General features: G+C 47.1%; 3 protein-coding genes across 3 annotated transcripts; 1 reads left to right on the top strand and 2 right to left on the bottom strand.

Moving 5' to 3' along the window:
- Nucleotides 1-6,471: 6,471 nt before the first annotated feature.
- Nucleotides 6,472-7,154, bottom strand: LOC129508054 (ras-related protein Rab-13-like). Its single transcript, XM_055322952.1, has one exon. It carries the CDS (start codon nt 7,144-7,146, stop codon nt 6,535-6,537), a length of 612 nt encoding a protein of 203 aa, XP_055178927.1. The 5' UTR covers nt 7,147-7,154; the 3' UTR covers nt 6,472-6,534.
- A 93,362-nt stretch (nt 7,155-100,516) lies between these two features.
- On the top strand, nt 100,517-233,324 carry RREB1 (ras responsive element binding protein 1). Its single transcript, XM_055322939.1, is given in 14 exon segments — nt 100,517-100,584; nt 160,370-160,489; nt 164,247-164,370; nt 164,999-165,211; nt 170,148-170,237; nt 171,533-171,696; nt 195,194-195,338; nt 195,858-195,991; nt 211,357-211,546; nt 212,577-215,475; nt 222,221-222,385; nt 227,386-227,877; nt 227,880-228,191; nt 229,885-233,324. Coding segments are annotated over 11 exon segments (5,259 nt in total). The 5' UTR covers nt 100,517-100,584; nt 160,370-160,489; nt 164,247-164,370; nt 164,999-165,040; the 3' UTR covers nt 230,382-233,324.
- A 22,749-nt stretch (nt 233,325-256,073) lies between these two features.
- On the bottom strand, nt 256,074-281,496 carry SSR1 (signal sequence receptor subunit 1). Its single transcript, XM_055322890.1, has 8 exons — nt 281,341-281,496; nt 278,374-278,486; nt 274,767-274,854; nt 273,027-273,289; nt 271,194-271,270; nt 269,917-269,995; nt 268,460-268,553; nt 256,074-258,422 (listed from the first exon to the last, which is right to left on the bottom strand). Exons 1-8 carry the CDS (start codon nt 281,417-281,419, stop codon nt 258,355-258,357), a joined length of 861 nt encoding a protein of 286 aa, XP_055178865.1. The 5' UTR covers nt 281,420-281,496; the 3' UTR covers nt 256,074-258,354.
- Nucleotides 281,497-288,358: the final 6,862 nt, after the last annotated feature.

Here is a 288,358-nt window from a genome sequence, read left to right as displayed (position 1 = left end):
TCACACACACAGTCATGAACTTGGATAATTTAATCTCTCTGAATTTAAAAATTCTCCCCTCTAGACCGAAGATAATGGTGCTTGCTGCACGATGTGCTTGGGTACGTGTGTGGGACCAGCCTGACTCGGTCAGCGCCCGCTACCTGGTAGGGTTTTTCACGCTACTGGTCAGTTGCATTTGCCCTCGGAAGCAGCAATGGTCTCTAATCAGCAGGCTTTCTAGGCCAGTCACCCGGCATCTCCTTAGAAAGTAGTCGGGGGTAGGCCTGGCTTGTCTGGGTAGAAAAGTCTTGAGTCGAGGCGCCCATTACATGATACGCTTCAGACACTCTCAGCAAATATAGCAGCAAAAACAGGAAACGAGGCAATGCTCAAGGAAGCTTCCCTCCCCGAGGAGACACCTCCATTTGTCATGTTCCATTGCCCACGCTGTCCTGCCAGGCATTTGTATGTCACGCTATAAATAACATATCCTACCAGGAACCCTTGGCTGGGCAGAAACGAGGAGTCCATTTACTGAAAAGATCAGACCAATGTCGTACATTGTGAATTTGTCAACTCCTGCTGCATGCTGATTCAATCCCCGCGTGACCTCGAAGCCAAAGAATGGAAGAGAACAGAGTTCTTTTTTTTGGTTTTGTTTATCATCTAGACGCTTTATTGTTTTATCTTTAACACTTAGGATCTCTTTGTAGGGCGAAGCAAGGATCTAAATCACATTTTTCCGTGTAGAGATCCTGAAAGACCCAACACTGTTTGTTGAAAAGACAATCTTCCTTCCCCTGCCCTGCAGGAACCTCTTTTATTTTTTTTAATTTGAATATTAACTGAATCTTGGGTTGGATGTGCTGAAATATTTTTCTCCTGTGATCTTCTAGGAGTTTTATAGTTTCCTGTTTCACTAAATGTCTATGATCCATTTGGAGCTCATTTTGGAGGAATATAAGGTCTGTGTCCAGATTCCTTTTTTTTTTTTTTTGGTGTGGACGTTCAGTTGCTTCAGGACCATTTGTTGAAACTAATTTATTTTTGTAATATATGTTAAAAGAAACATATACTTATGGAACTAAGACATATTTAATTTGCATTAAACCACCTAAAATCATGTCACTTTCTGTGCTTTCAGTCCCTCACAGCAGTATGGCAAGGGAACAATAGTGGATGAGGGACGGTTTTCTGAAGGAATGAGGTGTTTTTTTTTTTAATCTTCACGCATTTATTACATAAGAAGTTCATATTTGTTTTAGAAACAATAGAAAATACAGACAAACATAAAGAAGAAAATAAAAACTCTTCTATGATCCTTCTACCCAGAGGTAAGCACAATTACCATTTTGATGTATTCTTTTCCAATTTCCCCCATATGCACACAATATATCTTATAAAAAGGGGGTAAAAGGGAGAACTGGGTGTCTCAGTGGTTGAGCATCTGCCTTTGGCTCAGGTCGTGATCCTAGGGTCCTGGGATTGACTCCCTGGGATCGACTCCCCACAGGGGAGCCTGCTTCTCCCTCTGCCTACGTCTGTATCTCTCATGAATAAATAAATAAAAGCTTTCAATTAATTAATTGGGGGTAAAAAATTGTTTTGTACTTTTAATTTTTACTTGAAATGTTTCTAACACCTCATGTCAATAAGCCGTATTTTTATATATATAATCATCTTAATGGATGCCAACACATGATATGCTAACTGGCCTGCGCTTCCTCCCCTTCCTGAGCACAGACCCTCTCCACCTCTTTAAGCCTCTGCCTTCCAGATTCCTGTTTTAATGGTACCTACCACCATGGCTTTAAAAAAAATGAATCCAAAGTCCTCCCTCTGTGTTTCCTTTCTTAATTCCATTTCCTTTCCTACCCGAGTAACCATTGTTTTAAAGTCAGGGCTTCTCATTCCCCAGGCCTGAATGTTTCTCCATTACTATCTCCAACTGTATCTATCAACAAAGTGTTGTATGGCTTTGTAGGCTTTAAACCCCTCCTGCTCTACACATTGTTCTGCAGGTTGCTTTCTTCACTCACAATGATGCTGCTGACTTTTATCCAGGTTGTTGCACGTAACTTTCATTTATTCATTTTTAACTCCTATCTGGTGTTTCATTATATGAGTATATCACAATTGACTCATTCATTTCCTACTGATAGTAAAGATAAAGAATGATGCTGTCTTCTTGGGTAATCTGGAAGACTTTCTTTAGGGTCCATACCCAGGACCAGAATTGCAGGGTGGAAGGGTGTATGTATTTTTATTATTATTATTCAATTTAAACTAAGACTAAAACAAAACAAAAATAGTTCACCCATTTCTCCCGCCCCAACCTCCCTCCTCTGGCAACCACTAATCTGTTTTCTGTACCGATGAGCTTAATTTGTATACACATATTTTTTCTAGATTCCACATATAAGAGAGATTATATGCTATTTGTCTTCCTCTTTGTGAGTTATTTCACTTAGCATAATGCCCTCAAGGTCTGTCCATGTTGTTGCAAATGGCAAGATTTCATTCTTGTTTTACGGCTGAATAACATTTCATTATAAATATATATATATATATATATATATATATATATATATATATATCACAATTTTTTTCTAATTCATCCATCCATCAGTGGACACTTGGGGCTGGGGGCTCCTGGGTAGATCGGTCAGTTAAGCATCTGACTCCTTTTTTTTTTTTAAGATTTATTTATTTATTTATGATAGACAGAGAGAGAGAGAGAGAGAGAGAGGCAGAGACACAGGAGGAGGGAGAAGCAGGCTCCATGCCGGAAGCCCGACGTGGGACCCGATCCCGGGACTCCAGGTTCACACCCTGGGCCAAAGGTAGGCGCTAAACCGCTGAGCCACCCAGGGATTCCCTGCATCTGACTCTTGATTTAGGCTGAGGTCATGATCTCAGGGTCATGAGCTCAAGCCTCACATTGGGCTCCATGCTCTGCAGGGAGTCTGCTTGAGATTCTCTTCTGCCCCTCCCCCCAGTCTAAAATAAATAAATGAATCTTTAAAAAAATGGACACTTAGGCTGTTTCCCTGTCTTGGCTACTGTACATTATGCTGCAAAGAACATGGGGGAGCATATATCTTTTGGAGTTATTGTTTTCCTTTTCTTTGGACAAATCCCAAAAGTAGAGTTGTTGGATCATATGGTAGTTCTATTTTTAATTGTTTGAGGAAGCTTCATACTGTTTTTCATACTGTCTGCCCCAATTTACCTTCCCACCAACAGTGCATAAGGGTTCCCTTTATTGCAAATCCTCCCCAGCATTTGTGATTTCTAGTCTTTTTGATCCTAGCCATTCTGACAGGTGTGAGGTGATATCTCACTGTGGTTGATTTGTATTTCCCTGGTAATTAGTGATAGTGAGCATCTTTTCACATACCTTTTGGCCATCTGTATTCTTCTTTGGAAAAATGTTTATTCAGATCTTCTGCCCACTTTTTAATCAGATTGGGTCTTTGCCATTGAGTTATAGGAGTTCTTTATATATTTTGGATATTTGCCCTACATGAGATAATGATTCATAAATATTTTCTCTTATTCAGTAGGTTGCCTTTTCATTTTGCCAATGGTTTTCTTGACTGTGCAGAAGGCTTTCAGTTTGATATAGTCCTACTTGTTTATTTTTGCTTTTCTTGCTTTTGCTTTTGGTGTCAGATTCTAAAATCATCACCAAGAACTATGTCAAGGAGCTACTGCCTATGTTTTCTTCTAGGAGTTATATGAATTCAGGCCTTGCTTTCAAGTCTTTAACCCATTTTAAGCCAATTTTTGCATGTGACATAAGATAGTATCATTCCTTTGCATGTAGCTGTTCAACTTTGCTAATACTATTTATCGTAAAGACTGTCTTTTGGGCTCCGCTATTGTAAATTAATTGGCCATAAATGTGTAGGCTGAGTTCTGGGCTCTAAATTCTGTTCAATTAATCTACGTGTCTGTTCTTATGTCAATATCACACTGTTTAAATATTACAGTTTTGTAATATAGTTGGAAATCAGGGAGCATGATATCCGTAGTTTTGTTATTCTTTTTCAAGATTATTTTGGCTATTCAGAATATTTTATGGTTCCATACATATTTTAGAATTGTTCGTTCTATTTCTGTGAAGAAATTCCATTGGAATTTTTATAGGGATTACAGTGAACCTGTATATTGCTTTTGGGTAGTATGGACATTTTAACAATATGAACTCTTCCAATTCATAACCATGGGATATCTTTCCATCTATTTGTGTCTTCTTCAATTTCTCTCAATAATGTCTTATAGTTTTCAGTATACAAACCTTTTGCCTCCTTGATTAAATTTTTCTTAGTTTTGTTATTCCTTTTGATGCAATTGTAAATGGGATTATTTTCTTAATTTCTCTTTCTGATAGTTCATTTTTACTGTATAGAAATGCAACAGATTTTGGTGTATTAATTTTGTATCCTGTAACTTTACTGAATTGGTTAGTTCTAACAGTCTTTTGATGGAGTCTTCAGGATTTTTTTGTATATAATATCATGACATCTGCAAATAGTGATAGTTTAGTCCTTCCTTTTTCATTTGGATGACATTTATTTCTTTTTCTTGCCTAATTAGTCTGGCTAGGACTTCCAACACTACGTTGAATAAAAGTGGCCAGAGTGGGCATGACCTAGTTCCTGATCTTAGAAGGAAAGCTTTCAGCTTTTCCCCCTTCAGTATGACATTAGTTGTGGGCTTTTCATATATGGTTTTTATTATATTGAAATACATTCCCTCTATACTTGCTTTGTTGAGAGTTTTTATCATAAGTCGATGAAGAGAGACACCTGGGTGGCTCAGTCAGTGAAGCATCCGGCTCTTGATTTCAGCTCAGGTCATGATCTAAGGATAGTGAGATCAAATCCAGGATCGTGAGATCATCAGGCTCTATACTGGATGTGGAGTCTGCTTGAGATTCTCTCTCCCTATGCCCCCTCCTTGCTCATGCTCTCTCTTCTTTCTCTAAAATAAATAAATCTTTAAAAGAATAAATTGATGTTGAATTTTGTCAGATGCTTTTTCTGAATCTATTTAGATGATCATGATTTTTATCCTTTGTTTGTTAATGTGATGTATCGCATTGACTGACTGGCAGATATTGAACCATCCCTGAATCCCTGGAATAAATCCTACTTGATCATAGTATATGATCCTTTTAATGTATTGCTGAATTCAATTTGATTAACGTTTTGTTAAGGAACTGTGTTCTTTAATTAATGAGCAGGTATGTAAAGATGTTAAAGTTGGGGGGTGGTTTCCTAAATGCCTTGATTTATAAGCTGTAAGAGTTTCCTCCAAAGCATGTTAGGCCAGTAGAGGAGGTGAACAAGTTGGGATATGCCAGAAAAGAACCAAAATCAATTGAACTGAGTATTATCACACAAAAAAATGGTACTCAACAGTATATTACATAAGGCGCTGAAAGAGGTAGCACACTGTGACTACTTCTCACTCTATAGACATATCCAAAATGGCACAACAGTAAATTTGGGGTGCTTCTTTTGAGCTCTAGAGTCAAAAGCTCTATACACACACACAGCCATTTCGTGATGGTTAAATTAATCCAAAAAGCCAGTCATTCAGATGATTGGTTTGTGAGATAAAACAACCAGTTGCCCAATCCTCTGATCAGAAAAACTGAACTAAAATTCCCATATATCATAATTTCATGATTAAAATGAAATTTGGAGTCCTTAATAGACAATATCTTTACCCTAAAAAACTCTAATGCCCCTCATTTCTGGCAAAACACTATGATAAATATTTCAGGTTGCTGAGACCTTTGAAACCTTTGAAATGACATTGCAAAAGGCATCAACCTGGCTTATCCGTGTAAAAGTCAAGCTCTAACATGTAGATCCATAATGGTTATAGTTCATGTATTTTCAATATTCTTCCTATGGTAGAGCATTTGCAATCTTACGAGTTCCACATTCCCAAGGTGGAAGTCAGAAACTATTTTTCCAGCTTCCTCTGTAACTAGGGCAAAGACATGTGACTTAATCTCAACCAATCACATACACTGGCATGAGAATTTTTTTCAGGTATGTTAAGAAAAGTTCCAAGAAGGAATACATATAGAGAGAATTCTGGAAAGATGGAGGCAGGGGCATAGTTTTTTAATTTCTCTGAATTCTCATATAAAAAGATTAACCAACTAGATAGCAAAACCAAATTGCCATGGACAACATTTTTTTTTTTTTCACTAACAACAAGTCAACTTTTTATTTACATTTGTGTCTGCCCTCAAGTCCCGGGAAAGGCTGACACCCAGGGCTAGTGGTTTCCTCCTCCCCTTCTTCCTACCCCCTCACCTCTTTCTGCTCGCTTGCTTCTCTCTCCTCCTTGCCTCTCCTTCCCTGTCCTGTCTTCTCTCCTCTCCCCTTCCTGTTTTCTTTTACATTTGCTCCCTACTCTTCCACCATCTATCTCCTCTAGACCCCTTCCCCTCGCCCCACCTGCTGTTTCTCCCCTGCCCACCCATAGCCCTGCCTCCCTGAGGTTCAGCCTCTGGGCCTAGGGTCCTCAGCAGAGGGAGCACTTGCTGGTGTTCTTCTTATCACAGGGTTTCAGGTCAGTGCCGGGGGGCTTATGGCTGTTTCCCAATCTCCGGCCTCCTGACTTGAGCAGGATGTCCCGGGCCAGGGAACTGAAAGCCTCATCCACATTCGTGCTGGATTTGGCACTTGTCTCAAAGAATCGGATTCCATGCTCCCGAGCCAGCTTGATGGCCTGCTCCTTCTGCACCTTTCTCTTGGCCTCCATGTCACACTTGTTCCCTAGAAGCAGGCGCTCCACCCCAGCTGAGGCATTCTCTTTGATGCTTTTCATCCAGTTCTGGATATTCTCAAAGGATTTCTCATTTGTGATGTCATATACGAGGATAATGCCCATGGCTCCATGGTAATATGCAGTAGTTATTGTCTTGAATAGCTCCTGGCCAGCTGTGTCCCAGGCCTGCAACTTGATCTTCTTCCCCTCTACATCCACAGTGCGGATCTTGAAGTCAATTCCAATGGTGGAGATGTAGGTGTTGTTGAAGCTGTCCTCGGCGAAGCGAATGATGAGACAGGTCTTGCCCACGCCCGAGTCCCCGATGAGCAGCAACTTGAAGAGGTGGTCGTAGGCTTTGGCCATGGCGGACACTGGGGGCGCCATGGACAACATTTAAACAAAACTAGATGACAACATTTCCTCCTCAAACTGCGAAATACAAGATCATCAACTGTCACGCAGTCTACATGTTCTCAAAACCTGTTTAAGAGAATGCAGAGTGAAGAAAAAGGTGTCTGCTGGAATTGAGAGTAGGAAAGTTACCAAATAACCCAACAGGTATGTAAAGGAGAGCTCAGTGGGACAACTTGAGAACAGCAGCTGAAGCCAGAAGGGCTTTGCCTAATCCAATAGTGAGTAAATACAAGAGTTTTTCAGTAAGAACTACTGGGTCTGGAGAAGTCAAGCCTCTGTGAATTCCTGGAACTGTTAAGGTGAGGCTCCCTTTCAGGACAGGCCTCCACACAGAGGAGAAGCTTCTGGAAAGGGAATCAAAACTGAGTGGATAGAGACAAAGGAAAGAGAAAACCCAGTTAAAAGTGAGGGAGAAGAACAGAGTCAGGAACATTACACAAAAAAAACAGAAGATAAAAATTAGAAACAACACTGTCAATCATGCCTGGTTCTAAAGGTTCAGGAGAATTGATTTTTTAAATGAACAACACACAAATACCAAGATGAAATCCCATGTGAAGTTATTATAAGAAAAAAATAGATTTAAAAAAGCTATTTAAAAATCTCTATAAATCGTGAAAACCCACCAGAAGGACTTGTGTAAAACCTGTAACCTCCTATAAAAAAAAAAAAAAAAAAAAAACTAAAAGAAATTTTTTAAGGATACAAGCCACGAAAGAACAACATAAATCAAAACTAAGAAAAACTCAGAAATAAGATGCTAGAACTCTGGAAATACTGTATAAAAAAGAAAACATCATTTCAAAACTTGGAAATGAAGAGAAAATTGGAACGAATAAATACAATACCTAATGCCTTAAGAGAAATAGAAAAATGTTTTAGAAGGAAATTTTAAAATAAAATAGGAAAAGGGGCACCTAAGTGGCACAATTGAGTGCCTGATTCTTGGTTTTGGCCTAGGTCATGATCTCAGGGTCCTGGGATCAAGCCCCACATCAGGATCTACATTCAGCAGGAAATCTGCTTGGGGATTTGCTCTCTCCCCCCACCCCCTGCTCTCTCTCCCTAAAAATTAATTAATTAGTTAATTAATTTAAAAAGAAATTGAGAAAAATAAAGAGGATATGAAAGAGATCAGCAAATATGGAAACAAGGAAAGAAGAGCTGACACAGGATAATAGGAGCTGCTGAAGAAGAAAACCAAAGCAAAGGACCAGAACAAACAAACACTAAAAACTTTATTTCAAAAACTATTCAAGGGGCACCTGGGTTGCTCAGTGGTTGGGCGTCTGCCTTAGGCTCAGGTCATGATCCCAAGGTCCTGGGATCAAATTCCACATTGGGCTCCTCTTAGGGAGCCTGCTTCACCCTCTGCCTGAGTCTCTGCCTCTCTCTTTGTGTCTTTCATGAATAAATAAATAAAATCTTTAAGAAAAAAACTATTCAAGAAAAAGGAAAAAGTAATTGAAACTACATATTAAAAGAGCACACAAAGTAGCTAAAAATACCACCCCAGAATGACCGACACTAAAATATATTCTAGGAAAAAATTACTGAAGATGAACAGGTGATGATCTTTATGATACGGAGGTTAACTTTACATCAGACTTTCTGACAATAAAACTTTATGCCAGAAGAAAATAAAATAATGTATTAATAATGCAATAATTAATGTATTTAAAACTAGCTTTAAAGTATAAAGAGCACAAAATGTTAACATGCAAGAAATCAAAGAATATCATTACCATCCAAAGCCCTTTCTGAAGAATCTGCTAGAGATCAAGCTTCAGACAAACAAAATGACCAGAGACATTGACATAAGGATTGGTGAAGAGCATCCAACAGTCTTAGAACTAACACTAAGTAAGCCTTAAAGGGAAGAGAGTAAAGTATTTGACAATTATATGTTCAGGTCAAGTAGAAAGTATAGCACAACTGTTTAAATGGAGGGAACGAGAACCTTTGAGAAAGATGTCTGAGTGTTCATAATTCCACTTGTGGTGGTAGTAGTAGTATTGTTAGTCTGAGACTTTACATGAGATAAAATAAATGGGTAATTTTAAGATATTCTGATTATATTATACTCTGTATTTGGGAATTAAGATAATCAGTATGAAAGAAAGGACCTACAGATTAAACATACAAAATGTTAAGTTTAAGAAAAGCCTAGTCATAAATGTGAATGGGAAGTACCAGTTATAAATAAACTCCTGAGGTACCCTATCTTCTATTTTGTCTTAAAAACACATATAATATTACATAATTATATATATATAGGTATATATATATATATATACACACACATATATGCTAGCTTTGTCCACTGAAGAAACCTAGAAATAATGGCCAATCCAGTAGCAACAGACACTATTAGTGACCAGATTGTGGTCTTGAAATGTCATTTCGCACTAAAAGAAACCAAGGTTTCTTATAGAAATGACCGATTCTGGTCTGAGGCACAAAATGCACAAAATGAGCCTGTCATGTCAGACAATAAGGAAACTATTAAAGACCACCAGGGTCACGTCAAAAGGACTCATGAACCAAACCGAAGAGGCCTCCACTAAGCAAAAGATGGAACAACTTAAGCTTTGAAAATGATATCTGCAATTGATTTGAAATAGCCTAGTGCTCAGGTTTTAATCAAACATATTTCGATCTATGAATTCATGATATTATATACATTTTATAACTAATTAGTCACCTTTAGAGAATGATAGAGTAATAAGAATCCATGTATGGTCTTGAAAACTATTTTAAAAAGGGAAAGAAAAAAATCAAACATTTATCCTGCCTTTCTATTTTAATGAGAACAATGGAGTAATGCAGAAGTAGATAAGAGGAAGAGCATATCTTTATTAAATTATTTCAACAAAAGAATTTTTAGAGAAATAGTAAAATTAGAAAAAAAAAAACCACCACTTTGCACCCCCCAGTGAATTGATGGATCTGGGCAATAACTACTGATAGCTGCTTTCACCACAGAAATAAAGATAATCAGACATTATGTGCATCCCAATAAAAGGATATTTCATAGATGATGTCATATGTCATAACGCATCACATGCTGTAATAAACTTTTTCAGTATCGGGATGCAAAATTCAATCACTTGGTGAAGGTGGTGTATGCATGAGATTTTGATTTGGAAACGATGGTTTAAAAAACTAAAATTTAAAAAGAGAAGGACATCACCCAGGATTCTCTCTGGCAAGAGGGCAGAGCACATGAGAAGGGAGGCATCTGGCTTTCATGGGCAACTTGGCAGGGGTTCTAGTAACAGTGCCTCAAGCCCAATGTTGGCCACAGTCAATTTTCTACTGGAACAGCCCAGCAATGTAATCAATGTAATTCAGCCATCGTTTCTAAGTGCAAAACTCTCTTGGAAATTCTCTGAACTACAACTACCTAATTGGCGTTACCAGATTCCCCCACCCCCTGAATGGATCCTGTTGTTTATAATTAAAGGACCCTGACTGATACAGGATCCAAAGGATTGACAATAGTGTATGGCGCGTGTGTGTGTGTGTGTGTGTGTGTGTTTAAATTAACGAGTCTCCATACATTGCCATTAATTTCTCCAAATTCATTTTAAAAGCCTAGAGTGGCTGACAAAAAGGAGCTATTTGCTTTGATCAGTGTTTGCCTCTGAAAGCCTTCAAGAAGATAAGCAGAAGCTTGGCTTTCATAGAACTCTGTGTATTTGACAGCTGTTGGGAGTGTATGTACTGTAATCTTTGGTTTTATATAAACCTGACAAGAGAGTGACAATGACAAGCCTTTCTCAGAAAATTCTGAAAGAATCGTTTATGCTGGAAGCAATTAAGCCTGAAAGCACACTCCACATTCATGTTTATTCAACATCTACGTGTCTTTTCTGTACCACACTTTCTAGCACTTCCGAAGGTTGTTTTGCATATGTATTGTGGCAAACTGTAATAGAGCTCAAAAATACTCACTGCGTCTGCTTAGGGGAGAGTAAGAGTTTCTCTTCCTAATCATGTTGGGCTTGGCCATGCGACCTGATTTGGCCAATGGAAGATGACAAGTAATGTATGTCACGTCCAGCTCTAAGAGCCAGTTTGGGCTTTGCCAAGCTCTCTTTTCCCTCTGCTCCAGTGTTCCAGATAGAAGCTTCTCTGTCAGCCTGAATCCCAAGGCAGGACGCCGTGAAGCAGAGCCATAGCTCACTCGCGATGGACATAGCATGTAAATATGTGGAGACAACCTCGTAAGCCATTGAGCTCCAGAACGCTTTTTCCGCAGCGTAACCTGGCTTGTGTGTTCATCGCTTATTATTGACACCAGCTACTGATTTTCAGCCCTGTTGATAGACCAGTGCATTCTAACCTCATTATGATGTAGATACTAGTTTCTCCACTCTGCAGACGAGGAGACCAGACATGCAGAGGTTAGATAACCTGACGCCTGACTAGAACCGGCAGTGAGATCTAGGCCTGAGTCAGGCTAATGCCAGAGTCTCCTGCCTTTTACCTTTTTTTTTTTTTTTAAGATTTATTTATTTATTTTGGAAAGGGAGAAGGTAGTGGGAGAGAGAGAGAAAGAATTTCAGGCAGACTCCCAGCTGAGCGCAGAGCCCAACACAGGGCTCGATCTCATGACCCTGAGATCATGACCTGAGCTGAAACCAGGAGTTGAACACTTAACCGACTGAGCCACCCATGTGACCAGGTGACCCCAGATGCTCCTGCTCTTAGAACTACTCACAAATTGGGTTAGGAGTGCACTTGTCATGATGAACGCCGGGTGATGTATGGAAGTGCCGAATCACAATCTTGTACACCTGAAACTAACAGTACACTGTTAATATTAACTAACTGGAACCTAACTAAAAACTTAAAACAAAAGAACAAAAAAAGTACCCCCAACTTGAGAAACTCTCGACAGACACAGCCATCCGTGTGTAGCCTCCGTAGCATCCGTGGGCTCGTGGAAGAACACGGCAAATGCTTACAGCAGGCCAACTGATGGCAATAACTACTGAAATGTCTGGAGTGTCTGAGCAAAGGGATCAATATTTATTGAATGCCAACTGACCAACTGCATTGCAAAAAGTTGTTTAGGATTGATCTCTCACAGAACATGAAAAAGCTATAGACTGCAGTTTCAATGAATACCTGATCAAGGAGCAGAGTGGACCAAATGTAAGATTTAGAAGCAATGAAAAAAAAAAAGAGAGAAGATTTAGAAGCAATGTTAGAAGTTGGCTGTGCAACAAACAGAGCACCAGACCCAGAGTCCAGGGGCATACATCCAACCACCCCCCACCCCACAACTGTGGGATGTTGGCCATCACCTCAACCTTTCTGAGCCTGGGTTCTTGTATACAAAGATCCTAATAGGGCACCTGGGTGGCTCAGTTGGTTAAGCATCTACCTTGGGCTCAGGTCGTGAACTCAGGGTCATGGGATGGAGCCCCACGTCAGGCTCCCTGCTCAATGGGGAGTCCGCTTCTCCCTCTGCCTGCTGCTCCCCCTTCTTGTGCTCTCTCTCTTGTTCTGTCAAATAAATAAATAAAATCCTTAAAAGAAAAGAAAGATACTGATAAAACTGGTCATGGGTGTCAAATGAAATAATCCACGTGGGATCCCTGGGTGGCGCAGCAGTTTAGCGCCTGCCTTTGGCCCAGGGCGTGATCCTGGAGACCCGGGATCGAATCCCACGTCGGGCTCCCAGTGCATGGAGCCTGCTTCTCCCTCTGCCTGTGTCTCTGCCTCTCTCTCTCTCTGTGTGTGACTATCGTAAATAAATAAAAATTTTAAAAAAAGAAAGAAATAATCCACATAAATCACTTTGAATTCTAGAACAGGTTGAAATGTCAAAGCATGTGACCTGGAAGGGACATGAGTGAGTCCAGAAGCCTGGAAACACCCTGGACTTTTGTGCCAGGGCACTTGGAGATCACAGGACTTTTGAGTTACTGAAATGTCTTTTACAGAATATATAAATAGAACCATAGAATTCTGAAAGACTAAGGAATTACTAAATTGAGACATTTCACCTACAATCTAAAATTCAGGACCTCAAAAAAATAAAATAAAATGAAATAAAATTCAGGACCTCTCATAGATAGACATGGTGAGAGGTAATATTCTCCCTGTTGTCCTGGAGAGGCATGGAACCCATATGTAAGCGTAAAACTCTATGCACACATACGCACATTTGCAGTTAGGGCAGAGAGTATGCCGAAGCCAGGCTGAAAGGCTTCATGGCGGAAATGGACTTTGCTCTCTGGGTTAGTGAATTCCAGTCTTGGAAAGATCCTTAAGGGAAAGACAAATGGGCTAACACATACTGAGTGCCCTCTGCACGTCGGTAACTTTACATAAGTTATCTCTAATTTTCACAACTCTACAAGGTCTGAAGTTTAAGAGGCTTGTATAACCTGACCAGTTCACAAAGCTAGCCGGTGACAAAAGCAACTCCAGTTCTTATCTGTCTGACCCCAAAGCTGTCTCTTTCCACTAGCCCAGCCCGTGGGCCAAATTCAGCCGGCTGTCTTTATTTTTGTACTGTGAGTCAAGAATGGTTTTTATATTTTTAAACGCCTAAAAAATAATAATAATAAATATCTGTGACATGAAAAAAAAAAACAATGTGAAATTCAATTTTCAGTGTCCATAAATAAAGTGTTACTGAAACATAACCACACCTGTTTATTTACATGTTGTCTGTCAATGGCCACTTTTGTGCTACGACAGTAGAGTTAAGGGGTTATGACAGAAACTCTATGGTCCCCAAAGTCTAAAATATTTACTACCCAGTCTTTTACAAAGAAAGGTTGCCCACCCCTGCCCTAGACCACATAGCCTTGTAGGCGATCCAGCCTCCTCCTTTACAGATAAGAAAGCAGACGTCCATAAAGATTATATAAATGTTCCCCAAATTAACAGTCCTGGGAGAAACACGCATCTGGCAAGTAAGAAATGACAAGTGGTAAGTGTGGCAGGTTGAGAGGGTCGCAGATTAGTCAGTCCACGTGGCTCACCATGATGTGGAGGGTGTGCAGGGTGAGTACAGAGGAGCCAGCCAGTTGGGAGGGTCTTGGAGTCACACCGGAAATTGAGCCCCTGGTGAAAAAAGATGGAATTATTTTGGGAAAATGGAATGACAAGGAGGCAGGGTATTCAGGGAAGACAGTGTCATCTACGGCAGGTGGCCTGGACTGAAGGAGATGGCTGAGGGTGGGGAGGGTACCAAATGGGGCAGATAAACTATCTTTCACTCAGTGAAATGACAATAAATGAAGATGTGTTGTGGCCATAGAATGCTGTTGATGACGTATTAGTGAGAAAAAATGGTTTGTAAAATGTGACTTTTAAAGAAGTCACACATTATGGGTGTATATAAATTTAGCATATATATGGATACGTATTCATACACACAAAAAAGGTAAAGAGAGATTCACGTCAAACTTCTACAGTAAGTACTCCTGTGTGAGAGAGGAAGCTTTCACACCCTACACAACTTTACACAATTTTCTCGTTTGAATTTCTATTTCTTTTTAAGATTTTATTTATTTATTCATGAGAGACACAGAGAAAGACAGAGACATAGGCAGAGGGGGAGGCAGGCTCCTTGCAGGGAGCCCGATGCAAGCGCTAGATCCCAGGACTGCAGGATCACACCCTGAGCCAAAGGCAGACGCTCAACCACTGAGCCACCCAGGTGCCTCTGAATTTCTGTCTTGAGGATGTGATATTTGCAAAAACATAAAAGTAAAGTGAAAACCCTATCACCTATAAAGTAAGCAGAGCCTATGAGATTTTTAAATGTGTTACCATGGAAATAAGTAGGACTAGCCCCCAAGAGCTATTAGGTTGGTAAAATTCAAGGGTGGCCTATAAACCAGTCAATTGTATGGCGCCAATATCAATTTCCTGGTTTTGAGAGTGAACTATATTATCTAAAACGCCACCCCTGGGGGAAGCTGGACGATAGGTACATGAGGCCACTATTTTTGCAACTTGTGTAGAATTAAATTTAAAAGTTGAAGAACCTATTAGGTTGAACTATATGAATGTGTCAATACTGGGCTGTTTTTGATCCTCCCGAAAACAACAATTTCTTAGAACTTAACTACATAGTTAATCTAAAGGAAAGCTTTAACCTAATCAAGTGTCTGTGAATCTGTCTAAAGAACACTGGTGACAGGTGCAGGGTGGTCTGTGCAGAGTACAAGGACTCAGTGGCTCTGTGGGGCAGGAGTGGTCCTGAGCCTTTCTCTAGGGGTACCAGCTCCCTCTGCTCTGACTTCACGCTCATGAAGCAACCCTAGGAGCGTAGGCACCCTGGTTACCAGAAAGGTACACATCGCTCTTGCTCTCTCTCTCTCTTTCTCTTTTTTTTTTATGATAGACATAGAGAGAGAGAGAGAGAGAGAGAGAGGCAGAGACACAGGCAGAGGGATAAGCAGGCTCCATGCTGGGAGCCCGACGCGGGACTCGATCCCGGGACTCCAGGATTCCACGCTGGACCAAAGGCAGGTGCCAAACCACTGAGCCACCCAGGGATCCCCTCTCTCTCTCTCTTTTTTAAGATTTTATTTATTTATTTGAGAGAGAGGGAGAGAGAGAGCATGCGTGTGCACAGGAGCAGGTGGAGAGGCAGAGGGAGAACCATGCTCCCCACTGAGCAGGGAGCCTGATATGACTCTATTCCAAGACCCTAAGATCATGACCTGAGCCAAAGGCAGGCACTTAACCGACTGAGCCACCCAGGCGCACCATGTACACCCCTCTTCACACACAGGCTTACATATCATTCCTCTAAGGGTTTCATTCTCACAAAGCAACCAGGACAGTCCTGGGCCATTTAGTTTCAGGCTCTCCAAAGCTAAGGAAAGCCCTTACAAGTGTGAGGGTCACACGTCAGTCCAGCCCGGTGAGGATGTGGCTGCAGAGGGAACAGCTTGACAGTCTCTGTGACACGGCTTCTGAGGGACCAAAGACATAAGCAGGAGAGCAGACTTCAAAGGGCCCCACAACAAGAAGTGGGACTTTCTAGCAACCACTCCACAGAACAAAGGGCTCCAGTCCTCAGGGCAGCCCTCTGACATGGTTAGGAAGTGTGGGTAATATTTAGGCCAAGGAAAAGGAGCACATTCTCTGTTAGGTAGCAGTTGACTCAAAACTCACCAACAATATAAACTCCGGGACCAGATTGAGGGATAAACGCTCCCAGGTTAGGAGGCTCAACAGTAGAATGCCAATAAAGTCCCTGAGAAAAACTGCCCAACCAGTTACTTCAGAAAGTGTTTTTTTTTTTCATTTTGTGTCCAAAAACAAAACAAAACAAAACAAAAAAACACCAAACTACCACCAACAACAAAACATCTAACCAAAGGTCTTAAAATTGATTGTTTACTTTTTCCTCAACATTTTCCCCTATTACCTCGCTCTTTTCAGTACTAAAAAAATACCTTAGAGAACATTAAGCATGTGTTTTGGGAGAACAAAACTGGCACAGGCCAATGGTAGATGCCAGTGAGGGGTCACCTGAGAGGAGCTCAAAGGGGGTGACGTGTATCAGTCAGCTACAGCTGCCGTAACAAAGCGCCATAGACTAGCGGGCTTCAACAACAGAAATGTATTTCCTCACAGTTCTGGAGGCCAGAGGCCCAAAACTGAGGTGTCAGCAGGGTTATTTCCTTCTGAGGACTGGGAGGGAGCATCTGTCCCAGGCTTCTCTCCAAGCTCCTGGTGGTTTGCCAGTGATCTCTGCCTTCCTCGTCACATGACATTCTCCCTGTGTCCGTGTCTGTGTGTCTGTGTCTCTGTTTGCTTTCTCTTCTTTCAGGACACCAGTGATGCTGAGTGAAGGCCACCCCCCACTCCAGTATGACGTCATTAGAAGCAATCCCATCTGCCATGACCCTATTTCCACATGAGGTTACATTCTGAAGTGCCAGAGGTTAAGAACTCAGCGTACGAATGTTGGAGGACACAATTCAGGCTGTAAGAACCTTCACACTAACACAGCCCAAACCGAACTCCCTCTCTGGTTTTCACTCTTTTTGCGGTGACCCCTCGATATGCCTCTTTCGTTAAATATCAAATGTCCTCAAGCACCAAGAAAGCTGCCAAAGGGGTAGGGAAAATTTGAAAGAGATAATCACTGAAATCAAATGATTTCGAGTAATAGAAGGTGTCCTGCTCTGGACATTGGAACACGTGGCTGTGACTCCCATCAGCGGGAGAAATTTGAGCAAGAAATGTGGTTGATGAGCTGTGGTTTCCTGCTCTGCGCAACAGAGGGGCTGCCCGGCAGCTGGACAGACCCCCCACTCCCCAACCCCTAACCCCAGACACTGGCTGTGTCAGAATGAGAACAAGAGCCCAAGTCTCTTTCTGCCTGGACTTTCCTCCTCTCTCTCTCTCTCTCTCTCTCTCTCTCTCTCTCTCTCTCAGATTCCAGGCCCAGTCTGTCTTTTTAACTCTAACTACATGCTTTAAATCTAACCTTCCCTCAAAACCCCTGACCCACCTAAAGATCAGTAAGTCACCCCATAATCTTTGTAGAAGGCCTGGTAACTGGGCAGCCTATAATTTCCTGGACTCGCATCACCCAACCCCACAGAGCACAGCACTGTTCTCGGCGGGACAATTGCTGGTATTTAGTAGACTCTGGATTTGCCCGTCTCAGCAGATGGTTTTCCACGGCCACAGTCCACACAAGGCTGTCTGGACTCCTCACGCTGAAACCAAGGTCCGGCAGTATTACAGGTTTGCGGAAAATCAGATCCAGCACACCAGAGTTTGGTTACTCCCACTCCTGTGCCCAGCGAGGATCTCCACAGGGGTTCCACACATCTGAAAATGGAAAAAGTGCAAAAACCTTAACCATCTACCTTTCCTCCAACGGTCTGCCGCTTTCCATTCACAAATAGCATAAGAGGCACTTTTTCTTCCTCCCCGTGAGAGCAGTCTGAAAACGGCTAACACAGATTGCTAGTTAGCACGAACCACAGTGGGGGGAGGATGTAAGACACTAATCTCACTTTTTTACACGGCGGTGTGAGCATCTGCGGGTAATAATAAAGTCTTGTTTACAGGGTCAAACACCACAATATGTACATATCACTAAAGTGTGTTTGCCAAATAGGCCGGAACAGCTCTAAATAGACTGTCTCGGAGTGACTAATAAATAATAAGCATCTTGCCTTCAAAATTAACAACAGAAAAGAAGCATATTCTTCAGGGCCCCGCAGTAAGGAGGGGCTTCCACCGGGAGGGCTGGAGGCTGCAACGAGAGGCAGGAGGCGTCCCAGACTCCACTCTTGTCCTCACGTTACTTCCCATGCAGCAGAGAGGCAGGGCCACCCAAAGGAGTGGCAAGAGCAAGAGCTGCAGGGCAGACACTGCCTGAAGAGGTGACATCAGAGAGCTTCAGAGTCTAGATCTGGAAAGAACTTTCGTGTCCCTCGCACCCCAGACTGCCTGGCCTTCGACGTGCAGTAGCTCGCCCAAGGTCACACCAGGTAAAAGAGGAAATAACCACAGAATCGTTCCATGTGAGGACCTTCAGATAGGGGGTTGGGGGAGTGGAATGGTTACACAGGCCTTGAATGCAAGAGTCCAGTATTTCAGCCCCAGCTCTGCTTCTGTGTGACCTGGGACAAGTCACTAAAACCTCATGGGACAGCACGTTCCTGTGTTAGAAGTGCCTCATGGTGTTGCCGTAGGGATTAATTGAGGATGGCGTGCGTACCAGAACTGTGTAAGGGAAAAATGAGACCGGATGAAAGGCATCGAGCAATAGTACAAGTAAAAAATGCTGCATTTTTTGGAGTGATACTGTTTAGGATGATAATAAAATCTGAGGGAGCCAGTTGCTTTCAAAGTTGACACGCGCCGCCATCTTTGCAGCACTAACCACACAGTTGCCCCTGAGCTAAAACAACAGATTTTTATCCAGACCTTTTCTGGCTTCCAACTTCCTTTAACACAGCCATTTGAACTGATTCTCACTGAGGAAACCAATAGGGAAACCAAAGTTCGGAGAAGCCAGCAACTTCCCCAAGATCACCCAGGGAAGCAATGGCAGAGCTAGACTTCCAATGCTACATGAGGTCCTCCATCAACAAAACCACATTGCCTCTGGAGACAAACTGGCTAGTCTGGGCAGACTAGTATTGATAATTGTTGACAGAGATCCATCAGGACCAGGCGTGTTGCTGGGCTTGTTTAACATCAATGGAGAGTTCTCGAGGGTAAGGCCAAGTGCCCAGCTTTCTCCCCAGGCGGCACACACATCACACCAATCACCCAAGTGGGAAAGACTCCACCTCAACTTCACTCTCAGGGCAACAGAAAGTGAGGTGAGACCCAGCCCAAGTGATGGTCCAGACCTCACATCCTCCTTCTGGCTGTCATCACCTCACGTAATTCAGTATACATCCCGGAGTCCTTCCTAGCCCCTGACCCCAGATCCCAACCAGGCCTGCACATAAAAAACAATAATTTGATCCCTGGGTAAAGAGAAATGTTCATGGTACCAAATCTCTCGTAAATCGTGGAGTAAAGAAATCAATCAAGTATCCGGATATTTTATTTGTGTATTATCAATAGTAGGCATATGTGAAATTACTTCGTTGAATATGCAAATTTGTTTTTTAACATGGCATCTTTTCACTGTAGAAAGAGCCACAGGCACAAAGGCAGGCTTTCTCTCTTCAATCTCCTCGTGTTAAAATTATAGTTACTTCTGGAAGGTGTTTTAGTATTATCTATCAAGCATTTTAAAAATTTTCACACCCACGGACCCAGCGATTCCCTTTCTAAGAAACATTATCAGAAATTCAGATAGAGAGACATGCATGAAGATATCATCCCTTATAATTGAGAAGAGTTAACCATAAATGTCAATGTTCACCACGAAGAAGAAATGTGCCAAAATGTTAACAATGATTGCCTCTTGGCATTGAGATTATGACAGAATTTTATTTTTTTATATGTCTCTGTATTTTCCAAAAATTACCTATAACAAGAAACAACTCAAATACCCATTAACGGATGAGGGGATAAACAAAATGTGGCACATACATACAATGGAATATGATTCAGCCTTTAAAAGGAAGGACATTCTAACATGTGCTACAGTATGGATGAACTTTGAGGACATTTATGTATATTTTACCAAATTTAAAATTTTTAAAGAAAAAGCATAAGTATATGTTTTACTTCAATACTGGGTCCGGAGGGGGTATTATAGGAAAATCCAATTAAATAGGTTTTAATTAATGCCAGTTTTGACTACATGATGTCCCTTCCAGCTTTACCTCCCATGATTTAATACCTTGTTCAACATTCAGCCTCAGTATAAATGCAATGAATGCTCCAAGGCTAGCAAAGAAAAGATCTCCAGACTCAAAACTCAGGTGCAGGGGATCCCTGGGTGACTCAACGGTTTAGCGCCTGCCTTCAGCCCAGGGCGTGATCCTGGAGTCCCGGGATCCAGTCCCACATCCGGCTCCCCACAGGGAGCCTGCTTCTCCCTCTCCCTCTGCCTGCGTCTCTGCCTCTCTCTCTCTCAGTGTCTCTCATGAATTAAAAATAAAGATAATAAAACCTTTTAAATGTTTCTCATAATCACAAAAAATAGAAATTGAGGATAGTGTCACATTACCTGTGAATCTCCTGTATCTTGTCACCTTTGTTCCATCTAGGTGAGTGATAATACTTGGCAGAATGTGCTACACCTTCCTGTTCAATGGCCTGCAGAACAAAGATGTGCTAGAGTCGTGACCGTGTTTACAGCCTTGCCTTTCTTAAATCAACCGTGGCTAGAGAAGCTGTTGTTTACAAACTAACTGAAGAGCTGTGGCATCAGGATTCAACTACTGTTAGCAGGTAGGATCCAATAGGGTAAAACAAAATGACTACAACCTGAGGTATGAAGCACTCGTGTTCAAATATTGATCAATTATCAAGCACTGAGTACTCGAAGTTCAATGCAAATTCTTTACCGTGGTACAATACACATAACATAAAATTTGCATTTTAATCATGTTTAAGTGTATGGTTCATTCCTATTATTGTGCAACCATCACCACCATCAACCTCCAGAATTTTTCATCTTCCCAAACTGAAACCCTCTACTCATTACATAACTTCCCATTACCGCCCCCCACCCCCTCAGCCCCTGGCAACTACCATTCTACTTTCTGTTTCTCTGAATCTGACTACTCTAGGGACCTCATAGAAATGGAACCATTCATAGAATGCAGTATTTGTCTTTTATGACTGGCTTATTTCACCCAGTGTAATGTCCTCAAGGGTCATCCATGTTGTAGCATGCATCAGAAGTTCCTTCCTTTCTAAGGCTGAACCACACTCTGTTGTATATATGGACCCCATTTTATTTGCCCATTTATCTGCCAGTGGATACCTGGATGGCTTCCACCTCTTGGCTATTAGGAATAATGTTCCTGTGAACAAGGGTATACAAATATTCGACGCAAGTTTTAAGAATTGGTGAGGAGAATGAGTCCAGGAAAATTAAGTAGGTGACCTCTATCTCACTGGTGCCAGGAAATCGCTGACTTCATAGAATCAGAAAATGGTAGAGCAGGAAACACTATAAAATCATCATTGATGTTTATTTATAGATGAGGAAATGGACATGAAGTGACTTAGCTAGGATGGTTTATAAAAACTATTCAGTCTCTACGTTTGAGGAGGAGTGGTACCCCTCTCCCAGGCCAAAATATCTACTCAACTTGTCATGCCACATACCTCAAATTCCCAACACCAGAGATTTATTTACTTAGATGAAGGCGCTGGTACTTTTACCAGGAATCTCCTAGTAAAATTAAAATAGTTCTGAAGGAAACTCATTGACCCACACCCCTTGTCTTGAAGGACTGGTTTTCCACAGGACAACAAGCTCACAGTGGGGTTCTTAGGAACAGGAGATGGCAGCAGGGAAGACTGGCTGCAGCTTCACGAGGAATTTTAAGCACAGATATTCTATGAGGAGATAATCATCTCTTGAGGAGCTCTGGGCACCCAGGGGTAGTCGATACCAGTATTGAGAGTCTGAAGACCCAGAAAATTCAAAGACCCAAAAAAGTTAGACAAGTGTAAAGACCAACTCAGGCAACATAAGATTTTCTCTCTGGCTAGCTTGTCCCTGCGTTTTGTGCTTCATGCCAAAGTCTAGATCTTCTATAAATGACTTGAAGACATGACTCAGTTCTGGATGTTAATGAAATATTTTGCTAGGTTTTCTCAGCCATATAAGGAAGGAGTCCTTTCTTCCTTCCAGCGAGAATGGAAAATGCCCAAATGCATCGCCAACCGAGGAAGTCAATTTGCATGAACAGGTTTCAATCTCTCCAGCTGTCAGATGTGTTTCATGATGGAGTTGAGGTAGCCCAGGGAAGGTGGTGTTTGAAGACCAGGAGTGCTCCATTATAACGTAGCTCATTAGCACAAGCCTCCCAATGTTCCACGGGTCAGAAAGTGTTTTCTATAAACACAGCAACTGTATTGACCCCATAATAACCTGGTTGATTCTTTTTTTTTTTAAGATTTTATTTATTTATTCACGAGAGACACAGAGACATAGAGGGAGAAGCAGGCTCCCTGCAGGGAGCCCAGTGCAGGACTCCATCCCAGGACCCCGGGACCCCACCCTGAGCCAAAGGCAGATGCTCCACCACTGAGCCACCCAACCCGGTTGATTCTTGTTTCTATCTCCACTTCCAACGTTGCAACAGGGTTCCACAGGTCTGTGGAAGGTTCCACATGTCAGGTTCCACATGTCTGTGGAAGAACAATAAGGTTTGAAAAGAGAATTATGGACGCAGGGAAAATATACACTTACAAATGTACTTGACAATAAACACAAATAATGTATAGAGCCTTTTGCAGTCCTAAACATCAAGGCCAATGACACAGGAAAGCCTTCTAGTTATTAAAATAACAACTAACTGAGCCATCAGACATGAAATTTACTGTCATATCTGCAAAGAGGTCAAGAGGATATGGAAATTGAGTAATTAAAACAGAGCCAGGTATTAGTAACTGGGGAAGTTTATATGCATTTGTTATACAGTTTATGAAACTTGGAATCCATCATGCTCTGGTGAAAATCCAGAAGATAGTATTTCGAGGGTCCTGCCATTGTGACATTTCTAGAAAAGTCCACATGAACAAAATAAGTTCACACCAAATTAACCTAAACGATAAAAATAAAAGTGTAACATTAATCCAATTCCCATTGTGGTTGTGTTTGGTTTGCTTCACTACCAAGTTAATTGAGTCAACATCTGCTTTATCCTGTCAGGTGTCTCAGTAGGCCAAGCTCACATTATGCATTAAAATCCTTCCCAGAGGTCTTCTTCTTCTTCTTTTTTTTTAATTTATTTATTCATGAGAGACAGAGAGAGAGAGAGGCAGAGACACAGGCAGAGGGAGAAGCAGGCTCCATGCAGGGAGCCTGAAGTGGGACTCGATCCCGGATCTCCAGGATCAGGCCCTGGGCTGAAGGTGGTGCTAAACCACCCAGGCTGCCCCCCAGAGGGCTTCTTACCCTCCGCCCCATGCAGCCTAAGGAAGCCCAGCAGACAGTTTTCAGCTAGCCCCCCACTGACAGAGCCCAGAGACAATCCTTGCTATGGATCCCATCATGGTGTTGCCGGTCACCAAGAACCAGGACAGACGGCTGTCAGAGAGGCTGACAAAGGTTGCACCCTTCAGCACTGGTAGGCTGGGTTGTGTTTTTCCATTTAAAAAAACTGATGTATGGAAAACACATTCTATTAGTACACTGTTGCTTTAAAAGACTACAGGGGGAAAAAGCACAGAATAAGTTCTTTGAGCAGTTTGGCATGGATGCTAGCTCCTGTTCTAAACATGTATATGTCTCTTGCTCACGGATCACCATCTAGTGTGTTTTGTTTAACAAATAGGGCTCCAGACCCTAGGTCTCTGGTAGTTTCCCCACAGGCTTTTTAGCAGAAATGTGAGAGGGGGTTGGCCTGTGCCGTGTCCCTTGAGCACCTGTTCTTTCAATCTGGCTCCTCTCCCTTGAGGAAGTCCCATAAAAGCAGAGGAGTTGCCTATCTCTACAAAATGCTATGCCAAGGAAGAATGGGCTCTGGCCAGACCAGAAGCCACGCTGGAGACCAGAAGTCGAAATAAATGTGGCGGGTGTCAGGTTGAGGGATGCCGGAGGGGGTAGGTAGTGTAGACGAAGCTGGAAGACACTGTGCCAAGGGCTCCAAACCAAAACGAGAGACAGAATCCAAACATGCAAGCAGGGGTGCGATGTGAGAGCTGCTCAGCCAGATGTGAAGAGTCCAGGACGGGGCAGACCCGTGTGCCGGCCCCTGGAAGCTGGGGAAGGGGGCTGTCGAGCAATAAAGCAGAAAAGTGAGCAAAAAAGACAGGTGTGAGAAACAGTGTCCTGGAGCTGCCCGGTGGGCTCCGGGGCCCAGTGAAGGTGGGAGAGGCCCAGCTGCCCCACAGACAGGAGAGGAGATGCAGTCACCGAAACAGGGGAATGGGGCCCAGAGGCTGGTTTAGGGGGTGGATGAGATGGACCCACTGGATGGAGAAGGTCATGATAAATGTTTCCTTTTTGTTCCTTTTTCCTTCTCTGACCTTATTACTATAGTGAGTCCATGCACCAAGGGCGTCTAAGTAAGAAAGGAAGTCACTTACACCTCCTTAGATCACCTTCATCCTTCAACCCCTTTCTTTGGGGTATCATCGTGGCTTAACTTCCCTTATCCCAGTCGGGCTCTATGAGCCTTCAGGGAAACCCACCGTCCCCGTCATTCCCATAGCACTTTATAGAGAACCCACAGGGGACTTCGGGTTTGGGGAAACAGCCAGCTCCATCCTCCCTACATATTTTTCATAGTCTCAGCACCGCTGAGGTCAGAACAGCAGAGGCTCTGAAGCCAACCTAAGCATTCCACCGGCCACCCGCTCGGGAAAGGCAAGTGGCAGGCTGCTGGGAGAAGTAGCTAGCCATGATCAGAGTAGTGGAATCCTCTGTCCAAGATGTCCTGGTAACAGCTGAGCCACAGGAAGGAAGAGGGGACAAAAGAGAAAAGATGGGAGAAAGCTACGTACAAGAAACAGAAATAGGAAATCCCGGGCCATCTTCATGGAGAGCCTTACAGAAATGGTGTGATTTGTATCTCAGGAAGATACGAAATGGGGAAAAAAATCCCAGAGCTTCGCAGTATTAGAAGCTGCATAAACACATGTGGAAACACGGTGTCTCCTTTTCGACACAGAAGCAAATACGAAAGTAGGGAGGTTAAATTAGGATCCTCAGTGGCATGACGTAGACACAGCTCTGGAAGAATCTTCCACGGGCGTCCCCAGAAGTCAACCAGGTGACCCATCTGACTAGCGGGGCTCATTTACTGGCAAAAGGCAGGGAGGACATTTTAGCCAAGACCTAGGACAATCAGAGTCAGAAGCAAAAGTGAATCAAAGACTTGTCCAGGAGGGGCGCCTGGCTGGCTCAGTCTGCTAAGCATTTGCCTTCAGCTCAGGTCATGATCCAAGAGTCCTGGGATGGAGCCCCACTTCGGGGTCCCTGCTCAGTGAGGAGTCTGCTTCTCCCCCCCCCCCGCTCATGCTCTTTCTCTCTCTCTCTCTCTCTCTCTCTCTCTCTCTTTCCCAAATAAATAAAATCTTAAAAAAAAAAAAAATGACACGTATCCAGGGAAAAAATAGGCTCTGCCAGAGGTGGGGATCAAGCTCTCTGAGAACCTTGGTCTCAACCCAGTCTGTCCAAAAAAACGACACTAATACAAGTTTCTCCAAAACAAACAAGCAAAGATAAAAGAGGGGAGGGGACAATGTTGGAAGCACTTTGCAGTGTAAAAATAATAATCATAAAAAGGTACTTCTGCTGCCTACACTTTGGGGAATGCATTGAGGAGTCAACAAAGGACGGCCTTCAGGGGGCCAGCCTGGTCTCCTGGAGTTCTGGGAGACCAAGTGCCATGGCAGAGGGCCTTCTCCGCATGAGGGTTAGTCTGTCGCATGTACACAGTACTAGATAAATAAGAAGCCTGTCTTAGTTCATGACTGTTCTCTCTCCAGGCCCCAATGTGCCATAGACTTTTGTCCCCTTGCTTTTTGTCACAACCTGAATCCCAGCTTCCCGAGGCAATGCCTGTGGCCCTAATTTTGAACCAGGAAGTGTAACTTGGAATCCAACTCTCTGTGAGGCCTTGGAGGCAAGAATCGGTGGAGCAGGGTGAGAACGAGATAGAGAAGTCCAGAAAGGAGCGGGTGAGGACAGTTCAATGTCAAAGGCAGAAGGACATTCATTTCATTGGGTTGACTTTTCCTAATTTCCTATTTCCATATACTCCGCTTAGTTGCATGTCCCATTCATAATAAAAACCCAATTATCTCCCACCTACCATTATTTAATTGACTTCACCCTCTTGAGCTTAGCATACTTCTAAAAACACAATGGGGTTCATGACTAAGGGTGCTTTTTTAAAAAAAAAAAAGCAATCTAGAAAGCTAAATTTTAGTGATATTTATTCTTAAGTAATGTTCAGTGCTTACATCAAAGTTTATTGAAGTTCTCATGATTACTTCACCAAAATCAAGTTGAGTGAAAACTGCTTTTGTTTAAGGGGCACCTGGGTAGTTCAATGGGTTAAGCGTCTGCCTCCAGCTCAGGTCATGATCCTGGGGTCTTGGGATCGAACCCCACGTAGGGCTCCCTGCTAAGCGGGGAATCCTCTTGGCTCCCTCTCCTTCTGCCCCTCCCTGCTGCTCATGCTCTCCCTCACCCTCTCTGCTCCTCTCAAATAAATTTTAAAAATCTTTAAAATAAAATAAAATAAAATGGTTTTACAGCCAGTGATTAAACAACTAAATGGTTACATTTTGCACCACACAATTTCACCAAAAAGCAGATGGATAAAAATCAGCTAGGCCAGTGTCTGGATGTTAGCTTCTCCCCCACCAGGGAAGCCTCCAGGGCCATCTATCTTTCAGCCTATCCCTCCAGGGACATTCCAACTACCTGCTTCTCCCAGGAAGATTCACCGGCATTGGTCTGGAGCAGATACACCTGGAAATGACATACCCAGAGGTGCAGGCAGGGCCTTCACTTTGGAAGTGTGGCTGCCTTCTGCTTCCACGGGACCTGCATGTTTTCCCCGGAGTCACAGGGAGAAAGGACTCCTCCCTGAGTGGCTCTCACTTCCCCCCTTCCTCCTTCAACTCAACATCCAACAAACATTGGTTGCAGGTCTGTTCTGGGCAAGGAGTGTCGCCCCACACTGGGAACAGTGAGGTGGTCTTGCAGGAAGGTAGTTACAACCCAGTGTAAAAGGTGCTGGACCCAAGAGAAGCCCAGACTCCATGTGAGCACATCAGAGCAGAGCCTAAACCAGGTTGGCTGGGGCAGGAGCCAGGGAAGTCTGCCTGGAAGAGGTGACCCTAGTGCTTCCATCTATTCAACTGATCCTGAGTGCTTATCATGTGCTTCCACTGCCCTGAGGGCTGGCCTAGGGCAGTGGACCAACACTTGAGGTCCTCCTCACTAGAAACTCACATTCCAGGAGGAAGGAACCCTAATGGGTGGAGGACTATGACAAAGTGACCCCTTGACCAGCCAGGCCCGAGGAAGACAGCAAGGACACAGCCTGGGTAATAAATTTTCTCTTCAGAGACCCAAAATGCACAGTGTCTTTCCAAGTTAGATGCATTAGTAATCTTCACATTCTTACACATGAAATCACGGTTTTCTCATTCTCCGATTCCACGGGGGAGGTAGAGGAATCATTGGTTGTGTGATTCATGTTCCTAGGGCATTTGAAGCAGACGGCTCACTTTCTTCTTCCAACCCTAGACTATCCTGATTTTCCTACTTTTCCCCTGGTGACTCCTTCTCAGAGTGTTGTCTTGCCTCTTCCTTCCCACACACCCTGTAGTTTCTCAAAGCACCAGCCATCCCTTCCCCGTGTGGCCATCTGGGACTATCACTTCTCGATGGAGAAGTCCCCAACCCTCTTCCATGGTTCCATCCAATGTTGAGCTCCACACCCACGTGTCCAGCCTGCTGTTCCCTCTGATGTCACACTGGCATCCTGGACTCAATCAGGTCCCACTGCTCACCATCTTCCCCAAACCCACTCCTTCTGAAGTTCTACATAGCATAGTCCTGAGTCATTCATCTCCCCTCTCTCCTTCATTCTCCACACCCTATTGACCAACTAAGCTACTTTGTGTGATTTCTTTAGTGTCTGGAATATATCCCCCCTTTCCTCCTCCATGACCACCTTCTTACAGCAGTCATTCAGCTATACCACTGCAAGAGACCAACAGCTGATTTCTTCCACAAAGGTTCTGGATTTTCTCGGTGTGCCCCTACTCCAAGTCCCAAACACAATCTCTAAAACTGGCTTTATGCTGCCTGGAGTAAAAAGAGGCTATGAGGGGCACTGGGTTGTTCAGTGGTTGAGTGTTTGCCTTTGGCTCAGGTCGTGATCCTGGGGTCCTGGGATCAAGTCCCACATGGGGTTCCCACGGGGAACCTGCTTCTCCCTCTAGATATGTCTCTGCCTCTCTCTGTGTCTCTCATGAGTAAATAAATAAAATCTAAAAAAAAGAGAGAGAGAGAGAGGCCACAAGATTTGAATTTCTTCAATTTCCCATTCCAAAATATGACTGGTAGACACGAAAATGTGGACTATCAGAAACAGCAACAAGCAAAACAATAGTTTTTACTATTATAAATCTTATGGTACAGTCTGAGTACGTACTGTCCAACATGATAGGCAATAGCCACCTGAAGCTATCGAGCACTTAGTTTATTACTATCCTAAATTACGACGTGCTGTAAATGTAAAAATATACCCTTAAAAAATATACCCTTAAAATATACCCTTAATACAAAGAAAAAAAGTGTGTAAATAATTTTTGTATAGAGTACACCTAAGAAATGATATTACTCTGGATGTTGTGGGTTAAATAACATATCTTGTTAAATAAAACCTACCATTAAAATGCATTTCATTTGTTTCTTCTTGCTGCTTTTAGTGGTTGCAAAAAAAAACAAACCTGTAAATTACATACACATTATATAGCATTGTATTTCAGACGGAGCAGGTCTAAATAATTGGGAGAGTGGCAGTGAAACTTAATGCAATTGGTAAAAAAAAATTCTTCCCAAGAAAGCAATGGAATGCAACAATGAAAAGACAAATAACCCAGTGGAAAAATGGGCACAGGATCTGAACATACATTTCTCCAAAGATAGACAAAAGGTAGATGCTCAACATCATACTCATTTGGGAAATGTAAATCAAAATTACAATAATATCCCACTTCATTCCCACTAGGATTGCCATAATTTTTTTTAAATGGGAAATTAGAAGTATTGGGAATGAGGTGAAGAAATTGGCACCCTTGCACATTGGTGGTAGCAATTTACAATGGTGCAGCCACTGTGGAAAACAGTTTGGCAAATCCTCAAGGTGTTAAACATGGAGCTACCACAGGACCCAGTCATTCCACTCCCAGGGAAATGAAAACATTCATGCAAAAAGTTGTACAAGAATGTTCACAGTAGCGTTGTTCTTAATAGCCAAAAAGTGGAAACAACCAAATATCCATCAGCTGACAAATGGGCAAACAAAATGTGGCACATCCACACAATGCAATAAAAAAAAAAAAATGAAGTACTGATATGTGCTCCAACATGGCGAAATGTTGAAAACGCTACGCTAAGTAAAAGAAGCCAGTCACAAAAGACCACATAATCATGATACCTTCTATATGAAAAGTACAAAATGGGCAAATCAGGAAACAAAGAAGACTGGTGGCTGCCTAGGGCTGAAGGGGTCTGGGGGAAACGGGGAGTGACAGCTAAGGGGCACAGGACTTCTTTTTGGGATGATGAAAATGTTCTAGAATCAATTGTGGTAGAGGTTGCACAAGAAACAGATTACAGTTGTTTCTGGGAAGGGAACTTGACGGCTGAGGGACAAAGATGTCTCTGTATATATATTTTTTACTACATACCCTGTGTGTGTACTGAATTTTGTATCATATGTATCATAACCTTTCCACAAACAAATAAAATGGGATTTTATGAAAAAATATACTAAGGATGACAAGAGTCATAACCACTGGTTCAATAAAAATTCAAAATGTATTAGGAAAATCATTTAGGGACCTGGGTGGTTCAGTGGTTGAGTGTCTGCTTTTGATTCTGGATGTGATCCCCGAGATCCTGGGATTAAGTCCCACATGGCACTACCCGCAGGGAACCTGCTTCTCCCTCTGCCTGTGTCTCTGCCTCTATCACTGTGTCTCATGAATAAATAAGATTAAATAAAATAAAATAAAAATAAATGTTTATACCAACACATATGGAAACCTAGATGAAAAGGATAATTTTTAGGAAAATATGAATGTCAAAATTGACTCCAAAAAAGGTAGGAAGCCAGACCAGACTAATGACCAGATAAGAAATTGAAAAGACAGCCAAAAACATACATTCCCCACTTAAAGAAAAGCATCAAATTTAGATAGGTTTATAAGTGAGTTCTTCCAATCCTTAAAAGAAAGATGATTCTTACGTATAAACTCTTTCAGACATAGGAAAATAGCCAAGACTTACCCACTCATTCAACAGGGATAAATGTCAATGTACTAAGAAAGGCGTAGGGGTAATGAAATGGAAGGAGGGAGGGAGGAGAAGAGAGGGTTGCACAAAATGAGGAGTTTTGTGGGACCCACCCTATTGGCATTTTAATTGGTTAAATTTGTTTCCAACATTTAAAACTGGGACATTTTAGGGGTGCCTAGGTGGCTCAGTTGGTTGAGCTTCTGACCCTTGATCTCAGCTCAGGTCTTGATCTCAGGGTGCTGGGCGTGGAGCCTACTTAAGCAAAAAAAAAAAAAAAACTGGGATTTTTTTTTTTTCATAAAAGTCAGATTGAAATAAAATATATGCAGCAGTTGTCATACAGATTACTAGAATGGTTATGTTTAATTCCTGTAAATCACTCTTGATCGCTAACATTTATCAAGCACTTAGCACACACCAGAACCTTTCATACAAGAAGAAAACACAGAAGAAACACACAAATTTAACAGAGGACAAAGCAAGAGATATGAGTAGCTAAATGTAAAGATAGATGGACAGATTTATAGATATCCAAAAGACGCACCTTCTAACAAAAATGGGATTCCATTTCTACCCATCAGATGTACAAAATGTAAAACACTGATAATCAGTGAGAGCATAGGAGAAGAGAAACTTTTATTGTCCACTGGTGGGAACGTGAAGTTGATGCAACCTTTTTGGGAACAATTTGAAAATACTTATTAAAAATTGAAAAGAGGGGCGCCTGGGTAGCTCGGTCACAATGGTGTCCTACTCCTGATTTCAGCTCAGGTCATTATCTCAAGGTTGTGAGCTCAAGTCCCACCCAAGGCTCCACACTCAATGTGAAATCTGCTTGAGATTCTCTTTCTCCTTCTCCCTCAGCCCCTCCCCTTGCTCACATGTACGTGCACACACACTCTCTAAAATAAATAAAATCTTTAAAAATAAATTAACAAAAATAAATTAAAAAATTAAAATTTCAATGAGCACACCTTCAAACCCCAGGCAATCCATTTCTCTATGCCTATCCTATAGAAATACTGGAAGATGTTTTCAAATAGTCATGATACTGGTTTGCTATTGAGCCTACGTTACCACAAACTAAACAAGTTAAATCAACACAAAATTGTTATCTCATCGTTTCTTTTTAAGACTATTTATTGATTTGAGAGGGAGAGAGAGAGAGCATGAGCAAGGGGAGGGGCAGAGGGAGAGGGAGAGGGAAGCTGATTTCTTGCTGAGCAAGGAACCCAATTCAGGATCCCAGGACCCTGGGATTCATGACCCGAGCCAAAGGCAGACGCTTAACTGACTAAGCCACCCAGGTGTCCTTATCTCACAGTTTCTGAGGGTCAGGAGTCAGGTATATTTTTGTTGGGTCCTTGGCCCCAATACAAAATTGAAGTCAAGATGTCTCCCCTTGTGTTTTTATCTGGAGGTCCAACCCAGGAAAGATCTGCTTCCAGGCTCCCCCCCCCCCCCCCCCCCCGGGCTGTTAGCAGAACTCATTTCCTTGCAGTTGTAGGAGGAAGGGTCCTATTTTCTCCCTAGCTGTCAGAGATGAACCACTCTCAACAGCTAGAGGCCATTCTCAGGTCCTGGGGGGTCATGTGACCTTGCTACATGACCTTCCTGCAGCCCACTCACATTTCAAATCCCTCTCTTCAGAGATCGCCTTTTAAGGGGTCATCTGTTTAAACAGACCCGCCCAGAATATTCCAAATCTGTTAACTCAACCACAGGAGTTCTATCCCATCCTGTTCATGGGTCTTGCCCACATTCCAGGGGAGGGGATACCACAGGGCTAGTGCAACAGGATTGGGAGTCTTGGGACTATCTCACCATTCCACCTGCCACACCCATGTTCAAGGGTGTTCCTGCTAGCAGTTTGTGAAAATGAAAGCTTAGAAATAATTTAGAAATAAACTATGAACCATGATATAGCCTATCCATCTGTACTACAAAATATTGGGCCGGCTACACGCATTGTTAGGTGGATAGATCAGCATGGCATAGTTAAAAAAAAAAAAAAAAGGCAAGTTACAGAACAATACATACAATAGGATCCATTATGTGTAAATAAATAAATACTGATTTCCTGCCTCTATACTTGTTCTCTGTAATCCTCTATTCTGCTGCCAGAGAGGCCTTTTCAAAATTCAAATCTGATCCTGTCACCAGCGCTGCGCCCACCCTGCCCCCTGGCTTAAAACCTGACCTTGGATTCCCATCATTCTTAGGATAAAGCCTCAACAAATCCTCATCCTGGCCTTCCTGCATCCCCGGGGCTGAGCTCTGCGTCCTCTGCAGCAGGGTTCTGTCCCAGTCGCCAGTGTCACCTGGCTAACTCGGGTCTATTGTTCAAAACTCAATTCAAATGACGCCCCCCTTGTCCCAATCCTCCTTCACTCCACAAAGCAGCCGGGTGCTCTGTTGCAAGCTCTCCTCCTGCTCCCTCGCTCTTCTCACAATTTGTAAGTATTCATTTACTGTGTTTATTTTTTCCATAACCACCTCTTCCAACAGATCCTAACCTCCACAACGGCAGGACCTAATCTGGTTTTGCTTATCACTCCCCCCGCCCCCGCCCCCAGTGCCTGGTACACTGCCTGACACCAACCAGGTGTTGGTGGGTAGTGGCCCAACCAATCTTGGCTTCAAGAAACAACAAATGAATTCCCTTCTCTGTCCTCCAGATCCTCCTTCTAGAAGCTTTGCCCTTCTGTGTCTGCTGGTCAGATATCCCCTCGTCTGTGTGCATCTGTCTCCTAGCACTCAGCGTCCTGTACCGGACGTTTGCTCACAGAACAAGTTCCCTACCAGACTGTGAGCTCCTCCCCATGGCAACCAGCCCAGCACCCAGCCCCAAGAAGAGTCCAGTAACCCGGCGATGGGTGAATGGAAGGACGACGGCTCTGCCTCTCTCTTATCTCCATTACTCCCCTACAGGTGTCCTGTTTAGGGGTGGCCTGGGCCGATGAGGCAGGCTGGCACCCTTCCAGCGGAGAGGGCTGGTACTCTTCAGGCTGAGAGAGGCAGACTCACTGTGGTGGCTGGGAGGGAGGGAGTCCCTCTCAGGAGGAAAAAGATAGTGGCAAGTGTGGCAAGAGGCAATGGGAATTGTAGTCGGCATGCAGGAGGCCCAATGCAAAGGGCAGGGCATCTCACCAGACAGGAAGGGCCCTGAAAGGAGACCCTGGTCTGAATAAGAGATCAGAAAGGGAACCCCATAGGTCCCATTCTAAGACAGAGCCGCACGCAGCCACCCAGCTGGATCACAGGCCACAGCCCAATCCCCCAGCACCACCTCGGCAAACACAGTAGTGCCCTCTGCTCCTAAAATGGTACCCCACCCACATCCCCAAATGGGGGAGCTTGAGGAAGGGGTTCCGGGGCCCAGGCCATCCAGAAGTCTTGTTTTGCCAGGAGAGTCAGAAGGAAGAGGAGCCTGCACCGGCTGGACAGAAGACCAAGGTCAATGCCCGCACAGCTGAGTACCCGTCCCAAGGACTAGGATGCGGCGCTGAAAGCTGGAAGCAAGAAAAGGGTAGAGCAAGAAATCCAGGTGGGGAGGGCTCTGAAAGCCCTTCTACGGTGTTGGGCAGCACCCCCCTCTATTAAGCCTCCCTGAGCCCCGACTAGCAACATCTCCCTCCTGACTCCTACCACCAGGTCAAACCACATGAAACTGCTGACGGTCCACTGTGTTTGTCCCACAGGAATGGCAACTTCACATGGCTGGAGCCAACAGACCAAGGGCTTTGAGGGCAGAGCCTCGGTTGTTTTCATTCGTTTCTCTGCAAGTCTTGCCATGTAGATAAAATGTATATGAACAAAAGAAGCTGTTGGCTTTATGAATTTGGTTTTTCTCCTGCCATGTAAGGCACTGGTAGTTCCTTAGAGAGTGACTCTAAAGCCCTTAAATGAAAATCAGTGTGTGAACAACTCTTCATTGTGTACGGCGGGGCACACCTGCAGTCGGGTGTAATAAACACAAAAAGAAAGGGAACCGAGATCAGCTAAGAGTCTGCTGGCGTCACTTGCTGTACTTTTGTTCCCTCATGGATTCACAATGACGATCTTGTAGAGGATATTGTTGCTCCCGTTTCAAAATTAGGGAACGACCCTTAAAGACCAATCTTAAATATAAAAACATAACACATCCTATTCAAAAAAAAAAAAAAAAAAAGTAGGGACCCAAGTTCCCCAGATGTCAAGAAATGTATCAGACATCACATTGCTCGTGTAAATGATGGCTCCAATTCTGGTCTACATGGTTCTGAGGCAGATGATCTTTCCACCTTGCCACTTTTTTCCTTTTTAAGATTTTATTTATTTACTTGTAAGAGACACAGAAAGAGGCAGAGACAGGCAGAGGGAGAGGTGGGCTGGGGAGCCCAATGTGGGACTAGATCCCAGGAGTCATGGCAGGGGTGACGCCCTGAGCCAAAGGCTCAACCACCAAGGCATCCCTCCACCTTGCCATTTAAGGAAATTTTCTTTTTTTTTTTTTTTTAATTTTTATTTTATTTATTTATGATAGTCACAGAGAGAGAGAGAGAGAGGCAGAGACACAGGCAGAGGAAGAAGCAGGCTCCATGCACCGGGAGCCCGATGTGGGATTCGATCCCGGGTCTCCGGGAAAGCGCCCTGGGCCAAAGGCAGGCGCCAAACCGCTGCGCCACCCAGGGATCCCCAGGAAATTTTCTTATAAAGTTTTTAGTTCATGCCTTAGTGAATGAACACAACCTTAAAAAGATGAGTTCTTCTGGGGGAACACACCAACACAAAGTTTCCAGGGCAGAAATTACTGGAAAGTAACAAAATGGCTCCTTAAAGATTCTCAAGTATTACATTTTGTTGGCTTTTGTAAAAATAGTCCATTCTTGGGTAGAATGTGCACAACCCGTGTGTACCTATGTCAAGGTGTCTTTGCTCTCCTTCTGTCTTTGTCCATCTTCAGTTCCTTGCCTTTCTCTGGGGCTTGGGAACTATAAGCTTGTCATCTATTTCTGGAAAGGAGACACCTTTCTAGGAAGGCTAATACGCCCTACAGACTGAGATGCTTTAAACACCATCAGTGAGTTTCCGCAAGGGCCTTGTTTCTGAGGCAGTCCACATGTCTGTACGTGTTACTGTTGAAATCTATCCCCTTCCTGCCCCCTGCCCCCAGCAAGCTGTCCTCTTGTGCTTGGTATCCCCTGTCCATGAAGGACGAGAAATGGAATCCCCACCCTGGATTCCAAGTCCCAGAGGCCAATGTTTTCTGAGCAATTTCCCTTGCTAACTTCTGGTTCTACATTCTTATCCTCTTCGCCTGCCCGAGTCTGAGAAATGAAGAGCTACAGCAGTGATCTAGGGCAAGAAGTTAAAGGAAAATGAGCAAGTACAGTACAGAAAAATCGGGAAATAAAAACCTTGTGGGTAAGCAATGAGCTCACGCCAGGCAAACTCTGAGACCCCCTATGCTGGACCCTCTGTAAGGATGGGCAGGTCAGAAGCCCACCTGTCAGAGTGGGGAGGTCGTCGTACCCTAGTCACTTCAAACATTTATCGGGCACCAGTCCAGGCACTGGATCCTGTTTCTCTCTTAAAATCCATCATTCTCCAGCGTGCCTTCATTTGGATAGATCTGACTTCTGGAACCTAGACCCAAAATTCAAAAGATGAAGGCAAAAAGCTAAGAAAATACAACTAAAGTCATGCAAAGGAACTTTCAAATTAAGAACTCGTCCTTAGTAAGCACATTGGGGTTTTCAGGAACACCAGTCTTGCCTTTGCTGCCTTCATTGGACGAAAAGGATGTCCTGCTGCATGCATTGGGAGGGAGGCATCGTGAGTGGCAGGGCTACCCCAGATTGCAAAAGAAAAGTCAGGGCCAAGTGATAAAGGGGAAGGAGAGGGAAAAAGAGCATTTCAGCACTTTAAAAGCAGAAAAACAAAGCACTGTCCCCGCCCTCCTTGCTCCAACTCTGCATTTCCTTGGTAAACTGAAGGTGGAATTGGAATTAAATAAAGCCACTCAGGATCCTCCTTCTACTCAGTCTGTGCCACGAAAAATCCATTAGCTGCCTGGGACCTTATCTGAAGTTTCTGTCTTCAGTTATTTGTGTGCGGATAAGAGAATCAAAGGAAATTTTCACTCCCTGTTTCAGCTACTGGGCTTAGGTAGAGAGTTGGACTCTACTCCAGCAAAATACAAGAACTCCCTTATTTCCTAAGGGAAAATTTGCCTTTGGAATAATTAGAAGGGGGGGGTGCAGTTGGGCAGCAAGGTGGCAGGTTAGAGTCAGGGAGGGCACCCACCGCAGCCCCATGGGATACAACACGTGCAGAGAAAGTTGCCCAGGGATTCCTGCATCTCGTTTAAATAAATCTCAGTATTCCAATCATCATCTCAGGAAATTGTAATCTAGTTCTATCCTCAAATTAAATTATTCTTCCATTACCTTCTTTTTTTTTTTTTTTTTTTTTTAAAGTAGGCTTCCCTTCCAGTGCAGAATCCAGAACGGGGCCTGAACTCACCACCCCGTGATCAAGACCAGAGCTGAGATCAAGAGTCAAACGCTCTATCGACTAAGCCACCTGGGTGCCCCTCAAACAAAATTACTCTTAATTGGCCTCAATTTCAAGAAGATATTGGCAGAGACAAAGTCGTTAATTCAACAAAAAGCAACACGACAAAAGGAACTCCAGAAAATGTGCCAACTGTTGACTTATTTTGTGGTTAGCCTCCTCAGATGCTGATTCCCACCTAAAAAAATTCCCTTCTCGCTTCTCTCCTTATCCAAATAGTTATCCAAATAGTTAAGGAGAACATGCCCCATTCTTTCACCTTTTACTCTCCATGACTCATGCAACAAATATTCAATCCCTGTCCCAGCCTAAATTCTTTGCCAGTGTCAGGCAAAACCTAAAAGAATCCACTTCTCCTTGTCTCTGTGTCTCTCAGTTGTCTTAAGTCTGGGCCGGGGTCTCCACTCAGCCCATCTTCACAGGATAGCTCTACTAACAGAGTCTTACTGCCAAAAGCTGCCAGTAAGGAACATTCTGCAAAATATCAAGTAAGTAGTATATACCACACACATGCACCTTAATCTTAAACTGTCAGAAGTGCTCTTAGCAAGCTTTCTACTTCCAGGAAACAAAAAACGATATGGTACAAGAAAACAAACCAACATTTGGAGTTGCCAATTTAGGATACAAAAATGATGAATTGCAGATCCTCGACTGATGTGGCTAATAAGGAATCTTTTCTATTTGTCTCCCCTGCATCCAATAAAATATAGGCGAGGATGGTATAATAATGGCTAATATTTACTGAAGCACTTGTCATATGCCAAACTCTGTATGGATTTTTTCATTTAGGCCTCATAAGAATCCTGTAAAGTAGGTACCATTATTATTCCCATTTTACGAATGATCCACTGAGGCTTACAGGAAGACTTCCTGTAGGATCCATATTCGTTTTTGTTTTTGTTTTTGTTTTTAAGAATTTACTTATTTGAGAGAGCACACATGAGCAGGGGAGGGGCAGAGGGAGAGGGAGAAGCAGACTCCCCACTGAGCAGGGAGCCTGATGCAGGGCTCCATCCCAGGATCCTGGGATCATGACCTGAGCCCAAGGCAGAGCCTTGACCAACCGAGCCACCCAGGGTGCCTCCAGGACCCATATTATTAACCAGTAAGCTCTAATGCTTCCCTGTTGACTGGAAGGAACAGAGCACAGGATAAGACTCAGGAGACGGACCTGGCCTCAAGTTCTCCTTGTTACTTGCCGCTAGCTTGTTCTAAGACACCGAGTAAAATGGAGGAGAATTTAGAAATGTTTATCCTACTGATAGAGCCCTTCCATTCTGACTTTCCAGAAACTCATGTCGGATTTCTTGAGCCTTAGGGATTGCTGGGGAAGGAAATAAGGCAATCTTTGCAAAGGAGTGTTAAAAGTAGAAGCAGAAGGAGAGATGGGCAAAATAGGTGAGGGGGAGTAGAGATACAGGCTTCCAGTTATGGCTGAATATGTCATGGGAATAAAAGGTTCAGCATAGAGAACATAGTCGTGATAATGCAATGGCGTGGCATGGTGATATAGGAGCTGCACTTGGGGTGAGCACAGCACAGTACAGAGATGCTGCATAGCTATGTCACACATCTGAAACTAAGGTAACATTATGTTTCAGCTATACTCTAATTTAAAAACTTAATTAAAAAAAGATTCAGGGAGAAAATGTACACAAAGGTGACGGGGACAGACTGAGTTGAAGTGCCTACATTAGAATCAGATATACATATTTATTAGCTAGCTGTATGGGAGTGGGCAAGTTGCTTTACTTCTCCACATGTTCTTTTTCTCAACTATTATGTGAGGATACTATGAGAGCTCCTCTGAGAAATAAGTGAGATAAAACATTGATATTTTTTAAATTAGCAACTGGAAAATAACAAGCATTCAATAAATGTTGGGTGTTAGCTACACCAATGTTCTTCTCAATTTTTGTTTTGTTAATATATCCGTTAAAAGACTTTTCAAAAACTTCCTCTTTGCAAATATTGTAACTGGCAAAAAAAAATTTTTAATAGTATCTACTTTGTCATTATATGCAAAAACAGAAAAAATTTAATTGTCTGGAATATTAGAAATAGAAACATTTAAAAATGTTGAATGGAGAAAAAAGGTACAAAGGACTATTTTGGGGTGCCTGGATGGCTCAGTCAGTTAAGCTTCTGCCTTCAGCTCTGGCCATGATCTCAGGGACTGGGGATGGAGCCCTGCATCAGGCTCTGTGCTGAGCACACAGTCTGCTTGTCCCTCTCCCTCTGCTCTTCCCCCTGCTGTCTCTCTCTCTCATAAATAAAAATAAAATCTTAAAAAAAAAAAAGTTTGCTGTCTAAGCTATTAACTTGTGGGGTCATTTGTCATGCAGCAATGCATACCTAATACAGGACTCTACCCTACTAAGTGCAAGGCTTTGGAGATACAGTGGTATATAAGGTATGTCTGTCTCACCCTCATAGAGCTCAGCCTATGGCAGCACAGATTAAAAAAACAACAGAGTGACATACACTCTTCTAGAAAGAAGGAGGTGCTGATGAGCAAGAGATTCAGGGAATCCCAGAAGAGGGTCATCTAGCCCAGTCTAAGAGGTCATAGCTAAGTGACACTTGAGCTTTAGATCAAAAGATGAACAGGAATCATCCAGGTATATCAGTCTGCAAAGGCTGCCATAACCAAGTTCCACAGCCTGGGTAGCTCAAACAATGGAAATTTATTATCTCTCAGTTCTGGAGACTATAAGTCTGAGATCAAGGTGTTGGCAAGATTGTGAGGCCGTGAAGTAGGGATCTGTTGCAGGCCTTTCTCCTTGGCTTGTAGATGGCCATCTCCTCCCTGTGTGTCTTCACATCATTTTCTCTTTATGCATCTCTGTGTCCAAATTTCCCCTTTGTATAAGGACACTAATCCTATTGGATTAGGGCCCATCCTATTGACCTCACTTTAACTTGACTACCTCTGTAAAGACCTGATCTCCAAATAAGCTCACAATCTGAAGTACTAGGGGTTAGGAATTCAGCATATGGTTTGGGAAACACAATTCAGCCCATTGCACTAAGTAAAAGCATACGAGGACATAGAAAAATAGTACAAGCTGATGGATCAGCATGTCCCTTTTTTATTATTATTATTTTATTTTCTTAAGATTTTATTATTGTATTTTCTTTATTTGAGAGAGTGTAAGAGAGAAATCATGAGTAGGGGGAGGGGTAGAGAGAGAAGCAGACTCCCCACTGAGCAGGGAGCTTGAACCCAGAACCCCGGGATCATGACCTGAGCCAAAGGCAGATGCTTAATTCTAAGCCACCCAGGCGCTTTGGATGCACATGTCCTAAAGACCATATGGGCAAGATGTAGCATGTTAAGTTGGAGAATTATGAACGTAAAGTGAGGGAATATAGCAAAAGCTGGGGCCAGATTATATAGGTTTATATTTTATCCTAAGAGCAGTAGCAACCATTGAAAAATTTTATGTAGGGGAGTCACACATTAGATTTGCATTTGAGGAAATTCCCTCTAGCTTCCTGGATGGGAATGGATTGGCAGGAGCAAGAATCCCCGCAGGGAAGAGCATTTAGGTTACTGTAGGCAGCCGGCTGATGAGGATGTTGGTATGAACCAAGGTGGTAGTGAGGGCATGGGGGAAAAGTAGAAAATTCAAGGGACGCCTGGGTGGCTCAGCAGTTGAGGGCCTGCCTTCAGCTCAGGGCATGATCTGGGTCCAGGGAATCGAGTCCCCGCAGGGAGCCCACTTCTCCCTCTACCTGTCTCTGCCTCTCTCTATGTGTCTGTCATGAATAAATAAATAAAAATCTTTCAAAAAAAAAAAGTAGAAGATCCAAAAAATTGTGGAGAGAGACAACAAAACTTATTGAAGGAAGAGAGGTTGTGAGAGTGAGACAAAGAAGAATCAAGGGTGATTTCAAGTCCCCTGACTTGGGCGAATGGATGGATGGCCCATGGCTGCCTTCACAGAGAGAGGGTGCAAGAGGAGGGTTTGGGGTAAAGAGGACAAGCTCAGTTTTAGACCTTTTGGGTCTAACGTTACTGTGAGCCCCACAAACTAGCTGGGTTCCAACCGTAGGAGAAAGAGCTGGTCTGAAGAAAGATACTTGGGAGCCATTCACATCAAGCTGATAATTGAAGCCCTGATAATGAGAGAGATGGCTGAAAATGAGAGAGATGGCTGAAAACAAAAGTCAAATAATAAGAACTGGGATGCACCCCTTGAATGCAGTGTCGGGGACTTTGTTGATGACCTTGGCAAGCACATCAACCTCAGTGATGCTTATTCGGGGTTTATAAAGTCATCTTAATAGTCTTAAATATATTTGAAAGATCCTTCTTTCTTTATGAGTAGATAAAAGCAGAGCTCCTTAGCTACGCGTATCACCCCAAAAATCCCTTTCCAAGCAGGTACTCCAGCAGAATGGCTCCAGTTTTTCCTAAGTCAAACAGAGAGCTCACTAAGACAACCCTGGGGTAGGACTTTATTAAGAGGAACCTACTACTAAAGGCATGGATGTGCTTCAAAACATGCAACTCCACCCAATGTCCTCCTAGAACACAAGAAATCCTTTTTCCGGGAAATGTAGGGACAGGACTTAGTGTCTAGTGCTGTCACAGGTAGACCCAGGACCCCGTCCAAAAGGGCCCTGGCAAGCTTCTCTTTCTCTGGACAGCATAGCCTCTGTGCCTAAGTCTGAAATCATTAATAACAACCCTGCACTCATTAATAGCCTCTCCAGTGTCTCAGCCCACATCTGCAGAATAAGGATGACAGTATAACTCAGCACAAAGGGCAGAGCAAGGGTTAACTGAGATTACTTAGCACAGTGCTTGGCACATTGTAAGACCTCAGGGAAATATTTGTGTTATAATAAATAATCTACTGTAGATAGTATAAATATCATTAGTGCTAGATCCCAGGTACCCTCAGAAACCCTTCTCTTTGCACTATTAACTTAGGAGCCTGTGAGTCCTTCTCCCCCTCCCCCTCTCATCACCACTCTGCACCTCCACCACCCTACCCTGCCCTGCCCACACGCTGCTCTCCAAGAACAGGAACTCGCTCTCACGATTCCTATCACACACCCAACGTCCCGTGTGCCTGGCACATGGCACTAAGTAAATAACGCTTTGTGGAATGAGTTAACAAATTCCAAGTGTATCTACCAAAATGTACTTACGAAAGCAGAGAAACGCTGCTTCCAGGAATGGAAAAAGTCATGTATGAGGAGTCATGGAAAGGTTGGAAAGGCTGCAGAGGAAAAGATCTGGGGCTCGCACCATATTCTGGATGAGAGGCAGGGCCATCCACTCTCCAGCAACGTTCTGATAGTGAGCAAAGCAACAGAGCAACCTGACCGCACAGCAGGAAGAAAAGATAACAGCAGTGTGGGCTTTTGTTGGTTTTTTGCCCTTGCAGGGGAACTCCCTTTGTAGGCAACAGAACCCAGAGAGCAGTTACAGACAAATGCATATCTGTTGGTTAAATGTGGGGCGGGGAGGGGGGTGCTGCACATTCCTACCACGTCATTAATCAGGAGGTAGGAGAAGTGGCAAAGGTCTGGTGGAACAGTGACGATTCGGGGAACACCAACCAACCAACCCACAACCCCCCTCACACACACACACACACATACACATAATCTAGCAAAACCCAACAAACGACAGGACATTTCAGACCCAGCAGGAGACAAAACACAGACCCCCCCCAAAGAGGAAGTGATGTGCTCACCCTAGCCAAACAATGAAGTCAACACTTTGAAAGGAGAAAAGAAAATCAAGTACAAAGGGACAGCAATTCCTTAAAAGAACCTGGAGGGCTGTGCCTGAAGGGGCTTCTGTTAGCCCTTCCTGATCCCTCTCTCCGTCTCTCTGTCTCTGTCTCTCTCTCAATCTCTTTCTCCCCCTCCCAGCCAGCCCCTGTTGGCAGGCACTTCTGGGCTACCAGGCTCTGGAATGACCAAGAGAAGTTCAAGTTGCCCTCCCTTTACCAACAGATCGTGGAGCAAGAGACCCAGGCCGAGCCCCCCCCCCACCTCCCCGCAGTGGGAGGGGATGGAAGGATTGGGGGTGCAGGTCGCGGAGTGGGACACTGGGAACCGATGGCCCCACCACTCTCAAGGCTCGTGATTCGGGGTACACCTAGAGTTGACAATTGAGATGTAATCGTCCCCATAATGATGCTTTGCCGTAATAGGACCTCCTAATCCTGGTTATCTCGGAGAAACATAAACATTAATTAGGTGCTCCCGACGCCTGGGGGGGAATTCCATCTTCATCTTTCATTTAACCGAGAAACTGAGGTACAGAGAAATGAAGGAAATGGCCTGAAGGATGGCTGTGTGAGTCAGCAGCCTGGCCAGGAAGCCAGGCCTGTGACTCCTCACTTCCTGCTTTCCTCTCTCCCTATTCGAGCACATTCCCTCCCAGAGGCAGCTCTCCAGGAGAGCAGGCAAAGGAGACTTGGGTCAGCCCAGGGAGGAGCAGGGAACCTGACAGCAGGCACACAGCTCAGCAGATCCTGACCGTTTTTTCTTCCAGGATGAGGCTTTCCCGTCCCTTGAACCAGCATCACTCAGCCTGGATAATCAACTTTCCTCCCGGGGTCCTTCCTCCTCCTTACATGGGCCTGTCCCTGGAGCCCCAGGGCCGATCGGGCCCCAGGGTGTGCCAAATGCCGCCAGAGTGTGTGCCCTGCATTGTCAAGACGCTGGCACGGGCTTGGGCCAAGGGTTTTGTCCTTCTTAACGGCCACCAGAAAGTCTGTGTGGCGATCTGTCCCCTCTAAGGCCAAAAAGGGAAAGCAATAAAAGAAAAGGCTGTCATTGCTTATTAGAAGCTTCCAAAGCTGGGTGGAAGTTTAACCAACTTCAAGCAAAGTACACACACACACACACACACACACACACACACACACACACACACTACACCTCCCCACCGTTTGAGGACTTTCTACTTTTTTAATGCACCCGAGTTAGATTCTGAAGCAAAAGGGCAGCAGCGATTATTCTAGAAGTCCTCTCATATACGGTGTAACGTTACCTTCTGCCGACTGGGACCTCATCAGCTGTGTGTGCCTGGTCTATTTTGAGACCCAGTCTGAGCCTGGTACCTGGGACAAGGGTTAACAAATCAGCGTTTGGCTGACAAGGGTTTAACCCACCTCACCTGGTCAAGAACAACAGCAAGAGCAAACCATCTCAGCAGCTGAATTTGTGGCTTGAAATACTGCTTTTTCTTCAACAAAAACCTTACAGGCATGGTGTAAACTGCAACTGTAGCCTAAATCAACCAACCTGGGAGGAGGGGCCCGGAGGGGAAAACATAGACACACCTTTTTACTTGGATTTCTTTGTGATTCAGGCAAGAGGGCAAACAGTATTATAAAGCTGAACTCTTTCCCAAAGGCAGAGCTGAGAGCTAGAATCCCAGGCAAGCAGGTGTAACAGGTCCCGGGTGTGCAAAGGCCCTGTTCATTGGCTTGGTTTTACATACGGGAGACCCTGGCTTCTCTCTGCCACCGGCAGGCAATCAGTTATTAGGGCCTAAACTCACTATATTTTCAGCTATTTCCACAAAGTACGCAGCCCCCTCAAGGGGCGGATGTTAGCTGCTTTAAGAGGCGGTGTTCTAGTCTTCTTGTCGTCCTGTCCCCCACCCTCCAGGGCCAGCTGCTGTGGGTACTCGGTGCTCGGTACCTGACCCTTAGCACGTGCTCTGCATGCTGCCTCACTGCAGCCGACCCAGAAACCACTGTTTCTGGCCTTGCTGAGACACGCGCCTTTCTCCCAACTCCCAGATAGAAGTGGCTCCCTCTTACTTCTGTACCAAGGGAGCGGTGAGGATTTACGCAGTGCACGGGAGATATTGTAAGATATCAGCCCATCTGACTGCCTACGTTTGGCTTCGTCTTCCTAATAAGAGAGGGGAAAGTGTTCATTTCTGGCAAACGATCCTCTTAGATTTTAAGTAGGGGTGACTGGAGAGGCTTCATGTGCTTCCATCTCAAAACGAGAGGGACACAAGGAAGATGACCAGACAAGTCCTTAGCTGATGATAAAATGGCTGGAGATACTAAAAAGAGTTTAGAGGTGAGAGTGAATCCGGATCCAAGCACTCAAGAGAGGCTAGTGGTGAACTCAAACCAAGAAGATGCCCCATTTTTTTCAGCCGCCATATGTGTCCAATAGTGAGATCTTTTGGCTTCCATATGTCATTACTGACTTAATAGCTATTGTGTGCAATATCCTCTTAATTAACTTCTACTTAGACAAATAATAAATAATCTCCTTTTCTATAGGAAAGCTAGGACTCATTTGCCTCAAAAATAATCTCCCCCCTTCCTTAAGGTAGTCTAAATAAGTCTTTTAAAATCTCCGCTTTTTTTGATGACTATCTCTGGAAGTGAAAAGTTAGAAAGGCCACAATAATTAGGTTAAGTCATAACTAGCCCAATGCCATCTGTGCATGGAGTGTGCGGATGATCCTGGTAACAGCTAAGCCACTTACTAACCTAGTATTCACTGGGAAGCGATAAAGGAAAAAGTGACTAATGATGGATAGTCTAAGGAAACAGCTGTCATTATTTTGGTTCAGTTTACACAATTCTCGCCTTTCCAAAGATAAGAATGGGCAGGTGCTTAAGTCATTAGACCCCAGAGCTGCTGAGGAGGCCCCACAGGGGTCCAGACTCCTCTTGGAAGAGTGAGTGAGGATTCTCTGCTGGCGGAAGGAGGATTTGGAGTCAGACCTAGGTTCAAATCCTCATTCTGTCACTTACCGGCTGCATGACCTTAGGTAAATGTTAACTCCTTTCAGCATCAAATTCCTCCTCTGTCAATTGGAAGAATAATAATAGTCAGCGGGTAAGGCTGTTGTGAAGATTAACATAACATGCCAGGTGCGGAGTAAGGGCTTAATCAGCGGCAAATAATTATTAGAGAATAAGTAAAATGAAGAGCATTTGTTAATAAACACTACTCTTCCGACTAATTCCACCCCCAATTATGATCTGGGAGCTCAGTGTGTCATCCTTCACCCTGGACTTCAGCAATGATGCCATCTGCTTGCTTACTCGCTATAGTAATCCAAGACTAATGTCCCTTAAAACACAAAACAAAACCCTGCTGAAGGGGGAGTGTATAGAGAGCAAGTAGGGAAACTTAGAGAATAGAAATTTACTCTGTATTAGGAGCCTTGTGAGACATTCTGAACATTTGCATTGCTGACAAGGTTCACCCAATTTTAAGTTTCCATTACCGTAAAAAGTTCCTGCAGAGGTCTATATTCTGGATATTTCAGGTCTGATAGTGTGTATAGATTGGCAAAACTCCTCTTGGCTTGGAGCACCAAAGTGAATACATTAATTATTAAAAAAAAAAAAAAACACCAAAGAAGGTATGCCTAGAACTTCCAGTTCTGAGAACCAAAGGATAAAACATCTACGAGTGTGTTGAATTATCCCTGGCACCCTTTTTATCTCCTGTGGTGTATGCTATACAATGAAACCAAGAAATTATTATGTGTTTCATAGAATAAGTCTGAGGAAAGAGAGAATTTGCTTTACCAAATGTATGAAGAAGAGCTTCTCACTGCACCTAGAGAGCTGAGTCTAGCTTTCGGCTCCCTCCATATGTAAGAAAGTCGCTATATTTTTAATACTCGTTGATTGGAAAGATATATAAGAACAGAGTGACAGTATAAATTTAGGAAAGCTCTTCAATGCATTTGTAGTTTGTTAATGACAAACACCCACATTTGGACCTGAGTACATTTCTATGCCAGTCGTTTTATTATTCAGTCTACAGAAAGTGTCTGATGCACATAAAGCGTCTCTGACCCCTTGCAATAACTCAGTGTCCCTGAGGGCAAATTCTGCCACCAGCTGGGAACCATGGACTCTGAGCACAAACGCGATGGGAAGGCAGGAAGGGATGCTCGACACATCCTGAAAGCGTTCTCTGCATTTTAAACAAGGTGAGAGAAAACTGCTTTCCCCTGAACATCCGACCCTAAGAAGCGATTCTCATTTGGAAACTAGTTTCATTTCCATGTGCTTGGAAATCCCACCCGTGCTACAGTTTTCCAGCTCCCTACAAAACAATAAGTATTGCCAATAAAATATTTATTGAATGATAATGATCTTGCTTATAACCTCCATGGTGTCTATCCCTTTAATTAACCACATTCATTGTGTTGTCTTTGTGATATTTTGATAGTTTCCAGATGCAGGTATACCTTAAATGAATAGGAAGGGGGGGAAAAAAAAAACAAAACCAAAGTTACTTAAAAATAGAACCAGAACTGTAGCTACCACATGTGTTTTAAATATATTACCCATACAATTAAGAATACAGTATTATAAACTGGCTCTATAAATCTTATAATAAAAACAGTAACACACCAACTCTTCTTAGCCACAAAGAGGCCCTTAATACTATTATAGGTTCCATGATAATGTGGTTTTGGGGCTGGCTTACTATTTTGTAGTAAGAATGTTAGCTAGCTGAGATAAATCACAGCACATCCCCTTGTGTGGACCTAAAACGAAGGAGGAGAAAAATCTCGCAAGGCAGGAGCAAGCTCAGCACATCCCTGCTACCTTCAGTATTCCTGGATATCCTTTGGATTTTTACTACCATTTAAGAGTGCTAAGAATATTTATTTTTCAGACAGGGCTTCAGACATTGCTCTGCAGACAGCACAATCGAGGTCTTTTGCCTTCAACTTCAGACCCCAACTAATCCAGGAGAGTGAGGAAAGGTCTGTGTTGGTGTGAATACACTTTGTAAATTATAAGGTGCTAGCCTATGCAAATGTCAGCAATTAAAATTACTGATTACACTTCTCCCTGACCTTGACTCAATCGGTAGGAAAAATAACTTTCTGACACTTCCAACAAGAAGGTATTTCAACATTATGAAGAGATTTGGGGTTTTTTTTCCCCCCTGGGAATATGCAAAAGTAGAAATAATAGCATAACAAACTCTCACATACCTACCTCCTAGTTCTGGTGTATGGCAACTTATGCCATTTACAATCTTCACTTCCCCCCACACACACACACTGGTATTTTAGTACCAGACATCATATCATTTCAGCGCAGATATTTCACTATACATGTCAAAGACATGAGAACTCCTTTTCCAAAACAGCATTAATCGTAAATTCACTTATACTTAAACCAGTGACAAGAATTTCTTAATAGTCTCTACTATGTAGGGTTCAAATTTCCCCAAATGTCCCATATTTATTTTTTATCACATATATCTTCAGCTTTTAAGGATAGTGGCTGTTTTTAGGGAACTCAGCTGAAATCCCCTTGCAGTTCCTCTTAGAAATATTTCTTTAAATAAGTGCTTAGTCATGGGGCATTTTATCACGGATTCAACAATTGCCCTAGGCCTTTACGGAGATGGGCCCCCACCACACCAGGGTAGAAATGGACTCTGCTAAGGCTTTCCTCACCGTCAGTCTTACCGTAGGGCAGCACCTTACAGTGCAAAGAAGTGAGAGTCAACAAACCTTGATTCTAATCTTAATTCAGTCATTAGATAACCGTATGACCTTGAGCAAATCCATTTTTTTCTCTGTGTCTGTTTCCAGGCCTGTAAAATTAGGGGTTGGCCCGTGTCATCTCTCCATTTCTTTCTGGTTCTTGAGGTTCAATATGTTTGATTTTATGATTAACGAATTTCAAGTACTACATCTTCATGATGTTATCTGCGCAGATGGGAACAGGTCTTTTAGAGAAAAGAGCGGGGTATTTGAAATCATCAGACCAGTCAAATCCTGACTTGAGTTCCCTTGGGTAAGTTATCAACCTTTCTGAGCCTCAATGTCATATTGTATTACAATGATTTATTGTACTTATCCACCCCACCCACTAGATTCAAACTTCTATGGAGCGAGATTTTCTCATACTCGTCTATCATCGAAGCCCACTGTTGTGTCTAGAACCTGGAAGGTACGGGATGCACACCTTGACGCGGTAAATATTGAATATTTTACTCACCATAAAAATCCGACTTTGTGACCTTTGGTAAGAGATGATTGGCTTTTTTTTTCCTCTGCTAAATTTCATCTCTCTGGAAATGTTTATGTGTTTGCTTGCTTCTTTTTTTATTTTTTAGAGAGAGAGAGAGAGAAAGAGTGTGAGTGAAAGAGCACCTGGAGGGGTAGGAGAGGGAGAGAGAGAATCTTAAGCAGGCTCTACCCTGGGGGTGGAGCCTAAGGCCAGGGCTCCATCTCACACCCTGAGGTCATAATCTGAGCCTAAATCAAGAGTGAGACGTGTAACTCACTGAGCCACCCAGATGCCCTTTTTTATTTTCTAGAAAAATATTTTATTAATTCATGAGAGACACAGAGAGAGGCAGAGACACAGGCTGGGGAGATGCAGGCTCCTCGCAGGGAGCCCGACGTAGGACTCAATTCCCTGGATGGGGTTCATTCCCTGAGCTAAAGGCAGATGCTCAGATGCTCAACTACTGAGCCACCCAGGTGTCCCCCTTTCCTTATTTTTTAAATGTAGAATTCTATACACCCATCACCATTTTTATTTTTCAATAATGAGTTTGGGGTCATTCTCTGCAGTAACTGGCTAGTAGCTTATTGCCAGTCTAATAAGGCATTTTTTATCAACTTTACATGTCAAAATAATGCAGGAGGTAGTGTAACAGCAACAGTCTATTTTAGAAACATGAATTTTCTGATGATCAGAAAAATGTTCACTGGGCCTAGTTCCCTTAAAATGGTCCTGATTCAGTTTCCAATGTAGCTGAATATGAACAGCTCTGACTGTGGCTATTTCCTCCTACGGTCTCTCTCTTTTGTGTAATGACACCCAATTTTGTTTATCGTTTCAGGACTCCTGATCACACTCAGGTACTGTTTTGAAATGTGAACATTTTCCTGAACTGTGTTCAAATCTGGGACAGCTGCTAGAGCAGCATTTCCTGAAAGGCATACTAATATGAACAATCACACTCACAAAAACCAGTGACCGGACAGACACGTTTAGGAAAGTTTGCATACGATAAGTTCTCAGTGATTCACGAACACCATAAGCACACGGAAGATTCTGGAAAGTCTTGCCACAAAGATATTTCTTGTATTTCTTTGTCGTAAAACTTGTTTATGTCAGCATTTCTCAAACTTCCTTATTTCACGTGCCACGAGGAAAACTAGGACTCAAAGCTAAGATGCCATCAAAGAGGATATCAGAGATGTTAAAATTCAAAACTCGGGCCATCTGGGGCAGATGAGATGCTGTGTCACCGCAGAAGCTTTTGTCAAGCATCACCTAGGGCCCTACTGGGGACCTAGTGCTCTCTGCAACACCACTTTGGAAAACTATGCTGTTTCACGATTATCTCCGAGGAAGGGGATGGAATACTATTTTTTTTTCCTATTAAGAAGTAAAAAAATAAACCTTTTGAGGTTAAAAACAGGGAACACTGGTCACCCGTTTTGAGTGTGAAACACACCTGGGGTCCAGTTAAAAATTGCCAGGTCCACGTCAGAGTGTAACTGTCCAGCTGTCCTCAGGGAGCATGTAAATCTCTTTAAATTAAGATGCATGTAATTAAGTCACTCAGCCCGGTGACCGGCTTCTCCTCGCAGGTAGTTCACTTTCACTGTTAGGAACCCGGTTGCCTCTGCAGAGCCCGACACCCCGGGGTGCCTCCATCTCCTAAGGCACCATTAAAGCCTCCAGCTCGTCAGAGGCCGGGCTGGGGCGGGAAGGTTCAGCCCTGCAGTGAGTCACACGGAGGCCGCGAGCGTCGGGGAGGCCGAGGGACTGCACAGCTGCTCCCCGGGAAGGGAAGGGCGCGGCGGGGGCGAGGCCGGGGCGCCCCCCCTCCTCCTGCCAGCCCCGCCCCCGCGGCCCCAGGGGCCCCCCCCCCCCCCCCGCACGCTCCAGACCGTCGGGCTGCGCGAACCCGGGGGTGTCCCGGGCTCTGGGCGGGAACAAACAGCCCGTGACCCCCGGAGCCCGGGTCACCTTCACACTCGCCCCCCCGGGGGCGGTGCAGGGGAGCTGCCGAGGCCCCGCCGCGCCTCGCAGGGCGCTGCACCCGCACCCGCCGCCGAGATGCTGGGGCCGCTCCCCAGGGAGCCCCCCCGCCGTCGCCAGGGCTCGGCCGCCGCCCTCCGCCCCTTCCTCTGGCAGAGCCGGGCCGGAGGGGGCGCGGGGGCCCAGGGCTGGGACGGGGGCCGCGCGGAGGCACCCCCCGCCCCCGGCAGCCGGGCCCTTTGGGGCAGCACCCTCCGCCCGCACTGGCCCGCACCCCCAGGGCTGTCCCCCCCCGACCCGCACCCCTAGGGCTGTTCCCCATCCAGCCCCCCCCCGCACCCCCAGGGCTGTCCCCCCCCGACCCGCACCCCTAGGGCTGTTCCCCATCCAGCCCCCCCAACCCCCCCAGGGGCTGTTTCCCCCCCACCCGCACCCCTAGGGCTGTTCCCCATCCAGCCCCCCCCCCGCACCCCCAGGGATGTGCCCGCCGCCCCCCAGGGCTGTTCTCCCCCCAGCTCCCCCGCACCCCAGGACTGTCCCCTCCCCAGCTCCCCCAGGGCGGTGCCCCCCGCCCTCCAGGGCTGTTCTCCCCCCCCAGCCCCCCGCCCCCCCGGGGCTGTCCCCCATCCGGCCGCGCGGGGGAGGGGCGCGGCGCACGCCAAGTTGCCGAGCTCCTCTGCGCGCGCAGAAGTTGCAGCGGAGGAGGCAGCTCCCCGCCCCCCCCCGCCCCCCGGTACCTGCCCCCGCCCCGCCCGGACCCCGCAGCAGCCGCGCCCGCCGCGAGCCCAGGTTTCCAGCGGAGTCGGGCGGGGGGCGGGGGCTCCCCCGGGCCGCGTGGCCCTCGGACCCCGCGCCGCGCCCCCCCCCCACCCCGGGCCTTCGGACGGTGCGCGGGGCTCCGGGACGGGCTCGGGAGGGGCCCGGGAGGGGCCGAGGTCGCCGACAGGTGCTCGCGGGCCCACGTGACCGCGGCGGGGCGGGGCGGCGGGGTGGGGGCGGGGCGCGCTCCCTCCGGGCCCCCTCCGGGCCCCCCGCAGAGCCCGACGCCGGGTGCGCAGGAGCCCTCGCGTCCTGCCCGGGGGGAGGGGGAGGGGGGAGGAGAGGAGGAGGAGGAGGGATGCGAAAGTGGGTCAGGAATGTAACTGGACGCTGCGCACCCCCACGCAGACCCCCCTTCCCTCGCCTGCGGGCGGCCCGCCTTGGACAGCGAGTCCTTTGCTGTTGTCGTTCCCCGCCGTGGTCGGGGGACGGTTACCAGGGGATCCCGAGGGCTGTGTTTCCCTGTGACCCTTTGGGAAGAAAAACTTAGTTGCCTCAGTAACCAAGTTTGGCTTGGAGGCAGTGATGCCGCGAAGGTTCTAGGTGAGCCTGCCCAGGACGAGGGCTGCGGTGGCACCAGGGGGGGATCAACTTTGCTTAATACTGAACCGAGACGTGAAAGCAAAGCTGGGGAGGACGCGGGCTTTTGCTCTGCTTCGTGTTTGTTTTTTTTTTACTGTTTCAGAGAGCATGCATTAGACGTTTTCGGGTTAGAGTGGGAGCCTCCCAAACGCAGGCCCCGGCTGCCATCGATTTTCCAAAGTTCTTAACAAACGCTGACTTGGTTGATACCGAGGTTTGAAGCGGATACCCCAGAGCTGGAAGGACTAGGAGACAGTGACAGTTTTGTATTTGGGGAAGGCTTGAGAAGTGCACATGAAAAGGCCTTTATTAAAAGGAAGAAGAAAAACCCCAGAAACCCAGCCCTTCTCAAAGTAGAAGAAGTGAGAGCAGCCCAGTTAGTTCCCTCCGGAGCACAGCCACACCTCACACTCCAAGCATGTGATTAGGGGAGGGAGGAATCCAGATTTAAAAGTGATGGGCTTTGGGTTTGAATGCTGGTGACACAAGCAGAGTCAAGGGGGGAAAAAATCATACTAAGGGAAGAGACTGCAAAAAAGAAGGCTTAGCATTGTGGACTTTGCAGCTCAAAAACTCTTCTTGAGCACCCTTCCTGAGTTTTGTCCCATTTTTTCCTTCTGTGCTTTTGTGGAGTGGACCTACGTCACAGAGAGTGGGGTAGGTAGGGCTGTAGAAGTAAGGCCGAAAGGACCATAACGCCACAAACTCAAGAGAAATATGCAGCTGCTGGAGTTTTACTCAGAAGCAAAACAGTGGTGTGTTATCCTCTAAAAAGATCTCAAGAGTCATCTGAAAAGCTGACTTAGGAATTAATGTAAATTGCTGTTTCCAAGGCAGCCCTAAATAAAGTAACCTAAATGGAGATGTACTTTGCATTAAAGAATATATATTCATAGAAAGCAAAAAACCAGCGATTTTTGTAAACTGAATCATAGTCTAAATATGTAAACAGGTTATTCTGTAGTGAAAACTTTGCTGGACATCTAACCATCCCCAGTTTCCTCTTTTTTTTTTTTTTTTTTTTTTGACTTCAGAGTTGTCTCACTAGTAAAATGGAAATGATAATAATAAGTAACACTTGGTCTTCCTTGGGTTGGGAGCCTTGGACTTTGCACAGTACTTTCTAGATAGAGGATCTTCAGTTCAACTGTCAGAGGTCTTCATTCTCACAATGTTGGCATAAAGTGTCCAACAGCTACATTGGAAGCTGACGAATCGTGTACATCGAATTGTCTCGCACGCTGAACGTAAAGGGCAGAGTTACACAATAGTTTTCTGGAAACTTGAAAGAAAATGAATACTTTGATGATCTTAGATTTTGTCACTTTGTTAAGGAGCCTGGTTTCCTTCTGTGTGAGATAATTAGACTTTAAAACCTTGGTTCAAACCAGAGTTGTTGCTATAGAAATGAATTGAAAATTCAAGTAAAAACTGAAGTGGCACACTTTCCTATTCCCCTACTCCCTCACTTTCATCTGAGTCCATGAAACATTTATGCGTAGGGTGGTCTTCGTTTTAGTTGTAAATCAGATTTATAAAGCAAATTAAAATAAGGAGTGAGTATCTGTTAAGGAAGGATTAACACTAGGCTCTTTGATATTGTGAATTGTCCTTGTGTATTTAAAACATTTGTTACAAATTTGGGGGCACTTTTCAAGAAATCATCTATGTGTGGCAGTTTCTTACATAGATTATTTTGGGCGATGTGTTTGTAACCATGTACTCACTGCCGTCACCCTCCCCCCCCCAACCAAGTATTTTTTTGAATGAACATATGCTTTAAACATCTTCACCGACTCCTTTGTGTAGAGCACTGTGTGAAGTACTGAGGAGATTACAGAGAAGCATGTTCATGTTCCTAGAAGAGTCAAATCTGTGGTTGAGTTGGGGGTACTGCTAGATGACAAATATAAGAAATTCAACTGTTCAGTAGGTAAGTAAAAATATGTGCATATATGTGTAAGAAGAGATGATGGGTTCATAGATGAAAGGTACCAGGAGATGAGCAATGGAATGAGAGATTAAACATGGTTTTTTTTTTCCTTCTTCTTCTTCTTCTGTTGATTCTCTAAAATGTGCACCTGAATTGCTTCTCTCGGTAAGAATGAAGATTTGCTCTTTTTAAGGAGATGTCTGGCAACCCAGACAGCGAGTATATGATGGACTCTCAGTGAAAAGTCAGTCTTAAAACGTCCTGGGAGCTTCTGGGGGGACAGAGAGCAGAAGGACAGTGAAAGGAAGAGGTCACACCCTTACTTAAGGGAGGCTCAGATGTTGCAGGGTGCTGGGCGTGTTCTGGGAACGGTAGCTGTCACGTGGCAGCCATCAGGAAGTTCTCCAGAAGGAGTTGGTAGAGTTCAAACTTAGGCCTTCAGGGATGTCCACGATTTTTATAGCTAGAAAGAAAAAATGGTAGAGATGAGATAAGCCAAGAGGTAGGAAGTCGCAGGGTACATTGGGGGGAATTTGAAAAAATCAGCTTTGCTACAGGAGATGGAACTAATGTGAAATTTGTCATTTGACTGGTAGGTTAGGGACAGACCAATTAGGGACCATGAGTGCCTGGCCAAGTTTGGTAGAAGGAGTTCATCTGCACATAATGGGGAATTATGACAGGGTTTTGAGTAAGAGAAATACATGGTCACAGTTGCATTTGGGGAAGGTTAGTGTCGTGAGTCACATGGGAGATGGGCTTTAGGGACCATGAGTAGCGATTGCAGGGGTCCAAGGGAGCTGGACAGGTAGAGTATTGATGGGGATTGGTTGGAAGGCAATGCTTTGGGAGTTGTCATAAAAGGAAAATTGATGGGACGCCTGGGTGGCTCCACGGTTTAGCGCCTTCGTTTGGCCCAGGGTGTGATCGTGGAGTCCCAGGATCAAGTCCCACATCAGGCTCCTTACATGGGGAGCCTGATGTTTCTGTGTCTTTCTCTGTGTCTCTCATGAATAAATAAATAAAATCTTTTTTTTAAAAAAAAGGAAAATTGATAATATTTTAGGTATATGGATGTGGAGGGTAGTGGATAAGAACTTAAATCCAGAACCATGGGAAGGTGGTACTGTGAGCTGAAATTGGAACGGGAAGCCAGTGTTCCAGATAAATTGAAGAGTTGATCTGAGAAATGGAATTCGAAACTGTGATCGGCAGTTGGGTTTTGGAAAGATAGATGAGTCCTGGCTAGAAGTAGTGGTGTGAGTCATCCTTATAGAATTAGATGATTATTGGCCAGAAGCAGGGAATGAACACCTCAGTTTGAACTTGGGTGGCAAAGGGACCAGTGTGAGGGAGCATTCATAGTTGGAATTTTTATGTGCATAGAAGAACATATGTACACATTTATATAATTTTTCAAAATTCTACTCCTTCCTCGTCAAGTACAACAACACGGGGTTTTAATTAGAGCCCATCTACGGATCCAGTTCTGTTCTAGCCCAAGTGGTTTCACTTCAATGGCTCTTGAACTCGGCTCATCAAGATTAAAGGGTCCCACCGCATGGACACCAAATCACAATCTCCTGAGCTGGCAAGTCCATGTTCTTAATAAGCTTTACAGGCCACTCTGGTGTGGATCCCTTTGGGGAACCGATGCCTTTGCCAATTTGTTCTACCAATTCTGAGACCTCCCCCTGAGCCTCCTGTCTCCCCGTGGGAGAGCAAGAGTTCTTCCTTTGCACGTGTTGGTTCCGGCCTGCCCTCTTGCTTTTGCTCCTAATGGACAGCCATCGATAGGCAGGCAGTGCTTGCAGTTGTTTTTATCCAGATGACCTGCTGCTTCCCAAATTTAGCACTGGTTGGAAGCAGGGATGGATGTGTCGGAAGTCCTCTGCCCTGCGAGGTAGGAAGGGGATTTGGGTTGACGTGCTGTGGTGCTGAGTGACTCACATTCTGTCCATCGAAGCCTGTTGCAGATGATGCAATAAGCCAGGCCCTGGGCAGACCACTTCCTGTACCTTTGGAGACGCAGACCCAGGGTGTGGTATTTGGCAGCATTCTCTGGAGGAGCCTATTTGGCTGATCCTTTTCAAGCAGAGTCAGAGGTAAGGTGGGGGAAGCTGTAGGCTCTGCGCAGCACAGGTCCTCCAGTTTAGAAATGAGTAGTCAGAAATTTCGGGTCAGATTTCTAAAAGGGGGTGACTATTAACACCTCTGTCAAAGAATACCTGTCTATCCAACTATCTGTTTATTTCTTTATTGTCAGAAAAACAAACTTCTAGCCTCTCAAGCTGCAGCAAGCATTTTGTCCCGGCCAACTTTTAACTAACCTGATGCTACAAATTATTATCTGGCTACAGATTATCGTTGGCCCTTCCTTTTCCTTTCTCGTTTATAAGCTTTATACAAATAGACAGTTTTTCCTTCTGATGTTACTGCATGCCTGGTGGACTAGCAGGTAGAAACTAATGGTTAAAATTAATGGGGGGAAAAAATTAATGGGGGGAGGTTCTAGGGGCAGCAGCCTAGCTCCCTCCCCTCACATAGAGTCTCTAACTGTTAAAGCGAAGGGTGATTTTTGTTGTTGTTGTTGAGCCTTTTTTTTTTTTAATCCCTACTGAAGAACTGTAAAACATGATAGAATCCAGGTGTCAGTGTTTTGTTTTTTTTTTTTTTTGAAATTGAGATAAAATACACATCATAAAATTTAGCATCTTCATCCTTTCCTGAGTGTACAGTTTAGTACTGTTAAGTACATTCACATTGCTATGCACTAGAATCTAGGTTTTTTAAACGCATTTACAATCTTAAGGGAATATTCTAAAAATGTCAGAAAATGAGTCCCAGGTTTGCACACAGACCATGAATGAGAGGGAACGGGTATTACGGCAGGCTTAGAGCATTCACATGCTCTCCTGAGAGAAGGTGCAGAGATGGCTCGTGTAGGATGAGCTTGCCCGAGTATAGCTTTTCATAGCAGCTAATTGTGAAGTTAATTAGCACAGAGGAAAAAGGCAATTTTATGCTTGAGATTTCTTTAAGATGTCAGAAATAATGCTCACACCTTGATACTGGTTTTAAAGTTTTCTTGAAGCGCTAAGAGTAGAATGAGAGCAAGTGCTCAGTGATAGGTGAACTTACAGAATTTAATTTACACAACTGTGTAGAGTTTCCAGAGTTTGCTTTTATATATTCTGTGGGAATACTCTCTTGATGCACGTGGAGAGATGGGTAATATTTGCCACTGTTATCCTACTTTTTCTAGTGAAATCTTATGATTTGTGAAAAGAGATCCTCAGTGAGCAAGAAGCTGTGAATTTATTATCACCTAAATGATCGTGTCATGAAATGAAACCCCATTTTTAAGGTTAAATAGTTAAGATTCACAAGAAAGAAAAAAAATAAATTAAAAAAAAAAGATTCACAAGAAAGATCGGAAGCATTGCTGCTGATTGTCAAGCGTTCTTGGTCAACACAGATCTTTTAGTGTTCACTTTTTTTTTTTTAACATTAGAAAATTTATTTTCACAACCCTTTACTGTTTGCACACGGTCATTCATAATACCCACAAAACAGGTTTGGAGTGAGGCAGTCCAACAGGATGTCAGCTACAGTTCCAGCGAGCGATGTGTTCATGTTCTACCGAAGGAGAAATGCCTTCACTTTATCTCTCATGGCTTTGGAGATTTCTAGCTTATTTAACAGCCCATTTAAAAAGCGCTGCCAAATTTGAGGAAACTTAGAGAATTGTTCTGAATTTATCTTATTCAAAACTGCTTTAGTAAACTTTTGCTTATCAGTCCTGAGAAGATGTGTTAAAACCAGTTTGGCAACTTTTTTTAAATATAGCATGTAAGAAGTGCCCTGAGAAAAGAGTTTTGAAACAATATCAGCCTTGGAACTAGAACTAAATGCCTTTTAAAACATCAGTTTTAAAAAATTGAAGTAGTGTTAACATGCAATATTCTATGTGTCTCAGGTGTACAACGTAGGGATTAGATAATTCCGTACGTCATGCTACGCTCCCCATAGTAAGTGCAATTATCACCTGTCACTATGCGGCATTGTTACAATAACATTATTTTCATTATTACAGTATTATTGACTGTGTCCTTCATTCTGTACTTTTCATCCCCCTCATTTATTTATTGTAACCGGAACTTTGTATGTCTTAATCCCCTTCACCTTTTTGTGTCATCCCTTCCCCTCTGGCAACTACCAGTTTGTTCTCTGTGTTTATTATTCTGTTTCTGTTTGTTTGCTCATTTGTTTTGTGTCACAGAGAAATAAAATCAAATGGTATTTGTCTTTCCCTGTCTGACTTATTTCATAGTATCATTGGTGTAGTAACTCTAGGTCCATCCATGTTGTTGCAAGTGGAAAGAGCTCACTCTTTTTTGTGGCTGAGTAATATTCCATTGGATGTGTATAACACACCTTCTTGAGAATTCTACTACTGAGCCACCAATGCGAGCTCCACGTCCTCTTTATCCATTCATCCATCAGGGGACCCTTAGACTGCTTCCATAATTGGCTGTTGTAGATAATTTTGCAATAATCAGGGGTGAGGCATGCCTGGGTGGCTCTGTCAGTTAAGCGTCTGACTGTTGATTTCGGCTCAGGTAGTGACCTGGGGGTCCTGGGATTGAGCCCTGCCTCAGGCTCTGCATTCATCACAGAACCTCCTTGGGATTATCTCTCTCTCCCTCTCCCTCTCCCACCCCCCACTTGTACACTCTCTCTAAATGAATAAATAAAACCTTTAAAAAAAATAAATACCCAAACATAGGGGCGCATACATCTTTTTGAATTAGTGTTTTTGTAAAACTGAATGCTTTTAAATTAGAATATTTATGATAACATAAATTTCTCTTGGTTTGGAGGACTCATCACTTAAAAGCCAAAATTTCATGGTAGGAACTTAATTCCCAATGGAGGGGTTTTCATTGATAGCAATACCAGGCATAAGCAATTTAGAATTTCACCAAGAACTTGGAATACCTACATATTCACAATCCTGTGCGTAAGTGCGCGCACACACACACACACTCGCACATACACACACCCAGTAGAATTATTGAATTGTTTAGAAGCAGACTTTATTTTTTTAAATAATAAATTTATTTTTTATTGGTGTTCAATTTGCCAACATACAGAATAACACCCAGTGCTCATCCCGTCAAGTGCCCCCCTCAGTGCCCGTCACCCATTCACCCCCACCCCCCGCCCACCTCCCCTTCCACCACCTCTAGTTCGTTTCCCAGAGTTAGGAGTAGAAGCAGACTTTACATAGATATTTGAATCAACTATTTTGTATTGCAGTTTTAGACGTATGTCCTTCCCAACACAGCGTAGTCGTGGGTTTCAACTAATTGCCAAAAGAAAGTGGCTGATCGGGATCCCTGGGTGGCGCAGCGGTTTGGCGCCTGCCTTTGGCCCAGGGCGCGATCCTGGAGACCCTGGATCGAATCCCACGTCGGGCTCCCGGTGCATGGAGCCTGCTTCTCCCTCTGCCTGTGTCTCTGCCTCTCTCTCTCTCTCTCTCTCTCTGTGTGACTATCATAAATAAATAAAAAAAAATAAAAAAAAGTGGCTGATCCTTCATATCGCTGCCTCACAAATCTATTGATTTGTGTTCAGGTGTTCCTGGAAGTCTTACATATTTCAATTTTGACTTTTTTTTTTTTTACGATTTTATTTATCTATTTGAGAGGGAGAGAGAGTGAGCATGAGGCAGGGGAGGGGCAGAGGGAGAAGCAGACTCCCCACCGAGCAGGGCCCCCAATGTGGGGCTCAACTCAGAACCCTGGGGTCATGACCTGAGCCAAAGAAAGATGCTTAACCAACTGAGCCACCTGGGTACCCCTGATTTTTCTTTTAAAGCTGATTTCTTACATTTGGCTAAAAAAATACTCTGCTTTTAAGACCAAACAACCCCACAATCCACATGAGCCTATCTTACAGTACAGAAATATATTGTTCAATAGCCATGCCCCTTTGCTTTGTCCTTTCTGTGTTTAACAGAGCCTTCTGCCTCCTGAAATGTCAGCCTAGCCCTCAAACTCGTGTGTATTTTACTTTTGATTACCTTGGTCCCCGGCCAGCCTCATATTTGACACTTTCCGCATAGGCAGTATGGGTGCTTCTTGATGTTGAGCTGTTAATCTTTTTACTGTTTCCTGTCACTTTTCCCCATGATTGATGCTCGTGAGCCTGAGGGGGGGGGGGGGAGTGATGAAAATGACTTTGAAAACAGCTTTGAAAAGGAGTATTTTAAGTTGGCCTCGGGTCTTACCTAAGACCGTAAAATGATTGAAAAAGCACACGGTCTATTTTGGAAGGCAGTACCTCGGCCCTTGCGATGAGGAAGCTGGTGTTCTAAGGAACACTCTGTAGTAGATGTGAAGAGGGTTTTCCTGATATGTTTGCAGTGATTCAGATATCTGGGACCGTGGTGTGAGCTATGGTGAGAACTCGCAGATGATCTGTGTTCTAGGGAGAGGTTACAGAAAGGGGTCCTCTTTCCTTTGGACTGAAAAATAAAATTCTTTATGAGCTGTAGTCATTACCAAAACTCAGACCCTACTATCATCACCCCAAGATTTCCTCTACCCCGTATCCCGTCCAATTCACTAATTCTTGGCTTGGAAGCCCCCTCCCCACTTGCCCCCAGGCCCCTTAGTGTGCAGAGTGAACCACTACAGTGCGAGAAGAAAATATTGAAACCTCTGTTGTATTTTTAGCTCACCTTATATTTTTTTCAATTTGTTAAAATTGTGGTAAAATAGCTGTAGCATAAAATGTGCTATTGTCATCATTTTTAAGTGTACAGTTCAGTGGCATTTAATTACATTCGCATTGTTTATGCAACTATCACCACTGTCTATTTCCTTTTTTTTTAAATTTTATTTATTTATTCATGAGATACAGAGAGAGAGGCAGAGACACAGGCAGAGGGAGAAGCAGGCCCCGTGCAGGGAGCCCGATGTGAGACTCGACCCCGGGTCTCCAGGATCACACCCTGGGCCAAAGGCAGGCGCTAAACCGCTAAGCCACCCAGGGATCCCACCACTGTCTATTTCCAAAATTTTTCATCACCCCAAAAAGAAACCCCATACCCTTTAGGCAGTGACTTCCCAAGCCCTCCTTTACCCTCTCTACTCTACTTTCTGTCCTTTATGCCCATTCTAGATATTTTCTGTAAGTGGAATCATCGGATACATGGTATTCCTCCCTTTATGCCTGGTTTTGCTTTCTGTGCATCTGGTTACCCATGGCCAACCAGGTCCGGAAGCAAAGGATCGTCCCCCTGAGGGATCCCCAGAAGGTCAGTAGCAGCCTAACACTACATCACGATGCTGACGTCATGCATCTCACTTCCTCTCCTCTTGCAGGCATTTTATCATCTCATACCATCGCAAGAGGAAGCAGGGTGAGTACAGTACAGTAAGATATTTTGAGCGAGAGACCACATTCACGTAACTTTTTTTAGTGTTGTTTTAGTTCAATTTTTTATTAGCTATTATTGTTCATCTTACTGTGCCTACTTTATAAGGTAAATTGTATCATACGTATGTATGAATAGGAAAAACATAGTATATAGAGGGTTCGATACTCTCCATGGTTGTAGGCATCCACTGGGGTTCTTGGAGTGTATCCCCCACAGAGAAGGGGGGACTACTGTATGTCCTTTTGGGTTTGGCTCATTTCATTTATCATGTTTCAGAGTTCATACATGTTGGGGCATGTGCATCAATGCTTTGATCCTTTTTATGGCTGAGTAATATCCCATTGTCTTTTTGATTATCCCTTTGTTGATGGACAGCTGGGTTGTTTCCACACTTTGGCCATTTTGAATAATGCTCCTCTGAACATGGGTGTACAAGTATCAGTTCAAATCTCTGTTTTCAGTTCTTTTGGGTATATACCCAGGAGTAGAATTACTCATGTGGTAACTCCAAGCTTAACATGGTTTGAGGAACCACCAGACTGTTTTCCACAGAAGCTACACCAACTTCACTTTCCCACTGACAACGTACGAGGGTTCCAGTCTCTACATCTTTGCAGCCTCCCCCTTTTTTTTTCTTAGTGTAGCCATCCTAGTGGATGTGAAGTGGTATCTGTGGCTGTGATTTTCATTTCCCTAATGCCTAGTGATGTTGAGCATCTTTTCATGTGCTCAACGGCCAGCTGTACCTCTTGTTTGGAGAAATGTCTGTTAAGTCCTTTGCATGGTCCGTTTTTGTATGTTTTATAATATCTAATGATAGTACATAGTTGATACATAAAAGTGTGCACATACTTGGTTTATATGCAAAACATTTTGCAAAGATGGGGGATGTGCTTTTAAACAGTTTGGAGACCATCGTTATGGTCTATAACAATGATCCCTTTTATTTCTTATTGCCTAACATTAGCAGGAAGCTATTGATAAAAATTCTTAAGTTTTCATTGGTGAGAGTCTTATTTGGTCAGAGGTAATGTGTTTACTGGAGCCTTCAAATGAAAGGAACCACAGGGTCCCAGGGCTATCCTTCAGGATGTTCCCTTGTTACCTAAGAAAGTAAATCTTCCCTGGATGGGTTTCAAGTTAGACTTGCCTTATGCTCAGTCCTAGTTTGTGGTTAATAATGCCATTTCCTTTTTTAAAAGTTTTTATTTAAATTCCAGTTCACATACAATGTAGTATTAGTTTCAGGTGTATAATTTAGTAATTCAACACTTCCCACACCCGGTGCTCATCACGACAAGTGCCTTTCAGGGTTCTAGTGTATCTCATTGCGAGTTAGAAATGGTTTTTCATGCCAGGTCACATAGGAGAGCCAGAGGGCCTAGAATAAATCTAAAGGGAGAGGTTTGGCTCCATTATTATTACTATTTTATTATTACTATTTCGTTTTGAGACCTTGATTATAAAGAGATTAGCTTTGAGGGGGTTGAACTAGACTATTTAATGACCCAACAGCATTTTAGGCCTTAAGGGTTGATTTTTTTTTTTTTAACAGATTGGTTTTTCCCATTGTGGTTCTATTCTCTGAGGGTAACCTTTGTGAAGTTACCCTAAAATGCCAGCTTTTATCAAGGGTGAGACATCATCATCCTAGCACACCATAGTGTATTTTTTGGAAAGTGTCCACACTGGCAGGCGTTTTCCAAATAAAACATTTGTTTCAGTAAACAAGTGTTTTATCCAGCAGCCCAAGTGGAGAATTTTAAAACCAGTGTTTGTTTTGCCAGCAAACATTTTGTTTCAATCCTTGCAGCTAAACAAGTGGGTAAGATTTAAGTGGCCTCCCAGTAAAAACAAATGCAGAGCCACTTTCAGAAAACTCTGGCAGAACAGAAATCTATTTGCTGTCAGAGTGTGAGTTGAGACATTCGGGGAAATATATTGTACTTTCCGTGTAGCTCTGTCCTCAGTTGCAGTCAGAGTGGAAAGTCTTAGGTTTGGGTAAGGACCCTTAATTCTCTTGTAAGGCAAATGATGAAGAAATAGAAGTGTTAAAAAGTATTGTTGTGTTGCTAAATGTCAATCTTAGAGCGTGCTTTAAAATGTGACTCAACTATCATCAAGGATTTGCTCTGCATTTCTTACCTCTTTTCTAATTATTTTTATGGTAATTCCCCCAGCGTATAATGCAACCAGCGTCCATGTGAATAACCAGCCTTCATCTTCTAACTTGTATAAAAATGATAGTGGGCACCTGGGTGGCTCAGCTGGTTAGGCATCCGTCTTCGGCTCAGGTCATGATCCTGGGGTCCTGGGATCAAGCCCCACGTGCGGCTCCCTGCTCAGTGGGGAGTCTGCTTCTCCCTCTCCCTCTGCCACCCCCCTTCCTTTGTGCGCACGCACTCTCTCTCTCTCTCTCTCAAATAAATGAATAAAATCTTTAAAAAATTAAAAATGATAGTAAAATCAGATTTGGGCGAGCTCATTGTTATTTCTATTTAGGGTTCCATGTAATTGAATACTCTTGCTTGTCTTCAGTGGATTATCTTCTGAAATGTATCTTTGAATTTTTTCATTTGAAAGTATGTGGTGTGCTTTTCTTTTTGAAAAGCAAGCCTCTTTCCTATTAAGAAAGATGAGTCGTACTTTCTTTTATTCTTTTTAAAGATTTTGTTTATTTATTCATGAGAGACACAGAGAGGTAGAGACACAGGCAGAGACACAGCCCGATGCAGGACTCCATCCCAGGACCCCGGGATCACGACTTGAGCCAAAGGCAGATGCTCAGCCACTGAGCCGCCCAGGTGCCCTGTGAATTAGACTTCCTTAAAAGGATAATCAGAAATTATGATCAGAAATATTAGAAATCAGGGGATCCCTGGGTGGCGCAGCGGTTTAGCGCCTGCCTTTGGCCCAGGGCGCAATCCTGGAGACCCGGGATCGAATCCCACATCGGGCTCCCGGTGCATGGAGCCTGCTTCTCCCTCTGCCTGTGTCTCTGCCTCTCTCTCTGTGTGTGACTATCATAAAAAAAAAAAGAAAGAAAAAGAAATATTAGAAATCAGAAATATGATATACGTGTGGAATAGTGTAGGGAATAGATATGCTTTAAAGAATAATGAACAAGAGCCATATATGTAGTCCCCATCTAGATTAAGAAATAGAACATTGCCTTAGAAATTTACTTCAAGGGACACCTGGGTGGCTCAGTCACTTAAGCATCCAGCTCTTGATTTTGGCTCAGGTCATGACCTCAGGGTCATGATCTTAGGGTCCAGAGATGGCCCCAGTCAGGCTCTGTGCTCAGCGGGGAGTCTGTTTGAGATTCTCTCTCCCTCTCTTTCTGCCTCTCCTCATCACACGTGTGCATGCACACATTCTCTCGCTAGTAAATAAATAAATCTTAAAAAAAAAAAAAAGGAAATCTACTTCAAAGCCACCTTCCTCTTCCCTCCATGGAAAATTTATAATTATGTAGGTCTCCTAATTATGTAGGCCCATCACTTAGTTTTGCAAGTGTTTGGAATATATTACTTTTTACTTATTTGTTTTATTAACAATATGATTGCATGACTTAGCCAGGTCGGTGTCTATAGCTGTGGTTCGTTCATTTTTGTTGTTGGCTATTCCTATGTGACTACGATAATGTATCGCTCTACTTTACTGTTGATGGGCATTTGAACTGCTTCCAGCTTTTGAGTCTTATGAAAAAGTCTGTTGAGAACATTCTTATATGTGTATGAATCTCCTAATCTGGTGGTGCAAAAGTTTTTATAGGGTGCATATGAGGGGTGGATTGTTGGATTGTAGGGTGTGTGTATTTTTAACTTTATGCTATAATTCCAAACTTTTCCAAAGTGTTTGCACCCGTTCGTACTCTCTGTAACAGTGAATGAGAGTCCTTATAGCTCCATACCTTCACCAAAACTTGGTGTTGCTACACTTTAGTTTTTGCCAATCTGGTAAACATGAAATAAAGTCTCATTGTGGTTTTAATTTGCTTTTCCCTGCTTAATAAGGTCTGTTGGCCTTTTAGATACCCCTTTTTCTCAAGTGTTTTAAACTTTTTGCCAGTTTTTCTATGGGTCGTCTTTTTCTTATGGATTTGTTGCCGATCTGTCTGGTCTGAATATTTTGTCAATTATATGTGTCGCCAATATTTGACCACTTTGTGACTCTTCTTTTTCCTCTGTTTATGATACCTTTGGAGGTGCACAAACTCTTTAATTTCAATATTGTTGATTGACTTCATCAATTGATTCCTTTGCGGTCGATACTTTTGTATCTTGTTTAAGAAATTCTTCCTTATTTTCAGTTCATGAAAATATTCTCTTTTACTCTTTGTAGCTTTGCCTTTCACATGTGACTTTATTGGATTTTATCGATCTGAAACTGGTTTTGCAACTGTTGTAAGGTAGGGGGTCTATTTTCATTTTTCGTCTAGATGAATATTTGGTTGTCCAACTACGACTTACTGAAGTGTCCCATCTTTTTCACACAATCTGGAATACTACCTGTGTCATGTAGCAAGTGACCATTCGTGCTGTCAGTTTCTGTGTTCCGTATGCTATTCCATTCGTCTGTCGATGCTTGATCCAACCAACCCTGCACGGTCTTGATTATCACCGCCTAGAGTGAATTGTGAAGTTTGGGAGGGCACATTCGTTGACCTTGTTCTTCTTCAAGTGTGTCCTTGGTGTTCTTGGCTTTTCACCCTTCTACGTTAATTTTAGAAGCAACACAAATTCCCTAACAGTACCTGTTGAAGTTTTTGTTAGGACTGCACTGAATCTTTATTTTTTTTATTTTTTTAATTAATTAATTTATTTATTTATGATAGTCACAGAGAGAGAGAGAGAGAGGCAGAGACACAGGCAGAGGGAGAAGCAGGCTCCACGCACCGGGAGCCCGATGTGGGACTCGATCCTGGACTCGACCCGGGTCTCCAGGATCGTGCCCTGGGCCAAAGGCAGGCGCCAAACCGCTGCGCCACCCAGGGATCCCTGCACTGAATCTTTAGACCAGCTTGGGGAGAACTGACAAATTTACAATAGGGAGCCTACCACATTGAAAGGCAGTGTGCAGAGTCTTTAGAAAGATGGTGCCCAGGGTGCCTGGGTGGCTCAGTTGGTTAAGCATCTGCCTTTGGCTCAGGTTATGATTTCAGGGTCCTGGGATTGAGCCCCATGTTGGGCTCCCTGCTCAGCGGAGGGTCTGCTTTTCTCTCTCCCTCTGCCCCCCGCACCCCCACTCATGCTCGCTTGCTTGTTCTCAAATAAATAAATAAAAATCTTTAAAAAAAAATTAAAAGGATGGTGACCAACTTCCTGGGGTTCAGATCCTGGCTCTGCTTGTCATTGACCATATCACCCAGGTGAATGTATTTAATCTTGATGTACCTCAATTTCCTTACTTGTTAATAGGGATCACAGCAGTTCCTACCTTACTGGATAATGGAGAGGATTAAATGTGTTGCATATAATATGTGTAAAGCACATAGTAAGCATTCTATCAGCGCATAGACACCGATTTCACTGTTTGTTTATATCCTTTTCAATGTCCCAAGAAAGTTTTATAATTTTATTTATATAAAACCATGTATAATATATAAAAAACATATTGCTACATATACATATAGAAATACATATGATTTATATTCCTAGGAGCCCTAAAATTGTTTTTTGTAAATTTATTTTTTGTTAGTGTTCAATTTGCCAACATACAGAATAACACCCAGGGCTCATCCCGTCAAGTGCCCCCCTCAGTGCCCATCAACCAGTCACCCCAACCCCCCGCCCACCTCCTTCCCCCACTCCTAGTTCGTTTCCCAGAGTTAGGAGTCTCTCATGTTCTGTCTCCTTTTCTGATATTTCCCACTCATTTTTTCTCCTTTCCCCTTTATTCCCTGTCACTATTTTTTATATTCCCCAAATGAATGAGACCATATAATGTTTGTCCTTCTCCGATTGACTTATTTCACTCAGCATAATACCCTCCAGTTCCTGGAGCCCTAAAATTTTTGATGCTATGATAAATGGTATTTTTAAAGTTTTTTGGAGAGTCTACAATATTATTATGTTTTAATTTAATATCTTTCATGAGCTGATTATGATCATCTTTCATTAATATTTATTAAGTGTTCAGGCTTAAAAAAAAAAGTGTTCGGGCTGCATAAGATACCACTAAGAACAGACAGGAAATATGGATGCTTCCATCTGGGTGATTGCCCATCACAGTTACTGCTCTGGTCTCATGGGATTGAATGTTTTATCCATTTTGCATAATTTTAAACTGTTATATCCCATTGATTTCTGTTGTTGAGACCCATCTGAGAGTTTTGGCAGCCTGGTTCATTTTATCCTGTATAGTAGGCTGCTTTCTTTTCATTATTTCTTTTAAATTTTTAGATCATTATATTTCAGTACTTTCTTATAGACCACTTACAGTGTGCTTGAGACCCTGTTGTGTTTTGTTTCCAGGGCTCTTATTTTTCCCTAAATTCTGTACTAACGATGAGTTAGAGTCACAGCTCATCCATTGACTTGAATCCAGCCTTGAGTAAGCTTCGTCCGGGCGATAACTCACATTGTTTCTTTTCCATTTTGTCACATGTGTCACACATGTCTCAAAGGGGTTACAGTTTTTTTTAAAAAAGCAAGAAAGGAAACAAATATATATATATATATATATATATATATATATATATATATATATATATGTACGTTCCCCTTGACTTGTGTTTCAGTTCTAAGCTTTCTGGTCATGTGGTATACTCCACCTCATGTGGGAGGTGAGGACCCACGCCGTGAGCCTCCCTATGATTTCATTTTGCATCACAGGAGGCAGAAACTCAAAGTGAAACCAATGAAAAAACCAATGTATTCTTAATGGTTTTTACCCAAACCATAAATCCGTCTCTTGGAGGGAGAGGGGAATCACCCAACATTTGATCTGGTTTCTTCTGCATGTTCCAGGTAGTATTTGTCAGTTCAGTGACCACCTACTGGGACTCACTCAGGAGAGTCATTGAAAATTCAGATTCCTGGGCCTAACCTACACCAAGGGAGTAAGACAAGGCAGGAGGGGGAGGCAGGGACTTGAATATTTTAAAAGATTCTCTGGTGGTACTGATAGCCAAACAGGACCTGGTAACAGGTAGGCTTCCGTTTTCATTGATCCCACATCAGTGGAAAAACTCACAGGAGGTTTGACATAATGTAGCTTACACTTATCAAGTGCCATGTTTCAGGCACCTCAGGTTCAACCTGTGAGTCGACTCCTGTTATTAACCCAGTTTTATAGAAGGCAAAATGAAGGCACAAGTTAAATAACTTGCCCAGAGTGAAACAGCTGATGCAGAATGGTCATGGTCTGTGTGGATCCTAAAAGGAAAATCCTGACTCTCGTTACTTATAAAATAAACTGATCTCCAGCAAAAATGGGTTCAGAGGGTCCCCTTGTGTCTTGGTGTCCTGTTATGTGCCTTATAAGTTCTTCTTTTAGCAAGTCCTTCCTGGGCATTTAGCATCCCCAGGGCTTGGGATAGGGATTCTACAGAAGGAAGACATGTGTAGGAGACTAGCATATCTGACCGGTGACTTCTTAGCAGATGCCTGTGGGGAGATAAGAGGACTTCGGGGTGGGGCGGAGGAGCGCTTGAGCTCTACACTTGCACTAGGCACTGTGCCAAGTGTTTTGGGTGTATTCTCCCATTTATTCCTCATAAGAAGGCTTTTTTTTTTTTAAGATTTTATTTATTTATTTGTGAGAGACACAGAGAGAGGCAGAGACACAGGCAGAGGGAGAAGCAGGCTCCATGCAGGGAGCGGGACTCAATCCCAGGTTCCCGGGATCACAACCTGAGCCAAAGGCAGAGACGCTCAACCACTGAGCCACCCAGGCTCCTCCTCTTAAGAACCCTCTTTAGCTTCTATTAATAGTCAATTTAGGGATGCCAGGGTGGCTCAGTGGTTCAGCATCTGCCTTGGGCCCAGGGTGTGACCCCAGTGTCCTGTGTCCTGTGTCATTTATTTGTGTCTCTCACAAATAAATAAATAAAATATATTTTTAAAAAAATCAATCGAACAGGAAGGTAAGACTTAGAGACTTAGGGAAACTTGCCTGTGGTCAAACAGCCTCTATGTCCTGGTTATGAAATGAAGATAACGCCTACCTCTCTCCAGAACTTCACTTTGAGCCACTGGATTTCCTGCTTTGGACTATATAGTCAAATAGGATTTTCTATTTTCTAGAGATGCTATCCCATCTGATAATGACCCGGACAACTAGTCACTATGATCACTCTGGGGTTTAAAGAGATCTTTTCCGTGGTTTATAATGTTTTTCATCATTTGCTTAGCCTCCCCGTTTTGTCTCCTGGTCCTGTTTTCCTTGCCTGGTCCCCGAGTCAGGTAAGAATTCTTTGGAGCTATTATCACAGCCAGGTTCATGGCCTATTACAGGATTGACAAATGTCTAGGGACTAGAGAAATCCCAGACCGTGTTTTAAAGGGATATCATAGCTTTGCCTGCAAATGCTCTTTTTGATTACCACTGTGCAGAAGTGGGGTGGCCTTCGGTGCCCTAATTGGGCTCCGTAATTTTCATGAGAGGATGGTTAATGTCTGTTAATGTGCCATATGCAGGTGGGAATTCAGTATAATTATTTGTGAGCCACTTTAGAATTGCAGAGTGTTTGGTCATGAAAAAAACCTTAGAAATCATCTAGCTCAAGTGTTCCATCTTACGTAAAAGGGAAGGAAGGAGAAACCTACATATTAAGTGACTTGTTCAGTGTGACTATTTCGTGGCAGGACTAGAACCCCGTTCCTGATACCCAGCACAGTGTCTCCCTTCTACCCTTTTCATCTGATTTTGTGCTGGCACTGCCCTAATCAAGCTGAATCATGACATGATAAGCCATAAGGATTTTTAACCTCAAAATGATTCATATGGTAGGGCTTTTATTCATTTATTTTTTAAGTAGGCTCCACACCCAGAGTGGAGCTCAGCGTGGGGCTTGAAGTCGTGATCCTGATATCAAGGCCTGAGCTGAAATCAAGAGGTGGTTGCTCAACTTACTGAGCCGCCTTGACGCCCTGGTAGGGCTTTCTTTGTCTTTTTTTTTTTTTTTTTTTTTTTTTGAGAAGTTGTTATAGTAAATCTGACTTTAAAACCCTGAGGTCCCCGGGTGGCTCAGTGGTTGGGCATCTGGCTCTTGGTTTTTGACTTTTGTCATGGTCTAGGGGCTGTGGGATCACAGGTTTACTATCCTTATTATTATTTAGGCTAGTGATAAAGTTATTTTACATTTCTGAATATATAATGATAGATGATGGGAGAGACTCTTCTAAAATATCACAGAGCCTGCTGGAGAGTTTAATATTCAACAAAGTGGAAAACCCCCTTATGGATATTCTACATGTTTTCAGTGGAGAAGAAGAACGGCTAACAAAAAGAGCATCAAAGAAAAGATACATATTATCACCATTATGACTCTTTCATCTATTTTAGGCTTTCCTGCCTTACTGTTGAGGTCTCAGACACACTGGCATGGGTTGTCACTTAGGCCATCCCTCTGACATGTTGTCCTTGGAGAGTGGCCTGTGGTTGGAGGACACCTAGTAAAGCATTCATTCATTAAATTTACTATTTCATTCATTAAAAATAATGCCATCAGTGTTGAATAGTTAAGGCAGTAACATCACAGCCCAGGCCTCTAACTCATGACTTTTGCCTGCTCTCCTCCATTCGAGTTTTCTCACGTTGATGTATCCTGAGGGATGGAAAAACCTCATGGCCTTTTTCTTTCCTTGTTAACATTTTATTGAAGTGTAATATCCACAGAGAAAATTGTACACACCATAAATGTGTAACTCCCTGAATTTTCGCAAAGTGAACATATCCCCCAGAGCTTTTGAATACCATAGGCCTGGTTTCATAATCTGGCTTCAGCATTTCTATTTGTGTAACTTTAGGCAAATTATTTAACCTCTTTGAGCCTCAATAATTTATGTAACTGGCCTGGTGTTCCTGCTTCTTCTTCCTGTCTTTAATTCCAGGAGAGGTTCTGCAGATAATCCCCCTCAGAGTGGTTTAGATGGGTGGTAATGAAAAGTTTGTAACGTTGAGTAACAGATCATATGTATCTGGAAATGTATATGATAATAGGGGCCATAGGAAAGGAATAGCTAAAGGTTCCCTACTTCCCTCCAACTGCCTTTGGCCCGTTCTCTTCAAGGGCTCATCTGAGAAACTTGGCTTGAAGTAGATTAAAGTTTTGCCCTATTTACTTATTCTTGTATGCCCCGCTCTATCCTAAAAAAGGGATTAAAGAAATACACATAGGACCGCAGTATTTAAAATAAGTGAATCAAAGCTAAAGTAGAAATGTAAGCTAAAACTTGGGGTAAGATTGATACATAAAAAACGTGTCATGTTATGAAATCCAGATCATTTGCCAGGTGTGAGCTTCAGAGTTGGCTTTGAGCTTCCTAGTGGCCAAAGCAAATAAGGGAAATGATTAGTAATAAGATTTAGAGGGTGCTTATAAAAAGAGAACAAACCAATTGTGCGGGAGAAACAGTTTTTGTCTTGGCACCACCAAGACCTTTCCACCGATCTTCACAGACAACTCGATGGAAAGTGGTAGGATTCCCTGTAATAAATAAAATTATCTGATTTATAATGCCGTGTCTTAGGCTCTGCCTCACTGTATGCAGATGGCATGAAGTGAATGCCTAATTTACTAAAAATCACCTTATAAATAACCATCCACTGATGAAATTCTATACTTGGGTTTATTTCAGTGATACAATGAAAATTAATACGGGCAGGTTATGTGGAACTGATAAATCCATTTATGAAGTCCCTAAATCCACCAAGCAGTGGCATTGTAAATGGGAATCGTGTTTAGGCTGGATGGGGGAAGAAGAATTTTCAACTGTTCCTCTAAAGAAGACTCTAAGGAGTAAGCATGCTTTTGAGGAAGTGAGGTCAGGAGAAGCAAAGTGGACTTTCCACAGTAAATGTAGTATATAGGTCTGTGCCACAAAGGACTTGACTTTGGGGAGGTGAAAAATATCTTCGTGGGAAAAATTGGAGTACCCTCGCCCCTGAAGAGCAGGTTTGGGTGTCAGATACAGAAGTTAGTTTCAGACATGTTGGGTTTGCAGCCTGCCTGCATGGGAAGTTATATTTTATGCATACCCACAACACACACATACACACACATCCTTGTCTTAGATTAGGTATGCAGAGTGTCTGGTGGAGTCCAGCTGAATGAAGGCATATATATGGAAGCAAATGGTTTAAAATGAGGTTGAAAAAAAATAAAAAAAATAAAATAAAATAAAATGAGGTTGAGTTTTTGAAATTTGAAACTCAGATATTTGTAAAATAAAAGCACCCCTAATAGTAGAAGCAAACGTGGTGTTTTCTTGTTATCATTGGTCAAGCAGTGGGCCTCAAAATCTGACTTGGAGAACCCTGGGAATGCCTGATTATCTTTTCAGTGGGTCCAGGAGGTCAAACTGTTTTTTTTTTTTAATTTTTATTTATTTATGATAGTCACGCACACAGAGAGAGAGAGAGAGAGAGGCAGAGACACAGGCAGAGGGAGAAGCAGGCTCCATGCACCGGGAGCCCGATGTGGGATTCGATCCCGGGTCTCCAGGATCGCGCCCTGGGCCAAAGGCAGGCGCTAAACCGCTGCGCCACCCAGGGATCCCCCAAACTGTTTTAATGACAATAATAAGATTTGCTTTTTTTTTTTTTCTTTCTGGACTTACCCAAAGGATACATGATGTGTCAGTCATAACACACAGACTGCAGAGAATCCAGTCATCTGTTAAACAAGGCATTAAGAGACATTTGCAAGAATGTAAAGCAGTGTACTCTTCTCATTAAATTTTGTTTTGAAAATAGTTATTTTTTTCATAAAAATATGCTATTTATGTTAATGTGTAGTAGGTTTATCATTATTTTTAGATAATACATTTAATTTATTCTTGGTTTTAATTTCTAGTATGGAAAAATCCTGAGCGATATAATCTACATAAACCAAAGCTCCTTGGGATCATCAGTAATTATAAGTGTTTAAAGGAGTCTTGAGGGCAGCCCGGCTGGCTCAGCAGTTTAGTGCTGCCTTCAGCCCAGGGCCTGATCCTGGAGACCCGGGATCGAGTCCCACGTCGGGCTCCCTGCATGGAGCCTGCTTCTCCCTCTGCCTGTGTCTCTGCCCCTCTCTCTCTCTCTGTCTCTCATGAATAAATAAAAATAAAATCTTAAAAAAAAAAAGGAGTCTTGAAACCAAAATGGTTGAGAACTCCTGCGTTAGAATTTGTTTACCATAGACTTTGCTCGCCCCATGCACTAATAATGGCACACAAAGTACTGTGGTCCCTGGGATCTAAGAAATGCTCCTGTACATCACTGCAAAACTACAATACACAGAGTTGTCCCAAATAGTTTAGGCCTCTCCACTTTGTCCATCAGCGTGTTCATACAACATATATTTAGTTTGCACTAGGATTATGGCAATTAATAAAATAAGGTCTCTGCCTTCGTGGAAATTATTTCTAACAAAAATGTGTCAAAAAAATCAGATTTTTAAAAAAATATTTTATTTATTCATGAGAGACACACAGAGGCAGAGAGAGAAGCAGGCTCCCTGCAGGGAGCCCAATGTGGGACTCGATCCCCGGACCCCGGGATCACGACCTGAGTCAAAGGGAGATACTCAACCACTGAGCCACCAAGGTGCCCAAGAAATCAGAATTATTAAGCAATTTTCGGCATATAAGAGACCAACATATGCAGTTGGTACATAGCTCTGACTCTGGAATGGGTAGAAAGTGAACCTGTGAATACCACCCTTCACCGGGGGCAAGGCTCTGCACGCAGGCCTTGTGGGCATTAAATTTTATAGCAATCCTGGATGGTATGTAATGTGATATGTCATTATAGGTGAAGAAATTGAAACTCAGAGAAAGGTTAGGTAATTTGCGATGTTAGCAAGTAAGAGAGAGAACCAGGATTTATGTATTTTTAAAGCATCGTTGGGGTAGATAGTCTTTCTCTTTTAAGGAAACTATGGACTTTCCCTTGAGCAATCCCAGATCTGTGTTAAAGGGCTGGCCTTGCCATACTGTTGCCATGTAGCTTTCGAACCATGTTCTTGCACATGTGCAGAGAGCAGTGGCAAAGAAACTTTCACATCCAGGCTGGGAATCTTCCATCACAAAAGCAGCCAGGTGAATCTGTTTTGTTTTTTTGTTTTGTTTTGTTTTGTTTTTTAAGATTTTATCTGCCTTCATGGAACTTATTTCTAATAAAACAATGTGTCAAAAAAATCAGAATTATTTTTTTAATATTTTATTTATTCATGAGAGACACAGAGAGAGGGGCAGAGACACAGGCAGAGGGAGAAGCAGGCTCCCTGCTGGGAGCCCGATGTGGGACTCCATCCCAGGAGCCCAAGGCAGACGCTCAACCACTGAGCCACCCAGGTGCTCCGCAGCCAGGTGAATCTGACTGATGTTATCTACAACAGCGTTTCAACCAGTGTGGATCCTACGTTAACCAGGAGAGCTGGCTGCCAATAAAGTAACCGTCACGAGGCCGGTGTTTTTATGCCATCTCTCTGCTACCACCAGTTAAGATTTTTCAAATCACTTCTTTCTCTGCCAGGGCAGATTATTTGTAAGCACCTCCTAGAGGTGACCCTTCTGGGCCGGTAAATGGCTTAATTTGGAGGCAGATAGGTGTGGTGGGCCCAATCCAGGAGCGCGGTTAGATTCAAAACCAGTAATTTCCAGCCACTTGAGGATTCCATGGCAGCTGCACAGGTAGGTGTTTCTGAGGCTTCCTCCGGAGCCTCCTCTAAGCTGATGCTCTATCTCCCCTACCCCTTGCACCCTCTCGTAGAACTTTCTCCATCAAGCCCCCGAGAGACATAGCATCCTGTGGTCAGAGCCCAGTGTAGCGACTGCTTTGTGTATCGGCCCCTCCAAAAACCAGTCTAAACCCTGTGCACCGTTCTGGAATCTTCCAGGAGCCTCAGACACCAGAAGTAAGTCCCTTCCAAGTGGTGAGCACACCCGCATACACACGCCCACAAATAATCTTCCCTTCAGGATGGGATTAGGGCCTCTGCTCACCAGATTTTTGGGTTACATACGAACCCCACTCATGTCGTTTCTCTAATTTGAAACACCCACTGCAAGTGGAGCTGATGAAGCATGAAGAGGGAGCCGGTGATGGCAGACTGTGCAGACGGGAGCAACCGTTTGTCATGCATGTGAGTTCCAAACGTTTGGTCTTACCGGTTTCCTTTGGATGGTTCCCTCTGTGGAAAAATTGCTTACTGCGGTGAGCTCGCCAGCAGAGCCCTGTCACTGCAGGGACGCCACATCTTCTCTCGTCCCTGCTCCCTGTGGCTGCTCTTCAGGGCACTGCAGCTGCCTGCGGGAGCTCTCACCCCGCTTACCGACCCCTCCCCACCCTCCGTCCGGGTAGCTCGGTGAAATCGGGGACATTGGCAGGGCAGGCAGGAAAACAGTACGTCTGTGCTCAGAACAGCGTCTTCCCCCTCCTTTCCTCCCAGAGTCCTCCTCCTCACTTGTAACTCTTTCCACCATGGTTTAAATCCGGGCCCTTGCCCCAGCTTCGTCCAGTCCAGCGTCTTGCCTCGTATCTGGGGATGGCAGGAGTGGCAAATCCAGCAGGAGCTTTACAGTTAGCGAGGAGTATTGCCTGCCCTCGTGCCGTCTTAGAACATGGAAGCTCAGCTCGGGCCTTCCGCCTGGCCTTTCGTCAGCCATCCTCCTTCCTGTCCTCCAGGTGAGGCGCCCTGACAGGGAGGGCGGTGTCCAGCAGCCAGGAGCCCTCGCGGTCAGCTGTCTGAACAAAGCAAGTTAGATTTGTTGGTCTGTTTTTATCACCGCCCCTTTGAGGAAAGTCACAATCCTTAGTTCAAGTAGGGGCCAAGCTGGTCAGAGGGGGCCCTCAGGGGTGTGACTTCTGGAAGGGTGGTGGTAAAGCCCGAAGGTCGGGGCGACACAGGGTCGCTCTGACCTTGGGCGATCTGTCCTCTCTACACCTCCCTTCTACACACGGGGAGCATACATCTGCCTCCAAGGGTCAGATGAGAGGATGTAGGCAAACCACTTGGCTCAAGAGTTGAGTCAGGGCTCTTGGTACATGTGAACTTTTATTTGTATCCAATTTCGTGGTCCAGACCTATTTACGGCACAGGGTTCTGCTGCTCGGAAACCCCCTCCAATTGGTGTTAGTAAAGCCAAAGGAGACCACGTCCGTGGGGGTAGCCTTAGCTGCTTGGGAAGATGGGAGGGAAAGAGAACAGAGAGGGAAGCAAAAGCAATGCTCTGGGCAACGTGAGCTGCAGGGGAGCCCAGGGTAGGGCCCAGGGCAGATGCAAAGCCTCAAGGGCCGTGCAAGCTGAGGAAGCCGTGCATCCTGGTGAGTTTGTGCCCTAGCCTGCTGGCCATTTAGATGCTCTTCCCTCTCCCCCTGCTTGCTTTCCCTACCGAACAGCCTGCCACCAGACAACTGGAGAGCTTGGCAGGGTTCCGGGAATCTGTACCAACGCCACACCTCCTGATGACATAGCAGACGCTGGTGGTGCTTGCACACAGCGGCAACGTGGCCTTGTCAAGCTGCTCTCTGACGGAGGCTTTCGGATTTCGAGTAGTGAGAAGGCCCTGGCCTCTGGGCAATCAGGAATCCCGAACGCAAGTCCCAGCCTTCAGTAGCTTTAGACCTCCGCAGGGCACGTCCGCTCTCTGACTCTGCTTCCTCCTACAGGGATGAGCACAGTGAGTGTGTGCAGATGTGTTACAGGAGGCCCCGAGATCCCCCCCCCCCCAAACACGCGTGCACGTGTGCGCTCTGCAGGCCCTCCCCGGAGAGGCAGCAGTACCTGTCGGGACCAGCACCCAAGGCACGGTCTCTGATTCCCAGTACTTCTCAAATCTCGGTCCATTTTTGAAGAAAAAAAAAAAATCACAGTTTCTGGGACCCTGTGATATGCCACTGTGAGCAAGGTGCTGGACCAGCTCAGGGGTTCCCAGCACACCCTACAGCCCAGCTGCACCACTACTTCCCCTCAGCCCCACCTTACTCAGCTCCCACCTTAAACCTGCCTCTCCTCCACCACAGCCTGAGAGCTAGAGACTCATCAATGAATCTTTCGCTTTCAGTGTGCTCTTCCTGAATGAGTCGTAACTTCCATTTTTTTTTCTAGCTTTGCTCTCTGATCTATCTCAAGGGTCACATCTAATAGAATGCTCATGCTTTAAAAAAAATTTAATTAATTAATTAATTTATTAATTAATTAATTTATTTATTTAAAAAACCCATCTCTTTCTCTGTTAATCAAAATGACTTCGGTTTAAATTAAATGCCTTACACAGAACTCGGTTAGGAGACCAGAGCTGTTCATTAGAAAGTGAAAGTAGCTGATAATCCTTTTTTATATGTGAGAAACACTGACAAGTCACTTAAATCTTTTTTCCCTCCTGGTAACTTAGCAGAAATAAGCAAAAGTATTTGAATTTTGTCACCTTTTTATTTTTTTCCTTCCTTGGGCCCAGGATAAAGATGTCATAGAAGAGTTTACATTTCACACTCCTGCTAAACTCTTTAGGTAGGAGAAAATAATTGGCTTTTTCCTTGAGAGGAGGGTAGTAACAGACTGTGTCTGAGCTATTCTTTTGCAAATCCCCGTGGGTTCTGAATAATAAAGTCTGTCTAGCTTCTAGTCTGTAACTCTCTTTCCTTTGAACAAGGGCAGTAAGTTGCTCTTTTTCTGCCCAGCTCTCGAGCTGAAAAAATCCAGTAGGTGGCCAAAGAGTCTTTAGAAGACTAAAGACAGCTTCAGAGAGCCACTGGACCAGGTTTTAAAAAGAAAAGTGTGCTTGTATCTTTGTACAGCAAACAATGCCGGTGGAGTTGAATGGTGCTTCAGGACCCCAGCTTAGGGACAGGTGACTTATTTAGGCAAGTTACAAATTGACATGTTTGACTATAGCTAAATTGAGTTCTCAAAATAATCCCTGAAACTGGAGCTCAGACCGTTGAAGCAAGTACTCCAAGCAGACTTCTCAGCCACCCTCGTTTTAGCCTCAGATTTATGGCACAGGGTCATCATAAAGGGTCATCATGTTTGCCCCTCTGCAGAGGAGCCCCTCACGCGTTCTCCATGCAACGTGCAAGAGCTCCGTGCGCGATCCCTGGGCCCAGGGGTGCCGTGGCTGAGAACTTTGCCCTTTTACTTTTGTAAAATATTCTAAATAGAGGAGATGCCGATAAGGAAATTGCTCTGCATTGTTTTATGGTTCCAGCGCTCAGTTTCCTGTGGTGTGCCATGCTCTTCTTTGATTTGAGTCATGTGATGCCCAAGAAGCAAACATGACTCTGCTCTCAGTTGCCTAGAACTGGCGACGGCTCAATGTACATTCCGTTTACCCGGCCACAGGTGCGTTTTGTGTCACCAGGACCTTCCCAAGAACAATCTGCATCTTTGAAGAAAATATACAGCGAACATGACTGGTGCCGTTAGCATTCATGTGGCAATGGTCTCTCTCTCTCTCTCTCTCTCTCTCTCTCTCTCTGTACACACACATATTTATAGTGGTAATATACAGATTACATGAAATTTACCATTTTAACCCATGTTTAAGTGTACAGGTCAGTGGCATTAAGTACTTTCACGCTGTTGTGCAACCATCACCACCCTCCATCTCTGGAACTTTTCATCTTCCCAGACTGAAACTCTGCCCCCATTAAACCCTTAACTCCCCCATTTCCCCGACCCCAGCCCCTGGGCAACCATCCTTCTACTTCCTGTCCCAATGAATGTGATTACTGTAGGGACCCCCTACAAGGAAATCATCCAATGTTTGTCCTTTGGGGACCGGTTTGTTTCACTTAGCATAATGTCCTCAGGGTCCATACGTGCTGGAGCCTGGGTCAGTGCTTTGTTCATTTTTTTTTTAAGACTGAATAATATTCCATGGTTGGTTTACCCATTCAGCATCTATGAACACTGCAGCTCCCACTTTTGGGTGTTGTGAAGAATGGGTGTACAGATATGTTTGAGACCCCACTTTCAATTCTTTGGGGTCTGTATGCAAAAGTGGAATTGTTGGCTCAGAGGGCAATTCTATTTTTAATTTTTTGAGGAACTGCCATGCTCTTTTCCGTGGAGGCTGCACCATTTGACATTCCCATCAGCAGTGTCCAAGGGCTCCATTTTCTCCATATCCTTGCCGACACTTGTTTTCTGGTTTTTTGATACTAATGGGTCGGGGATGGTACCTCATGGTGGTTTTGGGGCAGCGGTCATTTTAGTGTTGGTGTTTGGTGGCATGCACAGCCTAGCCCTCCTTGTGTGTTTCTGGAGGACGACACATGAGGTGAAGGCTCCTGACCCCTTTTGTTGCCTGGATTCTACAAACCTAAGCACTTGCTGAGCTGACACTTGTAGGCATCTGCAGATACCAGATGTATGAACTGACTCACTCTAAGCTCCATCTAGAGAAGGGAGGTTGAAGCAGCTTGGAGCAGGTGGGGATTCCTTCAAGATCCTTTTCCCAAGCACGTGGGCAGGAGAAAAGGCACCTAATTTGACCAGTCTGCTGAGGGATGTGCTTCATTAAGACACTAACTCTCCCCACTGACAGGTTTTTTAGCTTTACAAAACATACTCCTCCTGCTGCTGCTTCTAAGAAGACACTTACCACAAAGCATTAGTTTTCCAGGATAAAACAGAAAAATGCAAGACCTAAATGAAACCCATTCCCATCCCTCTGATGTTGTTTCTTTATCATTTTGGTAATTTTCTTTCTAGTCATTTTTTTACTTAAAAAAATACATAATTGAGGGATGGGCGGGGGGTTGGGGTGGCTGGGTGATGGGCACTGAGGGGGCACTTGGCGGGATGGGCACTGGGTATTATGCTATATGTTGGCAAATTGAACTCAAGTAAGTAAGTAAGTAAGTAAATAAATAAGTAAATAAATAAGTAAATAAATAAATAAATAAATAAATAAATAAATAAATAAATAAATAAAGGAACCATTTACCTTCTCAATGCATCAGTCTGATTTAATCAAATGTCAATGTGAAATAAGGAACACTGTATCTGGGGGCTTCGGGTTTACATCCAAATTCCATTCATATCTACCTGTTATAACATTGAGTTATACAGTGAAGGAAACAAGTATAAACCTCTTCTGAAATAAGTTATAAAGGTTTTAATACGTTTTTAATTTAAATTCAATTAGCCAACATCTAGCACGTACTTAGTTTCAGATGGAGCATTTGATAATTTATCAGTTGCATATAACACCTGGTGTTCATCCCATCATGTGCCCTCCTTCATGCTCATTGCCTCCCCCCCCAAAAAAAAACCACATAATTGCAATAATATGTACATAAAGTACGTAAATAAAGCTTTCCAAAAGGGTTGTGTCCACTTATAATGCCTTTAGCGATACATATGAGAGTATCCGCTCATTTCATTATATCCTGCAACTTTGAGCTTATTTTTTTCTAATTTAACAGAGAAAAATTAACTACTTTGTGAAATTTCTATTTCTTTTCTGATTTTTGCTACAAAAGATGTTTTTCCAGTTTGTTTTTTGCTTTTTTAGTTTGGGTATAGAGATAGTTCATACTTCTATGTGAACAAGTTATTTATGGTCTTTTTTTTATGTCCCTTTAATTCGAATTTTATGTAGATCTATTCCTTATTTACACTCAAGTTTTAAAACTTTCTCATCTAGTGGTATGATTCACTTTTTTTCCTGAGGAATATGATACATTTGGTTTTTAAAGATTTATTTATTTATTTATTTATTTATTTATTTATTTGTTTATTTATTTATTTATTTGAGCATGAACAGGAGAGGGAGAGGGAGAGAGAGACAGACTCTGAAGCAGACTCCACACTGAGCATGGAGCCTGATGCAGGGTTCCATCTCATGACCCTGAGATCACGACCTGACCCAAAACCAAGAGTTGGTGACTTAACCAACTGTGCCACCCAAATGCCCTGACAAATTTTGTTTTTATCTTACATTTCTGTTTTAAAATTATGTCTCTATTTAACTAGATTTTATTAATCCATAAGGAGTTTATCTGGGTGTATGGTGTGAGTTAAGAATTTACGTCGATATTTTCTTTTGAATTGGTAACAATAATTCTGAATAATTCTTTCCTTCTCTCATAATTAGTAATGTTTCCTTTATCAAAAACTGACTTCCAGTAAATGTATAGACATAATTTTTTAATAACCAGTACCCCCTTCCCCTATAGTTCTTTGGTAAAATTTTCCTTACTCTTCTCACTTGTTTCTCTTAGATACACATGGAAATTCTTTTGTTACATTTCTCCCTATGAAATACATCATCGAGATGGAGTTTGATTGGAATTGCATTTAATGTATAAATTAATTTAAAATGTACATTTTGAAAATTAAATTTAGTCTTCCTAAATCTTATTTCAGCTCTCTTTGCTTATTATATGTATATATATGCATATGTCCAAATTATGCCTAGGTGGATTTTCTTTTCTTACATTGGTTACACACAAACCTTGCTGAATTTTTTGCTTTGTGAATGGGGTTGTTTAAATTTTACTATTGTGATGGTTATTTCTTTCAATGTGTGTGTCTGTGAGAGTGCTTATGCATCATAAGTATACACTTTATGCAGCAAAGTAACAACATGTTGAAAAGAATACCGAGGGTGCCTGGCTGGCTCAGCTGATGGAGTGAGCAACTCTTGATCTTGGGATTGTGAGTTCAAGTCCCATGTTGGCTATAGAGATTACCTAAAAATAAAATCTTAAAAAACACACAGTTTTTGAAGTCTTTGGAATCCATCAGACTTGGGTATGAATCCCAGTTCCACTTTTTTTTTTTTAAAGATTTATTTATTTACTTGAGAGAAAGAGAAGTGTGGGGGAAAGGGCAAAGGGAGAGAATATTCAGGCAGACTCCCACTGAGTGTAGAGCCCAACATGGGGCTCCATCTCACTACTCTGAGATCATAACTTGAGTGGAATCCAAGAGTCAGATGCTTAATGGACAGAGCCATCCAGTTCTACTCCTTACCATATACATGACTCTCAGAAGATAGTGCTGCACTGTTGGACAAATAGGAATTCAATAAATGATAGTTGTTATGACTTCTCTTGAATATAGTTTTCCATTAATTTCTTTGGGTTTTCTAGTTTCGCAATGATACCATCTGTAAGTAATGATAATACTGTTAATTTTTTCTTTCCAATCTTTAACTGTTTCATGTCTTATTGCATTGGCCAGAAAACTTGCAGAACAATACTATGTAATTTTGTTCTGTCTGGGTTTTTTTTTAATTATTCTTATTTTTAAAGGGATGTCTTTAGTTTTTCACTATGAAGTATAATGTTGGCTGAGAAATGGATACTCTTCATATGTTGGAGAAGTATATTTCAATTCTTACTTTTTAAGTGGTTTTAAATTAGAAATCAGTTAGCTTGGAAGACTCATACAATTTGAGCTACTTTATTTTCAAGTTACACTAGTGTTACTAAGAGGAAAGAAAAATTAAATATCAATTCTATCTTTAATATACAGGTTATTATTTCCTCTAAAACTAGTTGTCTCTGCATGAGATCCTTATGAGTCTTCCTATGGATTTCAATACTGAAAATCAATTAAGCTCCTTGGGAGTAAGGTGTGTATGTGGGGGCAGAGGGTGCATCTTCATTTTAGTGGCCTAACCACCAGTTTCTTTATATATTAGAAGTCTGTATCTTGCTTTTATATCTGATTTGGGTTTCATAGGAGCCTTGTAATCTTTTATTCTGATTTTGAATTACCATGTTTACCAATACTTGGAACATTTTAAGTAGAAATCCTATTTTAAATTCTAGAATCTTAAACTACTTATTCTTCTGGTTCAGGTTTATTGGTATTTTAATAACATTTGTTTTCCTGATGTAAAATTAATACATATTCATTGTAGAAAATTTGAAAAATGTGGACAAGCAGAAAACAAAATTTAAAAATAGCACGTACAAGGGCACCTGATTGGCTCAGTAGGTTAAGTGTCTGACTCTTGATTTTGGTTCAGGCTATGATCTCAGGGTTATGAAATTGAGTCCTACATCAGGCTATGCACTGGGCATACAGTCTGCTTAAAATTCTCTTTCTCCATCTCCCACTGCATCTCTCTCTCTCCCTCTAAAAAATAAAAAATAAAATTTTAAAAGCACATACAGTTTTGTAAGACTTGTTTTTCACATACTATATTTTGTACATTTTCCAAGTAGCTTTAAGTAGCTTTACACTTCATGATTGCTGATGGTTAACATCATGTGAATGTTTTACCATTCATGTCCCTGAGTCCTGTTGGTATACTTTTAGCTTGTTTCTAATTTTTTGTGGGGGTGAATAATCTAATGACAACCATCCTTGCATCTTTGTGTTTATCTCTTTAGCAAAATTTCTAGAAGTCTTTTCTTTTTTTTTTTTTTTAGAAGTGAAATGGCTATCCGAAAGAACTAATTTTTGAGAACAAAATAGTTATATTCTCTAATTTCTGTTTTAGGTGATGAATATCATTCCCACAACATCCATCTTGTTTCCTCAGCTTTGCCAAAACTAGATGTTGACATTTCAAAATATTTTTTGCCTATCGGACAGAGAAAAAAAGTCTTTTTTTTTTTAAGATTTTATTTATTTATTCATGAGAGACACACAGAGAGAGAAAGAGACAGAGAGAGAGAGAGAGGCAGAGACACAGGCAGAGGAAGAAGCAGGCTTCATGCCGGTAGCCTGATGTGGGACTCGACCCCTCCAGGATCACGCCCTGGGCCGAAGACAGCGTTAAACCACTGAGCCACCCGGGATGCCCATGAAAAAATCTTATTGCATGTTTTACTTTGCATTTCTTGTAGTACTACTAATGTTGAACATGAAAAATGTGTTCATTAAGTATTTATATGTTTTCTTTTGTGGATGGCTTCTCCATATTCTTTGCTCATTTTGCAGTGGAGGTGTTCTTTTGTATTGACTTATGAGACCCTGTAGTATATAAAAATTAAGAGGAAAAGCTTGGAACTTAGAATTCTACATCCATATCTCTGTTATGCTACTTATTAGCTGTAAGACCTTGGGTATGATACTTCTTAGCCACTCAGTGTCTCCATTTTTTATTTTAAAAGTGGAACTAATTGTATCTCCCTTAAAAGATTATGGCAAGATACTGTGTGCAGAGAGCTTAGCATGTCTTACACCTAATAAAGGCTCAGTAAAGTGTTGCTTTTATTATATTGAGGTTCTTAACTAACTCTGCCTGTAAATATGTTTTTTTCCTAGCCTATAATTTCCCTTTCAGTTTGGCCTACAGTGTTTTGTTTTGTTTTTTTTTTAATGTATTTAAACTTCAATTATTATGTGATTGAAAATCTACATCTTTTCCTTTATGGTTTATTCCTCCTCCCTCAAATTAATATCTACCTATTTTTCTTCTGGTTCTTTTAAGATTTGATATTTTACATTTAATTCTGTAATTCACTTGGAATAATTTTCGCTTTTGGTATAAAGTTAGTGTGAAGTTGGTATTTGCTGTGAATTTTTTTTCCCTTTCAGTTGTTCAACTATGATGACTAATCTATCTTTCTCCAGTGATTTGAAGTGCCATCTTTATCATAGACCAAATACTTCTAGGTTTTCCATTTGATTCCACTGATAATATATCACGGCATTAAAACTATAGCATAGTGCATTCTGTGCATTCTAGCTTTATTGCATGTTTAGTATCTGGATGCACTTATCCCCTCTCCCTCCAATTTTTTTTTAATTCCGAGTTTGTTTCTGTGTGTGACTACAGACTTATAGCCTACTCAAGATGTAAATTTTCCTCTCATTCTCTGCAGTGCAATAGAAAGAACTTGAGCCGCAGACAGAGAACTTGAGCCGTAGACAGAGGACTTGGATTCCAGAGCTGTGTCTACCAACTTCTAGCTGTTTGGTTTGGACGCATTTTGTACTCCCCGAGTGCCTCTGGTTCTCTGTTGAAGTAATTGTATGAAAATCAGCACTTATCCCAAATTCATTTGAAATAACAGTAGCAGCTTGACCAGTCACAGTGTCACATCACTCAAGTCTATCCCTTTCTATAAAATAAGCCATTTTTCTAATGACTGCAGAAGATCTCCAACTCAGCATTTCAGTTTTAAGTGTTTTATCTTGTCCACGGTCACTGTGATGTAATTTAAGTAACATTAAAAATGATTATGAGCAACTTTACTTTTCAAGTATCTTGTATGTATACACATGCACACATAGATAAATTCAGCTATATATGTGTACTCATAAATGGATGGTTATCATGTAACAGTTAAGAAATAATGACCTTGATGTGACACTATTCTGTTTTTTTTTTTTAATTTTATTTTACTTTTTTAAAGATTACATGAGGGTCATGTGGGTGGTGCAGTCAGTTGAGCGTCTGACTCTTGGTTTCAGTTCAGGTCATGATCTCAGGGTCCTGGGATCCAGCCCTGCGTCATGCTCCATGCTCAGTGCCGAGTCTGTTTGAGATTATGTCTACCTCTCTCTCTGCCACTCCTGCTTGTGCACTCTCAATCTCTCTCTAACATAAGTAAGTAAATCTTTAAAAGAGAGTTAAAAGATTACATAGAGAATTTGATATAACCTTAATACTTTTATTGGATACTTTTATTGGATTAAGATCTATGTGTTTGATTGCAAAGTGTAAATATGAAGCATCAAAGTTTTATATACATATAAAATAAGAGGTATAGTTTACTGTACACCTGCCATGGACCAGATGCCTTTTTTTGAATGCTTTATGCATGTTATCTTTTTTAATCCTCATGACAGTACCCGGGTAGTTATTACATTTGCTTTATAGTTGAAGGAACTGAAGTTTGCCAGAGTTAGACATGCCGACACCCGGTAAATAATAGAGGCAGGTAGGATAGGACCCAGGGCTGGATCATGTCCTGGTGCATGCTCTTTCCTCTGTAATCTGCCACTTCCAAGGGTATTTGCAGTCCCCATCTTGCTTTATGTAAAATCTAATTTCTGAGAAACCTGAGAAGAAAGAAGCATTTTTCTTTTAGCCGAAGACGGAAACTTGGATTTCAATTTAGGAACAAACCATGATCTGATACACTGCGTTATGGCTGTAATCCATAGGAAATATAAGGAACTGGTGGAATTATAGAAAAAGCTAAAAGGTGAGGAAGAGGAATGGATCTGATATGGAAAGAGCTGTGTGTTTTAAGATGTGAGCTACTTATGTTGCTTATGTTGTCTAGGACGTTCTGCAGATAATTGCTTCAAATCCTTGAGTTTGGTATTGATTTCAATGACATTAAAGATAGTCATTTCATGTAATGGATAGTCATTTCATTTAATGATACTATTTTTCCCCTTTTAATCATTCCAGGTTTATCACAGAGAAAAGGAAACAGAAATAAGCAGAACAGCAAAAGGTAAAATATTTTCTCTATCTAGATGTAAGCACCATTTTAACTTTTTGATGTCCACCTCTTCTTTTTTAATTTAGATGTGAGTAAAAATTTTCATTGCTATTTACAAAAATAGGACTCTCTATTTGTAGCCAGGGTTTTTTTCACCTAAAGAAATACACCACAAACTTTTAAAATGAGATTAGGGGTGATGCCTGGGAGGCTCAGTGGTTGAGCGTCTGCCTTTGGCTCAGGTCATCCTATGGTCCTGGGATCGAGTCCTGCATCAATCCCAGGGAGCCTGCTTCTCCCTTTCTCTGCCTCCTTCTCTGTGTGTCTCATGGATAAATAAATAAAATCTTAAAACCATTTATTTATTTATTTATTTATCCATCCATGAGAGATAAAATCTTAAAATCTTTTATTTATTTATCCATGAGAGACAGAGAGGCAGAGACACAGGCAGAGGGAGAAGCAGGCTCCACGCAGGGAGCCTGTTGTGTGACTCGATCCCAGGACTCCAGGATCACGCCCTGAGCCAAATGCAGACATGCAACTGCTGAGCCACCCAGGCGTCCCTAAAAAAAAAAAAAAAAAAAAAAAAAAAAAAAAAAAAAAAAAAAATCTTAAATAAAATAAAATGAGATTAGGCATTCTTCTACTGGATCATTTAAAAAGGTGTAAAGTATTTGTTTCATGAATGTAGCATGGTTTTAGTAGTTAATTTCAGATTCTTAAACAGATTGCTTTCCAATTGGCTTTACTTTTAGTATTGTCACAAATTTGTCTTACCGTAATATCAGCTAAATACTGTTTGCTCCTTCAAGTAACATTTAAGGTCTTTTCATTCCATTGAGTCTATACTTAGGCACTTGGATACCAAACTCCTTGCTGATAGTTCTGATGAAATTGTTCCAACTCACAGATGCTCCCAGCACTTGGGGCAGATAAGGTTTGGGCTTTGGAGGCTATTCTAGCCTGCTAGGGCTGCCATAACAAAGTACTACAGACTGGGTGGCTTGTTGTCTAACAGGCACTTACTTCTCACAGTTCTGGAGGCTCAAAGTTCAAGATCAGGGTGTGGGCAGGGTTAGTTTCTTCTGAGCCCTCCCTCCTTGGCTTGCAGATGGCCATCTCCTTCCTGTCTTCACATGGTCTTCTGTGTGAGTGTGTTTGTGTCTCAGTCCTCTGTTCTTATAGGGACAGCAGCCATATTTAGGGCCCACCTAAATGATCTCATCATCTTAACCTCAATTACCTGTGTAAGGTAACATGTAATCATGTTACCTTAATAATTCCTCTAGTCACCTTCTGAGGCCCCGGGGGCTGACTTCAACATATGAATTGGGGTGGGGGTGGGGGACACAATTCAACCTAGAGCAGAGGCAAACACTGGCTTTATTGTTAAAGTTCCTCTGGTGGAAGCAACTTGTAGTATACCTGTTAAAATGTTCATGGCATTTTGCTATTTAAAACATAGCACATCTTTAGCCTACATGACTCACTAGGACAGAGAGATCTTGCGTGCTTTGTTTACTGTTGTCTATGGAGCCTGGAACACTATCGTTGGCTACCCATTGTTGAATGAATAAATGAATGTCAAGTTTCTTTAGTCACATGGAGAAGTCACATCAAATCAGCCTACACACTTTAGAATACCTGATTTTTCTGAGCACGTACTCCATTATTTACGTAAGGTTTGCATGTCAAAGTGCCTGACATCCCTAAGTCCACTGCCTTATATAAATCGGAGGCTGTGGGTGAAATCATCCCAGTTCCCCATTTACTGTGCAGTGGCACATAAGCCCTGGATAGGACTTTATTTCTTTCTGAGGGAAAGGGTTGTCTGTCCATGAGGATGCACATGTTGTTGTTTTCAGGTTACTAATGGGCAGGGTTTTTCATGGCTATCTAGTCATGTGACTTAGACAGCCCTTTATACAGTTGAAAACTCCCGGCTTCTCCTTTGACCTGGGGACGTGGGGACCTATCCTGTAAGCAAGGCGACCAGTGGCCAGGCAAGGTAGACGGGTCCGACAGGAATGCTAACGCACTGTCAGTGACGACCTCTACTTACAAGTGCCATCTGGGGGTCTGCTTAACAGAAACTATAGAAATTTTGCTTTGGTTTGCACGTTCTCAACTGCATGCACAGGCACACATACATCTTACTTATTGAAGAAATATTTATTTCGCTTATTTATACTCTGGGTCATGATTGGAGAGCTCTCTCCCACAGAGAAACAGATATTGAATGATAAGTCCATGTCTTAAAGGCAAAGGAAGACTCTCCATCCAGTGAGACTAAAGCAGTTTTTCTAAGACTTGCCATCTTGTCTGAAGGCAGAAGGAAGGACAGCTGGCCTTTTTGTGTCCCCGGAAGTTCCATCGTTCTAAAATTCTAGTAAAGCAGTGCACTTTCGTCACAGAGGGCAAGTTGGCTTCAAAGAGTTATCCTCCCCTATGTGCTGATATTTTAAAATGACTTTATAGCCTAGAAGTAGGCCGACAACCCAACTGAGAATCAGGACATAAGCAACTCTTGACTTCTGGGCACCAACCAAAAAGAGGTGCAGGTCCTCAGGCTTATTTTCGGCACATTTTTTAACAGTGTTGGCTATCCAGTTTCCTAACCGCTGTGGGTTAGAAAGGATCAATTAGAAAGGGAAGGGGAGATTGCTATTGGTGGGCAGGCACACTGAATTCAGAAAGAAGTGACGAGGGATAGCCAGATAATGAGGGAGGAAAGAATAACAAAAAGCAGACAAAAACTCTAATTGGAATTTACTGTGGGCATGCTAGGAAATAGCTGTTCCATACCTCAAGGATGAATAGTTTCCTTGAGGATGTGATCACTTTCTGGCCTAGTACAAATCTTATTTGTTTTTTAATTTAATTAATTAATTTTTTTTTTTACAAATCTTGTTTATAAAAAGTTATCTTTGTATGAAAATACAATATAGTATTTGAAGTTTACGCTACTCTCCTTTTGTTCATAGCTTGACTTTCTGGTTTTTTCTTAGAAAAAGGAGAAAAAGCAAGCAGTACATAATACATTTTTGAAAAAAGCTTCTACTTCAAATGGCTCACGCTTAAAAGGGAAGACTGTCAGCCACCAGAAATAATGCATTCCTCGAGTTATCTGAGCAGCTAAAGTAATAACGTATTTAGGATAACAGCAGTTTAGAAAGGTGTTCTCCGGAGCCCATCCCTGTGATTCTGCACCACTTATCTGAGAGAGAGGGTTTAATTGGCTGCATTACTAAAGGGGATTTGGAAATTCTAAAGGACAGCTCTCTACCCACCTCTCGGCCTTTTGCTGTATTCACCACTCCTGGGCAAAGCCCTTCCTGGCTTCTCTGCCACCCCTGAGCAAAGCAGTTACCCCTGTGCCCCCAGCCCTCTCCAGTTCGTTGCCATCCCTCCACATCTGCACAGTTTGCAAAGCAGATTCACTGAGTACCTGCAATTGGGCAGTCCCTGTGCCAGCCTCGGGGTGGAGAAATCATTTGCAGGACTAGGCCACGCTTTCAAGAGGTGTGCAATCCACTGAGGACGCGGATGCCCTCCCTCTAAGATGGATTTCTCCACAGTACTTCCCCTCCCTCTGCACCTCGATGGACACTCGGTTTGTCTTTAGAGGCATCTCTTCCTTGGAAAGCCTCTCCTTGCAGAGACTAGTTCTCCCACTCACCGGGGAAGCTGTGATGTCAATGACTGTGCTTTTTTATTTTTTTTAAGATTTTTATTTATTTATTCATGAGACATACACAGAATGAGAGGCAGAGGGAGAAGCAGGCTCCGTGCAGGGAGCCCCTTGCGGGACTTGATCCCGGGACTCCAGGATCACTCCCTGAGCCAAAGGCAGATAGATGCTCAACCACTGAGCCACCCAGGCATCCCAATGACCGTGCTTTCTTCCGTCCTTCCACAGTAGGCCTACCGTGTTTTCACCTCCCTCCTTTCTTGTATCACTGAGCTCAGGCTGCTGTAATAAGGAACCACGGGCTGGGGGCTTGAACATCAGAAATGTATTCTCACAGGTCCAGAGGCCAGATGTTGGAGCTCAAGGTGCCATCAAGGCTGGCTTCTTCCAAGGCCTCTCTCCTTGGCACACACGTGACACCTTCTCCCTGTGTGTCCCCACACGGTCTTCGCTCTGTGGTGAATCTGTGTCCTCATCTCTTTTTACAAGGACACCGGCCCATCCCTATGACCTCATTTAACCTTAATTACTTTAGTAAAGTCCGTATCTCCAAAGAGAGTCTCATTCTAAGGTCTTAGGGGCTGGGATTTCAACAGACGAATTTGGGGGGACACAGTAGAGCCCTCCAGGCCTCCCCTGATGCCAGTGCCATCGGTCTATGCCTGCCCCTTCTCCTCTGTGCTGGTTACCTCCTGACCTCTCAGGCACACTGCCCTCAAGAGAGGCCTGACGGACCCACTCCACCTGTGTTCCCCTCAAGCCCGTCCCCTCCTTCATTTTCAGTGACAGGACCATCCACTCGAGGACTCAAGGACCATGCACCCTTCTTCTAGCTTTCATGTCCTCAGAGCATGGGTGGAACTCCTGCTCAATCTCACAGGAGTTATTTTGTTCACTTACTCCCCTGAGCCTCTCTCTAGTGCCCGGGTCCCAGCCCTACTCCGATCCTTGTACCTTCCACACCCTTCCTGCCACCCGGCCTGCTTTTTCCTCTTCTCTGGGGCCCTGGCCACTCCTGGTTCTCAAGCTCAGCCCTTTCAGTGTCATCCCCCTTGTGATGGATTTTACTCATTTCAATTTCCAACTGTCCATAATCCCTACCATATGTTTTCTCTCTTCTGTGGCTCCATGGCATGGAAGCTAAAAACAGCAGAATTTCTCTCCCACCAGCTCTGACATTTCTTCTCTCCTTAAGCCTCAGCGCCATGATCTCCCCTCCCTCTCTGGCTGCTGCTTTTCCATATTCAACACCATTAGATGGGAAGTCCTGCGACTTGCCTGTTTCCCACCAGCATTTCTCAGTATGTTCCTATTCCTTTTCCTCCTGTCATAGGATAAGAAGCATCCCTCTTTTCCTCCAAGGCTGATCTCTCTCTCTCTCTGTCACACACACACACACACACACACACACACACACACACACACACGCACACCCCAGTAGGCAGTTCTCTATTTCATTTATCCATATTCTCTCTCTCTTGGGATCCACATTCCTTTCCTGTTGACATCAGTGCTCTGGGTGGTTACCCATTCTGAAGCCTCTTTCCTGGATGCTGATATTCCTAGAGGCACCCCAAGGCACCCCAAGGTACTATCAAGCAAGGTTTCTCAACCCTGGCACAACTGCCATTTGGGAGCACATTTTCACTGTTGTGGTGCTGCCCTGTGCCTGTGGGATGCTAGGTGGTATTCCTGGCCTCTACCCATAGATATTAAGCAATACCCTTCCCCCGACTTGTGACAACTAAAAATGTCTCCAGACATTGCTGAACATCCGTCCCCTGCCCCCAGTGGTCAAAATCACCCCAGCTGAGAACCAGTGGTATAGACAGTAAGAGTGTAGACTCTGCTAGATCATCATCAAGAGTTTGTATTTTAAGGGGGGCATCTGGATGGTTCAGTGGTTAGCATCTGCCTTGGGCTCAGGGCACGATCTGGGGTCCTGGGATCAAGTCCTGCACTGGGCTCCCCACAGGAAGCCTGCTTCTCCCTCTGCCTGTGTCTCTGCTTCTGTGTGTCTCTCGTGGATAAATAAAATCTTTAAAAAAAAAAAAGAGTTTGTATTTTAGGCTCATGTGAAGGGGGGTTGGTGATAAACAAAATTAGCAAATCTTAAGCTGTACATTCACTTATCTTTCCTAATTAAATCCTTGTAAAAACCACCGCACAGACAGTGGTTCTTCTGCACGGCCCCCAACAACGGTATTTTATTGAGAGGACTCCAATCCAAATAGTTTTAATTTTTTTTTGTCAGCAAACCACTTAATTCTGAATTGACTGATGACAATAAAAGAGCAGGTTCTTGGGGGGTGGGGTCAGGCCGTCTGTGTGTGTCTAACCAAGCCCTGCCAGCCCTGCCGTGGCCCAGCAGTGTGACGTTGGGAGTCTGCTTTGGTTTGGGCAGTTGCAGAACAGGATGATGACAGCACCTCCCCGATCGATCAGAGGGCAGAGGGGCTGAGCACGGTCATCCGCGCGAGGCCCTTAGCACGGTGCCTGGCGCCTGGGAGGTGGTGGGTAAAGACCAGCTGTTCTTACCACTGCTGCTGTTCTTTCCCTTCTGCTCATCACCTAACTTCTCAACAGCCCAGGGCTTTCACTTCCTCTTCCAGCGGCTCTGGAACCACATGCATGGCGCTTCTACCCTACAACTCTCCAGTCAACTCACCATTTCAGACCTCACTTCTTTTGGGGCCCTTTGCCTTGATTTCTTTGTATTTTTATTTTATTTTTTTTAAAGATTTTATTTACTTATGCATGACAGCACAGAGAGAGAGAGAGGCAGAGGTAGAGGGAGAAACAGGGTCCCTATGTGGGACTCGATCCCAGGACCCCAGGATCACAACCTGAGCCCAAGGCAGATGCTCAACCACTGAGCCACCCAGGTGCCCCAATTTCTCTGTATTTTAATGCTGTTGACCACCTTTTTTCCTCAACAGCCCCCACTTCCTTGGCTGTCTTGCTCCTTTAGGGACAAAGAGAGAGTGCTTGCCACTCTCTCTCCACCCACCTCACTGTAGGCACTCCCCCAGGGTTCAGCTTCTAGCATTTCCCTGCCCATCCTCTCTGTCCCTAGGACATCTCCCCAGGCCCCTCCCCCTTACCACCTGCCTCTCCCCAACACTCACGCCCCTGGTGAATGGACCCACTCCCCCTCCAGGTACCAAACCTGAGCCCAGGGAAGCAGCCTTCTTTCATTCTCCCTTCTTCTCATGCCACAACTAGTTGGCCCCAAGCCCGATGGATTCCATCTCTGTAACGTCTCCCATCGGATCTAGTCCCTCCACCTGTCCCACTGTTTGTGCTCTAGCCCCTTCGCTGTCACGTGTCACGCCGCCACGCCTGCCATGATTTCCCTTCTTTTGGTGCCCCAGAGGGGTGGTTTTCCTTCCTCTCCTATGGAATTGGTCAGGCTCTATGGAATCTGTAGCCTAATTATATTTCCAGGCAATCCCTTCTTCCCTACCTCTACACCCAGGTCTGTCTTCCTAGGTCCTCATTATTTCTTCGACGGGCTCTTCTGTTAATCCCTAACTAGCCTTCCTGTCTCGAATTTTCCATACCCTTCTCCACAGTCCCACGAGGGTGGCTCTGCCTACCTTCCTCCTTAAGCGTTTCGGGGCCTCAGCCTTGGATAAAGTCCAGGTGAGCTGCGAGGTGCACGGAGCTCTCGGCCGCCGTCTGGCCCATGGCGATTTCTCCAGCTCCATCTCTTGCTGCCTCCTCCCCTCCTCCCTCTGCTCCAGCCACAGAGTGAGGTATTTGCAGTTCAGGAGAGTGACCTTGTTTTCTGCCTCTCTGCCCTTGTGCTTAGTACTCACGGCTCCCTGGGCCTGGAGTGCCCTGCCCCCTCCTCTGTGCCTGGGGGCCACCTTCCACCTCTTGTGAGGTCCCACGAATGTCACCTCATCCACCCAGGCTTCTCCAATCCTTTTTCTTCCTGATTCTCTCCCGTGGCACAGCAGCATGATGTTTGCCATTTATTTCCACCTCGAACTCAGTCTCACCCACTCTGTCGTCTTCCACCCCAAATGGGCCTCTACCTGTGACTTTCGCATTTGTTCCTGATCCTCTGTTCTCCAGTCCCTCTGCCCCTACCCTAGTTCAGGCCCTCATACCTGAGGTTTTCCCTGGATGGTGTTCAGAATTCTTTGTGGGTAGAGCTTCAGCTTGTTTACCTTTTGGTCGTGTCACCTGCATATTCCTGTACATGTCATAATCTGGCCATACTAGATTCCATCCTGAACAGGACCCATGACTTGCTACAATCATGCCTTTGCATCTGCTGATTCTAATCCCAGTCTCCATCTACAAAATTTCTAGCTGTTCTCCCTGGCTCAGCTCCATTGGCTTTCTCCTCCATGAAGCTTTCCCTGATTGCTTTTTATAGAAGTGATCTCCTTTTTTTGGAACCCCTGAATCTTGCAACCGATTTAATGGTCCGTAATATTGGTTGGTCTGCATTTCATGATTACTTCATGTGGATGCAGAGAATTGGACTATAAATTCTTTTAAAGCATGGGTATAAATTATCCATATTTGTGCCACTTCTCTGCTAGAGAATCTAGCACGATTCCTTTTTTTTTTTACACAATTCCTTTTTTAAAAATTTCGTGATGTATATACATACCAGCTTAATTAAGACATAACTTACCTACCATACAAATCATCCGTTTGAAGTGCATAATTCAGTGGCTTTTGTATATTCAGAGTGTGCAGTCATCGCCACTATCAATCTTAGAACATTTTCATCACCCCAGAAAGAAACGCCGTGCACATTAGTAGTCGATCCCCATATCCCTCTAAGTTATCAACTCTAACCAGTAATCTACTTTCCGTTTCTATAGATTGGCCTATTCTGGATATTCCATATAAACAGAAGCATATAATATCTGTCCTTTTGGGTCTGGCTTCTTTAGTATGTTTTCAACATTGACCATTTTGTAGCGTGTGTCCCTGTGTCATTCCTTTTGACTAATAACTCCATGTATGGATATACCGCATTTTGTTTATTAATTCCTCAATTGATGGTTATTCGGATTGTTTCCACTTGGAACAGTTGTGTACAAGTTCTTGTGTGGACATATGTTTTCGTTTCTTAAGTGTGTACCTACAAGTGGAATGGCTGGATCGTACAGCAAAGCTATGCTTAGCATTCTGAGGAAGAACTGCCACGGTGTTTTTTAAAAGTGGCCTCACCATTTTACATTCCCACCAGCAGTGTATGAGGGTTTCAATTTCTCCTCATCCTTTGTCAACACTTGCATCTATCCTTTTTATTTTAGCCATCCTAAGTGGGTGTGGAGAGGCATCTCTCTCTAGTTTTGATAGCAGGACTCTTTTAACCTATTAGATGTCCAATAAATACTTGTTGGGTAAATGATACTTATGTGAGTGTGAACAAAGAGAACTTTGAACACCTCATTTGGCTCCCAAGATTATTAATTAGCTAAAAAAGATGAACACGGAGCCCAGTATCATTAGAATTCAATTTTTATTTTTATTTTTTTAAAAGTGGGACTCCATGCCCAATGTGGGGCTTGAACTCATGACCCTGAGGGAGGAGTCAGGAGTCACATGCTCTACTGACTGGGCCAGCGAGACAGCCCTAGAGTTTGGTTTTCAAAAGTTACTTTTAAGTTCTTTTTAGATGAGGTTATAAAGGTGGTGAGTGGTCATGAGAATTCATGCAGCTTTGCAGGTTTCAGTGTACTTCTATTTTACAGAATAAGCTAACATCATAAGCAACATTCCAATTTTGATGTTGTTCCTATTCAAAACTTACCACTGGCTGGGGGGGGGGTGGGGACCAGGAATGGCTAATAACTCTTGAATCTTGAGGCAAGGCAACTAAATAAACTAGCATTCCCTCCTTGGCCCTCCTTTTTGCCTTCTCACCGGAACAGGTTACAACTCAGAAGCTCCAGACACCAATTCTCTGGTGACCGTGTGAACTATTACTTCTGCTTAGAGACCCGCCTGTTCCTCCTCTGGCACGCCTGTCTTCACAAAAGCACTTGATAACACACTTGGGGACCTGGGTGAGGGTGGGGGTGGTGGGAGCGGAGGGGAGGCATAGGAAAATGCAAGTGCCGAAGTTCCTCTGACTAGTTTTCCTCAGTAAACAGTAGACCCTGGGAAACATAACAGGTTTTGAAAACTTAATGTTGATGATTCTGGACGTCAGAGAGACCAGCAGCTGAATCAGTTCCCGTCAGGGGTAATGGTCCAACTGTTTTTGCTTGGTTCTGTAAAGTTCTATCTTGGCCAGAATCCATTCATTTCATCCATGCCTGGACAGACACTTCTTTCCAGCTGCAGCCCTGAGAACCAGAGTTCCACGGGAGGCCGCAAATCAAAGGCCCACCCATGACGGCGTGTTCGACTTTGTGTGGCACCCAAGTGTCCTCACAGGAGCCCGAGTGGGAGAGCCGAGGTCAAAGGTCACGGTCCGTAGAGAGAAGCCAGCAGCAACCCTATCACCCCGCCTTGCCTAACTCATCTGCAACGCCCTAGCTCTACAGTAGTCTTCTCTACAACTAGTTAGGAGGCACGTTTGTCCTCAGAAACTGGCCGGGTGGGGTGATGTTTATTTTCCAAAACCACAGTCCTCCCCTATCTGTCTAAAGAGGTTTCCAAGGGCCACCAACAGGCCCCCCTCGCAGAAGCCCTGTAGGAAAAGTATGCACAGTGGGAAGGAAGCGTGTCAGTGGCTTGTTGGAGGAAGCACAGCCCAGGCCTGGTGTCTCTGGGGCTCGGTGATAACTTGGGCCGCCTAAGCCCCGCCGAGGCCAGCCCAGCGCGGTGGCAGCCGCCCTGGGGATGGAGAAGGAGCAGCTCCAAGGAGGGCCCCTGCGTTGCAGAGTTGAGACAGGAGGCTCTGAAAGTGAGAGATATTGCGTGTGGCTTCCCCGGTGCCTCCCCGGTGCCTCGGAGGGCGACGTGGATGACACAGCATCAGCAGTGCCGTCGCGGGGTGGGGACGCAGGGGGCGGTAGGAGCCCGGGAAGGGGCGGGGGTGGGGGCAGCCCCCTCCCTCCCCCCCTGCCCCCCGCCCGGGGCCCGGAGCGTCAGTCGTGGAGCGTGGGGAAGGGGAGCTGACAGAAGCCAAGTCCGCTTGGGATTTGTTGGACGGAGAACACGCTCCCGGGCCCGGGCGGCTGCTGCCCCGGAGCTTACAAGGACCGGGGCCTGGGAGAGAAGCAGCCCTAAGTTGGGGGCGGGGTGAAGCGCTGGTTCCTTAATCGCCTGCCCCATCATCCACCCGCCCCACCTGGATGCAGCGCGAGGACCGCGTGGGGCGGGAGCGGCGCGGGGGGTGGGGGGGGGTCGCCCGCGGTCCGCCCCCCCGGGGACCCCCCACGCCACCCCCCTCCCGGCCTCCCGGGCATCGCTGCCTCGCCGTGTCCTCCGTTAAAATAGTGAAACAAACCCTGCAGGGAAGTGATGGGAAGCCGGGGCGGGGAGGCGGCTGCCGGGGCGGGGGCGCGGTGGTCCCGGGGGGCGGCCGGCCGGCGAGCGCGGGGCCGAGCCCCCTCCCCCCGGGGCGCCGGCGGAGGGCGTGGGGCCGACCCGGGGCCGCCGTGGGGGTGGGGGTGGGGGGGCTCCACCTCCATCCATCCCGGGATGCGAGCGGCGGCCGCCCCGCGAAGGTCGGGGCGGGGGCGGGGACCCGCGGGGACCCGCGGGGGCCGGGCCCCCCCACCCCCACCCCCACCCCCGGGCCGGGGCCGGGGCCCGGGCCGCCGCCGCCGCCGCCGCCGCCGCTCAGTAACACGTCCCCAGGAGACTCGCAGGAGCAACACGTGATGTGTCTACTTATCAGGGTGAGAGGGGGAGAGCGAGCCTCCGAGCGTGCGGCCGGGAAGCGGGGCGGGGGGCCGCGGCGGGGGCCGGGACGACGGCTGGGGCGCCGGGGTCGCCAGCTCCTCGCCCACCGCCCTCCCAGCGGGAGAAGAGGAGGAGGGGAAGTGACTGCGGAGTTGATGAACTTTGCACATCCAGAAACGCCATTTTGATTCCTTTTCCGGAACAAGTTTGCATCTCTCCTCTCCCTCCGCCCGCAGCCCACCGGTGCCCGCCGCATCATGCCTGCGAGCCGAGCGCCCCGGCCGGGCCGTAAGTACGCGCCCCGGGCTCCGGCCGCCGGCCCTCGGGCGGCGGCGGGAGCTCCGGGGCGGAGCGGGAGCGACCTTTTAAAGAACTTTTGGGGATGGGGAGGGTGCCGTGTGCGGAGCGCGTTGTACTTTTTTCTTTCTTTCTTTTTTCTTTTTTTTTTTTAAAAAAACTCGGCGTTTCCCGGAGCCGAGGACCCGAGCGCCCCACGCCGCGCTGCGTGCGCTCGGGGCGGCGGGGCCGGCCGGGGATGAGCCGGGCAGCCCTCTCCCCTCGGGCTGCGCGCCGGGCCGCTCCTCCTCCTCCTCCTCCTCCCCTCCTCCCCTCCTCCTCCTCCTCCTCCTCCTCCCCTTCCTCCGCTCCTTTTCCCCTTCCCGAGCCGCCGGCTCTGCCAACCAGCTCCCAGCGCGAGCCGCCGCGGCCGCCGCAGCGCCGCGCCGCGCCGCGCCGCCGGGACCTGATGCGCATCCATATTAGCCGCCCGAGCGCAGGAATCCGGCCCGACCCGCGCCGCCGCGCCCGCCGCGGAATTTATTTTTAACCAGCGCCGCCGGGGACTCGGATGGTGCGCGCACGGCCGGCCAGAGACATCTTCCCAGCGCCGCTCTCCATCTTCCGCCCTCGCTCCCCCCCGACATCCACCCCCCCCATGTGGGAGGGGAAACTTTTCTCCTACATACTTTCGAGTCCCGCTCGGGCCGAGGAGCGCGGGGATGACGGCGCCCGCCCGCCGCCGCCAGGTATCCGGGGGTGCCCGCCGGCCCGGGGCGCTCCCGGGGGTGCCCGCGCGGGGCTGCGCGGTGGGAGCATCCGCCGCGCCCTGCGCCGCGGACTTTGATCCTCCCCGCGGACGGCGCCGGCCGGGAGGGGGCCGCGGGCCGCCGTGCGCCCTCCCCCGCTCGCCGCGGCGGCCCCCTCCCGGCCGGGGGTCACGCCGCCCCCCGCCCCCGGGCGGCCCGGGAGGGAGGGAGCGGGGCGGGCGGGGGCCGGAGCCGCGTCCGCGCGTATTGTTCCCCGGCCCTTCCGCTGGCGGTGGACGTGTTTTCGTGGGAGCCATCGGTGTGGAGCGGAGCCTGCATCGCGGGGCGGGGGGGGGGCGGGGAGGGGTGGGGGGGGCCCTCGGCACCCGGCGCCGTCACGAGCACAGGAAGGAGGCCGGGAGCATCCGAGGCGGGGCCCGCTCCGCCGCCCAGCTGTGCAGCGCGCTCGGAAACTTTTGTCCGCCGCCCGCTGGACCAATTTTCCCCGAGTTCTGGGGCTTCCCTGCCTCCTCCCATCCCGGCCCCGCAGCGCCGAGCTGGGGGAGGATCGGGAGTCGGGGGCAAGGCTGGGCGCCGAGGGGCAGGGGACCGACCCGGGGGCGGGGGACCCAGGGCAGGGCCGCCCCCCCCTTCGCTCCCGGTGCCCCGCGCGCGCGCGCGCGTCCCCCTCCCCGCGCGCGCGCCCCCTCCCCACTCGCGGTCTCTTAGGAAACTGCGACCTTAGTGGTTGCTAAGGAGCAGGGGAGGTCCTTCCCGTCGCCGGCCCCCTCCCTGGGAAGCGGCGTGCCTTGTGCAAGGGGCCGGGGGTCGCTCCCCCGGGGCCGGGCGCGCGGGTGCGGGGCGCGGGGGGCGCGGGGGGCGCGGACGCGGGGCAGCGGGCGGGCGGGCGGCTTGACAGGCGCCGCGTGCAGCTCGCGTCCGGCGTCCGCGGTGCATCCGTGATGGGTTATAAAAGAGGAGGAAAGTATTTCTCCTTGCTCAGCAGATTTGCCCTCCCTCGCTCCTTACTGGTTAGAAGATAGAACGTGAGCCCAGATCCGGACGAGCAGTTCACATTCCATTACGAAATTCTACACGGCTTCAGAGCCAGCGGCAGCACACATTCGGGGCACTTTGGAGTTTTCTTTTCTTTTTTTTTTTTCTTTTTTTTTTTCTTTTTTTCTTTTTTTGGGAGAGGGGGAAAGGGGATGGTGGCTGGTGGTGGTGCGGAGAGATAGAAGGGCGAATGAAAAAATAAGTTGTTGTTTTTTTTTTTTTTTTGGTATGCTGAAAAACCTGTCTGTTTCCATCAGTAGGAAAAATTCGCCCCCGTGCTTGTTCTAGGGTGGTTGAGAGGGAAAGCCTAGACTTTTGAAAGTCAGTGGAAATAAAGTTTGCCTGTTGGATAGGGATGCTGGAAATAGCGAGGTATTTCGGTCTCGAAGAGGAGACTGGAGAGGATTTCTGCACAGGCTGCTGAGCTGCTAATGTGCATCCCATATTTTTGAGGTCTTTTTGCCTTTTAGGCATGAAGCGGTCTGTGCATGCGCGTGAGTGTATTCTGAAATAAGTTGAAGTGGAAGGTAGAGAAAAGGGAACTGCAGAGCAAAGGATGGGTTTTGTTAGTGTGGGGTTTTGTTTTGTTTTTTCTTCTTCTCCCCATCGCCCTTAAAAGCATCCTCTAGACCTGGTGCTTTTTCGAGTAGGCAGGTATGGTTCTAAGATCTAGTGTAACCCGGAAGTCTGAGCTAGAGGCTGGAGTCTTGGCTGAAACTTTTTTTTTTTTTCCCCTCCCTTAAACATCTAGTTCTGTGCTTCCTTCAAGAGTCACACAGAACTTCTGAAGAAATGGGTTCCAAGTTAGTCTTCAAATAATTTATGCATCGGTGAGCCACTAACTAATGTTAGGGGTTGTTTGTTGTTTGTTTGTTTGTTTGTGTTTTACCTCTGCATTTTGGAGGGAGCTTTCTGGGTACCCGCTGATGGATCCTGCTTTGATGTGTTTTGAGCTTTGGTTACACTGATGAATTAAACATTTGAATGTCTTTTATCAAGTTTTAAATGTGTGAAAAAACACCTTCCTCTCCCACCCACCCCCACTTTTACAAAAGAAAGGGAGAGAGCCCTTTGATTTAGTTATTTGTTTAGCTTGTGCTCCATTTTAGGTTGTTAATGAACTTGCACTGTTTTATCATTCTTAAAAGTACTGCCAAGCAGGTTGCATTTGAGGAATTTTTTTTTTTTTTTAAGGATTTGCTGGTTGTATGATAACTTCAGAAACGTTGCTGATGCTTACTGTTACGGGGCATATCGTTCTCTGGGTTTTTCTGGATAACTGCTTAGTTTCTCATCAGAAATTCAGAGCCTAAGCCCTGTGGCAGACAAGTGTTTGCTATGTGATGGGGAAGATGAGTCTGACTCAGCTGGCACAGGTGGTGCATCCATTCCTAACTATTTACATCATCCAACAAATGACCTTTTGATTGAAGGGTCTTTTATTTTAGATATCTTCAGGCAGACTCCTGAGATCTTATTTGCATCCAACACAGGTATAGAATGTTGAAGGAGAAAAATAAGCCTACCTGGTTCGTGTGCATCTGATCAAGTTGTTTATTGGTTATCTGCTGCTCAGGCAATAGCTAGTTGCCATTATGTGGCTTGCATTTTTACTCTTCAATTTTAAACTGCTGTGTTGATCCACTTCCTCAGGTCAGTTTGGAAATCTTTGCTTGCTGTCCTTATGCTCAGTTGTGAACATCATTTATTACCTCTGGCAAAAGAAAATTCCTGGTTCGTGGCGCCAAAAAATCCTACCCTTTTAGGGTTTTGTGTGACATAATTAATATAAATTTAATTTCTGCAAAAAATTGGTTAAACAGGCTCACTAGAAACAGTCAGAAGTGAATCCTTTTGATGTTTCTATTCATTATCCTTCTGAAAAGTAGGTGGTGCTTAAAAGGTCATAGGATAAGGGTTGCTAAGCAGCTAAACAGAAGATGCTAAAATTAACCAGAGCATTTTTGAAAGGGAGTCCTTCCCTGTTTTACATTATTTACTAGATTTAATTAATTTCTGGATCCTCCATGTCCTCTGACCTAGGAAGGTTGGCTGTTGGGTTTGTTTTGTTTTCGTTATCATATTTAAATAATCTCTCTCTTTTGTAAGTGTCTTTTAATTGAAGTTCATGCTCTCTGACCAACTCTGGTGTCAGATGGCAGCTCGTCTGGGCTGACTTCTTGTGTGATACCGGTGTGTGCAGGTTCAGCCCTCCTTCCTGAGGACATACGTGTGTAACATCACTTTACTTCGTTTATTCATAGCAGCTTGTTCAGTTTGTTTTGGAAAATCTAGCTCATCCACAGAGGGATGTCTTACTTTATACTCTTTATTAAACAGATTTGCATTCAGAAGGTAGAAAGGTAATATAGTATCCAGAGAAAGTCTGCGGTGTAGCCCCTCCTGATAACAGGACAATAGCTGTCTTCCCCCTTTTCTGAGATTAGATTAGGCTTTGATAGGATTCCATCTCCCCATCAGAGTTTATTCAGCCCAGTTTTTAATACCATGTGGAAAATAGAATTGTATTAGGTCTGGAGTCTCTTTGGAAGGGTGGCCAAATATAAAAAATAATAATAATAATAATATGATTTACTTCACATTTCTGCTGCAAGTACGTATGAGCATCTCGAAATTGTACAGTGAGATAAAATGGTTGAGGTCTACCTGGAGCCATGGTTGTTAAGCATCATCTCTTGGTTGCAGGGCAAGCCTGCTCTAAGTCAGAGGTTTCCCTGCCTCACCGTTGCTTGTGTCCATCTGACCCACCAGACAGGCAGAGAGTTGACCAACGTTTTTTATTTCCAAATACCGTTAAGAAATTAGATGGCCTCCCTGGGAGGGGGGCAAAGTGCATGGGTTCTCTTTTCTCTCTGAGACCTAGAAAGTGATTTTTGAGTAGAAAGAGCCCTGGCCCTCTTCAAAAAGCAGGGGTCAGAGTGTGATTTCCACGCCCCGGGGGGGCCTCCCCATAAATCAGAGGTAAAAGGTGTACCATATGAAACACAGGGGGAGGCATACGATGTGCTTTCTGAAATGCATCACTTATTTTTAATTTCCCCACTCCCCAAGAAGGGAGAGTAGAGAGGAAAACCATCTGCTGTGTTTTCGCCACAACGGAGGTGGCCACGCGAGGAAGGTGATGAGGAGTGAGGGAGGCTGACTTTTTGTGTGCTGGTCCTGGGCCTCTTGGCACCTTCTGGGTGCTCGCTGTTCCTACGAAGGGAAGCCAGCGTGGAGTGGAGTCGGTGCTTCCCCCCCCCCCAACCACCACCCGGGGGTGGAGAGGAAGGGAAGCTGGGAGGAGGGCTCAGGGCGCGGTCTCTTCCAGCCCCTGGTGCATCTTGTTGCCATCGGTACTCCAGGGGACAGGTGAGCCCGTCTGCGCATCACTGAAGGTGGCGGCCTGTGAATAGGTGCTTCAGACAAAAGAAGTGGGAGAGGGTGGAGATGTTTGCTCAGTGTGATTCAAGCAAGTAATGCTAAGAGAATTTGAAAGCCTCTGTGAAGTCCCCAAGAATGGGGAGACTGGGTACTTGCCTGCCCTTGCAGGATTCACCTGAGGCCTCTCGGGACTCCCTGACGGCGGGTGGTCCTGATAAGGTAGAGAAGGCCCAGGGAACACCCCCCCACCCCCCCACCCCCCCCACCCCTATTCCCATCCCCATTTCTTTGTCAGCCGGCCAGACTGCAGCGAGAAAAAGTCTCAGTGGGGGTAATTAGATAAAGCTTTTAAGTGGCTCTATTTGTTTTTCCCCTGGCTTGCTGAGTATCTACCCCCCCCCCTTTTTCAGAGGCCGTGGGGTAGGATGGTCAAAAGAATGTTTGAGACTTTAGTGGCTTAATGACTTTTTAAAATTTCAGTATTGGTGAGGTTGTACCTTCGACAGAGTCTTCACCCTGCTTTTGTGAAGGCCTTGAGCCAAAGATTCGGATTTTATCCTCAAAGCAGCAAACACCACGAGGGTTAGGTGGCTGTATTAACCCATTTTACAGCTGTGCCAATTTGCACTCTGGCTGGTAATAAGCCCAATCCCAGTCTAGCTCCGTACAACACCTGCTTAACGTCGGCTTAGCCTCAGAACACTGAGCGTTAAGTATGTGCCTCTGTGTGTGTTTTAAATGAGACCAGATCCTTTTCACAGTAATTCTTTGTTGAATGTGAAGATGTAAGGCGATTAAAAAAGAAACTTTTTACCTTTTGGCACATGTCTGTTGACGAATGTGATCATACACATTTTTTTTTTTTTTGTCAGTAGATCTACCTCTTGGAATTGTTGTAAGGATAATAAATGTTACAGAAACTCAAAATCTATATATGGAAGAAAGTGGTATATTTTGAGCTCAGGAAGCTTTGTGGGTATCCACTCTGGATTTCCTTTCCAGAATTGTGCACGACTCCAGGACTTAAGGCGAAATTTGCCTAGGGGTTTCTGTTCAAATTGAGGAAATGCAGCACTTTCTTTTTGCTTTGGGTGCCCAGAGAGACCAACAGAACTAGATCAGTTTTTCTTAATGAAGTTCACTTAGGGGTGGATTTTAAGGACAAGGCAAGTCGTCGTCGTTGTAAGCTTTGGACTCACCCTTTAAAGCAGTGGTTCTCAGAGTTGGCGGTTTGCCCCCAGGGGCATTTGGCAATGTCTGGAGACTTTTTTTTTTTTTTTTTTTGATTGCCTTGCTCGGGGGAGGGGTGCTACTGGCCTTCAGTGGGAAGAGGCCAGGGATGCTGCTTACCCATCCCACAGTGCACCGGATGGCCTCACAACAAAGAATTACCCAGTCCAGAACGTCAGTGGGTAGGTGGAGGTTGAGAAAGCTGCTTTAAAGGTACAGCAGTCGTGGCCTGTGTCCTATGTGCAGGGAGCCTGGGTGTCCTCAGCGTAGTGCACGTGATCTGTTGGGAGATCTGAAATTTCATAAAGCAAGTAAGCTCCTATTACATGCCTGTAAGGTACCTTGGTTGGCACCTTCAAGGGGTCACAGAGAATTTGGGGTTGGGGAAAACACGAAGTGGCGTGAAACATATTTAAAAACCCGATAGTAAATAAAAGTTCTAGAACTCATCTGCTTCTAAAACAAACCAGATTCGTTGGCACTGGGACGCTGTTCCGAGTCACTTCTTCAGTTATTGGGAAACTTGCTCTGTTGTTGTCATCTGCCAGTTTTCTCTCCTGTTTTAAGTTATGTTGGAGTGTATTCCCCTCTACCCCCCCCCCCCCCCCCGCAAGTGTTCAAACTAGCCTTTACTCGCTTGACAGTCAGGGTTTCTGTACTTGTAAGTGCAGAAGTCTCCCTCGTTTTGTCAAGTTTTTTGCAAAATTCTTACATAACTCTCCACCCTTTTTACAGGGCAGCTTTTGGGAACCGGTCTTGTGTCCATACATCTCCTCCTGAGGGGGTGGCTGGCAGGCTGGTGCCGTAGCTGGGAGGGATGGGGAGGGAACGTGGGGGAAGGACACGGGGGTTACTTTTACGTTCTTCGGGCTCCTGGGTCTCCCCATACTAGTTGTTCCTTTAACTGGTTGAGTTGAACAAAATGTGGTTTACAGACCTGAAACTATCTCCTCAGCCCAGAAAAGTCTAGGATAGTGACCAGAGTGATCTTGTAGCCACAGGTGTCACTTGCCTGACCCGTTACATCCCCCCTACCCCAACTCCAGGCCTTACCCACATAGGCAGGAGGTGAGGAGCTGAGGAGGAGGCAGGAAGAGAGGGGAGAGTGCATTCCAGAAAGGGAAGGGCTGGCTGCCTATGTGCCAGTAGCTTTGGCCCTAAGACGGCCTGGGCTCCCACTGACCTTACAGAAACACTCTCACAGGTAGCTTTTTTTTGTTTTTTTTTTTTTAAAGATTTTATTTATTTATTCATAAGAGACAGAGAGAGACGCAGAGACACAGGCAGAGGGAGAGGCAGGCTCCATGCAGGGAGCCTGATGTGGGACTCGATCCTGGGACTCCAGGATTATGCCCAGGGCTGAAGGTGGCGCTAAACCACTGAGCCACTGGGGCTGCCCCCCCCCCCCTTTTTTGAAACATCCTAAACCCCGTGGGTAGACAGTAAGCATCTGTTCACATCTGTTTGTGCTGCTCTTGCTCAGGGACCTGCTCTGAAGCCACCTTGGCTTCCTGTACCAGGAGCCGTGGATTCAGGTGTTTATCTGCCCTCCCCTCTGGCCTGTAAACCGGCAGCTCCCTGCCCTCTGTCTCCATTTACAGCTTTTCCTAAGCCCGAACCCTTTTGTCGCTGGGCTCACCTGTAGGTGCCCCAGAGGTGACTTGTAAAAATAAAAGTCCTCTCCCTCACTTCTGGAAGGTGCTCTGACACGCACCGTGCACCCAGCCTCCCGTCCAGGAAGCGCTTTGCCATCCTCACTTGCATCTGTCTCGGCCCCTAAGTCCAGCGATCAGACCCTCCCGGAAACTTCTCTGGGCGGACTCTGGCCTTGGCTCGGCGAGGCCCTGACCTCAGGTCCTCAGCGTGTCGCCAACACCTCCTCAGTTAGCCTCCCGCTGCCCGCGCTGCCCTGCTCCGGCTCATCCTCCGCTCTGCTCCGAAACTCAAGCTGCACATGGTGTTTGCCTGCTGAAAAACATCTCTTGGCTCCCTGTTGTCTACAGGAAGAAATCCAAACTCCTCTACTTGGCACCCGAGGACCTTCATCATCAGCTTCCAGACTGTCTTGCTACTTTCAGCTCCTGCCACTTTTCTGCGCCACTGACGCACTGAGTGATTTCTGACCGTCTCCGCGTCCGTCCGTGTGGGTTGTTCACTCGGGCTCATCCTCATCTCCTTCTAGCAGATGGCCTTTCTCAGCTCTTCTTCCAAGAACACTCTAGAAACCACCTCTTGCAGGGAGAATCGGGTCCTCCATCCAGAGTCACTCCTACCTCCTTCTGTCCAGTCTGTCACAGTGGACCTTGTTGACGGGTTTTCCCCACCTCGAGAACAGGGAGGGACTTTTCTTATTTTTCCAACCTTCTGTACCCAGCTCAAGGATTGCAAAGTATGTCGATTGGATCTATTTTTCTAATACAAAAGTGAGAGCTTTCGGGAAGCGCACATATAATTTAGTAGCTGGGTCCTAAATATCAGTACAGATTGAGAGAAGGAAACAGATGTAAACTTGAGTGTTTAGCACAGCCGTCCTGCAGAGATTTGGTGTTACGTGTGCACTGCTGGAAAAGAATTTCGAATTACAGAAATGGTAAAATAAAAACTTTGCTCAGCTTAATTTACTCGAAATTAAAGAGAAAAAAAAATCTTTGTTAATGCCTGATTGCCCTAGAAGCTGTCTCACTAGGGCCCTTACTAATTATAACCACTTTTCATGGCTCTTGGTTTGAAGTTTATATTAAATAGGAGAGATGGGCACACAGATCAAAGACCAAAATCATTTCAGAGCTCCAACGTGTGGGCCCATTTTCTCTGCTTAGTTAGATTTTTGTTTCATTAGTGGTATGAGTTAATAGGAGTGTTGGTCTGTGTATAATTTAACTTTTCTTTTTTCCGTTACTCCTTGGATTTAAAACAAAATACCAAACCAGAAACCTACGGGGCGTAGATCTTGCTCTATTTGTGTGTGCGTGTGTGCGTGTGTACAATATCCATACTTGATAGAAGTTGATTAGAGATCAGTCTTACAGAAAGAAACTTTCCACCGTTTTAGGGCAGCCTCATTTATGCTGAGACCTTACTCTTTTTAAAAACCCACTTCTGAATACACAAAACCACCTCAAGTTGTTTAAGTTTCTTTTAAAAGAAGTGTATACAGCTTAAGAAATAGGGGAGATACCAGAAAGATTGGGTCCGAGAGAAATGTTTTGCTTATGGACCCTTTTGTACCTAAAGAATGTTTTTAAACTGCATAGTGGGAGGTCTTGATACCTTTTATTACAAGATGAAATCCTAGCTGATTAAAAATACATTCCTACCTTTAAATATTCCTGTTGTGCTTACCCAATAACTAGAGTTTTTAGGCTCATCTGGTAGATACATTCCGATAGAATAGTCTAACTCTTACATTTCTCTAGGAGGCTTGTATAGTTTCTTCTCCGATGTGGAAAACACATCTCATAAAAGTCCTTTCTCTTCCACCTTATGGCTTTTAATTGTTGTTTTGAGGGATAATTATATGAAACTGTTTAGTGAACATCTCAAACAGGTTTCCCATGACTTGGTTAGTTAATCCTATATTGGATTAAACTATTCTTAAAATTTTAAACTGAGTATAATTTAAAAGAGGCTTAACGTGTACATCTCTAGACTTAATTTGTTTTTAAATCATGAAACTAAGGTTTCAGAGAACTATTGGTTGTTTAAGAGCTTAGTAAAGCTTCACAGGCCCCTTTTCCTAGAATATTTTATCACGTTGGAGTCAGTATCAGACCCAATCTGCTTTTAGAAAACAGTTTTTTCGGGGCCCCTGGGTGGCTTAGTGGTTGAGCATCTGCCTTTGGCTTAGGTCGTGAATCCAGGGTCCTGGGATCGAGTCCTGCATCGGGCTCCCTGCCAGGAGCCTGTTTCCCCCTCTGCCTGTGTCTCTGCCTCTCTCGTGTGTGTCTCATGAATAAAGTCTTAAAAAAAAAAAAAAGTTTGCACCCCCAAATTTGCAAACGTCATAGCATTGAATTTTTTTTTTGACATTTGCAGATCTTTATTTGACTTTTATTTAGTATTTGAATGTATGCTATGCGAAGGCTGCAATAAATACCGGGAGTGCCAGTATGAGTAAGAGAGAGTTGCTATAGCTTCACAGACGTTGGAAAATACCTGTTCAGCCACTAAGTCATGTACTTCTATGCCAACTGCTAGCAGTAAAATTGAATAAGAACATGTGTTGGGGGCGGTAGGATGGAGGATACTGGGAGGCAGGTCAAGGAAGGCATCCCATGGAGCTAATATCTGAAGGATGGTGGAGGGAGGGAAAGAGTGTGTTGGAGCACAGCTTATACAAAGGCCCTTAGGTTGGAGGGGAGGGGTGTGTGCCCACCGAAGCGAGAGAAACGCAGGGAGTGTGTGGAGGGAAAAAAAAGACACGGAAGAAATGAATGACAGCACGATGAAGTAGGTGAGTGGCTTCAGCACCCTCTTTGTAGCCCACAGGTATTTGGAGGTCTTCTTAGGAACTTCAAGGGTGTAAGGCCAAGGAATGACACCATGAGATTAGATTTGCATTTTTAAAGATTGTTCCTGCTCAGAGTGGGGGATAGACTAGACTGCAAGGAAGCTACTATTTTGCCTTCCATCTGCAAGATCAGTTAGAAGCCTGGTTTTTTTAAAAAAGTTGAAAACCAGTGCTGGCTTGGATATGGTGGCCACAGAGTTGGGGAGCCTGGGAGGCTTTGATAGAGATCTAAGTGGCTGGAAGGACTCTGCTACTGGGTGGGGGTAGCATGGGGGCGGGGAGGGAGAGAGATGGCTTCCAGGTCTCTGGCCTTTGTAGTGGACGAGAGGGGGGGTGCCTTTCTCTGAGATCAGAATGCTGGATGAAACAAGGTTTATAAACACGGTACGTCCCCTGTTCTTTAAAGAGGGATTTTTATGGTCTTTAATACTTTCAGCACCTTCTCTGCTTGTACTGTTTTCATTGGTTAAAACGTACACACCTGGCATGGGTAGAGCCTGAAAAGTACAACTATATTAAAAAAAAAAAAAAAAGTGAGAAGTGGAAACAAATGACTGTCTTCTTCCTCCCCCACCCCCACCTTCCTTCTTTCCTTTTAATTTCCTGATACCAGAAGGAAATGGAAGATTTTCTTGTAGATGGCCTGAGCTTCTGAATGATTTTCAGATGGGATCCGCAGCTAAATCTTCAGAGCATTTATGTGTCTGTTTTGGTGAGGTGTGGACTTGTGAGCACGGGGCTCAGGGCAAGAGGCTTTGGGCACAAACTCTCCCAGTTGCAGGAGCCTCTGACTTAGGGGTGCCAGGACTCCCTCACGACCTGATTTTCCAGCGTCTTCCTTGCTTTCGCAGGGGACACTTGACCCTCTGCATGTCTTCAAACTCGGTCAGTATTTTTGCTCGCCCGGTAATCTGTGTGAAAACAAAGTTCATTCCGCAAGCGAAACTTGCTCTTGGATCTCCTGTGTGCTGGGCTTCCCACTAGATCCGTGGGTGTCAAAGGGAGGGACCTAATCCCTGCCGCAGGGAACGGAGCTCGTCCCCACTGATTGTCTGGCCTCTATCTGAACACCTCTGCTGATGGCAGACCTGCTTCCCCCAGAACGACCTTGGGGTTTTACTGCGTTAATTAACTTTTTTTTTTTCTTAATGCACACAAATCTTTCTGGAACAAGATAGAAGGTGACATGTTTTCCACTGGGTTGGTAAAAACTAGAAGCTGGAGCGCAGGCGTGCTGCCTCTTGCAGTGTGACCGTCGGAGCGCCAGCCCGAATGCTGCCCTCGGTGACTTTGCCCTGCACCTGCCAGTGCAGGGGGCACTGGCTGCCTCCCTTGCCGGCCCAGCCATTCCAGTGTGTGAGCTGGGGCTCCATCCTGGGGGGTGATCTCCCAGCAAAGTGTTAGTGCGCTTGACTGTGGGTGATGCTTTTCTGACGTTACACACATGATTCATCAAAGCCTCAAGTGGTGAGTCCTTAGCATGTCCCAAAGATGCTTCCTTTTTTATGGTTTCTGTCTTGACCAACATAACCTGAACATCCCCGGGGGCCCCAGACCTATGCCGGGGGTAACAGGATTCTCCATCTGTTGCTCAGGAGCTTGGGTGTTTCTGCCTCACTGTGACCATAAATCCCACTAGTAGTGTGGTGTCCACCACGCTTTGTTCCAGCCCTATATTTGATAAGATGAATGAGTTTTGAGTTTTTAGGGTCCAAAAAAAAAAGATGAAAGAAAACCCAAAGATCTGGCCCTGTCTTGCTTCTTTCCAGTTGAAAACTTGGTAAGGAGACGCTGAAACCTTTAAAAGCTGGGTGTGAGCATATTCTTTTGAATATTTAAATCTTCGGGTACTTTTGCAAAAACTCTGTCTTCTAGCCTCACTGTGAGGTGTGGATTTGGAGGTCTAACAAGAAGTTTGCTGCCAAATACAGCTTACTCTACATAGTGGCCTTGTGATTAATATCCAGAATTGCTTGTCAGTTGTATAGTCAGTGGCCAATTTCTGGTGACAAACAGATACGGTCTCGCTTTTGGATAGCTCATCCGTAACTGCAGACAGTGATGACAGTGCACACTGTCTCTTGGGCAGTTTCTTTTTCTTTTTTCTTTTCTTTCTTTTCTTTTCTTTTCTTTTCTTTTCTTTTCTTTCTTTTCTTTTCTTTCTTTCTTCTCTTTCTTCTCTTCTCTTCTCTTCCTTTCCTTTCTTTTCCTTCCTTCCTTCCTTCCTTCCTTCCTTCCTTCCTTCCTTCCTTCCTTCCTTCCTTCCTTTTTTTGCAGTTGCTTTTTCCTTTAACCAGTTGTGTATTTGCGTCCTGCTGCTGCTGGGTGGCGTGAGGTTCCCTAGGTGTTGGGGTGTTGGAATGTCCCCTCTAATATATCCCCTTCTGGATGTATTAGACCGTCTGCTGTGTTCAGATTAAGTGGATGAAAGTCTAATATATTTTATGTAAAGCTCCTTGAAGAGGTTGGTGAAACAAGTTAATAAAGAAATACATGCTCTGGAATCTTAATGAGCTTTCTTCCGAGAATGTCCACGTGCTGTCAGTAAGGGCAGGCTGTGAGATGTTCTTAAGGCTGCCTGTGATCTGTCCCTTCACGCTGAACCCGCAGCTTGCTAAGAACGTGGCATTGGGATGGGTGCTGCGAAGATGACTTTCTCCCTGGGAACAGGTGAGTCCCAGGAGCAATCGGTCACATCCTGTCAGGGCAGTAGGTTGCACCTCTTCTCATTTTCATTGTTGTTTTTGTTTCCTTTTTTGAGCAGCGCTTGATGTTGGTGTGGGTGGCGATCATGGCGTGTGGGTTGGTTGAGGCTTGCTTTTTGTCAGTCCACTGGAGAGTCGATGGTGTGTGGTCACGTTCCACGGTGTGGCATCCTCGAGAAAAAGCGGGGTGTGGGGGCGTGTACGTATCTCGGGGAGGTAGCGCCGGCAAATTATTATATTTAGAGACTGTGATCACAGTGGCCCGGCAGCTTTATTTAATTGTTATCTCTCTAGTGCCTGGAATCTTGGAAGGGCTTCTGTGGCTGGCAAGGCCTGGGAAGTCTGCTGATGGCTGGTGCTGCCGCCCCTGTCTGTGCACAAAGCTGCGGACAGAGAAACCCACCCTTCAACGGCAGGAACTGAGATGTGGTCATTTGCAGCACAGAGGAGTCTACCTAGGGTGCATTTAAAAGTTCAACAGACCACATTTGGCTTATAGACCACCTTTGATGAAACACATCGCCAGTCAAGGCCCGCCTGTGTTTGCTTTAAATCAGCCAAGCCAGACGTTAAGTCTTTCAGTTTCTCTTCTGCCCCCACTAGACGTGATCATGACTCCATTCTGATAACAAAAATCTCAAGTCATTCCACTTTAATTCCCACCCTTTTTCGGTTGTTAGCCTCTTCACGTGGGGAAACTCTGAGCATGGGTTCTGGGAGCAGCGGCACTAACATGTTACATTTATTGAGCATGTACTAGTAACCATTGTCCTAAATTCTTGACCCGGATCGTCTCATTCATTCCTGTCAAAGACTCTTTGACCCTGTGATGTAGGTCAGTTATCCGCATTATTCGGGTGTGGAAATGCAGACCCAGAGCGGCAACCGGCTCGTGGGAATCAAACTGGGCAGCCTGGGTCCCGAACCCACGCTTGAAGCCACTACTAAACTACCTCCCGTAACGACACACTATATTCATCAAATAAATATCCCCTGCAGCCTGCCGTGTGCAGAGCCCTCTGGTACCCACCGAGGGGAAGAGTGTGCAAGAACAAGCATGCGACAGGGTTGCTGGCTTCTGGAAATAGCAGGTTTTCTGGCATTTGACAAGATGAGCTAGATAGACCGTGACTTCATGGAAGATCAGGAGGGGAGATGTGTGATTGCTGAGGTGAGAGGCTCGCAGAAGTGGTGTTGGTTCACAGATCAGCTGGAGGGAAGTGGCTGTCCCCAGAGCCTCCGGCTGCCACTGTAGGAAAGACCCAGGGGTGAAGCCCTGGACAGATCTTTCTAGAAGATAAAATGTCCCCCAAGTCTCCCTTAGAGAGTTTCCAGTGGTCTTTCACCTGGTGAGGGATGCCCCCAAAGTGAAAGAGCGTGGGCTTGGACTTGAGGCTTCTGCAGGTCCTTCGTGTGCTGATGGTGGGGCGCGTGCCTGTCTCTCAGGTTCTTTCTCGTGGACGCCCATTCTCAACCTCACTAAACGTGCTTGAGCTCTGCTTCAAAGCAAGAGTAGCATGTGGGCCGCTTTTGAAGAGCCTGGATACTCAGCTCTGTAGTCAGTGGAGTGTTGCTTTGGGTTCTTGTAGGGGCCAGTGCCTTGAAAACGGGTCCCGTGTTGTTGTCTGTTAAAATGGGTTGTCACTTAATATATAAATTCAAGATTTTGCCTCATGGTGTCAGAGTTCAGGACGGGTGACCTAAGGGGCCCAGTGACCTGTGGCAACTAGTGAAGTCTAACTGCTGACCTGATCTTAAAATTTGCCCGTAATCAAGGCGGGGGTAGCCTTTGGGACGTATTGGCCTTTCGATGCTTTGCTTTTTAGGCAGTAGGAGCCCTGTGGACTGGAGGGCAGTGATAGAAGAATGTCCTGTCCCCCTTAGGATGTTGTTGGGATGGAGGTCACCAGGGTGCGTTATCCTGCCCTCCCTGGGGGTGCCAGAGCAAGTTATGGGAACTCGCAGATCTCGAATTGCAGTGAGCACTTGATAGTCTGTTTCCTGTTTCCGGTGGGTCTTTGGAGAAGGATTGTTTTGAAATTGGTAACAAATAGAAAATTTCAGCCTTTTTTTGCCACTGGCTCAGTTATAACTGAGCTGTCTTCTGTTTACTGGTGTTGTCGTCGTCGTCATCATCATCATCATCATCTTACACTCGTGGCACTTTGATGATGATGATGATGATTGATGATGGTGAAACCCATCTTATGCTCCTGGCAATTTGATGATGATGGTGATGATGGTGAAACCCATCTTATGCTCGTGGCAGTTTGGGTTTCAGGAGAAGAGCAGAGGCAAGAAGTCTGGATTGGGAGACCAGTGCCCAGCTCCATTTCACGTCTGTGGGATACCACCGGCAGCTGCCCCGCACTGAGGGTGGGCATCACCTCTCGGATGCTCTCCCTGGGTACTAGGCTCCAGGGGCGCAAGGATGGGTAAAACACCTGCCGTAATACTCACCAGTTCATCCCAGCCGGCAGGGACACCGGGGGAGGCAGGGGACCTGGGAGTGAGAAGTGGGGGGGGGGGGAAGCAATGTCTTCAGATGTGAAGGGCTGGCATGCGGAGAACCAAGTGGGAAGGGGAAGCGGACTCCTAGGCAAAGGACAGTGTGAAGTACTGGCCCCAGAGGACACAGTGAGGAGGTTTATTTGGGGCCAGGGTAGGGCGGGAAGGAGAGCATGGCTGGAGGGTTGGGAGGGTTGAGCGGAGTTGTGCGCGAGAGGGGTGTTCAGATGGGATTCTGGAAAAATAGTCGGGCTCTGGTGTGTAGGCAGCGGTGAGCGATCACACGCTTTGAAGCGTGGCCACGATGGGAGTGTGAGTGAAAGAACACTGCTAACCCTTGAGAAGAATGAGGCGGTGGAGGAGATGACACGTCCAGTGAAGTGCAGGATGAACTTGGAATCTGGTGCTGCGTTTAACAGAGCAATTTATTCTGCGTCCCCTCCTCGACCCCCAAGAGATTTTTTCCCACCCGGGTTGTCGTGTGGGCTGCCCCCTGAAGGCTGAGGTGACCTCAGGGAGGTGAGATCTTCATTCCAGCAAGTGGAACTCAGGTCAGCGATGTCACCTCCCTCAATTGTATTTTACTCATTGGTACTTACCGAAGCTTACCAGGTAGTGGAATTAGAGGAGAGAGCGCCTTCTCTGCCTCTGGGGGTGGACACTGGGAGTGGGGACTGCTCACGCTAGCGTTGTAATCACCAGTCTGTCAGCTGGCAGTGAGTGGGCCCAGGAGCCGGCCGAGGGCTAGCTCCTTTGCAGTCCAGATGACCCGGGGGTGAGGGTTTTGGAGGCTGAAAGCTGCTGTTGGAAGTTGTTTGTTCCTTTTTTAAAAAAAAAAAATTTTTTAAAGATTTTATTGGGCAGCCCTGGTGACTCAGCGGTTTGGCACCCACCTTCAGCCCAGGGCGTGATCCTGGAGTCCCGGGATCGAGTCCCACGTCGGGCTCCCTGCATGGAGCCTGCTTTTCCCTCTACCTGTGTCTCTGCCTCTCTCTGTGTGTGTTTCTCATGAATAAATAAAATCTTTTAAAAAATGAAAAAAAAAGATTTTATTTATTCATGAGAGAAAGAGGCAGAGACACAGGCAGAGGGAGAAGCGGGTCCTCGCGGGGAGCCCAATGCGGGACTTGATCCCAGGACCCCGGGGTCACACCCTGAGCCGAAGGTGGACGCTCGACCACTGACCCAGCCAGGCGCCCCCTCTTCTGAGGTTTTCAGAGCCCCCCGCCCTCTGGGGAGGGCATGTCCCGTTCTGTGTATGTGGCTTGATACATTTCAGAGCCGGTGCCCATGGACTGAGGGACCCAGCAAGACAGTCGTGAACAATGTGGGCAGCCCCCCTCGATTCGGGAGGTGGGACACAACACGGACCTTAAAGTCACTCATTCCTGTGCCCTAAAACTGATTTTTCTGGGTTACAGCCCTCCAAGCTGTGGGCTGCCTCCTGTTCCGTTTTGTTTCTGGGCACGTTCTCTCATTGGCGCTGGGTGCGAGCTGGTGAGAGTGGGGTGCTGGCCCACTTTGGTGGGGCTTTGGGGGGCCGGGCGGGGGGGCGAGGTGGGGGGCATCTTCCTTGTGCCCGGGGGAGAGCCCCTGCGCAGCAGGTTAGGGAAGGAGCGCACTGGGTGCCTGCGGGCCTGGCGCTGGGCGGTTGCGTGCGCTCCCGCACCGATGCGGGGTAGGCTGTACTCTCCTCTTTTTAGGGACAGGAAGCTGAAGCTTAGCGGTGCTCGGGTTTCTGAGGTCATGCAGCTAGTGTCCTCCTGCTGGGAAGCTTTCTGCTCTGGCCTCTCTCCACTGTCTTAAGGGACCTTCTTTTGTTACACAAAATCGCGTCACACCTTGGTACCCAGAGAGCTCCGAGCCAGCGGTCCTGAACCTTGATTTGACTCATTTGTCTGGACTCTTCAACAGTGAGCTTGGGTTTGAGCGTAACCGGTATCCGAGGGCCTCAAACTTCGCCTGCAGTCCGCCGGCTCCCTGCCCTGAGGATGCCGTCGCCCTTGCCTTTGGTTTCGCCCTGCCCTGTGGGCCGCAGGCCTAGAGCCCATGGAGGGCTGAGGTCCAGGCAGGAAAGGGCAGGTGGGGGCTGGAGTTCCGGGTGATGATTTGGGGCTGAGGCCCATCTGGGGTGGGCTGGGGCGGGATTGGAGGGAGTGTCAAGGCTTTGAGCGGAGCAGTAACAGGTTGGCCTGAGCTTTGGAGACGTCAGCAGAAGGGGGAGGGAGGCCGTGTCCGTGCGATGGGTGGCTGCTGTGGCTCACTTTGCTCCTGGGTTCTGGCCCGGGGCAGCTGGTACAGGATGAGCGGTGCTCAGGACCTCTGCGGTGCCTACAGCCCCGGGAGTGATGTGTACACACAGGGAGGCTTCATGCCTCCGCAGCCGTAGACTTGTTTAAAAGCTGCATCACATACCCTGGCTTAATATTTGACTTCTAGGTTACCACCTCCAGATGAGCCCCCCTCAGGAGGGTGATGGGTCGAAGGGAGGGCGTCCAAGGGAGCAGGAGACCCGGTCGGTAGAAGGTTTTGGTTCAGATTCTGCTCTGTCCCTCCCAGGGGCTTGTTCGCCAAAGCTCTGTGTCATGTTTATGACGTTGGCATAGTGGCTGGTGTGTCACTAGCACTGGTTTACTTACTGAATGTGGGGCCTGAGAGCTTTCCTGGCACACGTGTGTCCAGGTGTGCGGACACCTGGCCCCGAGGATTGAGGACGCTGGGTGCCTGTGGCCCTGGGGACCTGAGCCCGTCTCCCAGTCCCACCCTTGCCAACCTGGTTTGAAGGTCTGGGGCCGCCTTCCTAGGTTCCTGGTGAGAGAGAGAGGCTGGTGCTGTCTGCTGCAGCCCGTAAGGATGCAGGGATGCTCTCACCTGCCCTCACTGGTGGGGGAAAGGAGGTCTGGATGAGCTTCCCTGATATTTCCCCCATATCATTTTCACCCCCTCGTGGCCAACATGCCTGCCTGTAGAAACCTGCAAAGTCTGGAGCCCTCGCCAGCCTTTTCTCTGCTCTTCAGCCCTCTGCTGAGGCTGGTAGTACCTGAAAGAGCGGCCGCCAGGAGCCAGAGCCTGCATCTCACACACACACACACACACGCGCGCGCGCGCGCGCCAGATGCCACCCCTGCAGGCTCAGAGTCGGTGGGCCTGTCATTTCACAGCCACTTGCCTCTGATCCCGCTCAGCGGACACACTCAGCACCTGTGTTGGGAGCAAAGCACTCCTGGCTCCTACCCGGATGTGGCCTCCCAGCTCTTTCTCTTTTGAGCTCTGGCTGTGGGGATGCCGTCCTTGTCCCGCTCCCATTTGTTTGTGTTCAGAGTCCGTTTCTAAGAAGCAGATCAGATCTGTACTGTCCTATGGCAGTGGGGTGGGGGCCGATGGTTTTCATGTGTTGTCTCCGTAGTCCCCACGCTGCTGTGATTATGCACAGCTCGCAGGTGCACAGCTTGGGGTTAGAGGAGATGGTCCTGATCACACCAGGTCCCCCCTTAGTACTCGGGACACTCTGTGCTCCCCGGCTCTTTGTGCTTTGTCTCACTGAGTCTCCGTGTTGACCTTGTGAGGTCATTGTTATCTCCATTTTACAGATAGGGAAGCTTGAGGCTTAGAGCATTTAAATCACTTGCCTGAGGTCCCTCCAGCCCTGAGTGACAACGAGTCAGAATTTGAGCCTCGGCCAGTGTCCTCCAGTACACATGCTCTTAATCTTTGCTCTTCTGTATTTGCTTAAGTAGAAATTTCCCTTTTGGGGCCAACTTAAAGCCCATCGCTTCTGTTGGATTTGTTTTCTAACACTTTCTCCATTTCTAAAGTGGGGAGAGAGGGAGCCAATGTTCATCGAGATTTTTAGGCACGTATTATGTGTTTTCCTTAGAGTATAAGCTCCACGAGGGCTTTCTGTTCCTTTCTATCTGTTTTTTCCATCCGTGATGCCAAGCACTGACCACAGTGCCTGACTCGCCGGGTGCTCAAGCAGTGCTCACTGAACGAATGAACGAACGAGGCCGGGGTTGTGTTAGCCATATTCTAGGTGGAGGCAGTGAGGCCGGGAGTTATGGGACTTTGCCCGTAGGCACACACCAAGTTAAGAACAACTTTTTGCTCTTCACATCACAGATCTTTTTTTTTTTTTTTAACAGATCTTTTTTACACATGTAAAATTTAGGGAGTAATCAGATCTATGTCATGGGATTGTAGGGCATGATATAAAACACTATAAATACTTACCCAGCATCTGGCACAGCATAAACATTGGACAAGTGGCGTTGCATTTGCCGTGTTTCAGATCTCTCCTCTGCGTATGGCTTCACTTTGGGTCAGGGTTGCCATACAGATCACCAAAGCTGAAAATATGCTAGCCACTGAAAACTTTTAATTTTATTAATCGAATGTTCCTATCTCTGCTGTACTCTCTGTCAAGCCGTAACAAGTAGTAAAATTGCTGAAATCAGTTTAAATCTACCCCAGGCAAGTGGCTACTGACTAGCAAGAGTTGATTAAATTATATTTGTATCTGCTTTGTTTCCAGTGAGAATTATTGTACTGGAAGGGGCCCGAGGGATCATGGGCCAGGGATTGCCCTCACCCTCCCTTAATTTACAGGTGAGGGACCTGAGGCCTGGAGAGATGCAGGGGCAGGGCCGGGGGGACCTTGGGTCTTGCCTGTTAGGTTCTCTACAGCATCGGAAACCCTGCCAAGTCCAGACGCCCAGAGGTTTTTCCTCGGTGGGACTGTCTGAATGCTTGTGTCAGAGCCACCGTTATTCCTGCTGAGGATGTTAGTGGGTAGATCCATCAAGAGCCGGTGATTTCTGAATCCCAGTACCATCTACACATTTCTCATTATAAAATGTTGATATTTACTGTAAATAGTTTCTTGTCACTCAGATGGCAAAGGAATACTCCTAAGTCTTGAAAAATTGTGTTTCCCCATCAGATTTTTGTGATCTTGGTGCACACTGAATTCCTCCTCACCGTAGAAAATTCTAAATTAACACAAAGGAAGAAAAATCTAGTAAAGCACAAAGGAAAATAATGTAAAATTATTTACTCTTGTGAGTCAGAAGTAACAGGAGTGTATGTCCTTCTAGATGGTCTGTTGTGGATACACACATGAAAATGGGATTCATTACATTTGTGGACAATAAAATGCCCATTTTTGCACATGCCTTTATAGCACTCTTAAAAAATTTAATGTGGGATGATCGTATTTGCTGATGTATTTAAATATTCCTTGACATGAAAATCCCATGATTTTGATGTGGCGTGATTTAGTGGGAGGGCCAAAGGCTAATGTTTTGGGTATTTTGCATTCCCTGGGCATCCACAGGGAATGTGGATGAGGAGGGAGGGGTATTTTCTTAGGTTAAACGAAACCAACCTAGAATCAAAAATTTTTACTGTATATTAAAGTTAATTGAGGAGTTGATTTATTCTAAAGAGGAAAACACCGAACAGAACAAAATATATTTTTTGATCAGTGCATGATCTGTCACCTTACTACTCTAAACAAATTAGTCACTGATCAAAAACATATTGAGCAGTTGAAAAAAGCCTCCAAAGGGTCAGACTGTCTTCCATCCTATATAGGATGCTGGGTTGTGAATATTACATATGATGTAATTTACCTGGGTTGTGTTTTTTAATTGGGCATTTTGCTTTAATCGATGTCCTGTTATTTGAATTTTTTTTTACATCAGCTGTTCCTAATCTTTTCCATTATAAGGACCTGTTTAAATGTAAAAACCCTTTCCAGAACAAGCACGATTTCAATTATACATTCTGTTGGCAGGCTCTGACAAAAAAAAAATTCCTAAAAATAACACGTTCCGTGGAATTTATCTTTATTAATTAATTACAAAAGCATCTTCGTGTACCAAGTAATAGTACATAGATGGGTATGATTTACTTGGTTTGTAGATGCCCGATGAGCGTGTGAATAAGTGGACCCCCTGAAATAGTTCCCTGGAAACACCTGCCCTAGTGGAAGATAGTGCCTACATATGAATAACTGTAAGGTCTAATGTTGGGAAAATAACAAAGAGATCAGTCCTAAAGGGCAAGTGGGATTCTCTGACTCCAGGAACAGCTGTGTAGGTGGAAGACCTGAGGGCCATTCTGTGACAGGTTAGGAGGATGCTTTTTGTTCTCTTCTCTACTCAAGCTCCCAGGGGTGCCCACCCAACCTCATTGTCGTTATTTCAAAGGAAGGAGTTGTTGCTGGAGGAGGAAACTGAATCAGAAACACTTCAGACCTTATGGCATATCTCCCTTAGCCCTTTTAATTAATTTCATATGATCTATCAGAGAGAGAGAGAGGGGGCTGGATTTGTAGGCTTAGGTGACCAGCCAGGTTCTAAATCCAGCCCAGCCTTGATTATGGTTAAAGGAAAGATACTACACCTTATACTTAGGTTTTTCCATCTGTAAAATGGGCAGGATCTCTTTCCTTTCTCATATTCTTAGCAGGTGACTTAATGATGCTCCCATTAGTATTTTCTTTCTTTTTAATCAGTAGAAGCAAGCAGAAAAGCCTTTGTGAGGCTGGATGTTATGGTCCTTTCATATCAGGGAGAAGTTCCATAAAACTAGGGAAAGTCTAAGGATCCTGAAAGCTTCTTTACGGCAGAGCAGCCATCAGAGGAGCTGCCAGTGGAGTGAGACTTTGCTCAAAAACCTTCCATCTCCGTGCTCCCCACATTCTGTTTTCTTCTCTTTAAAATGAGGGTGTTAGTGGCTTAGTGATTGTTCGGGAATGATGCATCTTAAAACGCTATTCTTGGGCTCCGACAGCAAAGTCCTCGTGCTCCTTAACCCTCCAAATGCAGGTGGGAGAAGCAGCTGCCTCATTTCCGATGTCACTCTTTTCTGAAGGAAAATCATCCCAGTGTTTTTCTAGGAGTCAGGGCCAGGAGCAGGTATTCTGTTTCAGTTTTATGTGGCATCTGTGCATTTTCAAATAGGACACATTGAATCTTTATTTCAAGCTCTTGTAGGTCCTTTTCAAGTTGCTCCAGGAAATCTTTGGGAGTGTCTTAGCAAGAGGGGGGGGGGCACAGTCATCACATATCCGCTGAGCCTGGGAAAGAGCAGGATTGAGGAAGCTACTACCCAGAAAAGACCGTGCCATGTGGATTTTCTGCAAATAACGAAACTGAATTTTTACGGAGGAGGCAGGAAGACTTACTTTCGTTAAGTGGACTTGATGAAAGGTGGCATGTGACCAGGGTCATCTGGCCTCAGTTACAGGGTTACGGCTGTCTGTACAGTGGGACCAGCACCGCACCCCCTCCTGGTGCAGCCAGCCTCCTTGAGGCTTTCCCCGTGGTTACTGTGATGAACACTGACCTCACAAAGGTTTCCACGGAAAAAACCCTCCAAACATAATTTCCAGAATTCCAAAGCAATCTTACCATTCTGATTCTATGGGAGGGCTGATTTGAAAGGGGACTGCCATCAGCACCTCCTCTTATCTTTGTTTTATAGCTGTTAGGAATTATCTTTTTAAAAAAAAAATGGAAATGAGTTATAAATTATATCTTCAGGATTTTAGTGTAGTTTCTTTTGAAGTGGTTTGCTTCAGGTTCCAATGACTTGGCATCACGGAGAGAACAGTAACTGACCCTTTCGTAAGAGATGTTATTTGAGGAGGGGTTACACATGCACAACCTAGGAATGCGTAAGTCAGGTTTTCTCTGAACCTGTCTTACTTTTTGAACAGGAGGAGAGATGATTTTTTAGGCATAATACTGTCTCTAAAGGCATTTAAATCTAGAAACAAAGGCTACATGTCTGTATTCAAAATGGATGGAGTCCTGAACCTGATGTTTTCAAGAGTGCCTTATTATCAGGTAGCTGGTAACAACACGTCATGAATCAAACCTGTTGTGTTTCCCACAGAATTTCATTAAAAAGGTTCCCATACCCCTTAGATGTGAGGGGGCAGTGAAACAGAAACTTGATAGAAATACTAGGGAGGGGGAAAGATAAAGCCACCGTGGCACCTGGGCCTCCTTTCACTTCCTTTCCTGACTCTGCCCCTTTGAGATGTCTTCAAGAAGATGGAGGAAGCTGCTTGCCGCTGGGGTCATCACCCTGGGTTATGGCCCTCCTCTGGATTTGGGGGCGGGAGTGGCTCAGTCCCGGGAGTTCCTTCCCCAAAGCCCAGGGCTGGCGCTTCACACTCAGCCCTGTGTCCCCTGGGCTTTCTGGGAAGGCCCGGGACTTGGCGGGACTGAGACCGGGCCTTCCGGGGCCTTGCCTCCTGCTGCCCCCTGGGCCACCAGGAGCCGCCCTGCCTTCTAGAAGGGGTGCAGGCAGGGAGCAGTAGTTTGGGAGGTGAGCAGAGGGCGGAGGGGCTGCAGGCAGTTGCCCGTGGTGAGTGGACCAGGCCTGCCGGGGTGGGGTGCAGAGCTTCTTGTCTGGCTGTTGGCTTGGTCTCTTCAGATTTTGGCTGAATTCAGTGAACATCTTCGATATTTTTATGGGTTGCAAATGTGAGTATGATGTGCCTGTACACTTTTTGGGTATTGAATAGACAATCAAACCGAGAAGCCAAAGGCTAGGACAGTTGTTTCACTGATTAACGGAGCAAGGGCCTAACTGGCCAAACTGGGAGTCATTTGCCCAAACTACTCCGGGCAATGAGTTTTGCTCAGTCTGCGAAAAAACATCACTTGGAGAGGTGCGGTATCGGATAAAGGAGCGGAAGGTTCGGGTTCTGCTTTCGCGGGCGCCTCTGTGATGCTGGGAGGAGAGGATGGGAGATGGGAGCCCCTTCTCTCAGCTGCCTGCCTGACTCCTCCTCTTCCTCTCCCGGGGCCCAGGAGCCTGGAGCTTCGGTTTTGAGAGCACAGGGCCTGGTGTTACGCCCAGTGGTGGTATTTTAAAGCATTTCGCAGTAGTTTTTAGGATTATCAGTCATCACTTGCAGGGTTCCTTTTCATTTTCAAGGGCACCCAGTATAACCGTTTAGTCCCCTTTCAATGGCCCTCTTCACTCACTCAGGGCCCAGTCAGGAAGATTAATAATGTTCACTGATTTACTGTCGCTGCAAAAAAAAGCATTAGTTAATTAGACGTTTACACCTCCGTCAGATGGCATTAGGACACCCTTTGTGCACTTTAACTCAAGGATGTTAAAGACCTAAATCTCGGAGCAAAAAGAAAAGAAAGAGAAAGGACAGGCACTTTTCCAGTTTAAGCTGCATGTTGGTCCATGTTAATTAGGCATTTGTCCCTGAGTCTGGAGGTGATAGAAATTGCCAGTTACTGCGGTATTTAACTGACATCAGACTCCCGTCCAAGTGATTCAGTTGGGCCCTGCCTTCTCTCTTAATTGGTGGGAAGGAAAACTCAGGCACACACCCAGGATAAGGAGGAAACTGTTACTTTTAACATTTAAAAATTTCATTCTGGAGGATCTTAAGAACACTTGTGTATTTTTTGTTGTCGCTGCTAGCTATGCAGTGGAGCTTTTTAAAAACAGTAACAACAGAATCTCTTCCAAAAACCTCAGCTACCCCAGATGATTAGGTTTTGTTAAGTCTTCAGTAAATGAAAGTTTAGTCACCGTTGTTACCCAAGGTCAAAAAGTTATCCAGGGCCCTTATAGATTTATAGATCTGTTTGGCACTGTTTTTTGTTTTTTGTTTTTTTAAAGATATTTAATCTGACAAAGACGGGCAGATCTTTGTCAATCCTACAAATTAATTTGTGGGTCACGGTGCCAAGCAGTATGCATTTTAAAAAACCAACATTGGGTGGCCTTTTAAAAGGATGGTTTTGTAGGAGTAATTAGATGAAACATGCTCTTGGAAAAGATTTTTAAGCAACTTCTTCCTGGTTGCTGGGGAAGGTAATTCTCAGTGACAGGAGTTTAGTTTACCTTATTCATGAGCTCTGTAAAACAATTCCAAAAATAATGAAAAGATTTTTTTTTTCCTAACTAGGGGTAGCCTTATTTGACTTTAAACCTTCCTTGCTTTGTCTATGGTTTCTAGCCAAAAGTTCACACGTTTCAGAGCACTTCATTTTCAGTACTGAACTACTTTTTCGTGCGCTGAATGAATGCAATATGTTAACACTCCTGTCCGGCCCAGAATTGCTCGCTGCCCCTTTGGCCTGCCTGCCTGGTACTGGCTGAAAAGGTACCATTGTTTGTTCTGCAAACACTGGGTGATGTTTGTTTCCAAGGTGACTGGTTCTATTGCTGCCCTTTAAGCAAGGGGGGGATGGGGGAGAGAGAAAGTTGGCTTTAAACACCTGAGAGCATCCTGTTCTGGAGACAGTCTGTGTGTGTGTATGTGTGTAAGTTGAAATATTATTTTAACTGAATTAGTGGGAGAAAAGGGGATAATGTGGAAATGTGAGAAAAAGATTATCAGTAAGTTTCAAAAGATCAGTAAGTTCTGATACTTTGTACTTTAAAGCGAATGTCGTGGTAAGAAATGTTAGAATTAAAGGTCTGATCAGACATGAAATGAACCATTTTTACATTTCAAAAAGAATCCAGGGAAGAAAAAAATATTTTAGAGGATAATCATTGAAATGTTAGTTTTATGTTTGCATGAAATAGATCTTCAGCTGTATCTGTAAGCAGCTATTCGGATGAATCAGAGTGTAAGGAAAACTGGTTATTGACCAGGTAGGTAGGCCTTTGGAAACAAGTAAGAGAATGTGAGGTATAAAGAGGCTGGTTTCAGTTTTCAGTTCTGTCAAAAAAAAAAAAAAAAAAATTTTAGAAAAAATGTTAAATCGTTGAAGCTTGTGTCAAAAATCTTCCAAGAAGATAATAGATTGAAAAGCATCTTTGGTGGTATATATGGTTTATTCATCAGTGAGAAGTTCTTAGTTCAAATTAGAAGGAAAAGAAAATGATTCCTCCCTCCATGGTCCCCCACCCCCTCTCTTTTTTTGTTTTATGGTACATGGATGCTGTTAACAGAACTTTGCCTTTTCACTCCTATCAGGTTTAGTACAGTTCATGCGCAGGTTTCAGTAAACATTAACTACTTTTATCAGGACGTGCAGTGTGCTGAATGGTTAGCAAAGAGAGTGTACTGCAAGAGACAGAGGAAAATGAGAGAGTCCAAGGTCATATGGATGTTGAATTTTTAGAGATCATTGAGAATTTAGGGGGAAGACATCCAGTTGCACATTTTAAATGCCCTCTCCTTAGGTGGGCCTACCGCACGGCTAGCATTTGTGTACCAGGGTTCAAACAGGATTTATAAAGATGCTCCCTCTGCATGGCAGGCCAGTGATTCTAAAATGTTTTTACTTTCATTTAAAAAAAAAGAGGCGGGGGGGGGGGGATCTCAGCTTTCTCCAGGACTGCTAGAATTCTAGGACAAGAGTGTTTCAAGGTCCCAGCAGCGAAGGACTGTAACATTTATCACAGTGACTCTTAAGATCTCTTTCGATTTCATGGGGGTTTCTTTTTTTTTGTCCCCCCCCCCTTCTCAGAGCTCATTTGGGACTGATTGCCCTCCCCTAGATAAGCAGTCTGGTCCCCGGAGTTGGCACATTAAGCCCTAAAAGGAGGGCTCGGGTGAAATGCTGCCAAATAGAGAACCAGCACTGTCTTCAGAAGGCCCGTAGGACCCTAAAGCTCCGGGCTCCCCGCGCCCTTTCCAAGCACGGGGGCGGGACTCGTGCTCCCCTCGGCACGGCTGCCTCTGGCTGCCCCTCGTCCTCCCGGGCCCGGTGCGGCGCGGGCTGCGGCGGCTCAGGCTCGCCCGGGCGGGGTCGCCGCTGCCCGGGGGTCCCCGCGTCCGCCCCCTCCTCCCCCCCCCCCCCCCCCCCCCCCCGCCTGCGGAGCTCGGCTTCGGCGTGGGGCCGCGAGGGGAAGGCCTGCCCCGCCGCCCGCGGACGCAGGGCCGTGCATGCACGCCGGGGCGTGGGTCCTGCAGCGGGGGGGCGTGCAGCCGGGCGGGGGGCGTGCGGGCGGGGGACCGGGGTCGTGCAGCCGGGGCCGGGGGACCGGGGGTCGTGCAGCTGGGGGCCGTACAACCGGGGATCCGGGGGTCGTGCAGCCGGGGTGGGGGCATGCAGCCGGGGGACCGGAGGTCGTGCAGCCGGGGTGGGGGCATGCAGCCGGGGGACCGGAGGTCGTGCAGCTGGGGGCCGTACAACCGAGGATCCGGGGGTCGTGCAGCCGGGGTGGGGGCATGCAGCCGGGGGACCGGAGGTCGTGCAGCTGGGGGCCGTACAACCGGGGATCGTGCAGCTGGGGGCCGTGCAGCCGGGGGTGCAGCCGGGGGGGCCGGGGGTCGGCTGCGCTCCCGGGGCGGCGCGGGGCCGTGCGGGAGGGCGGCCGGGCGGGGAGGGGCCTGCGGGGACGCGCCGGCAGCGGAAGGCAGCCCGGGCACGCCGCCCCTTCCCTTGGAGGACGAGCCTTTGTGCTCCGGGGAAGCCGCCTCAGTCCGAGCGTGTCCGCTGTGGTCCCGGGGACCCGCCCGCGCCCTTCCCGCCGGCTGCGGGGCGGCGCGGTGGGGGATGCGGGGCCGGGCTGGGGCCGGTCGGGCCGCCCGCCCCCTCGGCGCCCGTGCTGGGCGGCCCTGTGAGTGGGCGGCGGGGCCGTCAGTCAGGGCGGCCAGCGCCGATTGGCCTGTGGCTGGCGGGGGCGGGCTGGGGGGCGGGGCCAGGCCCTCCCGGGGGGCGGAGCTGGCCCCCCCCCTTCCAAGAAGACCTTGACGCGCTCTCCTCGCAGCCGGCGGCCGGGGCAGCAATTTAATGAACAACCAGACATCTTCAAAGAGCCCGTTTAGTAACCGAACTCGTTTTTGAAAAGTGAATTCCTCTCAGGAAGAGATTAGAAAGTGTGTGCGTTCCGTGCGAAGTCCTCTCTCTCTCTCTCCCTCCCCCCCCCCCTTTTTTGGCTCACTTGGGGCCACTTAGCCTGTGGCCACTTGAAGTTTCCAGAACCTGTGCACGGGCTGAGCTGGCCCATTTGCATTTTGTATTTATTTCCCCGCACAAGCCCACCTTAACGCGTCTGGTTTACCTGGTGGCGGCTTTCAAACGGAGGCATGGCGCTGGAGAATGAGCTGCAGACGCTGAGCTGTGTTCTGCACCGAGGAAGGGTGCAGACCTGGAGCTGGGGCAGGGGGAGGACAGCGGCCCTGGGGTCGCTGAGCCTGCAGACAGGACGGCTCCGCCCCGCTGGGTGTGGGGCCACTGTGGTCTGCAGTGTGACCTGCCTTCTGAGACCTCCTGAGATGGAGGTGCAGGGGGCAAACATGAGCCAGCGGGGACAAGTGGCTGCAGGTTTTAATGCTCAGACCTCCCTGCACTTGTGATCGTGGGGTGCGCCCCCCTTTCCCCTTCTCCCTTCATAATCAGCCTGTTGATAGTAACAAGGCCATTCAGCTGGGATGCAGTTTCTTGATGTTCTTTCTGGACTTGAAGGGCATGACCACTGAGGACAACAGGTGGTTTGGTGACTATCAACCCTACTTTTGATGGCAGAAGGCCGCCTGCCACTGAGGCGCCCTGAGCTGGCACAGTGGATGATGCACATGGCCCCTGCCTGTTCCTCTGTCATTTGGCTGGGCAAAGCCTGTAGTGGCCAGCTCACCGGATCGGGGGCACTGCTGCCCCCATACCCCGGCGACATGGAGTACCTAGTGACTTAAATCGCTCAGACTACTTTGTGACCTGTCTCATGTTTGGTGCGTCACCTTTGGTGACACTCTTTGCTAGGCCGCAGCATCCAAAACTGAATTTTTTAAAAAATTATTATCTTTAGATTTTATTTATTTATGCATGAGAGAGACAGAGAGAGGCTGAGACACAGGCAGAGGGAGAAGCAGGCTCCATGCAGGGAGCCTGATGTGGGACTCAATCCCGGGACCCCGGGGTCACCGGCTTCCCCAAAACAGTGGTTCTTAGACTGGAGGGAAAACTTTTCCCTAATGCACTGGGGTCACTGGGACTTGGGAGTGCCAGGGCCTACCCCCAACAGGTCTGTGGTAAGGCTGGGGCTTGAGGCCTTTCGAAAAGTTTCCTTGGGGGACACCTGGGTGGCTCAGTGGTTGAGCATCTGCCTTTAGTTCAAGGCGTGGTCCTGGGGTCCGAGGATCGAGTCCCACATTGGGCTCCTCACAGGGAGCCTGCTTCTCCCTCTGCCTGTGTCTCTGCTTCTCTCTCATGAATAAATAAATAAAATCTTAAGAAAAGAAAAGCTTCCCCGGGGACTCTAATGAACAGCCCTCATAATTAGCATTCAAAACTGTATTTATAAACACGTTGCTTTTATATTTATGGCTGATGAGACAAATGAATATGTTTGAGCCACTGGGAATTTGAAAAAAAAAGTAAAATTAGGAAATGATATGTAAACCTTGAAATTCTCCCATCTAATGCTCGGGCTTGTTGCATCCCTGAATTTCCGATTAAGGCAGGTATTGTGGTACCTGTGCTAGAACCCTGATAGGCCATCTGCACTGGCTGGTGTAAATGCTACTAATTAATTTTTTAAGAACTTGGCACTCTGACAATCATCGGGGATGCTGAGTAGCTGGTACCAGATGTTTCTTTTGTTAAGGCCATGGAGAGGTAATGTCACAGGGAACAGGGCTATGGACCTTTAATACCGTGGTGTGAGGCTGTGGATTTTGGGGATGCTGAGTATTTTCTTTAAAAAGGGTGGGGGAGGACGTACAGTCTGGTTTCTCCTCGGTCTTCCCCCACCCCCAGCTCTAGTAGATTATCTTATGTAGAAGTGTTTACTCAATTATCATCAGGCCCAGCTCTTTTTAGAAGAGAGTAAATGGTACTTTATCTAGACCCTCTTGGTCCCCATTTTGCCACAGCTGAAGGGACAGCCTGTGCCTCTAACTGAATTCAGTCCTTTCTTCAGTCTTTTAACTGTGGAACAACAGGAAAGTCGGCCGCTCATCATTTCGTGTGCAGACTTTACAGCCTCTGAACAGCCTCTGCTTACGCAGTTCATGAATGCACCATTTGTTGTTTCGAGCACAACTGTTAGATACAACTGGCTTTGCAGCCCACTCTGCCTGAGATCAGAGTACATCACTGTGGCCTCCCCCCACCCCTTTTCTTTCCTCTTTTTTTTTTTTTTTCCTGCATAAGCCAGATTTTTGCTTTAAATACCACCATTTTGTCCACAGTACCATTTCTTTGACCCAACTTATATTTTTCAAATGTAAGTTTCAGGAGTAAGGTTTAATTTGCTCAGGCTGTTAGTATAGAGGTTCTGAATAAGTGCTAGTGTTTTTTTTTACTTTATTAAAGGAGGAGGTTCTTTTTGTGGCATGGTTTTGCATATATGGTTTTCTTTAAAAAATAATCTCAAAGGACCATGTCACTTTGAAATTTTATTCTAAATTGCCTTGAAGTTAGAAAGTTTAGGTTTTTCCTAGGTCATCTTATTTCCTTGTTTTTAAGCTTTATATACAATCTCTTTGTCAGCAGGGATTGCCTTCAGTTTAGAATTTAAGAGAAGCTGTCAAAACCAAGCTCTGTAGTGTGGTTTTTAGAATATTTGAATATCATCTTTTCAAATAATTATCATTCTTTTCTCCTCTTGAAGCTGAGTCCCATCCAAAAAAGATACCATTAATGTTAAAATTTTCATTTTTGTTTTCTCTCACATATGCATTTTTTGGCCTTATAATTATATAGGTATCATATGTATGTCGTGTATATACTTATGTTGACATTATGCCTTCTTTGCATTATATTTAATTGTATTTTTGTTAAAAGTGTATATTTACATGTTTTTCTGCTTTGCTTTACTTATTTAACAACTGGGCCAAATTGTTACTTCTGACTGCTGTTAGGCCCTGCTCTGGCTGGCTGAGACAGATTTCTGTTAAAATACCAAACATCCTACAGCAATGAGGTCCACAAGCCTCTGCATCCTGGAGCTTCCAAAAATGAAAGTCATTTGCTGAATATGAAGCAGCTTTCTGTAGTTGAATTTTAAAGTAGACATTTAGGTTTCAAGGAATATATTTAGTTGTTGCCTTTAGAAGAGGTTATAGAGGCCCAGGATCGAATTGATGTTTTTTGTTAGAATTGAGACCCACGAAAGTGTCTAGGGGAAAAAACATGGTGATGTTTTGTGAGATTCATGCTTTCCTTTTCATCTCACTATCTAGAGAGGGGAGATCTGTCTCCTTGTGAAGATTAAGTCTGCCACCTGAAGAGTCCTTATGGTCAGTGGATGGAAAGGCTAAGCAGTTACAAGTTCTGGGGAAAATGAGCTCCCGGGTTTCACTGCTTTCAAGAGCAGTTCCCTTAACTTCTAGAGCACTTTCCATTCGCCGTCCTGCAATTTTCCAGCTTGGCTTTGATCTGCACCTTTAAGCTAGGTAAACCGTCATTGGACTTTTCTCCCTGTAGTTTCTTGACTGCCTTTCTCATATGATTAATACGTATGTTGCTTCAAATGGCATTTGAAACATCACCAGGTATTTTCACCAGGTAGAAACTGCTTTTCCTGTGTCAAAACAACCAGTGTGGCTTAGTTGATGCTTCTGTTGCTAAGCAGGTAAATTTCTGGTCTGCAGGCTGTCAGATTAACCCTGTAAATGCCTAATGTCAAGCAAAAAACAAGAGGAAAAAATCTTAACTAGGTGATGCTTCTCCCTTATGCGCGGCTTTGTTCAAGTGCATGACATCTGGGCCTCGCTCACCTCAGCCGTCCACTCACAGGTTGTCAAGGGACCCGGCCTCAATATTTTGTATTTTTGAGGGGAGGAGGCGAAGTAGGAGGTGGAGAAGGCTGGAAAGTTGGGTAGTATCCAGGGGGATGACAGCCCCCGGAGGAGCTGGTCGTGAAGACGTCATACCATGTGATAAAAGTATGGGCTTCAATCCAGTCAGTAGTGGCTTTAGCCTTTTTCTTTGGGACTTTTCTCTGCATGTCTGCCTTAAATTGTAGTATGGTTGTGGGGAAAAGAAGAGGGAAGAAAGGGGTTGCTGTTTGCATCCTTTTGCCAGAAAGGAGTTAACAGTACATACCGCAGAACAGGTTGGGCAAGACTGTTAAAGCCAGTGATGAAGCCTCTCTCCCTCCCTCCCTCCCTCCCTCCCTCCCTCCCTCCCTCCCTCCCTCCCTCCCTCCTTCCTTCTTTTTCTCTCTCTCTCTTTCCTCCCCTGTTCTCCCTTTCCTCTCCCAGGACTCTAAAACATCTTCAGATGATCCCCTACTCCCCCCAACCCCTCCCCACTTCAGTGTCTGGCTTTCCCTCTCCAGGGCAGAGCATTTGATGTGATGAAAATACTTTCTGGAGATGAGGAGCTTGTGGGAGAGGCCTCAGCCATGCCAGCTGTTTCTCGAGAAATCGATGGCCCGCTTGTCTGTGCCCTTCGCCATGTAACATAGGCCCCATTCAGCAGAGACATTCTTCTGCGTGCATTTACGCCTCTGTGGGACTGCGGGGTGGGCGGCCTGTGGGGGGCGAGGGGGGCTGGGGGGGCGAGGTCGGAGTGGAGATGTGGAGGGCAGTGAGGGAGAGTCCCTGGGTTCTGAGTGCCAGGAAGTCATGAGACATTGCTCCTTGGAGCATCTGAAGTTTGCTTGGACTCGGGATGGGATAGCTTGTGGCCATAAATGCAGAGAAGCCGAGCTCGAAAGGCCCGTTCTGGTCTGATATAAGTTCTGCGTGGTGTTTGTATGTGATCCCTCCGTAAACATACCATATATAGTCATGCTGGAGCTCACTATAACACGCATCGCAGGGGAACCGCTCCTAATGCACAGATCCTCCGGCACTTAGAAGCAGGCTCAGGCTATTTCTGGTGTGTCATGGCTTTTTCTTTCTTTCTTTTCTTTTTTTTTTTTCTTATTTGGAGGGAGGAGGAAGGGAGCTTTCTTCCTTCTTCACACTGTTTGAAACATGTTTCTGATCCTAGTGCGTCTGGCACTCTGAAAACTAAAGAAACTGCCCTGTCATGTGAGGAGAAACTGAATTCTCTTTGTACATCTGTTTCAGGATAAAAACCTGGCTTTTCTTCGTATCTTTAACACCACACACGTTTTGTGTTTTACGGTCCCCGGTCTTCAGCTGTTTGTTTTTGGAGCATCTTTTAGCACCGCGCGCGAGGGGAGCCCATCCTCTGTAACGTGTTGCTGGGGCGGTGGGGGGGGGGGGGCAGAGGAGAAGGTGCTTTTGTGCACCCCGGTTTCCTGTCTGGATCCTCCCTGAGCTGTGCTCCTGTGTTTGTGACGCTGCTGCACGCTCGGATCGCCAGGGCAGAGCACACACTTCTCTGCAGAGCTCATGGCAGCGGCTCTCCACTTGGCAGGGTCTGTGGAGCAGAGCACAGAGGAGACGGCAATAAGGGAGAAATGCAGTGGGTCTCTTTTTTTGTTTTGCTCCCCCCCCCCCCTTGGCATACCTAGGATACAGCCCTTCAGCTTGTCGAAGTGAGCAGTGGGAGGCATTTGTGGTTCAGATAAAGAGACCTCTTCCTTTTCCTCTTATTCTCTTGTCCTTCCTTCCAAAGGCTATTGCTTTTCTTCCCAGGCCACATGTATAGATAGCCCTGGAAAGAATGGTGTTTTGCAATGCTGGAATATTTGGGTCTCATGTGGAAAGAGACAAGATGGGCACTTTCTTTGCCTTGTTTTCTGTCATTGGCCTCATCACAGTGAATTATATCTGCCCGTGTGACAGTTAATTGTACCATCCTTCCCGTTTCTTAAGCTGATAAGCCCCTTTCTGTCTGTCTCCATCAAGCCTCTTTGTTTGAGAAGTTCCTAATGCAGTAGAGGAACAAAGTGACAGTTTTCTTATTTACTGAAGTCTCTAAAGCACATTCATTATGCTCTTTATCAAATCTTTTTTTAGAACTTTATTCCTTCAACTTACATAATTGAATTGTTCCAAGTAGGACAAGTGACTGATAAATTAAAACTTCCTTAAAAAAATATCAGTGAGTCCAGAATTTTTTTTTTAATTTTTTTTAAGGCTGTGTGTATTTATTTCAAACTGTTAACTGTGCTTGGTAGATTGTGTTCAGAGTAAGACACAGGTTTTGCTAGAGTACCTGTTGGCCGTAGGGAAACGGCACTTGATTAGCTAGCTAGTATTCAGTCGACTTAAAAGTAATGTATCCCTTATGTGGAGGTCACTTATTTGATTTTTTTTTTTTTAATTCATGAGAGACACAGAGAGAGGCAGAGACATTGGCAGATGGAGAAGCGGGCTCCCTGGGGGGAGCCCGATGCGGAACTCGATCCCAGGACCCTGGGTTCACAACCTGAACCAAAGGCAGATGCTCATCCACTAAGCCACCCAGGCATCCCTTATTTGACGTTCTTAAGTCCAAAATATTCAGCTTATGAGTGAGGGAGAACAAGCAGGGTGTGTGTATTTGGGGAGGGAGGATGCTATGCAAAATGAAACTTTCAAAGCCGTGCAGGTGTAGGAAGTCTTGTTACTAACACTCCTACCCTTGAATCATGATGATCCTCTAGGCCTGCACCATAGCATCATTTATTCTTTTTTTTATTTTTTTTTAAATTTTTTTTTATTTATGATAGAGAGAGAGAGAGGCAGAGACACAGGCAGAGGGAGAAACAGGCTCCATGCACCGGGAGCCCGACGTGGGATTCGATCCCGGGTCTCCAGGATCGTGCCCTGGGCCAAAGGCAGGCGCCAAACCGCTGCGCCACCCAGGGATCCCGCATCATTTATTCTTAATGTAAATATGGCCCGGAACACCCTGTCTCCCATTTTCAAGTCAAGAACAAATTAGAGGCCAGAGTTGGTGCTTGGGCGTGTGTGTGGGGGGAAGCCATTGGAAGGAAGGATGTATTGCTAGCACCAGGAAAGAAGAATGCCAGCAAATGGGCAGAAGAAGTCCAACAGCATGGCTGGGTCACGCTGGGCTTCGTAAACAGAGGAGAGTCCTCTCTGTTGCTTCTTACTACGACGTGTACATCCACAATGATCTCAAAAATTTCAGTTGAAGAAGAGCATGGCTGACTGAGGCCGTGTGGTAGAAGCAGAATTGAAATAGGAGGGATGTTACACTAGTTTCCGAAGGCACCTTGTGTAATGGTTGTTCACTGTAATGATCCTGAGTCATCGTCCAGAAGAGTTAGATTAATCATGCGTTGATTCACCATGCTCTGCTTAAGGAGATGGGGAAGTTTGAAAGATACTTCAGAGTGATTTACACCAGGAGTTTTATATGGAAAATTAATTTCTGAATACTACCCTCCCCCACAACCCCCCGTAGCGACGTGCAGCTGCTTTATGAGTTAACGTGAAGTGTTAGAATTAATCTTCTAGTATATTCATGGATATACTAAAATAGTATTTATTTTGCCTGAATGTGGTAAGGGGGAGAGATACATTAACAGAATCAGATGATGTCCAAGTACTGTGACTAAGTTGTTCATCTGTATTCCTAATGTGAGTAGTTGTTCTTTTGTATTTTTAACTGGAATAATAGAGAAAATGTCCTGGATTTTTTCTTTTTCTTTTTTTTTTTTTAAGATTTTGTTTATTTATTCATTCATTAGAGACACAGAGAGAGAGAGAGGCAGGGACACAGGCAGAGGGAGAAGCAGGCTCCATTCAGGAGCCCAATGTGCGACCCGATCCCGGGTCTCCAGGACCACACCCCGAGCCAAAGGCAGGCGCTAAACCGCTGAGCCACCCCTAGGTCCTGGATTTTTAAAAGACCCTCTATCTGGTGGGTACCAGAGATGTCCTAAGTGCCTGGGGGGACACCTACATAGTCTCTTTAAAAAGGAGCTCCAATCACTTTTTTGTCCATTTTTATGAATTTGCCTTTGTTTTATTCATTAGTCTTCCACAGGTCATGTCTGTGCTCAGAATTGATCATGTCACTTGGAGTAGCGTCTGCATGACTTTTTTGACCAGGAGCAGCAGTCTCCTAATTTGAAAAACTAAATGCTCACTTGGCCAGCGATTATTCCATCTTTTAGATTATTTGTTGATTTCCTTCCTCTCCACAGCTCCATTTTGCAGATGGAGACTACCGTGGCACCCCATGGTGGTAGACCAAAAATCTCTCCTGGCATTGGCATTGTTAAGAAAGAATTTGGGGGACATTTTCATGAAAATCCCAGAATTGAAAGCCCCCCACCCACCCCCCGCAGCTAATACCTAGTAATGGTTCTCAAGCATTTTGATTTTTATCTGCATGTGGCATGTTGCCAGGGTCTCAATTTTAATAATCACACTCCTAAGTACATTTAAATTAGCTTCTAATAGTAGTATGTCTGTTTTAGTCTTTTGTGCATTTAGATGTGCTGTAATGCAGTTAACCTGACTGAGGTTGGTATAAACTTTCTCTGCTTCTGAATCCGAATTCTGAATTCAGTTTCATGATTTTTTATTTTGCTAAGAGAAATTATTCCCTTTGAAAATGTAATTAGTTTTGTAATTTGGTCTTCGGAGTGTCCCTGGAAACTCTGCCTCCTGATTGCCATGCTGAAGGTGGAAAGTATTCTCTTCTGGGTAGACGTTTGTGACTCCTGTCAGGGAAGGGAAATAAATGTACACGGACGGCAAATAATAAGAATGAGTTCTCTGGATGTCAGGCTCTGACAGCAGATGGAAAAGTAATAAAAACCGTTACTTCCCAGGAAGCAAGGAGCAGGTCTTGGTGCTGACTTTTTGGGGTGGGGAACAGCTCAGGACCGCTGTGGGGCACAGGGTAGAAGGGCTTGCCTCTTGTCCTGTGTGATAGAACCTGTGAAGCCACCCAGACATACCTTGCGGGGCTTACTTGGAGATGATGGGCTCACAGCATCCCCCGAGTGGGCGGGCCTCAAGGACAACTGTTGAGAGATTGGGACGATGGAGCTGGAGGTGCTGGGGAGGGAAACACCCAGGCATAGATTGGAACAGCTGCTGGCTGCCTGGAGATCAGCCTCCATGAATCGCAGGCTCACAGAACTCATTTGTGAGGCTGGAGGCTGACCGTGAAGAAGGAAGGGGACAGTTGTCACTTAATAAGTATCGTGATGCCTCCAGAGCACTTTAATGGCATAACAGAAATTGGGGCACTTACTAGCATCTCAGTCCATAACCTTCATTGTTTGTCTTAAAGCTTCCCCCCCCCACATAATCCTAATCTTTTATTGAAAGTAAACACTGGGGGTCTACTTTAAAAGCTGACTAAAATGGCTTTTATTGGCCATCGAGTTATTTATAAGGCTTGGGTGGGGGGTGGTTGGGGAGACCCAGAGAAGAATTTGATCAATTGATTTAAGGTTGTTGGGGGATTGAAATGTTACTTGATTGCTGGTCTTATCTAGGATTTTGAGATTTCAAGGAAAAGTGGACAATGCCTGCTTTTATCCGAGGGATTTGAGCAGTCATATGATCAGCAAACCAGCACCCCCAGCCCCCACCCTGGGAGCAGCAAGCAGCAGTCTCCCAGCCCACGAGAGGGACCTGCAGGGCACGCGGGATGTGCTGGTTGGGGAGTCGTCTAGCCAAGAGTGGTTTGGGTCATGGCCTAGGTGTATGTAAAAGTTGCACACGGCAGGGACATGCATTTTATAGCCTAAGATTTCTTGGGGTGCCAGCTGGAGAGGCAGCCACAGTGAGAGCAGAGGGAGGCAGCTCTGCTGCTGAGCACACCGTGGTTCCCTGCATTCAGGGGAAGGTGGCCCCCAGCCTGGGGCAGCAGGATTGGGAGGACCATCTTGTTAAGCAAATAAATTCCTCAACGTGGGGACAACGTGTAGAAGTCTGCAACCACAAACTTCTCTGGGCAGAAGTAAATGGAAAGGGCCTTTTGGCTATATGAAGCATAGTGTTTATGAACCCTAGGAGAAATAAACTGAGCGAGTTAGACTGCAGAAGTCCCATGCGATCGCTTTTATATGGTTTTCATTTTCTAAATGTGGATATTCTATTCTGTTTCTCTTATAGATGCACACACAGTAACTCTGATTTGAGGACATAGTGGCAAGTGGCAACATCATAAAATCAGTTCTAGGGTGTTTCCTGGGGTCTTCCGGGCCAGTACTAGCAAGATGGGATGCTGACTTCCTTTAGTTCTGTGATGGTCATTAATAAATCCACCTGTTATCCAACGACACATTATTCCTGTTCTCTCCAGTGTCTTGAGAGAGTGTCCTCCAGTGTTGGCTCGTTAATGAAAAGTGAAGAAGTAACCCTGTTTTGGGGGGTATATGTGAGACTATTGGTTTCTCTAATGTCTTAAACGTAATATGTCATGATTTTTTTTTTTTTTAGAGAGATGTCTAAGTTTTCAGGTTTTCATATTTTAAAATGACTTTTTCAGATCTCCTCAAAGAATGGAAAGAGAAAAAAGAAATCCATTCACCAAAAAAAAAAAAAAAAAAAAAAAAAAAGAGTTTGCTGAATAGCTTTGAATGTTGGGGCATTTTTATTATTTTCAATTCTGATTTTACAGCCCAGTTATGTGACCAAATAAATTACATGAGTGTTTACCTCCTTTTTTTTTCCCCCCTCCATTTTGGCCACATGGAAGTACCTAAAGAGATATGGAATGTGCCACACCCCGAGAATGAGGCACTCTAGGGGCCTCAGAACTTGAGAAGCCAAAAGTAGCAGGATCTGTTCATCTCCAGCTTAGCCTGTGCTAAGTGGGGAGCAGAGAGCCACTGAGCTCCTTCGGGATGAGTTTTAAAATGTGTGTGTGCATATACCCAGAGGGGTTGCTATCCTCTCTGTAGAAAGAGCGAGGGAGGATTCTAACCAGAAGTCCCCCCACCTTTGAACTTGTCCTCACAGAGGACCCTCGAGAGAGGTGCTGATTTGCTCTTGGTACCAGCAAGGGCTTATGTGATTCTATTACATATTTTTAAATTCTCTTTCCCCAATTTTTTTTTTAAGTTTATGTATTTCATAAACGTTTTAGCTCTTGTTGTCGAGCTGCGTGTGATGCTTCTTTTTGGCTGTGTGTCTGGCATCTTTAGTAGGAGATGATAATTTTTATGACGTTTGATTCCGCATTTCCCGGAAGGTAGTATATTGTGGGCACCTCATTACTCATTACCTGCCTGTTAAATTGCACATTTTCCTAGGTTGACTAGAAATTGCATTCTTTTTTTTTTTTTTTTAAGAGTTGTTTTTTGGTTAAATGGTGATGCTTTTACCTTAAAGAGATCACTGTCTTCCATTTGGGTGAAATACATTATCAGTTCACACATGATTTAATAAATAAAATTGAAACCCTTTCCTCTTGGCCTGCCTTTTAGAATCAAGGGATTCCAAGAGTGTAAGTGTGCACATACTTGTTTCATGGGGCTCTTGATCCGAATCCTTCAGTGTATTTACTGTTCACATTTTCAGGACTTCTTAGCGTAGTTAGCTTTCTAAATTGTTGGCAACTATTACATAATCATGTTGCAATGAAGAATTTTTAAATTTGGTGAGAAAGAGATCCCAAATGGGCGGTTAAAAAAACGCAAACAAAAAACAAAACCTCCTCTATTTTGATCAATTGAAATGAATGAAAATAGGGTAGAAACCCCGGCGAACCGATTTTATTATAAAATACTTCACATCTGTGTTTGATAGGTTGTACTTAATAGGACTGGTGTGGAGGTTCTTTTCATAATGACTTGTCTCGGGTTAGGCTCCGCTGCGCTCAAGTATGAAACTTTAAAATCTCAGTGGCTCAACCCACGAAACGTCACTTCTCGTTCCTGGGAGATTGGTGCAGGTGTAGCAGCTCCCTAGCGTGGCTCCCTTCCAGGGGGTGGTACAGGGATCCAGGCCGCGCTCATCTTTTAGCTGCCCTGCCGTCACACATACTTCCCGGCGGCCGGAGGGAGGAAAGAACTAGAGGGTCTCACAGCAGTGTTAAAAAGCTTCAGCCTGGAAGTGACGCAGGGCATCTTGGCTCACAGGCCATTGGCCAGAACCTGTGGTGTGGCCCGCCACATGCCCCGCAGAGAAGTTGGGGTGCTAGGCGACATGGAAGAGCACATGGCTGTTCTCTGAGCAGGACACTTCTTCGCCACGGGTGTGTTAGCCACTCTCTCTTATTCCATCTCCTTAAAGCTTACTGTGCACAGAAATAAACTACGTAAGGCTTAGGCCTGAGAAGTGGAATGTAAGGAGTTAACCGTGCCACCTGAGCAGTGGCTCTCCCAGGTGTGATCCCCGGCCCGCAGCATCAGCACCGCCTGGGAACTCGCTAGAAATGCAGGTTCTGGGGCCCCGCCCCGGACCTTGTAGATCAGACCCCAGTTACAGGAAGCTCTGTAGGTTCACGCTCAAGTTTGAGGACCATTCCCTGGATGAACGGAATGTCTTTGGCACCTGTCAAACTGATAATTAGTGAATCAGCCCTGAAGTGCCGACATGCCCTTGCTAGTGTGTTTGTGCAGGAAACGTATGCTCAGGGGTGTGCACGTGTATGACAACAGCAAGCCCATGGAGAGTTTGCAGTAGATGCCCCCGACTGCGGTAAAGCACTTCAGAGATCGGACGTGCCTCTCGACAACCATCAGAGGAGGAGACTGAGGCAGAGGGAGGCTCCGTAACCGGCTCAGGGCAGTGTCACAAGGTCAGGCCACCTACCACGGCTGGCAAGCGGAAGAGGCGGGATTTGAACCCAGGAAATGTGGCTGGCGAGCCCACTCCTTAACTGCCGCGCAGTTCTGCTGGCTGGTCCCCGGGTGGTAACCCCCCAGGCCCTGCGGCCGCCCTTCTCTTTTTCTTGGAGACAGTCTGTCAGGCCCAGCAGGAAGTGTGGCATGTCGGTGGCAGTTCCCAAGTGTGAAGCCCCCTCGCCGACAGCTTTGGTCGTTGGTGGTTGACGTGTGCGGCGGGGGCCGGTTGCTGGGGATGCATGGCTGGGTAGCAGGTGCCCAGCCAGTTAAAACTGAACAGTGACGGAACGGGCTCGGGGGGCCAGGACCCAGTGGTGGCAAGCCTTCTCCGAGGTGAGGCGGCCCGGTCACACCACCAGAAGGTCTTCTGCAGCTAACCCGTGTGCAGGCTTGGGCCACAGGAGAGATTCTTCTCGGGTCTCTTGGCATTGTCATCCTCTGCCCTCTGAGATGCTCCTCTGAGGCCTCACCCTGGGAAGTGGTCTGAAGAGCTTTCCGTTAAGCTCCTGTGACCAGGACCTGAGTTTCCAACAAGAAAACATGTTGTTCCTTCCCAAGAAAATTGATGAAAGGGTTCTCCTCCTTCCACTTGGGGAAACTGAGGAAGGTGGTAGCCAGATCTGACCTTTGGAAGCTTGAACTGATGATGGAAAAGGATTTTCCAAATGTCATTGAGAACTGTTTTCCTAGCGGTTCTGTGCCCTTGCATCCTTTAAAGGTTGTTAATGATTAACTGCATTTTCCTCTTCCAGGTGGGTCTGTTATTTGTCTGGTTGAGGTGTACTCTGCTGGCCCCTGCACTTCTTGCCTCCTTTGTCTCCCCTGCTCGGCAGGCTGGAACCGAGCCGGCTCCTTGGCAGCCCTGCCCAGGCCGGTACCAGCTTTGAGTCTAGGTAGAGCATAAAGATAGCATCACCCCTTTCGGTTTTCGTGTTGGCCGGGAACAGCTGCGACGCTTTGTATAGCTCTGAACATAGCATTTCATTCCAGAATTGCTGAAATTTTTAGTTTTCTGCAAGCCGGGGCTTAACCACGGGGTTTTTCACATTCAGACTTAAGAGTCTAGAATTTTCCTTTGAGAAACAGTTGCGTATCTAGGAGTTTGGTAATGTTCAGAGAACCGAGATGGGGGCGGGGTGCTGTTTTGCATACTTTGTTTTAAAGATCCCGTTCCTTCTCTCCCTCTCTCTCTCTCTCTCTCTCTCTCTCTCTCTCTCTCACTTTAGATGGTTTAATTTTCTTAGGTACTCTACCAGAGGTGTAGATAATTGAAGTAAATCTGGAGTCAGATCTAAACAAAAGAAGAAAGAACTGCCCTGAAAAGAGCAACTGAACTCACGCTAATTGAATCACAGGGCCCCGTGCGCAGATTTGCCCAGACCAGCTTACCCTGGGACAAGGATGGGGGGGACCCCTGTGCTGGTGGAGGGATGCGTGCCCCGTAATCACCTCCTGTGAGTCCCGTGAGGGTCTCCTGGCTGCATCCTGGGCTGAGCGGCACATCTGGATTGGAAGTTCAGGGAGTGGGGGGAGTCACGAACGCCGTTTGGGGTTGGGCGTTTGGAGATGTTTTCTCTCCCCTCGGAGACCTGGTGGTACCCTTGGCGTTAGTAGGTAAAAATCCACTTGTCTCACCGTTCAGTGGCGCAGCCACATGCGTGAATCGGGCACCTGTCGGAAGACACTTGGCAGGCTGGCCTCAAATGGCTGGAATAAAAGATGCCACCGTTCGAAATAGCACGGTTTTCCTTCCTTCTCTTTAGCCAGTGGTCCAGAGTGGGAAACAGGATGCCAGTCTCTCCCTTGCGTAGGAGGCCGGGGTTCTAGGGAGCAGCCTCCCTGCTCCTCAGAGCCCATTCTTGTTCCAGAGCGCCTTGAGATCATGATCACATGCTTGTAAATACCCAAGCTAGCTGAGAGCCACCCCCCCCAGTCCCTGTCCCCGTTCAGCGTCATTGTCCCCCAGCTGTCCCTGGGGGTGGGGGGTGCAGAGGCTGGCCTGGCTGCTGGGGAGGCCTTTATTTATCTGTCATTGTGCTCCCTCCCACCAGCTCCCTGGGGCCCTTTGCTCCTAAAACCATCAATTCCCCTTTTCTCTTCCTCCTCCTCACAGCATATGACCCCCTGCCTGTTTGCTTGAGATTACTAATCAGTAAAAATATTTGAGTGCCTACTGTGTGCTCAAGATGAAGCTCATCCAACTGTGAGTTTCCTTGCGCTCCCTCCCCCCCAAATGGTTTTGCTCGTGCTCTCTGATCTTTCTAGGCTCTGCCGGGTTCAGCGCCGTCACTGCTGCTTTTCACATTTATTTGGACACCACACCCTGCTCCTTCCTGGGGACCTTGTTCGTGCCAGCCCTCTTTGTCTACACACGTAATCCGGGTGTTCACGTTCCACGTGGGACCCTCTCTGCCTCCCGGCTCCCCTGGCACAGGCCTCGCCTCTCCGTGCGGGGTGGATCCCGTGTGCAAGCTCTCACCTCTGTGCTAAATCCCCTAGCACCCAGACCTGCCCTTCTGATCCTGGTCATTTTTTCACTTTCCACGGGTCTCAAAAAGCCCTTGGCCCTACCGCCTTCACCCTGGAAACCTTCTTCCAGTCACCAGGGTAGGGTGGGCGGCAGGAAACGTGGCCCGTGGCGAGACGTACCCCCCAGCCCCCTGCTCCTCCATTGTATATCCAGCCTGCCTCTGTGTTTCCTTTGTTCCCATTTCCAGTCAGGCCTCCCTCCCCTGCAGTCCCATTCCATGTTCGAACAGGTTCTCTGAAAACTGACATCACCTTCTCTGCCTACACGGGCCCCGCAGCCTCTACCCCCCGCACTGCACCCCCATGCGCCCTCTGACCGCAGGGCCTGGCCCCGGGGCTCCTCGGGGTCCCTTCTGCATGTGGGGGCTCCTTGCAGGGTCTCTCCTACCCCTCACACCCCTCTGCTCACGCATGCCAGCATTTCCCCCCCCGGAATTAAAGTTAGTACAGCATAAACAACGCTTAGTTCTCTTACCTTCTCATAGTGGCTGCTTTTTTCCTCTCACCTAGGTGGTAAGCTTCTAGAACAACCCCCCACCCACCCACACACACCCCAAGTCTGCTGGTAGAACCATAGTTACCAATTGAGGTGACCCACAAATGCATTTTTATCATCACGCAGCATTTGGGGGCCTCGGGTGGAGTGTGGTTTCCCTCCAGATGGGTTGAAGGGTGATGGCAGTGCCCATTGGTTCTTTTTTTTTTTTTTTTCAGACAAAATTGTTTTGTTTCGTTGTTAACCTCTGACGGCTTGAAGACCAGGAGCAAACTTGGTTAGTTTTTACCTTCAGGGGCTACAGGAGGAAACAAGGAGCAGGCCAGCTCCCTCGCCCCAGACCATTTCGTCAGTCACTTTTCCCACTCCCCTGGTTGTGACTCTTGAATTTTATAGTTGATATAATCCTCGCGTTTATAGCCACTTTATTTTATGTATGCATTGCAATTTAAGTACGGACTGTTTGGTGCATAGAGGGGACTCGGTTTTAATTCTTGGCTTCTATTTAAAAGGCTCACTAATGCCATTACCTTTTGTTAATTGCAAGACAAACATCCTCCCCGAGACCACCCTCTATTCTGGGACCCCTTTGAGCATCCCAGGAATTGCTAGTGTTTGGGCCACATTTACACCTCTCCATGGATCTTACAGAAAACTTCCCCTGTGCCTTTGATGGCGTTGAGGGGTGGTAATGTGCACTCAGAAAGTTTTAGCATAATAGCATCAGGGAACTAGCTTGATTCCAGCAGCTTTTCCTGGAGTAACTGTGGGTGGGGAGGGGGGTTGCAGAACAAAACCATGTTAATGCAGCGAGAGAAATGGGAATCACCACGATTACTCCCCACCCCCTTTCTGTAGGATGAATTCTCTTCTAAAATTGTTAACTGTTGGGGGATCCCTGGGTGGCTCAGCGGTTTAGTGCCTGCCTGGCCCAGGGTGTGATCCTGGAGACCCGGCGTCGAGTCCCACATCAGGCTCCCTGCACGAGGCCTGCTTCTCCCTCTGCCTAGTGTCTCTGCCTCTCTCTCTCTGTCTCTCATGAATAAATAAATCTTTAAAAAAAAATTAACTATTTGTAGTAGGCATTGGGAGATCACTTGCAGAATTGACTTCACTGACTCTTATTAAGACACTACCATGTATTACATGAATGATCTCATCTTCACCAGATAAAGGAACATTTGAAAATCTGATCAAATTTATGGACTCTTCCCCACAAAATGAATACCCTTGTAGGGCATGTGATGTGATGAGCTATGGGTGTCATATGCAACTGATGAATTACTGAAGTGCCTGCTGTGTGCCAGGCCCTGGGCTATGACTAAAGATATATAAATTTGGGGGAGGGAGGCAGGGGAACACTTTCATACCTTAAGAAGGAATGCTGTCTATTTTCTTTTTTTGTTTATTAAAAAATTTTTTTTAAACTATAAAAATCAAGTTTACAGTGATCCTAAAGTACACCTTTATTTTATTTAGATTTTATTTATTTATTTGACAGCATGCACAAGCAGGGCGGAGCGGCAGGCAGAGGCAGAGCGAGACGCGGGAGAGCGGGGAGCCTGATGCAGGACTTGATCCCAGGACCCTGGGATCGTGACCTGAACCGAAGGCAGACGCTTAACTGACTTAGCCACCCAGGTGCCCAAATTATACCTTTATTTTTAAAAAAAATCACCATTTTCCCATATCTCCTTTCCAGTTGCATCTTCCAGACTTTGTCATAAATCCGTGATCATAACCTAGAATGCCCCAGTGTACTAACTTGCTCTTTAAACTTGATCTCATTTTGTAACCATTTCATCGTGTGTGTACACATTGGCCTTCACGTTAGAGATCGGACCAGGTCTGAGCAGGTTTAGGGTAGATGGGGCAGGGGAGTGATGAGTCACCAAGAAGAAGTCCATCTGGCTTCGGAAATGTCCCTCTGTTGTTGGTTTCATGGGTGATTTCCCTTTATGCATTGAAACTCTGATAAACACCGGGAAGAATGAAGACTCTTAGCAAAAGTGTATTACTTCTGGGATCAGCTCACTCCCTTCTCATGCCTGCAGGTAACACCATACCAGGTCTTCCTTATTCCTGCTCTAGGATTTACAAACCCCAGGAAGCAAACAAATGAGGGACAGTAATCTAGTAACCCAAGATTACTGGAGGGGAAAAAAAAAAATACCATAAACCTACGCTGTCCAGTCCCAACAGCTGGTAGCCACATGTGGCTATTTAAATTTAAATTAAACTTCAGTAAAATTTAAAAATGAAGTTCCTCAGTCACGTTTGTCTCCCTTCAAGTGCTCGGTGGCGGTTACCATATTGGGCCTCGCTGTTGGAGAACAGTCACCTGGGCATCACTGCTCTCCATCCTATCAACTCCGTAAAATGTTTTTCCGCAGTATCTCACAGGTGAGTTTTATACGATAGGCTCTTGGAAGGAGAGAGGAGCGGGGATTTTGTCTTCCTCTTGTTTTACATGTGGTACAGTTTTGTGTGGACTTGTAACCTGGGAGTTAAGGCTCTTTATGCACTTCCCCCGACACCAGCAGCTTATGTCAGTGTTGATTAGCGGAGTCCATTTGACAATGAATACTTCTATTTACACGGCTACATATGTTACGTGTTCCATTCAAGTGCGGATGTTTCATCTTCCCATGCCTGGCAGTCCCCTTACCCTCCGTTGCCACCTCCTCCAGAACCTCCTTTTTCCCCATCTGCTCCCTTTCTGGCTATGGACATGTTAGGTTTTCTCTCAACAGAACTTTTCTCTTAATCCTGCTGCTGCTGCTGGATAGCCAGTCCCTTCCTGCTGTCCCTGTCTTCATGCTCTCTCCTTGTACTGGGAGATTCCTCTGTGACTCTGTTAATTGCCTTACTACCCCCTTGGTCGCCAGTGCAGGAAGCCCAGCGTTTGCCTTGTCCCCACCTCACTCCATGGCTAGGTCCGTCCTTTGGTGATGTCTACCTGGACCCCTGTGCTCCTCCTATCTCTCCCTTAGACTGCATGGCAGTGACTTCCTAACTGGGTTATGTGCCTCTCAATTGTCCATTTCTTAAGCTGCTGCTGAGAGCTTTTAAAAATATGGATATGATTATTTCATCTCAGGATTTGTTTTTTTTAAAAGGGGGAGTGGACTTGCAGTGGGTTCTCATAGCCGCAGAATGAAGTCCCTTCGCCCCGTAGACGGAACCCTGACGCCAGCATGGTTTTGCCACCCCATCTTTGCCCCTTGCCCTACTCTACTCTCCCTCCTTTCGATTGATGGCACCGGTATATAGTCTGATGGTTCCCAAGAGTTTTGTTTGCCGGGACCAGAGACTCAAGGCAAAACTTTTGCAGTTAAGCAAATAACCATTAATAACCAGTTTCCACCATCTACTATCTTTATCTTTTTTTTTAAAGATTTTATTTATTCATGAGAGACACAGAAAGACAGAGACCCAGGCAGAGGGAGAAGCAGGCTCCATGCAGGGAGCCCAATGTGGGACTCGATCCCAGGACCTAAGTCAAAGGCAGACACTCAACCACTTAGCCACCCAGACGCCCCCTTATTGTCTCATTTTAAAAGGAGGCACCTGAACGAAAGGAAAGAATAAATTCAGCATTGTGAGTATCTCAGCAAACCGTCTGGTTTTCCTTATTTCGCTTGAGAAGGGTGAAAATATAGGCATGTAGCAGCCAGTGCTTCCGTGACACCGTGTACGAGCCAGATGTACCTCTGGGGTCTCTATGCATTTTCTTGTAACTGGAACACCCTGTGTTCTGAAAGCTCAGGGATGCTTCTGCCCTACTGCCCTCCACACTTGATGACTTAACGCCTCGGACACCCTGCAGCCCTAAAGTGTTTGGCTCCTGATTCGTTTTTCCCTTGGATTGCAATTTATCTCCTTGTGCCCTGTCTCCTCGATCTCAAGGCTGGTGGCTCTTACAGCTCCTGGTGGTTCTCACATCTGGGATGCTACTAGGCTAATGTCAGAATGACCTCCATCCTACTTACTTCGGGTTTTTACATCGATACCAAATCTCACCCTATGTCTAGGGCACAGAAATAGTATAGAACATCTTCAACAATGAATTTTAACTGCTCGCAGAGAACGGACGTTTTTTTGTGCACTCTCGTCGACTTTGGCATGAGTATGCTGAAAGCAGCAAGGGGCCTGGGAGTCAAACCCCAGGAGACTAAGGAGACTTAATTTTTTAAAGTGGAACCTGTCTGGTGGCTGAAGCCCCAGAAATGGTAAGTACAGAGAAGCTATGAAAGTTCTGAGCCTGGCAACTTTGACAGATTAATGTGTCCCTAGGTTTTCTCTTTCTGCAAGCTAGAAAGAAAACTAAAGGAGCATTTGCCTAATATGAACTAATCACATTTGCCTATAAATTTGCGTTGTACAGAATACATGACTCGTACCAGTAGCATGATACTTTCAAGATCTTTATGTCAGATAGAACTGGAATTACAACTCTGATCCCGTTGAATGAATCTTGGCCGATAGGGTAAAAAAAAAAAAAAAAAATCACAATTAGTAGCTTCTTGTGGGCGACGTCCTAAAAGGATGATTTTTGCCTTGGCCAGAGCATAACATTAGGGGTTAACTACAAGGAATAGAGAGACACGGAGGGTCCCCCCTCCCATCTCCCATCTCTGTCTTTCTGGCAAACAGGATTTTTCCTGTAGTCAGGTAGCAAATTGTATAATCTCTTAGACCTTTCTCTCCCCCCCCCCGCCCCCCCCCGCCCCCCCCCCCCCGCCACCTTAGGAAAACTCTGTTTCCAGATTGGGAACATGCCAGGATGTCACTGGCCTCTAGTAGAGTTTATGGAAAAGTGTCAGTTACAATTCCAAATCTGTTAAGTAACTGGGCCTGCTCTCTAGAGCTCTATTTTGACTTCTGCGTTGTAGTCGTGGGGCCAGCAGAGCATGAAATTGGGTTTGTGTGAACATGTGCGTGCCTGGGTGTAGGGGACGGTGTTCTCTTACCAGAATCATAATGAAGCATCTGAAAGGTCTCTGAGAAAGTTTCCTGGGGCAGATTCAGTGAGCGCGGTGGATGCCCTCGTTTCGCAAGTTCTAGCTTTTCTTTGTCTGTACAGGTTGTTCTGACTTCATGGCTGGGAGGAAAGGGACGACATTGCGGAGTGCCTGCTGTTTGGCCCGTGGGGCCACACAGAGTGCAACCTCCTGCATTTTGCATGGGGATGGCGTGGCTGATCTGGTCTCGGCACACACTTGTTTATTATCTGGGCCTCGTAAAGAGGGAGCCTAAAAATACTGGCTCTGTCTTGGAGTGATGGCATAGAAATTTGTGTTGCAAATTTAACTTATAGTCTGGCTTCCATCACTCATTGGCCACCGTTCTCTCCGTGGCCTTGCTTAAACTGTCATCACTCCCCCGCCTTCCTCCCCCGCCCCCCCCCACACACCCATCCCTCTTACCTCAGAGATCTTGAGGGGCTAAGGGGTACTTGGGCAAGGAAGTTTTTCTTTTTGTTATTTGACTTCGTAAAGATTTTTCCTATACTCCAGGAACTCTGGTGTACTGTTTTTAAACATCCGATCTTATCACTCTCTGAATGCATTAACCTCACATAGGCTGGTGTGATGCCAAGAAAATGGAGCTCGTGGCCTTGAATGGCAAGGCATCAGGGTCCTCTATGCTCTGATGGTTGAACTCCTTCTGGCTGTCCCGTCCCATAGGTGGCACACGGTCCCATAACTGCCTTGATCTGCTATGAAATGGGAGTTTGCTGCCACTGCCAGCCATGGAGGTCCACAGGAATGCTCGTAGCATTGAGTGGCAGGTGGAAGTGTTTTTGAGCTGGGACCTAGGCCTTGCAGCAGAGCTGAGCCTCATACACAGTTAGGACTGGAAGGACCTCAGAGGTCATGGCCTGTCCTCACTCTACAGACCAGGGGTCCAGTGCATTCCAGGCTTATGGAAGGAAGCATGTGGCACACTGCTCTGTGTTTCAGTGGCTAAAGCATGGTATTAAATGCCACTGAATAATAATAATAATAACAACAACAACAACAGTGTAAACTCAGATTTTAACTTGAGCTGCTGTAAGTAGCATCTAGGGTTCCTGGACTCCGATGAAGATGGCTCTTAGATTTGCTGCAGACAAGAAGCAAATACAATACGTGAGCCTGGAAAGTGAGTTCTGTCTCTTGGAAGCATTAAGCCTCCCACACAGAAGCACGAGGAGTGCTGGTATATTGGACTTGGAGGCTTTGAAAGTTGGAGCTGAAATGGATGCTGGGTAGGTGTTGCTCAGGCATTGTTCCAAGGTTCTGGAGGCCAGTAATATTTTAAACAAGTCAAACAGCCCCTCGAAGGGAGCTGCAGGAAATCCAGCCCTTGGCTTCATGTTGTTGCGTGGTCAGCGGGAGATAAAAGGGCGGACTGTTGGAGGCAAGGCCCCTCCTATCACTGGATGGCAAACTGTTAAGGGAAGATAAAAGGAAAGAGTTGGGATGTTCTTTTTGAACAACACGAGGGTGCCTTTATCACAGGCATTCAAATAAAATGAGGTAGGTGAGCGAGGGAGCCTCAGCTTTATGATTGCAAGTGGGCCGAAGAACCCTGCTGGAGAAACAGGACGTGGTTTCACAGCACCCTAAAGTGATTCTGTGTCAAAATATCGGTAGAGGCCAGACTTTTTTCAACTGAAATCCCCCCTCGACTGGGGATATTTGTGTTATACGTTGCTTTAGTTAATTGGGCATGAGCTGGGGTCTCTAAACTTTGTATTCCAGGTTTTCCCTGTGGGCCTAAGCCATGGGGACCTGATGGAAGCGCCAGGCAGTTCTTGGGCTGAGCAGCTGTGTGGAATGGCCGTGCACGCCCTGTGCCCTGACCTGCCAGCGAGGCCTACGGGCCGGTACCGTTTGATTTCTCCTCTTAGGCTCACTTGTGCTGCTGGCTGAGTGCTCATTCAACTGGCGTTCATCTCTCCCTCTTTGAGATCTTCCTTCCTGTTCTTTGTCACTTAGGAGGGAAGTTAAGGGGCTTGCAAAAGGTTCGTGTGAACCCACACTAGAGAGCCCAGGCACGGTCAGTGCCTTGCCGCATGCTTTGGGCACTTGATGCTTGTTTCGGACCCTGCTGGGCTGTGGGGCTCAGCCCTTTGTGTGGGGGCCACCCCGGGGTGTGCAGCTGTTGGGAACTAATCACCCTCCTGCTGGGGCAGGGCCGAAACGCCGAGAGCCCATGTGCCTCGGACTTCCTCCAGGGCTGCTGCGTGGTCAGCTCATTAGGGCTGGGGCTGGGGACTGGCCCCACGGGGCACCTTCCTTCCCAGCGCCCCTGTCCTGCCCCCAAGTAGCTTTTGGTTTGGGGCTCAGCGTGCTTTAAGAAAACACCATCTGTGTGCTGTTTTTGATTGGTTGACTGGTGATAAACACTTATCACCCACTTATATCTCAAAGTATTTGTTTTCCTTCATAGATACAGTGGTGAATACTTTCCTTCGAGGCCAAAACCGAAGGAAGAGGTCACCCGTTAGAGGGCATGAAGGGCAGGCTGCGGAGCTCCCCGGATCCTGGGACCATGGGCTGTAGGCTCCCCCAGTGCAGTCACTCTCAGCTGATGGGCTGTAGTGGACTGGTCCCCCGTGTGAACCTCTGACCACAGCTGACCACTTTTCCAACAGGCGAGGAAAGGTGTGATCTCCCCCCATTGCCTCCTCTGAGCGGTCTGGGCAGAAGCATTTCGAACAACAGTGTGTCTCCCACAAAGGAATTCTGGCTTTAGAAGGGGTGTCCTCCTGAACCAGCCTGGGATTCTGGGAGTTTGAAGCCCAGATCCGATGTTGCCCCACCTGCCCTGGGGGTGCCTAGCTTGCATCCAGCTCCTCCTCCAGGAAGAGTGGAGAATCCTGTTTCTGCAGCTCCTTTCCCCCGGCGGGTCTGGAAGGCCAGCCCCACAACCTCAGGCCTGTGAAAGAGTTGCAGGATATTGCCTAAAACTCTCTGCAAAAACGGCTACTGAACTTTACTCCGGCCTCCACCTCCTCCAGGCTGTAAATGTGATTACAGGCGCCCAGACCCACTGCAGAGGAGTGTCGGGGCGAGTGGCTGGGTGTGAGCCGCTCTGCCTTCAGGTTCCACTGCTGGAAAGGAAGAGGTGCTGAAGCCTGGGCAGGAGCAAGCCAGGTCCGGGGTAGGGGGAGCCAGCAGTGCCAGCTTCCTTGGTTAAGCAAACTCAAGCTGCCCAGGATTGGTTTTAGCAGCGAACTGAAGCTGGAGGGCTTTTACTCCCGACTCTCCGTACGGCGTGGCCAGGGAGCGGGGCAGCGGCCGGTCTGCCCCTTGTCGTTAGATTGCAGGCGTGATCAGCTGCACTGTATTGCTAGACTCTGGGACTGGAATGGAAATTTTTAAAGATCATCAAACTGACCCCTGCCCTCAAAGCGTTGGCAGTAGATGAGGCCCGTGGATGAATCTAGAAGTTGGGGGGCAGTTGGCCCAGGGGCTGGGTAAACTGCACTGTGGAGCCAAATGATGTAACCTCGGTGGTACTGGCGGGCACAGTACCGCCTGAAGAGGGTCTTCGTAAATACTCCTCCGATTGACTTCTGCACCGCGAGAGCAGTATCACTAGCTCCCTTTTCCGGATGTGAGGTTCAGGGACCAGCAGGTTGCCCCGTAGGTGGCAAGCTGAGCTTCCAGCCCAAGATTGAAGACTCCACATCTCGTGCTCTTTAAGTGCCTGCTTCTGAATCTCACAGAATTAGTAGAAGGGGACCATCCCCTTGGATGTACTGAATCTGAAAGTCAAAAGGGTGATCTGATGCAGTCTCCCACCCGCTGCAAAACTGAAGTGGTTATTTAGCCTCTGCTTGCATACTTCCGGGGCTCATTACGTTAGGGAGGCCTCATTCTGTGGGCAGTGCTGGTTGTTCAGAGTTCTGGTATAAAGGATCATGCAGATCCCGGACCTACTGCTTTGTACAAATGTTATTCTCGCTGTAGTGGACACATGAGAAGAGTGTGTATCTCCCCCACCAGTCCTGTCACCCCCCAACCCGCCACGTGCAAGTCCTTCGAGGTGTCTCCCGTTTTTCCCTTTGTTGGGCTGAACATCTCTAGTTCCTTCAGCCATTTCTTATTCACCCCTGACTTGGGTTCCCTGTGCTCATTGCCCTTCTCTGAATGGTTTCTCCATGATCGTCCTTGTGGTGCAGAGCAAAGTGTAAGAATTTTGGAATCTGACAACCCCAGTCTAGGATCCTGCCCCTGCCCCTTAGGGACTGCTTAATAGCTGGCAAAAAAAAAAAAAAAAAAAAAACACACACAAAAAAACCCTCATCATTGCCTTAAAGGAGTTGGGGGAGGATCACCTATCTGTAAGGTGCCTAACACATTTTCCAGCGCAGAGTTTATGTCACAGAGGGTTAATGCCCCCTCATGATTAGGGAAGGAGGTGCTCTGAAAGGCATGGAGTTGGATGTACACCAGACTTCTGACATACCCTTATTTAAATCCTATTTTCTATTATAGCAGTAGTCTCCCTTTCTGTTTTTAAATTGCTCTGTCAAGGTGTGATGTGGAGGGAGCCCTCTCCCTACCCTTTCCTGATAAGCCAGCTGGACGGATCTCAGGGTGGGGTAGGGTGGGGGCTTCTAAATTCAGGCTCCTGCAGGGAGACATCTTCTGCTTGTAGATCCTGGTGGAGCCTTTTATGCCCTGGGGGTGGGTGACAGCGCCCAGTGTGTCCTCTGACTTGACTGTCCCTTAGTGAGTTAGGGTCCCGTGGCCACCCACCTCGTCGGGCCGAGCAGGGAACCATGCATATTTCTGCTAAGTTGGGCAAGAAGATTACAAAATAGCAGATCCTGGTGGCCAGTTTAGGAAAAGACGAGCTCACCTGGAAAGAGAGGGACAGGGCCGCACCCCGTGGGCCACCGAGGCCCGCCCCCCGCCCCGGAAGGCAGCAAATGCCTGCCATGTGGCTGCTGTGACTTGGCTTCGATCCTGTCAGTAAGACTCGCTCCCGGGAGAAGAGCTGCAAGGAGCAGAGCCCGCTTCTTCACGGTCTTACTGACCGACAGAGAAGTTTAGAAGCCAGACTTCGTCCTCCGAAGAAGCCAAGAGCCCTGTGGAGAGATAGAGGAAGAAGAGTAGGGCCCCATGGATGGTTTTATCTAGCACGTTCCAGAAAATCTGTCCATCCTTTCCACTGGTTCGTATTTCAAACAGTTAATTTAATCTGACTTATGCAGTTGAGTTTGGTAAGCAAGCACCCTGTCCTCCAAGGTAACGCTCGTGTCCCTGCTGAAATCGTATATAACGTAACAATCAGGATGGCCAAGTGAATTTTATTTTTAAGAGAGAAGCTGCTTCCAGCATGGAACCTGTCAGTCGCCTAGGCCACCCCTTCCCCACCTCCCCACTTTACTGAATATTAAAATGTTCCTCTACCTAAGAACAGCGACCGCTCCTTCCACAGGGCCACCTGAAACAGGACCCATGAGGGGCAGCCGCCCTAGGCTGTAGAAGGATCTCTGTTCGGTTTTTCCCGTCTCCATCCGAGGGTCCTGTTAAGAGACAGACTGCAGGAGACAGGGCTCTGGTTCTGAGGCCGATAGGAGCTTCTTCGGGGCTGGCTTCCCTCAGGGTTATCCTTCCTGACCCCTAGTGGCACACAAACTGCCCATGAGCAGCAGGGAAATTTGCAGGGCCCACGAGGGTGTCCAGGACCACCAGAAACCCTGTCCCCGGGGCTCGACTTGGAGAACATCCCACAGCACCTTTTCCGTGAGTGACAACTTGGTGAATGCCATTCGCTGGAGAGGTGGCTTTGAGGATCCAGAGCTCCCTAGAGGCCAGGCCGAGTGGTTTTCGCATCCCATGCACTGCAGGCCTGCCCTGCTCTGTCTGAAGTTCACATCTGACATTTGCCCCCATTCCTGAGCAGCTGAAACAGGCCCTGCATAGATTAGTCCCACACACGTGCTCTCCTTCCTTCCTTTTTTCATTCGTTCACTCACTCATTCATAGTGGTAAATATAGCTCAAATTAAAACTGAGATCTTGATTTTTGCTCTGGGGCTGTGATAAAACAGTGGCTCCTTCTTAATCCTCACAGAAGGAAAGTTTCTCAGGGAGATCCTTGGTTTTGTGTCACCCTTCTTCCAGAATTCTCTGTAAAGATAGCTGCTGGTTCTCAAGGCTACATCAGAATCCCCTGAGAGCTACCATACAGATGTACAGGACCCATCCCCAGAGGTATTTTCGATGTCATCGGTCTGGAGTGGGGCCCGAGTGTCTGTATTTCTTTTTTCCTTTTGGTCTTATTGCAATATCCTTGATATAGGCACCGTGTAGGTTTGAGGTGGACAGCGTAATGACCTGACTTACGGATATTGAGAATCTGCATTTCTAGCAAAGGTCTGTGATGCTGCCGCATGGGGACGACACTCCGGGGTGGCCTGTGTGGGAGGGTCAGTGGTAGTTAACTTGTCGCTTGCCTTCGCGTGGTGTTTGCTTCATTTTTGATCTCTGCAATCTTGCCTCTTCCCTCCCAACCCGCTGTGCTCCCCTTCTGCCTTCCCCCACCACTTCCCTCCACAGACACCCCAGGACCTGAAAGTGTAGGCTTCCCATCAGAGCTCCCTTTGCTCTGGGCCTGCCTTCCATTTGCACGGAAGCAGAAGTGACCTAGAGGACGTAGGCTGCCTCTGAGTTCACATTGGTGGATCAGTTGGATCCAGCCACTTGGGCAGAACTGGGCTGTTCAGGATACCAGGCAGCGCCTGGTGGCTCCCTTCCAATTTCCTTCTCCTAGAATCCAAGGGTGTAGAATGCGGACGTCCCACCCACCCCACCCCCATCCCTTGGCACAGCAAGGGCGGTGAGTGCTTGCAAACTCTTGCCCTGTGCCGTGCAACCTGCCCAAGAGGGAGGAAGGCAGGGGTGAGGTGTAGGGAGAGGGCTCTTTTCCTGCCTGGAAACAGGCAGAAATGCACGGCCAGGTGCTGAGCAGCCTGGAAGGGCAGAGATGACTCAGAATGTGATTGTGACAAGTCCGAGAATGGGATTGGGGGAGCGCATCTGTTCCCTCAAGTCCTGGGCCAGGGTTACAGATTTTGTCCAGAAGAAACTTAGCAGCATTTAGAAGCTGGATTCACTTTGCTCTACCACCGTGATCTTGGGGGTGGGTTGCTAACCCCCCCCCCGCCCACCTTAGTCTTCTCATCTGTGCAGTGGGACCAGTACTCCTCGGGTGTGGCCAAGAGGATTCGATGAGATACTGCACTTAGCGGGGGGCAGGTAGTGTTCAAAGCTCATTAGCCACCCTCATCATCATTAGTGGCCTTAGTATGAATACGGCAGAGGCAGAGTTTTATAACAAAGAGCTTCAGGAATTCTCTCAGTGGGAATGAGGGAGGCCTTGTAGCACGGTGGCCCCTGAGGGATAGGATGGGGCGGGCCAGCATGCAGACCTGCACTCTGGGGGAAGAAACTGAATAGAGTGGTAACCACGGGGACTGGTGCAAGAGGCCCAGAAGGTAAACCAAGTCAGAGCATGGAGAGCTTCGATTGGCAGCTTAGAAAGCCTCCCTGTAGTCTTGAGATGAAAGTCGGGGCGAGGAATGTTTTGGAGGCCAATCTCTGAAGACAGCCCGACGGGGGGCCCCACATGCACGGCCTTAGCTGTCCCTCCTCATCCAGCGGGGAGTTTGCAGGACTGGCCAGAGCAGCTTACGGCGCCCAGTTGTCCCCAGCCCGCTCGAGTGCTCAGTGTGACACTCACGGCTGCGTTTGACCACAGCCCATGCCAGCGAGGGGGGTGGTGACTTGCCCGGGTGGCCGCCCCGTGCAAGGCATAGACCGAGCCCATCGCCAAGAAACACATCAGCTTCCTGGAACTCGGAGCCGTCATCGCAGCTGTCAGCCTTCATGTGCACACGACGCTGTCCCGTTGGAGGAGCGCTGGGACCCCGGGCTTTGCAGGCCCGGTGAATGGGCATTGCCCCGGCGCCCAGCCAGTCTGGCTTGGTTCGGTCCCGGGCCTAGCTCAGAGTGAGGGAACAGCGCTCCTTCTCTGACTCAGCCCTTCTAAGAGAGACATCCTTGCTGCCCTAAAGCTCCCTCCCCGCTAGAGCGTTAACTTGGAGCCTTGAGCGTCATGGGTTGGCCCCAACCGGCCAGGCTGTTGCAGCAGCGAGTCAACCATCCCAAGTATTGGTGGGCGTCTGTAGGCTCAGCACCGCAGCTCTCCGGGCTGGTGTTGTAAAGTTCCCTATTATAGCATCCTCTGCTGTCCTCCGAGGCATCTAACTTACCCATCTGTCCTGCAGGCCTTAGGACAGATTTTAGATTTCCCTGAAGAATCCTCTGGGTTTTCCGAAGCTGAGCAGCTTTGTTTCTAGCCCATCTTCCCTTTTATCTTTCATCTCCTCTTTGCTATCTCTTGGACCTGGAGACAGGCTCCTTAATCTTTTCTTTCTGGCTTTACATAGCATTGTCCCTTATCTCCTCAGGGACTGGGGGCTGGAGGCTGGAGGCCTGCCGGCTGGCCGGCCCTGCCCCCTCATCCTTGCAGATGGACCTCTGCCCTTTGCAAGTCCTCCTGCTTCCATTGGATCTGGGCAGAGCCTGTGTGGGAATGCAAACCCAGAGGTTCAGCATCCTCCCATGGGAGCCCCGAGAGACCCACCCACCCTTCCAGATTCCCAGCCTGTGCTCCTCGCATTCCCCTGCAGGAGTCACCTTCCAGGACACAGCCTCTCCTCACCTGGTCTCTTTTTCCCCTCCTTTTCTTCCTTCTTCTCCCCGCCCCACTCCCTGCCCCAGGCCATGGTGATAGAGGTAAGGGGTATCTTGAATTTTCTTCCCAGAACTATGCTGTATTTTTCCACTTGCTGAGTTCTGTGAATCCCTCAGGCCTGATGGAACCCCAAACAGGGTAGTGACTCTTGTTACTCAGCTTTAATGGCAAGACATTCTCAGAATTCAGATCCTTTACATCCAAAATTAGGAGATGGGACGTTTCAGGATCCAGTATGTCGGGTTGGCGCTCTCCAACTTTGGTTCCCTCTGTGTATGAAGGAGATTACCTGGTGGACTTTTCTAAAGGATTTTTTTTTTTTTAAATGAGGGGAGGGAGCAAGTTCAAATTTTAATGAGAGTCTTAGTTATTATATTCCGGCAAGTTTAAATTCCAGAGACTCATCTATCTGATGTGTGTTTTAAATAATTATATATAGAACTAGAATTCACTTTATTTACTTGGAGACCGTGGTAATTTCTAGAAAAACAACCGTGGAGCTGTTCCTCTCCAGACTTTCTTCCCATTAAAATTTGCTGTGAGGGGTGCCTGGGTGGCTCGGTCGGTTCAGCGTCTGCCTTTGGCTCAGGTTGTGATCTCAGGGTCCTGGGATGAACCCCACATGGGGTCCCCTGCCCAGGGGGGAGCCTGCTTCCCCCTTTCCCTCTCCTTATCCCTCCCCCTACTTGTGTGCGTGCTCTCCCGCTCTCACTCGCTCGCTCTCTCAATCTCAGATAAATAAAGTCTGTAAGAAAATTGTTTAAAATTTGCTGTGAATTAAGAAATGAATACTAACAGGGAAATTCGGCCTGGTTTTTTGTGGTGGTTTTTTTTTTTTCTTCCACAGTGTTTCACCTTAAGTTTGGGTGGGGATGATCTGAAAGGATGTTTTGTGCATTTCTAAAACCTCATGGGAATTTTGATAAACTTGACTTGATTCATAGTTTAAAGGAAAGCGGGTTATATGTCAAGTGAAAACAGGATTCTTGTTCTGCTTACCCCTAGGATGAGTTTCTGGGGTCCCTGAACTTTTGATGCTGAAGGAAAATGTTAGGTGTAGTAGAATATGTGCACTTTGCTGTGGGAAGCTCCATAATTTTTTTTTACCAGCCCCTTAATTAGGTTCTTGCTCCCCTCAAACCATTGGGAATTACTGGGGTGGTAATAAGGATTCCTCAAGGCCTACTGGGTCTCCATCCCATTCAGGGGCTGTCTCTTGGAGTTGCTCCTTGTTTCTTGATACTTGGTACAAAATCCAAAGAACTTTTCAAGAGGGAAAGGGGCAAAGAGAAAAGATGGAGAGTTGAAGCAGTGAACTTGTTAGAAATCTCTGAGGAGCTGCTGGGGGCGGGGGTGGGGGGGGGGTTGGTGGCACTTTCTCACCCCAACCCAGCAGAGGGAGTGATGCCCAGGATGATAACTGGGTGTGTGACCCAAGGGAGCAGCTTTCTTCCAGACGCCCTGAAAGAGGATCAAAATGAGAAAATGGGCCAAGCATGTGTTTCTCAACAGGGTTTGTCCATGTGGTGGTTTGATTTATGTCCTTCGGTCTCCCACTCGGGCACTTCTCAGTTTAGCTGGGGATGCTGTTTCCAGAAACAGAATGTGGCTGCACAGGGCGGCTCTGGGAAATGCTGGGAAAGGCTGCATTCCAGGGCTCTGGGACTTTGCAGAGGGCCTGCTTTCTCCCAGGGCTGGGGCTGGAGGTCCCTGGCCCCCCAGACCAGACTTGCTCAAACTCTTGAGGGACGTGTGTAACTTGAAGTTTTCTGTATCCTCTCCACAGTAAGGAGAAGATACGTATCGGGTCCCCTCTGAACTGTCCTGGGCACTTCACCACCACTCAGGAGAAAGTGTACTAATCTGCCCTTTCCATTAAGGGACCATTTGGTTCCATGTTGTTTATTCCCTCCAGCTGTCGTCTTCTTTCCACTCTGTGGCTGATGGCACTTGGTGTTGTCTTCTCTGCCTTAAAACCGGCGGCCCATCTGGCTCTGCTATTACCATGCCACTGAGATGCCCAGAGCTCCGCCTGGGGCCAGTGGTCTGAGCTGCTCCCACACAGTGTTGGCACCCGGTGCGTCGTGACATGTTAGGGGTGCTTTGGGGGGGTTCCTGTCTGTCCAGGGCACGCTGGACTCCAGTTGCCCTCGCTCTGATGCTCATGAGCAGCTCCAGAGGAAACCCTAGGAGCTAGAAGCTTGCTGATGCATGCAGGCGGGGATGGGAAACGTTCTGTTGTCCTTAACTGGTGACTTCTGGTATCAAGTAGAACAAAAGGCCCAGAGACGGGATCATTTCTGGTCCTGACACCCCCTTCACATCGCCTTTTCTCATTTGTGCAGGTTGCTCTGACTCTGTGCTCCAGAGGTGGTGGCTTTGAGGTGTGACCCTGCCCACGTCTGGGCTCCGCCAGCGCCAGCTCCTCCGTAAAGAGGGCCAGCTTGATAAGACGAAGAAAACAGGTCAGTTAAACTTTATTGACTTTCCTGGAGTCACAATAACTCGGAGTGTTGAGTCTTACTTTCCCTCTCCCTCCCATCCCCTACATTCCCCTGTTGAGTTGCCCTGTTTCTTCCCCGTGGTCCTGCTGAGGCTTTGATGCAAAACCACAGTGAAATTGTAACCCTGAATCGCTAGCTCTTCCTGGTCCAATGGGCCTGGAGTGTGGGATGGGAAATCTCAGAGGGTGTCGAGTATTGGCCTCACAGGAAGAGTGCCTCAGACACACCCCTGATCCCTGCTTTCCCCCCTTCCCCCCGCCCCCAGATTCTGACTGTTTGTGTTGAAAACTGGACCGCCAGGCAAGTCTGCTTGGCCACGTCAATGAAGACGATGGCTGCTTTTCTTACCTGTGATTTGGGGACTTCATCTGGGCTCCCAGTCCTCTCTGGTTCCAGTTGGAGCACATTGCGTTAGAATGGGCTCGGTGACTTACCTTGTTTATTGTCATTTGATTGTTGCTATTTGCAGTAGTGGGGCTGATGTGTAGGATGGTATCAGGGAGCAAAGGAAAGACTGAAGATACCAAGACTTTTAATATCCATAAAGAAAGGGATCCCTGGGTGGCGCAGCAGTTTGGCGCCTGCCTTTGGCCCAGGGCGCGATCCTGGAGACCCGGGATCGAATCCCACGTCGGGCTCCCGGTGCATGGAGCCTGCTTCTCCCTCTGCCTGTGTCTCTGCCTCTCTCTCTCTCTCTGATGTGACTATCATAAATATATAAAAAATAAAAAATCCATAAAAAAAAAGTGCTTTGTACACGGACTTTACACGGTTTAACTTTGCTTTCATCCCTGAGATCCAGTCTCAGAAGGTTTAAGTTTGTTAGTTTGGGTTATAACCCCAGTAGAGTCTAGGGTTGGGCGTGGGTGGGAAAAATTAACCAGTACTGGCCAACCGGCCTCTGGTTAGCTTAGTGCATAGATGTGCCTTAATGCTAAGGCAGATTTTTTTTTTCCCCCGTAACTTGGGATGATGAGCAACCTTATTTACACCAGGTCCTTTCTCTTCTTTCCTGTCTTATCCTCCCAAAGGGAGAACTCCAGTATAAGACACAGGAGTAAACCAGAGTCAAAGCCTATAGCCTATAAATGGCTCCTTGGGGCTGAAATGGGTTGCTTCTGAAACAGCTTTTCAGGGGTGACCCCAAAGACTGTGCTCTTCTTTTCAAATAGTGTAGCTTTGGGGTTCTTTTTGCTAATTATACTTTCTGATCAGAGATGAGAAGTCTCTATTAAAAAAAAAATAGATTGCTGCCTATATTTAAAGTAGGTAAAGAGGGGCGGACTGATGGCTTAGCAGTTTAGTGCCTGCCACCTTCAGCCCAGGGTGTGATCCTGGAGGCCCGGGATCGAGTCCCATGTCAGGCTCCCTGCATGGGGCCTGCTTCTCCCTCTGCCTATGTCTCCGCCTCTCTCTCTCTGTTTCTAATAGATAAATAAAATCTAAAAAAAAAAAAATAATAATAAAGTAGGTAAAGAAAGGAAGTAAATGTAAGTGATCCTGGCGTCATCAGTGGGTAGTGTCACACTTTACACTTCCATCCCAAAGGAGGAAGTGAATGTAGCAAATGTCTTCCTGTCCAGACAAAATGGGAAACAACAAGTTTGCATGGCTTTTCTTCTTTTCCAACTGGGATAAGTCCTTGCAGCCTTCAGTCCTTACGTTGTTTAGCTATTACAGCGATGGCTAGCTATTATATATCGAAGTCACGGAGGGTGCTTGCAAGAATCTCTTTGATGTTATAATGACTAACAAAAATTCTTACTAGTAATCGGGCTCTGTTAACATGAATATACACATATATATTCATGTAACATATATGCATATATTCAATATATTCATGTAAAAAATATATACATATATTTTGCTCTTCAGTTTGTGAAGAGCAAGCCTGCTCATGGGCCAGGATGACACAGAGATCCCTGAGCGTCCACCCTGGACCACAGGGTGGGGGGATTTGTCATCACGTGTCGGGGTCCATGCACCTAGGAAGGGCTGCAAAGGTCATGGCTTGGGTCTGCCCTGCACAGAACAGGGCTTACAGGGGAGTGGGGGTCCTGGATGAGCTGCCCAAGCCCTGACCACAGCCTCCTTCCCTGGCCTGGGGCAGGAGGGAGGCAGCCCTGACCCTGTGGAGCTGCGAAAGGGCTGCAGGAGCTGCCTCATGGGCATAAAAAAAAAAAAAAATATATATATATATATATATATATATATATATATATATATATATATATATATTAAGATTTTATTTATTTATTCATGAGAGACACAGAGAGGGGGAGAGAGAGAGAGAGACCCAGGCAGAGGGATAAGCAGGCTCCCTGCAGGGAGCCCGACGTGGGACTCGATCCCGGGTCTCCAGGATCACGCCCTGGGCTGAAGGCAGATGCTCAACCGCTGAGCCACCCAGGCACCCCTAGAAATGCAGTTAGAAAGAAATCACGTGTGCATGTGTGTATGCCCACTTACGTGTGTGTGCTTGTGTCTCATTGTTTTTCCTAGAGAGAAATCTCCCAAATAAATTTTCAGAGACCGTTAAAAACAGGAAGTTTGAAGCACAATTTTTAATGGTCTTTTAGAATGGCAAAATTTCACCGAAGGACAGCAGTTTGGCTTTTTTCTTTAATTTTGGATGTAGCTCTTCTCTCTGTGTGGGAAAGACGTGTGGGTTACGCCCAGGTCAGTTGTCTTCAGTAGTGTGTTTCTGCAGCTAATCCATTTACTCACCATTTGCAAACCCATTATAACCATACCTTCAAAATGCCTGTCAACAAGGAAGGCACGTTTTATCTCTTGACTAGAAAAGTACTGTTCGTGAGACTCCCTTTGGCTCTTTGGGTAAGATTTTACCCCAAGACTTCTCAGCTGATGGCAACATCACTTGATATATCCCCAGGCTTTTCCTGCTCTGCTGCTGGACACATTTGTAGCTGCTCTGGGTGTTGCCATGTGTCATATCCTAGGTCACATCCCCTGAAGTTGGAGGAGGAAACCACAAGAAATCATGTTCTCTCTGGTGGTGTTTCTGAGCGTTCGCTTGGCTGCTGAGATAATGAGCTTGATCTTTGACTACAAGTCCAGTTGAGGCACACTGTGGGATCATAGGATATGTGGCTTACAGGCAGGGCTTTGGCTCTGTATTTTCCCAGATAAAATGAGGGAAGTAGTTTACCTGCAGACTTTATTTCTGGCCCCATATATAGCCATGGAAAGGTATGGAACTAGTAAAGCCTGAATGGCCATGAGCCCTGGTGTTCCGTTTGGTCATTCTGTTCATCTGACAAGGTCTGACCTAATACCTTCTAGACCATGATGAGACTTCTGGGAGTTCCTTTCCTGCCTCCCCCTCTGTCAGTTTTAGGTAGAGGCGGGAGGAGGGGTCAAGTAGGAGTCTGAATACTTTTGGGGGTCGGGGGTAGAGTATGAAGGAAAACTCGATGTGGGTGTAAATAGGAGCTCCCAGAAAATAAAATACCACAGAATCGTTTTGGCTGTTGGGAGTGAGGGTGACAGCACTGTAGGGAACATGAGTTAAGATCGAGAAAACAACCACAGATTGTGGTTTTGGAAGAAGAAGATGACTTAAAATCGCCTCCCTTTTGTGTATTCTGGTGAATATAGTGGCCTGAGATTACGACAGATACATGGTTTCAGTTTTTTTCTTCACTACCGGAGAAGGCATTCACTGAATCTTTTATGCCCTTTGCTTCCCTTCCAGTGTCAACAAGTGATACAAGAGACGAAAAAAAAGAAGCAAACGCAGACTCCCTTCTTACTCGTCGTGGATGATAGCTATAGCAGGGGAAAGTCTCATAGTGTATCAGTTGGGGCAGAGAATGGAGGTAATGGGCAGTGGGGGCTGGGTTTTTCTTCTGTCCACTTTCTGGGGTATAGGCACATTACCTACTCGTATATTTTAAGAAACCGTCTTTTTTACGTTGCTTTGAAATTTGGTTATAACTCTGATAAGATTGGCTTCTCAGTTGTCTTACATAATTCGGCACCCCCCTGTAAAATCACTGCATTGCAGCAGTGGAGTTAGGGAGACCGGACGATTCCTCATCATTAGTTGTTAAGTCTAGAACATTCATGTGGTAGTAAATGAGTTAGGTTATGAGGAGGGTGCTGGCCAAATGTCAGCTCCCTGGGCTTCCTAATTGTTGGCTTAGCCTTTCCTGCTCTGCCTAATGAAAGATTAGGGAAAGCCAAGAGACCTGCGTCTGCTGGTTTTGGGGGTTGTGTCGGTGCATACACTCAAAAAGGAAGCAAGGTTATCAGTCTCGGTATGACAACGCCTCATTTACATGAAAGCTTAAGTCATTTTGGGCACGAGTATCAGCTTGAACTGAAGAAGGAGGGCTTTAGGTGTTTTGACCTGACTTACGGTTATGGTAGCCATGGCCAGCGCCACCTGGCTCTGACAGAGGCTAAACTTCGCAGTGATCAACAGCAGCAATTTCCGATTTTCAGTTCTATGGCAGAGGCTTCTTAGAAGCTTAAACCCTTGACCCAATGACGTCAAGTTCGCCCGTTGGCTTGGAAGGTTCAGACTTGTCTTCCGTCAACACCATGATGTCAGCGGTAATGAGTGTAGGGAAGGTCGCCGAGAATGGCGGGAGCCCCCAGAGCACCAAGTCCCCCACGAAGCCTCCGGGACCAAATCGGATTGGCAGAAGGAACCAGGTAAGCTTTTGTGCGCTAGCTGGTGACGTCTGGTGGCTTCACTCTATGAGAACGTTGGGAGAAGGATGTTCGCTTGAGCCCCAGCTTCCTAAGCCAAAACCCTGGACGTGCTCAGAACTAAACACATTCCGAGAGGCTTCAAGAGTGAACTTTTCAGGGCTTGTGTCAGTTACCTTTCATGGAGAAAATTTTCTCTGCTGTGGTGTCAATATTGGTGGAAGCATCCTTCTCTATCCTGTAATTTGATTTGATTGCAAGCTTTCTTCACGTGATGGCCAAGGCAAAGAACTTGACTTACTCCTCTACTGTGATGTGGTTCATTTCCTTATGCAGCTGGTTAATTGGATTGTCAAAACTGCCTCCTTGATTTTTTTTTTTAATTATCTTCAGATTAGGTAGCAGATAAGTACTGGTTTTGCTGGATCTCCCATTCAGCTTTCCACCCTTGACAAAGCACAGAATTTGGTTCCAGAGAATTCCACTTAAGATGTGATTGATTTAGTCCTCTTGAATTTTTAGTGGGATCGGAGGAGTGGGAAGGAGTGAATGGGTGGGCCAGGACTGGAAGGATTAATTCATATGTTAACGAAAGTCCGTGTCTTCTCCATTGGGAAATAAGATGGATCTTTTAATTAACCTACACATGGGGCACTTGAAAAGTTGTCTTCTGTTAGCAACACATTCAACGAGACTCAAGGAGTGAGGCAGAAGGTGAGTAGTTCTCATTTCTTCTCTGAATCCATGTAATCTCCATTAACGACTCCACATTCTGTTTTTGGTCTAACTTCCGGAATGGCCTCATACCAAATCCCCAAGGGAAGAGACAGTCTTCTGAGTCAGTCTCCTATACCAGGAATGGATGGGAAAGTAGTAGACCTTTTTTGTGAATTCATCTTCTATTTTATTGATGATCCTCCAGTGACTGTCCTTCTACAGAATTATCTGAGCACCATCTATGATGGTTTTCTATAAATTCTTAGAAGTAAGATATTAATGAAGGCTTTTGATACAGTTGTCCTCCAGGAAGAGTCATCCTAGCCCTAAATACCTCCGAAGCATAGGGAGAGGTCCGCTCATGTCTTCCTCGCGGCTGAAGACTTGGCGGGTTTCGGTGATGATGTAGGGTTGGAACATTGATACTTTTTCTCTCTCTTTTTTCCCTTGTCTCTGCCTGCCTCTCTTCCTATGGGTACCTGAGAAAATACTCAGCCTGTATGACTGTGGCCTGAGTCAAGAAGGAGTGCTAGCTCTGGGAAGAAAAGGTTTATTTCCACTCTCAACATGACTGTCCGTCCATCCATCTATCTGTCCATCTTTCCATCCATCCTCCATTTCACATTATATACTTCCGGCCAAGTGTGGCCCCGCATGTCAGGCATTTCAGGATGAACAAGATCCATAAGGTCACTGTCTCCTCGTCCTTCTGTGTTTGAGAAAGTGGCATGGGTAGTGACAAGCCCAGCATTTCCCCCGCACAGGTAGAGTTGACCCAAGTCCAGGCTCTGGTCCCTTCCTGGTGGTTCAGAGACAGTAGGTAGAATGAGCCATAGAGTGTGACCAGTAGTGCCTCCATCCCTGCATGGTAAGTGGGGAGACTGTGCAGGCAAGCGGTGCACATATACCTGACCTGAGCCATTCTCATCTACTTCTCGTGTCCTCCGCGGTTCCTCAGGGCACTGGCTTAGTGTTTGTGAGGGCGGTCTGGGCCAGAGGGAATACGGAAAGACAGCACATTGAAAACACTAAAGTGTCTGGGGAGAGAGAGTGGATCATCCTTACCTGTGAGTGGACGGGGAAGGCTGCGAGCAGGAACCCAGAGAGGAGTCCCTTCCGCACTAGCACCGAGTTCCAGGACAGATTAGCCACAGCCGGACGCCGACAGGGGTGCCAGATTGTTTCATTATGGAATGGTTAGTTATCACATTAGCTGCTAATTTTATCTGTCAGCTCAGGAAGTCTGCTCCTTCCACCCGCACAGCCGCAGTAACTGGATTCACAGTCCTCCAGCAGGGCTGCTCTCTTTTCTGTTGGGTTTGGTTGTCAAAATTAAATCTGAGCCCAGAGATTTATTTCTCCCAGACCATTGTGGATTCTGTAGATCTGCATTCGGGTCTGCAGCGTGCCACTGCCAAGCCTCAGAGAAGATTTGGATTCCGGTTCGTGATAAACCCTGGACCCAGTGCCAGATAGCCCAGGGAGCTACTCAGTATGTCTAGTGTCTACGTCAAAGTGAACGCAAGGTGGTTTGGGTTTTTTTTTTTTTTTTAAGATTTCATTTATTTATTTAGGCGAGAGAGAGCACGAGTGAGGCGGAATGGCAGAGGGAGAGGGAGAAGCAGACTCTGCTGAGCAGGGAGCCGGATGTGGGATTTGATCCCAGGACCCTGGGATCATGACCTGAGCCAAAGGTCAACCTTAACCGACTGAGCCTCCCAGGCTCCCCCACAAGATAGTTTTTTAAAACAGCCTCAGGAGACCGGCCACATGGATGCCTGCCTTTTTAACATTTATTGACATCTCACTGATGAATCTTTCTTTAAAAAAGTTATTTTTACTGAATTATTCTTACTGTTCTAATAATTTAACAAAAATACTCCTGAGACTAAGCTTGGGCCCAGGTAAGAGACATCCCTCATTATTATAGTGAGTGTTCTTCTTTTGTTATGAATACTTTCATTTTTGGTGTTTCTGTCCGATGGTTCTCAGCCAGCTCCATTCTGACCAGAGCCAGAAGGGCCAAGAAGGGGTGGCTTCATGCACATCACGCCCCTGCGAGCTTGGAAGTGCATGGGTGCCCGGATGAGACTATCCAGCGCTTTTTAACTGTCCCTGGGCTAATCAACTTTCTTAGACTTTGTATCTGTAATTTCTTTTAATTTGGGGTTGAAAAAACATGTAGCATCTCATCCTCAGACCCAGTGCCACGGTTTAGAAAAGCATCTGTACTGCTTACAATGAGGCCTGCTAGACTTTGCAGAGGAGATGGAACCCCCATGCTCACGACATCCAAGACGTCTTCATGCATTTGCTCCACCCTGCCTGCTTTATGGTGCCATTTGTTTTATAGTCTTTAGGGTGACTTGTATTTTCATCATGTCTCATGAGCCAGCCACAAGGGTGTTTCCTCTCTGTTAACCTTTTTTTTAAAATCAACTTCTGTAGCATAGTGGCTTACAGCATGGGCTGTGGGGCAGCTGGCCTGAGTTTTACTCCTCGATCTGCTGCTTAACAGTTCTCTCATTTGGGGCAGGGTACTTGCCTCTGTACCTGTTTCCTCATCCAGAAAATGGGATCTCTAACAGCGGTTGTGAAAAAAACTGACGTTTCCAAGTGTGAAGTTTTGCTCCTAATAAGTGTTCGAGGATGGGTATGATTTGCAAAGAACAAAAAGCACATTCAAATGAGTACAAACTAGTAAAAAGAGGTCTTGTTGAAAGAAGCCTGAGGGTCCAGCCTTAGAGGTGGTGCCATCCCCTCTCTCGGGCTTCCTGGTCTCGCACTTCTATGTGTCTTCCACAGGCTGCATTCTTGTGGCTGGGGCTTACCATGGTGCTCAGCACAAGCCTAGGGCTACGGGAACTTTCTTTTTTAAAGATTTTTTAAATTATTCATTTGAGAGCAAGAGCATGAGCAGGGGGAGAGGCAGAGAGAGAGGGAGCCCCATGCGAGGCTCCATCCCAGGACCCTGAGATCATAACCTGAGCCCAAGGCAGACGCTTAACCAACTGAGCCGCCCAGGCACCCCTACATGAACTTTCAATTCAGGTATTCATGATCACCTCAGGGGTTGACTTAGTCACCCCAAACCTAAGTACATATGAGCAATTCCCGGGTTGCTTATGAAACAAGTAGATTTCTGGGGTACAACCCCATCCCCCGCCCCCAGTTGGATTCAGCATGTCATGAGTCTGATTTAGAAGCCCATAGTTCAGAAAAGCTGTCCAGATGATTCTGCTGAGCAGCAGGAAACCCACTGATCTCCATCTCTAAGCACCTCGGTTTCAGATTCCTGGGAGAGGTGTCCAAGCCTTGATCCTGTTGGTTTTGGGGATGAGGACACAGACCGCAGTGCTTAGGGTCTCTGCGGGTAAGGAGGCACATCCAGCGCAACTCTCTAAGAGTGAGTTAGAAAGAGGAGCCATAGCCTGTGGCTAGTGAAAGAACTCGTTCTTTTCCATAAAAAAAGGTAAAAATCTATTGCTTGAAGGAAGCCTGTCCCACGTGTTTTAAGGGAACATAAAATGAGCCACCTCGCCAAGTTGTGAGCTGGTTCTTTTGTCACCCTCTGTGGAAGTCTTTATTTTGGGTTGTCGTTCCCTGTCCCAGTTTGGAGAAGGGCAGCATTCTTCTTCTTATTCATGACTTAAAGAGTGGTGTCAGGCAGGTGCAGGCAGCAAGTAAGAGGGTCATGTTGATGCCTGTTGGGTGCACAGCTGGGCACTGAAGCCTTGCACTGTTGGGAGGGTGGGGTTTTGTTAGGAAAACTGTGCTTGAGGCCCTCAACGAGACCAGGTTAGAAAATCGTGACCGGAGCCACCTCGGGGAGAAATATTCCATTTTCAGCTCTGCAGAGACTTGATCCTTGATTTTTTTTTTTTGTCATCGTTGCTGATTAATGAAATGATGTTTAATAAAAACACTAATATTTATTGAGTACTTCTCCTGTACCAGGCACTGTTCCAGTGCTTTACGTGTGTTAATTGATTTAGTCCTCATCACACAATGCACTGTGGTAGGCGCTGTTACTTTTCCCATTTTATACATGAGGAAACAGGACAGGACCATGACTTTCCCAAGCTCATCCCCAGACAGGCTCTGGAGCCCATGCTCTCAGCTGATTTACTGCTATGGCTCTTGAGACACCTGTCATCAAAATAAGAGGCACGGGCGTAACTGTGAGTTGAACTTGATTTTGCCTTGTATTGTGTCTTTTCAGGAAACGAAAGAGGAGAAGTCTTCCTATAACTGTCCCCTGTGTGAAAAGATTTGCACTACACAGCATCAGCTAACTATGCACATCCGTCAGGTTTGCTGCCAATTTTATATTTCTGCTTGAAATCGTTCTTCATTAAGAGAGGGCGATTTGATCTTAGATGAATTATGTCTGTGCTCAATTTAGATTGAATATTTTAATAATCTTGAGGGGTGGTTTTTTCTTTATTTTTTTTTATTTTAATTTTTTTAAGGGGTGGTTTTGAAATCTGTGAGAGATTCCTAGGTCAACACAGAATACCTTTTCATACTTTAGCAAACATCTTGCTAACTGACCTCAAAAAATAGAAGAGCTTTCCTCACGTGTGACTTGTCAGTTTGAACCAAGTCTCTTCACAGTGACAGTGAGATTGTAGATGAAGATCCCTATCCTTTATATTGCTATAAACTTAGGTCCTGCAGCAGGGAATTTGTTTGGGATTTCTTTTTGCTTCTATATTAGGACATTTACCTCTCTCCCCTGCCTGCTATGGTAGATTCGTGACAACGTATGGATGAATCTAGAACAATGAAGGATTGACTATGTGTATTTGGAATGGGAATGGATGAATTTTTGTTTTAATTTTTGTTTTCATCGTGTTACATCGTGTAAATGCCCTCCTTAATCTCCACCCTCTATTTCCCCCCATTCCTCCTCGCTCCATAACCATCAGCTTGTTCTCTAGAGTCAAGAGTCTGTTTTTCTATTTGTCTCTCTCTCTCTCTCTCTCTTTTTTTCCCCTTTGCCATTTGTTTTGTTTCTTAAATTCCACATATGAGTGAGAAGGTTTGACAGTATTAAAATCATGAGTAAATAACATCATTTAGTAGCTTGGATTTGGCTAGAAATGTTCCTTCTTAACACGTGTCAGAGGCCAGATCTCTAAACTGTGCAGGTTTCAATTCTCTTTCTGACAGCAGGCCTGAGTCAGCAAACTGGAAGAGTGGACATGGCCTTAATGGGAAGACCCTATTTCACGGTAGTTTCGTAGTGGAGAGTTCTTCTCATGTTAACATATGTGGTCAGTTAATTCTCTGTGTGTCTCTCAGAAAGACCTGCGAAGACTCCACCTCTCTCTGAGCCTTGCACAAGTGTTGTTCAAAACTGGAACCCGAAAGTGGAAGGAGATCATACAAAATAGTTATTTGCCGGTGTTCCTGACAGATTTTTGACTCTTGGGAAGATATTTAAAAAAGAAACATTAAAATATCAGAGAAGCAGTACTGGGGTTTTTTGTTGTTGTTGTTTGGGGTTTTTTTTGTGTTTATAAAGCTCTGAATTTGCATTTCATAATAGCCGAGTTTTGACCCATCTTCTTAAGTGACCACTGTGATGATTGCTTTCCACAGCATAACACAGACACTGGAGGGGCCGACCATTCGTGCAGCATCTGCGGGAAGTCGCTGAGCTCGGCCAGCTCCCTGGACCGCCACATGCTGGTGCACTCTGGCGAGAGGCCGTACAAGTGTACCGTGTGTGGCCAGTCCTTTACCACCAATGGGAACATGCACAGGTGGGTGAGGATGGCCTTTGCCTGGTAGCTGGGATCTGCAGGTTGACAAAGTAGAGTGGCCTCTGAGCCACCAGGGGACTTGCCTAGAGGCTCAAGAGCTCTTGGGATCTGTGGGCTGTGTGAAGTTGGAGATGGCTTTGGTTGCTCATCTATCTGGTGAATTGGACATGTCTAGCCATGGAAAACTGAAGTACCTGGGCAAGGTCTTTGGCCTTTGGGGATCTTCAGGATGAAACACAGAGTCCTTTCCCCTCTGCCAATTGGAGCTTCTTTGTTTGGGTGCCAGGAGTGGGCAGTTTATCAGATGTAGAGGAAGCCCTGAGGAGTAGCATAGTAACCCTTGCCTCTGAAACACTATTTGCATATGCCTACCAGATTCCCTGCAGCTCTTCTACTTGCGAAAAATTTCTGGGGCCTTTGAATAAATAGATGGCCTGGTCTTGGGAACTTCAGGATAAAATAGGATACAATGAAGAAGAAAAAGAAGATCTGATAAGTGTCAGGAATTTACTTCCTGAGGGAGAAAGCAGCTCACTCAGAAGTGGGAGAGAGCCCGGTGGTGGGCAAATTACATAGGTTTGGAGGGTTTAGAGCAAAAAGACTTTTTTTTTTTTTTTAATGCTTGTTTTATTTTTCCCACATTTTATTTTATTTTATTTTATTTTTAAGATTTTATTTATTTATTCATGAGAGAGAGAGAGAGGCAGAGACACAGGCAAAGGGAGAAGCAGGCTCCATGCAGGGAGCCCGATGTGGGACTCGATCCCAGATCCTGGGATCATGCCCTGAGCCAAAGGCAGACAGACGCTCAACCACTGAGCCACCCAGGCGTCCCTTCCCACAAACGTTTTAAGGAGCATCAGGACTCTAGGGAAGATGTTTTAAAGAGACTCAGAAAATTTCAACTTCTCAGAAAATCAGACTATTTTTATTTTTCCATATTCCCTTCCAGGTGAATTTTCAAAATTGACCAACTCTTTTTTTTTCTTTTTTACACATTTGTTTCAAAAGAAAACTTGATGTAATTATTGTGAAATTGACACTTTACTATCTAGCAACACTACAATGAGGTGGGCCGGTTTATTCCACCTAAAACTATTTTGTGGACCACTGACGGATACCTGGGACACGGGGGTATAGTGGTGAATCTGGGCTCTCGGAATTAGGCCCCTAACGGCAGACCTCAGCTCTGCCACTTGTAAGTTCTCCGTTCTTGAGCAAGTTACTTAACCTTTGTGCTTCGTTTTCCTCTCCACCGAAACGAGGTTTTTAAGTAGCGTCCACGTCATTGCAGAGGGCTGAGGGTTAGGGGATAATGAGTTTTGCACACAGTCGAGGCACCCGGTAAGCACTCAGTAAACGTTATCTATCACTACTGTTTGCATTTCTAAGTAATGCCGCAATAATCCTAAGCCTGTGGATTTCTCAGTCTGAACTCCTGGGAGTGCGGTATGGTGCGACTTGAGGAAAGATACCAGCGTGTTAGAGATGTTTTTACGAAATATTTTACTTTTTTTTTTTTCTTTGCATATAAATTTCGGGCCTCTTTGCCCCTCACCTCCTCCCAGGAGCGTTTTTTTGAGCACAAAGAAGGAAGTGAATAAATGCCATCACCGTGGCTTAATACCGTATTTTACACCCTAGCTTTTTGCTTCCCCCCCCCCCCCCAGCATGATCAGCCTGGTTGTATCATTTTGCCTTCTGTTGCCATTTTGTTTTGATTTTGTTTTATTTTTATTTGTGCTCCCCCCCCCCCACACACACACACCTTTCAAGAAGTCCTTTGTCCCTTACATATTTGCCCCCTCAAAATCTGGTCCTGGAGGCCTATTCTCTTCTTGGATGGTTTCCCTGCTTTCTCTTCCTGAGACCCATGCTCAGTGGAACTTCCCATGAGCCAGCCCCTAAATTGGGAGGGGGCAGGGGGGCGCACTAGTGTGATGTACCCTCCTTGGGGCTGCTTTGGCCCTAAGCACTCATTGCTTAAGATCCTCTGTGAGACATCCCTGGTCTTGAGCTAGTCACTCCTGATTGGGGACATTGCCATTTTGGGAGAGCCTCTGTGATCAAATATGACACGTGTCAAGCATATCTGTAAAGGTCATAGTCCTCCTTCTACAGTGATGTATCAGACAATGCATCTTATTAATACCCAAAGCTAAAGCCGTGGTGTATTATGCATCAAGCACTGGGCTTGATACTTGACTTTTTTTTATTTTTTTGCACCTTTATGTGATATAATTCATATGTCCTGTATTTCACCCATTTGAAGTGTACAGTTCAATGGGTTTTAGTATATGCACAGAGTCCTGCAGCTGTCAGTGCTAACAGTCAATGTGAGGTCATTTTCATCACCCCAAAAAGAAACCCCATACCCATCAAACAGTCACTTCTCATTACTTCCTACCCTCCAAGCCCTTGGAAAATACAAATCTACTTCCTGTCTCTGGATCTGCCTGTTCTCATCTGTGGTCTTTCGTGACTCATTTCTTTACTTACCATTACGTTTTCAAGATGCATCTGTATTGTAGCAGTATCAGTACCCCATTCTTTTTTATTGTCAAATAATAGTCCATTGTATGGATCTGCCATATTTTATTTATCTCTTCACCAGTTGGTGGACATTTGAGTCCTTTCCACTCCTTGGCTGTTAATGCAAAATGCTCCTATGTATATTCTTCTCCATCTTTTAGTGTGGGCACATGTTTTCATTTCTCTTGGGTAGATACTTCAGAGTGGAACAGCTGGGTCATGTGGTAACTCCGTGTTGAACATTCTGAGGACCTGCCAGACTGTTTTCCAAAGCGGCTGCATCATCTTACATTCCCACCAGCAGCATATGAGGGTTCCAGTTTTTCCACGTCCTTGCCAACACCTGCTACCGCCTGTCTTTTTCATGACAGTCATCCTATTAGGTGTGAAGTGGAATCCCATGAGCTTTATCATTGTAGTTCTTACATGTAAGTCTGTGATCTGTGTGAGTTAATATTTAGGTATAGTGTAAGGAAAGGGTACGAGTTCAATCTTCTGTACTTTGTTGAAAAGACTTTTCTTTCCCCCTTTGAACTGTCCGGCCACTCTTGTCAAAATTCAGTTGACCATAAATGTAAGGATTTATTTATCTACTCTGTTCTATTCCATTGATCTATGTCTACCTTTCAGGCCTAGCATTGTATTGACTACTATAGCTTTTTGGCTAAGTTTTGAAATTGGGAGGTGTCAGTCCTCCAACTGAGGTCTCTTTCAAGATTATTTTGGCTACTCTGATTTGCTTGCATTTCCATATGATTTTTAGGATCAGCTTGTCAGTTTCTGCAAAAAAGATAGCTGGTATAATTATAGACATTATAAAGTACATAGATCAACTTGGGGGTATTGCCACCTTACCAGTATTAAATCTTTGGACATGGGGTATTCATTTATATCCATTACATCTTAATGGATTTCTTTTGTGTGTGTGTGTGTGTGTTTAAAGATTTTTTTTAAGATTTTATTTATTTATTCATAGAAACACACAGAGAGAGAGAGAGAGAGGCAGAGACACAGGCAGAGGGAGAAGCGGGCTCCATGCAGGGAGCCTGATGTCGGACCCGATCCTGGGTCTCCAAGATCATGCCCTGGACTGAAGGTGGCGCTAAACTGCTGAGCCACCTGAGCTGCCCCCTTTTGTTAAAGATTTTATGTATTTATTCATGAGAGACACATAGAAGCAAAGACATAGGCAGAGGGAGAAGTAGGCTCCCTGTGGGGAGCCTGATACGGGACTTGATCCCAGGACCCCGAGATCATGACCTGAGCTAAAGGCAGACGTTCAACCACTGAGCCACCCAGGTGCCCTGAACTGTGTTTTCAAAGTGTAAGTTTTATATTTCTTTATTTTAAAGGCTTTTATTTTCTTAAAGATTTTATTTATTTATTTGAGAGACAGCACATAAGCCAGAGGAGGGACAGAGAAGCAGACTGCTCACTGAACAGGGAGCCTGATGCAGGACTCAGTCCCAGGACTCTGGGATCATGACCTAAGCTGAAGGCAAACACTTAACTGACTGAGCCACCTAGATGCCCTATTTATTTCTTTTTAGGGGGGAGTGGCAAGCGACCTTTAAAATATTTATTTATTTATTTGTTTGTTTGTTTGTTTGTTTGTTTATTTATTTATTTATTTATTTATTTATGGGAAAGAGTGGGGGGAGGAGCAGGGGGAGAGGCAGAAAGAGTCTCAAACAGACCCCCTACTGAGCATGGAGCCCAAAGTGGGGCTTGATCCCATGACCCTGAAATCATGACCTGAGCCAAAATCAAAAGTTGGACACTCAACTAACTGAGCCACCTAGGTACCCCAAATTTTTCATTTATTCTGTTAATTTATTCCTAAACGTCTTACTCTTGTGGTATTGGCAGCGGAGGTGTTTTTTGACTGTTCATTGCTGGTGTATAGAAATACAACTCACATTGTGAACCAACCTTGTTTCCTGCAGCCTTGCAGACCTGTTTATTCATTCTAGCAGTTATTTTGTGGATTCCTTAGGAGTTTTCTGTATACATGATCATGCCATCTGCAAACAGACAGTTGTGCTTCTTCCTTTGAAACTAATCTGGATGCCTTTTATTTATTTTTCCTGCCTGTGAGCCCTGGCCAGCCCCCTCCAGCACAGTGTTAAGTGGAAGTGAAGAAAACAGACACCCTGGTCTTATTTTTTTTTTTTTTTAATATTAGGAGATCCAATTTTATTTATTTTTTTTTTGTTTTTAATTTTTTTTTAATTTTTATTTATTTATGATAGTCACAGAGAGAGAGAGAGAGAGAGAGAGAGAGAGAGAGAGGCAGAGACACAGGCAGAGGGAGAAGCAGGCTCCATGCACCAGGAGCCCGACGTGGGATTCGATCCGGGGTCTCCAGGATCACGCCCTGGGCCAAAGGCAGGCACCAAACCGCTGCGCCACCCAGGGATCCCCCTGGTCTTATTTTTGATGTTAGGGAGAAAGCATTCAGTCTTTCCCCATTAAGTATGATGCTAGTTATGGGTTTTTCATAAATGCCCTTTATCAGTTTGAGGAAGTTCTTTTTAATCCCAGTCTACTGAGCATTTTCATCAAGAAAGGGGGTCAGCTCACGTCAAACACTTTTTGGGCATTTATCGAGATGGTCCCGTTGGTTTTGTCCTGTCTTCCATTCTGTTTTGGACCTTAAACGAACCTCATTCCTGGGATGGATCCCGTTTGGTCACATTGTACAGTCATCTTCAGATGTTGATGGGCGTGGTTAGCTAGTTTTTCATTAAAGAATTTGTCTGCATTCAGAAGAGTGACTGGTCTGCCATTTTCTTGTTGAGTCCTCGCCTGGTTTTCATGCCAGCCTCGCGCAGTGAGTCGGGAGGTATTCCATCCACCTCTGTATTTTTTTTAGAAGAGTTTGTTGGTGCTCATTCTTCTTTATGTATCTAGTAGAATTCACCAACAAAACCACCTTGGCTTCTTTTTCTGAGAAGTTTTCAGATCGCTAATTCAACCTCTTGTGATAAATCTGTTCACATTTCTGTTTCTTCCTGAGTTCCTTTCAGTCATTTGTGTCTGTTCTAGGAATTTGGCCATTTTATGCAAATTCTCTAATTGGTTGGCTTCCAGGTTGTTCATAGTTTCCCCTTCTTGTCTTTTCTGTCTGCACAGGGAGTAGCGATGTACTCTCTTTCATTCCTGATATTAATAATTTGAGTCTTCTTTATTTTTTTCCTTAGGCGGTCTCGCTAAACTTGATTTGTCAATTTTATTGGTATTTCCAAAGAAACAGTTTTTCGTTTTGTAGGTTTTCCCCTGTTGGCTTTTCTGCTATTTCATTAATTTCCCACTCTGCACATTACTATTTCCCTCCTTCTACTTGCTTTAGGATTAGCTTGCTGCTCTTTCTCCAGTGTTTTAAGACAGAAGGTGAGGATATTGGATTGAGAACTTCTTTTGTAGGCATTTACAGCTACAAGTCTCTCCTTAGGCATTTGCTTTAGTTGCATCCCATAAATTTTTGTATGTTAAATGTTCTCATTCATTCACCTCAAAGTATTTTCTAGTCTCCAGTGTGATTTCTTTGCCCCATTGGTTATTTTGGACTGTATTGTTCGGTTTCTGTGTATTTGTGAATTCCCAAATTTCTTGCTGCTGTTGATTTTCAATATCATTCCATTGTAGTTGGAGAACATACTTTGTATGGTTTCAATCCTTTGAAATTTATGGAGGCTTGTTTTATGGCCTAGCATATGGTCCGTCCTGGAGGACATCCCACGTCTGTTTGAGAAGAACGTGTGTTCTGCTGCTGTTGGTTGGCATGTTGTCTAGAGGTGCTCTTAGGTTGAGCTGGTTTATACATTGTTCACATTTCCTACTTCCTTATTGATCTCCACTTACTTTTAGGCGCTCTACCTGTAAGGTTTGTGGGATTATTATCCCATTTTGCAGATGAGGAAACTTGCTTAGGATCAAAGTAACAGATAAGGCCAAGATTTGAATGTCAGTTGTTGGGTTTAGAGACCATGCCTTTAACTACTATCTGAGAAATAAAATTGGTATAATGCTCATGTCATTTTGTATGTTAGAAAAAGCATCCTTTCACTCCTCCCCCACCCTCTACCCCCAAAACAATTCCATGTTGTTGTAGAGCATTGCAGTTGACCCTTGAACAATGCCAGGGGTTGGGGCACCTACTGCCCTAAAATCACATAAAGCTTTTGGCTCCCCTAAAATTTAACTGCCTACTGTTGACTGGAAGCCTTACCAACACATAAACATATGTTGATTAACATATATTTTGTATGTTGTGTTATATACTATGTTTTTAAAATAAAGTAAGCTATAGGAAAAGATGTTGTTAAGAAAATCATAAGGAAAATACATTTACAATACTTTACTGCATCAAAAAAAAATCTATGTACAAGTGGACCTGTGTAGTTCACACCCACGTTGTTCAAAGGTCAGCTGTATTTTCAACGTTAAAAGTATTACCGCCAGCTTACTAGCACGGTACACTCTATTTGGTGAGCATGGAATAGCTTTTTATTAGATTTGCGATGGTGTTGTTTAGGTGTACGTGGATAGATGGAGAAAAGATCTTTAGCTTTTTATAGCACAGCCCCTTGATACCTTCCTAAGGTACATTTCTTATTTGTGAACAGTGGATATTGGGGTTGTTTATAAATTCTTATTTACAATTTTTTTTTTAATAAACAGGCCTTAGGGATGTTTGTGCTAATTTTGGGATTTTAGCACCAACTGAAACTGATTTTACATGTTGTGAGTCCCTCTTGATTTGGAGAAGACGACTAATTGTTTCAGGCCCAGTTCTAGTCTGAATTCTGCAGAATTTTGCAGGAATCTTTTAATTTGTCTATAGTATAACAAAATGGCATAGTAAAACCTCCCTGAGGATTTATGCTGAAATGCAGTAATGTTTGTGGAAGCATTCCAGAGGATAACAGTGTACCATGAAAATGTCTCATGTGGAGGTATTTCTAAGTTTGTATTGTTAGAGCCAAAAGCACCCTTATGATCATCACTGAGCTGTGTGCCACTCCTAGCTGGGTGACCCTGGAGAAGTTGGGGTTTTTTAAAAACTAGTTATTATTATTTTTTAAAGATTTTATTTATTTATATGAGAGAGAGCATGAATGGAGGGGGAGGAGCAGGTAGAGAGGAGAAGCAAACTTCCCACTAAGCAGGGAGCCTGCTGCTGGGCTGGATCCCAGGACTCCGGGATCATGACCTGAGCTGAAGGCAGATGCTTAACTGACTGAGCCACCCAGGCGCCCCTAGAGAAGTTGTTTGACCCCTTGTATCTCTGTTCATCTATAAAAAGAAGTGATACCTGACCAGTGTTATGGCAGCATTGTGGGGATTCATGAACGAAACACTTAGGAGAATGTTTGTGAAATCAGTGGTCACCAGTATTGCTGTTGCATGTGCCACGGAGGGACCATATACCAAGTAAACATTCCTGTAATACCAGAAAACAAATCAAGAACTTGCTTTTATTTTTGTTTTCTTTTTTGCTGTACTTAATCTAGTTTTTCATTCTTTCTTATCCTTCCTTCCTTCCTTCCTGCCTGCCTGCCTGCCTTCCTTCCTTCCTTCAGATTCCATTTATTTATTTATTCATGGGAGACACAGAGAGAAAGAGAGAGAGAGAGAGGCAGAGACACAGGCAGAGGGAGAAGCAGGCTCCACGCAGGGAGCCGGATGCAGGACTCAATCCCAGGACCACAGAATCACAACCTGAACCAAAGGCAGACGTCGAACCACTGAGCCACCCAGACATCTCTAAATCTAGTGATTTAAATAATTTGATTATTTGAGCTTATTACAGTACATTTCCTTGGCCTTTTCTGTAGAAAATCGCAAATAATGAGTTAAAAAGAGCATTTAGTTTTTGGTGATCATTCACAATCATTTCCACCTTCATTTGTTGGTGAAACTGTACTTTAAAAAAAAAATTATAAAAATGTGAACACACTTACAAAAATGTGGTAGGGAGAATGGAGTTAGATTTATTTGTCCCAGCGGTTCCAGAACCTGAGACTCAAATGGTGAGCGGTGATCTCTCCTAAGCACATACCTGTGTTTCATTAATCAGGGGCCAATGGGGCCCTGGGACATGTGTGTGCAGGAATTAAAAAGAACAGGGAAAATCCAAGTTCTGGTGAGCTGCATCCTCACTTGGTTTTCAGAGCATGAAGGAAGTCCATCGACTGTGGGTGGACTTCCACATGTTTGTTTGGAAGTTTGTTTGTTACCCAAAACCGAAGTTCTCTTCTTCCTCCTTTCTCGTTTTCCTTCAGCTTCTCTTGCTTCCCAAGGATCAAGGAGAGGCCAGGAGCTCACCAGTGGGGTGATCAGAGACCCTCTGGCCTGCATTTCCCCATGCGCCCTGGGCACACACGCCACCCCCACATGCCCTGTTCTGTCTTGTTGACAATCTGTTCCAGGCCTCCCTTCTCTCCCCTGAAGTGTGCAGATTCAGTAGAACCCTGCTAGGACACGATTCCCTGTGCTAGGGCTTTCTAGAGCCATTTTGCCAAGGCTTGATCCTACAAGGCCGGTCTGATGCACAATGTCAGTTAGAACACACGGGTCACCTTTCCTGGGCCTCCTCCCCCCACCTCCCCCGCTGCTCTGAAGGGCATCTGCATGTGCAGAGGTGATGTGGATCTCCAGTGTGCACAGTCTTCCAGATAAGCCCTGCCTTCCTGGTATTTACTGTTGAGCAGCGTGCTGCAGGGAGCCCATGTGGGCTCCCCCCCAGACTCTTGTTGCTGCAACACTCAGAAGTCCTCAGTGTACATCTTGCAACCCAGACCCCAGGAACTAGATCTTTTTCAGTTTCAGGTGGTTCTTAACTGCCATCCAGGCACTCTGTCGTCACCCACTTCGTGAAGCAACCCTCTCCCTTTCCTTTGGCTACACTAGTCATTTCATGAGGATGCACCAGTTATCTCTGTTTATGAGGCTAGCCAGTCTTTCTGTAGAGTTTCTTTTATCTTAGTTTTAGGAGAAGACCCTTAACACCCCCAAGCAAAAAGGCTTTCTCGATCTATTATCAGATCTCGTGGAGTTGTTCAAGCTGCCACTTCCCTGTTTGCAGACTCTCGTGTTTTTGAAGTTTGGAAATCCTTCATCCCAAACCATTCTAACCACAGCTGAGTTCCCGGGCAGAATAATAGGCTGTATCGAGTGCAAAACATGTATCACGGAAACATCACCGTGGCTCCAGCTTTTAACTTCCCAGAACTCTTTTATCAGTTGCTCCCATGTTGAAAATTTGGATTGAGCGGTGCTTGTCTTCCAAAACAAACTTGGGAAACTGAGCCAGAAGCACGCCTGTTGGGAGAGCTCAATGTAGGAAAAAGGGCACTGAGCTTCGCAATTTGCAAAACTTTCCAGAAAGCTCTCAACTTCATAGCTGTGAAGAAGCGATGATATTTGAAAGAGAAGAGTGAAATGGATCTCCTTTGGAAGAAATCCTACCTCTGAAATGGGTGTTTCTCGTTTGCCAGACCGTAATTGCCTTGGGAAAATAGGAAATTAATTTCCACTTTGCTCCTCATTTTACAAACTATAGACCTTTAAGCTACAAAGAGAGTCGTGGAGTATGTGTTACGTTACAGACACGCTGAAGACCCCGGCAGGAGCAGGCTTTCCTAACTGGCTTCTCCAAAGAGCAGGGCTGTGTTCTCCTTTCGCCGTGTCGTGGAAGGGCGAACAGGAGGCAGGGAAATCCCTGGAACATCATCTAGTTGTTTTGGCACAGGCTTTCTTTCCTGCTGCAACGGGCATGACTTTTTCTGTTGCTAAGAACAGGAGACATAGACTGTGAGGATGCCGCTGGATAATGGACAGTCTTCAGGAACAGAGGCTTATGTGTTCCTATTATGCTGGAAGAAAACGTTCACTGCACAGAAATGTGACCTGCTCCATGACAAATGAGCCCGTGGAGGCTCTGAATTTAGCACACTACTCTCAGATGCTTAGGCGGGGCCAGCCCTTGGCATGCACAAGTGAACTTGGGTATCTGAACAGGTGGCCAGCATTTGAGGACAGAAGGAGCAGAGGTAGGACAGTGTCTTGGAAGGGGACAGTCACTTCTTTACCCTCAGAGCCCAGCAGGGGGAAGGGCCCTGTGAACCTCTCTCACAGTGATAATGAGTTTCTAGCTATTTCTCTAGAGTAGAGGTGGACGCTCAGAGGCTCATCATCATCAGTTAGTCACACCTGCAACAATTCTTAACCACCAGGTATGCGCTTCCCTGACATTCCTACGAAGGAAGGAAGATGTCAGGTGACACGGGAAGAAAGAATTTCTAGGATAAAAATCCATAGGTAACCCCACTCAGGACTCTGTAAATTTTTTTCTATTTAAAAGAAGGAAATGGGGCAGCTGGGTGGCTCAGTCAGTTGAGCATCCAACTCTTGATTTCAGCTCGAGTTGTGATCCCGGGATTGTGGGATAGAGCCCCGAGTTGAGCTCCACGCTGGGGGTGGGGCCTGCTTAAGATTCTCTCTCTGCCCCTCCCTCTTCTCTAAAATAAATTGATAGAAGGAAAAAGTGATTACATAATGACATTTCAGTTCTCTAAAGCTAAGTATTTTTCCCTTGAGAGGAAGACAAATCAGAAGAAGATCTCTTTCGGGGATGCTCAGAAATCTTAACACATTCAGTTCCACTTAGAAGATGACAGATGTTCTGTGACCACATGTGCAGCTGTCTACACGGATAGTCGAGGGGTTTGTGGAGATTTTAATGATACGTACGCAGTCAGTGTAATGGGAATGTACGAAGCATGCTGGACAGAGGGACCTCATGTTTGGTGGTGTTCGGTGAATACCTGGCGGTTTCATGATGATAGGACTGGGGTATTGCAGTTTTCATCTGTCTTCGTGCTGTCTGTACTGAACTAGTCAGACATACTTCGACTATCGTCTAGAAAGCTTTTCTTTACCCCGGCTGCAACTTTTTTCTTTTCAACTAGAAAAAAACCATCATGTAACAATACTTCATTCCCTGATCATGCGTCTTAACGTACTTTGCCTTCTCCTTGAGAGTCCACATCATTAAGAAGCTCAGAATTTTCCCCTCAAGAGTCAACATTCACAAATCTATGTATCACAGCAGATTGTCTGACTTCCCTGTGTCTCCCCGTAGCATTATTAAGCTTTCACCAGCTGAGTTTATTGTTTGATTATATTTAAATGCTTTTAGCCCTCTCTTTACATCTCATTGGCTGAAAGTGAAAACTGTATGCCTTTACTTTAAATACCATAGTGGTTTGTACAAAAGTGGCCTCTCTGTGTGTCCTCTGAGAGCTCTTCCTTCCTCTCTGGCTGGTGCCGATAAAGGATGCTCCGCAGAATGGGAGAGAGAGCCTCCGTTTCTTCATCTTTAATGGGCAACGTTCCGCTCTCAAGAGTTTGTTATCATGAGTAGTAAATGCTGTAATATATACCCAAGCCCTTGGCTCACATAAGTGTCGGACAAATTGTGGTTCCCTTCCTTTCTCTTCTCCCTTAGGAAACTTTTAAACCCCCAATTCCTTCTGTGTGTTCATAAGCATGTGTGTTTACAAAACCAAGAAAAGAGGCCGTGACCTTGAGCCAGGAGGGTACTGTAAGCCACCATCTAAGAACCTGACAGCCTGAGAGGGCTATTTTGTGGAGCAGCTGTGTGCCATACGCCTGAATTTTCTTTTCTGAATTGTGCAGATCCTCATTATTATTTGAACACTTCTTTTGAGGGGGAGGGGTTGCTTGTTTTGAGCAGGTTTTCTGTTTTTCATGTGGATTTGCATTTATACTATTTGATGAGAGTCCGTGGTTCTTTTTTTTTTTTTTTGAGTCTGTGGTTCTTTTCAGAATTCTTACTTTTACATTTTAGAAATCTGCAAATAGCAGAAAGCTACCACTACGAGAAAAAGAACAGGTCAGAGTGATTTGTCACAGAATTTTATTTTTCAGATAAAGGTAAGAAAATGATAAAGCTGAAAGTCGATCCATTTCAATTGACAGTCTCTCGTGAAGCCTGTTTTATGTTTGACTGACATTCTTTGAAGCGTTCTCCCTTCTACTCTGTGTTTGTTTTTTCTTTTCTAATACCCCTTAACAATGAGCATAGCTTATTTTTTTGAAAGGATATTTGAAAAATGTACTTGCGGCTGGTACTCACTTTTTATTCAGCATTTATTTCCTGAGGACCAGTTCAGGTTTGGTTATGCCAGAGAGAGCTTACTCATAAAAGTCTCCCAAGTATAGGGATGCAAAAGCCTCCTTCATCCTGTCACTTTCTCAAATTTATGATCTGCTTCATAATTGAGTAGTTTAGTATCATTCAGCCAGCTGGATGCTCATGTTCATAATTTAGGCTTTCTTCTATTTTGGCAGAGGTGGTATTTGTTTTTGGAGATTTGAGCAGATGCGAAAGATGGTTCTTTGGATGGAGGCACTGCGGTCTTTTTGACATATCTCGTTGAAATATTTTGAAAGCTCGGTTGCACCAGGTAAAACTGGTGAATGGCATCAAATTCTGGAGTATCCGTGCTTGCCCACACTTGAACGGCCTGGCAATTGTGAGAGCTAGAAATTAGGTCACAGAAGGTAAGGTATGTGTTTGCTGGGGGTAGGATGAGGAGTGGAGGGCCCACCTCTGCCGCGGACCTCCACACATACCCTTCTCTCCCACCCTGCCCTCTGCTGTGGTCCTGATGACTACGAACAGATCCTGAGTGTGTCCCACCTAGTTATGATGTCAGAGTAGCAGAGTGAGGAGGCAGGGAGAAGGAGAGCGAGCCCGACTGCCAGCTTTAGATCACAAACTTAAACCCGCAGGTCTGCACACCTCGTGCTTTATACCTTGCATTTTTCTGCCTTTGTTTAAATATTCAACCTGTCCAACCTGTTTGGGCTGAACAAGCCGGTGCTAGCAAACATCGAAACGTGCCCACTCACTGTCAATGTTTTTCTGATTTGTTAAGGAAGGTGATTAGCAGCAAATTCTGCACCTACCGCCCCTCCAACTAAAAAGTGAACAAGAAGCACAGAAATCTTAGCATAGGTATTTATCACACTGAATCCCCACTCACCTGCCCTTGGGCGTGTGTGTGTGTGTGTGTGTGTGTGCACACGCACGCGCATGTGACCAAGGGCCTTTCTCCTCTGCTGCGTTCAGGGCTTGGGGTTGATGGAGAGCTCGTTGGTCTTCAGTGGGGAGCGATTCTGTATTTCCTTACACCAGAGATTCAGTTGCATAATAGGTATTGGTGTGTAGTGTCAGCACTGAAGTCTTATTCATCGTGGGAGGACTGTCACGGTTTTACAGGTCAGGAAACACAGGTCTATGATGTTACGGGTTCAGCTAAGATTGGAAGCAAATCTTGGACCTTTCTTCCCTCGGTTCCTGCTCAGAGAGCAGCATGCCACTGTCCCTTGCAGCACATGGTTCAGTTATTTGGGTTACATCTGGCAGGCAGAGGCCCGTGTGCACCACGTTCATCCCATTTATGGTGCAAGGTGATTGTGGACGGCTGCTGTCACAGAGAAGGGGCTCTCTTGCCTACCTGTGTTTATTAGCAGGGGATTGTTCTCTTTGGTTTCATTTATGTTCATTTCTTTTTCCCCTCACGACATGATCTCAGTAGCCCTTGCCTCCTCAGCTGTTTCTCCCTGAAGAATACAGTCTGGTGTCCCAAAGTGGTGGTGACTCCTCTGCACCATGCCCTGTCTCTGGCACCCACAGCCCACACCTTCCATTTCCCGCTGTGGCATGTGGTGGGCCATCACCAACAGCCCAGCCTAAGCATTTCCTGTTCCTCTTTTGGAAGAGGCTGAGGAGTAGCCAGCAGTGAGTTGGCACTACCTTCTTGTGGAGATAGGCATCTCTTCCTCCTCTGCAAAAAGAAAAAAAGGATTCAATAACGAGGTGCTGCGTCTTGAAGAAAGAAAACTAAAGCTAACTCCCTTTGGGGACGAAATGAAAAACGGGTCTGAGTGACCACGTTTCAATTCTACCATGACAGGTCGGACTGAGCATTGGCTAGACATAGATTTGTAGCCCTTTGCTGCAGAAATGCATTCTCTGCAGGGGGCGGTGGAGGTGGTGGTGATTGCTTCTCTCAGAGGTAATGGCTCTGCACTTCTGGAATGTCAGCTTCACCTACGGCTGTAGATACGGGAGTCTCTCCTGAGATTGAGACCTTGGGCTGTCTGGAAGGGTTGAAGACATGGAGGGGTGGTTAGCCCAGAGAAGGAGAAGAATCCATGACAACATGGCAGCTGGCCTGAAAGATCTAAGCGACTCCCAGGTCTACCTACGATTTCCCGGATTCACACAGGCACGGCCCAGGCAGGCCAGTTTTAGCTCTGCGTGAATGAGGGCTCTCTCTGGGTGAGAGAGGTCAACACATTCAACCTCTGAGGCCCTTTGTTTGTTTTTTAGGAATCAGTGATTTTGTATGGCAATATGTACGGTGTGTCTCTGTGGGTATTATACACAGGGATCGGGGAGCCCAATAATTTAAGGAGAGTGTTACATAACAAATTATTTTAGCAAAACAAGGACAGGCAAAGGAAAGAAAAAGGACATGAGGGTTTAAGGTGTCCTGATTCAAAGGACCTGTTTAGAAACAGGGTCCAGAATAAAGATCTTGCAAAGGTTGATATTTATTGACATGGGCCAACTGCCAAGCTCCCCTACACTGTATTTGAACATCAGGAGAGGAGGAAGGAGCTTTAGAATGAGCAGTGAAGGGCCCTCTTTTTCTAAGTAAACCATCAATAACTGGAGAATGTTGTACCTTGATTTGTTGTGAAGTCCGCAGCTTCCAGTGTCAGTATGGAAGGTGGGGGAAAAGGAATGTAGTGGCCAGAAGGCTCCCTTCTGAAGGATGGCTGGGGGGTGGGGGACATTGGAGAAACATCCCTCAGGCACTGGAACCCAGCTCCCCAGCTCTGTTCGTATGAGGGTTTTTGAGAGCAGGATGGAGAAGGAAGTGCCTCCTCTACCACTTCAGGGGAACCAGAGACAGCAGAGCAGAAATCAGGGGTCAACCAGAGCTCTGCCCCTGAGTCAGTGCCGGGGAGCAGCTCTAGGCTGAGGAGGTGGAAAGTTCAAAGGCAGTGGCCATGAGCAGTGTGAACCTGAACCCCTAGTTCACCTTACTTTCAGTTACGATTCCTGAACTTTGCATACTGTTCTGATTTCTGCCAGCACGGGCACCAGCAGCGTGCCAGGCTGCGGTCCACGGGGGGAGAGGGGTTCTGCACCCTTGGGATGTACTCTCCCCTGCTGCAGGGGAAGAGAAAAGCTGCCGTGGGATATGATCTTTAAAGGCACCTCACTCATCTTTTTGCCTGAGGGGAGGCGGACGCGGTTGGAGTGAGCTTCCCGTAAGGACTCAGGGACAGACCTCCCTCTGTTGTAGCCTCCGTGGGGGTGTCGGGTGGGAGGGTGGGGGTGCAGCATCCAGGCCCTTCAGCAAGAGCATCCCAGGAGCGCTGGGAGCAACCTGCAGTAGGGGTTCCCACAGCCAGCCTGAGGACAGCGGGGGAAACGCCTTTCTGAGGCACACACCTCATAGTAGGCTGCCTTCTAGAGTTTTCTGAGAGTGCTTAAGGCTGCTCACCTCCAGCATCGTCAGACCTTCCTCCACACCCAGGCACAGCTGGCGTGACCTGCCTTCTGGATCAGCATGACTGAATCTGAACAACACCCGAATTACTAGAAGGTGGCTCTGAGCTCAGAGGTGGAACCACACCGGGAGTCTCATGATTGATGCCTCGCCAGCCTCTCCCCAGCCCCTCACCCACCTCTGTCTTCACTCCCTGCCCCTCGGGTGCTGGCACACGACTGGACGGACCTGCAGGCGTCACTCACGGCTCTCCACCCTTAAACTCCCACCCTGTACATCTGTACATCTGTTACAGAGACATACAGTATGAGTCTTTCTGGAAGCTACCTTTTCTTTGGCCCAAAATGTAGGTTGCGGAGTTGGGAAGCTTGTTAATCTGATTCGTTCTCTCCTTTGGCTATCACAAGGCACTGTTGGAAGAGCAAAGTGAGCACTGGTAGGAATGGGGATAGATCTATAATCAGGCTGCAGAAACCTGTTTGAGCCTGTTGACTTAAGTTTGGCGCGCACACACACACACACACACACACACACACCACACACACACACACCACCCCAAGCAGGGCTGAGCGCTGTTTGTGTATGGTTTGTGTCCCGTGTACTGAAAAAGTGACCTTCCTTATAATGCCATTCCCTCAGGATCAGATAATTCAGCTCCTGAGCTAACAAAACCTATGAAGAAATTAAGCAGGAGGAGTTAGCAAATACCAGAAGGGTCTAGATCTTGCCTGAACTTTGACCTTCTCAGGTAAATGAAGTAAATTAACTGTCGAAGAGCGTGAAGTGTTTGAGACCGTCCACGAGAATACCTTCCACTGGGTGATCCTTTAAACTTGTTGAGTTATCCCAAGGACTTGACCCCGAATATAATTTTAAGAAAGTTAAATTTCGTCACTACTTTGGTTATGGATTTGCACCCAATAAATGTGCAGGGTCCACTGGTATAATGGCAGTGTCAGCCTGGGAGGGCTGGAATGCTCGTCCGCCCAAAACGGCAGTCTTGCAGTCATGTGGGCATCCGGGCCTGTGACCAGGAGGAAGAGTTGAAGAACTTAACTGTGACCCAGTGGTTCTCCCACATGAGCAGGCATGAGTATCACCTGGAGGGCTGTGGAAACCAAACCCAGGGTGCTGGGCCCTGGCCCAGAGTCTCTTGAGTCTGCAGGCCTGAGAATCTGCATTTGTGGCAGGCTCCTGGCTGGTACCATCGCTGCTGGCTCAAGGACCACAGCTTGAGACCGGCAATTAATTGTGTTATGATTTTATAAAGATGTGGGAACCGAGGGTGAGGTAGTCTGGGTAGCTCGTGGCATCTCCCTGGGTACTGAATGGTAGAACTAGGATTTATCTAAACTGTCTCAGTGCTCAAGAACACCCCCAAGACCTCACTGTCATCACATGGCCTCTCCACTATGCCATCGTCCCACCCAAATTTGCTTTGTCATCTACCCAAATTCCCACTTGCTATCTGAGCAAGCCCGTGCTTGAGTGGTAACAGCTTACCTTCATTTCCAAATCTACAGACTTAAATACCTCAGAAAGGTTAGCAGAGGGACAGCTGGGTGGCTCAGCGGTTTAGCGCCTGCCTTTGGCCCAGGGCACAATCCTGGAGTCCTGGGATCAAGTCCCACATCGGGCTTCCTGCAGGGAACCTATTTCTCCCTCTGCCTGTGTCCCTGCCCCTCTCTCTGTGTGCATCTATCATGAATGAATAAATAAAATTATTTTTAAAAAAAAAGCAGAAAAAAGTTCCTGTATTTGGAGAACTAGAGGTGAGGACGTTCAGGAAGGAAGAAAGGGATATGCTTTAGGAATTGGTCTGTCTTCTCTGAATTACTAGATTGGCATTCCTCTCTTTTACAAGATGTATTTGTTTAGCCACGATGTGTTTGGTATTCTTACAGACAGCCCACCCCTAGCTAAAATGGATCTTTTTACATTTTAGAAAATAAAGGATTACATTTTCAAGAAGAAAATTGGAGTTGAAAATCAGCATCCATGCCAAAATTCAAAGTAGGGCCCTATCAGTACAAAAAAGTACTCAGATTTAGATTTTTTTTTCCCCACTTTAAAAAAAATCTACGGTATTTGTTTCTGTTCATTACTATAGAAACCCCCTGCCCCCAGCCCCCGGGTGTTACAAATGGGAGAAAACTTCACTTGAATCCTCAAAGAGTTCTGATAACATTCCTTCCTTAGACCGTGGCGTGGCAAGATTTCTACAATGGAAGTGACATGCCTCTGAAGGAGAATTCTAGAATTTTATGCCAAAAGCAGCTTACTGTGAATGTAGGTGGAGTTTTGAAAGCACGAACACAGAATCCTACCAATAAAGGGACAGATTTTGCATGTGTATCGAGTTTGCTCACATTATTAACCCGAGTAAGATTGTTAATTATGAGGTTTCTTGGAGGCTGACATCATGGTTGTAGGGATGTTGCAGGTGGACAGGTTTTGTGCGTGCACTTCATGCCTCCATCTGTCCAGCCATCCAGCCATTTGGCAGGGATTTATTGACTACCTGCTATGTGCCGGTGCAGAGAACTGGAGAGACGGGGCTATAATGAAACTTACTTTCGATTGAGGCCGTGGAGACGGTCAGACAGGTGACATACACAGGATTTTCAGTTTCTGGTATGTTCTGTGAAGAAGGTAAAACAGGGTTGTGGGCTTGAGAGCCTCTGCATGAGCAGGGTAGGATGCTTACCGCGGAGCGTGAATGGCAGGTGCCGGCCTAGGGTTCTGAGGCCGAGCGGTCCCCGGCAGCAAGGAGCAGCAAGCGTACTGGCCCGGGGCCAGACTTGTTGAATGAGTTTGAGGAACCCAGAGAGAACTAGAGTGTCTGAGAGGGCCTTGGGATCAGGATAGGGTACCCACCAGCGAGGCCTGAGAAATAGGCTGAGGCCAGATTTAATTCTAGGAGAGGGAGCCAGAATTAGAGGCCTTTAAGCAGGGGAGTGGTATGATGTGATCCATATTCTAGAAGCTCCATCTGGCTGCGGTGTAGAGGAGGCACGGTAGGAGGACAAGAGGGGAAATCGGTGAGGTCAGTCCAAAATAGAGACCAGCCGACTGACATCCTGTAGTTTTTGCAGCGTATCCATCTGTGAGTTATAATGTACCTCAGTCCTTGTGCATAAACCCTTGCACATTTGTTCGACTCTTAACCTTCGAGACCACTTTCTGGAGGTGGAATTGCGGGCATAAAGGGCATACGTACTTAAAATCGAGCTCCCAGTTGCTCGGCTGCGTTGCGGAGAGGTCATTACCATTTTTACTCCCATCCACAAGGCATGAGAGAAGCAGTTTTCTGAACCACACCACCCCCGCTTAGTTCTCATCCTTGCCAATCTGGCAAACGAAAAGACGTAAAGCGCTCAAGTATAGAGCGGAAGAGACATGGCTCGATGGCAGCTGGAGTGGAGAAGTCACGGGGATCTTAGTTGGACCTCAGGGTGTGGGACTGCTGAGCGCGCACGCGGCACCCCAGCTCTGGTTCCACCGCCTGCAGAGGTGGCCGCCCCTGCCCTGCGCCCTCAGACCACATCCAGATTTCCGCTCCTTCGGATCCGCCATGGCATGAAGGATATCTGCAAACCGGAGCGCATCTCAAGGTAGTGGCTAGAGGAATTCAGGAGAGTTGAGAGCAGGGCCTGAGGGGCCCGGCCGGAGGAGCCAGGGCTTGTCCAGGCCGGGGAAGAGAAACTTGGGAGAAACCTGACAATCATCTGGAAATTAATTGAAGAGCTGCCGTCTAGGAGAGAATGTAGGCTGGTTCGACGTTGCCTCCGAGGACAGGTAGACATTTAAAGGAAGGATGGGATTTTTTTGACTCAACATGGGGAAAGATGGCTTTAATAATTATCATCGTTGAAAATGGAGAAAAGTATCCAAGCAGAAGGAAAAGCTGATCTCTCCGGTGGGCTGGGAGGGCCGCTCTCGGCTCCCTGCCCATGTGAGGGTCTCAGGGCCCCAGGGAACCAGGTGCATTCGGTCCTTGAAATGCATCCTGAGAGGAGAACAGACCCGGCCTTGTAAAGAGGGGACCTAGGACTGCCGTCCCGCCAGCCCTCCTGTGTGTGTCGGCCGCCCCCCCCCCCCCCCTTGGTGGAAGAGGCATCACTGGCTCGTTTTGGTGACATGCGCCACTTCCTGTGAGCGTTCGGGAGGAAGTGGACAGTTAGTGTTGTCACTCCTGCCGGAGGCTGGGGACAAAGGAAAGGGGTCACGTCAGGCAGGACCTTAACGGCGGACACATCCAACCTGCGAGAGGGCCGGTGCTCCCAGGCCCTGGAGGCTGAACTGTTGCGTGACGTTCACAAGCCTGCAGCTATTGGTCGCTGTGTTGCCGAAGGGACAGATTGGAAGCTCCCCGTGTCTTGGCCGACAGCCCGAGATTTAATCCCAGCAGGGAGCATGCTGGAGCTTCGAACCCGGGGCTCAAGAGGCCTCGGTCAGAAACCCAGAGGGGGTTAGCTCACCTGCCACCGGCCATTGGGACTGCCTTGATCCGCTCCCTTCGCCCGCCTGCAGCAATGACCCAGGTTTTCAGAACAAGACAGAGGCAGGACCGGAGGCCCCCTCGTTCCCTGTTGACGTCTGGCTGGAGCTTGGTGCTGGGCCTGGGACCACAGACGCTCAGGGAGGGAGTGGGCGTCAGGCTGGAGGCCCGGGGTAACGAAGGCAGATCAAAGCCTTCGGAGGCCTTCTAGGGGGCAGCCGGGGAGCCCAGACTCCGCAGTCGACACACCCAGGTCCGTCCTGGTCGTGAGGGCCCAGGGCCCCTCAGCCTCTTCACGCTGCGGCAGCCTCATCTGCAAAGTGCAAACGGGAATCTGTGAACGTCCCACCAGGTCCTCACTGTGTGCCCACGGCCATCCCTCCTCATCCTCTGCTCTGTGAAACCTCTCCTGTCACACAGCCCAGAACTAGATGATAAAGCAGCACTTTCTAAAAATGCGGATCCTGTGGTAGAAAAGGTGTGGCTTGGGGGCGCCTGGCGGGCTCAGCGGTTGAGCATCTGCCTTCGGCTTAGGTCGTGACCCCGGGGTCCTGGGATCGAGTCCCACATCAGGCTCCCTGAATGGAGCCTGATTCTCCCTCTGCCTGTGTCTCTGCCTCTCTCTGTGTCTCTCATGAATAAATAAAATCTAAAGAAAGAGGAAAGAAAGAAAAGGTGTGGCTTGAAGTGAGCTAGTCAGCCACTTAACGGTTGTCAGTCTCAGATTTCCAGTATTCCCTGAGGTTTTTTGTGGCCTCGTGTGCGTGGGCACAAGTAACCTACCGGCTGTAGGGGAGGAATTCATCTTTAATTTTTGAGTGATTTACTGAGAGTGTTTGGTGCTAATTTACATTCTGTAGCACTTTCTTTTCATACTTCCTCAGTCCTCTGGTTGCTTTAAAACATTTTTTCTTTAATAGTTCTACAATTGGAATAGGCGATATAATAAATATCAAAAGAAACGTGCTAGCCTTTTCCCTTTCCCCTCTAAACGCTGATAGTAAGTGATGGTCTCTAAATCCCAATCAGCCTGGAATAGGGAGGGTACTTAGAACGAGGCTGGTGGTTCCTAAGAACTTTCCTGGGGCTTTAGGTGACCAAGAACTAGTAATAAAGCATCTTGCCCCGGTAATCTCAGCAAGGAATTAGGTGGACGTGGCCATGGTGGTTGTCTGTGTTTCTTTCCCATTTTATCTCTTTATTTTTTTCTTAAATTTTATTTACTTATTTGAGGTTGAGAATATAAGCAGGGAGGAGGGTCAGAGCGGGAGGGAGAGGTAGACTCCCGACGAGCAGGGAGCCCGATGCATTGCTCGCATCCAGGACCCTGGGATCATGACCTGAGCCAAAGGCAGATGCTTAACCGACCGAGCCACCCAGGCACCCGCCGTTTTCTCCCTTTAGACCTTCGTGCTCCGCCACACTGACCTAGAGAACAGAGGTTTGGCCTGAGGCGCTTCTCCAAGGTGAGGCCACCTCCATCGTGCTGGGCCGGTGCTGGGCCGGGGCATAGACGGTCATGGCTAGTGTGGGTGCCCTCTACCTCCTAGAACATGTCTGTGGAACAGAACGGGAGACGCCCGGGGCCTCACCCCCACACACTGTGGGTAGCTCAGGGCAGGGTTGTGGGGGGGGCAGGGAAGGCCTTCTCTCAGTCACCTCGTTGCATGCACCCTTGGCCCACGCGCCAGAATTGGTACCCCTGCTTTTGGTTGGCAGGCTGCTTAGGCCTGTCATCCGCCGCTTGTCCCCTCTACCGGAGGAGCTGACCTGCGCTGCTTTCAGGAAGTGTGGCCGGACCATTTCTCAAAGCCTCACTGTCTTTTCCCATTCCTAAGTGCTTCCCCAGTAATATTATCCCAGTAATGTTCCCCAGTAATTTTATTCCCCAGTAATATTATGAAATCGCTCTTTCTAAAAAGTTGGGACTCCGTTCCTGCATCCGGCACAAAGCGGATGATGGTGGTGACGAGTGTCATTGGGAAGCCCAAATCCTCTACGTCACCAAGTAAGGAAAGGGACACTGTCCCTTTACAATATGTCTCTGACCTTACGTGTCTCGGGACCGTGTCTTAGGGGGTGTTTGCTTTAGAACTTGGTGAAGTGAGGTCACCTAAATCAGATCACCCATCAAGCTCTCTCTTCAGAGCCGACAGACAGACTGTGTGATGCTTTCTTACATGCACGTTCCTGGCCCTGCAGACGTCAGGGTCGCCACATGCACCGTACCCATGCCATTGCCCCAGCCACTCTCACCATCTGCAAATCCGTGTAACGCCGTGAACGACGTGGAAAGCCTTTCAGGTTCACTGCAGACGTTTGCTGTGTTAGCACTTCTCAAATTTGAGCCCCCACGTGCCTCTGAAAGCAGAGGGAGAGAGAACACAAAGTCCTGGCATTTGTGAGGTGGGTTCTGGGGGCAGATGCGGAGCAAGAACTTGATGTATGAACTGGTCCTGTCCGGGAATTCTTTATTCTGTAGAATTGTGTGCCCTGAAATAGCACCTTTTATCTGAGTAAGTAGAAGAGGCAATCAGATGGTTTCTTCATCTCCTAGCGTCCGCGGAGTTCGCGAGCATCTTCCAAACAGATAGCAGAGCATTGAGCGACTTTGGCAGGTAGCGCTTGTGAGAGCTTTAAGGAAGGCCTCCGGGAGATCGTATAAGGCTTTGAAAAGAGAGCAACCGCTGTACAAAATGTACCATTTACCTTAAAGAAAATGTAAAGACCAATACCTCAACGTATAATACAGAAAATTTAAGAGAAATCAACCAACTCGAATTTTGCTTTTTTTTTTTTTTAACCGAATCACACTATGTGTCTGTGTGCGTGTTCTTTCCAGACATATGAAGATTCACGAGAAGGACCCTAATAGTGCCACAGCTACGGCCCCCCCATCCCCGCTGAAGCGCAGGCGGCTGTCCTCCAAGAGGAAACTCAGTCATGATGCCGAGTCAGAGAAAGAAGACCCAGCACCTGCTAAAAAGGTCTCGCCAGCCCCAGAGCCGATGTGCCCAGCCACGGGACTCTTGGCAGACATCCATCCTAAGCTTTTAACCTGTCTTTCCCCACACTGTTTTGCAAGGTGTCCGCAGGAAAGAGTAACCTGTGTGCACTTCCTCTGGGTGCCCCACACCCCCACCACCTTGCTGAGCCCCATGGAATGAAGAGCTTGTTTCATTGCTCTGTGCTTCTTGGTTTCTCCAGCTGGAGTCGAAGCTTCCTACACATTAGGGAACTCTTGTCCCCAGGCTTTTGTCCTCTGGCCCTGTCAGATACTGGGTACTCCATAAATGTGTATCGAATGGGTGAGTGGTTTGAAGGAGGATGGATGGAAGCATCCAGTGAGGATTTGTTGCAGGGATGAAGGGACTGGTCAAGCCGCCTCCTTAATCCCTCGGAGGGAGGCCTCCTTGTAGATGTGGATTGAGTATTGGCTTCTCTTCTGAAGCAGACCCGTGGGGGAGAGCTCCTTCCTGACTTCATTTTTTTTCCTTTCCCCCAAGATGGTAGAAGATGGGCAGTCGGGTGAGCTGGAGAAGGTCGACGAAGTGTTTCACTGCCCCATATGTTTCAAGGAGTTTGTTTGCAAATACGGACTGGAGACCCACATGGAGACCCACTCAGATAACCCACTAAGGTAGGAGAAGGGGTGGAACACACCTGTATTCTGCAAAGTTCTTTCTCATTCCCGTTTCCTCTGACTTAGGACCAGTCCTCACTCCCCAGTCCTCCAAACTGAGCTAAGGGGATTCGACTCTGGTTTGGTGACAGTGCGGGGAAGCCAGGCTGAGAAGTGTCAGAGGGAAGGAAGAAAGTGGCTGTGGCCACGGGATGTGTTCACTGAGGTTTGCTGTGCTTCCTTTTCGCTGCTGGTGAGGGCCTCCAGGGCAGTTGCTGTGACTCCCCCGTGACAGGGGGGCTTTTGAGCAGCACGCACATTTTCTGTAACACAAGAGGTGTTGCAGTCCAGATGCTCGTTAGCTGTGCACGAGTGTGTGGTAAGGACGGAAGGGCGTACCAGCTGCCCAGCAGCAGCAGCAGGCTAAGGACTTTTTGTTTCAGCTGCTTTGGACGAGTAATGCAGAAACCTGAAAAGGCATTTTGGGTTCAGAAGAGTTCTGCTTCTTGCCAGACACTCGACCTGACATGAAGCCTGTCCCAGGAAGACAGTGAGAGGTGATTGTTCTGCTGGTCTAGGTTGCATTTTAGGTCTCTGCTGCCTCTGAGTTCCCTGGTCCTCCGCCTATCCCGGCAGCAAAGGTGGATGGTGATAGGACTTTCCAGCAGCTCTCGGTGCGGGGCTGCAGATGGCCTGGACACGGCAGGCTTTCCTACAGAATTGCCACTTTTAAAATGCTACTGCCATAGCTTATAAGCCCTGGGAGGAACCAGGTGCCACAGGGGAGCCACAAGACTGGAAAGTGGTATCCTGCAAGGCGCCGCTGAAGGCTCGCCCCGAGCAGGAGTGAATGCATGCATGCCTACAGCTCGGGGTTTCGGAAGGCAGCTTGGGAGTGTCGAAGGCTGGGCACCTGTGGGACCCACCGATCCGTGGACCGGATTCCCTTCCTCGGGACACATGTTTGGTGTGACTTGGGAGTGAAGAGGTCTGAGCAGGCTAAAAAGACTTTTGTGTTGAGGGAAAGCCTCACCATATGGTAACTTAAAGCCATGTCAGATATCATTCTACTTAATCACATCAGCTTGACATTTTTTCCATTTGGAGAAAAAAAGAATTTATGAAGAGTTAAAACTGCTGAGCAATTGAAGTGCTACAAAATGTCTTTTCATAACTCCCCCATCTCTGGGAAATTGCACGCTGGGCTGGCTGTGTAGGAGAGGGCGTGGGCTGGTGGTCAGATCCTGGATTGCATCCCTCTCCCCTGGGACCTGGATCGGCCATATGTGAACCCCAGAAGGGGGAATTGGACCAGATAATCCCCGTGTTCCTTTTCAAGCTTAAATTTTAGGGGTCGGTCTCTTTAACAGCTGTCCTTCTGTCCACCAAGAAGAAGCACTTGGCTCTTCCTTTGGCAGGCCCTATAGTCCTGAGAGATTCAGAAACGTTAATGGTTTCATTAACGTCCACAGCATCCCCAGGATGTGGGCTTGCAGTGGGTGGTGAATATCGAAATAGCTTTCTCGACTGAGGACCTGAGCAGACAGAGGTAAAGCCTCATGTGGTGAGTCATGGGCAGAGACAGCAATTGCACGTGGGACCCCAACCCCTGCCCCACATTCCTGCGAAACAGCCATGTGACCGAGCGCTGCGGAAAGTGAACACACTGCCTGTCTCTGAGCTTCTCTGTGTGTTTTAGTCTGGGATCAGATATCATCTTAGGAACTACCCATTTGCCCCCTTCTAGATAATCCTGTCCTACAGGGAAAATAATTTGACTCTTGCGAGAGATTTTTGAGCACCTAGAGCCTATATGGCACAATGTATAGCCGAGAGAGTGGAAGTTCAGGTGTCCCCTTCTTATATGGTGGCCTGGATGAGGGTGTGGGTTCTCCAGCAGGGCCTCCCAGACGGGCACCGGCCCCAGGGACAGGCTGGGCTTGCTACTCAGGAGGGGATGGGAAGCGCATCGGTCGCTGGCTGTCCCATTCTGCACAGCCTGGTGGGTAATTCACTTGCCGTGACCCCAGGGCTGACAAGGCAGATGTGCTGTGAACTTGAACCTCACGTCCTGCTTGTTTTCCTTGCCTGCTCAGGAATAATGCCCTGTGTCCAGCGAGGGGTTGGCCGGAGGAGCTCTGTAGCCTGGTGGGGGCTCCGCCCCTCCCGGCAGCCTTCCACCCCACGGGAGCCCCTGGATGCTGTGCCTGCAGCGCATCCTTTGTTGGGCAGGGGGCGGTGGGGAGGAGCAAGCCATCCCCTGTCTGGGGGCTGCTGCTCTGTGGGGTGGGGCCTGCATCTGGAAACCAAAGGGACTTGATTATAGAACATAGTTAATTTCCCTCTTCTCCTCTCTGCTCTGCTGTTCCACATAATCGCCTGCTATCAGAGGAGGCCGTGGGGGCAGGCATGAGCCAGCGGGGCCCAACCAGGCAGTGAACTGTGACAGTAGCTGGTGGGAGAGACTGCTTGTTAACCCAGAGCTAAAATAGACACCAGCTCCATTTGCAAACCCCAACAGCAGCAGAACCACAGTGGGATGCTACCAGTTTAAACAGAAAGATTATAACTCAAAACAGCTGTTGGCTTCTCGTGCTCCTGCCCTGACCACCCCCGGCCCATCCCCAGAGCTGGCAAGGTGCCCGCAGTCCCTTAATAAAAAGTGTTAGGAATCCAAACTCCTGTAAATGCCGAGGCTGTCCTCCATTCCTCCCTGCTTCAAACTAACGGAGCATGCATCAGCGTGGAGCAGAAGAAAGGCAGGAAGCCGCTTGCAGGGGTTCTAGCTCTGAGTGGTGGGGCCGTCGCCTGTGCCCTGGCATGACCGGCAGTGACCCCACAGTCCCCCAGACAAGGGGGTGCCGATGGAGAGCCGGCATTTGGAATCAGGCGTGATGGATGGAGCGTCTTAAATTTTCTGGCGGTCGCCTTTTAAAAGGTAGGAAGAAGTGGACGACTGATCGTGCTTCTTCGCTCGTTACACCGGTGATCCCAAAACAGAATGTCAGCATGTGATCAGTGCAAGAATCGTCAGTGATGTGTTTTATGTTTTACATTCCCGTCTATGTACAGAGTCTTTGCCGTTCGGGGTGGGTGCTGCTGTCGCAGCCCTTCTCGGTTTGAGGCAGACACGGTTCAGCGGCGCACAGGTGCAGGTCGGGACAGGCCCACGACAGCAGGGAGGGCGGCGAGGCCGTAGCGTGGCAGTGGAGGCCCCCGTTCCTGTGTGTGTGCGCACACAGGTGGGAGGTGGGGGCTTGTCTTGGGCCCGCAGGGGCAGGGCCAGGAGGGGCGACAGCTGGCTGCTTGCCGCCGCTCCCTGGTGGCTGCTGCTGAGGGCAAAATTCAGCAGAAGTTATTGTATAATCTTAGATGGCTTCTTGATGAAAGGAGGGCAGGTGATACATCATTTTGAAATTATTTCACTTAAAATGTATCCAAATGATTGAGCGTTCATCATGTGCCGGGCACTTGACCAGACTTGAAGGGAAAAAAAAAAAAAGCAACACAACAGAGATGTTGGAGGCAGAGCCCCTCAAGGGCTAGTCGGAAAACAAGGAAACGGACGGTTATAAAACATGGCAAAAGGGATACGTTCAGGGAAGGACAACAGGTTGCTTGTTGTCAGTGCAGAGGGAGCCTGATGCTGCCGATGTGAAGCTTCCCGTGACATTTTACGCTGAATGTGGAGGTATCTCCCTGTTTCCTCCCAGTGGAGGCTCTCCCGGGTCTGATCGAGTCCGTGATCTTGGTTGTCTGGAATCTGGGTCAGGAGCAGGAGTGAGCCCCGACAGGCACGCCCGCCCTGCTGTCGGTGGGCTTGTCCTGTACCTGCACCGTGCAGGGAAGCAGCTGCTGCAGGCCTGCGGGCCAGGCTGAAAGCCACCCCCTCGTCTGGGTGGTGAGGGAGGTGCCAAAACCATCTTCCTTCTGGATTCTCCGGCGTTCCAAGGAATGTTTGGCTCCCTTCACTGCACCACCTCCCCCTACCCACCGCCACTACCCGCAGGGAGCCCCTCAGACAAATCCACATGGCATGGGTCCCACGCTTAACTGTCCTCCTAAAAATAAGGAAAGTGTAGAAAACGTTCATCAGTATCTGTGTTTAGGAGTCCCAGGGGTCTGCGGCTTGGCCAGGTGGGGGCAGGTTTGAGAACAGTGCTGGCGGCGGGGAGGGGGATGGGGGACATGTCCTGGAATTTGGCGGCACTTTCTCAGGAAGCCCCCTGTCCACCTTGCCTGGGGGTCCTCTCCGGGACTTGGGCTGTTCCGAAGCCCAGGGGGCCACCAGCTTCTGCACTCACCGCAAGCTGCCCTCTGTGAAGTGCTTCAGACCTGCCCTGACTTCACGCCACACTGGTTGCTCGAACAGTCCGGGCAGGGTGTCGGGACGCGGTGTGCAGTCTGGTGGATTCCTGGGTGTGGGGAGGGCAAGCTGCCGCCCGCCACCAGCCAGGGCCCTGTCACAGGGCCCTCACTGTTGCTCCCAGCAACTGGGAGAGATTAGTGCAGCTGTTGGATGTCAGCTCTCTGGCTGGGATGGAGGGAAGGCGGGAGGGAGTGGGGGGGGAGGGTGGGCACCAGGGCAGGAATGTCTGAACCGGGTGGGGCTCCGAGGAGAGGTTGTTTGCACTTACCCCTTTTTGCCTCTGGAGACAGAACAGGAAAAAAAAATGAAGCATGAAATCCCTTTAAAAAAGGAATCTCAGTCTTTTGATTAAAACACTATAATGAGCAAGAAATTCAGTATCTCAAGGAAGTAGCTGGGGTGAGCTCAGCTTTACCAGAAGGTAACAGGTCACAGGTTCTGCTGGCAGGGGCCGGGCCCCCCGGCTGCTCAGGGAGTAGTAGTGGCAGGGGGGGCTCCCAGGTGAGCCACTGTCCAGTGTCCGGCCATTAAGAACGTGCTCGGGGTTGTAGAAGGAGCTGGGGCATCTGAGTCCCTGTCCTCTGAACAGACCGCGTAGCAAGGGGGAGTGAGGGAGTGAGGCCGTGAGGCCGTGAGGCCAGCCGGCTCCATCCCAGCCTGCCTCCCGGCACCTCCCTGGGCCCTCCCACGCCCCCGGGCAAGCCGAGGCTGGTTCCCTGTCTGGAAAATGCGTTTGAGGACTGTGGTGAGGAGGAAGGGGGCCAGTCCAGTCCCCGAACTGCAACAGGCACAGGCACTAGACGGGCATCCCATTCCAAGGAAGTTGAGGAATATCATTGCGGGGCCTCTCCCAGGTACTGATTATTTGACAAGAGAACATGAAAGCAAGTTTGTCTCCGAGTCCGTACTGTTCCAGAGAGGTGCTTCTACCTGATTCTGCTCCCGTAAAGCCTGGGAGCTGAATGACCGTCTAAATTTGGTTCGCGTCCTGCCTACCGAGATTTTGTAATCCAGATGCGGAAGCTGGATAGTTAGAAGCTTGAAGGGACCTGATAGCTGTAAATCCTAGAACCACGCGTCATTTTCCTTAGATTGTTGGGGAAACCAGAGATTCTAGAGAAACGCTTCCTTATATTTAGCGTAGTAAAAAAAAATACATGTATATATTTATATAAAACCCCTTTCCTGATGGAGGTCCTCTGCCCCTTAACTGCCATCAGGGCAGACGTGATGTTGCCACAAAGGTGACGTCCCCGGCGAGGGCGCTGGTCATCTCCTCAACCCGCTCTTAAGCATTTCCGCTGACTTCAGAATTTTCTTCTTGTTCTGGAGAGTTGAGGTCGCCATACACGTACAGCATCACTGTCGCAAGAACAGGGAGGAGTTAATCCCAGAGTTGTTCAGTGACGAGCTCCTTGGTGGCCTTGCCTTCCACTTGGGTAAATCCCCATTGCTGGTGATTTATCTTGATGTGTCTGCAGCGCTTCCTTCCCATCTTAGGCGCTTCGGGAACCCCGCTCCCGTAGGTGGGGACACATTGCTTTTTTTTTTTCCTGAATGGTGACAGCTGTCAGCTCTTCGATGAGCCTTCAGAGCGGCTGCCTTGGTGCAGGGCTTCCTCTGGGACCTACGCTCCCTCCTCAGAATGCCCAGACCGTGGTAGCACGTTTGTGGCCTTTCTACCCCAGCGCGGGGTTCTCTGGTTTCCTTTGAAGAAATAAATGAGAAGGGAGGAGATGTAGCGTCTTCCAGCGAGGGCGTGTGCTGTAAGAGAACTGATGCCGTGGCGTGGTGGGTGTCAGTCCTCCACGCGGGACTTCCAGATTTTAACTTTTGTCCCTTTGAGACTGGTGGCAGATCTGGGTATGGAGAAGAACATCATTTGCTTCCATGACCGCCCTCTGCGACTCAAAAGGACAGACCCCTCCGCTGGGGAAGGAGAGGATGTCCTTGACCGGCCAGAGCTGGCCTATGCCAGTCCCTGCCTTCCTGTGCTGTCGGCCTGTGACAGCCAGGGGCAGAGGGTGAGCGCTGGCTCGTGGGGTGGGGTCTCTCCCAGCGCAGGCGGCCGTGCCTGTGAGAACTAGGCTCCTTCCAGGCCAGCCAGCGTCAGGTGTGGAGCCGGTCTGCTGTGGGTCTTTGCTCGTTTGTTTAATTTCTGCAGGTGGAGGGACAGGGAGGCCACGGAGAAGGTATATATTATTGAAGGCTGTCTGTGTTTGTGGGGTGTCTCTCCAGCCCGCAGGGGCCACAGTGGAACCTTGGCTCACGCCCCTGCGTGCTGCTGGGAGGCATTTCCCTTCCCCCAAGACCCCCGCCCCAGCCCTCTCCTATCTCTGCTTCACACTTACCCATACCCCTTCGGTGACATCGCAAGCGGTGCTAAGAGAGGCAGGGGGAGAGCAGATAAGCTGCACGCAGCTGCTTTGCCCCTCTGCTGTCAAGACAGCCCTGACTGCGTGCCCCGAAACTATTCCTCCCGCCTTCCCACCCACCCCGGCACAACTGCAGAGCCCCGGCCCCAGTAATAGGAGCCACCATGACTGAGCAGCCCTGCGGGGCGCCAGGGTGTCACATGTGGAGGGAGTGGGGAATGATAAAAACTCTATAGTGTTTTAAATTAAATTTTTTTAAAGATTTTATTTATTTATTCATGAGAGACACAGAGAGAGAGGCAGAGACACAGGCGGAAGGAGAAGCAGGCTCCATGCAGGGAGCTCGATGCGGAACTCGATCCTGGGACCCCAGGGTCACACCCTGGGCCCAAAGGCAGGCACTGAACCGCTGAGCCACCCGGGTCCCCCTGAATTTTCTTTCTTACAGAAACATTTGGTAACATGTGCTGGAATTCAGGTGATTTCTGGGTGAAATCGGCTCTGGTGAGCTGTATCCTATCTCTGTGAGCAGGATGACTTGGAGTCCACATCCAGGTGTGCACGGGTACATATTTGGCAGTTGAGGACGGCCAAACATCCGTGTGAGCATTCATCCCTGTGTTGGATATGTAACCTCACTTGGCCTTTGGAGTTCTTCCCACTGATGAATTTTTGTTTTCCTGAGAGTCATTTATTTCAGTATGTGATTTAAAGAGAGAGAGGGGGGAGACCCAGGATCAAGTCCCACATCGGGCTCCCTGCATGGAGCCTGCTTCTCCCTCTGCCTGTGTCTCTGCCTCTCTCTGTGTGTGTCTCTCATGAATAAATAAATAAAATCTTTTTAAAAAAGGTGGGGGGGGGGGAGCAAAAAAGGGACGTTTTGTTTTTAGAAGTCGGGGGGTTCTACTAGCATCTGTAAATCCCGGGACTGGGATTCACTAGTTGCACTCCCCCTAGATGCATGTTATCTTTACTGACCGTGAAGTTCTTCTCCATTTGGGAAAGTTGCCCTCCCTTTGCATTGCCACGGCATCAGAAAGCAGTCTCTCGAGTTTGTAAGATTCCCCCTGGCACGTCGTCAGAATCACACGCAAGATGAAATGGCCCTCCAGCGCTCCCCGGCCCTGGACTTCGGACGTGCAGCCGAATGTTTTGCAGCGGTGCTGTCCGTGGGTCCCTGGAGTGGTTCCGTCCGGGGCAGGACTTGAGGGATCCCACGAGCCCCAGGGTGAGGTGAGAGGGGACAACCCGAGCAATGGCTGTGGTCTTCATGAAGACCGACAGGCCCAAGTGAAGTTAGCACAGACCCCAAGATCAGATGCTGTGGGTGAGCAGCATCACCCACAGACTGACAATGGTCTCCATTGTCCTTGAAGGGCTCTTTGGAAACAGTTGCAGAGTGTTCCTCCTGGGGCCCTGGGAAGGCTGGTTGAACCGGAGTGTCTCTGGCCGACAAAGGCCCGTCCAAACGTTTTCTGGGTGATGGTTTTCCACACTGGTTTGACCTGAGGCTTGCCAACAGGTGCCGAGCGTGAGATGGGAAGGGGCGTTTTCCTGTGGGGGTTTTATTTTCTTCTAACCATCTTCGTGACGTGCTTCTGGTTTCACAGCAAGTTTTTTGTGTTTTTTTTTCCCCTCTGCCACTTTCGAGCAACCTACGAGATGGCGTTCTGTACCTTTTCAGAAGTGAAATTAGGAGGAGCACATTGATCGAATCCCATGAAAAGGGAGGCGTGCAGTTGTGGATCTGGGCCTTATTTCGGTTACATTAATAGGCTCTGAGTGCATGTGCAGGCTGGGATGGTATGTGCTGCTCTCCTGAGCTGTGGGCCCAAGCACAGGGGTGGTGGTGGTGGGGCAGCTGCCACAGCATAGATGGTGGCCAGGAAGGACGTGCCCTTCTCTCATGAGCCTCAAGATTAAACAGAAGCAGTGGAAATGGTAGTAAAGTCCTTGGGAGTGAAGAGAGAGAACACATCCATTTGAAATTAAAATTCATTTTCCCTGCGTCTTCATTGTTGGCAACGGTGGCCAGGAAACGGGCTAGGCCTGCTGGGGTTTGTTCTAGCAGCGTACAGTGACGGTTAAGTTTGCAGTAGCACCTTGTAGTTTTCTGAGCATTTGTTCTCTGTCACTGATGGTAACTCTAAAGATCCCCCTGTTCCAGATGAGAAGGCAGTCAAGGGTCAGAGAAGGATGGAGAAGAGCTCTCACAGGCCTGTGGCATCGGGCATGCCTAGATCTGAGGTCCTGTCACTTGATTCCCTCTGGATGAAGAAGGCCAGGGAGGGAGCGATTCCTATCTCAGGCCTGTTTGGGAAATTTTGCCCAGCAGGCAATCCAAATACAGATGAAATGAGTTGGCCGGGATCGCACAACCTCCACTTCCCCTCCCACCACCTCTGGTCCCTGAGGCCATCCCACACCACTCCCCGGTTGCCTTTCACAAGGGACACAGAGCCTGCGGTTGACGCTGGTTTAATGCAGCCCTGTGTTTATTGAGCACCTACTATGTGTGAAACTGTCCTAGGTGCCAGAAATGGGTAGGGCTGGAAGGTAAGCCAGAGAATGGAGGAGGAGATAGATGTGTTAGAGAGGAGTGAAGAAAGCTCGGTGTCATTAAAAACTCATGGCTATGAGGGATCCCTGGGTGGCTCAGCGGTTTAGCACCTGCCTTTGGCCCAGGGCGCGACCCTGGAGTCCCGGATCAAGTCCCGCATCGGGCTCCCTGCTTGGAGTCTGCTTCTCCCTCTGCCTCTCTCTCTCTGCATCTCTCATGAATAAATAAATAAAAATTTAAAAAAAAAAAAACAACTCATGGCTATGAGAGAAGTGCGGTCAGCTGTAATTACCATACGATGAGACACCCTCCTCCCTCCCTTTTAGAAAACTGACTTACGACGCCCCTCACACTTGAGTACGCGTAACCAACAGCCTGTGCGCTAAGTGCGGTAGATTCAGGGAGGGTGTTCAGAAAGATGTCTGGGGTACAAGAGAAAACTAAGAGAGCTTTTCCTATCAGGGCACCCGGGTGGCTCGGTCAGTTAAGTGTCTGTCTCCTGATTTCATCTCCGGTCATGATCTCAGGGTCATGGGGTCGAGCCCTGCGTCGGATTCAGGGCTCAGCGCAGAGTCTGCTTCTCCCTCTCCCTCTGCTCCTCCTCCCACATGCACGTTGTCCCTACCGCCCGCCCCGCCGGTCAAATAAATAAATAAAATCTCTCTTTAAAAAAAAAAAAAAAAGAACTTCTCTCATCCTTTAAATTTTCATTTGTATATTGTGTAATGCGCCTGGCCCGTGTATGGAAATACTTAAAATGAACACATTTCTGTGTCAGACAACAAACACATATGGTGTGCGTGCTCAAAAATGTCCTGTTCATCGGGTGCTGTCCGGTTTACCGAGTTTCCAGCCCACTTTCTGGCTCACCTGCTTCCCTTTTGCAGTTAACTGCACGCTGCCAAGACTCAGTGTTGTGTATTCTCAGCCTGTTTATGTCAGTAATACTTGCAGTCATTTCCTATCATTTAATTAAATTTCATAATAAGCCATTGAAGTTCTTTTTATTTTTTTAAAGAATAATCTCTGCGAAACTAAGTTGGGCTGACATGATTATGGTCCAGATTAGACAGGGTATTTCTTTTATTTAGGGGAGGCGAGAAGTCTGAAAACAGTGGAAAGAAATAATGGTTACAAGTCTGGGGTTCTGCTTTCACTTGATGTGCAGAAATCTAAGTTCTTGCTCTGCCTTGAAGAATCTAAAACGGCGGCGGGTGGGGGGGGCACCTGGCTGGCTGAGTGGGTTAAGCGTCTGCCTTTGGCTCAGGTCATGATCTCTAGGTCCTAGGATTGAGCCCCGTGTGGGGTTCCCTGCTCCGCCAGGAGCCTGGCCCTCTCTCTCTGCCCCTCTCCCCTGCTTGTGCGTTCTCTCTCTCTCTCTCTCTCTCTCTCTCTCTCTCTCAAATAAAAACATTTTTTAAAAAAAGAGTCTAAAAGTGGAAATCCACAGTGCTGTATGATGAGCATGATTCATGCGGTGGCAGAGATGAGGAACGAACGTCTCCCCGTGCAGTTAGGCTCCGGCGTTAAGTCCTTGGCGGTCATTCTGTTCTCTAAGGTTGCAGCAGTGCAGAATTAGTGATTATCAAACCGTCGTTTCTAGAGGAAACACAGGGTCAGCTTCCTGCGGGCCTCTGCTTGCATTTTCATCAGCTGATCCATACAGATCCTGGTGTTATGTTTTCTGTTTCAAGAAATCTTACTCTGTGAATAGTGCTGACTCGGGAACAGTGTACCCCCCGCCCCCAGCGCCGAAACCGGTGCCCGGATGAAGCTTGTCCGATGCACATCACAGCCTCTGGTGCTCACGCACACCCCAGGCGGCTCTTCAGTACTATGCTTGGAGGCCGTCCTCAGCCACCAAATCACCAACGAGAGGCACAGAAATGCTGGAAGTATGGCACCAAGTAGACGGCGGGAGGGACACCTTACAGTCTGAGCTGGAGCAGGACGGCAGAGCAGTGTCGCCTTGGTCAGCCGCAGCCGGGAATACACAGGCCTCGGTGGCTCCACTTTGTCACCTTTCTGTGCACGTCCTCAGGTGCACCATGAGTAGGGACAAGGTTTATAGATACGTGGTAGCGAGTTGGCAAATTGACAAATACAGAATCCACCAGTAATGAGGATCGACCCTGCCTGAGGTTAGATAAAGTAGTTAATGTAGGGGGTGACTTTCTTTTGCTGCACGCTGCACCTGAACCTCCTACCTGACTCTGGTCCTTGAGCCCCTCCTCTGCAAGGTGCAGTGAAGCTTTCACAGGGAAAGCTGAGCGGGGACCCAGGGCCGGCTTCCAGGTGTGACTGATCACACGCTCGCTGATGCTTCCTAGTGCTACCTCCCAGGGTTGTCAGGAAGAATGAGTTTAGGTATTTGTTGTGACAGCCCCATATCCGGGACAGCGCCCGGTGCTGGTCTGCAAACATCCTACACAAGATGTATGTAGTCGGTGCCAGCTATTGGAAGGAGCAAGTAGTACAGACTCCAGGTGCAGAGTGCTCGCGAGTGGCAACCCCCTCGGCACCTGCCCTTGCACTTCGTCACTCTCTCTCTCATTCCCGCCTTCCAGGGAAGGCACAGAGCAGCTCCCGTGTTGCGCAGCTTCCCAAACCTCACCTGGCTTGTGGCCAGTACGGGACAGAGGGAAAGAAGCCGGGAGAGAGAATGTCGGAATCCTCTCCGGTTCACAAAGGGCCAGGCCACATGAGGCCACTGGCTTGACCGCCCAGCCTGCCCGGAGTGGCTCACTCTGCCTGCACGTAAACCCCAGCTGGGGGGCCTTCCTGAGCCCTGGGCTCGGTGCCTCCCTCCAACCCCAGACCCCTCTACCTTTTCCCCAGAGAGAGGCTCAGATAGTCTCATAGGTTTGCTGGGGAAACCCAGCTTCGCTTCACCCCTGCCATGGTGACACTTGGGGTAAGGGTTTCCCTTCTGTAGTTTTTATAAATTCACACACACACACACACACTTCTGCTGCAAATAGTGCTTTAGACGTCGTTGAAGCTCAGAAAAAGAGGCAAAAGGTCAGCTCACTCTCATTAGCCATTTATATATATTCTTTAATTTATTCATGAGAGGCAGAGACCCAGGCAGAGGGAGAAGCAGGCTCCCTGTAGGGAGCCCGACGTGGGACTCAATCCCAGATCTCTAGGATCACACCCTGAGCCAAACGCAGATGCTCAACCGCTGAGCCCCCCAGGTATCCCTCCATCTGTAATTAGATGTTTCTCCCTCTTTTTTTTAAGCTGTTTCTCTCTTATATGCATATTAGGAACATTTTAGACATATGCACGAGTAGAGAGCACAGTAATGAACCCCCGTGCTCCCCAGTTTCAGGAATTCCCATCTCACGGCCCGGCCCTTCACATTTCATCTCTTCTCCCATCCCACATAATTCCAAAACGAGTCCCAAGCATCACATTCCACTTACCAATATTTCACTACGTAGCTGTAAAGGAGAGGGGGACTTTTAAAAAAAATGCACAACCAGAAGACGACCACAGCTTAGAAAAGTTAGTAATGATTTCTATCGTCCAGTGTGTGGTCAGTGTTAAATTTCCCCAGTGCAGACGTTCTCCCCAGGGTCAGTGGAGAGCTTCCAGCCGACCGACCGCCGGGGTGGTGATGGGTGGTGATGGGGTAGGGGTGACGACGAGCATGCAGTTGAACTGGAGTCTGGGCGGGGGCAGTGACAGAGCTGCTGTGGGGCCTTGACGTTGCAGCCCCTCCAACAGACAGCAGGGCTCTTGAGCGTGCTCTGGCTGGAAAGAGAAGTTCTCTTGAGAGGCTGCAGCCGTGCTGTGTCCCTCCTTGCCTTTCTCAGGCCTGGGACTCAGCCCTCTGGGTGCTCAGGCCAGGCTTCCCTGTGATTGGGCCACCCCTCCGCCCACCCCCACCCACACCTGAGGGTGCTCTGGGTTCCCTGGGGCCTTCATCCCAGGTAGGGGTCCAAAGACAGTTCCCTCAGAGAGACATGTGTTTGAGTGGCTCGTGGGAACCCAGTGTGCTAAGTTTAATGGAACCACAACGGGAGGGAATCCTAATGGCAAGATGTGGCCGAGGTGGTGCTGGGGACAGAAGAGGTTGGACACACAGTAGGGCCTGGCCTGGCCGGCCTGCCGCAGCACCATAAGGAGAGCAGAGGTGCACAGACTCGGCACGGCGTTCGTCACTAGAGGGAAATGAGCTCCGCTGCTTCGTGGGTGACTTATTATCCCTTTTTTTCCCCCCGAGAAGAATTTCAAAGCAGAGAGTTTCTGCCAAGGTGCCTGCAGTTGTAAATTGGGGTCGGCCGTCCTCCCTGCGCCGAGACCCACGTTTGTTCCCTGCAGAGCCCTGAAAGGACCTGCCTGAGGGGTTTTGTGAGAGCCACGTGCATTGGTATGCACAGGTATTTGGAAAGGTGCGAGGCCCACAGCACCGTCCAACAAAGCCTGCTGTGGTCGTAGAAACACAGAAATGCGTTAGGTCTGCTCTACCCGGTGCCACTGTTGAAATGAGAGGAACGTAACTGGGGAAATTTCAATTAATTTGAATAGTCACATGTGGCTCCAGTGGCCAGTATATCCAGTACCAGTCCAGGGGGTGCTCTTAATACCATAATGATTGGGAGTTGTCGGATGGTTTTCAGTCAGGACCCAGGAGGTGACACTGGTATGAAGAGCGGAGGAAGCATCATAAAATGTCTTCAAGCGCGGTGCCCGGGTGGCTCAATCAGTAGCTCTCAATTTAGGCTCAGATCATGATCTCTGGGTCATGAGATCGAGCCTCACATGAGGCTCTGTGCTGGGCGTGGAGCCTGTTTGAGATTCTCTCTCTCCCTCCCCCTCTAAAAAAAAATTTTTTTTTTTTAAATAACAAAATGCATTTGTTTCACATCTTTGTGGCTCAGGACAGTTAAGGTGCAGGTCGTCTCTGAGGTGGAGAGCGCTGATCTTCAGATGGACTGCATCTGTGGGAGTCTTTCGAGGAAAAGGCAACAGCATCATAACAGGTGTGGGTGGAGGACAAACAGGGTTTATGTTTGATCTTTGCTTCGTGCTAGCTGTGCCACCTCGGCCATGTTGCTTATGATTTTTGAGCCTCGGTGTCCCTGCCTATAAAACAAAAGTCACAAGGGGCACCTGGGTGGCTCAGCGGTTGAGCATCTGCCTTTGGCTCAGGCCGTGATCCCAGAGTCCCAGGATCGAGTCCCACATCGGGCTCCCCGCCGGGAGCCTGCTTCCCCCGCTGCCTGTGTCTCTGCCTCTCTCTGTGTCTCTCATGAATCAGTTAAAAAATAAAAATAAAAATGAAAGGATGCCCACCTGCCTGCGAGGGGCATGGTTGGTGCCCCTGCAGGATGCTTTGCTCTTTAGTGTAGGAGCAATGGTGGTTTTTCAGATCACGATGCTTAATAATATCAGAATTAAATACATAGTCAGTGTCTTGTGCTACTAGTTCGGTTGGAGAACTTGATTATCATTTCATCCTCTTCCTTTCATCCCCGTCAGAGACGGGGGATGCTGTAGAGTGCGTGCAAATGTGTGCTATTTGACTTTTTAAGCACTTATGATAATTAGAATCTGTGCAGCGAAGGGTGGGAGAGACACCTTCGAAATGACCGTCTGTGCTGCGTAATTCAGGTAAGAACAAGTAAGCCTGCAGCAGTGGCCTCAGGTTCCCAGCTGTCTTACCGGACATACCTCCCTGTTCTGTCTGCAAAGATTGCGTATCCAGAAGTTGGTGAAATATAATCTTTTTTTTAAAGGAAGCGTTTTCTCGGTGCTAACCATGAGCAGAGAGGCTTCTTGGTATCCTGTCATTTTTGTTTCAATTGAGATGAAGCAACAAAATACAGTGCGCAGGGATCCCTGGGTGGCTCAGCGGTTTAGCGCCTGCCTTTGGCCCAGGGCGCGATACTGGAGTCCCGGGATTGAATCCCACGTCGGGCTCCCGGCATGGAGCCTGCTTCTCCCTCCTCCCCCCACCCCCCTGTCTATCATAAATAGAATAAATCTTAAAGAAAAAATACAGTGCGCTACTGGACAAGCAGAAACTCTGAGCGGCCCCCTTATATCCTGTCCCGTTTTTTTCTGCCAGATGTGACATTTGCTGCGTTACCTTTCGAACACACCGAGGATTGCTGCGTCACAATGCGCTCGTCCACAAACAACTTCCCAGGGACGCAATGGGAAGGCCTTTCATACAGAACAACCCTTCCATTCCTGCTGGCTTCCATGACTTAGGATTCACTGACTTCTCCTGTAGGAAGTTTCCTCGAATTTCTCAGGTATTTGGCTCGGCCCGTGGACCCGGAAGCCACCTCCGCACGGGCTGAGTAGACCAGACCCCCCACCCCCACCCCAAAACCCTGAGGCTTCCCTTCCTTAAAATGTTGTCAGTTGGGTTTGTCTTTTTTTCATATATAACAACCTTTTTTCTTGAAACTCCGCTCGGTCTTTCAGTCTCCACTGGGTCATTGAGCTGCCGGGTGGGTTTTTATTTTGTGTTGAATTTCTTACTAGCCTGTGTCTGCTTTCCCATTCTTGGGGCGATTGGATTTAAAGTTGTGAATTGCTCACCACCCCTACCCCACCCCTGTCTATCTGAATTGCGTTTGTATTTTTTTAAATATTTCCTTAATAGGCATATTACAGGTAAATATTCCCAGTGCCGGTGTCGCAGTTTATATTAAAGATGTTTGGGGTCATTATTAACCCGAACCATGTTTGTTCTCTGCCTGTAAAACACCTGCCAAAACTACTTGGAAACTACTTTAAAATAAAAAAAAAAAGAGATACAGGGTATCAACAGGGAAACCCTTGAGGCACAGAAGCCTCAAGTTCAGTGAATTATTCCATATGTATAGACACATACCTATTTACCCACATGTATGCACTCACGTGACCCTCCCCCCCTCCTCATGCCCCTGCCCAGGCAACGCCCTTTGTCCCACTATCAAGAAGGTATAGTCACTTCTCCCCTGGTGGAAGGAAGTCCCCATCCCGGTAGTTTTCCAGAACACCATGTTCTGAAAGAGACTTTGTCCTATCTTTGTGCTGTTATTACTTAACCGTGTTTCACTGCTTCTCTGAGATACCCTGGGGTTGATGTCATTCACCAGGCAGGAAGGTGCTTAGGATGCTCTGTGGGTTCCCTGATTGAGTCCGGGGATGGGCGTTAGCAAGCCGGGGGGCGTGGGGAGGCCCAGGCTGGGTGCTGGGGCAACCGGACAGCAGATAGGTTTCTGCCCCTCGGGGGAAGTGATGATTTTTAAATCCTCTCTGTTCCCTTGCTGTTGCCGACCCACTTCCACGCAGGCCTGGTGTGAGACAAACCTACGGAGGTGCATCAGCGAGCAGCACCGGTTCGTCTGCGACACGTGTGACAAGGCGTTCCCCATGCTCTCCTCGCTCGCCCTGCACAGACAGACCCACGTGGCCACGGACCAGGGACGGGAAAGGCTGCCGGCCAAGACCCTGCCGGGGGACGATGCCCTAGACCAGAAGGCCTTCCTGGCCTTGCTGGGCCTGCAGCACACCAAAGACGTCAGGCCTGCCCCCGCCGAGGAGCCCTTGCCAGATGACAACCAAGCAATACAGCTCCAGACACTCAAGTGTCAGCTACCTCAGGACCCCGGCTGCACCAACATTCTGAGTCTGTCTCCTTTTGAAGCTGCTTCCCTGGGCGGCTCTCTCACGGTCCTCCCGGCCACCAAGGAGGGCATGAAGCACCTGTCCTTGCAGCCCTTCCAGAAGGGCTTCATCATCCAGCCCGACAGTAGTATTGTGGTCAAGCCCATCTCTGGCGAGTCCGCCATCGAGCTGGCTGACATCCAGCAGATTCTGAAGATGGCGGCCTCTGCGCCCCCTCAGATCAGTCTTCCACCTCTCTCCAAGGCCCCCGCTGCCCCTCTGCAGGCCATCTTCAAACACATGCCCCCTCTGAAGCCAAAGCCCCTGGTCACCCCGCGGACGGTGGTGGCCACGTCCACGCCCCCGCCGCTCCTCAACGCCCAGCAGGCCTCCCCCGGCTGCATCAGCCCCAGCCTCCCCCCGCCGCCCCTGAAGCTCCTCAAAGGCCCCATGGAGGCGGCCTCCAGCGCCCACCTGCTGCAGTCCCAGGCCGGGGCCCAGCCGGACACGGCCACACAGCTTTTCCTGCAGCAGCCGCGGCTGGAACTGCCGGGCCAGGCTGAGATGAAGACGCAGCTGGAGCAAGACAGCATCATCGAGGCCCTGCTGCCCCTGAGCATGGAGGCCAAGATCAAGCAGGAGATCACGGAGGGGGACCTCAAGGCCATCATGACGGGGCCCGGCAGCAAGAAGGCGCCAGCCATGCGCAAGGTGCTCTACCCCTGCCGCTTCTGCAACCAGGTGTTCGCCTTCTCCGGGGTGCTGCGCGCGCACGTGCGCTCCCACCTGGGCATCTCGCCCTACCAGTGCAACATCTGCGACTACATCGCAGCCGACAAGGCCGCGCTCATCCGCCACCTGCGCACACACAGCGGCGAGCGGCCCTACATCTGCAAGATCTGCCACTACCCCTTCACCGTCAAGGCCAACTGCGAGCGGCACCTGCGTAAGAAGCACCTCAAGGCCACGCGCAAGGACATTGAGAAGAACATCGAGTACGTGACCAGCAGCACCGCCGAGATGGTGGACGCCTTCTGCTCCCCGGACACGGTGTGCCGGCTGTGCGGCGAGGACCTGAAGCACTACCGGGCCCTGCGCATCCACATGCGCACGCACTGCGGCCGCGGCCTGGGCGGCTGCCCCAAGGGCCGCAAGCCCTTCGAGTGCAAGGAGTGCAGCGCCGCCTTCTCGGCCAAGCGCAACTGCATCCACCACATCCTGAAGCAGCACCTGCACGTGCCCGAGCATGACATTGAGAGCTACGTCCTGGCCACCGACGGCCTGAGTCCCGCTGAGGCGACCGCCGAGACCTCAGGGAGGGTGGAGGACGGGGGCGGGCCATTTGGCGATCGCAAGCCACTGGCCGCCTTCCTGGAGCCGCAGAACGGCTTTCTCCACGGGGGCCCCGTGCAGCCCCTGCCGCCCCACGTCTCGGTCAAGCTGGAGCCCGCCAGCAACTTCGCGGTGGACTTCAACGAGCCGCTGGACTTCTCCCAGAAGGGCCTGGCCCTGGTGCAAGTAAAGCAGGAGAGTGCGGCCTTCCTGAGCCCCGCCTCCGCGGCCCCCTATGACTGCTCCATGGAGCCCATTGACCTGTCCATCCCCAAGAACTTGAGGAAAGGAGACAAGGACGCGGGTGGTGCTGGTGAAGCCAAGAAGCCTGAGCAGGAACCGGGGAGTGGCGAGCAGCCGTCCCCCTGCCCTCCGCCGTGCCCTCCGCTGCCAGTGCCCTTGGGGCCCAGTGGGGGCCCAGAGAAGCCCGTGGCCTCTGCAGCCAGCACTCTGGAAGCCCACACTCAGCCCCTGCGGGGCTCTGTTCAGCTGGCCGTCCCCATCTACTCCTCCGCGCTGGTCAACAGCTCCCCCATCTTGGGTGGCTCCACCCTCATCAGCAGCCCGGCGTTGCTGCGGCCCCTGCGCCCCAAGCCCCCCCTGCTCTTGCCAAAGCCCCCCGTGACGGAAGAGCTGCCCCCGCTGGCCTCCATCGCCCAGATCATCTCGTCCGTGTCCTCGGCGCCCACCTTGCTGAAGGCTAAGGTGGCCGACCCGGGGCCCACGAGCGCCGGCAGTCCCAGCACGGCCCCAGACAGCTTAGGAAGCACTGTTCCCAGAGCTGCCACCGCCCCCGCCAACACCGCCGGCCCCAAAGAATCCAGCGACCCGTCCCCTCCTGCCAACAGCCCAGAGGCGGCCTCACCCACCGAGCAGGGGCCTGCGGGCTCATCCAAGAAGAGGGGCCGGAGGAAGGGCATGAGGAGCCGGCCCCGCTCCAGCAGCGGCGGGGTGGACCTGGACTCCAGCGGGGAGTTCGCCAGCATCGAGAAGATGCTGGCCACGACGGACACCAACAAGTTCAGTCCGTTTCTACAGACCACGGAGGACGATGCTCAGGACGAGGTGGCCGGAGCCCCCGCAGACCACAACGGGCCCAGTGACGAAGAGCAGGGCAGCCCTCCGGAAGACAAACTGCTGAGGGTGAAGCGGAACTCCTACGCCAACTGCCTGCAGAAGATCAACTGTCCCCACTGCCCCCGGGTCTTCCCCTGGGCTAGCTCCCTCCAGAGGCACATGCTCACACACACTGGTAAGAGGGCCCGTCAGGCCCTGAGCGCCACTTCCTGGAGGGGAGACTGTGACCTGGCTGGCCAGGGAGCGGGGAGGACAAGGGGCAGGGTGGAAGGCGTGGGACCCTTTTGCCCACAACCCCGTTTCTAGCTCCTCCCTCAGTCTGGGGAGCAGAGGCTTGCCTGCTGGAGAGCTTTCCCCTCGCACCCAGAATCCTGTTCCCACCGTCTCGGCCCTCCAGGGGCTGCTGGTGAAGGCAGGCGCTAAATGTAGGTGTTTGGGGATGAAAACAGTCCGGGGCCCCTTGGGTCACGAACGTCCATCCGTCTCATCCCTTCAGGAGGCGGTAGCAGGATTACTTGGGGACAGGAGGCCAGTTAGGGCAAAAGTAGAACTCGGTAGGAAGGCATCGGCCGCGGTGAACCTGCTGCTTTGGTTGGACAAACTGCCTCCCAGACTCTGCACAGCAGCTTCTAAAATCTCGAACGTTCCGTAACGTGCTTTTGACTCCACGTATTCTTAAAGAGAATGTTGCAAACCTCACAGTTATCTTCTTTCATTGCACTAATGCAATCCCAGCTTCCCGATGATGGGGGAAATCAGTGACAAATAGAATTTTTTTTTTTAAGATTTTATTTATTCTAAAACCATCAGCCATTCTGGAGAAACACACAGATACACCAGTGTATGTTCCAAGGGACACACTTAAATTGCCAAAAATCTATCCCAAAGTATTCTTCAAGTGTTAGTGTGTTGATTTTTTTTTTTTTTAAGAGAAGTTTAAGAGGATGCGTTTTCAGTCATTTTATACCAGGTACTTCCAAATAGTCACATGGCCTTACGCTCCCCTTGTCGTTCTGATTTACTGAGTAGTTACACAGGGTTTCTGTCACTGACCCGAAGGTCAGCCGGGTGAGATCTTTAACCTCTAGGAGATTACCACCCAAGCACTAATGGGTAGTCCCCGAAGCCAAATAGAGAACTGTGTGATACGGGATTGCCAGGTAAAATACTGGATGCTAGTTAAATTTCAGATAAAAAGCAAATAATTTGTAGCGTAGGTGTTTCTCCATCATTTGTCTGAACTTCAAACTGAAGCGTCTTCAGCTGCTAAATCTGACAGCTGTAGTTAGATACGAAGCTTAGGACTGGGAGGGAAAGGTACCGGGAGCTGGGTGTGAGCCTTGCTCTGCACCCAGGTGCGAAGGCTTCGTCCAGAGGGGGCATCACCGCAGAAGCGTCCCGGAAGCCCATGGCAGGCTGTTGCTGCTGACGAGGGAGGGAGGTCGCCAAGCAGCCCCTGGGAAACGGAGGGTGGGGGGCAGGTGGGGGTGCAGGCTGCGGGTGGGGGCTCTCTGAGACTGGTTGCCACAGAGATGCCGCATCTCTCTCTGGGCTGGCGGCGCCTTGAATCCAGGACTCCGGTGGCAGCAGGCCAGGAGCGCCCGTCCACGGGGGACTCGAATATCTAACAGAATTTCTAGATTTGTGAAGTCCCTGCTACGCTTTCAGACTGTCCTTTTCCCTTCACTGGAAACCACGTAAGCCTGGCAGAGGAAAGTGACAGTTTGTGTGGAGAAGGCAGGTCAGAAAAACGAAGCCATCATAACCGGGAGGTGCCCCCACGCGGCGGCGTCTCGCCGCCCTTTTGGGGGGACGCTTGTTTGTCACCTGCAGAGCCTTTGGAGAAGTGAGTACTCGTGTTAGCACTTCTCAGAAAGCAGGTGGCTGGGGGTGACCGTGAGCGGGGCTCTTGCCGCGGCCTCCCCCTGCACCCCCGGCTCAGAGCCCTGTGCACGTTTTCCGTGGGTGAGGCCATCGATTCCTGGCCTTCCTCTCCCTGGCCAACCGCCGGTCTCTCCCAGAGGACAGGGCCGGCCGCGGTTTCCCTTCAGGAGGCCTGCCCGCCTCTTCACTTGCCTGATAGAAGTTCCCACTTGTGAAGGCAGTCGTTGCGGTTGCCTGGCCTTCGGACGCCGGAACGTCGTAGGTGGCGTACGGTCTTGTAGCGTCTGAAGCCGGGCAAGGAAGGCGGGAGGGTGGGATAGGGTGCGATGGGGTGGCTATTGATAGAAAACACGTCGGGCCACTTCTCCATCACCGGTTACTAAACCCTCGGCGGTGGCCGTGCCTGTCACAGCCCCGTCCGCGACGCCCTGGCCGTGACCTGAGGGCGGCCCCAGCCTGGGTAGAGCTAGGCCTTCCCGAACTGTCCCGTGAGGGCGATGCTGTCCACAGCTGGAAGCAAGGAAACGAAGGCTCACAGAGGCCGAGCAACTGGCCCGTAGTCCCGTGGGTCAGGAGTGCTAGCGCGCGAGTTCAAAACCAGGGTCACGTCCCCTGCGGCTGCCCCACGGTTGGGTGTGTGGCTGCTGGTTCTCTGCCGGCAGGTGTCCGGGGCATGCCTGCTTCTGCCTTCGTGACATATCCGGACACGCTCCAGTGCAGAAGATTGGCAAGGGGTTGGAGAGGAGGCGAACTCAGACACAGACCCAACTCCCTGCCATGAGGCCCCGCGGCCTCGAGCCGGTGCTGGCCGCCCGCATAGACGCCGTGTAAGCTGGCGCCCCCTGGGCCTGGTTAACATCCTTTGCTGTCGTTCTCCTTCAGCTTCCGGTGACAGTCCCAGCATCACCTCTGTTAAATAATTTTACAGAGCACTTGGCTGTGCCTGGTGCTGTGTTAGAACATTTTCCATTCATCAAGTGTCACAGCTGGACGGAGCCTGGGAAATCGTCCGACCCACCCCCTCTTCCCACGGACTGGTGTTTTCCTGGTAGACGCTGAGCTGTTGAGGAATCCCCCAGCTGCCTGTGCTTGGGCTCCCTGGCCCTATGACGTGCTCCCTCCAGAAACCTCGGTATAGGACGGAGGCACGCATGTACGCGCACAGAAGCTAAATGGCTCTGAAATGGCCTTGTCAGCAAAAAGCACTCTGCGGAAAAGAGGCTTTTTTTGTCCCCCCGTAGCATTAAAATCTAGCTGTGCGCTAGCCAGAAGCTTCGAGCCGTGTCTGGGGTCAGATGGCCGTTAGGCAGACCGCCTCTTGTGTCTCAGGAGCCCCCCTCCTCCTGACCTGTTAGCAAATGCACAGAATGATCAGAACATCCTAGACGGGCAGCATTAGGGAGACCAGATGTCCCGCATCCAGGGGGCTTGCTGTGGCTGCAGGGGAGGGCCCGTGACTCAGGTTCTGGGGATTATGTCCCAGGTGAAGCCAGGTGTCTATCTGCCGTCCTGCTTCATCAGCCCTGGTGCGCTCTCTGCGTGAGGCTGAGCTCCCTCCTTGCACTCTCCTAGCCTGTGTCCCAGGAGCGGGGCTGGTCCCTGGTTCCTCGCTGCTTCCCCTGCCCCCCGCCTGAATAGTGTTGCCTCCTTGGGAGAGGACAGTCCGCTGTCCCTGCTCTTCCCCCTCACTTAGGCCACAGGCCAAGAGAATACAGAAAACGCAGTTGGCCTGCTTCTCTCCTCCAAATAACAAATCCCAGGTCAGGACTCTCGGATGGCTGAGCACCCTCCCCCCACTCTCCCCCGCCCCCAGCTCTGACGTTTTGGGATACTCCCAGGTGGTGTTTGTGCCTTTTCTTTGCTGACCTGAGGCCCTCCGCACTCACCTGTCCTACCCGCGCTGCTCACAGGTGACCAGCGTCGGAGCTGAAGTCAGTACGACGTGCAAACCTCAGTGTGGAAAGCGCTTTGGACCAAAACCAGTGCAGTTTGGCTACCTCTGACTTTCTGAAGTTGGCAGCCTTGGCCATTTTTGCCCAGCCAGCCCTGCGTGCATCTCTGTGACACACAGGGGAGAGAGAAGCCTTACCCACGAGGGTGGAGGGCCATGGAAAGAAGAAATCTGAGGGTGGGAAGCCCAGTGACGAAACGAGCGCCCGCTGCTCATTCTTCTCCTCGTGAGCCCGGTGCCTGCCAGATGGCATCACGTAGCACACGTTCCTCTCTTTTCCCGACTGCTCTCTGACAGTGAAGCAGGCTAGCCGATGGTTTTCACGGCTCCTGATGGAGGTAGCGGGCGGCCGTAGGTCTCTGGTGAGAAGGAAACTCCTGTGGTTACAGGTGCACTTAGAAACACCCCTGCCAGAGCAGTAACTTGTGGCAGTTACCCAAATCAATGAAATCGTGAGATACTTTCCAGGTAGATCACCAGGGGACAAGTTTTGGGGAAGCCTGTCTGATTCAGAAATGACTGGAAGGGCTCGTGTTTTTTTCTCTGTCTGTGCACTCCAGAGAACACACACCGCTATTCAAAACATCAGACTTGTGTGTCGATTATACGTCAGTAAAAATAAGCGAGTGGGTGAACGAATGCAAAAATGTCAGGCTTCTGCAGCGAGAGGTGAACTTTTAAAGATTCCTGTTCGTTGTCGCTTTGAGAACCTTCATAATGCGATTACGATACTCTGACATCATCGGGTTCTTGTTTGAATTTGGCACACGGATGGGAATTTTCAACATGGGGCCCGAGCCCGGCTGTCCAAACCCAGCTGTAGAAGGGGAGCTGTAAAGTCAGAGCAAACCGTGTATTGGGAAGAAGTAAGGAACCGATTATATGATTTCAAATCCAGAATCCCAACAGTTCCTCATCATCCCAGCTTCTGACTGGTGTCGCTCCCAGCTAGGCCTGGCCTGACTCGGAGAAGCTGTGATAGTTGATGCTTGACGATGAAATATTAAAGTATTTTTCTTACTTAAAATAAAGGCCGAATAATTATGGAAGATTATGTTCAGTGTTTAGTAAAAAGCAAGAGTAATTTGGAGCGTGCCTCTCCGCCCCCCCCCCCAAAATAATCATTATAACAAAACCAGTCTTCATGTAAAAGTGTGATTTGGGTTTTTTTTTTTTTAAGATTTTTATGTATTCATGAGAGACACAGAGAGACAGAGACACAGGCAGAGGGAGACGCAGGCTCCTTGGAGGGAGGTCAATGTGGAACTTGATCCCAGGACCCCGGGATCACGCTCTGAGCTGAAGGCAGACGTTCAGCTGCGGAGCCACCCAGGTGTCCCATGATCTTGTTTTTTTTGTGTCATTTTTATAACTAGCAGAAAACACTGAGCTCTGTGGAAAGCTTTTTTTTTTTTTTTTTTTTAAAGGAAAGCTTTAAAGCAGTGGGCTCTCCACTCCATCCTATAGGTCCCCTGTGAGCCCCTTCAAAGCACACGCCAGGCATCTGAGATTCTCATTCCATGGCCTTTGATGGTTTCGGGCATCTGTATTCTTAAAAAGTTCCACTGGTGATTTTGAAGCATCACCCGGAAGGGTCTTGCAGCTCAGGAGGGAAGGGACATCCCCTTTCCTTGCTTGCTCCCGATGCTGGGATTTGGCAGGGCAGTGATTCTGGGCGTGCTCTGTGTGACTGGTGCCCCCTGGAGTTGTGTGGTGTCGGTGCTAGTTCTTCCTTCCCCTTGTGAGCCAAGGCCCAGGCTCTGGGCCCAGGTGGTCACTTGCAGTGGATGCGTGGGTTGTCCCCTGCACTAGATGGAGCATCCGTTGACAGCCAGCAGGAGGCTGAGGGCCCCTGGGATTGGTGTGTCGAGGGGGCCACGCTGGCTGACTTCACTGCCAGTTCTTGACACATGCACTCGATGGTGGCGGCCCCAGGGTTCCGAGGGACACCTGCCAGGCTGCAGCTCTGAAGTCGTGTTTGTTAGTACACAAAACCTCTTCCCCTGTAAAATCAGAAAGTGGGATCTTAGCACTTGGGGGAAAACAGAAGAATCCAGCGATAGGGTAAATGGCCTTCCCTCTCCTGCATTTCCGCTCACCGGCCCCTTCCCTTGGCCCCCGCTGCTCCTCCCGTCCTCCTTGCCTTTGCTTCTCCCTGCGCGTCCAGCCTCGTGCACACACACACAGGACAAGTTGCAGAGGAGGCTGGCCCACGTTTTGGAAATACTGTGTTTATGGTACAGAAGGAGTCAAGATGGGAGGATAAGACAGGCAAAGCAAAGCCGAGAACCCGTTTCTCAGGAGGTACCCCGTGGTGGAGTTGGCGGGGACGTGGGGGCTGCTCGGCCACTTTTCTTCACAGGCAGGTCTGTGGCCGGGAGCACCTGCTCTAACACAGACTCAGGCCTTTGTCGGGCATGCAGACTGCCAGCAAGGCCGCAGGACGAAGCGGACGGAGAACCCCTAGTGCAAGGAGCGGACCTCCTCTGCGTTGCCTGCTGGGCCCACAGTGAGCTTGGGCAGAGGTCACTCTAGGCCTGTCACCCTGGCATTTCCCTGCTTCCAGTCGGCCGAAGGCAGGCCACATCCACCTCGGCCAGGCAGAGGGTGGTGGCCCCCAGGGACATGCCCGGCTTCAAGATTCCAGTCTGATTTCCCAGCATCTGTAGTGCTTGCCAGAAATTTCCAAGAGGTGGCTTCTCTTCGCAACAGATTGCAGGTGTCTCCTATCCCTTCACTCGCTCTTTTGTTGCCATTGTTAAGATTTTTAATTGCAATACTGTTGTTGTAAACATCTTGGTTTCATTGTTAACTTTTAGCACTTTGAAGACAAAAACCGTCATTGCGTTTCGCTCAGGATAAGGCAAGATATCATTTGAGTTGTTGATGTTACCGGTGTTTTTTTTGTTTTGTTTTGTTTTTGTTTTTTTTTAAAGTGTGTGCGTGCGTGCGTGTGTGGTTTTTTTAAAGGAAGGGGTGGGGGGGGTGGATATGCCAGTTATCCCAGGAGAATGAATGGAAAGCGACTTTTCTTTTTCATTGCAGTAGAAAGCCAGATAAATATATATTTTTTTTCCTGCTTCAGGTCAGAAACCCTTCCCTTGTCAAAAATGCGATGCCTTCTTTTCTACCAAATCTAACTGTGAACGCCACCAGTTGCGCAAACACGGAGTTACCAACTGCTCCCTGAGAAGAAACGGGCTTATCCCCCAGTCAAAAGAGAGTGATGTTGGACCCCATGATAGCACAGGTAGTGCTCCCGGGTGACGGAGAGGAGGGCGACTCAGCTCTGCTAGTGTGGGAGCCAGCTCCGGCCACGTAAGCCTGGCGGGCTGCCTTCCCCATTCCTCTGTAGGACTCGGCAGGCAGGCGGTAGCAGCGGGCCCTGCCGAGGACTGGGAGCGTGCAGCGGGCTGGGGCTGGGGACACGCTGACAGTGCCCCTAGGCCACTCTCCTGAGCCGCTAGGGAAGATCTGCGCGGCCCTCCCTGTGCAGGCCCTCTCTGATCCTGCTGTTTGCCCCCCTGGAGTGGGACACGAGGCTGGGGCGGGGGGTACAGTCCTAGCTCTCGGTAGTAGGATCACCTCTGAAAGGGATATGAAACCTTACTGGCTCGGGGTGTTGTTTTCTCAAAGCCCAGCCTCTGCTGCATCCTACAGAGCAGGGACGGGCTCCCTCCGATGTAGGGTATTTCAGGAAGTCGTGATGCCAGCCCTCCACGGGGAGGGGTATGTGGGGTGGGGGTGTTTTTCTCTTTAGTAACTCTCTTCCCAGTAAAAAAAAAAAAACAAAAAACAAAAACAAAACAAAAAAAACTTTGTCTTGTTTGAAAAAGCACTCTGCATGTCCTTTCTTTAATCACATCTCTGCTTGACCTGAATCCGGGTATTATTCTCATGTGCTGATACGTGCTTCCTTCCTCCAGCCCCTACAGAGCAATTAACGGCTGTTCAGTGCATCTCCTGCCACCTTTTCCCCCCTTACAGCTTCTGTATTCACTCCTGTCCTCTATTCAGTCCATTCCAGCATCTCCCAAATGCCAGGGTTCTGCGCCCTCCCCACCCTCACCCCCCGAGACAGAGCAGAACACCGGCTGCTGCGGGTTACCTACGTACATGACAGTTAGCTGCCGCGGGTTGGCAACAGGTACGGACCCAGTCCTGCAGGCCGTGGAAGCCTGACATTTCCCCATTGCTCAGAGCCGAAGAGGTTCTCCCCAGAGGCGTTTGTCCAGGGGTGTAATTGTGTCTTGCACTTCTCTACCTCGGATTTGGGTGGGGGTGGGAGCCGCGTGGCCTGGGAGCCCCCCTCGTTTCCCCAGCCTCCTGAGTTGCAGGGGGACAGGGGCGCATCTGAATGGGTAGCGCTTCCAGGAAGGAGAATTGATCCGGACCCTCTGCCTTCCCCCTTTAACCCTAGTTAAAGAAACAGGCCCCTGAACTGCCAGGCCCTTTGGGTAAGATCAAGCCCTCTAAGGGTATCAAAACGTAAGCCTGTTTGCGGGCTCCTCCCCACAGCTTCCATCTGGGCATAACTTGCCAGGATCTTTGAGTAAAGAGAGATCGGGAACTTTGCCATGACTTGGATCCCCATGAGCCAGGGATCTGCTGTTCCGTCCCCGGGGACCCCGCAACGATGCTGGCAGGACTCGCACGTGCTGCAGACGGTCGCTCTTAACCTTTAACCGCTGGCCACCGTGTCACCCGAACATTTTCTCGAAGCCCGGTTTAAGAAAGCAGCTGTGTGATTCTAACCCATAGTGATCCCAAGCGAGGGAAAGCAGTGGATAATTGAGGTCAGGGTAGCTGTTGGTTTCCCAAGGTGGGAGGCAAGTAAGAACCTGGTGCCGGATGCACGTTGTGCACTTGAGCCTGCGGACAAACCCAGAGCCCATGCACCCTGCTGACCCCGGGGTGTGGGCAGCCAGCTGCAGGAGCCCCCAGACGCAAAGCTAATCAGGACACACCTCTTAGCTTCAGCTCAGCACCAAATTTTACTCTGCGAATGTATTCATTTTTTAAATTGGCAGCTACATAAGTTCTGTTTTGCCAAATCCCGCTAGACCCCCCACCGTTGCCCTGTCCTGGAGGTTGTGTAGGGTTTCTTTAAGGGACAGAGCCTCTGGAAAAAGAAAATTCACTGCAAGTTGTAATGTGAAACCAGCAAAGAGAAAATAAATGTTCGGTTTTGTTGTGGTCACAATCCATACATGGTAAGAAAGAAGGGGACGAGGGGGTTAGGGATTCCAAGGAGTTTCAGACCCAGGTAAGCATGGCGGGGGCCGTGGGGTGAAACTTGCTTTCGGGGCTCCCTCCCATCAGGTTAAAAGTGAGGCTTTAGCGGAAGACCATAAACAACAAAGGCAGGAAACAGCCAAGGAAGTTCTCGGGTTTTCTTAGGTTTACATACCCAGCTTTCAAGTCCCTAATTTTATAACATAAGTCTGACTTTCTCAGTCCTGTAAGTTCTTAGAGGAAAATGTACCCCAGGTTCCCGACCCCCCACACACAAGGGAATGCTAACAATGCTACGAAGGGGGCAGTCCTGGCCCAAAGGGGCACACGGAGCTCTCCGTTCACTCTCTCGTGGGCAGAGAGGTTCCCTGGCCCGCTGGCTCTTTGGGGGATACTCGTGGTTCTTCTCGGGGTTGATGCCTGCGGAGCCTCCGTATTTGCAGGCACCTGCATGAGACTTTCTAAGTCTGTAGGGAGGTGGAAGTTTGACTTCTCACCGGCCAGAAGGCCCCGTGCCAGCGCGCACGGGTGGCTTGATGCAGACAGTAGCTTCCTCAACAGCTGCCCCCCTGCCCGGGTCGACTGGGTGTTTTTAGGTTGGTAGCTGGTCACGTCAATGAGGAACGTGGAGTTTCTAGGAAGCCGGAGAGGATTCATCGTTGAGCTGACATGAAGGTCTCCACTTCCCCCGTAGGAGGAGCTGTGGGTTCATTATCTACTGGTGCTCGCAGGATCCCTGCTCCCTCTAGCAGTTTTCTGAGGTCTAGCATCACGAATGAGGGCCGGGTAGGGACAGAGGATTAACAGCTAAGATAGGTGGCGTTGCTCATAAAAGCCATCTGTTCTGCTACCTGCGTTTGAAGGTGTAGGCGGTTGAAGGAGTGTTGGGCGGCGGGGGGTGGGTCAACTAGGACCTGGCGTTAGAGGCTGGGTATTGGTGAAATGAGAAGAGGTCCAGTCATCACTTAATGAAAATCAGTTGAAGTTGCTAGAACTTCCAGGGGCCCAGGCTGCCCTGTGGAACACTCCCCCTAGTGGGAGTCTGGGTAGAGCTGAGCCAAGCCCCCTTTTGTTCCTCAGAGGAAGGGAGTTGGCCCTTCTCGGGATTTAGGGTGAGCTCTCCATTATCCACCCTCACGAAGGACGCACCCAAGAGTGAGAACAGCCAGGTATTAGCGTATTTACTTGGGGTTTGGTTTCAGAATCCATCTTTTTTTTTTTTTAAGAGCATCTTTTTTTTTTTTTTTTTTTTTAATTGAGAAGCAGAGACCCAGGCAGAGGGAGAAGCAGGGTCCATGCAGGGAGCCCAACATGGGACTCGATCCCGGGACTCCAGGATCACGCCCTGGGCCAAAGACAGGCGCTTAACCACTGAGCCACTCAGGCGTCCCTTTTTAAGAGCATCTTAAGTATGTTCTGCTACAGGGAACTCGAAAACCCATTTGGTGAAAAAATAACAAGAAAAGCAGCCTAAAAGCCATGTTCTTTGGTGAAAAAAATTAAGAGAAACAGCCTAGAATATACCGCAATAAAAAAAAAGGAAGTAACTAGAGATTAAGCTCTTTTAAGAAACTGAGCATACTTTTTTTTTATTTTTTATTTTTTATTTATTTTTTTTTTTGTAGAGTTCACACCCCAAAATCCATTTACTAGATGCTCCCAGTCGGGATGATTCAAGACAACGAGCACACGGTTTTTCTGTAGAATAAGGCCTAGGTATTGGTGTATCTCGGGAGTCCTCTTATTTTAAACTTGATCATTTCATAAAGATCATTTATTGACAGATTTTACATTCACACCATAAGTATCTGTTTCCTTCTGAAACTTGTTGAGATACTCAATTAGTGACTGCCAAAAGGAACAGCCCCCGTAAGGCCAGCGGAGTGACGTAGTGGGAGTGCCGTGGAGAGGGCTGTAGGTAAGCCAAAAGCCCCGGGCAGGTGTGAGCGTGGCAAGCGTAGGGCCAGCTCCTCTGCCCCCAGCCCCAGGGCGGCCTTGATGGCAAAGAATCGATCGGGTGACTCAGTGACGCCCACTCAGTGTGGGTGGACAAGGTGCCACGTCTGGTCACATCAAGTGAGGGTCCAGGTTAGACGCCTGAATCTGCTGGCTCGGGCCCTGTAACCATGAGGGAAGTCCAGCTGACCCAGGTGCCCCGAATCGATGGCTTTTGCCCGCCCGATTGTGGGAGGGATTTCCGAAGCCCTGCGGTGATAAATTGGCCGTTGGATCTATAATTAAGCGGTAGTAGTCCTCAGCAGACAGCTGCACGGTCCTCGCACACCACGAAGACGTCGTCAGGTCCTCATTCAACCCGAATGAAGAGATGACGGTGCTTCTGACACTTAGCTGTCGCCTGTTAGGGGTCGCTGGGGCTGCCACAGCGCCATCCATTAGGACGGTCATTTAAAAACTGGTAGACTTTGCACATCTGGCTTTGCTCTGGGGGGGGGGGACAGGTGTAGGGCGAGGCACTGCTTCCAGTCACTGCGTGGGCCCACAGCAGCCAGGGCGGCCGACAGCGTGCATGCACCTCCTCCTGCCCCGGAGCGCCCCCCGGGAATCCGCGGCAGGCGCCAGCGCAGTGCTGCGGGCTCCAGGCCCCCCCTGGCCGCTCCTGGGGGGCCGCTCGCGCAGCCGCCCTGTGTGTGTTGCATGTTCGTATAATCTCTCTGCGCTGGAAAAATAACTCGTCCGGCTTAGCTTCCTCAACCTCCCTAGAGCTGCGAGTCTCTGGAATGCACCACCTGTCCTCTCTCGCCGATCCTTCTGTCTGCTGCCCTCAGTCGCTCACACCTTCCTGGGGGCCCGTTGGGGGGTGGGTGCTGGGCACCGCCGTGGGGGCCAGGGCTCTGGGCGCAGCGTGTCCATGGAGGCTCTTCTTGCGTCCCAGGGTCACCACTGGCCTCGCGGGGACTGAGTGGTGACACGGAGCGGGGCGGGGGGCGGATCCAGCCGAGAGTCCCAGTGCGGGGCCCCGGGCCTCAGCCTGTGCCCCTGTGCTCGCTCCCGCAGACAGCCAGTCGGACGCCGAGACCCCGGCGGCGGCGGGGGGTGAAGTGCTGGACCTCACCTCCCGGGAGAGAGAGCAGCCGGCGGCTGAGGGGGCCCCCCCTGTGCCCGCCCAGGCCCGCGAGGAGCTCCCCACCGAGGAGGTGCAGCCCGGGGACAGGCAGGAGCAGGCAGCCGGCGATGGGCAGGAGCACGAGGAGCAGCCCGCTGGGGACAGGGACGAGGACGCCGACGGCCCCGAGGACGACACAGTCAGCAACAAGAGCCTGGACCTCAACCTCGCCAGCAGGCTGATGGGCTTCAAGCTGGCCGAGGGCGACGCGGGTGCGGCGGGCGGCGGCGGGCCCGGCCCGCAGGACCACAAGCACGCGTGCCACGTCTGCGGCAAGAGCTTCAAGTTCCAGGGGACCCTGAGCCGCCACCGTAAGGCCCATGACCGCGAGGAGCCCCAGGAGGACAGCCCGGCCGCCAGCGGAGGGGGGCCCGAGGGCCCGCCGTCCCGCCCGAGCCCGACGAGAAGCCCCCCGCCGACGCCTCCTCCGAGGAGCCTGCTGCGGCCGACGGGGTGGCCTCATCGGCATCCGACGCCTCCGGGGAGAAGCCGAGTGAGGAGGCGGACGGCGCCTCGGACGGGGAGAGTGTGGCCGAGAAGAGGTCCTCGGAGCGGAGTGATGACGACAAGAAGCCAAAGACAGACTCCCCGAGGAGCACGGCCAGCAAGGCAGACAAGAGGAAGAAGGTGTGCAGTGTGTGCAACAAGAGGTTCTGGTCCTTGCAGGACCTGACGCGGCACATGAGGTCCCACACAGGTAAGGAGGGGGCCGGAGTGCGGGGCGCCACCGCTGCCCACGCCTGCCCGTCCACCTCCCCACCCCGCCTGCCTGCCCACCCAGCCTGCCTGCCCATCTACCTGCTCATCCACCTGCCTGCCCAGCCCATCTGCCCATCCACCTGCCCACCCAGCCCGTCTGCCCATCCAGGCCACCTGCCCGTGCACCTGCCCACCCAGCCCATCTACCCATCCATCTGCTCATCCACCTGCCCATCCAGCCCACCTACCCATCCACCTGCCCGCCCACCTACCTGCCCATCCAGCCCACCTGCCCACCCAGCCCACCTGTCTGTCTAGGTGCCCGTCCACCTGCCATCCACCTGCCCGTCCAGCCCAGCTGCCCATCTACCTCCCCACCCAGCCTACCTGCCTGCCCACCCACCCATCCACCAAGGGGCCCTTTTGCTGGCACATGCTGCCCCTGCCACCGCCACCTGAATCAAACACCTCCCCCAAAGCAGCAAGGCCGAGTTGAGGTCCTGAGCAGGCCCTTGGCCAGGTGAAGTCCGGTAAACTCGGAATTTAACCGTTGGTTCTCTTTGCCATCAGAATGTACAGCATACAGGGATGCAGCATGTACCCTCAGCAGCGGTAGTTTTGAGAGCACTTTGGTCAGCCCCCCGAGCCTCAAGTCTCAAGTCTTCCCAGTTCTAGAACGGGCTGCCCGGTCCCATAGAAGCGTCTAGAAGAATGTGGGTGCTGGGTGTTTGGGACCTGCGTAAGCCTGAGGAGGACTGGGGGTGAAGCCTGGGGAGCCGGCAGGTGCTCGGTGGGAGGCACCTGGGTCCCGTCCTCCCCCGTCAGGTGGACAGTTGGCTGCACATGCACACAGCGAGGGGCTTGTCCGTGCTCCTTCTGGAACTCCCCACCTACAAACCCCCCGAAGCAGAGCCATTGTTTTGGTAGCAAGGGGGAGACCTGGGTGTCCTTGTAAAGCCGAAAGATGTGAACCCATCCCCTCGTCCCCCTTCCCCCCACCCAAAAAAACAACCCCAGGGCTTGTACCTCAGCCTCTGCTTACCTCGGCCCCTCCCGCGGCAGCCAGGGTGCACGCATCCGCCCCACGCACTCCTCCGCCCGCAGCAGCTAGGCCTCTGCTCAGGGGATTTGGAGGGCTCTGGGGCTTGGCTCCCAGCAGAGAGATATTCTTGGGCTCCTGGCAGGTGGTGCCCTCAGCTGCTCACAGCCCAGTGTTTGTGAGCAGGACAGAAAGCCTCAGCTGCTCCGCATCAGAACAGAGTGTCTGGTGCCTCGGGCTGACCTGCCGCTGTCCTGCACGACCCTCAGAAACAGTGCCCCGGCCCTGTGAGGGGGACCTCGCTGCTGGCCTTCCCTGAGGTTTCTCTACAGGCCCGTCTGGGTGTCCTTGAGGCGTCCATCTGGGGACCCTGGTTCCTGCATCCATGTGTGAAGAACTAGTCTGAGAGATGGAAGGGAGAGGGAAGCGGAGGCGGCCCCTTGCATTTCTGCTTCCTTATTTTGCCAGTTCATACAAATAAGAGGGTTCACCCTGAGTCCGGGTGCGGGCAGTGCAGGGTGGGGGGCTGGCCCTTGCCACCTGCTGCTCCTTTGGCAGCACCCATGGCTGCCACCCACGTAGGCCACGGAGGTGCATGGATGCCGGCGGCCCCACCGTTAACAGACGTGACTTCTTTCTCCCGCCGCTCCAGGAGAAAGGCCCTACAAGTGTCAGACCTGCGAGCGAACCTTCACCCTGAAGCACAGCCTGGTCCGCCATCAGCGGGTCCACCAGAAAGCCAGGCACGCCAAGCAGCATGGGAAGGACAGCGACAAGGATGAGCGGGGCGAGGAGGACAGTGGGAGTGAGTCCACCCACAGCGGCAACAACCCCGTCTCAGAGAACGAGGCCGACGCGGCCCCCCCGGCCAGCAACCACGTGGCCGTCACCCGGAGCCGGAAGGAGAGCCTGGCTGTCGCCACCAAGGATCCCAGCCGCAGGGAGGAGCGGGCAGCGCTTCGGACGGCGGGCGCTGGCCAGGCTGATGCTGGCAGGAGCGCTGCCAAGGCCCCGCCGGCGGGCAGCCCCAAGGAGCAGGGGTCTCAGGGCGACCCGGGCCCGGAGAGCCCGCCGGCCCTCGTGCAAGATCCGCCCGCCCGTGCCCTGCTGGCCGCGGACGGGGCCTCACCGCTCCTGGGAGTGGAGTGATAGTTCACCCTGTCCCCCCGGCGGCACACAGATGAAAGCCAGCAGAGCAAAGTGTCCTGAATCTAGATTTCATGAGGTTTCCTCAGTGCCCTTCAACTATCGGGGAGTGTGTGTGTGTGTGTGTGTGTGAGTGTGAGTGTGTGTGAGAGAGTGGGCGAGCGAGCGAGAGCAGGAGCGGGCCGCCCTGCCCGGTGCCACAGCCTTACACCCCCGTCCAAGAGACGCAGCAGGTGCACACTTCGAGTGCCTTAAGTACTCACCAGCCCTTCGGTGTAGCCTGGGTGTTGTGTTTCCCCAAAATGACTGTTTGGGAAAAAAAAAAAACAAAAAAAAAAAACAAAACAAAGCAGATGTTTTAATGAATTATTTGGAGAGGACCTTTTCATTTAAGCATTAACGTTATCTTCTGTATTGGTGTGTCTGAGCTTGTCCTTGCGAATCTGTGATCGTCACCTATGTTCTGTGAGCTGGAAACAGAAGAAAAGAAATAACGCCCTTGCATACCCATAGCCAATAACTGGAAGAAAATGATGTGAATTTCATGTAAATTGCCAGAGGAAATACGGATAAGATGTTCTTTTCTCAAATAGACCTTTTTCTTTTCTGTGTTCGCTGCCTGGTGGAGCTGTAGTTTGGTCCTCGGGATGGCGGGATGTGGCTGACGAAGGTTTCCAGCGTGGCGCCAGCCGAAAGCAGGAGAGACGCTAGCTTCAGCCCCGTACTCACGTGTTTTCAGCGTCAGACCTGACGCTTACTGTTCCAGTTTCAAGACCTCCGTTCTTAACTTCCAGAGAAGAGTTAACGCTGGCGACTTTAACCTATGGAGAACGTGCGCAGATGTCACGTATCTGATTCCCCCCCCTTTGGGTATATGTATTATTAATATTATTATTATTATTATTATTAGTTCATCAGTTTGCTGGTCTCTGCAGTCAGCAGAAACAAATGGGCAATATTTGTCCCGGGAGACCTGGGCTGCCCCCGGGTCCCCGCGTGGGCCTGTGCCCGCGGCTTTCCTCGGCACCCCCGGGTGGCAGCTCTTCTACTGTACTTAGACAAGCCTTTCTTCCGTGACTGCAGAATCCAGCGGGGGGGCCGGGAGCGGTCCTCCCTGGCGGGCGGCCGAGAGCAGCCCCGAGAGGGCAGAGAGCAGCCTGGCGGCCAGGAGGCCCGGCCCGAGCCTTTCCCGCCTGTGCTACTGTCACGTGCAAAGCGAGGAAGTACTACTACTGGTTATACAACGCACACAGGAGATGAAAGATGAGACGCAGATTTGTATTTACCTTCCTGTGATGTGGGGTTGGTGCTTGACGATAAACATGCTGTTTCTAACGTTCCTGAAATTGCCTGAACCCCGCCACCACCACCCCCCACCCCGGGTGCAAAAAAAAAAAAAAACAGGATTTCTTTTTTTTTTTTTTTTTTTTTTCCCCGTGAGCATCCCACGCAGGCAGTTAGAGTCCCCTCCCTGCAGCCGCCGGCAGCGGCGAGAAAGCTAGCCCTGCTGTAGCTGAGCGTGCGCTCGGCACCCTGTCCTGCAGCCGGCACCTCTAGGGTGCCCGGGCGCTCCCCCCCCACTTCACCCCCACGAGCACGGACACACACGCCCCCTTCTCTCTCCCCACCGACAGTGGCCAAAATCCCACCAGCCCAAACTTCAAAGGAAGATGTGTATTCTTGGGATAATGACAAGCGATCTCTTTGCATGTGAAAGGAAAAAGGTCGAGGCATCTATGACTTTTCAGCTTTCCTGGGGAGCTGAACCCAGAACCGGGTCGCCTCCAGATGAATACAAAACCAGAACCAATGATCTCCTGTTATCACTTTATACCCGGTGTGGTTTGCGGAGTTAAAAACCAGTTCATGCATCCCTTCGTTTTTTTTTTTGTTTTGTTTTGTTTTTGTTTTTTTTTAAATGACGATTGTTATTTTTTTTTTTTTTGTCGATGTTCTTATTTGGGGTATCTTGTGTTTCGTTTTCCTTTGCAACTCTCCACACTAAAACCCGCGACTCTGTGGAGAGAAGCCATGACTTAGCGCTACGCTGCGGTGAGATGTAGCAGGAATGGGCCCGGCCGTGCGGCCTGGGCCGCAGCTCGCAATAATCACTATTGATTTAAAGCTTTATTTAGCCTCCATCTGTACCCTCGTAGTCGGTAAGGTCTTGCCACATTTTATTAGTGAGGTTGAGAAATGTATTGTCTGTCATTCTGTCCCCCTCCCCCCAATATTAAACTGTGAAATTTGTGATTTGTTTAAACTCTGGGTGAATCATAGTATAGTTTGCATGTCCAGCTAATTTGTTTCTATACATTTTGTTTGATTCTCTTTCTCCTCCTCTCAGGGCTTTTACAAAAAAGAAAAAAATAGTATATATATACATATATATATATATATATATATATGCGTCCATATATATATATATATATATATATGGATCTTCTGAAAAGTTTTTTGAGGTGCAAGTTTTTCTCTTGTTTTTCTCTTTGATTTATGGACACAATGCTGAGATTCAATCACTACATGAAACTCCTGGCTGTGAAAACAAAATACGAAACCCAGAGCTGTTTCCCAAACAGCCCCCGGGGGGAAGCTACGTGACAGTCGGCTGCCAGTTTCAGAAAGATGCATCGTACCTTCCACCCTCTTCGTCTCTGTCCTCTCTTCAAGAAGGAAGTTGATCCCAGTGATTTCAGCCCATGCATTAAACAGGAAACAATAATAAATGTGTAGAATTCATATTTTTCTAAAGGGAACTTAACTGCTGCTACGTGTTATGTACAAAACCGGTTTATGCCACATGAACAGAATCACAAGTTTGGTTTTGGTACTTTTTGTTTCTCTTTGTATTCAGTTGTATAGTACTTCCAAATTCAGAATGAGAAGAAAAGCTGTTCTGTATCAAACCATCTAAGCAATAAATGTCATATTTTAAAAATGGCAGATTGCCGGTCACCCGGGCCGTCCTGTCATTTGCTGTCGTCCCACCAGCTTGTCTGGCACCCGGACTGCAGCCTGCGCAGGACTGGCGTCCGGGGCCATCGGGGGACTGTGTGCCCTCTCCCATCGGCCCGGGCCCCAAAAGGAAGCCCTGTCCCCCCAACCCCACCCCACACCACCCACGGCGGCTCCCAGGAGAAGCCCCTGGCCTGTGGCTGCAGGTGCTGGGCGGGCAGGAAGTCCAGGCAGAGCAGGACCTTTGTCATTCCCCCCCCCCCCCCCCGACACCTCTCCCGCCACACAAACACACACGCTTGGGGCTTGACACGTCTACACCGCTGCAGCGGGAATTGGCTTTTCTGGGGCTGCACCTCCAGTCTCGTCCACGCTGCCTTTTCCTCCTCCTGAGGGTGAGGACAGATCACGTCCCTGGGGGCAGGAGAACCCACCAGAGGGGTGGGCCCACACAGTAAAGTAGCGAGTGGGCAAAATCCCGAAGTTTCTTTTTTAATTTTATTCATTTATTCACGAGAGACCCAGGCAGAGGGAGAAGCAGGCTCCATGCAGGGAGCCCGATGGGGGACTCGATCCTGGGACCCCGGGATCACGCCCTGGGCTGAAGGCAGATGCTCCACCCCTGAGCCACGTAGGGATTCCAAAATCCTGAATTTTCTAACCCGGGACTCCAAGCCACCCTGGAGGGAGCGGGGCTCAGGGCAACGGAACCATGGACGGGGGTTCAAAGGCATTGAGCGTGCTGGGCGAGACCGCAGTGCCTGTGCTGGGGGGGGGGGTGTCCCCTGTGGGGAGGCCCCCCATGGCCACACACAGGCCGCTGCCAACCCAGGCTCCTGAACTTGGGATAAGATGAGCAAACACTGGGAGTGACGGAAGCGCAGTGCCTGGACTGGCACCTCCAATGGGGGGTGGGGGGGCGGCCTCGTGGCCTGTGGCCCGCACCCGGTCAGCATCAAGGCCAAGGGGCAGCCCGGGGCTGGGTGGCCTTGGCAGAAGGTACAGAGGAGGTGCCCAGTGGCTCCCTGGTCAGTTCTGACCCCAACCACGGCTTGGGGAGCTTCCCCCGTGCTCCTCCGCCCGGACCAGGCCCCTCAGCACCTGCACCCTGGACCTTTTGTGCAGAAGATAGTTTGGGGCTCCCACGGGAATGTACAGCATGAGCTTCATCGAACCGTAATCTGTTTATTAGGGAAAAAGCTGGATGTGGGTTTTCTCTGTTGGGCCCTCGAAGAATCCCAGTCGGGCGCAGGCAACCCAGGGCTGTCTGAGCCACAGGCCGCCCCCCGCCTGCTGCTTCCTCCCTTCCAGCCCTCTTCTGGACCTTTCCTTTGCCTATCGGGAGTGGGGAATGACAGGAGCTTACGTTTACAACCGGTTTCACGGGGGGCGCCTGGGGGGCTCAGTTGGTCAAGCATCTGCCTTCGGCTCGGGTCATGATCCCGGGGTCCCGGAATCGAGCCCCACGTTGGGCTCCCTGCTTCTCCCTCTCCCTCCGCCCCTCCTCCCCAGTCGTGGTCTCTCAAATAAAAATCTCTCAATAAAATAAAAGCAGGTTCACCTTTGTGGTTGTCCCAACGTGGTCGGGCCTGTGCTCTACACTGAGCGCGGGGCGGCCCTTCCCAGGGCACCGTCCTAGGCACGGAGAGTACGGCGGGAGCAAAACCGATTTCTTTCCTTGTGGAACTTGGGTTTTGAGGGCGGCAGACAATAAACAGACTAGCGGAGGAGGGTGCAGAGTGGGTGCAAGTCCAAGGGGAAGAGGAGGCCATGGGGAGGTGGGGCCGGGAGCGCCGGCAGGGTGACCTGGAGGTCTCAGGGCAGCAAGCGGCAGGAAGGTCACCCACGCAGATGTCTGGGGAGGGTCCCGGGGGCAAGGGCCTTGGGGGAGCGCCGGGCCCCGCAGGAGCCGTGTGGCTGGCAGGGGGGACGAGGGCACAGGGTCTCGCTGGCCGGCTGCGGGGACCGCGGGATGACGGGACAAGGGTGGACACGGGGAGGCCGTCGGGAGGCAGTCCAGCACAGGCCAGAAGTGGCAGCTTGGAGCAGAGCGGTGATGCGAAGACGCTGAGCAGAGGTGGGGGTCAGGGGGTATTTTCAAGGGGAGCCAGCTGTTCGGGGTGACCTGCAGATCTGTGAGCTGCAGGGAACTCAAAGCTTGGAGGTTTACCCAGAACACACAGGCTCAGAGCTTGGCTGTGATGGCCGGATGTCCAGAATTCACTTTAAAATATATATTTATATTTCATTTATTGAGGGAGTGAGAGAGCACAAGCAGGGGGAGCAGCAGGCTCCCCACTGGGCAGGCCGCCTGACGTGGGGGCTGGACCCCAGAACCCCGAGATCATGACCGGAGCCGAAGGCAGATGCTGAACTGAGCCCCCCCAGGCGCCCCCAGGATTCGCTTTTGAAAGAAGGAGCTTCACAAGTGCCCGGCGACACATGACTGGGTCAGGTTGTGTTGTGTCTATTACAGTGGGACGTTTCTCAGCCATAAAAAAGAATGAAATCTTGCCATTGACCACGACACGGATGGAGCTCGGGAGTGTTAGACTCAACAAGGTAAGTCAGACAAGGAGACGCCTGGGGCACTCGGCAGCGGTGAAAGCGTCTGCCTTCGGCGGGGCGCGATCCCGGGTCCCAGGATCGAGTCCCGCGTTGGGCTCCCTGCAGGGAGCCTGCTTCCCCCTCTGCCTGGGTCTCAGCCTCTCTCTCTGTGTCTCAGTGTCTCGTGAATAAATTAAATTTAAAAAAAACAGAAGTCAGGATGCCCACCTGCCTGCGAGGGGCGTGGCTGGTGCCCCTGCAGGATGCCTTGCCCTTTAGTGTAGGAGCAATGGTGGTTGTTCAGATCGTGATGCTTAGTAATATCAGAATTAAATACAAAGTCACTGTCTCGTGCTACTAATCCGGTTGGAGAACTTGATTATCCCTGCGACTGTCCCCGCGCGGCGGGTCCCACAGAAATGTGCAGGCGTGCCCCCACCACCCCGACGCCGCCCTCACCCCTGCCCGGGCCACCTGACCCTGCAGGATGCCCTGGGGTCCTGACCAGTGAAGAGCAGGAGGCAGCGCTGAAAGCCTGGAGCCCCAGACACTTTGTGCCCGACGGGAGGGCTCCCTGACAGGCGGGGGGAGCCTGAGGGTCTCAAGCTCCGACTGCAGCCCAGCGGCCCTGCTGGAGCAAAACCAGCTGGGATGGGCTGAATGGACACCAGTGCAGACGGCCGTGCCCTCGCTGCCCCCCAGGAGGGACGTCGGGGACTGCTTGCCTCCTGCCACTGAGCCCGTTAGAATGGCACAGGTCACCGTGTGATGACACACACACAGTAAAATGCGCCTTCCTCACCTTTTCCAAGCATACAGCTCGGCGGCATTAAGTGCACCCACCTTGTCGCGCAGCCACCGCCACCGTCCACCCCAGAACTCATCATCTCCCCGACCGACACTCTGCTCCCCTTAAATGCTGACTCCCCATCCCTCCTCCCCCCCGCAGTCCCCATTCTACTTTCCTTCCGCTCAGAGAAGCGGAAAGAACATCACATGTGTGGAAGAGAATTTCCTCGACTGAGCGCCTGCAAGCGGGAGACAAGCCCGCCTGTTGGAATTTATCCAGGTGGCAGGTGGAGGTGAGCCAGGCCCTGAGGGAGGGGTTCCAGATGTCAGGCCCCTGTGCCTGAGGACGCAGCTAGCTGTCTGCCCCCGTGCCAGAGAGGCAGGGCACAGGAATGGCCAAGGGCCCAGTGTGCAAAGCCTCCTGGGCCTAGTGAATGACCTTGTGTCTCAGTGTCCCCATCCCTAAGAGCCGGATAAGAATAATGACCAGCCCGTGGGATTGCCACGCGGGCTACAAGAGCGGATACCACCGGGGGCTTGGAACAGGCCCTGCGGCCCAGTGAGCAGGCCGGAAAGTGCGGGTGTCCCCTTAGTGCTGCCTCGCCTTCTCCAGTTTGACTGAAGGAAGAGGAAAGGCCCCAGACAGAGTCCTGGGGGGCCCCACCTGCCCCTGGGCCACCCCACTCTGCTTCCCCAGGGCCGGAGGATCAGGAGGGGGGACCGGGTCCAACGGGGAAATGTTCCCCACGTGCAGGAGGGGCCAGAGCAGCCCCGGCCACAGGCCCCACGGGGGGGCCCAGCTCCCCACCCTGCACCCCCCCGGCGTGCCACACACCTGCCCCCCACTCGCTGGGAGGGAGCCCCCTGGAGCCACCCCTTACCAGCCAGTCCTTAGGGACGCCAGGCCTGTCCCCCCAGGGGACCTGGGGGAGCGGAGGGCAGGCCCAGCTACCGGCCCGCCGCCTGCTCCCCGCCCGGAGTCGGCCTCCGCGGGCAGCAGGGGCCCCAGGGGCCCAGCGCATCCCCAAGGACGCATCCCCGCCCGGGCCCAGGCCGCTCCCCGGAAGGCGGCCCTGACGGCTGAGGGCGCCCTCCGGACAGAGGAACCGGCCGGGTCCGGCTGCCGCGCCCTCCCTGCCGCCCGGCTCCGCTCGGCGGCCTCCAGCCGGGCTGTCAGGGCAGGAATGCGGGCCACAGCGCTGCCCCCCAGCCCGCCCGCGGCTTTGGACCTGGGCAGCCCGCCCAGGGGCCTTATTTTATTTTTTTAAGATTTTGTTTATTTATTCATGAGAGACACACAGAGAGAGGCAGAGACACAGGCAGAGGGAGACATGGGACTCGAACCCAGGACCCGGGGATCATGATCTGAGGCTGAAAGCAGCCGCTCGACCGCTGAGCCACGCAGGCGTCCCACCGAGGGGGCTTTTAAATCCAAGTGATACCTGGAGGCACCCGGGGGGCTCAGCGGTTGGGCGTCTGCCTTTGGCCCAGGGCGTGAACCTGAGTCCTGGGATCGAGTCCCGCGTCGGGCTCCCTGCATGGAGCTTGCTTCTCCTTCTCCCTCTGGCTGTGTCTCTACCTCTCTTTCTCTCTCTGTGTCTCTTATAAATAATCTTAAAAAAATAAAAAAAATAATAAATCCAAGTGATACCTGGAGGCACCCGTGGGGCTTAGCGGTTGAGCGTCTGCCTTTGGCTCAGGTCATGACCCCGGGGTCCTGGGTTTGAGTCTTGCATCTTCCTCTGCCTCTCCTTGTGTCTCTCATGAATAAAAAAATAAAATCTTTTTTTTTAAGATTTTATTTATTTATTAGAGATGGGGGGGGGGAGAGAGAGAGAGAGGCAGAGACACAGGCAGAGGGAGAAGCAGGCTCCATGCAGGGAGCCCCATGTGGGACTCGATCCTGGGTCTCCAGGATCAGGCCCCGGGCTGAAGGCAGCGCTAAACTGCTAAGCCACCGGGGCTGCCCAATAAATAAAAGCTTTAAAAAATAAAAGTAAAAAACAATAACTAAATCAAAGCGATGCCCAGTCGGTAGAGAACCTTGGGAAGCCACAGGACCATGGGAAGAAGATAAAGTAGTCGTCTCGCTGCTCGGATCCTATCTTTATTCGTTGAACACTGCTGTTCTCGTGGGGCCCGACTTTTTTTCCCTTCCCTTCCCCACCTGGGTCGTGTTGGCGCGGCCGAGTGCTCGCTGCAGTTTTCCTGTGGTTTCTCTCCCTCGTCTTCACCCGCATCCAGGGAGCTGGGCCGGAAACCCAGTCCTTTGTCTCGGAGCAGACGCGAGCTGGAGCGAGCACGCGGGCCGCCCCGGATGCCACGGGCCGCCGGCGAACCCCAAGGCAGATGGAGGGGCTCGCGGGGCGCCCGTGATGCTGGGGCGGCCGCTGAGCTCAGGGGACACAGATGTGATCCGGGTGCCTTTCCCGCGTCCTCGCGGTCCCCCAGGCTTTCCCGTCTCCCCGCTCTTTCGCCGCCGGACCTGGGGTCAGGGCCCGGCGGTCTGGGCGGGGCTCTGCAGGGACGGCTGTGCTGCCCCCGGGGTGGCTGCCGCGACAGGCCCTCCGCGTGGATGCCTTCTTCTCCCTCGTGCCAGGCACCTCGTGGGGGTCCCGCCGTCCGGTCGCCCAACCACCAAAGAGAATTTTCTGGACTGCTTGCTAAGAATTCATTGTCAGACCTACTGATTCTAGATCTCAGGGGGTGGGATCCAGCCTTTTGCATTTTTAGCAAATCCCCAGAGAGTTCTGAGGCCTAGGAAAGCCGGAAAACCAGGTCTCCAGATGCTCAAGGCGGTCGCAGGCCCCGGTTCCTCAGGGGCCCCTCTGGCCCCCCACCAGGCTCACGTCAAGGCCAACTGTTTGCGGCTGCGCCTCGAGTGGAGGAAGGCCCCAGAGCCTCCCTTCCAGCCACGCCCGCGGGGCCTCTCCTTCCAGCTGCACAGCCCCCCCCCCAGGCCTGTACCCACGCAGGGACCCCTCCTTCTCCAGGGCAGACCCCAACCCCCGGGAAGGGAGCCTCTGAGAAGCTGTGCCAGGGCTCGACCTTGGCACTGTGTTCCGGGGACGGGTGCCTCCAGCCGACTCCCCTGCCTGTCCTCTGGTCCCCACCTGTCCCCGGCCGCGGCTGGCTGCGTGACCCGGGACCCAGCGCCAGACAGCGCAGAGCTCCGGTTGGAGAGGAGCCCCTCCCTGCTCCCACCCCCTCCGAGGGGTTCTCATCTGCTACTTAAGGCCACAGGGCAGGCGTGGGGCTCGGGGAGTCCCTGTGGGGCGCGCTCGGCACCTGCAGCCCCTCAGCAGAGCCTGCGGGACATCGCACCTCCCTGCATCCGGTCCCCAGGGGAGGCGGGTGGCCAAGCCCGGCCAGGGGCACACAGAGCCCTGGTGCTCGCCCCGCTGCCCCAGCCGCCCCGCCGCTCCAAGGCCCCCTCAGGGATCAAATCATGAGGGATCCGGGGTGGCGCCCTGGGAGCACTGTACCCCGAGCCCTGGGAGCACTGTGCCCCGAGCACCGCGGCGCCACCGCCCCGGCCCAGGCCCGGCTCCCGGAGGCCCTGAGTGTGGCCCGGTGCTCGAGGGGACCAGGACGCTGCTCTGCAATCCCGACCCGGAGGCTGGGGCCCAGCCGGAGTGCTCCCAGGGCCCCAGCACCCCGCGGGGTCAGACCTGGCCACGGAGCTCCGGGGGGGCCACTGCGCCCCACTGACCTGGAGCCGGGCTCCTTGGCTCCCCCGGCGCCCTGCAAGGTGACCTGCGGCCGTCCTGAGAACGGCGCCGAGTGTCACGGCCAGAGGCCCGGTCGGGGCAGCACCCGGCCCTGGGGCCCCCACGGCGCCAACTGAGCCAACACAACTGCCCCCACCTTGCCCCTCCTTCCAGAGCCTTCCAGATCTTTCCGGCCTGCCTTTCCTTCTCAGCTCACTGGGCCCGGCATTGTCCGTAGGCCGTGGGGAGCGGGGGGGGGGGGGGGGGGATCGGGGGCTGAGCAGACGGCCCAAGGCTGGGCCGTGACCCGCGCGCAGGGAGCAGCCCTGGACCCCAAAGCCCGGGAGGGGGCGCGCAGAGGGGCCCGAGGGCCGGGAGCAAATACAAAAGGAGGGAAACACCTACCGAACGTTTGCTGAGGCTGAATTACTCTGTGCCATTTTCCCTGTAAGATGTTATCTTTTTTTTTCTGACTTTATTTTTTTATTTATTTTAAGGAGGGCAGCTGTTACGGCGAGCACGGGGTGTTGTATGTAAGTGAAGAATCACTAAATTTTTAAAAAATTTATTTTTCTAGAGCAGTTTTCGGTTCGCAGCAAAACGGGGGAAGGTGCAGGGATCTGCCCCAGGCCCTCGGTCCCTCGCCGGCCAGGGCTGGAATTCCTTGCAGAGGATGACGCTACCCGCAGGTCGTCATCACCCAGGGGTCACCCAGGGGCCACCCAGGGGTCACCCAGGGGTCACCCAGGGGCCACCCTTTACCCGAGAACTCACTCCAGGTGGTGGCTTCTGTGCGTCTGGGCAAGTGTAACGGGCAGCACGACAGGGTCGTCCAGGGTGATTTCCCTGCCTGAGAAATCCTCTGGGCTCCATCTAGTCCCCCTACCCCCCTGCATTTTGTCTTTTTTTTTTTTTTGTCTTATTTGATGGGGGTGGGGGGCGGTGGGAAAAGGGCATAAAGTGTGTGCAGATTGGCTTTGTGGGGGCGGGTGTTGCCATGATCTCTGAGACAGGGCGGGGGTGGGGGGTGGCCCTGCAGGGGAGAACCAGGGTGTCCCCGCCTGGGGGAATCACCCAGGAGGAGGCCGGGTCAGGCGGGAGGGGAGCGGGGGCCCGGGCAGCTCGGTGCAAAGGTGTGGCCATTCCTTCCTTCACTCAGCAAGCACAGGTGAGCACCCAGGAGGCTCACCCAGCTAGTACAGGTGAGCACCCAGGAGGCTCACTCAGCTAGTACAGGTGAGCACCCAGGAGGTGCAGGGGCTGGTGGGAGATCCCAAGGCCAGGGAGACGCAGGCCCTGCCCTCCAGAGGTCCAAGAAGAGATACAGGCGAGTAACCCGGTGGAAGGATAGCGCTGCCAACGGCAGGGCCCTGGGGGTACCCAGAGGCAGGGGGACCCTTCGGCTGGGGTCCCAGCTGCTCGGCAGGCTGGCATCCGGGAAGGCTCCAGCAGACGGGGTGGGCGGTGGGTGAGCCAGCCAGGGAGGCCCGGGGACAGGACGGGGAGCCGCGACTGCAGGGTGTGGGGCCTGGCAGAGGGAGGGGGCAGTGGCTGACCGGTGCGTAGGTGGGGACACTATTGGGGCCACGGCGGGGATGCTGAAAGCTGCAGGGGTGATGAACCAGGGAAGAGCAGAGTGTGGATGTGGGACTGGGATTCTGGTCAAAGGCCGCTGGGCATCCCAGGTGGTGTCTCAGGGCCGTGCTCTAGAAACATCCAAGCTGCGAGGCGGAGGCCTGGGCGCAGACAGGAAGCCAGGGAGGCAATTGCTGAAGCAGTGCGGACGCGACGGCACCGCGTGCGGGGACACTCAAGACGGAGGAGCCAGCCTGCCGGCTGCTGCTGCCATTGGGGGACGGAGGACCCGGTGCCCGGAATGACACCACACGGGGACGGGCTGGTCTGGGGGCTCGTGGACAGCGGGAGCTCAGTCTTGCTTGACAGCAGGTGACAAAAGTCCAACCAGACCAGGGGCGCCCGGGGGGCTCAGCGGTGGAGCGTCCAAGTCCTGACTTCGGCCCAGGTCGTGATCTCGGGGTCGTGAGATTGAGCCCCGCGTCAGGCTCCGCACTCAGTGGGAGTCCTTGGGGGTCTCCCTCCCTCCCGCCCCCTGCTCATGCTGACACGTGAACAAATCGGAAAAAAAGAAGAAGAAGATGCATCTGGTCAAACGCGAGTGGCCCAAACGCGGTGCCGCCTTGACTTGCTCCTCGAACAGCAGCCCTGGCGCCCTCCTGGGAACAGGTGCAGGACGAGCAAGCAGCCAGGCCCACCCCACTCCGCGACCAGCCGCGTGTAGTAATGGGCCCTCCGGGGCTCTGACCGCCCGGGGGTGCGGTTCTCCACCCAACACCCGAAGCGGGCACCCGGCGGAGGCCCGGCCCCCCCGGCCCCCTCGCCGCCCCAAGTCGCACACTTTGAATTCCTGGGGGGCGCTCCGGGGCAGGGCACGGCTAGGCAACTGTGACCCCGGGGGCCCGGGCCGCGTTTGGGACACACGTCCTGTGTGACTCTCTACGCACGTGTGTGTCTGCGCCACCTCTCACCTGGACAGTTGTCATCGGCTTCGTTGCCGCCTCTCTCCTGTCCCCAAGCACCATCTGCTTTGCTCCCTGGTGCGTGACGAAGCCCTGGCCCTTATCTTCTCTCCAAAGTCCCCCGGGGGCTGCACCTGAGTCCCAGCTTCTCCTCTTGAAACCTGCCGGCTCCTCCTCACCCCTCCTTGCCCCTCCTCGCCCCTCTTGGCCCCTTCTCACCCCTCCTCGCCCCTGCCCGCCCCTGCCTGCACCTCCTCACCCCTGCCCACCCCTGCCTGCCCCTCCTCACCCCCCCATTGCCTCTCCTCACCGCTGCCAGCCCCTCCTCACCCTCCTTGCTCCTGCCGCCCGTCCTCACCCCTCCTTGCCCCTCCTCACCCCTGCCCGCCCCTCCTTGCCCCTGCCCTCCCCTCCTCACCCCCCACTCATCCCTTCTCACCCCTCCTTGCCCCTGCTGGCCCATCCTCAGCCCCCATCACCCCTCCTCACCCCTGCCAGCCCCTCCTCGCCCCCCTTGCTCCTGCCTGCCCCTCCTCACCCCTGCTTGCCCCTCCTCGCCCCTGCCCACCCCTGTCGGCCCCTCCTCACCCCTGCCCGCCCTCCTTGCCCCTGCCCTCCCCTCCTCACCCCCCCTCATCCCTTCTTGCCCTTCCTTGCCCCTGCTGGCCCCTCCTCACTACCCCATCACCCCTCCTCACCCCTGCCGGCCCCTCCTCGCCCCCCTTGCTCCTGCCTGTCCCTCCTCACCCCTGCCTGCCCCTCCTCACCCCTCCTCACCTCTCCTTACCCCCTCCTCGCCCCTCCTCACTCTCAGCCCCGAACGTGTTCCCGCTGCGGGGTGCGGACAGGCCTGCACAGCAAGGCCGGGATTCCCCAGGGCCCGGCGCTCAGCAAGGGAGTCATACGGGTGTGGAGGCCTTTCAATTCCATTTATTTCAGTCCAGTGCAACTCAAAGCCATTCAGCTTAATTCACGTCCGCGTATTGGAGGAGCCGGAGCCCGGGCTGGGCACCAGCTCCCGAGCGCAGGCCTCCCCGCGCACCGGGGAGGAGGTGACAGGCACTCACGGGGGCCCCACGGGGCCCTGCTCACCTCTGACCGCTTCCCCGACAGGACACTGCAAGCTGCTAAGGGACGTGTCGCGGCCACCGTGTGCCGGGGGCCGTGAGCTCCCATCACCTGGAGCCGTGCGCCTCCTGACCTGCGTCACCGGCTATGTCGCGGGGGAAGAGCAAGCTGAGCTGAATGAATCTACCGCGGGGGCCCCAGCTCCCCCGCCTACCTGCCACCGGGGGGGCCACTTTACCAGGACATCGCCACCCGGCAGCGACGCACAGCAGCAGCTGCTGTGCATAAGCCACAAAGCCCTGGTCCCACGCCAGCCCCAGCGGTGACTTCTCGGCGGGAGTCGGTGCGGGATCCAGCTGCGTGGTTGGGTGCGGTCCTAGGTGTCACAAATAGCAAACGGGGCGGCAAGGATGGCCAGTCTCCGGGACCGCACGTCGGCGGAGTGCGCGGCCCGGGCACCTGGACGCTGGGAGAGGCCGAAGCTGCAGGGGAGGTCAGATGGCAGCGTCAGCGCGTCTCCTTCCTCCTGCGCCTGAAACAACAAACGGAGACAGAGACCTCCTGAGGGGCTTCGGGACAGCCCTGGAATCACGGCCCGACCACAGAGCAGAGGCGAGGGGGCCGTGCACCTGCACCTGCACCTGCACCTGCCTTCCCACCGGAGATGCTTCCGGCCAATGATTTCAGAGGATGAGAGACCCCGAGAAGCCCTCCCGCGGCCAGCCCGCCCCCGCCACGAAGCAGACGGGAGACCTAGCCCTGGGGCTCCCGTGAGTCCCCAGAGGGAGGCTCCCCGCTGCGCCTCTCCCCTGGGGTTTAGTGAGACTTGCGTGCATTCGGCCAGAACCCGCCGTAAACAGAAATAAAACACTTGGCCATGCTGCACGAGGAAAGCGGGAAAAGCCAGGCAGCTGGGTGCGGAGAGAGCGGGGTCCACTCCGCAAGGGACCCAGCCGAGGGGGGCCCCACTCATCCCTCCATTCACTCAGCAACATAGTGCGAAGCGCCCGTGACGTGCCAGGCCCCGGGTCGGAGCGAGACGCGGTCCTCGAGCTCCTGGAGGGTGCGCGGCGGGGGGGTGGCGGGAGGCGGGCGCCGTGGAGCCCCCAGAGCTCACTGCGGGTGCCTGAGGGGCGGGGGGGGGCCAAGAGGTGACCTGCACTCCGAGGTCCAAGGACTAGGTAAGATCCCACCTGCCCCGAGTCGTCAGTGCTCCTGCCTCGGCCCCCTCTGCTCCTGCTCGGAGGGCCCGACCTGCATCGCACCCGGGCTCCGGCTGGGGGACACCCTGTGCCTGTGCTCCTCAGAGATGCTTGGAGGGTCCCCAAAGACTGAGGGAACCTTTCAGGTTAAGAGAAACCGAGGAGACGTGACGACTGAATGTAACCGGGGATTTTGGACGGGCCGGCGAGGCAGGGCGGGAACTGTCCCTGGGACCCCGCGGGACACCGCCCATCGCCCGGGCCTGGAAGACCTGGGGTCGGTGCTCCCCCTCCTGACTCGGATAATGGCCCTTTGCCTCCGTGCGGGAATGTGCTCCGAGTCGGGACTTCATGCCCCGCGAGCTCAGGACCAAGGGGCACGTCTGCCATCCGCTCGCCAAAAGGGCAAAGTGTGCGTGTGCGTGTGCAGGAGGCAAAGTGCCAGGTAATGGCCGGGGTGAGGGGTAAGGGTCCAGGGGGTTTGTACTATTTTGCAACTTTTTTTGTACGTCTCCAAGGACATCGGAATGAAAGGCTGCCCCCGAAGCTGGGTGCTCAGCGCAGGCCCCGCCGGTGGCGCTGGGCCTGGAGGCCACCCGGTGCGGGGCACGGGGAACAGGTCAAGGCAGGGACTAGCGGGAGCGCGGGCTCGACGGCCAGGCTGTGGCACACCGAGGACCTGGGCTCCCCCCAGGCTGCGGGGACCTGCCGCTTGGTGTCACGCAGGGGAGGGGACGGGAGCGGGGGCCAGGGCGGCCTCCGATGGGCTAGCCGGGCGCAGGGGGCTCCTGGGCAGGGACAGCACCGGGACAAGAAGCGCCGAGCGAGGAAGTGGTCTCGGGAGGAAGGGACCGAGCCCACGTCGCTGGAGTGGAGGGGCCCGCGGACACGGGTGGCCCCGGAGAGGTGGGTGCGGCGGCAGGGCGGTGGGCGGGCTCCTGGAGGCCCCCGGCGTCCCGGTGTACACGGCCCGAGAACCTCTCAAAGGGCGGGGGGCCTGGCGGCGGCACGGGGAACACCAGAAGATGCTCAGAAGGGCCCCTGGATGGGTCGCGGGGGGTGCTCAAAGGGTCAGCGGCCACCACTGTGTCCCCACCATCGCTGCCTCCGGCTGCCCTCTGGGCACCCAGCAAGCGAGCAGGAGCAGTAGGAAGGGCAGGTGCAGCGGCCCCATTTCCCCACCAGCCAAAGCAGAGGGCCAGGGCCTGGCTAACCATCACCGCCTGTGCTGCAGATGCCACCCTGCCGTCCAGCTAGTTGGGGGCTTCCCAGAGGCCGGCGGGGCACATCGGCTCATCACTCTGCACCGGGTGGTGCCTCCAGGTGGACCCCAGGCTCTCCGGGGACACGCGCAGCATTAAAATGCAGCTTCCCGGGCCCCAGAGCCGGAGGCAGCAGCTCCAGGACGGTGTCCTGAACACCCCGCTTTAAGCAAGTCTCCCCCGCGCCCGCATCCGCGAACGCCGCCTAGGAGCGTGACACCACCGGAGAAACGCATCTCGGAGGGAGACAACAAAGGGCAATTATCCCCATCCTTGATCATAAATAATTATTTTCAACCCCTTACATCATGATTTTAAGTGGCTAGATTTTTCCCACCTCAATACAGTATTCCCTTGAAAAAAAAAAATGAGTATTTCAGAAAAAATAAATCCAGGTCGGTCGAAGTGGTTATTAGGACTTTTTACTTTAGCCTGGATAAACGATGACTTTCGATAAAGGAAGGAGTGACGGGCCCCTTCCAAGACACGAAGGGCTGTCAGGAGGGAGCTAGGAGACTTTGTCCTAAGATGATCTGGACAGCGGGACCGGGGCACAGGCCACCAGGCTGATTGGGGCTGAAGAGGGCATCGCCGGTCCAAGGATGGGAGTGGGGCCCGGCCCAGGGGACGTGTCCACGGAGCGGGTTACGGAGGACAGTGCTGCGCGGGGCAAAAAGCTGGACCCGTGAGAGCCTGGACGACTCTAATCATGCACGAGGCTCCTTTAAGTGCAGAAAATAATGAGAGGACCACACCTTTTAAAGAGAAGTTCACAGTTCTGGGGCGGGGGGGGGGGGCGGTTATTAATGATGCATTTTAGTTGGCTGACACACGAACATTACTTTCCGGGGAAAACGAACTTACTTCTAATGAGTGAAAATTGGGGTTACTCGGGACCAGGCACTGGGATATGCTTTTCCACATGCAGCATCTTAAAAAAAAAATTCAACGCCACACGTGACGTGTAATGAGGGCTTTATAAATATTCATTGGATGTTAGTAACTAATAACCTGTCACTGTTAGCCCATTTTACAGAAGAGAAGGGGGATGAGACCAGTGGAAAGCGGCTCGTCTAAGCTTATCCAGCCGCTAAGTGAGCCTGGAGTCCAACGAGAGTGAATTCCAGCAGCTAGTAGCCGTCATACTGCACTGATGCCTGGGCCAACTACTGGGTTGTTCATCTGAAGTGTGTGTGTGTGTGTGTGTGCGCGTGTGTGGACGCGATGGAGCCAGAGCAGAGGTGTGGCTGGCTTTGTCCTGACACCGTGTTTCTCCTCTTGGCAAGGAAGATGAATCTACAGAACCTTCTGGGTGCGGCTGGCCAGCGCCCTGGCACACGGGGTCTTTTACAGCAGTCATCGTCTTTCTACTGACACGATCATTCAGAAGACCTAAGAGCCCGAACTCTTTCTTTGACATCTTAGCAAAAGCAGTATTTTTCACTTTAATGTGATGTTTTAGTCTTGGGGTGGGGGGTGGAGCACAGGCATGGGCTGCATTGTCCAGAGCAGCAGTCTGCTTTACGAGAGGAAACGCCCTAGCAGACCTATCTTCTTCCCAAAGCTGCTTCACTTTTCTAGCAACGCCCCGGGGCGGCCCCGGCGGAACCTCCGCTGCAGCGCCAGCTGTCAGCAGCAGGGGGCAGCACAGCACACCATGCGGGCAGGTAGCCTGGCCACGCTGGGCATCAAGGTTGACCTTTACAAGGGTTTCCTATTATTTGGAGAATTCTAGAAGAAGAGTACTACTGATTTAAAACCATGAGATTCAAAACACAGAAGCACGTAATTACTCCCTTATTACAAACTCAGTAATTAGAAAAAAAAGATCTTAACACAGCTAGTCTCGTGAAACACTTCAAAGGGGGCTCACGCTTCTACTTTTCTTGGGTCTCTTTCCTCACGGTGATCTTGTAACGGCTGGTGGGCAGCTTTAGTGCACCTACGACAGCTGAGTTGTCTCAACTTTGTATAATTTGCTACGTTATACGAAAAAAAAAAAATTAACAAAAAAATATTTAAGGTTACAATTCACTCCCGGTTTGGAAACCAACTTCATTTTGAAGCTACAGCTGTGATTTCTCTATCGTTTCACTCCCTTTTCTAGAACTCACCTACGAGATTTCAAATGAGCCACACTTACAGCAGCTCTCAGGCACTTGCTTGCCTGTTTCCTGAGTTACTGTTTTGGTAAATGCTTCCTGCTGGAGCCACTTCGGCCTCTTACTCTCTAGAATCCCTAAGTCGCAGTCATCTGCCAATGAGCCTGGAAGTCTTGTGCAGATGGGCACAGGTGACGCCAAGACTTGGCCACAGCAACTCAACCTATTTTCTCCTGGGTTTTCAGGGAATGGTGACCAGGCTCCCATCTGGAAAATTTGAGGGAGGCAAGCGGATCATGTAAAGGTTCTGGACACAGGCATGTCTGCGTTCCCATCTCCGCTGTGTCACTTAATAGCTGAGTGGCTTTTAGTCAGTTATTTGTGTATTCCAGTTCCTCATCCTTTATAAAATGAGGATATACCTACTTCACTGTATGGCTGGGACTGTAAATCGTATTTATTAAAACGTTTAGCATGTGTCAGGTACTGTTTTAAGACTTGATGATCTGGTAAATATAACTCTTGCTGTCATGAAGCTTCTGTTTCAAGTGGGGGTGACAATGGAAGAGGGAGGTAATTTCTGATAGCGGTGAGGGCACAGAGACCATAATAAATGGTGGTGTGATGCAGATGCTGGGGTAGATGCCTTGGACGAGGGGAGCGGGCTGGGGAAGGCTGACAGGCAAGGATCACATGGGGGCTGGGGCCTGTAGAGGGAATTACAGCCAAGGCTGGGGGCCAGAGGGAAGCAGGGGAGGACCAGATCACCTGGGAATGACCGTGGTCTCCATGTTCACACAGGTGTGACTGGAGGCCAGACAGGGGCAGGACTACACTCACTGGGTCACTGTGGGCCCAGAGACTGGGAGCCAAAGTGTGGGGCAGGAGCAGCAGCACTCAACACAGTGCCTGGCACAAACCCAGCTGCAGATGGAGTTTATGGATTTAAAAAAGTGACACATGGGAAGCTGGGGTTCCTTTAAGGAAAAATACTCTCGAGGACTTTCCATCAATAATCTTAATTTTCTCTGGATATGTAAAGTGGTAATACATCCAAGTTTTAAAAACTGGCTCATTTTATGAGCTACAGCAAAGCTGTCCATAACCACTGTGATTATTATGCTCACTGTAGGAGGCTCAGATAAACTTAACTCTGGTTTCTTCCATTATAAAATAGATGTGTATCATAAACACTTTGAAAAAGAAAAAAAAAAAACCTACCATTCTATCACAAAAACTGCTTTAGCATTTTATATGTATACTGCTCTTCAGACTTTGAGTGTTTCAAGCATTGTGGACAAGAAATTAAAATACTGGTTCTTATTGTCCTAATATTTTTTGATTTCTCATTTTTTTCTTCAGCAAAGACTAAAAACATTACATAGCTACAAACACTGTATCTCCAAAGTTTTTTGGAGATCTCCATACTTTTTCTATGAAGAACACATTAATTCAGCTCTACTGCTTACAAAACAATCTTGAAAAGGAAATTCTAGGTACTGCCCTCATCAATATAGATGAGCAAGTTAAAACAAAGACACCTCTCTGCTTGTTTAAAAATGTTTAAAAGGTCAAGATATGCAGTCGGTACAATTATGGGAACCCAAACTCTCAATACATGTGAGTATGGGGAGAAGGGGGGGGGGGTTATGACCAACACCTGAAAAGTCTACTAGCTGACAAACAGCACAAAAGTCATCTTATGTCGTCTTTATCCTAAAACAAGACTTTGTTACTTGAAATGTCAGAATTTTAAATGCAGAGAATGTGTTTGGCTTTTTCTTCCCTACAAATTCCAAGGGGGAAATTAAGATCAATGTTGTACTTCTTCTTTTGCTTAGTACTTCTGATTCACTTTGTGCTTCTCACCTTTAGGACCTAGTAATAATATGCAGTGCCACTTTAGGAAACACTCTGTACTGTGTACAAATACTTCCGAGACCAGCTTTATTTAATTGGGGGATATGTAAATATAAAAAGGTGCATTTTACAAGACAGCAGACCAGTTTAGGCAGTAGGTTAGACCTATGGAAATAACAAAGAAAAGAGGTGCTCTGGAGTTTACCAAACTGGAAAAAGTGAGATTTCCAGATACTCATAGAGCAAGAACGAACATTTCTCAAAGGCACACAAGAATGTTAGGGATTAATCAGGCCCACATTCATTAAGCAGTCCTGAAAGAGAACATCCTTATTGGACAGTCACCAAATAAAACCTGCAGAAGAAAGCTGTCATAAATAACTCGATTAAAATACACCACTAGAAATCACATTCCCAGTCTGAAAGAACTAGAAACTAACATAGCAAACCCAAGACCTCATGCAATGAATTAGGAAATACAAAAAGAACTATTTGGAACCAGAAGTATTTTGCCTACAGTGAATGAGTTCAGATGTCTTTCAAGCTCTGAAATTGTTAGATTTTGAAATTGAGAGAATTGCAATCTAATTTAATTCATAGCAGAACTAAAATTAGTAAGAATTTATTAAATACATATGGGCAAATGACTGTGCTTGGACTTTTTCAGATTTCATACTGGACAAATGGGAGCTGTGTTACTGGAAGAGTGGCAAGAAGTTAGGTTGGGGAGATTGGAGGGAAATAAACATCTGAGGCTTGTTTTTTCGGGGTTACAATAGAAAGTTTAAGTGAGAAAAAAAAAAAGTTTAAGTGAAAACCAATCACACACAGGTGGTTCCAATGACACCAGGAAACTAAGGGAGGACTGAGGTAATCAACAGCGGATAAAGCTCTCCAGAGCTACTAGAGAGGACAATGAGCCTGGGGTGTCAGTTGGTGTTAGTGGAGACATGAAAAGAAGGCAAGAGCATCATCACAGAAGCTAAGGGGAACTCTTAAGGAGACTGATGGTCAATGGGTTAAACGCGCAAGTTAAGGCCAGAACGCAGCAGACTGGCAAGTAGGGAACCATGAGACCCTGAGAGCAGGTTTTTGGGACAGAAGCTAAATTGAAAGCCTAATGAAAATGTACAAGACTGACAGCCTAACGAAGAAAAAGAGGCCAATAGCGTCTAATACTTTGTCAGAGAAAACAACAAAACAGGAATGCAGTTAGAGGGGCAAGAGAATCCTGCACAAGACTTAAGACAGGAGGGTTTCCATACAGTTGCACACAAAAGGAAGAAACTCAGAGATGAAGAGGATGCTGGGAAAGGAGGTGCATATGTGGAGACCCAGTCTCAAGATCTGGAAGACAGAATCTGATAGATAGGACAATGAAGGAGGCCCAGGCATAGCTCTGAATGGCTTGTGCAGACAGCGGTCAGCCAGCCAGGTCCTCACGGCACAACCAGGGCGGCGTTCAATCAGGATTTCTCCTTGCAACCAGACTGTCAGGCCATTAGCCATGTGAAAAGTCACTGTAGTGACCAACGATGGGTCACAGGATCTTACCGGTGGTCCTGAAATGAGATTACTTCCAGGCAGAGGCTCCAGGTGGAATTCAACTAAGGAGTCAAGATACAACCCTCCATACTACCCCACAGAGTCCTCCTCCTGCCACTACCTTCTTGCAGCCAGCTTCAGGACAGGCAGTCTACAGGCCGGCTCTGCATTGTATTTCCTGCTTAGTGGAGATACAGAGTGCCAGCAGCCTGCAGGGGTGAACTGAAATACATTAACCAGTATTTTTAACCATGAGAAGCTCACTCGATTATGAGGTATTAAATACAAGACCTTATGATACACATGACTGTAATAATAAACTGCTCAAGAGAATTCAATGGTTGAAGTCCTGTTTTCACGTGTGCTGAGGACCAACGGCTTTAAATCTTCTACCTTGGATGATGGCAACAGGTCCTCTCCAAAGAGCCACTGTGCAGAGTATTTATAAATCTTGACTTCTGGCTGTGATAGCACAAAAAAAAAAAAAAAAAAAAAAAAAGGTATCTACACCTCAGAGAAAATATCAAGCAAATCCTAAGCGATGCAACTAGAACACAGGTAAGTAAGTATATTTGTGCATTGGTGTGAAAGCGCTCCCTCTCCAAGGATTCACAGGTCTTGTTCCAGCAAAGCTGGAGGCAGCAATGGACCAAATCTGCACCACTGGTGCCTCTGGGCTCCTTGAAGCAGGTTCATCGTGGGTTGCGGGGTTACATAGGGCAGCTGTGAAGATTAAGAATTATGTGGAAGAACAGGCAGCAGATGTTTGCTATACAAACAGCTGCTCCATCTGAACAGTATTCTTGACTGAAATATTTCTCACACTCCTAACATGCTTTTAGAACTGCAGCACCTATTTTGACAAATGTAAGATAGATGATCAAATGGATTTCTGAAAATACACGAATAAGACAGATTCTCCTTGGGTAGCTCAGTGTGAAGAAATTCTGAGGAACTTCAGAAATGTTCTGAACAGCGATGCCATTACCGGAAAACATGCAGCTGCTCCAAGTGTTCTGAAAAACGTAATTTTCAATTTGATGGGCAGGCTCTAAGAGGTAACAATAAACTCCCCTTGGCAGCCCTATTACTCTGGTTCATTATCATTTCCAGAGAGCTAGCCACATCACATGTCCAGCTTAAGACTTTCACTCTTTAGCTAAAAAAAAAAATACCACCATTTAGTGTTCCTATACAGACCTTAACTACTAATCCACATCCGAGTCAAAAAGTGCCATATCCCCCCTCCCCTTCATATACTTCAGGGGAGGTTGCAACAATACGGTGTTCCACAACAGCAGCAGCAATCACTTACGTGGTCACAACTCGCCAAAATTCTGAACAGCTAACAACTCTAAAAGGCAGGCACCCAAGACTGAAGCCAGTGAGATGATGTAACTTGGAGACAGCTGGGACTGGGACCCAGGCAGTCACGCAGGAGTCCATTCTATACCTTAGTTCTTTTTGGTTTTGCTAACTAAATTTAAGGAAGAATCATTTAATAACGTTGAATTAAGGGTTTGTAGGTAACAGAATCAGACGATTTGGGACTGACACTTGGGTATCTCTCAATTTAAGAACACATCAAGACTCCGAGATGAGCTGCCTTCCCAAGGTCACCGCTGCTTAGTGGCCAAGGTGGACGATATCCTAATCCCAAAGCTAGCATACCATATACCATCTCTCTTTGTTCAACCTCAGAGAAAGGCAAATGATACTGGGTTATCACCAGGAATATTTCTAAACACAATCCCATGGAAGAACAAGTAAAAACTGTTTCTCATTCTTTCTTTAAACACTTGCGATAAGGTTTCCATGTGACAACTGTAAGCTAGAAACTGGGGATAAAAGGCAAACAGGATGCAGAACTCACAGTCCAGCAGAGACAGACATATCACCAAGGGGACAGATCATCACAGGTCCTATAACAGAAATCCATGTAAGGGTTGTTCTTCATGTTCTCTAGATGATCCTGGACTTTCTAACGCTCCATGGTGTCCAGTAAGGGAAATCCACACTTGAACAGAAAGAGGACAGAAGCCTCACCTATAATCCCAGTTTTGTATAGTTGTATAACCCAAGAAAGAGTACAGCTGACCCTTGAATGCAGGGTTTGCGGTGCCGATTCCTGTGCAAACATAACCACTAACAGCCTACTGTTGACAAGAACCCTTTCCAATAATAGTCAATTAGCACATATTTTGTATATGTATTATATATGCTATCCCTACAATAAAGCTAGAAAAAAAAGTTCACTAAAATCTAAGAGGAAATACATTTATAGTACCATATTGGAAAAAAATCCATGTGTAAGTTGTCCAGTGCAGTTCAAACCCATTCTTAAGAGGTCAACTGTACTTCACTCTCCTCTTTTAACATGAATATGAATCTCCAACCCTTTAAAACTTGAAAACCCACCCAAACTACCATATTTTAAAGAAAATATTTTTAAAGACCATGATTTTGTTAATTAGGGGTACACTTAAGGAGGTGTCATTATTGAGATTAAGTAGGGGATTGCAGAGAACTGAATTATATAAAAAATTTCAAAAATTATATACACACCACAAACTAACACCCAAATCGATTTAAAAAACAGCTCAAAGACTCCTTGGGTTTTACAGTGTTCTAAAGTTGAGTGGCATTTATATACTATTGTATAGTACAAGTATAGATATATTCAGTACTTTATTGGAACTTTCTGGTTGCTGAATTCTGGAAAACCAAGTATTTGTAAGCTGCCCAAATGGTTTTATAAAATTTCCATCTTAAACATGATGCTGGGGAAAGAATGTGGGACTTTATAGAAAAAGCTCTGAATCTATTTAGAATCTATTTAGATTCAATATGTAACACCTTAAGCCACCTAAACTTGGGGGAGGTTTTTTTTTTTTTTTTTTTTTCCATCTATACAGGAAGAATCACCTTCCTTCAGGGAATTTTTGTGAAGGTTTCTTAGATGGTGAATGGAAAGGCCCAAAAGAACACAATCCATGGCTGATGTTTAATAAATGAGTTCCTTTCCTACTGCCTTTTAAAAAGCAGCTAAGTGGTACCCGAACCTCACAGCCATAATCCTAAATGATTCCAAAGTCTGAAAAAAGGGAAAACTTCAGATTCTATGTAGAATTAATTACTATAAAAGTCCAGGCTGCTTCTGTGTGAATAAAGAATAAAAACCATACAAATATTAACCAGTAAAGTTCTTAAGAGCCCCTAAAGAAACTGCTGAGATGTTTGCAGGTCAGTTAAGTCCTGTTCCTTCCTCCTACTATCCTAATATTCCGCTTATGCCAGTAGTAAGGGGGTGACAGGTAAAGTGGCTCTTCACTAAGCTGGAGATATTAGTTCAAAGTACTAAAGTTTATTTAGTAAAATTAGAACAAACGTATTGATTTTACAGCTATAAGTGATGCTGTCCACAAATGTGGCAAATAACTTCAAGTATACCTGGAAATACAAATTCCAATTTTTAAATTTAAGCTAACGTCTAATTTTGGAACTAAAATAGTGAAAAACCAAGGATTGTAACCTATCAAAATCTTGGTGATTTTGTGTGGATTGCCAAGTTCAATGCAAAAAAACCAAACCAAAACAAAACAAAACCCATCATTATTTAAATGCACTAACCAAATTTCTTTCTTCTTCCAACCAAGGGTATGAATATCAGTGTACCAAAAAACATGAATTCTGTATGACAGACTGGTATGTTAATTTACTATGACTGTGCCTCCAAAATACTGTAAGTCATTAAACAAAGATTTCAAGGTCACATTACTACCATTAAACTACTCCTCAACAGAGGCAAATACAATTATAGGCTGATGGACTGCAAATACACGTTTAAGGCAATGGCTTTTTAGTGTTTTTTTCTTAGATCTAAATTTGCCTTTTCCTATCAAAAATCACTGTTTTCTGAAACTTACTGAAAATTAAAAACCATGAAAATCAAGTACATGTTCCTTTTCTTCTGACTTCTATCTTCCTCAGGACCTTGCAGGTCCCCATTCCCTACCCACCCGCCCTGTTCAGACAACAGTTCAGAGGGCAGGGGCAGTCTGAAAAGTCACTCACTAGTAAGACCATGAAATGAATGATGAAGCTATACAACCAAAGCAAGATCCATGCTTTATGAACACATTATTCTCACATGTCTGCGTGACAGCTTTGATACACAAGATTCTTGGTTCATTTTACAGATTCTGAAACCAATTTGCTCAAAAGGTGAATTCTGAAACCATGGTTGGTATAGCAAATGAATATATCAAAACAAACTTTAAAAACTTCATCCAAATATTTACATTTAAAAAAGACATTTAAAAAATAGGCTACTTATTAAGTGTGCTTGAACAAACCATGTGTGGAATTGAATTCCATTCATTATGGAGTTAGTTTCTGCTAAACACATACTGATACTATAGAAGACCCTGGCAGCTGAGGATTTAAGAGTTTTCAACTGTTCCCAATCTATGCTAAAAAATAAAACATGACAAATATTTTCTGAGGCACTAATTTGAACCTCAGCAGTGGAAAGGCTAGTATGTAAGGCAAATTACTTAGGAGTCAGAAGGGCTGGCACCTGTAACTCAGCGTGGCTTTGCCACTGCCTAAGTACCAACAAGTAGTCAATGAAACGGTCTAGAAGCCATTTAAATTTTGTAATTATACCTCACTGCATTGTGTTCTAGTATCACAAACTTAGAAATTCACAAAACAATGTTTTTGAAATATATTCCTTGAGAAGGTAGAGGGTCTCCTATATTACATTAAACAAAAAACATGCAGTTTTTACAGCTCACAGAGCCTTTTCAAAATAAGCTACTAATCATACAGCCCAATTAAAAACTCAAACACTTTATATTACAGGTATAGAAAGTTTATAGTTCAGCAATGCCAATATAGATAATTTGACACCTTAGCCCCTATTTGCAAAGTTGTAGAAGTTTAACAACTATACAATAACTTCTATTCTATTGTCATAGGCTTTGGCTCAGATGTTTAAATACTTAAAGAACTTGGAAAGATTTTTTTATTCGCGTATCTTATTTTGCTGTTGTTTCATGTGGGCATGGGTGGGGATTATAGTGAGGAGGGGAGGAGGGGTCAGTTCATTGTAATAGACAGATCAGGAATTAAACAGCCACTAGAATTTCAGTTACCATTTCCTTACAAAATATATGTGGAAGAATATGGCTTAAAGACAGAGGGGAAAAAGCCTCTTATCTATTCATACTATTTGACTTACCCTTTATCCAGTCTGACAATAATGCCAAACTTAATTTACTACCTAGGATAAGAGCATTTTATGAAGTCCAATTTAGTTTTGATTCTGAGATCTTAAGTGCTTAAAATTTTTGAATTCTTCAGATTACTAAAAAAATCTTTTCTGGACAACCAAAATACTCAAAAAAAAAAAAAAAAGATAAAAATGAATTGGTTAACTACTTAAAAAATATCTAACTTTTTTTTTTTTACAGATTAGTATTACTTATAATATATATTTGCCCCAATAAACTGACTTTTTGCTTAGTCTATAGACCAAGACAATTTTTCTCAAACAAGATACTTCTATTAAGGAAAAAAATAAATGATCTCTTTAAAAAAAAAAAAATCTAAGCGGGTCAGAAATAAAACAATGGATAATACACTCGGGTCCCACAAATGTACCATTTTCTTTTTGTAAAAAAGAAAGAAAGAAATAGGAAAAGAGAGGGTGGGGTGGATTTTATATATCAAAATCGGCAGAATTCTCATGCTTCACAATTTTGTTGCTAGAAATCCCCAAATTCCTTGGGCTCATTTGGGAAGTTTTCTGAAGGTGCGCATCATAGTAAACAGCAGCAAAATACCAAAACAATTCTATTGCTAAAAAGCAGCTACTCCTGCCTATGCCTTTAGAATACTAGTTGTAAAACAGCAACAACAAAACACTAATTTGTGCCGTCAACTGAGATTTGAGCAATTCTAAGAGAAACTGTTTTCTTTACAACAGTCTAAGGCAGGACATCCACAATCATATTGGACAAATATTCTTTTGAGTTTTGGGGGGAAATACTAGGAAATGTCAAAAAGAGAAAACAGCATTATATTTAGTATTCTAAAGGCAGGCTTCAGGTAGTTCAACAATGATTCTGGTAACACTAACTGCTCACATACATACACACGCACACACATAGATTTTTAATGGCTTAAAAAAAAACCAAATTTGTTACTTTAGAAAAATGAATGCAGTGCATTTTCAGTAATATTATTATCGCCACAGACTCTGATTGCTCAGTCCACACATAAGTAGTAGTTGCCTTCTATGGTGATATGGCTTCTCTGCACTAATTCCCATCAGGCCGAAAAACATTAGGGCAGGTTAAGTAAAGACTGAATTGTTGCACAAAGGAACATTTACTCATCAGATCCCACTGATCTCTTCTGTGCCCGTTTCCTGGGCAACCTTCTTGGTGAAGCTTTATCTGGAAGAAAAGAGAAAGTTTTAACTTGCTTATTGTAAGTATGATGGATTCAAAAGATCTTTAAAAAGCATTTTCCTTCCACTTTACCATTAAGTTTAAAACACACACACACACACACGCACACAAATACCCTAATAAAAATTGCGTCTTATCTAGTATAGGTTGCTAAACTAGCCTTTAAAATAATCCTTCAAGAGGTAACTCAATTCAAACAAAACTTTGTACAATTAGGGTGGCAAAAGGTCTAATCTTGGTTACTGTGATATTGAAGCCACCAAGCAAAATCTTAAATTCTACAATTTAGTACGTTTATACATGCAAAAGTAAACACTTTGGAAATAGTGCCAAAGGTATGAAATTAAAGCTTTAAAAACACCTATATTGGCTACAAATTAATATTTATAAATGCAGCCATGCAGTTTGCATAATTTTTAGTAATTTCATAAATTTGCCTGGAATGAGCAGCAGGTTAAAGGAAATTTTTAGAAGATCAATACTAAAAACATCACCCTTCACATGTAAGCACTCTTTGTACTTCCTGTACTTCTCTTTATCTCTTAAGAGTCCTAGCGGGGTCTATTAAACAAAAGCTAAATTGGTGGTGAGTTTCTGCTTCCAGCCAGGAAGAGCACTATCTACGTTTCTTTAAATGAGGCTGTCTTCTTCTCTGACCATACTTTTTCAATTTCTAGGAGCACTTACATATTAGGAAGTCAAGCCCTTTCTGGAATAAGTTAGAAACTATAATATTTTTCCTGCTTAAAAAAAATGAAGGGGTGGAAAAAATATTTCACATCAAAGTATGGGATTTATTTTGTAAGCATTTCATGAACGATTATGAGAAAAAAATCTACCTAGAAGATCTTAATTTTTATTTTCTAAAACTGCCAGATCATCCTAACTACAGTTTTAAAATATACAGTAAATATTTATCAATATATTCTTTTTAAGATTTTATTCATTTATTCATGAGAGACAGAGAGAGAGAGAGAGAGAGAGGCGGGCAGAGACACAGGCAGAGGCAGAAGCAGGCTCCATGCAGGGAGCTCAATGCAGGACTCGATCCCCGGACCCCACCCCAGGATCACGCCCTGGGCTAAAGGCAGGCACTAAACTACTGAGCCACCCAGAGATGCCCAAGAATATTTAACAACTAAATTCTTTTTTTAAAAATATGCTTAAGAGTCAAGGAGTATAATTTATTAAGACTGAGTCTGCAGATCACGTGAAAACTGACCTTGGAATTTTATTAAAATAGGTTAGTGATGTGTTTAGAGGGGGCTCAACTCACCCAAAACTGAGCATAGAAGTATTTTTCTCAAGAAAGTCTACAACTTTCATCAGATTTCAGAACGGTTAGACTGAACTACTGCCTTTATGCAACTGGCCAACTATTAGATAATATTTTATTTGAGTAGCTCCATACCCAGCATGGAGCCCAATGCAGGCTCAAACTCAGGACCCTGAGATTAAGACCTGAGCTGAGATCAAGAGTCAGGATGCTTAACCAACTAGGCCACCCAAGCCCCTCTCAAAAAGTATTTTAGAATCTAACAGCCATCTGTGTGAATACAGCAGTTACTATGCAGATGTGAAGTGGTGATTTATAGACTTCCAATAATCTCAACCACCTGCAGCAGGGTTTTAAATATGAGAATACATGAAAAAGAGCCTCAGAGGACCTGCGATGCCTGTCTCAACACATATCAATTAAATTCCAGCAAGGCAGCCAACTCTTGTCTACCTTAACAATGAGTCTAAAAACCTCCATCACCTGCCTAGCACAGCAAGTTAAGAAGCTGATAAATGAGAAACAGTAATAAAATAGCACTCGAGTTATTTTTGGCTTTTGGGAAACTGGCTCCAAATATCTCAAGAGTCCAGAAAGTAACATTTTACTTCAACAAAAATGTTGTGTGTAATGATGCTTTTCAGCTACCAAAGAAAAAACAAGCCCCTCTTATCACTTCCCCCACCAAAAACCCTAAGAAACTACTTTTTTTTAAAAAAATCGAACATATTAAGGTCAAAATATTCTATAAAACAAGAAATCAACTGAAAGAACAAAAAACACTGAACATGATGTTAATGAGATTCAGTAAATGGGGCAGATCTGAAAATGCCTTTTAAAAAAAAGATGATATAAAACCCACCTAATCATGTGGTAAAACTGTGACTTTTTTCATTTTTAGAAAAGACAAAAGCAAAATGTTAGCAGAAACTTCAACTAGTCCCTCACCAACCCCTTCTCAGAGTAATCTATTCCATCTCCTATCATACCTGGGGAGTCATACTATACAAATAGTTGTCAGATGAGTTTTGTAATTAATGAAATTAAAATTTCAAGCTTCCTAATGGATCCCCGAGTTAAAAAGAAAGTCAAATTACATGAAAGACTTCATCTTTGTAAGTTTCTGATTAAGATTCCTTATGTATACGTTTAAAATACTAGTATTAAGCAAAGGGCCTATAATTTTCTATTAAAATAAGCTAACCTGTCATTTACAGTTAGAAAGACTTAAAGGTAATTGAAGCACCCTAATCTGAAATGCAAAACATATAAGGAGAAAAATGTATTAGTAGCAGGCTCAAATTGTTTCAAACTACCCCTCCTTCCTTTACAATTCTCATTGAGTGAGGAAGAGATGAGAAAAACCTCTTGCCAAATTTACAGTGGCCCCTGAAACCTATTCGTCCTCACATTACCCCTCCCCAAAATTCCTGGAAGCCTGAGAGACCTTCCACTTCCACAAAAACCTCCTGTTCTATTATCTCTAAAATTTCTCTTGGTTTTCTCCATTATGTCCTCAAATATGCAAAGCACATGTCCTATCTTAGAAAGAATTGGCTACTTTTTTTCTAAATTATCTTCAATTTGCTCAATGTCTAGTCTGGGAAAACTCTGTTCTAAGCGTGGTTCTTAAAGTATGTCTGGACCAGTAGCCACCTCAAAAATCACCCAAGAACATGGATATACAAATTATTGACCCTACCCAGACCTACTAGACTGGAAACTTGGGGGAGGGGAGTGGCTAGCAGGGGTAAGAAACAGGCTAGATGGTTCTGGTGAGTGCTATAATTTAAGAACTACTGCTTTAAGGAATCATGTGGAATATAAAATATAAGAATAAAAAATCAAGTAAAAATATTAAAATGGACCTGAAAATATCACTATGATTTCAGGATTTATTTGAAAAAATATGTATTTTCTAGCTCAGTTCACAGAATGAGCCTAGAAATAATGTCACCCAGTATCAGTAACATCCCTAAAATCTAGATTTTCATTTCTAATGCCATCCAGGGGTCCTTGGAAAGGCAGCTTGCTCCATGCCTTGAGCAAGTACAAAATGTCTAGATTACCTTGTTGAGCTAGCAAGTAAAGGATCAAAGATCAAAAGGATACGGTTAAAGATGGTTCAAAAAGGCAACCAGTTTAAAAAAAAAAAAGGCAACCAGTAATCCCTTCTCAGCTTTTTGGCTGAGATCAAGTGTAAAAAGGCAACCAGTAGTCAAAACTGTAACAATCGTAGCATCAAAAAAGAAGACAGCTGACTAAAATACACGGATTCTATGAAAAACTGAGTTTATACATGATAATTAAAAAACAAAGGAGAAAATTAGGAAAATCTCATTTGTCACATTGGGGTGGTTTTTAAACTAACTCTTTGAAAACCGGAAAATAAAGGGAAGAATTAAGTACTTATCCTGCTTTTCCAGTAGGAACTGTCTTTTATAAAGTAACCAAAAAGTCCCAATTGATGAAGGAAAGAACTACTTTACAAAAAAACAAAAGGCAATTAGCAAAAATCAAAGAAATTTCAATGAAAAATGACCACTTAAGACTTCTGAAACATCGACTCAAGAAAGGATTTTCAACAAGTGAAACGTTTAGAGAACTGGCTGTGTGATGACAAACCAATACCACACAGATAACTTCTAGGTTGCAAGCAGAAACAACTACCTTCTCCTGGTTACATGGAAAGATCATATGCCTACTGCCCTAATCTAGTGCTCAATTTAGCATCACTAATGATGGGACAATCAGATACAGTTTCTCGATGTGATGCAGGGAGAAGTACTTATGAGTTATGATGTGTGCTATCAGCCAAAAATATTTCAATCTAATCAAAGCTATAGATTTACCTTCCAAGTTAAACAAATTTTAACTAAAAGGCACCAGGAGAAAACAATCAGAGAAATCTGGAACAAGGGACTTTTTAGAGTCTCATTCCTCAGTGAATCAATGGGTTAGCAGCACTGGCATTTCCTGGAAGCCTGTAGGAAACACCAACATTTAGGCCCCATCCTAGAGCAAATGAATCCGAACCTTTATCATAAACAAGATTTTCAAGTGATCTGTATGCGTGTTAAAGTGTGAGAAGCCCCTTTCCAGGACAAGAGGCCAATTTCTTGAGGTGCCATAAATTAAAAGGGACTTAAGACAAAACCACCAGATGTATCATCCTATACTGGAAAAAAGAATTGTAAAGAATATTTTTGAAACTGAAGAAATTTCAACATGATTATTTATTAATAAAGAAAAGAATTCATTATTCTTTAAATGTGATGTTATTTCTGTCAGGAAGTTATTTCTTTGCAAATCAAAAAATTTTTTAGAGGTACTATGTCACTTATAAAAAAAAAAAAACTTGCACTCTAAAAGAGCAAATAATCAGGGAGCCTGGCTGGCTCAATCAGAAGAGCATGTGACTCTTTGACTCTTGATCTCAGCGTTGTGAGACTGAGCCCCACGCTGGGTGTAGAAGTTACTTTAAAAAAGAAAATAATGGGGCAGCCCCGGTGGTACAGCGGTTTAGTGCCGCCTGCAGCCCAGGGTGTGATCCTGGAGGCCCGGGATCAAGTCCCGCGTCGGGCTCCCTGCATGAAGCCTGCTTCTCCCTCTGCCTGTGTCTCTGCCCCCTCTCTCTCTGTCGCTCATGAATGAGTAAATAAAATTTAAAAAAAATAAGTAAAATAAAATAATGTTTTAACTAAACACATTTATTTTCCCCCACACTTCTTCCTACTTAAACCTCTGTGCCCCTGAATTTTTTTTTAATTTTCATTTCTCTTATTCAAGTAAAGTTAAAATTTTTTAATTTAAATTTTAGGTTGTTAAGATACAGTGCAGTACTGGTTTCTGAAGTAGATCAGTGATTCATTACTTACATACAACACCTAGTGCTCATCACAAGTGCCCTCCTTAATGCCCAGCACCCATCTAGCCCATCCCCCAGCCCACCTCCCTCCATCACCATCACCATCAGTCTGTTCTCTATCATTAGTCTGTTATTGTGCTCCTAATTTCTGAAATGCTCTCAGGACTCCTTTGATTTCAAAGGCTGAGGCTCCAACTAAGACTTCTTGGCTCCCAGGCTTTGCTAAAAGTAGTAATGGTGAGAAAGAACTGATTATGTATGAAAATATTATGTACCTTCCAGCTATTTTCAAATTCCAGTAACCATTTATTAATAACATGCCTCTCAATAAGCCTGTAGAGAGTAATGCATCAAAACCCTGAATTTGATAAAAATTTTATCACTTTAATTAGAAAATCAGATTATCTCAATGCTGTTTATAGAAGTTTCATTGTTGTTTATGAACTTTTTTCAAAGTGAGGGTTTCAAATACATTGAAAAAGCAGTAATACAAGTGTCTTTGGTAGTAAGACATTGTCCTGAAACAAAATCAGGTTTTGAGCAAGAAAGGCCAAGTACTATTAAAAAATATTTAATGACTTTATCCATCTTTGGGTATTAAGTCTTCCTGGGAAAAAGTACATGGGCCTCAGAATGAGACGATCCAGCTGTGATTCTTGGCAAGTTATTTTTCCTCAGTAGCAATTTCTCATCAATAAATAGAGACAGCACCTCATCTTGCAGAGTGAATGCCCAGTACAGAAGTTTAATTCTTTCCTTCGACAAGGTCTCCCTGGATTCTAATATGGTCCCTTTTCCTAACTTAAAAGTCGTCCATATTATTCACTCTACCACATACCACATACTATCTCTGATTACTCAAATATTTCATACTATCTCTGTTTATTCAAGTATTTCATACGTGTCCTTTACTTCCCTCAGGTAGAAATGTAAACTCCTGAAAAAAAACCAGTAATATTCTTCTTTTCAACATACCATTCAGAACCTAGCATAGTATTATGACACACTAAATACCTGACACTTGCTGATGAAAATACAATAATAAATTCATACGCTCTAAGTGTAGTAATTCTCAGCTTTAAAGTTCATGAATAACAACGTCAGGGAGAAAAGATACGATAAAACCAACTCCTCTTCAATCTATTTGTCATTTAAGAATTCTTTGAGAGGAGTGGTGCCACAGCTTTAGTTTTTTAGCTGTAACTTTTAATGCTTTTAGGGCAGCCCCAGTGGCTCAGCCGTTTGGCACCGCCTTCAGCCCAGGGTGGGATCCTGGAGACCCGAGATCGAGTCCCACGTTGGGCTCCCTGGAGCATGGAGCCTGCTTCTTCCTCTGCCTGTGTCTCTGCCTCTCTCTGTGTCTCTCATGAATGAATAAATAAAATCTTAAAAAAAAAAAAAAACAAACTTTTAATGCTTTTAAATGTAGTTTCAGCCAATTCTGTGTAAGACATTTAAAATTTCATTTTTTAAAGGTTTTATTTATTCATGAGAGATACACAGAGAGAGGCAGAGACACAGGCAGAGGGAGCAGGCTCCTCACAGGGAACTCGATGCAGGACTTGATCCCCAAACCAGAATCACACCCTGAGCCAAAGGCAGACACTCAACTGCTGAGCCACCAGGCGTCCAAAAATTTTAATTATTTTTGAAGAACCTTTATTTTAAACATCCAGACTACATTAAGTAATTTTGAGGCATTATAAAGAGACCACAGTCAACCCAATTCCACTTTTTGCTATGATGAATTTCAGGATAATATGGAAAACTTGTCCTTAAAAAAAGATTAAAGATTTATTTAAATTTAAAGATATATTATTTCATGGGATCTCAGCTATCACCTATCACTCTATGTCCCAATGTCTCCAAATCTTTTTTTTTTTTTTTAGATTTTATTTTTAAGTAATCTTTACACCCAAAGCAGGCTTGAACTTACAACCCCCAAATCAAGATTGCATGCTCCACAGACTGAACCAGCCAGGCACCCCATCAGTGTCTCCAAATCTTGATTCACCTCTGCTCTAAAAACTTTCAAATGCTTACTGGACATCCTTATCTGGACTCCTCATACTCAACAGATCTAGTTTCAATTCATCTCCCCTCATGCATGTTGTACTACTGTTCCTATATTCTCTAACAGTATGGGATCATCTTCCATCCAGATGCCTAAAAGTCAAAATTATTTTTCCCTCCTCCCACCCTCAAACAAAAAGTCACCAGAAGCCCAATCTGCTCCAATTTTGAAATATCTTTCTAGTTTCTTTTCCTCCACATTACTATTGTTTTAGCTTAGGCCCTAAGGATTTCTCAGATGTTTTAATGAAATCATTTAACTGGTATCCCTACTTCTAGTAGCTCCTGGTTGCTAAACCATATACCACAAAACTATGATTATTTCTTTTAAAAATATAAATTTCTGGCAGCCCGGGTAGCTCAGCGGTTTAGCACCGCCTTCAGCCCAGGGTGTGACCCCGGGGTCCTGGGATCGAGTCCCACATCAGGCTCCCTGCATGGAGCCTGCTTCTCCCTCTGCCTCTCTCTCTGTGTCTCTCATAAATAAATAAAATAAAATCTTAAAAAAAAAAAAAATATATATATATATATATATATATATATATGTCTTACTTCTCTACTTCAGAATATCTGATGGCTGACTTTTAACAAGAAGGAAAGCCAAGTCCTTCACACGGTGCATAAAACTTTGAAGAATCCTTCTTTCCCAACTTCTTAAGACTCTGGTCAAAAGTCAAACTTTATAAATGATGTCCCCTACTCTCTCCTGGAAGATGAAGGGCCCTCCTATGCTGTTACTGCTTTTGTGCTCACTTTTAACAAAGCACCTATGATACTCTAATTATGTTTCAATAGAGAAAGTTTTCTGAAAGTAATAATGAGAACAATTCAATTTGTAACCCTGGAAAGGACTGTGAACAGCCCATTCACAACAAAGTACATACTAAGTAACCAATATAAATGTGTAAAGAAGAAAAACCTTATTCATAATTGTAAATGAAAAATGCCATTTTGTACCATACTGCTAGATTAAAACATCTGATAGTATTTAATACTTGAGAAAGACTGGCAAGAGTGGAAAAGAACTAGGCAATATCGTACATCGTTGAAAACATAAAATACCTTTCGGAAGGGAAATAAGACTTTTCATTAAAAAGAAAATGTATATAATTTCAGACGTATTTTAAGGATTATCTAGCCCAGGTGAAAGGGGAGAAGAGAATCAAAAGGTACAAATTTGCAGCTATAAAATAACAAGCCATGGGGGTGTAATGGACACCACGGTGTCTACAGTTATTAACACTACATTGTACATTTTAAATTTTACTAAGAAAGTAGATCTTAAAAGTTCTTGTTACAAGAAAAAAAAAGACTTGGGGTGTCTGCGTGGGTCAGTCGGTTAAGCATCTGCCTTTGGCTCAGGTCATGATCGCAGAGTCCTGGGATGGAGCTCCGCATTGTATACCCTGCTCAACAGGGGGTCTCCTCCCTCTCCCTTTCAAATAAATTAATAAATAAATCTAAAAAAAAAAAAAACCACAAAAACATTTTTAACTGTGTAGTTAACAGATGGTTAACTAGACTTACTATAGAGATCATTTCATAATGTATACAAACATTGAATCATTATGTTGTACATCTGAATCTAATATCACTTATCTCAATTAAAAAATGAGGAATTATAAGTTTTTATATAAAAATTAATTTAGAGATAAACACCTGAAATAACATATATCCTTCAAAACAGAACAGGTTTAATTTATTAGGACACATTTATATAAAGGAGTACTACCCAGTTACTAAAAAGAAAGAATAAGTCACTATCATTAAAAAAAACCCAAGACATGAAAACTCAGGAAGTAGAACAGTGTATGCAGCATGATGCCATTTGTATCAACTATTCACAAAGAAATAACAGACATATGTACTGGTAAATGTACAGAAAATACTTAGAATAACACACAAACACCAATTATTTATAGAAAATGAAGTTAGTGGAGCCAGAAGGGAATCTCAGTTTTTCACTTCTGTACTATTTACTAATGTTTTTAATACAAAGCCATACTGCTTTTATAATGTTTCTAAACAGTTCATTTATGGGGCCCCTGGGTGGCAGAGTTGGTTGAGTGATAACTCTTGGTCTAAAAGTTCAGGGCAGGATCTGAGGGTTCTGAGATCAAGCCCGGCATCGATGGTCAACACAGAGTCAGCCTGAGATTCTCTCCCTCTCCCCTTTCCCACACCAACTTGCCTGCTAGCTCCCAAAAATAAGTAAATAAATCTTACAACTAGTCCATTTATGATTGGAAAAAATAAGTCCCATATTCTTTCATAAAAATTAATAGTTTAATCACATATGTAATGTTGAAATATATGTTATGTAAACTACCAGGCAAAGTTCTGGGTTTATTCTTTCAAACTACAGTGGGTAGTTAGTAGTTAGCTTTTCTAATAAACACAGTGCTGAAAACTGTTCCATTACTCATTAAACTTACTGTAAAGTATTCATAAGCTACACAGAATCCCCCAGTACTATATACAGCAAGCACCATTAAAAAAGTTAATTGCCTCACCTCTTCTACTCTGCACTGAAGCAACAGAAAAAAAGAGATAGGAAAAGATTAGGAATATGGAGAATTGACACATTTGTATATAAAACTGTAGATCTGGAAGCATTTCTAAATTAAAGCATAAAAGTACTATTCACAATAAAATTTCAAAGTGTTTATTATACTAGGTTCTCCACAAGTAATGGAAAAGATGAGTGTTAAGTAGCATTGACCAAGCATTTTTGTGTCTAAAATACTTAAGTTTAACTTCCACTTAAGATAAAAATTTTCCAGCCAAGTTTGTAGAAGTACTTACTGATTTGATTCAAGGTTTCCTGAGGAATCCAACTCATGTCAACATCATTCTGACTTGATGTACCCATCTCTACCTTCTGTATGGGTCTCTTGCGCTGAGAGCACAAAAACATTATTTTATAAGAGTTCTCTTATTATGTTCACTATAATTTTTAAAAAGCATATTAAGCTCTTCTAGCTTTAAAAACATACTCCTACTTAAGTACTTTATTAATTAGAAGGAGAAAAATCATGCCTATCACCAACTATAAATAAATGATAAGGAATAAATCTTCACAAGAATTTATTTTCAGGTTTTAAAGACCTTTTCCTCCGCTATGAAGCTTCCTACGTTGGTGGACTGGTGGACCAACTAAGTATTTATAAAAAATTCAAGATAATTACTGAAATACTGCATGCAAGCAGGTAGATCTGTACTGTTAGCTAAAGCTAAATATACAGTTGGCATAAGTAAAATAAAAATATAAAATCTTATTTAAGCTAACAACCTCAAACTCTGTCCCTGGAATAACTGCAGCAAATTGCTAGGAAGAAAGTGATTCAATTCTTTCAGTCTTGCTCTTAAACAACAAACCTAATCATTTATGTATCAAGTATACAGTCTAAGAACTAGACTCTGCGTACTTGAAAAGTAACTAAAAACTGGCTTCATTCAAATGAAAAAAAAAAAAAAACTGGAGATGCCATTACACTTCATACATAAATTTATAGCAAAAAAGCTATTATGAAAATGAGGTAAAGAAAGTTGTGGAAATTAACACCTGAGCATTTCTGAGTATTTCTCTTTTAAAGATCAAGTAATGAATATAAATTCGACACAAATCATGTTATACTTTCCATTGAGAGGATAACATGGGTTGTTCCTTTTTTTTTTTTCTTTTTTTGCAAGGAGAACAGACAGATAAAAGATTAAGTGGTGGAATAAGCTACCATATCCAGACAAAGAAAAACCATGATTATAGCAGGTGCTTCGGCATTGCCACTTTCCTACCCTAATAAGAAAGCAGAGGTTTGATAGAATATAGCCAAATTCATTCATTCTATTTCAAATGAAAAGATTAACTTAAATGCTAACTGGAAATTATCTCTAAAGAGTAAAAGCTGTATTGATTAGACGTTGAATAATATATCCATTGAAAAGTGTAGTAAACAGTACAATGAAATCTTCTGAGTTGAAGGAATAAAAATTCTAACATGATTTAGAATTACAATATGAAGGTAAAGATCATTCTGGAGGGTGTAACCAAAAGACCTTAAATGCATTTGTGTATGGAAGTCTAAACAAAAACAAGTCACATATCCAAGGTCTCATCTTCAGGTTTTATCTTAAAAAAGTACAATAGACCTATAAATACACAAACCCACAGTTGACAGCAAGAAGCCACAAATAACTAGATTATACTTAGTACAGTAACAACTTCTGAATTATGGCCGTAAGAGTCATTCATCTAGAATTACCTTTCTCGATTCTAGGAGTTGATGAAGGCCAACAACAACCAGGAGCCCAAGACCAGCAAGGAACATATACATAAAGATTCTGATATAAAAAGGAGAAAAAACAAACTGACTTTATTTTTTTTTATTTTTTATTTTTTTTACAAACTGGCTTTAATTCATAAGAAACAGCACAACTAAGTAAAACTATAATTCTGCTTTAACTCAAACATCATAGTTAATTACAACTATAATTCTAATATAAGTGTTCCAAATAACTTGTGGGGCAAAGGAAGTGTTTTTTTTTTTTTTAACATTTTTTTTTAATTTTTATTTATTTATGATAGTCACAGAGAGAGAGAGAGAGAGAGGCAGAGACACAGGCAGAGGGAGAAGCAGGCTCCATGCACCGGGAGCCCGACGTGGGACTCGATCCCAGGTCTCCAGGATCGCGCCCTGGGCCAAAAGCAGGCGCCAAACCGCTGCGCCACCCAGGGATCCCCAAAGGAAGTATTTTATAGTCCATTTACATCTAAGTAGTAAGTTTCACAGATTTACTTTAAGAACAATTAGTCAAAAAAACCCAATTATATGATCTAAAATGAATAAAATTACTTTATAATTTATTACACTCAAGCTCAGTTTATTTAAATTGCGTTAGGTTTTTTTTCTCTCTCAAATATTATTTTGCACAATTTGATTTAAAAATTGCTTCTGGTCAGTTACATATATGTATACAGTGAGAAATGATTCATATCATTCACTAAGAACAGTTTCCAAGATAACTTGAGAAAAGTTAAAAATATAAACTAGATCTAGCAAGTGAAGAGGTATGTAACTTAGATAAGGCTGGTGATCAGCTTATGAGCATGTGGCAGAAAGAATTTAGAAAGGGGAGATGTTCAGAAAGCCATCTATCTTTTAAAAACAGTATATGTCATTTTCCATTATCTTTCCTAACTCACTATTAGTTCTAAAATATGGATTTCTGTAGGCAGGATTTCACAAAAATTTATTGTGTGGTCCATTCTCAGTATCAAAATAAATGTTGGGGCAGCCCAGGTGGCTCAGTGGTTTAGCGCCGCCTTCGGCCCAGGATGTGATCCTGGAGACCCGGAATCGAGTCCCACGTCAGGTTCCCGGCATGGAGCCTGCTTCTCCTTCTGCCTGTGTCTCTGCCTCTCTCTCTCTCATGAATAAATAAAATCTTAATAAAATAAAACAAAATAAATGTTAACAGGAGCAAGCCTTTCAGGCCTACCTTGTGAGATCAAGACATACATATTGCAAATTTCACTTACGTTTCTCCATCTAACCCATCCTCTCTTTCAATGATCGTAACTGTTTGATTGAAGACAGCATCTTGGAATACATTGCCCTATTAATAAATCACAAAAATGTCAACAGCATTGAAAAAATAAAGATTGTAAGATTTCTTAAAACTGTTACCTTAAAAAAAAAAAATAACTGTTACCTTGACAGATATAAAGCAGCTTTCTCATCACTTAGGTCTAAGACTCAACAAAGTCACATGTAATCACACTAACTCAATGTCAGAGACTCAACATTATAGTAATACTTTCTTCCACAAAACAAAATCGCTTCCAACTTTGCTAAAGTTGTCCTCTGGTTTCATGAGGGTAGGCAAGTGGAAAAGTGTGAGAAACCAGGAAAGTAAAATAAAGATAAAATGTGCAGAAAGAGACAAAGCCCACAGAACACTCATAAGCTAAAAGCTGTAAGTTCTGTTGTGTATAATGCCCCCAAAAAGAAGGGAAGAGCATGACAATGTATACAGTAGCAGCCGCAGCAGCAGATTGTAAGAACTGAAGTCAAATCCATGTTCTAAATTCACAATGGACTGGAAATTAATTTACATGATTTTCAGTATCAAAATATTTTTCTGTTGCAGTCTTGAATTAATTTTGTCGGTTCAACACAACTTCAGTTTTCAAACACATCAGAATCATTGGGACAATACAGATAGTTGTTTCCAGTGTTTGATGCTTCACACAAAGGCAATACTTCTCAAAATTGTCACTTATTGCTAAACTGTAATTATGTAAGTTTTACTTCTAGATCTTTCCACCTGCATTCCTCCAATGACAATTCCAGGAATCAGAATACATTGATGATACAATCAAAATGAAATAAAACTACACATTCATGTCTGTTGGATTAAGTTTAATTCTGCTTGAAAACAAGACAAAATATATAATTATTCAAACTGCTTAACTATGAAATTGAGGAAGATGACTACATTATTTTGAAAGATCAAAAACCCTAATAAAAAAAACTTCATTGCAGCATGAAAAATTTATCTTAGACATAAGTAAGCATGCTGACAATATGTGAAGAAAAGGTCGAGTAAGCTTCCAAAAGGATAAATTTTCCTTCTCTGAAAACTTTTTGAGAAGGGAATGATTTAGACGTGCTTTCATCTGAAGGATATAATACTTGGCACCTGGAGGTCAGCTCCCAGCAGTAAAATTCTGGTGTTCTCGCATTGATTTACTGGACATATACATATATATATATATATGTGTGTTTGTGTGTGTATATATTAAAAACCACAAGAAAGACAAGAGAGCTTATATTAGACCATTCGGTTCTCATAAACCATAAACCTTACTGCTCTAACTATCCTAAAAATAATTGATTATATTTTTATCTGAGTATATAAAATGATGGAAAAAGTTACGGAAAGCCCTTAAAACTTACAAATAAAAGCAGTAAAATGGGCAAAATGGAAGCAATGAAAGGAGGTACAAAACAAACTATTCTCTCTACATTAACACCTGAATAAACAATAGAATCTGCTGTGTGGCTTTTCTCTCCTTTAAGATCAAGCTCAAGTCACATCTACTTTTCTACTACAGCACCTTATACACTTCTCTTTAGTATGTATCACTTATGCTGGAATATTGCCTGTTTATACGTATCTGCCCCACGCAATTCTAGTGTTGAAGACAAACATGTGCAATTTATTTTTGCCTCACTGTTGCCCATCACAGTTCCAACCATAAACAGGCACTTGAATGAATAAATATAAGAGTATTCATTAATCAGTGTCGACTGTCCTCATTCATCTCTAAGTTAAAAAAATTTAAAAAAAAAAGTTTAGAGGGCCTTACATTCAGATCTTTGTAGTTCAGATTGATGACGAGACCAAAAGGTCGTCCACCCATGGGCTCTGCAGGAATGAAGGAGTACTCAAAAGTTGCCTGTCTCTGGGGTGGTACTACAGTGTTCAGAGGAAGAGCTGTGAAATTCTGGATATAAAACTGGTAGTCCTGAGGATAACGGAATGAGGCATCCAAGGATTCTACAATAAAATCTTCTGTACCCTTGTTTGTAAAGCCTACTAGGAACTTCACAATATTATTTGCTGGAAAATCTAAGAAACAAAAAAAGAAATCAGAAGATTAGAAAACATTGTAAGCACACAAAATAAATAGACATTATTAAGGATTTGGGCACCCTTTCCTACATGTGGACTTGGTTTCAGAATCTTTTTCAGTAGCACACTCCAGTCACCCACTAACTAGTAATTGATTACAGTTAGTGTATAAACTGAAACCCTTGTCTGTACTCTGGCATTGCAACTTAAGAACTGAAAAGAGCATCTCAACATCAGATTACATCACTTCCATGTTGTGTGATCTAAGAAAGAGTTGTGTACTTTTAGCAGTAAGATTAACTGGCCATGGAGCTACCTGTCTTAAAGTCACCTCCAACCTAGCATCTATTATCTATGCAGGTAAGAATGACAGAAAGGTGAATCTGAGATTGTAGTGTCCATTAAAATACTGAAAAAAAAAAAAAATTAACCAGGTAACCCATACCACTTTAAGCAATCAGTCAAAACACAAATTTGAAGGTAAGACTCAGAGGCAGCTACAAAAAAAGGAGGAAAAGCCTCTTAATCAAATCCTACTTTTTGTAGGCATAAAATTGGAATACATGCAGGAATAAAACAAAACTTGAGAAGACTAAGAAAATTAGTAACTTCAAAATGGAAGTATTTAATAATTATATCGTGGCCTACAGAGCTGAGTTTCACCCAGTTTAGCAGAGGCTTTGGGGCAGACACATCTGGGACCATCTTCATAATTTATTTACCAACTGAGTAGCCCCTGGACATGTTCTTCACCTCTCTAAACCTCAGTTTAGCAAGAGTAAATATCTTCACATGGTTTCTGTTATCGTTTTTTTTTTTTTAAGATTTTATTTGAGAGAGCCAGAGCATGAGGGAGCACGAGTCGGGGGAAGGGGCAGAGGCAGAGGGAGAAGGCGGACTTCCGACCGAGCAGGGAGCCCAAAGTGTGGCTCAATACCAGGACTCCAGGACCATGACCTGAGCCAAAGGCAGATAGATGCCCAACGAACTGAGCCACCCAGGAGCCCTGGTTTCTGTTAAGATTAAATAATGCACAAAAAATATTAAGAACAGTGTTTGTTGATAGCCCTCAGTAAATATAAGACATATTTATTTTTCTTTTAGTGAAACTAGGCTTAATCAGTTTTAATATTTCACTAATATTTACTAATATTTCACTAATTTACTAATATTTGCTAGTATGTCTCTCATATTTTAAAATATAAGTCAGTTTACTGTGGCAGTTTGAAAAATGTTTAAAAACAGTATCTTCCAAAAGAACATTTGACTTCTAATTTAAATATAGTACTTATTTTCCCCATAGTTTAAATGCCAGGAATACTACCTTACATAAAAATACATATTTATGCCATATTTGTAAAATAATAAAGAGGAAAATGAATAAAAATCTTAAGCATTACTAATGCTTTCCCCAAAAGAGTAAGCTTGTCATTTGAAAAATTCCTATGCCTGAGTTAAAACATTTCTCTATTACCTTCTCCTTTCACAAACAGGATGGTTGTATCTGCACTTGGTGAAGCTTCAGGTTCACCAGATACATCTTCTTCCTCTTTATCTTCAGCCTAACAAAAACAACATTAAGAAAGATAATTATGAAGGAAAATACATCATTTAAAAATAATGACTGCATATGTGGGACAAAATGCTGCTTCTCCAAGGCTTTGCTGGGATTAGTAGGAGTACGAATATCAGTGCATCTCCAAGAATAATATGTATACCAATGCCCCGGGGATTTTATGCAGATCTGATTCAGTTCCAGGGAAAGCCTGAAATTCTGTATTTCCTTTTTTTTTAAATTAAAGATTTATCTATTCATGAAAGACACAGATAGCGGCAGAGACATAGGCAGAGGAGAAGCAGGCTCCCTGCGGGGAACCTGATGTGGGATTTGATCCTAGGACAACCCCATTCCACCCGCGACCGGACCAAAGGCTCAACCACTGAGCCTCCCAGGTGCACCTGAAATTTATCCCACACGTGCTTTTTATCTAAAAAGCATGAAGGAAATGCCAAGGCTACAGGTACTCAAACCACACTTCCAACTGTAAGGTTCTAGAGCACAGGTTGGTAAACTTTATCTGTCAAGTCTGGAAAAAAGTTTAAAAGGTATCTTTCAAATGAACACTTAATTCCCAGTTAAAACAAATAGTATTTATTTTCTCCTTTAAATGCCAGGAATACTACCTCACAGGAAAAAGTCTCAAACTTACTCCTCCCGCTCACCCTCCATCCTCCCACAAGGGTGAAGGAAACAATACTCTGAAAGCAGCACCAACCCAAGGATCCAGCTATCAAATAATTTTGGCTTTGGGAACCATGAGGTCCCTCTGGCAACTACTCAACTCTGAAGCTGCAGCATGAAACCAGCCACAGACGATATGTTAAACAATAAAGACAACTGGACTTGGCCTGTAGCCATTTTGCTGACTTCTGTTCTAGAGCACCTTGTCATCACCCCCAAAAGATTTCTATCTCAATTAACAGAACAATCTTCCTGTGAGAAGATGTCACACAACTTGGAAGAAGTGGTTAAAAAAAAGAGTAAGCAGGATCATATGGGGATGATGGAAATGGCCTAAAATGCAGAGCTGCTCAACTTGGCACATTTATTAAAGATTGTTGAATTGTTTGTTTAAAACAGATGAATAGTAGTATAATCTGTAAACTATATCAATGAAATAGTTACAAAATGTGAAATTTTAATTTAAAATTTTAATCCTCAGGGCAGCACCTCTTCAGGAATTGATGAGGATTACAGAAATCACTAATATATTTGAAGTGTTCAGGCCTTTAATAAATTGAGATGCTTAAGGGCACCATTGTTTACTGGCATTTTGCTTTTTTCATTTATGTAAAACACTCGCTCTCTCCCAATAGACAGACCTCTCTCAAGGGCAAAGATAGTCTTAAACTTAAAAAATTCTCCATATCTAGATCATAACTCAAGAGAAGACCCTCAAACATTTGTTCAATGACTGTGCAACTGTTTGATGTTATATTTTAAATATCCTAATGATACCATTCATTTAGTAAGAGTTAGTGAATTTGTATTTTTGAGAAAAGAAACCCACAAGTAGGAAAAGGGACCAGCGATAAGAAGGCAGGAACCAAAAGGCTGTAATAAGAAGCAAAGAGTATCTGATCTGACTTGACTGATGTATTGTGATATAAAAAGAAATGGAAGTCATAAGATGAAAGCTTAAATTGCTAGAGCCATATCAAAACAGGAACAGTTTATGGAAGTGGGATGGATGGTAAAAGCTCAATTCCATTTTAGACATATAAAATTTCAGGTATGAATGGAGTATCTAGATGGTGCTATCGAGCAGAGAGCTGGAAATAAAGGTATAGAGCTCAGTAAGGTAAGTGGCTAGAGACAAGATCTGAAGGTAATTGGTAAAAGGTGGTGCTGGTTGAAACCACAGGTTTCATCAACAGTAAGGAGGCAAGCAGAGGGAGAGAAGATGGTAGAGAGATTGAGCAGCAGCAGTTGGGCAGAGTAAACTAGTCACCCCCACCTCCAAACCAACCTGAAGGGACTCAACGAAGGGGTACTCCACAAATGCTAGAAAGAGTTTGAACAGGATAACGATGTAACAATGAAAAACAGGCCACGGATTTTGCAATTAGGTGAGTGGTGACTTAGCAAGAACAGTTTTACTAGATACATCGGACCAGACCACAATACAAATGTGAAATGAGTAAAGCGGTAGGTACAGTTTACTCTTTCAAGAAAAGTGCTGGTAAAGAAAAAGTGTAGCAACTTAAAGTGGAGGAATACAAACTGGAATATAAAAGTATATCTGTAGCATTTTAACAGAATCAAGTCACTGACAAAGTTACAGAAAAATACAAAATCCCACCACAGGACCAGATGGGGACATGAACACAGGTGGTAGGGCTAGCCTTAGAAGAGAGTAAAATCAACCCACTATTTTTTTTTAAGGAGAAAATGTAGAAAGGATAACTGAATAATATAATTCAGAAGTAGAAAATTTGATAAAGTTCACACTCGATGGCTTTTACTTTCTGGCACTGAAGGCACTGTCTTGCTAAGACTGTGAAGAGAACTGATTCTGGAGTTTAAAAGTCATTTTTTAAAAAGAAGTAATCTGTGTAGAATAAATTATAGTAGTCCAGAGAGGAAAATAAAAGTAGCTAGAAGCATGTTGCAGTGATCTTCATTCTACCCCAACATTCTTACTGTCATACTATAATTTTATAGTAAAAGTTTCAGAACTAGACTTTCACATCCTGAGCTGAAGGCAGGTGCTTAACCACTGAGCCACCCAGGGGTCCCCAGAACTAGACTTTTTAAAAGATCTTCTCCAAGCCCCTTCTTTTTCACGAGACACATTTTATATACTGTTTATTGCCTATTCCTCACTCCCTGCCACCAAAACACATATATATTGCCCCAAGAACAGAAACTCCATGTCAGCAGGGAAAATACCTGGTTTCTTTACCCCAGCACTAAAAACAGTGCCTACCACATAGTACGGATTCAGTAAATACTTGCTTACTGAATGAAGGAAAGAAAGGAGGAAAATGAGATCCAGAGAGATAACCTACTCAAAGTCTAAAAGCTAAGTAGCATGCATCCCAAATCGATCAACACTGGTCCAGTGCCATTCCCAGTGTACTATTACCCTCTTAGATAAGGTCCGTATGACACTTAATTGTTCTTTAATTGTTCTTTGTCTCACATCTTCCTCCTTGTGCAAGAAAATACTTATCCATTCTCAATTACTGGCCCCTTTCTCCCAACTTCAACCCACTGATCACAGTAACCTCTTAAAGCAAGAATTTTAAAACCAAATTTGGTGAAGCCCTGGTGACCCAGTGGTATAGCGCTGCCTTTGGCCCAGGGCCTAATCCTGGAGACCCGGGATTGAGTCCCACGTCAGGCTCCCTGCATGGACCCTGCTTCTCCCTCTGCCTGTGTCTCTGCCTCTCTCTGTGTGTGTGTCTCTCATGAATAAATAAATTAAAAATCTTTAGAAGACAAAAACAAATTTGTCTATAAAAGGATAGATTCTAGAAACGCCATATACATGAATTACGCTTTATAGAACACCAACCAAATCTGTGGGTTCATCTTCTTCCACTTCTGCTTCATCATCTTCATCTTCAATTATTGAATCTTCCACCGTTTCTTCATCTTCTGTGAGATCTTGAGCTGCAGCTAATGAGCCTAACAATAAAATACAAAACAAGTAGTTACCCTTTACCGCTGGCATACCAATGGTTTTTAGTCCCAGGTACAGGCAACACATGTTTCCCCTGGAGTAATTCAATCTCCCAGTTCCCTTGAATGATGTCAAATTACAATGCATCTAGAATATTCATGATTTTATCCTACTGGTAGTCAGATCAACTGTATGTTAACTTTAATGGGAAATACTGTTTAAATTCTCAAAAGCACTGAATTGTTGGGAAGATGAACTGCCGAAACTAAAGATGCCTTGAAGGTCAAATAAAAGAACTTTACACAAGTTTGTTTTAAACGTAAAAAGCTCCAGAATTTAATCCCTATCATTAACCATACAAATGAAAACCTTACTCAGATCTAAAGGAAATAGCAACCTCAATAACTAGGCAAGAAACATTTGTTATTAAAGTTGACTACAGCTCTGAGAACTTGATAGCATGTAATTCCAAGGAATACATACTTGTATGGCATCCATGGTAAAAACTAGCTTGCATAAAACATATTTGATACAATAAAAACTACACTGGTAACTTCAGAGTTGATGGCACCGAAAGCATGCATCCATCTATTTTTGCAGATGGCTTTCAAACATGTTTTAAGTACCTTTTCATTTTATTTCCCCTACACTTAAAAAATTAAGCACCACTATAAGGTCAAGAAATTATAATTTTATAGGCAAAAGTTCTTTAAACAAGTCACGTTAAATTGATCTCAGGCAAGACACTCAAAACAGACTCTCAAAGTTCTAATGACTCTTCCAACATTTCTCAGCAAGAATGATGATGTGGCAATTCAGTAGAGGAAAAAAAATGTGGGAAAGGAAGCATGTGTACATGCTGCAATACCCAGAGAAAACAGTCTATATTAAGGGCTATGCATTTTAAGCCTTTCCCACTTCCTTGAGTTCTTACAAGCTGTTAAAATTTATGTACAATATTAAAGAACACCGAACCGCACATTATGAACTGAACAACAACTTCTACTGTTTGCTGGACAAACAGTGCATTCATAATTTACAAGTCATCTCCTAGAACCAGCAAGAAAAATACCTATGCTAACATCATAATTTCAAGTTGTACTTAAATTTCAAGACTTCTCAATAGATGCAATGGCTTTTCAGCCTACATTTCAGTAGATATTAAGGTTACTCAGTAGCAGTTCTGCGCCTAGAGAATCTAGCAATTCTCAATTGGAAAACTTTAGAGAAAACACTTCCTTTGGGGGAAAGGAAAAAAAAAAAAAAAGACCATTCCTCACACACACACACACACACACACACACACACAAATGTCTAACGATATCTAATTAGGTTTAGACAAAACTGATGTTTCTTAAAACAGAAAGAAAATGTTTTGAAACCTGAAGAACACAGTCTGGATCCTAAACAGGCAATTGTCCGATTTTCTTTTGAAAGCCAAGTAAGAGCAAACCAGCCAAGTGACTCCTAAAGGAAGAGAGCCCCCCTTCAACCCTGCAAATGAATTCATCAACAGGCTCTGTTAATTCTCTCACCTGGCTTCCCATCCCCTAAATAGAAACCAGTGGCTTCCCTTTCCTTTGTTAAAAAAAAAAAAAAAAAAAAAAAAAAAAAGGCGCGCATGGGCAGCAGGGTGGCTCAGCGGTTAGCGCCACCTTCAGCCCAGGGCCTGACCCTGGAGTCCTGGGATGGAGTCCCACGTCGGGTTCTTCCACTTCTGCTTCAGAAGTAAGCAGAAGCATATAACTGGGTGGGTGTTTTATGTTGGCAAACTGGAAAAGAAAGAAGAAAGAAACGAAAAGAAACAAAACGAAATGAAAAGAAAAGCAAAGAAAGAAAAGAAAGAAAGAAAGAAAGAAAGAAAGAAAGAAAGAAAGAAAGAAAGAAAGAAAGAAAGAAAAAAGAAAGAAAGCCTCTCCCTCTGTCTCTCATGAATAAATAAATAAAATCTTTAAAAAAAAGGAAAAAAGAAAGAAAACTCAAGTTCCTAACGGAACAAGGGGGCAAAAAGAGCCACGTGTCTGCGTCCTTAGTGTCCTGCAATTCCCACAGCAGGCAAGTGCTGCAAAGAACAAGCCGAAATGAACGTCTAATGTTGAATTAGATCTTTTTTTCCAGCCCCAGGGCCATGAGAGGCGTACACACACACACACACAAAGTTGCAGAGAAAGGGAAGGGGGGGGGAGAGGGAGAGGGAGGAGGAGGAGGAGGAGGAGGAGGAGGAGGAGGAGGAGGAGGAGGAGGAGGAGGAGGGCGGCTCAGGTACAGGCAGGGCGGGCTCCCGAGCCGCCGGGCGAAGACGCCAGGTACCCCCCAGGGATGCGGCGCTGGTTGGCAGGGGGTGGATAGCGGGGGGGGGGGGGTGGATGGTGGCGGGGGGGATGCTCTGGGAGCCGAGCTGCGCAGAGGCCAAAGGTCTCAGCAAATGAATGAAGGAGGGCTCGCAACGTGGAAGCCAGAGACACGTCAGCCCAGAGCGCGGCGGGGGCGGGGCGGCCCGAGGAGCCCAGCGGGCTGCGGCTGCACAACCCCCCGCCCCCCGCCCCCCCGCGACCCGGGGACCCCAGCTGCGGCCACGGCGGCAGGTGCGGCCCAGGCGGGGACACCGAGGTGCAGGCGGCCGAGGGGCAGCCCGCGGGACGCGGGGACGCGGGGACGCGGCGGAGGCCCCGGCGGGGGCTGCCCCGCGCGCCCGGACCCCCGACGACCGGCCGGGGCGGGGGAGGGCCGGGAGGGCGCGGGCGGGACCGACCCCGACCCCGACCGCGACCGCGACCCCGACCCGGGCGCCGCTGCCGCCTCCGGCTTCCAGCCCGCAGCCGCCGGCCTGCGCCCCGCCACCCACGGCCCTCGCCTCACCTCCCGGGCCGCCTCGGAGCAGCACGGCAGCGGGGAACGCCAGCAAGAGGAGCAGAAGCAGGCGCGGGAGGACCCTCATGGCGCGGCCGGTCCGGCGTCCGCTCGCCGCCCGCCAGCGCTCTCCGCGGCTCCGGCGGTAATGGCGTCACCCTTCATCCGGGCTCCGCGAGGGGGCGGGGCACGCACCACGCACGCGGCTCTCGCCACGCCCCCTCCCCGGCGAGGAGCGCCGCCGACGTGGCCGCGGGGCTCGGAGGGGCAGGGGACGGGGCAGCCGGTCACGTGACTCGCGGGCTGCCCCGCCCCCTCCGGGCTTCGGCTGTTCCCGCGAAGGGTCCGCCTCCCGCCGGAGACGCGGGCGCTGCACCTGCACCTTGCTGCCTCGCGCTCCCCCGGTTCATTAGCACCCTACGCACTGATTGTATTTGTTTTTTTAAATTATTATTATTATTTTTTAAAGATTTTCTTTATTTATTCATCAGAGAGACACAGAGAGAGAGAGGCACAGACACAGGCAGAAGGAGAAGCTGGCTGCACGCAGGGTGCCCGACGTGGGACTCGACCCTGGGTCTCCAGGGTCACGCCCTGGGCCGAAGGCAGGTGCCAAACCACCGAGCCACCCGAGCTGTCCTAGTGACTTTATTTGAATGACCATCCGCCTATAGTGCCGGCGCGATGCTCTTTTTTTCTTTTTCTTTCTTTCTTTCTTTCTTTTTTTTGTGTTGTTATTTAAATTCAGTTTGCCAACATAGAACACCCAGTTATATATGGGATCATCGGGCGCTGTAGCCTTTGTATGATTTTAACTAATAGTGATATAAGGGACACAGACTACCTGCTTTGAAAAGCAAAAATATGTTTTGCGATATGTGATTGTTTAAAAGAAAAAAACCCTAAAAGCATAAGAAATAGCGGAAAATCTTGGCCTCTATCGGCCCACACCCTCACCCATAGTTAAATAGTGCCAGTGCTTAAATTCTCGACATTCCAGGATCATAAATCACCCAGAACAGTGCCTGGCATGTGGTAAACATTCGGCAAATATGAAATAGAGGCGGCAAGGGCTGTTGAAGTTTAGGTTGCTATCAATACTTGGGTATTTCGTGCAATTAAACAGTGTGAATACCAACTACTATTGGGCTGGAGCAGTGTGAGATGTAGGAATGGTGAAACGGGCTATCCTTTATCACATGCCTACTATTGTCAGTCACTATTTCTTAGAGCTGTGCTTTCATGCACGATTTCAGTGATCTCTAAAAATCGCTCTGAACTGGATATTATTTACTGAGAAGAAAACTGAGAAGCAGAAAGGTCATTTACCCAAGGCTGGTCAATGACAGAGGCAAGATTTGAACTTGGCAGTCTGATTCCAGATTCCTGCTCCGGGGCCTAGTACCATCCATCAGCTGCTCTGCTCCTGCGTTGGCTCGGCTCAAGGCCTCATTGGCCTGGGGCCCCTGTGAAAGCAGCTTGTAGCCCACGTTGACTAAGTCTGTCTGCAAAAATCACAACCTGACCGTGCCAGGCTGAAACAACTCAGCTCCACGCGGTTCCATCAGGCCGCCAATGCCACTGCCGTGCTGCTGTGAAAAAAGAAAACTCACAGGCCCCAAACGGCATCACTCAGGCCACATCACCAAATCTGGACTTGATACGCAACTTAATTGCAGTTTCAACTGCCGCTAGAAATGGAGTCTTAACCAGTCAGTAATTTTCTGATCAGCGTCAATGAGGAACCTTGTCACATGGGCCCATCTCCAACCCCCAAAAGAAGGTAAGGTAATCAACCTAATAAGACAGCCTGTCCTTCCCCCCAAGGGGCAGGTGACTGTGCCTGAAACAATTCTTTCTTTTCTTTTACTAATAACTTCTTGTCCCCATCCTCCTTCCTATAAAAACTTTCCATTTCGAAGGATTCCTCCTTGGAGCTGCCCTCCACTTGCTAGATGGGATGCTGCCCAATTCATGAATTACTTAATAAAGCTGATTAGATCTTCAGATTTACTTGATTCAGCTTTTTTTTTTTTTTTAACATGGCTAAGGTGGTACCCTCCCACTCTGCTACTGCCTCCACTTCTGTGCTCACCTGCCAAAGTCACCACTTTGCAAAGCCACCAAGTCCACTGCCACTACTTTGGGGCTGAACTTTGTTGAGTACTCCCACTGGCAAAAGAAGACTCTCCCTGCCCAATTTTCTGTTTCTTGAGTTTCAAATAAGGCCTTTTCCGAGTTCCTGATATCTGACAGGTTTTTTGAGAAACACGGCCTTCTATTTAACTTGCTGCTCTTCCCTTGTACCAGAAAGAATCCACTGTGAACCGCGTAAAAGAAGACACAGACATTAAACAGTACTCAAAATCACCTCTTCTCTCCTTTCTGCGCCAAGGATATCTCACTGACTCCTTTTCCTTTGGAGGACCGATTTCCAATGAGGAGAATGCTCATTACAATTAAAACAAGATTCCTAGTAGGGCCGCCTCTCCAGTTCTCAGGACATGTCTAGATGTAGCCTGAACCAGTAAAGATAATCCCGTTTAGGTTTAACCTGGGACTGCCACACCAGGTATTAAATGATTACCTAGTCGGTTTTATTTGGGACTTGAATTTTAGAAAACCGGCTACGAAATGCTTATCCGGGACACATAAAGTGTGCCTTTTCTGGATGTGACCACTGAACAGAATTTAGGGAAAATAAAAACATACAAACAGAAAACAGACATACGTGACTGTCCAATTGGTATAAAATATAAAAGGTAGTTGTCTGCGGATCAGGGAAGTAAAATATCCTGATCTTGGTGCTCACAAACCCTGTATTTATTATGATCTACATTCTCCCTATAATAAGCAGCTTTCCTTTGGTGCCCACCCAGAGCTCTCCCACTTAGTTGGTTCCAATCCTTGATTCATGGAATTAAGACTCTACCACTAAGGTAAGGGGCACCATTGGCTCAGTCAGTAGAGCATGTGACTCTTGATCTCAAAGTTGTGAGTTTGAGCCCTACGTTGGGTGTAAAGATTACTTAAACAAAAAATCTTAAAAAAAAAAAAAAAAAAGAAAGAAAGAAATGCACCTACTAATTTAGTTAGATCTTTCCAAATATTTCCCCATGTTCTCCCTGTCTCTTACCTCTGCACCTATCTCTCTAAAGATATTCATTTTCCTGGAATATACCACATTCTGGTTATCCTCATTCATATAGCAAATTCACCATTGACTTTCCACTTTTGTCATTTTATTTCCTTGGAATTTGTAGAAGCCGGGCCTTTTCTCCCTCTGATTATTTAAGAGTTCTCTCAACATCGTTGGCAAATGGGATCATTAAGCACCGTTTTTTTTGTTCAGTTATATTCCCCCAGATTACCACATAGCTGAGGAACTTCCTCGTGTATCTTAAACTTTTGCTCAACCGAAGCAAAAGCCCAAAGTGGGGCTTAACATCACTGCCTAATTTAAAATCACAATCCTCTGATCTTCCCTTCCCCACGTTCTCCATTTCCTTCTCTCTGTTCTCAAGACTTCATTCATTTTTTTTTAAGATTTATGTATTTATTCATGAGAGACACAAAAGGAGAGGCAGAGACAAAGGCAGGGGGAGAAGCAGACTCCCTGCGGGGAGCCCGATGGGGGGACTCGACCCAGGCCCCCGGGATCGCGCCCTGGGCCAAAGGCAGAAGTTCAATCACTGAGCCACCCAGGTCCCCTCTCCTTCATTCTTAGCACTTGTCACCTCCTAAGACAATATATCGTTTATTATGTGTCCTCTCTTAAACATCTTGAGGCCAGGGATTTTTGTGCCTTTGAGTCAATGTTACAGAAGAGTACTCTGTGTGGTAACTCAGAAAATATATGTTGACTTTATTGTATTGTTACTGGTGACATTTTTTTCTCCACATATTTGCAACCTCAGTTTAATTGTAGGCTGAAGAGAAAATGGAAAAAAAAATCAAGCAAAAAAAAAAAGTTGTGTTTATTACAATGCAAAGACTTAAGTGTTCTTTCATCTAGTAAGGGCCAAAAGACAAGAATTGGGTTTTTTGTGCTATACTTTACCTCTGAAAGAAAATCCTCATGAAAAGAGGGGACTGCAGGATAAAGAAACAAAGTAAGGAAGACTTTCAAAGGAGTCCTGGCCCTCTAGCCAGACTCCTCACTTGGAAGGCGGTCCTGTATTCCCTCCCCAGCCCCCTGGGAACTCTTCCCATCTGGTTCCCTTTGCTGCACAATTCACAGACCTCCCCAGCTCAGATTTCCTTGGAAAGAACTGATGGACAAAAGCACAATCACCTGATCACTGGCCACAATACCTGCCGCTTCCCTCCATCTGTACACTTAGGCTCTGCCCTCCCTTCTGTTACAATAAAAAATGTTTATAGGCTCATAAAGGGCATCCACCATTTGTGGTCTGCATCCTATCTCCTGCTCAAAAACGTGTGACTCAGAATAGCTCTTTCTTCTCCACCTCATAATAACGTTCTTACCTCTCCAATTCATCTTTCCCATCAACATACAGACATACTGTAATATTGCCCATCTTAAAAAACAAAACCCTCTGTCTCCAGAAATAGTCTCATTTCTCTGCTCTCTGACAAGGTAAAACTTCGTTAATCTCACCTTTCAATTTTCTCCTCCACCTATTCCAAGTAGGCTTTTATTTTTACTGCGAAAACATCTCCATCTTGCTAAATCCCAAAGTCCTCCTCAGAGCCCTGCCCCAGTCCTTCTTTCACACTTGTTGTTCTAGGCTCAGAGACAACTTACTCTCCTAGTCTTCTTTCCATTTCACTGGCCCCTCCTTCTCCTCTCCTCAACCCTAAAGGCTTGTTGGAATGGATATACTATGTAAGGCTGGAAAACTCACCAGCTCCCATTCTGCGAGAGGACCTGGAAAACACTCAATCTACCAAAATGGTCCAGCCTCACTGAGACCAATGGTGGGGCTGTCCTCTGTAGCCCAGGCTGAGGGTTAGAGATGCTATTACAGACTGGGGCTGGTTGCAATGAGGACCAGAGGATAAGAATGAAAGGAAGCCAGGTGGCACCCCATAGCCATCAGAAACAAGGTGGGCTCAGTTATCATCATGGCTTGCAAAGTCTGAACAGGAGAGAGGAATGAAAAACGGGAAGGAAGAGTAACCTGGAGAGAACCATGGCAATGGTTAATAAGATTAATAATATTACCCACCTTAGTGTTAATTCATACCATAAAAGACATCAAAAAAGATCAGAAAGAGGCAAGACAGTCACCTGGTAAAGTCACAATCCCCTCCTCAGCTGGGCCTGAGCTGGTTCTCAATTCCAGAGCCCAGTAACTGAAGACAAGCCAGAGTGCTATGACATGGAGCCCTGAAACACCTCAACAATTCAGTAGTGCATCCCCCATCCTTTTTCAAGGGGACCTATGGACATTTAATCACAGTAATCATGCACTGAGAAAAAGGGAACACCGGCCTGTGGAGGATTATTGGACACTAGGTCTGAACTGATTTTATGTTGAAGACCTTACTTGCCAACAGGGCCTCTTTTTAGAGTAGGAGTATAGGGGAGTCAGGCAATAAATGGAGTCTCAACCTGGGTCCAGCCAACAGTGGGTCTTTCAGATTATCAGACCCACCCATGTCTGGTCCCTAAAAGTAAAGATGGAATGCACATACTTAGTGGTTGAAAGAACTGTTACATTGGTTCCTAGGGGACATGTCAAGAGTAATACATTGGGCATCTGGGTGGCTCAGTTAGCGAAGCATCCAATTCTTGGTTTCAGCTCAAGTCATGATCTCAGGGTTATTGAGATCGAGCCCCACGTCAGGCTCTGATCTCAGCACAGAGAATCTGCATGGGGTTCTCTCCCTCTCCTTCCATGTGTTATAGTTTAGAGAAGAGTGTGCTAAATACCTTTAGAAAGTCTCACATAAAATAGAGGAGGGGCATCTGGCTGGCTCAGTTGGTGGAACGTGTGACTCTTGATCTTGGGGTTGTGAGTTTGAGCCCCACTTTGGGTGTAGAGATCACTTAAAAATAAAATCTTTAAACAAACAAATTGTGTTGTTTTCAGGTAAGGAGGAGGGTGAGATTTAAATTAGGCCTTGAAGGGTATAGAAGTGTCAAATATGAAGAGCTTGTTGGTGGAAGTGGAGAAGGAAGGAAGTTTAGTTAGGGCAGGGAAGTGCATTCCTGGAAAAGTCACACGATAGGCAAAGGCATGCAAATAGTGTGGGGCCGAGCATGTAGATCAAGAGATGTGTGGCTACAAACATCTATGGCTACAAACTGTGTCCTTAAGATATATTCAATAAATTGTAAAACACACACACACACACACACATACAATGCAGGGAATATTATACAGCCTTTAAAAATGAGAGTGGCATATTGAGACTGGCAATATGGAAGAGTATTCATCAGAAACACTAGGAATTGGGGGATCCCTGGGTGGCTCAGTGGTTTGGCACCTGCCTTCCACCCACGGCGTGACCCTGGAGTCCCGGGATCGAGTCCCACATCGGGTTCCCTGCATTGGGGCCTGCTTCTCCCTCAGCCTGTGTCTCTGCCTCTTTCTCTGTGTCTCTCATAAATAAATAAATAAATAAAATCTTTAAGAAAAAAAAAAAAAGAAACACTAGGAATTGAGATGCCTGGTTGGTTAAGGTGACATGTAAAAGTGCTTTGTCAACTATAAACCATTTCCCAGAAGGGATAACGGGGTGTGAAAAGAGAGCAACAAAGATAGCTTTTTTTTTTTTTTTTTTTTTTTTTTTTAACAAAGATAGCTTTAAGAAGAGAAGAGGATTGCAGGAAGGAATTTTTTCTGGCGAGAGCAAGAATTCAGTGCAGAGTAAGAGGGGGAAGAGAATAAAAACAATTGATGGGGCAAGTCCTCAAGAAGATGCGATGGGTCAAAATCAGGGGAACGAGGAACCAGACGGGAAGGAGAAGAAAGTGGAGATAAAAACAGAAATTGTGAGCTGGAGAGGAAATTGTACCTCCTTGTCATATCCTGTGGTGAGAGCCAAAGCTTTGCCA

Source organism: Nyctereutes procyonoides, unplaced genomic scaffold (assembly GCF_905146905.1).
Source record: "Nyctereutes procyonoides isolate TBG_1078 unplaced genomic scaffold, NYPRO_anot_genome, whole genome shotgun sequence".
Taxonomy (NCBI): domain Eukaryota; kingdom Metazoa; phylum Chordata; class Mammalia; order Carnivora; family Canidae; genus Nyctereutes; species Nyctereutes procyonoides.
This window is presented reverse-complemented; position numbering and strand designations above follow the sequence as displayed.

Coding starts and splice junctions, on each gene's coding strand:
- SSR1 (XM_055322890.1), bottom strand. CDS start 281,419: ATGAGGGTCCTCCCGCGCCTGCTTCTGCTCCTCTTGCTGGCGTTCCCC. Junction 269,996..271,193: donor GATGGGTTAGATGGAGAAAC/GTAAGTGAAATT, acceptor TTTTTATATCAG/AATCTTTATGTATATGTTCC. Junction 268,554..269,916: donor AACTCCTAGAATCGAGAAAG/GTAATTCTAGAT, acceptor TTGTGCTCTCAG/CGCAAGAGACCCATACAGAA.
- LOC129508054 (XM_055322952.1), bottom strand. CDS start 7,146: ATGGCCAAAGCCTACGACCACCTCTTCAAGTTGCTGCTCATCGGGGAC.